The following is a 243,793-nucleotide window of genomic DNA, read 5'->3' as shown; positions in this document are numbered from 1 at the left end:
CACCTTTGTGGACAACAACTACATTAATGGCTCTGAGCTAGAAGTGTCCTTCCCCTGACCCAGCCAAGCTACTCCTGAGCACACTGGAGGTTTGTGCATGTGCATGGAGCTGAAATATCAAAGCTAGTTGTTCCTGTGACCTTCTTCTGGGAAAGGCCATCCATATAGTGCATTGCAGGCTGACAGGGCACTGACAGAGCGGAAGGCTGAGCTAGTTATTCAGAGCAGTGTTTCCTTTCCCAGGATCATTTTTGTGCTTTGACTAGGGAGGAATTTTTATTTTTATTTTGTAGCTTATTTTAATTAGCCAGCCTGGGAAACTAGCACAATTGTGACTTTAAATGTCCAAAAACACTACTTTATTTAAACACTAAGGGCAATGCATCAGTCCCATGTATCCCACCATTCTGTGTCTAAGGTCTAGGCTGTAGAATGTGCTTCCTACTACAGCCTTGTAGTTCAAGCTCCAAGCTTTTCTGGGAAAACAAAACATGTCTAGCTTTTATGATTGGGAAGAAAAGCTTCAAAATGTGCACTGACTGTATTCAGGTGAGCAATGCCTGCCATAGTTTGAAGGCAGCCTGTAATAGCTCTCGGAGCTGTGGTTGCTCCCTTCATGTCAATGGAGTTTTAACTCTGAAACCGACCCATGACAATCTAAGTATTTAGTCACAGAGAGTTAGGCTGTATCTTCACAAAACAACACAGCAGTCATGTAGCACTTTAAAGACTAAGTATGTTTCATTATTTCACTGCTGACCATTTTTCAGACATATAAAGCTAACGTGCCTACTCTATAAACCCAACTCATCAGGTGACCAAACCTCAGACTTGCCTTTGACCACCTTCCAAAACTTCTGAATTGCCCTTGACATCCTCTGCAAAGCTGCCAGGTCTTGGCAATGCAAACATCTGTGATGTATTGAAAAGGATATTGAGTGGCAGAATAAAATAAACAGGACTGAATATGCAGGCAGATCAGAGCAGGGAACCTGTATTGACTGAATCATTCCTTTTGTACTTAAATCAGTAAAACTTTCTTTTTAATTTAACTGCTGCTGCTGAATTTGTAGCCTACCATACCAGGGGTAGGGCTGGGGAGAGTATTTGTATGTGTACACAGAAATACAGGGAGCTCATCACAGAATGAGGGTCCTGTTTGGCCCAGAACACTTGGGGTCTTGAACATAACTTTCATACTGAGTCAGGCCAATGGTCCATCTAGCCCAGTATCCCGTCTTCTGACAGCAACCAGTGCCAAATGCTTCAGAGGGAATGAACAGAACAGGGAGTTACCCCCAATCCGTCTCCTGTTCTCAGGAGTCAGGCTTAGGGACAGGCAGAGCATAGGTTGCACTCTTATCAGTGTTTAACTGCCACTGATGCCCCTGTCCTCTATGATTTTATCTAATTCTTTTTTGAACCTGCATATATTTTTGGCCTTCACAACACCCCTGGGCAACAAGTTCCATAAGTTGATGATGAATTGTGTAAAGAAGTACTTCTTTCTGCTTGTTTTTAACCTGCTGCCTATTAGGTGCAGTGGGTGATGTCTGGTTCTTGTGTTATGCGAAAAAGTAAACAACACTTCTTATTCACTTACTCCACACCATTTATGATTTTACAGACCTCTGTTGTAAACCCCTTTAGTAATCTCTTTTGCAGGCTGAACAGTTCCAGTCTCTTTAATCTCTCCTCCTACAAAAGCTGCTCCATACGTCTATTTTTGTTGCCCTTTTCTATATATTAACACTAGAAAGGGTATTATTTTTAGATGGAGGGACTAGAACTGCATACAGTATTCAAGGTGTGGGGTGTATCATGTATTTATACAGTAGAAATATAATTTTTTCCATCTTACTGCACATTTCCTAACATTGGGAGTTTTTTGACTGCTACTGTGCACTGAGTGCAGGGTTTCAGAGACTTATGACTCCAAGGTCGCTTTCTGGAGTGATAATAGCTAATTCAGATCCCACTGTTTTGTATGTATGGTTAGAATTATGTCTTCCACTGTGCATTACTTTGCATTTATCAACACTGAATTTCATCTGCCATTTTGCTGCCCAGGCACCTGGTTTTGGGAGATCCCTTTTTAAGTCTAAAGCTGACTGCCCAGAGTTAACTAGCTTAAGCAATTCTGCAAACTTTGCCACCTCGCTGTTTGCCCCCTTTTCCCAGATCATATATGAATATGCTGAATAGTATTGGTCCCGGCATGGATCCTGGTGGGGCCCTGCTATTCAACTCTCTCCGTTCTGAAAAATGACCATTTATTCCTACCCTTTGTTTCCTATCTTTTAACCGGCTACGGAGAAGACCTTCCCTCTTATTCCACTGCTACCTTCTTTGCTTGAGAACCTTTAGTGAGGGAACGTGTCACAGACTTTCTGAAAGTCCAAGTACATTCTACCCATTGGATCACCCTTGCCCACCAGTTTGTTGACCCTCCTCAGAGAATTATAATAGACTGATGAGTCATGGTTTCCCAGTACAAAAATATGATGACTCTTCTCAACAACTCTTGTTCATTCATGTCTTCTCTTCCCCCACTGAAAAGGAGTAGAAGGAGGAGGTATTAGCTATTGACATCCAGTATGCTTATTATGGAGAAAAATCCAATGTTTTCTGGGGTTTGGAAAGCAGTGTCAGAGACTGGGCAGAAGTGGCAGTGGGTAGCATCAGCAGAAGCAGTGCTGGCAGGGGTCTGCAGGAAGATCATAGTAAAATCCACTGTCTTACATTCTTATGTAAGCACTGCCAAACAGAGTTTAAGATCAGAAAGGACCATCAGGCCTTCTAATATGTCCTCCTATGTAACACAAGCCATCAGCACTCACCCACTAAACCCAGCAACCAAAATTAGACCATATCTCTTTCTGGTTCCTTCTCTTTTCTACACTGGGAACCCAGCCCTTGCTCCCTGCCAATGAAGCATGCGCACAGAAACCATAGGGGAGGTAGGTTAAGGACGATCAGTTCAGATGGTATTGTACGATGTAAGATTCCGAGATTATCCCTGAGCAGATGCCTTCCCTCTTCCAGCAGGCCATACCCCTTCATTAATATACAACTGCACTAATAGCATGGGGAGAGAATGCAAGCAGCTGCCTTTTGGGGAATGGGGTACATTCCTTCTGCTCCCAGCCTTGCCATCCCTCCGTTCAACAAACTGAACAGTCACAATGTGTCTGGCAGATACATGGGGAAGAATGGACAGAAGGAAAACGTTCTGTATTGCTATAAAACTCCAAAAGGAAACAAGATATTCAGGAATCATCTTTAATTTATGCTATAGGGAAGCAAGCAGAGCACATCTTTAAATCTTTTACCTTTACTGAAGACAGTCAAAAAGATGACTATGAAAGAGTTCGAGTTATGTTTTGAGTCATACTTTTTAGCTCTCAGAGCAAGGTGGTTTATGAAACCACATTTTCACCAGAGAATTTGGGAACTTTTCCTTGCTTTAGTACTCCTGAACAATTAGTAACGGACTAAAAACCATGCTTCTCTGCAGTAGAATTTAAGTTACTCCAAATGAAATATGATCTTGATCACATAACTAGCAGCCCACGATATCCCAAGCATATGAAGAGCTGCACAGATGACTGAAAAATTCCTGTACCAGGAAGAGCCATTCCTGCTCTTCTGAATTGCAGATCAACTCCAATAAAAGTTCTGGATATAGTCCAGAAGAGTATGTGATGGGAAGACAACCCAAAACTGCTATACTGACTTAGTTCTTTTCCAGCCTCTAACCTAGCCAGACAGGAAGAAAGTAGCAAAACTGGATGAAAAGGCAAAAATAGCTTATGAGCACTTTTATAACAGACATAACTGAGTTAGAAAACTGCTCAGCCTAGAATCCTGATGATCATATTTGTAACACTCTGGATAGAAAAAAGGATGGAGAACTCCATTAAAAATATTCATTGCCTAAATCATTAGAGATCAAGACCAATAGTGGAGAATTTAACAAACCATCAACATCTACAGTTTATTGCTCATAAAGAACATTCAGAAGAGCAAACTGTACAGCTGGATGCAAACCAAGAGACAGACTCAAAGATTCCAAACTGACTGGAAACAGTTATTAGCACTAACAGATGGCCAGATGACCAAGTAGTTGTGTAATTTTTAAAAAGTGTGATTCAGAGACACCTAACAGACTGTAACATACTGAAGACAGAATGACAGTGTAAATGTTGTAATATCTGAACATAGTGAGAATAGAGTCTTAAAAGGGGAGAGACAATTGAAATCCAAACTGTACTATACTGTTTCACCACCAGGTGGAATCATATGTAAGGTACCTTATCTGAGCATACAAGACAGTGTCTTAAGGTGAACACATCTCTGTGGGGAAGAAGCTCTGTGGCCAGTCGCAATCTTGTACAGAAGATTGACCTACTCATAGCAGACCTGTAATCTACCGTGTACATGACACTGTCCTGTTAGAAGAAGAAAATCCCAGATCCAACAAAGGATAATTTAATGGAAACATATGAAGAGCCCTCTCAGAGTAGTATCAGAGAGGTAGCCACGTTAGTCTGTATCTTCGAGAACAACAAGAAGTCCTGTGGCACCTTATAGACTAACAGATATTTTGGAGCATGAGCTTTCGTGGCAAAGACCCGCTTGCATCTGATGAAGCAGCTCTTTGCCCACGAAAGCTTACGCTCCAAAATATCTGTTAGTCTATAAGGTGCCACAGGACTTCTTGTTGTTCTCTCAGAGGAGGGTTATTGTAGTATAATTTGAAATGTAACCCAGGGTCAAATGAAGGCCTACCAATTTGGTGGCGGGGGGGTGGGGAGCAAACAGTGCAACTGTCCCAGGGCTTGGTCATTTAAAAGGGCTGAAGGCTCACAGGCAACAGGACAACTATTGTGGCAGTAGCCAGAATGCTACTAAATATTGAGTCTGGTCTGGTCTGGCTATGGTCTGAAGAAGTGGGTCTGTCCCACAAAAGCTGACCTAATAAACTATTTTGCTAGTCTTTAAAGTGCTACTTGACTGCTTTTGTTTTGATAGTGTATAGACTAGCACGGCTTCCTCTCTGTTACTATTCAGAATGCTACTGAGTCATTTAAATTTCTGTAAGAGTCCTGGAGACATGAGTCAGGAAGCACTGAAGGGTTGATGGGGGCAGAGGAAGATAGGAGGCTAGACTCCCTAAGGCACTTACCCTTCAGGAAGTGCATAGCTGCCCCCACCCCCACCTTTCCCAAGAACCCAGCAATTTTCTTGGTACCCCACTCTGGTCACAAGGTACCAAAACCACTAACCAAGACTTTGTAATGATCCATCATTATGGTGGTGTAATTTATTTGGTAGAAAATAGTTAGGATTAGTTAGGGCTTGTGTGTATTACAGCGATAGAAGGTTATTTTATGGTAACCATGTAAATAAGAGATTTCTTCACAGATCCACACCCATAACCGCCCCAAACTCACCAAGAAACGTTATCTAAAGCCAGGCACTCAAGTAAGACAAACAATGCTACATATGTTGAAAGCTTGTCCCACTCATCAACAGAAGTTGGTCCAATAAAAGTTATTACCTCACTCACCTTATCTCACTAATATCCTGGGACCAATGTGGCTGCAACTACATTCCATACCGTAACCTTAGTCTGTGATACTCAAGCCAAGTTTCCTCACCTCTTTCTAAAAGGCAGACAACTTCATGTTAAGTTTAGCAACAAGTGCTATGTTCCATGTGTAGCAAATATCTTTAAATATACCCACGCCAGTTCGTATCCTAAATGCAGATGTCCACAGCAGTTTGCCATCAAGAGCAGAATGGCCATTAGAAAGCAGCATTATGGCAGAGATGTCATAGGATTGCCAACTGTGCTGAAGTATAGAGAATGTCTAAATCTCTTATTTAAATACAACATTTTATCCGTATACCAACAAGGGCTGTCATGCTGCTAAAATGAACACTGGGTGAAACCTATCCCATACAGATTTAGAATGACGACAGAGGGGTGGCAGGACATTTGAGTGGCCGACAAGCCCCCACCTCCAGCATGCAGGTATTTTTGAAAGGCATTGTGGGCAACCCTATGAGACTGAGGTATTTTGACCCATAGAGTTAGGAGCAGCTTTGGAGTACGGGACCAGCTAGTCCATTCTTTGGAGTACCTTTGTTCTAGGAGACTGATTCGTGGCTTCTCTATCTGGCTATTTGATCTCACTTTATATTTGTTAACAAAGGAATAATTTTATTTTCACTGGGGGTCAGTGCTGTTCACAGCCACAGCATGTCTAGGCTTGTTGCGTCAGTTGTGAAAGTAAAAAAGTTGCTTGAGCCCCATCCTCTCTTAGGTTACAAATTAAGCACTAGCACTCCTCTTTTGAAAAAGGCATGCAAATGAGGGAAATCAAAAATGCCAATGAGGCCCAGATTTACATATCTTGACTTCATTTGCATATTCTTTCAAAAGCAGAAAAGCCGTATAGACACAACTCTTTCGAAAATAAACCCTGTTTATTTGAAACTAAACCCTGTTTTCAAAAGAGCACCCCCCCTTTTTTTTTTTAAAGGAATAAAGGTTCCTTCATAAACAGGTTTATTTTTGAAAGAGCTGCATCTACACTGCTTTTCAGCTTTCAAAAGAATATGCAAATGAGTCAATATATGTAAATCTGGGCCTTATTTGCATTTTCAATTTTCCTCATTTGCACGCCTCTTTCAAAAGAGGAATGCTAGTGTAGACATAGCTACTGTGTTTAGGTGATAATGAACTGAACAGGTTTAATCTGTGGTACAGCTCAGGCTGGGGGCTTATATAGGGGACTATGACCTCACCCCTTGTTTTTTTTAAAACAAACCTCTGGAACACATACACAGTCCTCTGGCAGCTCATGATGTGCAATGTAGAGCAGCCTTCAGGTGGCTTTAAAGCCACAAGTGTCCAACCAGTTCTCAACTAGGCACATTATTCTGAAAATATATTTGTTCAAGCCAGCTAGCCACAGTGAACAGGCCAAATAGCCACATGGGCCTAGTGCATTGGACACCACAGGTCTCAACTATGCTGGACAGAAATGGCTTCTAATGGGACATTCTAGCATCTGGGAATCAGTACCAGCTAATCGCCTTATCTTCAGACCCATTGTCTTAGCTAAAAAGCACCAGGAGGAGCATCATAGCAACTTCTGTGATGGCCCTACACCACCTGGAGGTGGGACCACAATCTAGCTCAGTGATTTTGAAGGCCTTCAGACAACCTTATCATTATCATCAGAGCTTATTTTGGGTTCTTAGAGAATATTTCAGCCCATTGCTAGGAAAGTCTGCCCCTTGTTTCTCACAGCAGTCTCCTATGCCCACTGGAAAGGACCAGTAGGTCAGAGAGTGAGGTTGCAGTTGCTGGGGGCTCTGGAGGATCAATTTGCTTACATGGCTTTTGCGCCTAGAAAATCCTGAGCGTTCTCAGTGAAGGCAGATTGCCACAGCCTTCATCTAAGACTGGGTGTTTAACAGCCAATTTCAAGTCATCCCTCTTTTGGATAAAGTTAAATGACTATTTGTCTAGAGGAAAGGAAGCCTAACAGATCAGCTTTTACAAGAGGCTATTTTAAGCCACAGTGCTATAACAGGGACATTATTGAATGGCTGAAGTGTATGGCACGTACTGCAGCTTGCAGCAGTTCACATTCCTCTGGTGCTAGCATTCTAACTGCTTCCTTTGAGCCAAAAGATCTGCCTATTAGGAGACCAACCTCTCCCATAATACCCATCCCCCAGACTCTTAACAAGAGGAAAAACAACCAACACACACAATTATTGGTCCACTACTAGATGAAAATGGTAGAATTATTATACAAAAAAGGCAGAACTATTCAATAAATAATTCTGTTCCATATTTGGGGAAAACAGATAATGTTGTTCCACCATATAACATGCTTTCCATTTCACTAATAAATGAGAAGTTAAACGCCAACTACTAAAATCGGGAAGTTTTTTAAATCAACAAGTCTGAATAACTTTGCATCTAAGAGTTTTAAAAAAGCTAGCAGAGAAGCTCACTGGACTGTTAATGTGACTTTTCAGTAAGTTTTAGAAGACTGAAGGAGTGCCAGAAAACTGGAAAAAAGTGAATGTTGTGCCAATATTTAAAAAAAAGGGGGTAAACCTCACTAATTACAGGCCTTTCAATCTGATATTGATGCTGATCAATATATAGAAGTTATTGCGGCATAAGATTAATACAGAATTGAAGGATGGTAATATAATTAATGCCAATCAACAAGGCTGCGTCTACACTAGCAAGCTCTTTTGAAAGATATTCCGGAGCACCTACACACAAAAAACATTATTTCAAAAGTAAAATCGAAAGAATGCAGCATTCCTTTCAAAGCTGCTCTTCCTTTCCTGTTTTCAAAGAAAACGTGTAGATGCACTGCAGGCCCTCCCCGCACCTCCAAAAAGAACAGTCCTCGCTGGGCCTGAATTTTCAATCCCTGGCCCACTCTTTCAAAAGACTGGGGGGGGCTCTGTGGATGCTCTCTTTCGAAAGAGCAAATCACCTACAGACAACCTCCCAACTTTACGAGGATTCTCACCAACAGCCACAGTCTATACCGCAGGAACACCAGTCCTGGGACTTTTCCTTGCAACAAAGCCCGCTGCCAGCTTTGTCCACATATCTCTTCTGGGGATACCATCACTGGACCTAACCAGGTTAGTCACAGAATCCCAGGCACATTCTCACGTTCCTCAACTAACATCATATATGCCATCACGTGCCAACAATGCCCAGATGCTTTGTATATTGGACAGACTTCAAACTCTCTTAGACAAAGAGTTAATGGGCACAAACAGACATAAAAACACTCCTGATCCACAAACCAGTCAGCCAACATTTTCATGGAGTGGGCCATTTCTGTTAATGACTTAAGAGTTTGCGTCTTCCGGAAGAAGAATTTTCACACTACTTTGGAAAGAGAGGCTGCTGAACTCTCTTCTATATTCAAATTCGACACATTAACACGTGGTTTGAACTGGGATGTGAATGTTCTGGGTCATTATAGGGGCTCTTTTGCATACTTGGCTTAATATAATTCTTGACTCCCCCCCACCTGTCCCTCGACTCTCTGATTTGCTCACCTTGATAATTTTATTTCTGATTCATCAACCTTGATTACTATTTTTGGTTCTCTATGCCTTAAACATTGAGTTTGTTCTGGTATGGCTATGGTCTGAAGAAGTGGGTCTGCCCCACGAAAGCTCACCTAATAAATTATTTTGTTAGTCTTTAAAGTGCTACTTCACTGCTTTTTTTATTCTTCTTAGTTATGGATCTAAGAAGCAGAATTTACTTAGCTTAAAGAAGTGACTTGATCACAGCCTATGAGTAATGCTGCAAGTTTATCATGGAAGTCACTGATTTCGTGATCACCGTGATTTCTGCAGTGGCCGGTGGGGCAGTGTAAGGGCACTGTTCAGCAGCAGGAGTTTAGGTGTGGGGCTCAGAGCTGTGCTTAGTGTGGAGGGATGGCTTCCTGGAAGTGGCAACACGACCCTGCCTCCCTCCCTCAGCCCCTAAGTCTGCATGCTGCCTCTGCCCATGGTTCCCAGCCAATGGGAGATGTGGAGCTAGGAGATTAGAGAAGGACATGTCACTGCTTCTGAGAAGCTGGATAAGGAGCTTGCCAGCTCCACCAACTCCCTCCCACCACACACAGGGGTCTCAGCTCATCACCCACAGCACCACCCTGTGCTGCCTCTCAACAGTGCTCATAACACACCCTGGGCTGTCCCTTTGAGTACCTGTGACCTCCCTTGCACACCCATGGAATGTCCCCTAGGTTGCAGCTCCACCCAGTGTCCCTAAACACTGTGCCCACCCCTACACGCCTGAGCACCACAACACAAGTTTTATTCGAAGGCATAGTACAAGTTATGGACAGGTCACCAGCCATGAATTTGTTTACCGCCCATGACCAGCCCATAATTTTTACTAAAAATGCCCATGATTAAAACAAAGCCTTATCTAGAAGTATCTACATGGGGACAAATATTTGATAATGAGCTCTTCAGCTGATCAGAGAAAGATTGCCCAAGCCTTCCATGCCAGAGGCTCCACAAGACCTAGCACACAGCTTCCACACAGTGCAAAGAAGAGCTGCAAAACAGGGGCACACAACTCTCTGGGGCCAAGTCAGTGGAAGTTTTCTGGGATGGCTGCAGAGGGAGGGGTGTTGTGGGAGAGTGGAAGTGAAGAGCTCCATGACCAGCATGTTGTGGATGGGCGGGTGGACAACTGTGCTTGCTTTAAATGGGAGAGATTCCAGAGCTCTGGTGAGAAGAGGAGGTCTCAGCGTAGGGGCACAGGTAGAATGGCGACTCTTAGCCAGGGGCTGGCCTGGAGTGATCCAGTGAGAGGATGTTTCTTAGCAGGCTAAGAAGGAGGAGTGCGAGCTGCTATGAGTAGACTGTAAGGGGAAGTGGAGCCACTTGCAAAAGGGACATAAAGTTGAACAGGTAACTTTACCTTTTGGCATTTTCTAACTTCCGCATGTTTGACTATGCAACTTTAACACCCTCTTAATAGAGTTTATTTCACATGTAATTGCCCAAACTTTCAAAAAACGGAAGCTGAAAATACAGAAGTTCTATCATGCGAAAGGATACTGAATACCCTCCAACCAGTGGTCATCAACAGGGTTTGACCCTTGAAGATCCACAGCACAGAGCCTGGCCACTTGAACTAAGGGATTCAGTGATAAGAGGTTCTGGCCTCTGTGTGTTCCACTCTCCTCTGTTACCTGGTCCACTTTGCCCGTGGATTTCATAGCTAGACAGCAGACGAACACTGAGACTTGCAAATTGTGTTTCGGTTTCAGGTTCTGCAGTGGTGTTCTATAGTTGTTTGGGATTTTTCTACCCTTTTCGTTCTCCCCTGTCCCTATTCCCTAGCATGCACCCCATCAGGCTGTCCCCATTTCCATCCCCGTCTCTACTTTTGCTCACCCACAGAAGGCTCCCCCTACCATACGCCTGTGTCTCCAGCTCCTCAGCACTGCAGTGAGATTGCTTCATCCTTCTCCTTCCCTGAGGAATACAGGACAGTCTCCCTCCCTACTTTCAGTTCCAGTACTCAGTGTGGGATAGCAGCCTCTACTTCAAACAAACAAGAGCAAAAGGTTAGACTCTAGCATGCTCCAGGCAGACAGACGGACAGACTATCTTCAGAGAATTTAGCTGTCCAATTTTTATTAAATCTTCACTATGCATATGCAAAACACCAATTTCAGAGGCTTACAGCTGGACCCAGGAAAGGGATGAGGATTTTTACAGGGACACCAAAAAGCATTTTTTGATCTCCCACTGAGTCAAGTCCTAACTCCACAGCATATTTGCATTAGAGCACCTCAAGAATGGTTAAAATTGTAGTATTAGCAAGACACCCCCCACCCCATTCTTGGAAATAGGCAAGTTATTTTTTTATTACATTTTTAAAAATGTAATGCAGTCTGAGGCAGGCACCTAGCACAGAAAGGTTTAGCCCCTAGAGTTAAGGCCAGGCAACTGAAAACAGGATTTATAATGGAAAGAGGTAGGCAATCTTAACCGTACATGTTGTTGTTGTTAGCATAGGTGGAGCTGGCAGCAACATTAAAACTAAAGAAAAATTCTGTTAGAAGGGCCGAGAAGGAACAAGACACCATTAGGGAAAAGGGACTGAAGTGAGGCTGGCCATCAGGAATGGCTTTCAACCTATAAGGTAAATTAAACGATGGATCAAACATGGGATAATTCCCCCTGTGTGAGGCTTCCAAACTGAGAGTGGATGTTCCATAAAGGGGGAAAAAAGTCGGCCTTTAAAAAAAAAAATCTACTGCATTATAAACATGACCAGCTGAGTTTAAAAAAATAAATAAATAGACCAAGAATCTCTTCCAGACTGGCTGGAAGTTAACATTAATTTGAGAATGAAGGGGCTATTTAATTCTACTGTCTATTAAAATCATTGTTTGGGATCAGATTTTATTTGGTAGCACTGTTGATACAAAGATTGTAGAATACTTTGCAGGGGTTGCTGAAAATGGAAGAGGTTTTAGGGAAGAACTACAGATAAATTTGTGCAATGGCACCACTCCTGCAGGGCCCGAGGGAAGGTGGGAGTGGGGCCCGGCGCCACACCCCCAAAAGGGGCAGGGCCTAGGGCATCTGGCCCTCAGCACCGCCTGGGTCATCATGCTGCCCCCCCAACTCCACGTTGCAGCAGCAATTTGAAGGGGCCTGGACCTCCAGCCACCACCTTCCCCTCACCAGTGGGCCTGAATCTGTGGTTTGGAAAACAATGTGATTAAATTAGCTCAATCTTTTTCCATTTGCTGAAGAGAGGATTAAGAGTAAAATTGACCATGGACCATAATTATCTACATATATAGAGAAGATCTCCAATACATGAGGCTCTTTTGTCTTACAGATTAAGATACAACAAAAATCAAATGGATGGACATTGAGATCAGCACCATTCAAGCCAGCACTGTCCCCTTTTCAACAGTGAAGGTAATTAATGATTGGAGCAGAAAGCCTAGGGTGCCATAAGTTCATCATTTTACATGTTCAAAGCAAGAACAACAAAACTACACGACGTTGTTGTTGTTATGTGGCAAAGTGAAGCTGATTGGAGATAAGTCTGCCCCATCTCTCTCTCCCTCACTGAGCTATGTACAAGAATAGCCAAGTGAAACTAGGGTATGAAAAATCAAAATAATTACCCATTGGAGTAACAACTGCTCACCTGAGTTATTGCACTTGAAATTGAACTCCACCTTTTTAATAATGGATACCAGTGGAGTGGAAATTTCTGAGGTAGAATTGTTTTGCTGTGTGAGGCTGTACTGAACTAGTTCATGTTCAGATAAAACTGGTCTCCCAACATCTACATGCTGTTTCCAGTACATATGGAAAATAGATGAATGAAAGCAAGGAGCGTGTATTATGAGAAAACTGCTATTCAAAACACGCTTGGTTTAATCAAGGCTTCCCATTTCTTCTTATCACTTGATGGATTCACCTCTTCATTCCCCATAGCATCTAAAATGCTGGTTATTATGGCAAAATCCTTATTCCACTGGTGGCCACATATTTCCTAAGGTTCTTATATGGCTTCCATTCTGTAGTGTCTGAGCATGCAGTTGAGTTTTGTCATTATTTCACAGATTATGGGATTTGGTCCAGTGTATGAATTAAAGTCCATCTGTGTACTATTACATACAGATTCAGAGAGTGGCTACATGAATCTGTGTGGTTAAAAAAATAAATAAATAAAAAACCACCACTAGTCTGGATTTGGAAACTCTGCTTACAACAGTCACTCCTCTAGCACACAATAGTCCCTCTCATAGACACAATGTACAAGAGGATTCCTGCCCGTGACTTCTGACCACGTCTCAGAGAGATTCTTGTGTCCAAGCAAGCCAGCCCTTTGAGATCCTGGCTTTTAACTACCTCCATCGCAAGATGATGCTCATCTTCAAGGCTATCCAAGAATTCCAATTAATTCAGAAAAATGGAAGATTACAAGCAACAACTGACCAACCAGCTGTAGATTTTTGCAGCAGAGGACCCTGGTGCAGATCAGTTGAAAAACCCATTAACAGTCTGTATAGAAAATAAGATAGGTTGTTAGCCATGACAAACTTGTTTTTAAAACAGCTCCCAGGCTGGGGAAACATAGCTACAAGTAGTCCCAGCTTCTTCCCCACATCCCTGTCACAGGGTTACTACTCTCTACCATAGCACTTCCTTATGGCTATGGCAATTAGCTCTCAACCAATCCAATACACCCTCCTTTGTTCCTCAGGCCATCACTTTCCCTAGATTCAGTTAATCCCTCTTCGTAGCCTGGTCCTCTAGCCAGGTTCCTATCATTTCCCCCTTCTCCAGTATCTGAGTTCTGTCTCAGGCAGTCTTCTGTTATACCACCAGGACTAGGCTACTTTTCTGGTAAGGGCATCCAAGATCACCTTCTACTCCAAGTTCCAGCCCCATCATTATATGCTGACAATCTCAGAGCCTGTTGATGTTTCTCACCTCTCCCTCTCTCTGCGAGCCCAAGTTACCAGTAGAGCATCATCTCAAATTCTTGCTCCCATCTCTAATCCTAGGTAGAATCCCAAACCTTCTTTTTGCCTCTAATTACCATCCCCCCTCCTTCCTCAGAGGCAACTATCCAGTTCCTTGATATAGGCACTATCATACAGCCACTTCCTGATTTTATATGAGCTCAGCATGTCCCTGCCCACCTGTGCTTCATCCTCAGTGTTTCGCAGCTCTGACTCTTCTCTGGGTATAGCCTGTCACAGGGTTAATACGTTCTTTCTACCTATTTGGGGCTGTTATGAGATAAATACCCCTTCCTGGTCCTCATGAAGATTACAAACATGGGTTAAAATAGCAATGAGATGCAGCTGGAAAAATTGCAGCTAACACATCTGGTGGAAAATGATCTGTGGTGTGGGAGGCTCATCCCAAGAGTGATGGATGTGAGAATTGCTTTGCCCGGCGATGGAGTGAGGGGTGGAATGATCTTCACCAGTGTAGGGTCAAATATTTTGGATAGTATATAATAAGGGAATAATCATGCCTAATATGTAGAGGTCGGTATCTTAATGGTGCGTGCACGCAGGACTGGCCACGTGGGGGGGGGTGTATGCACCTACATATGCATTTACCAGGATTATGCACTCACCACAGCAGGTCTGTGCTCCCCTCCCATTATGTGGGAGCCCCTACCCCTAATCTGCAATCGCCATGGCAGGTCCTGGATGCCTGTAAAGTGCACTCTCCAGGCAGGCCTGTTACCCCCTCCCCTGAGGCGCGCTCCCAGGCAGGCCTGTGCCCCCCATTACCTGTTACCCCCTCCCCTGAGGCGCGCTCCCAGGCAGGCCTGTGCCCCCCAGGCCACAGTAACCCAGGACGGGAGTGCGGCGGGAGCCCGCGGCTGGGGAGGGCAGAACGGGGGCCGGGGCGAGGTGCGGGCTGTGCGCGCGGGCTCAGGGCGGGAAAACACCACGACCAGGAGGCGGCGCCTCTCTGAGGGACGCGCAGGACCCGCGCCTGCCCGCCCGCCGGGGGCTCGAGCTTCGGGCGGCGGAAAGTCGCTCGGGGCGGGGCTTTGAAGCCGGCGGCCCACGGTTCTTCCGGTGAGGCCCGGCCCGGCCCGGCCCGGCTTTCCCCTCCCCGAGCGCGGCCGGAGAGCGCGGGCCTAGGTGAGCAGCCGGGGTTCACCCCGCCCTCGTGCCGCGCCCGGGGGGAGGGGGGCACTGGGTGTAGCGCCCCCGGGCCACGCGTACTAGGGGGGAGGAGGGGCACTGGGGGCAACTCCTCCTCCCGGGCCCTCTGCTGTGGCGCCCTGTGGGCTCCCCCAGCACTGGGAAGGGGCGGAGGGGCACTGGGTGGAGCCTCTCCCTTCCCGGGGCTCCCCCCAGCAGGAGGGCAGAGAGTGGAGCCCCTCCCTCTCTCCCTGGGGCTCCCCTGGGCTTTGGGGGAGGAGGGGCCCTGGTTGCAACCCCTCCCCCCCCCGCTCGGGGCTTCCCGGCTGTTGGAGGAGGGGCCTGGGTGCAGGCCCGCTGTAGCCCTTCTCCCAGCTCCTTGGTTGCAGCCTTGAGAGAGTGCTGGATCCGCAAAGGGGCTGCCCTGTGCCATTCCAGCACAGCAAGAAGTCCGGGCCGCCCTCGCCTTTCTCTGCAGGCGGCTGGCTGCTCAGACTGCGAGGTGCGCACAGGGCAATGCAAAGTTATGTCTGTGCTCCTGTGCCAGTGCTGATCTTCCTGCAGCTTGTGGTACAGATGCTCCAGCCAGTTGTGCTTGGATTTTAAAGTTGTGCTGCGGTACAGATGGAATGTGGTTACCATCCAGCAGCATCCTTGCACAAATGCCCTTCGCTATCATCACTGAAAAGTCATGGAAGACCAGAGTGATTCCAGAAGACTGGGAGAAGGCAAATGTAGAGCCCTCTGTAAAAAGGAAAATAAGCACAGTCCAGGAAACTACAGATCAGTCAGGTTAATTTCTGTGCCAGGAAAGACAGTGGAGCAAAAAATGAAAGAATGCATTTGCAAATGTTTGGAAGACAATAAGATAAGTAACAGTGTAGTTTTGTAAACAACATATGTCAAATCAACCTGATAGTTTTCTTTGATAGGATGGCAAGCCTATAAGTGGGAGGTGGTAGATATTGGATGCATAGACTTTAGTAAAACATTCCATACAGTTTTGCATGACCATTCTTAAAAATAAACTAGGGAACTACAACATACATGGGGCTACTATAAGGTGGGTGCATAACTGATTGGATAATACTTCCAATAGAGTAGTTAGCAAAGGATCACAATCCTGCTGGAAGGACATTAAATTGCAGGAAAGGAGGTTTGGGTTGGACTTTAGAAAAAGTTTCCTAACTGTCAGGGTGTTTAAACACTGGAATAAATTGTCTTGGGAGGTTGTGGAATTTCCTATCACTGTCAGATATGGTCTAGCTCAGAAATCTGCATCCTGCAGCTCTTTAAGGACTTCCTTATGGCTCCTGACATTATAATTGCAAATTAAAAAAAAAAATCTTCCTGATTATTTTCAATAAACAGTGAATGTCTAAAAGCCCAACAATGAAGAACTCATAGCAAACAGTATGTGTTCTCGAAATGTTGGATAACTCCCCCTTTAATATGTGCAGTGCATTGTGGGGTATGGTACTGTATCTGCCTTTTGATCGTGTTGCTAATAAAGTCTTGATTCTGAAAAGGAAATGCAAGCTTGTGGTGTTCCTCCTGTGAAGGGCAACACACATTTTAAGAAAGAAAACTGAAATTAAATGTGAAGTAAAATTGGGCATAATTAAAATGGGTTCAGGAGTGAAAGTCAGTAAGTTAGTAGAGCAAACACACACATCAAGTTTGAGGAAATAGAATGTGTACCAAGTTTGTGAATGTCCTGAATTAAACATATCACATTACAAATCGTTGTGTGCACACTGTTCTTAAGAGTTACAAAAGCTATGGTTTGGTTGATGTTATTTATTAAGGACCGTCTCATATTCACATCCATTTTAGCTCTTGAATTATTGAGTTTTTACCCAATTTGAAAAAAATGGCTCCTCTTGCTATTTTGTTGACTGACTCCTGGTCTAGATGATGCTTGGTCCTGCCATGAGTGCAAGAGTTCCTTCCAGTTCTAGTGTTCTATGAGTTTTGGTAATCTTGATTGCTAATTTGGCTCCTGAACCAGAGAGGTCTGAGAATGGTTTGGCTACAGGTAACCAGTGACTTACTTTTATGTCTCATAGAGAAGATGGAGTCTCCATCAGCACAGGCTTGCTGGGGCATGGAGTTAGTACTTTGTTGGAGCATGTCATGACAAGCACTTCTTGCTTCCTTAGGGAACCACCTCCTGCCACGGCTATTTGGCTGGTTGAGTGTGGCTTGTTGGCTAAGAATAATGTGGCTAATTCGCTATAGCAATAGCCACGATAGTGGTTGAACTGGTTGGACCTCGCAGTCCTAGAGCAATGGCCACATGGCCTGGGGCTATGAACTTGTGAGTTCTGACATCCAGGCTTTAAAGGAATCAGCAAAGGTAATAAACAGTTTTGTGCTTTTGTTCAGTTCTTAACTAATTGTCAAGGATTCCTGGCAAGAACCTTCATGGAGTTGAAATTAACCTTAGAAATTTAGATAATGTCTACTTTAAAGACTGCGAGGATGACTGAAGAGCTGGTAAGGAAGTGACATTACAGGCACCACGGAAGTGGAACCTGTGTGAAGAAGTATTTTTATAAACAGTTGGTAGTTGTGGCCTAGCAGAATCGTGCTGCAAGTTTGCTGGAATGTCAGCCGTGCCTCACACACTTAAGCTTTCCTCATGTCCATATGGGTCAAAATCCTTGGTTGTTGCATTGGCTGACATTGGCTGTCAGTATTAGTCTTAACTCTGGCTTGTTTTTCCACATTTGATATATAGTTTTGGCATTTCTGGTTTGTGCCATGTATTTGAACATGGAAAAGAGGTTGGAATGGCATGAGTTGAAAAAAACTGTGTTTAGATATTGAAGCTGTGAATTTTCATCAGTTCTCCTCGGCCCCTTTAATCTTCCCCTGTTCTTCACAACAGGTGAAATGTTTTATTCCAAAAAACATTGATATCTGGTCAGATGTTATATCACATGTGGGAGCTAAATGGCTTGGGATTGCAGCCATACCAGGAATTTTTTCTTACAGGAAACGAACATCCTTAGTATGGTATTACCATGTCCAAATGATTATCATGATTCCACTAAGGTCTTGTGATTCCTGTTACATCAGTATTCTCATTTATTTATTACCATGTACTCAAATTCAGCCATCTTCGTACAGGTTGAACCTGTGTAATCTGGCACATTCTCATCCAGCCACATCTGCAATCCTTTGTGATTTTAGTTAGCTGGATGACCACTTATCTTGGGTATGGCCACGTTTCCCATGGTCCTCTAGAGTTTTACAGCCACCAGTCCTGGCTCTCAGTGTTTTGTGCTGTTGTTTAGCTGTAATTTATCCCTAAATGTTTTCTAAGACCCAGGAAGCAGTAGAAGTGTTGGTAATTCTGCTGGACAATATTGATCCCCTAAGGTCAGATAAATTCTCTCATTTGGCACCAGTCATGTCCAGAGGATGCTGGACTAGAGAGGTTCAATCTGTATTTAGACTTCTGGCATCTGTATACATGCACTTATAAACTTTGTCAGTGTTTAGGTGTCTTTATTCACAAGATGTAGTTGAACGGGACTCTTTTAAGTTTGATTTTCTCTTCAGCACCTTCAGGTACTTTATCAACTTGTGTATTTTCCTTTTTATTGGGATATGGCGAATCCCATTAATTAGATCCTCCCCTAAGGGATTTCTCTGTCCAAAATGTGGATTCCCTGTCACCCGTTGACTTACCCTCAGTGTTCAGTTATAAACTCCTCTATGAACTATTTAATTTTACCTGCTAGCAATCTGGTTCCATTTTGGTTTAGGTGGAGCCCTTCCTGTATAACAAGGATGGGGAATCTATGGCCCCATGGGCTGGATCCAGCCTGTGGCTTGCCTTCATTCTGTGGCTAGAGTTCTAGCACCAGCTCCCCACTGCAAGGTAGGGTTTGGGCAAGCCTTTGGGGCCTGATCTAGGCAAGCTGCAGGCTGGATCTGGCCCACGTGCTCTGACTAGCAGCGGGGAGGAAGTGGCTTACCTCTAGCCTACTCCTGCACTTTACATTCTGCCCAAACCTTGCACTCACACCCCATTCCTGCACCCTTCCTTCTGTCCACACTGCAGCCCTATCCTCAGCCCCCTCCAGCACCCTTCCTTCTCCCCAATCCCCACACTAGGGCCCCATCCTGATCCTACTCAGTACCTACTCCCTTATCCCCAGCCTGCTCCCTGGAAACCCCCTTCCATACACTGATGTGCATCTGATGAAGTGAGTCTATGCGCACAAAAGCTCATGCTCAAAACTTTTCTGTTAGTCTATAAGGTGCCACAGGACCCTTCGTTGCTGTTACAGATCCAGACTAACACGGCTACCCCTCCGATACTTGACTTACATACACTGAATCCCTCATTTTCGGCCCTACCCCAGAATTTAGGGGTTCCCATAAAATCTACTTCAGCACCTCTCCTCCACCCTTGTCAGGTTAGAATGTGGGAGGGGGTGACTTTTTCTTCTCACTTGAGGGCCAGGTCAGTGAGGGTCTTTGTTTTGCTTCTCACTTTTGTGTGGCCCTTAACTGAATTCTCTGTGGATCAGTGGTGCCTGACCCAAGAAAGGTTCCCTACCCCTGATGTATTGGGGCCTCCTTTCCCAAAAGGTTCCCCCCCATTCCTAATAAAGCAAAATCCTTCCTCCCTACACCACGGTCTCAGCCACCCACATTGCCTGTCTGCCTGTCTTTCTGGCTGGGTGTGCGTGGAACTGGCAGCATTTCAGAGAATGCTACTGCGGAGATCCTGGAAATTAATCTTTTTCTGTCACTGCACATAAGTCTGTCTAGCTGTCTTGAGAGAGCCATATCTGGTGAGCATTCACTAAGTGTTTCTCTTGGTTATCAGAAGCCACTGTTGTTCAGGGCCTCCCCTGGGAGTCATCTGCTTCTGCAGAAGCAGCCAGAGTAGGAGCAAACTTTTACTCATTTAATGTCTGTTCTCTGCTAAACACACAGATGAGTGCAGGAGGAGCCTTCTCTAGCTGCTATGGCCTGCACTGGTGAGCTGCTACCATGTGAAGTGACTGAAGGGAATCTTCTGGCTCTATATTTGGTGAAGGCCCTTATGCCTTCTCTTCCTCCTTCTCTCTGGCTGGAGCCTCCTGGGAATGTGCTCCAGTTAAAGTAACAAGAGAAGGCTGGGTGTGCATGAGCAGCATCAGTGTGTGTTCAAAACTGGGGCTACACCAGGTCTGTCAAATGCTGAGCAGCATCAAAACTTTTGTATACGCGCTGTTGACCTGGGTCTGTCATTACAGCTGAAAACATGCTAAGTATCTTCCTATGTATAGCACAGTGGCACTTGTGAAGGACATCTGCTGTAACACAGGGTCCCCAGCACACACTCTGGGGTCGGTGTGCTGTCATTTATCCCTGGATGCTTTTTGTTTTCTCTTCTCACCGGCAGGCTCCTCAATTTTGCAAGTGGTCTTTTTTCAGCCTCATCAACAATTTGTAATTAATTTGACTTCTTATTGTAAAATCTGTGTTAGAGACAGAATATTGGTAATATTTTCCTACTGTTGTACACTTACTCTTCAAGCATGGATTTTTAGTTCTGCTTAATTCTCACTTGCTCCTATTGAGCGGTGGGTAGTTGGCCTTTTAAAGGGTTTAGGGTTTTTCAGAGGCACATAACAGAAAGAGCTAGAAGTTTGTTGATGAGATTTCATATGCACAAATGAAAAATCCTACTTTGACTACAATCCCTGGCGTCCCCTACAGATTCGAGAAAGTGGTGTCCTTGGCTTGCCAAACAATTGTTTGATAACTGGTGGACTTTGCGTGGCCTGACATGCATTCTAGTCAGTGTTCAGTGCATGTTTCCCTGCAGTAGGTAAGCACCAAGGAGCAAGAAGATAAAGAGATGAGATTTTTTTTTTCCTTCTTCAAGGTCTCATAAATGGGATCCACATTCCATTAATCCTTTTACTTTTTCGAAGCAGTACACAGGGTCTGTCAAACACATTTTTATGCAATAAACAGTTCAGGTAAAACAAGCTACCCATAGTGTGTTTTTTCTTGGCTGTTGAGTACTACTCCCGTCTTGGCTGTCATTAGCTTCAGCAAGATTTGATGGTGCTGAGTGCCTTGTTGGATTAGCCCATAGATTTCTAGGAGAACAAAAAGTGCTAAAACTGGAGTGAGGGAGTCAGGAAATATTTATGTGACACAGATGCAATTTTTAATTTGAAAGCCAATAGGTGCAGGAGGATTCCAAGCCTTTTTCTGATCTTGCCTCCCGCAAGACCACCAGTTGCCAAACAAGATAACGTACCATGCAGATTGGTCATATTTTCAGCCTATCTTTATGTATGGCTAATGAACTGGAGGTTCCTGTTAATCCTTCCAGGGCAGTAACTCCCACACATTTTGAATGAGAGTCATTCCCTTGATTGAACGTTTAGAGATCAATGTGACATGCAGAAGTGTCCTTCCTCGCACAGCCACCACCCCTGTGCTTTTAAATGGGGAAACTCTTTTGCGGGTGTACAATGCATCTGAGGATTTGTCTTCACTTTGAAAGTTTAATGCGGTGGTGTGGTCTTGGCTAGAGCACTCTAGGTAAAAACCACTTCCAAGGCTGGAGTAACTAACTGCACTGGCCGGGAGGTTTACATGGGCCCTACAGTGTAACTTAAACATCCCACACCTCGCTGCAACTTGCTGTGCTCAGGGAGTGTGGGGTGTTTTTTCACACCCCTGAGACAGAAAATTGCAGCACAGTAAAGTGGCAGTGTAGCTTTAGCCTGAGAGACTAATGCAGTGACGTCAGGTGGGATTTTTAAGGATTCCCACAAATATAAAAGTGATTTAGAGTTTAGTAGTGTAGCTGCCTTTCCAGTTATGTTTCTAGCCATCATTGGATAATTGTGCTAAAGGAGTGTTTTACTCTTAAATTTACATATTTAAAAAATAAAAAATCCCTACTCAAACTGACTGTTGCTGTGCTGTATTGAGTGATTTACTGCTATGCATCCTAACACAGGCAGTAATGCAGCAGGGTCTCAGACTGTGGGTCACACACCCATTGCTTAGATGTGCTGTGGCCTGGGACCAAAATCTAGGGGCTTCAGCCTTGGACACCAGAACTGAGGTTATGGGCCACCTGCCTGGGGCTGAAGTCCGTGGTCTTCAGCTTTGGTCCCCCAACCAGGGGCTTGGGCTGGCTCAGGCCTTGGTTCCCTCCTGCCCTGTCCCATCCTGGAGTGATGTACTAATTTTTGTTGCCTAAGGAGGGTTGCAGTGCAGTGAAGTTTGAACACCTCTGCTCTAATCAATCCTTCTGAGGTAGAAAGTGGTGCTGCAGGATATAATGTTGGCAATTCATTAGGTGGTACTATTTTGTCTGAATAGTCACAGAGAGGTAGCCATGTTAGTCTGTATCTTCACAAAACAAAAAAAGCGGTTGTGTAGCACTTTAAAGACTAACAAAATAATTTATTAGGTGATGAGCTTTCATGGGGCAGACCCACTTCTCTGATCTGTAAATAGTCTGAGTCAGCATTCAGCTGGTCCTAGGAACACCATTCTGCTGGAGGGGCCATTATGTCAAGAGAGTCATAAAATTTCAGCACAAATGGCTTTTAGCATCCATGGCATTTTTATAAATAAATGTTCTTGCCCACGTGTGTGTAGGTAATTACATTTCTTATCATGTAATTATTTTCCCTGCAGTTTCAGGTGGTCCAGGAGTCATCTTTGCTTTCTGTAGAGCAGTGTTGCTTGGAACATGGCAAGCATTTATCTAGAGGTGGCTGCATATTAGATTGGTGAAGTGATTTGGACTGTAGAATTACACTGAGACTTCTTTGGCCTTTAAGGCATTTTACGTTTGTGCACTTTTCTCGCTACTTTAAATATATTTTTGTACAATAATAACACAAAAATAGATGAGCAAAGACCACCCCCTTTAAACTTTGTGTGTAAATAGTCCATATTGTGGAGCTGGTATTTTACTAAATTTGGGGGAGGGGAGAATTCACACTGGCAAATTTAAGTTGTTTCTGAGCATAGTGATGGGTTGTATTCTAACAATATACTGCCCCCTTTCATGACATCCCAAAATACAGCTTCACAAAGGACCTGGCCCAAAGGAACTGTCATATTGAAATACACGCCATCTTTCAAACAATCTCTATTCTTGCTGGCCTCTGCTTTTTCAAATGTGCCTTTCAGGAAAAAGACTCCAGTCCAACCACCCATCAACAAAGGTGAACCTCACAATACAATACAGTAGAGTACAATACAACAATACAACCCATCAGCAAAGGTGAACCTCACTACTTTTACCTGGCTGAGATGAGAACTTTGCTTCTCAGTGCCCAAGTCCTATTTATACCTAATTTTTCAAATGATTTACACTGATGAGTAAATGTCATTATCCCCCATTTTACAGATACTGAACCTGGCACAAAGAGTGGAGCAGTGACTTTCTAAGCAATGCACACCAGTCTGTTACAGAACCAGAAAAAGTGCCCAAGCCTCCTGATTCCCAGCCCTGTTGCTGTTCACTGTCACACACTGGTACTCATTTCACTTACGTGTTAATGTTCAAAGTTATTTGAAGCCGCCCTAACAGAGTTCTAACATAAGTCCTGACGCAAACATGTCTACAGGAGGTATGCTATCAGCATGCCTGTTATAACCTAGTGCGTTTAGACTAGATGAGTTTATTAGTGTGACAAATATTGTCGTCTTACTCGACTGATCTGTGCTTTGTGTATGTTCAGGGCCTTTTCTACTCACTCTGCTGTCTGAATTATTTGTTTCTCTTCACTTCTGTGGCTACGTCTATATTACGAGATAAATTCAAATTTAAGTCAGTTACCTCATTATTACCACGACTGTCTTTAATGTAAATATTATTAGCTCAATTGAGGGAGTTCTCATATCGATATCATAATATTATCGGTACCTGAGGAGTGTAGGATCAAGTTCCAATTTAAAAGTTCAAATAAAGGCCAGTGTGGAAGTGCCATGTCTTAAAATCAAATATATTAGCCTCCAGAGGTGTTCTGCATGTAACCCACAATGCCCCTGAGTGACCCGCTCTGGCCCTGCTCTCCAGGTGTGCGGGAATTAGATAACAGGAAGACTGTGAATTTGAAATTGGGACCAGGACGCCCGTGGCTATGGGCTCGTGTTTATATGAGAGCCTGGGAAATGTCTGCCTTTGCTATTAGCACTGTGAGCACATCTACGCATTACAAATAGCCCCTGCAGGGAGTTCCTGGTTCTGTCTCTGCATGTGCTATTTTTTCTCAGCTGCCTGGCACCAGCCTCTGCCCTGCCGCACTATGTGGCAGTAAGGATGTTGTGGGGGTCATGCTTGCATAAGAAGCTGAGAAACTTCTCAGTGGTTTACATTTGTGTGCACCCCCCTCCCTCCCCCACAGCCACCATGCAGTCGGGGGTCTTTCCCATGCTCAACCACATCATGTGGCTAGCCCCCAACCCAATAAAAGGATGTTTGGTGCTGACCGTGCTGCTAGGCCACACCATGTCCTGGCTTGTGCATGGTTAGGGATCCAAGGGCAGAAAAGGATTTGGGGGGCTAGCAGCCACTGGGGAGGGGCGGAAGTTTCCCCCAGCAGCTAAGATTTTTGGGGCTTTTCTGGGGGACTACTTCATTTGGTCCCCCACTGAAACCCCCCCACATCAGCTGCCCCAGCAAGGACCCGGGGAGGCTAGCTGCCACCGCAGAGAAGAAGACTGCCACTGTGGCTAAGATTTACAGGGGCTTGCTGCCATCCCCCATAGTGACAATTTCTGTGCAGTGAAAAGAGAAGACAAAACCCCTTTTCCCTCGCCTTTTCTGTTCTCCTCCTAACTTTACACCCCTTCACGCAGGGAGGAGTGGGCAGAGGGCTAGTTGAGAATACAGACCGTGCACAGAAGCTGCATAATGAACTGGGAAGCCAAATACCCTTTCCTCAGCAACGTTTTTCAAAAACTTTACTATCAACTCTTTTTTCATGCTTTTCATTGACCCTGTATTATTTTCAGGGATCATATGCAATCAAGGGAGGGGGACAGTCAGTGGACAGCCAGTTGAGAAGACACATGCATGCTGATTTTTATAAAATCCTTGATAATTCAGTTGCAGAAGAAAGATTTTTGTTAACTTTGCCATCTTTGTTTATGCCCTACTTTTCCTTCCTTCCAACTGGAAAAATGGACATTTGCTTACCACAGGAGGGGAATGAGGGCAATGCAGTGCAGGAAGATGATATCAAATTCCAGCGCATATACTTAGAATGCTATGGGGATGCGGGATCTGTGGGATAGGTTCCCACAATGCACTGCTGCAGCAGTTAATGTTTGCTGATCGAGTGTGGCAGCAATATGTCGACTTTGTGAGGGGCAGGTGGGAAGGTGAGGATAGTCAAATTCGAATTTATAAAATCCAGTGTTACAAAATCAATATTAATGAATTCGAACTTGTCTCGTAGTGTAGGTGTAGCCTGTGAGTCCCACTGAGCCAACCGAGGTATTGATACGGCCCTTAGAGTCAACCCTGGCTTGTGTATCATTAACAGAATTGTTAACTAAATTGCATAACCTTTGCTGGAGGTTGCTTTCAGGGCTGACAATTAGATGTATGTTTTTACTTCTGAATTTAGCAGATTTGGTTTGACTTGGGTTCCTTAAAAGATAAAAAACTGCAGAGCCGGGTGTTGCTATTTTACCCACACATATCAGAGAAGAACCCAACTTTGCATTGCCTGATTTAGCTGCTTGTAAATGTGTAATCTGTTTGTAGATTGCATCTAGTTTGCCCAATAAATTAGTGCTTTTGTATTGTTTGGATAAAAGGATCTCTGTAAAAGCTCACCATCATGGAAATTAGTTCCTATAAATGCACACAAAAGAGCTTACTTCATTTTTTTTAAATTACAGTTTTCTAGGATGATGCCAAGAAAAAGAAAGCGGTTAACTCCATTAAATGCTGTCCAGAGTAAACCCAGCTTCTCTCCAGCTGACACCTTCGGGAGCCCGAGGGCTGTTCTTGATGGGAATTCCTCTCCAGTAACAAGCAAATACTTCACTGAAGAGACAAAGACGTCTTCCCGGTTAGGACCAGACTTTTTCAACCAGCCCTGCATCAGCCTGGCTAAGTCATTCCTAGGACAGGTAATTCACATGAGGGCTCATGTCTGTGCCAACACGTTTACTTTATGGTAGAGCAACACATCAAAAACATACGTTTTTAGGCCATAACTGTATCCTTTTACTGGGCTTTCATTCCAAAGTTGTTTGCTGTTCTAGGAAATAAAGGTGCTCATAGTGAAAACACCGGCGCTTTTGGGAGCAGGATTGGGCCCATTTTGGTTGCATGAGCAGATCCAGTTTCTCATCAGATGAATTTTCTGTTGTGTTTTGCGTTAAGTTTATGGTGAGTGTTGTTGTTTTTAATTTGGTTTAATTACTGACGTGGGTGACTGGTCCGGGGTCATTATTCTTGTAACAGGTATTCCTGTAGGTTGGCTTTGTACTTTTTTTGCCTAGGTTGTTGAGTGGATGGGGCACTGGCCCAAGACTCAGAAGACCTGGGTTCTATTCCAAGCTCTTGCCTGCTGTGTCATCTTGGGCGAAAGCTGTGAATAGCATTGTGTAAGAGCTAAAGATTTATTATTATTATTATGGCTATGTCTAAACTAGCACCCCACTTTCAAAAGGGGGATGCTAATGAGACACTTTGGGATATGCTAATGAGGCACTGCAATGAATACCCAGCACCTCATTAGCATAATGGTGGCCGCGGCACTTCGAAAGTGCCACTTTCGATCATGTGCGGCTCATCTACACGGTGTCCTTTTCGAAAGGACCCTGCACACTTCAAAATCCCCTTATTCCTACAACCAAATGTTTCGAAAAGGACTCCGTGTAGATGAGCTGCGCGCAATCGAATACAGCATTTTCGAAGTGCTGCAGCCACCATTATGCTTATGAGGGGCTGCATATTCATTGCAGTGCCTCATTAGCATATCCCAAAGTGTCTCAAGTAGCATCCGTCTTTCGAAAAGGGGGTGCTAGTGTAGACATATCCTATATAATATGCAGGAATAGTTACTTCTCTCTGAAACCCCACTAGAGACTTCATGCCTTCTTTCCTGTTGTCTTGTATGCTTGGAACAACCCTCCACTTAATACACATGGAGCTGTCTCCTCTTAAAAGGCAAATATTGCCTCTTAGGAGAAATGAAGGGTCTTGACTGTAGCTGAATCAGCATAGGTTCATCCTACTGAAAAGACAAGGTGCATGATTTCACCCTTTCTTGTGTACCACATAACTGTGTTCCATTAGGGATCCCTTTGTGTCAGTACACAATGGCTGTGTCTACACTACCACCATCCTTCGAAGGAAGGATGGTAATTAGGGTATTGGGAGTTTATTAATGAAGTGCTGCCGTGCATAGGCAGCACTTCATTAAGCAAATTCTCCCCCGTGGCAACTCCAAAGTTTTAAACTTCGAAGTACTGGCATGCACCTAGCCGCAGCACACCCACTGGAACTTCAAAGTGCCGGGGCAACTTCAGAGTCCTCAGGAGTAAGGTGGTAGTGCACACAAGCCCAATGTGTTTTGCTGTGCAAGCAGGGCTGTCCGGGATGGGGGCTGATGATTTTTGGACTGCGTTCACCCATTAGACCTTCTCTACCTGTAGACTGTGGGGGGAACACAGAAGCCCTGATAATGTGATAGCATCTGCATAATGTATTCATGGCTTCCTCTGAGGGCAAAAAGTCCCTGTTACCTTTCTCAGTTAAAGGAGTTGTGTACTTTAGCCAGGAATTAGCCCTTAAATCTTCAAAACCCCCACCCTCATACTCTAGAACCACTCCAAAGGTCTCAGCTTGTGTGTTCCAGCTCTGTTGTCCTGTGTTGTGCCAGCTATCCCTCTTGTATCCTCTTTTAGAAAAAAGTTGTCATAGAAACATTTTTCAGGCTTAGATTTGGTAAAAGTTTTGGATTTTGTTTTACCAATCCTAAACTTTGGGCCATACTTTAAAATGCATTGGGGCATACTAGTATGCCCTGTCACCAGGACACAAAGCCTGTACAGAATAGCATATACCCCAGGATATTTTGCATATATACTAGTGAAGGAGGAAATTTCACCAGGATCACGGAATCACACAGAATCATAGGGCTGGAAGGGACCTCAGGAGGTCATCTAGTCCAGCCCCCTTCTTCAAGCAGGATCAACCACCACTAAGTCATCCCAGCCAGGACCTTGTCCAGCTGGGACTTAAAAACCTTGAGGGATGGAGAATCCACCACCTCTCTAGGCAACGCACTCCAGTGCTTCACAACCCTCCTGGTGAAGTAGTTTTTCTTAATATCTACCCTACACCTCTCCCTGTTCAACTTCAGACCATTACTCCTTGTTCTGTCATCTGACACCACTGAGAACAGTTTCTCACCCTCCTCTTTAGAGCTCCCCTTCAGGAAGTTGAAGGCTGCTATTAAATCACCCCTAAGTCTTCTCTTCTGTAAACTAAAAAAACCCAAATCTCTCAGCCTATCCTCGTAGGTCTTGTGCTCCAGCCCCTTAATCATTTGTGTTGCCTTCTGCTGAACCTGCTCCAGCAAATCCACGTCCTTTTTATACTGGGGGGCCCAAAACTGGACACAATATTCCAGATGTGGCCTCACCAGTGCAGAATTGAGGGGAACAACTACTTAAAGATGGTTAAGCACATTGGCTTATTTTTCCACTAGGAGAAATCCTTGTCTTAATTCCAGTTCAGTGAATTGTTTTTGTGTAATGGTGGATAAAATACAGATTGAGTTTACCCGTCCTCAGTGGAAGAGGGATGTGTGTCTTGAGTAACTTCCTTTGTGTACATTTAGGGTAGCTGGGAAATTAAGGAAATGGCTGTGTGAATCTTAAAACCACAACTCAATTCACAGCATTACATCTGTTTAAAAGAGGTCAGCCACAGGTGCCTGATGCTCCTGGAATTTTAAAAGCTGCCTGTCACCGCATGGTTATGTTCACAGATCATGCCTTCAGATTGGACAAACAATTAGCATGCTTCTGAAGCTTCTCTGTGTGCATATTCCATGTTTGAAAATCGTAAACTCACTAGTTTCATGATATTGTTGATAACTTGGGAGTTGTTTGAAAACAAATTCTAAAATGCAACAGTTGTTAGTGTCTAATGCAGACTTCTGGCAGATCCTTTCCTGGATCATCCCCACAATTGCTTTACAAATTCAGTGGAAACATCTGGCAGGAATTAAGTTTTCTGCTTCGTGAAGGTAATTCTAAAATCACTTGTTTTTAAATATGGGAGTGCTGAATGTAGCGTAATTAAACAGAGAGCTTGTGTCCAAATGAGGCTACATTGAAGTATTTCATAAAGACACTAAATAAAACAAGATGTCTGGAAACAACATTAGGTCAAACCACAAAAAACAGTGTGTACGGATTTTGCTTATGTTCTTTCTCCTTTTCTCTCTCGTAAAAATTCTTCTTACCATTCTCTGTTTCTCCACCTACTTTGAGTTATTCCTAAGTGCCAGCAGTAGGGAGCCTATATCAGTAGCGAAGTTTTGTCACTCTGGTGCCTAGCATCTCCTCGCTGTTTTGTGTACTGTGGAAATTACAAAAATATCATTAATGCCCTGAGAGTGATTGTGACCAGCTGGGGACCAGGTCTTGGTACTCATCTTGGTAAGAATGTGTCCTATGAGGAAGTTATTGCATTGTATTTGTTGTCATATTTTCCTCTGAATTCAATAATGCACATGTAATGTTGTGCTAAAATTGTGATTTAGAGTCCATGTCAGTGACTTAACAGGTGGCACCCTTTGCTTCAGCCAATAAACACATTGTATGGAACAAAAAACAAGTTGGGCAAGCTGGAAAGAATGACCTTATTTCATGCCTATTTATTACCATCCATGTGTACAACATGATGCAGTCACAGAAAGAAAAATGGAACATTTGTTCCCTCCAGCATTTCGCTTTTGATAGGTAAATAATCAAGTGACTCGGTCCTTGGCCTGAGGTGTGGCACAGTGTGAAGCCTGGAATAGCTCACATTGGTTTGCAGAGCATTCCATGGGAGATGATAGAGAAGCACCCGTTATGCTGTGACTCTACCTTTCTGTACTTACCATGTTTTTTTCCAGTGACCCAGGCTGTGTCTACGCTACAGGGGCTCTTGTAGACTAGTTATGAGGGCACAGTTGTGCCACCAAAGCCTTGTTGTGTAAGTACAGGATAAACCACTGGAGAGTTTTTTCAGTTGTTGTAGGAACCCCTGCTCTCCAAACAAAGTTAGCTGCTGTCAGTATAGCTGCATGGGTCAGGAGGGTGAGTTTTCTTCCCACTCCTGACTGATGGAGTTATGTTGACCTAATGAAAGGGTTCCTTACCCTGGAAGTCACTAACATGCTTTGGATCTGTCTTTCAGATTTTAGTTCATAAACTTCCTGATGGTAGAGAACTCCGGGGAAGGATTGTGGAAACGGAGGCTTATCTGGGTGGAGAAGATGAAGCTTCCCATTCAAAGGGAGGGAAGCAAACTGCAAGAAATGCAGCAATGTTCATGAAACCAGGAACCCTGTATGTGTACCAGATCTATGGGATTTATTTCTGCATGAACGTCTCCAGCCAGGGTAAGTGGACACTCAACAGTTACAATGATTACTGCGTGAGGTGCTTCCATAGTGCAGATATTCATACTTGCCCTGTCTCCATCATTTATGAGCTTCATAAAGACTCTTAGACTGCAAAGACAGTTGCCACTGCCACTTTTGCCTTTGACTTGGGGTATATCAAAACTTACCAGAAGATTGACTTGATCACAGTCGATCTTCTGGGATTCAGTTTAGCATGCCTGCGGGGAATGTGCTAAATTGAACCACTGGGGCTCTACCATTGACCCTGGTACCCTTCGCTGTTGCAAGGAGTAAGGGAGGTTGACAGGACAGTTTCTCCCATCAACCTTCCACTAGGGGGTGGCCAGAAAAATCGATCCACAGTATGTCGACTCCAGCTACACAATTGTCATAGCTGGAATTGCATATCTTAAGTCAACTTTTCCTCATAGTTTAGACCTGGCCTTGGTGTTTCTGCCCTGAAGCTAAAAACAACTCTGGAGGACTTGGCCACTTTAAATGTAATGTGGCCATCAGCAACTAGTGAGTATTACACACATTGTGGTAATGCATGTCTCTTACTGTGTGTTTGTACAGGATCTAGCATGACTCTCAGCTCTTTCTGTGAGGGATGACAAGTACTTGTCCTAAGATCACTCAGTAATATTAAAATTATAATTGGGAACCACAGTGTGCACCGTTGCAACACACACACTGGGACTATGTTTACACTTGCATTCCTCTTTCAAAAGAGGAATGCAAATGAGGTAAATTGAAAACGCAAATGAGGTGTTGATGTACATATCTTGTGCTTCATTTGCTCAACCTTTCTTCAGAAGAGATTCTTTAGGGGGTGGGGGGGAAGCATTATAGATGGGGCTTTTTTGAAAATAAATCCCATCTTCAAAAGAACCCTTCTTCCTGAAACAAAATAGGAAGAAGGGTTCTTTCAAAGATGGGGTTTATTTTCGAAAAAGCCCCATCTACACTGCTTTTTTTCTTTCAAAAAAATCTCTTCTGAAGAGAGATTATGCAAATGAAGCATGAGATTGCAGCTGGTGTGGAGGATTTCAAATTATATTGACCCTTATCTGAAAATATCTTTATAAGGCTTTCACTGTCTTATTCATTGACATGCAGAAAACTTTTCCTTCAGTCCTGCTTTCTCGCTTCCTGCCAGAATGGCAGTTTGCTTGGAATAAAGTTATGGATTACTAAAGACATCCTAAAATTGTAATAGGCAATTCTTAAAGACACTATTTATTTTATTTGGGGAATTTCAGAGAATATTTTTTTTAATGTTTTTACATCTGTGCAAAGGAGTTTAAAAAAATCTCTTGGCATTTTCCTAAGCGGGAAGCTAATATTCATAAAACAAGTGACCATGAATCTCCAAATGTCAGTTTCTGGAGCCCAGCCAGACAGAGAGACAGTGTCAGATTAAAACCATAGGGAAGAACTAGTGTATTCCCATGAGTGTTCCTGGAGGAATCTTTGTGTTCCTGAATGGAGGCGTCTTGGATTGTATAGGACTAGCACATGTGAAGTTCATTAACATGTCTCTGTCGAGTCTGTCCAGATAATAAAAGACGGAGTGCTTCCTCAGCCAGGATGGGATTTAAACAGCTTGATATATTGTAAACTATCTTCTGTTGGAAAAACAACAATCTTTGGTGCTTAAATTGAGTCCCTTGCCGGGGGGAAGCCTCTGCCAGCAGCTTTTCCTCAACTACCTATGTTCAAGCTTATTAGAAGGGCTGATGTCTGTGTGTGGTCTGCTTTAAACATTCACTGAGTTGTTTTTGTTTAAAATTAAAAACCTGTCCTCATCAGTAGCCCCATAGGGGGATTTGCAAGAACAAATATGCCCCTTGGGGGTTGCTCTTCCACTGTACATCTGAGTCTTGTGTGGGAGCTGAGAGCATCAGGAGGTGGGTATGTGAAGCATTTGATACAGTTACCAGCAAGGGCATGTAAAGAACAGGTTACAGGCAGAGGCTGTTGGTACAACTTGTCTTGCCCCTATAGCAGCTTCCTGGGACCTATCTACATTTAGGAAATCTGTTCCCGTGGAATGTACATATGTCATTGTGCAGCAGCAGGCATCCAGCATGGGTGCAGAAGCAGCTGTGACTCTTCTTTGGCATGCCCAGATTGGTGAGTCACTGTTACTCCCCCTTGCCTAAGTGAGCAGTTAGATTTGCTTGTGCTAAACGTAGTGTCAGCTCCCTGACACCTCCAGTCTGTTAACCACCCAAACAAATTCCTCGGGGCTCTATTAGCCTCTGCTTTGTCTCACATATTGATGCTAGGTGTACCCTCGTTCCTGAGCTGCTCTGAGTATCTCCCAGTAGTGTCCAGCCCTGGTTGTTGGATGCTTTCAGTAATTACCAGATTTCTTCCATCAACCAGAGGTGTTATATCAGGGCTTAGATCAGCCTCATTAAATTGCAGTGTGTGAAATTTTTCATAAGCCCTAAGTGATGTCGTTAAGCAGACCTAATTTTGCAGTGTATACCAGCCCTTAGTTTCTCCCTGCCTCATGAATTCTCTCCCTATGGGCAAAGATTACGACCAGAGTCTGAGGTTTAAGAACTGCATCTCCTATGCCCATTCGTTCTCCGTGAGCAGGGAGCACTAACACTGCCCCTCTTGTCTGGGACATGTGCATCTCTCAGCTAAAGTCAGTATTTGCTGCTCATTTCCTCCTCGCATCAATGAGGCACAAATCTTATGTCTGAGACGACTGTGAGACCTCAGTCTGACCCAGGCCCCTCTGATTTGAATTCTTCTGATTTGTGCTGAGAGAGGACCTGGAGAGTCTGCACTGCCTCTTAGCCCTCAGTTTAGTGCAAAAGGAGAACAGCTACACGGACCAGTGGACACTACTCGCTAGAAATCTCAGATCTCAGGCATATGGTCTGTATGGGTGTTCGGTATGGAATACAGCTAGATACCACACATCTCAATGAAGCTGCAGTTATAGCAACCTCCATTTTGTGTCAGCACATATACCTATGTCATTAGGGGCTTGTGTAACTGCCCTCAGGCAGACTCGAACATGGGACCTCTGGAGTTTAGTGCAGGTGCCTCTACACTTGGAGGTAAAAGCCAGCTGGCTCTCTGCTTAGGCTGTACAGGATGCTCAGTCTTTCTCTGTGAAGTGGACTAGGTACCACTACATGGGACAGTGAACCAAACATAGGTGTGTGGATTACACTTGCACTAGTGATAGCACATCAGTGTGCTCAGCTGGTTGCTGATTTGCTGATGTAGATAGGGCCTGAATTTCAGCAAGAACCCATTCTGGCCTTCCCTCTTTCGGCCAACAAGCCACAGGATGGGGGGAGAAAGTCCTCTTGTATAAGGAGAATTGCCTGCTAAGAAACAGGATAGATGTATTGGCTTTCCTTGTTAGATGACAGGACTTGGTACTGTTTTTCCTGTGACCTTCACTGTAGCTGTGCTATAAAGAAAAAGAAGTGGGGAAATAATCCATCACTGAGCAGTAGATTGACTAGTCTTTCTACCCTGCCAACTGTACCACATAGGGGAATCATACTACAACTTGATAACGGTTTAGTTGCTGATGTCCTAGACTTGTCTTGCCAGGGAAGATGGGACCAGAGACTGTTTGTCACGATCCCCTGATGTGGGAAATCTGGCAGTGCCAGCAGGTTCTAAATCAGCTATGCAGAAAGACAAATTCACATGACTTCACAATTTGGCACACCAGGCAATGAGTCCCTCTAAAGGAGGTCTTCATGATATGAGCCTGTTACAGAGCACATTTCCAGGGAGGTCAGTCTTTTTCTTGAAGAGCAAGCAAGGTTTATAGAAGCTGATATCTGAAAGTATAGAGAAGAGGTCCCCAAACTGTGGTGTATGCCCCCCCCAGAAGGGCATGGGGGAACTGTCGGACAGAACGTGGGCCGGCTCCCCTGGGAGGGGAGAGGACAGATAGTGCCACCTACCCCCTCGCACCCTCAGCTCTGCTCTGGTCCCACCCACAAGTTGTGTCCCCAGCTCCCTGTGCCAGCCTTGCAGTGGCTCTGTACTTTGACTGTTGCTCTGCTCCCAGCCCCATCTGCTGGCCATGGCTCTTTTTCTGGTCCCATTCCTAGCCACAGCTCCACCTCCAGCTGTGACCCTAGTTGCAATCCTAAGATCAGCACCATCCAGCCCCTCCCCTTCCACCTTAGAGCTACAACTCCATGCCTGGTCCCCTCCTCTGCCGGGGGGTACACTCCTCAAGAGTTTGGGGACCACTAGTGTAGAAAACCTAGAGGACTGTAGCAATAGAGCATGACATCAGATGCTACTAGTAATTTCCATAACAACAAGAGTTGCTGTTGTGGGAATTATAAGTATGGCTATTCTTCGAATTATAGTACCAGCCAAAGGCTTCAGTGATGACCAGGACCCTACTGTTCTGGGCAGAGACTCCCCCTGCTCCAAAAACAAACGAGACAGATGAAGTGTGACGGGGAAGCAGGTGCAGAGAGGAGAGGGAACTTGCCCAGGATTGCACAGCAGATTAATGTCTGAGCTTGGAATGGAATAGTGAGCTGTGTCCCCTGCTTTATGCTGAAAGGAGTCTTTGAAAGAAAGGGTCATCAGTCCAAGTCCCCTTCTCATCTTTGTCTGTGACTATCCTATCGCATATGTGTGCCCTGATTAAAATCCCTGAGGTGGTCAGTCTTAGGTTCGTAACATTTCCAGCAAAGTCGTTTGGCATGTTGGTTTAGCTAATTTTCATGCAGAAAGACTTCCTTGAGGTCTATACTTGCCAAGCAGGGCTCAAGGTTTTCCCATCCTAAACAGTTCAGAGCTTTGAGCTTTTAACATTGACACAGTAGGCAATTTTTGAACTGAGAAGATTCAGGATGTGTCTGCAGACAGTGAGTCAGACTTCTGCCTCTGTGCTCAAATACATACAGAGATAATATCTGGAGACAGAACAAGAGCTGAAATAACAAATCAAATGAAACTCAGATCACAAAGGGCTTTCACAATCAGCGCTAGAGGGAAAGCAGCCTGGCTAAGATAGTCCTAAAAATGGCAGTAACCTTAAATCCACTCAGCTGTTTCAACATCACATCTTTGTTACTGTTAAAGCTGAAGCACTTTTGGGAGCCAAGCAGCTGCTAAGATGCATAACTAGAAATCAGGCAATAGGTCAGTGGAAGACCAGAATAAACAACACAGTTCTTTGGTGAACAGCTTTTTCGTTATCATGTTCGATGTTTGCCTTGTGTTCCCAGAGTGGCTTGCTGATCCAATCTACGAAATATGATCTATGGAATAATTACAGTGTTTGTTTAAAGTATTAAATGAAACAACAGCAACTCAGCAAATTACATAATGTGTGATTCATGGGATCTAAAGTAAAACATACTTTTCCGTTGGCAAAAACCAGCTGTGAAATGTCACATTTTACTGGTCAGTTCAATATTGTTTGGAGAGCAATCTTATCTCTGATATCCAAGAGCTTCTGTGGGCTACTTTCCTCCCACCTGTCCATAGCTGACTTATTTCTAACATCATTATGTTATGTTTGTATGTCATTAAAACGATGACTTTACTTAGAAAGGAAGCATTAAAGGATTAGAAAACATGGTTTAAAGTGGCAAACTCCATCTCAGTGTATAAATTTAAGGGGTCTCTGGATTACAATCTACATGGGCAGCAAATTTTTATATATATTTATAATGGGTGCTTCAGTCTGGCAGATAAAGATGGTCCAATGATTGGATGTTGAAACTAGACAAATGCAGAGTGGAATTAAGATGTGCATTTTTAACAGTGATCATTATTAACCACTGGAACAATTTATCAACAATGGGGCAAAGTCTCCATCACTGACCATTTTTAGATTGAGGTTGGATTTTTTCCTAAAAGACCTACTGTAGGCATTATTTGGGGGATGTTTCTGTGGTCTGCACTGTATTGGGGGAAGTGAAGAGAAGAGGGGTCAGACTTAAGAGTGTTACCAGTGGTCCTTTCTGATCTTGGAAGCTATGACATTTTGCTTTCCCCTTACTGCTGAGTGATGGATACATGTCTTTCTGGTGGTAAATAACTAGTAGGTCACAAAATCATCTCTTGTTTTTGCAGGGCCTCCCTTAACTCAGGCCTCCCCTTAACTCAGCGCCCTGGGCTGCAGCCCCTAATGCCCCTTTCTTAATCCAGCCCTGTTTGGTCAGGGTCCCCCTTGTCCCCACCTCTGTGTTGGCTCCTACATACAGACCCAACCCACAGCTGTCTCCCTCATCCACAGGCTCACCACCAGCTCGGGCAGCCCCCAACCCCATTCCCCGTAGCCCATCCTCTCCTCCCCCTGTGGGATCATTACTAACTCAGGCAGCCTCCCTGCCCCTGGCACCTGTGGACTCGGCACAGGCTCTGACTGTCCCAGACCCCGGCATCTCCCCCTGCCCTCAGCTTAGTTTGAGCTCCAGTCATCCCAAGCCACCACCCCATCCGTGGGCTCAGCACTGTCTCCAGCTACCCCCAGCCTGATCCCCTAGCAGCCCATGCTCACCCAGGCTCTGCCCACCAGGAGGCAACAAGTAGTGTGAACACAGACCAGAGGAACAGGGGGCAGCAGCTGGAGAGAAGAGGTGGTTTAAAGCAACACTTCTTTCCAGATGCACAGGCATCCGCTCCTCTTCCTCCAGGCTATGCTTTTGCCTCCTGGTGAGTGGGGCTGGGCGCACAGCCCAGGGGAGGATGGCCGGGGGAGTTGGGTTGGGGACTGCCTAAGCCAGTGCAGAGCCTGTGGGGGGTGGGACAGCTGCTGCCAGGGGGAGGGGCTCTGGGCTGCCAGAGTCTGTGCTGAGCCCACAGGTGTGGGGAGGACAGCCGAGGGATGGGGGTGGCTGCTCCCCTGAGGCTGCGGGTGAGCATTGGTATCTGTGGACATTCATAACTCAGGGAGCGCCTGTATGTTTAGCACCAAATAATAACCACAAATAACTTCTCAGAAAGCTTTTTCTTCTTAGTGGAGACGAAAGAAGGCATGCAAGGAAAATTAAGAATGCTAGACTGGGGTATTTTTCCTTTAATCCCTTTCTCCATCAGAGACAATAATGGACAAAATGTAAATTAATTTAATTTAAAATTAAATAAATTTTCTTCTTTGTCATCTCTGTTGTCTTCTTCTCCCCTTTTTTCCCAACCAGAGCTGTGTGCTGGATCAGGCTTTACAGGCTTTTGCTGCTTCAGCTCTCACTCGGTGTCCAGTCCGTCATCCTGTACACAGCCAGCCTACCATTTTCTTTGCTGTCCTTTTGTTTTCTGCTCAGAAATATTAGTTTCAAATGCCTCCCTAACAGGATTCCCTTCATTCATCCTTAATACATGCCTATATTGTCTCACAACTCCTCTCTAATACCACAGACTTTGGTTTCATGCCTGATGACATAATTTTGCATATGCTCTCACTGCCTAAAACATCTTATTTTAGTGGATTAAGATTTACCATGTACCTTTCTTTGGTCACCCTTGTGTCTAATCAGTGTGGCCTGTCCAGGGCTTTGAATAGCTGTCCCTTGACTGGTCTGGGCACTGATTTACCATAAATCACTCTACTGAGCCCAAGCCATCCTACTTGTTAGGCTGAAAGGTTTCTGCATTTTTGCCATGGAATTGTCACAAGCTCACCACTGTCTAGACAGGGTCTGCCGGTACTCCACAGAGTAGCAAAGATACCTGTAGTCTCCTTGGTACTTGAACAGTTTTCTCCAAATCACAGAAGGGCCAACCAGTATTCCCTTTAGCTTCTTTTCAAAGGTGTAGAAGTGAACATACCATCTGACCTGTCCCATGGAAGCAACTGCAGGAAAAGAGGCATGTTTTCTGCCTGCAGTTTCCAAGATCCAGAGTCCTCAAACCAGATTGTGGAATTGAAATTAAATCTTATGACCCACAATGCAGATTTATGAAGCACATCGTCTCTCACTGTTGCAGGTACTTGTTTCAAAATGAAATATGACACCGTGTATCTTTTGGGGTGTTCTTCAGCAGTGTCTGTGGCGCTGGAAGGTTTTATGGTTCAGTTTTTTAATTAGGAGAGGGATGGCTGCAGGTTGATTTTCCTCCACTTCTTGTTTCTCTGCCTTTCTTTAAAGGATTCGCCCCTTTTGCTCACCCCCTGGAGATTTCTAAAAACTTGCCGCATACGTAACCAACAGCAGTGAACTGAAGGCTCTTAAAGACTCCGGACTTTCCCACCTACATTATACAGAGAGAATGGCTGTCATAACTTCTTCAGAGGGAACTCCTCTAACCTCTCAGCCATCTCTGAGGTTACCGCTGATGAGGATGCAATATCTCCATCTTCAGTGAAACAATCACAAACCAAACCCATTTGGGCTGCGTCTGGGAGTTTTTGAAAGCTGAAATCTTGGGACTTGCTCGAGACTCTGAGGGAAGAGAAACAGAACAAACTTTTCAGGGCAGCATATTTTCATCTTAAGAAAAGATTCCTTTTTCTCTGAATGCCAAGTGTTCTGAACAGAGGGCTTGATTAAATGAAAGCAAGAGATGATTGTTATAAAAACAATAACACTTGCTGTTCATTGAGTTGCTTCCTTCCAAAGACATCAGTGAGCTTTACAAAGAAAGATGAACTCCAGCTCCTAGCTCCCTGTCAGGTGGGGAAGTCTGGTCATTGCTGGCTGATGAGGAGGAAAAGGGAGGTGTAGGAAGGTCTGTTTGAAATAACGAGTCAAAAGTACTTTCAGCCCCCTATTCGCTAGCACCAAACTTTTATCATAAAACACAATGTTACTGAACCCATTACAGCTCTGTGTCAAGGGTCCCCAGGAGACCTTAGAATGAGAGCAGAGGGAGGACTTCTTGGAGCCATTCCACTGACAACAAAAACCTCATGAAACAGGCATACAGTGATCTTGTTGTGTCTAACACAGTGTGACTCATTACCATTGGAATGACCTGACCTCTAACTACAGAGCTTCATGGGAAGCTGAACTGATAGGGCAGCCTGGCAGGGAGCTGGGCAACAGAGAAAGAAATGCTCTAAGTCGCCTGTGGGCTGGATGTGGTTTGCCAGGGTTAGTCCCCAGTGGGCCACCAGTGCTTTATTTACAGGTTTGCTAACTCTGGCGAACCACCTCTGGCATATTACCTACCCCTGCTCTAAAGTAACTGGAAGTACAATATGGAAATCACTTACGAAGAACTTTGCTAAGGTGCAGTTAACACTATTGTTGCAGACCAGTGCCTCCTGTTCTCTAAGCTCTTCCTAGTCCCATATTCCTGTGTGAAGAAGCCAGGAAACACCCGGTTAAGTCGCCGCTTTGTATACCATCCAAACTCTTCCCCCTTAGGGATGCCACCAGCCTCTCAGGCGTGGTCTGTCCTTGAATGCTGCTCCTACAGAACTCTTCCTGTTTGTGGTGATTTATTTATTTAACCAAATAGTGAGAATGGGGTGAAACTTTGTTCAGCGGGGGCAAGGTGCTGTGGTGACCCTGTGTCACCTGTTCCCTCAAAGCCCCCTCCACATAGGACATACGTCAAGGTGGGGAGAGGCTGGGCAGTCTGGGACACTTCTTGGATGAAACCCAGTAGCACAGCAGGCCATGTGGGAACACTGCATCAGTGTAATTTAAAACAGCCCCTAAACTGCTTTAAATTCCACAGGTGACCATTTTAGCTGTTGGCCAGGTCATGGTCAAGGGCTGAGAGGTGACTTAGAGCTTAGACCTAGTTCCCTCCCAGGATTGCTTTCCTTAGCTGCCCTAAGGATGAACTCAGCACGGGCAGGACTTTGGTTGCCAACCAGTACAGTGTAATGCAAACACTGCTTTCTTTATATTTTGTAAGGCCAGGTCTGGGCAACAAAGCCAGCAAAATAACCTTGCTACACTGGAGGATTAATATATTTAAAATCAGCAAGATGAAGTTTAAGACAAGTGCAGGAAACTGGGTTTAGGAAGGATACATCTAACACACAACATGAAAACTAGAGAATAAGCAGTTAGGTGGCAGAACTGCTGAAGAGGGTCATGGGGGACACACTGAATATAAACCAGCAGTTTGATGCAGTTGCAGAAAAGGCTGATCTCACTGTGGAGTAGATCAGCAGTAATACAATGTGCAAGGCCTGAGAGATAACATTCCCACTCTACTCAGCACTGCTGAGGCTTCAGCTGCTGTACTGTGTCCCCTTGTGGGCATCACACGTTAGGAAAGACGTGACAAACTGGAGAGTCCGGAGAAGAGCAACTCAGGAAGAACCATTAAAAAAACTGGCCAAGTTTAGTTTTGATAAAAGACTAAGTGGGGACCTGATAACACTCTTCAAATACATTAAGTGCTGTGCCCCCTACGAAGGACAAGAAGTAATTATCTGCAGCAAGGGGGACTGAGGTTAAATAGAACTGGAAAGGTTCTCCTCTGAAGGACTGTTAAGTACAACATGTTGCCAAGAAGATGCTGGGGAATCCCCATCCTTGGAGGTTTTTAAAAACAGGTTTGATGAACATCTGTGGAAGACAATTTAGGTCCACTGAGTCTTGCCTCAGCACAGCTGGCTGGACAGGGTGACCTCTTGAGGACCTTTCCTTTCATTTCTGCAATTCTGTGAAAATAAGTGTCCTGGGAAAAGTCAGTTATGCCAGTATAAGGGTGTTTAACATCAGGACTACATTTGGTGCAGTTCTGTTGGACAGAGACCATACCCCCAAACCAGCAGAGCTGTGCCTGCAAAAACCCCTTGTGTGCACAGAGTTAAACCAGCTCGAGCGGTATGGATGAGGCTATAGAGAGCTGTACTGTGCTGTCTCTCTGCAGGTAGGAGCAGTTTGCCGGGGTAGTTTACCATTATGCCTGTAGTATTTATGGCGGAGTTCTCCTCCAACAGACATCATTACAGTAACTCCAGAAACAGACAGGGACAGGAGAGCATTTGACACAATCAAATCTGATAGGGAGTTTGGCTGAAGAAGGGGGTTGTGACCTGGAGCAGCAGAAGGGGGTGCAGGCAGGATCCTGAGCTTCCAATGGGTTTTCTTTTTTCTGGTCTAATAGCAATTATATACATTTGTATGGAGAGTTATGGAGCTCAGATGCCTCAGTGGAAGTGTCTCCCCCCTTTCCACTGAGGTACATTAGTCACTCAAAAGGTGGTTGTGGGGATATTGTTACGTTCATCCCCACAAGTCTTGTGAATTCATACAGCCCCCCAGCTCTGTAGTATTTTGATGGCCTCAGTGTTCCCTGTCAGCTTAGAGACAGCATGTTGGCGATGCCTGTGCAGGCCAGTGTGAGACTGGAAACCAGAAGCTTTGTCAGCATGAGTGGCAGTCTTGGATTCTTTGATGCTTTGCCAGTTTGTCAGAGGAAGAAGTCATGGTACAGGATGCTGAAACTGCCAATGGCTTTGTTCAGATGAGTTTGAATTTCGTTGCTTTTGTGTCTCTTGATTATATCTTTAGATTCATGAAAATATAACAAGCCAGTGGGGATTCGCAGATGCTCTTTATTACTCTGCGGAGAGAATGAAAACCTCTGTAGCCTTAATTAATCTAAATTTGCTCCATACGGGACTCTACCAAGTTTACGTCCTGCACATCACTGGGCTGGATTCCAGCCACTGAGGGAGCCCACCAGGAGGTAGTAAGTGTTTGTTATGGGGGAAGAGGAGGTGGGGGGAGCAGTTGCTGCTGGGAAAATTGTAGGCAGGAAGTGTATTGAAAAATCTGACATATGCATATTGACATGCATGAATCTACAATATGTCATGGCAGAAGCAAAAAAAACTCTAATACAGTCTTCTCTGTGCCCAGAGGAGTAACAAGGAGCTCTCATCTGCCCAGTGTAATTGTAGGTCAGGGCAAACATTTTAGATGGGGGTCACCCCCAAGATTTTGGTAAGTGGTGAGGGGCTGCACTTTCTATGGTGGGTGGGCCTGGGATGGAGGTTGGGTTCAGGAGAGGGTGTGGAATCTGGTAGGGTGTTTGAGTGCAGGAGTGGGTTGTGACCTGGGGCAGCAGATAGGGGTTTAGGGTTGGTGAGGGGATTCTGATGTGGGGAGGGGGTGCAGGTCTGGGGGGGAGCAATGACCTGGGGCAGGGGATTGCGGAGGGTTCGTGCGGTGACCTGGGGCAGGGAGTTGGGGATGGAAGAGCATGCCTCAGGCTCCTGGCGAGGTGGGCCACAGAAAAGATCAAAAGGCTTGGTGGGCCATATTTGGCCACCCTCTCTTGGGCCATTATATTGTACCCATGCCTGTCCTAGATGCTAGATCCAGCTGTTCCTCAGTTTTCCTGCATTTTGTTTTTCCTGAACTTGCCTTTGTAGCTGCCTTGCTGCCAGATCTGGATGAATACGCCAATAAAATCCAGGCCACCAGTATTTCCCACCCAGAGGCTCTGTAACTATGCATGCATCCCCCTGTAGTTTTTGTATTGCAGACAAGCAGATAGAAGGAGATGCTTTGGGAGAGGTGAGTCAGAGCATCATCAGGGACGGTTTTATTCTCACCAGGAGCCAAAAGCTGTTTCCACAAATGAGCTGGAGCTATTCCCAGGAAAGAGCAGTTAGATGCCTACTGGGGATGTTGGCCTGCACTACAGCTTCCTAGTGTCCTACTGCTCCAAAAGAGAACTGGCCACTTCAGTGCTTTGGGATTCCAGGGTTTATCTGCCTGTTACTCTACTCCTTGTGTTGAGGGTTCGGGTTTTAATTTAGGCATGTGATGTAGATAGCTGGCACCTGTGTACTGGAGGAAGCTGCTCTGGCCTGCACCACTGATGAACATGCCACGGAGATAGCCTGGTATCATTCTGTATAAATCCCTGATGCAGCCACACCTGGAACACCGCATGCAGTTCCGGTTGCCCTAGCTCAAAACAGGTGCATTAGAATTGGACAAGGTACAGAGAAAGGTAACAAAACTGGTGGGGGTAAGGAGCAGTTGCTGTGTGAGGTGAGATTAAAAACCCTGGGACTCTTCAGCTTGGAGAAGAGATGATTAAAGGGTGGGGTGGGATAGAGATCTCCAAAACCATGAATGGTGTGAAGAAAGCGTACAGGAAATATCACCTACCCCTTCATGTAATAACCAGAACAAGGGATCACCGAGTGAAGGTAATAGGCAGCAGGATGAAAACAAACAAAAGGAGGTATTTCTTCACACAATACACAGGCAGCCTGTGGAACTCCTTGCCAGTGATGTTGTGAAAACTGAAGGTATATCCGGGTTAAAAGAAGAATTAGATACATTCATATCCGTCAATGGCTACTGTCCAGGACAGTCAGAGATCCATCCCTTGCTCTGGGTGTCCTTAGACATCTGACAGCCAGAAGCTGGGAGTGGATGAATCATTCCCTAATTGTCCTGTTCTGTTCATTCCATTCGAAGCTTCTGGCACCAGCCACTGTCAGAAGACAGGATACAGGGCTTGATGGACCATTGGTCTGACCAAGTGTGGTCATTCTTACGTTCTTAGTCTACAAATGGTTGCCAGGGAATACCAAAGCCATCTGCTGAAGCCTGGGCTCTGGGGTGTATGCGCTGAGGTGGCCATGTGGTTATGGAGGGGATTACAGCTCTATGACAGGCGCAGCACCAGCCAGGACTGAGTCTTGAAAGGGTTCATTTGTTGTGCAGGGGACGTAAATGCGCTTGGGCTGAGAGCATCCTGCTTGCTCAGGAAAGCACCTCTGGGTCCAGTGAGGGCATGGTTCCCATTTGCCCAGCTCCTGGGGGACCTGAAAGAAAGGTGGAGTAGCAGGAGCTCCCCCCTGCTGCCTTTTGATCTCTTCTGCAGGAGCTCTCCAGCCATTGGCTGAGCCATCAGTGGCTGTTGTCTGGCAAGAGGGGGAGAGGTCTGCAGCAGGGTACCCATCAGGTTAGCCAGGGACTGTTCTGCAGTGCCTGCCTCTCATCACCTCTCCTTCACTGGCCTCTGCAGTGCATCAGGGCTGGTCCCCATAGGGTGCAGTTCAATGTTCCCTCTAATTTCTTCCATCCGTGTGCGCACTGAGGCATGTGCAGATGTGCACCACCAGTAGAAATGCACACTGCTGGCTGGGGGCAGTCTGCTCAACAGCTGGGCAGCATTTGACACTCTCCTGGGGGCCCACCCCAGCTCTCCGCTGACAGGGAACACTGGGGTGCAGCCACAGAAAGGCTCTCTAGGGGGTCTCTGAAGGCAGCATGGCCCTCCTCTGCCCCAAGGGAGTTCCAAGTAGTTCGAACCCAAGTGCTCACATTAGTGGAGGGGACAAGCTGAGCCCCAGTAATCTCTGTAAAAGCAGTCTCACTTTTAGGGAAATTCCCAAGGAATTTAGACTGATTCTTGAGCGCAACCACAGCCCTCACAAGGAACAGGACTTGCTTAGAATTCCTCACTCACTGGAAATCACTAAAGCCTTCCTCTGTCTCTCAGCTGGTGTGAGGGTACAGCTAGGAAAGCTCCAATCTGAATGCGCAGCTTTCAGACAGTGTACAGTAGACTGTGCGCCCTAGGCATTCCCATCAGAGAAGGGAGCTGCTGGAAACACAATACGTTGCTGATACGTCAGCAATCACTCTGCTGACTTTACATGGCTGGATGGAGACCAATAGGGACATCACACGAGTCTAGCGCAGAACACAAACCACCTCTCAGCTAATCATGTTCATTGCTGAACACACTGCTATGCAGCAGATGGGACTTTCAGAAGGACACTCTGGCAACAGTCCAACTTCTCTTCATGCTTTACATGAGGCTGTTATGAAGCCAGGAAGCGTCACTGAGAAGCCTTTACCAGACTGAGACACCTGGGCATTGAGGACTAGGCCCTGAATGGCTCCAGCTGTTTTACATGGTTGGAGCATGTGAGGGAGAGATTATTGTGGCATGGGCATTACTTATCATGGAGATGTTGGAGATAACAAATTCTGTGGGTGGCCAGTAGCACAGGGAGCGTTATGTGCAGCAACTGCTGCTGTACCAAGCTCTCTTCTCACCCACTCAGGGTCACAGACAGAGCCTTCCTTACCCTCAAAATGGAAAACAGCTGGGTAGCACTTCTGTTCCTGCTTACAATAGGGTTGTGTGTCTGGGGACGACTGCTTTCTTCAGGGATGTTCTCCCAGAATCAGGAAGAGCTGCAGTGCAAGAAAATGTGTTTGATGCAATGGCTGTAAGGAATGAAACTTTCCAGAATGCCCTGAGAGCGGACTAAGACTCCAAAGGATCAGTGACCACATTCCCTGCATGTTCTGAGTTTTGAAGCACTCTATTGCCATCCCTAGGTGGACTTTGTGTGCTGCTGTGACACTCCTCTGGCCACTTATGGGGGCCAAAGTCTGCTTGTGGATACCATTCTCCACCCCAAGATTTTCATACACCTCTCTCAGAGGCCATGACATTTATTTCTGTAGGCTCTGTTTTCTGCAGAGGCTGGTGCAACCTGCAATCTGCTCTGCAGGGCATCAGTGACAAGCCCCAAGCATAGAAAAGCTGCTCCATGCACAGCACTGAGCTCATCTTTTGCTGTGCACTGCGTGTCATTCACGCTAGTATACACTGGGTTCACACTGTGCAGTGTCCATAGCACTGGGGAAGCTGCCCCACTGCCTCCTCAGGTCACATGTGCTCCATGAAGGAGAAGGGAGCCAATGTGAGTGAGTCTGAATGGAAACAAGGACATGTGTAGAATATTTCTGCAATAGGAACTGCAAGGTTAGAAGGAACTTCAAGAGTCATTAAGTCTAACGCCCTGCCAAGATGCAGAATTTTGTCTAAACCATCTAAGGAATGTGAAAACCTCCAGTGAAGGAGATTCCACAATCTCTTAAGGAGTCTTTCATTGTCCTAGTGTTCTTACGGTTCAGAAGTTTGTTCTGCGACTGAATCTAACTCTGCTCTGCTGTAGTTTGAGCCCATTGTCTCTTGTCGTGCTCTCTGGGGCAACAGAACAACTTTTCTCCATCTTTTCATGGCAGCTTTTCAAGTATTTGCAAGTATAATCTATCCCATCTCTCCTCTTATCTCCTTTTTCCAAACTAAACATTCCCATTTCCTTCAGCCTTTGCTCATGTGGCTTGCATTCCACTCTTATCTTTGTTGCTTGCCTCTGGACCCTTTCCCATTTTGCCACATCCTTTCTAGAAATTGGTGACAAACTGCACACTACTCCAGCTGAGGACTAATCAGTGCCAAGCAGCACCGTACTATCATCTCTCCTGACTTGCAGCTATGCAACCTAAAATAGAATCTTTATTTTATTTGCAAGTGCATCATATTGTGGACTCTCACTTAGTGCAGAGTAACTCATCAGGCCAAGTTGTGAATCTGACCTGTCTTCGGGCTATGCACCTTTTCTGTATTCATAGCAGCAGCATGTCATGGGGGAGGGCATACAGATTGAACAATTCACCATTAATCCTGTTTTGATGCAGAGAAATGAAATTGCTTTTTGACAACTGGTTCCAAGCTCCATAGCTGGTCTGCTTGTGGGTGGCTGAGAACCTCCTCTTAGTTGATGTTAGTACTAGCGCAGTTCTCTGGACAGTATTCCTGGGACACATCGTTATACCAGGGTTAATGTCTGAGGGATCAGAGAGCGGTGTTGTATTTGGAATGGCAGTTTGCGGCCCCTGTGGACCTTGTGAGAGGAAACGCATTGCTAAGTCAGAGAGCAGGCGATTGAGGGTTAGGGTCTGTGCCTAGCCACAGACAGTTCATGCACATGTGTGAGTGTGGGGGGAGGTGAGGAGAAGAGGATTCTTGTGGAGCTGACACTCCTGGTTTTGCCGATGTTGGGGATGAGGGGGTCCTTGACTGGCCAGCAGTACAAAGATTATTATGGGTGTGCAGCTCCCTGCACTACCAAGGGGCAGGGAGATGAGATGGTTCTCTGTGCCTCCCTTTTGCAGGGCACAAACTGGAGGGCAGTACCCAAGCTGGGGCTTCAGAAGTCCTGAGGGGAATATAGCCTTCAGACCTATAATAGGCCCAATCTCCATGTAAAACTTTTAAAGATCTTAAGCCCTTGACATGATGGAGGACTCTCATGGAACACCCTGTCTCCTGTCATTTGGCATCCCACGACAAGGGAGTAACTATGGGTCAGGGATAGTGGTGGAAACCAGCTTGGTTTTACATTACAGCTACCTTCTCAGCCAGTTCAGAACATTTCTGCGTTTACTAGCTGTGCTAAAATACATTTAAGTCTTTGCTTTATCCTCAGTATGTTGCTGTTGTGCACCGAGGTTCTTAAGCCGCTGCGGAACTTAACGTGAACTCTGCTGTGCTTGGTTCTGTGATTAGAAACTTTCAATGCTCAGAGTTCATCAGTGACTAACTGGAATTTAAGTCAATAGACTAAATAACCAGTCAACAAATTAGGCAACAGGAACCTGAAGGTAGGCACAATAAAAGCAGCCTGCCCAAAATGGAGCCTTCATCATGGGGCAAATATTCATACAAAGATCAAGCCCAGTTGGTCTACAACAGGGGGATTTCCTAATCCTAATGATGGTGGGTGTCCTTATTCTATACCTTTAGTATATTAATAACCTCAACTTATTATAAAATGTCAGTTTTATTGCTCAGCCACATGTGTGGTTGTGCATCTGTGGATGCCCTGTCCTAAAATAGCCGGAATTCTCCAGGTCGATTTTCTGCTGTACTATTTTATTCAGAAATCCCCTAACTCTCCAATAATTCATTGTCTTGGTGGGCAGCTGACTTATGCAAATGCTTGTAGGTCTCAAAACCTTATGCCAACTGCTTGAGCCTAATAGCTCATAGGGTAGAGGCCTGTATTCTTCTTACTTTACAGCTCAGTAAAATATCTTTAAGATAGCACTATGGACTACAGCCCACTGTCAAGTGTTAGCATGCAGGCCTACCCCTTGTAGGTTGCTGGGCTGGTCAGAGGTGTGAATGAAAATCGGCTGGGTTCAAGGAGCTGCTCCAGCTACCCAACCCTTGAACTATCAGAGGGCAGTTTCTCCAGGGTGCTGTGGTGACCCAGGAGAACCTCTGGCCTATTGAAGGCCTCCTGGAGGGAGCTCAGCCCATGACACTAATGATAGGCAAGAGAACAGGGAAGCTGGCCAGAGATTAGACTTGATAGTTGGAAAGGAAACAGGCTAAGACAGAGATAGTTTGGGCAGTCAGAGCAGGGGGAGGGAGCTCACTCCCCTTTCTTATTTGCTGGCTGATCCCTGCAATCAGCTACTAACAAATCTCATCAGATCAAGTTAGTTTTGGAGTCTGAAAAGGTTGGTCTTGTGGTATGAACATGAGCCTGAGGTTTGGGAGGCAGTGGTTCAGTTTCCTGTTCTGCCACAGCCTTGCTGTGTGATGTTGGGCAAGTTAGCAAGGGTCACACTTGTACAGGGATTTAGGCTCTGAAGGATTTTCATACACACACAGATTTCAGTGGTGACACTAAACAACCCCACCCCAAGCAGGCACCTGTGCACACAGTAGAGGAATGAGCACAAGCCTCACCCCAAGCACACACCTTAATTCCTGTATAAGCCTGATCCTTGGCTCCTTTGTTCCCATGTGTAAAACAGAGCAAACAGCACCTGCTGGGTGCGCAGATGTGAATATACTGACGCGTGTGAGGGATGCTATACTGATATGCAGGACCACCGATAGACTATTGTCTCTTTGAGTCAGGCTGCTGATCTATGTGTACCAGTTAAGAGAAAGGAGGAGAGTTGTGTGAGATTTTCCTGAGAGCTGGAATTAATTCTGTATAGTTCTTAACTCCTGGCACTGAGTAAAATGTGGCCCAGCCATGGCTGAGAGGAGCCTATGTTAATACAAGTTTTTGTTCTACAGGGGAAGGGGCGGCAGTCCTGCTCCGTTCCTTGGAACCTCTTCAGGGCCTGGACACAATGAGACAGCTGCGAAGTGCTCAGAGGAAAGGATCGGCCAGACTCCTGAAAGACTGGCAACTGTGCAATGGCCCATCCAAGCTCTGTCAAGCACTCGGTATTAACAAGACCTTTGACCAAAAGGACCTGACTCAGGACTCAGCAGTCTGGATGGAGCCTGGCTCAGAAGTACCAGGAGAGCAGGCTGTGGTGACTGCAGCCAGAATTGGTGTCAGTTACGGGGGAGAATGGGCACAGAAACCACTGAGGTTTTACATAGGAGGGAACAAATGTGTGAGTGTCAGAGACAAGGTGGTAGAGAAAGAGCGAGCTGCTGCAGAATAGAATAGAGGGAGGGGAGTGGGGGGCAGCCTGATCAGAACTGGACCATTGGTAAGGCCTGTGCTTTCATTAACTGTAAGCCCCAGGCCCTGACCTGATGGGGCAGTGCTAATTTGAATGCTGTTTTTAAATAATAAACGTGCTTTGTTACAGTGAAGTGAGCAAGGTGGAATATCTGGTCGGCAGTTAGCTTTTGAGAGCCAGGCTCACTGCCAGCACTGGCCAGGTCCTCTGGGGGTTTCTAAATGGCACTGGACTTGCTGGGTGGGCATTTAAGGTAGGGCCTTTGACTCCTAGATGAAAGTAATGAGATTCCACATGGCTAGAACCCTTCCAGTGTGCGCCAGGGGAGTGGGGGAGAGATAGGCAAGGGGGCGGCTAGGTTCATAATTACATAGACAATTCCATCTCCTGCCCAGCCTGACTCATTCCTCCTTGCCAATTGTCCCCAGTGGCAGCACCCAAGGATGGTCCTGTTTGAGCCAACACCTAGCCATGTTCCTTAGTGGAGAGAAAGCTGGTGAAGATAGGGAGATACAGGCCCCTTGGGGCCAAGGACACACTTCCAGCTGAAGCAGCACAGGTGTTAAATGCTCTCAGCATTGAATTCCACAGAGCTGGTTGAGGCCTCCGCGGCAGAGGCAGCATCGAGGAGGCTGAGAGAGGTATCCAAGTTGCTGTGAAGCAGGCCCTGCAAAGAGTTACAAGGCTAAAGGACAGATTCAGAGGAGGTATTTAAGCATGTAAGGCACCTCAAGAGGCAGTAAATCCAACAGTGGCACATCACTATAATTTAAGCCACGATGTAAGTTACACAGACCTAAGGGATGGTGCGGACATAGCGACTGCAACTCCAGGACACACTCAGCAACAGAGCATCTGCACCAGTACCACTGCATTTGTGCTGCTGCAGGGATTCCAGTGCAGACCAGCCCCAAAGAATCGACATTTTCAAAACCACTGCTCTGCTGCTTGAATAGAGGCCCCCAGTTCCTGCCACACCACTGCCCAGTTAAAGGGCAGTGTTCCCAAGTCAGCAACACCAAGGTAAAACCCGTCCCTCAAACGCCCCACCCAATCTGTGTATGAGGCAAGGAACCCCAGGTAAGGGGCATGCACGTGAGAGGCACTGGCTGGACTGAACAGCTTCTCATGCACACCTCTCTATCCACACTGGCATGTTTCTTCTGGTTACAGTGCTCCTTCCACAAGCAGGTCAAGGTTACCCCATCTCCCCTCCTTTCCCCATCTGTCCAGAGGAAGGCTGACTTGCTTTGAGGGGTGCTGGACAGGTCAAGAGCAGGGGTAGAACCCCTGGCAGCTGTGACCCTGCCTCCTTCATTAAAATTTATCTAAACAAAATATTAAGACAGAGGGAGCTGAAAATAGAGCAGGGCAGTTCCCCATCCTTACTTCACACAGTCACCTCAAGAGGACTGGAAGACCGAAATCACTGGGTCCTCATGGTTGGTCACTACCAGCACGCTGCGAAACTTGTCGAAGAGCATGAGCAGCTGGGAACGGCGCATGTTCTCGTTGTACATGATCTCCTCCAAGTGGTGCCGTCCGCGGAAATAATGCAGCAGTCTGGAAGGGAAGCAGAGAAGGTGAGCTTGCACTCCCACCTCTGCCGTGTGCACAGGTTCTGCACACCTAGTTCACAACAGGGCTTCAGCCCCTGAAACAAGCTGGAGACTGAGCAAATCTTTTCAAGCAGCAGATTAACCTCTAAGGCCAAGTGATACAGAACCCTGACCCCCAGGGCAATTTGCCAAACATGAGCCTGAAGAGAGAAAGAGAGTGAGGTTTCACAGACTAACTATTGAGTGACTCCATTTTACAATCTCCATGGTTTGGACCAATCTACTAGCCAAGGCCCTGCACTGTCACTGGGAATCAGCTATGGAGCCTGCTCAAATGATCCACTTCCCCCTAGTCCAATATTGCACAATAAAGGTCTAGTTTATCAAATACATTCACTGAGATCAGTCAAGACAAAAACTGGCCCATGGGAGCTGCCAGGGCAGGCAGAGAGATCTGCTGCCCTCGGCCCTTCAAAAGAAGCACGGAGACATGCTTATAGCCCCATACACTACTCAAAATGTCTGGCTGCTGAGTCAACAGGCAGGGAGCCTGCTTCAGTGGCCCACTACATTGCCAACTAAGAGCCACCTAGGGTAAGTGCCACCCGGCTAGAGCCGGTATTTGAAACCCTCCTGTACCCAAACGCTGCACCCTCTCCATTAATATAGGAGGAAAGTGAAACCCATTCCCACTTACCAGTTTCTTGGAGTGGCTCCCTATGAAAATTACTGCCCATCCCTGCTACAGAAACATCCCGATCTCCCTCTATACCAGGCAACTGCAGGATGTGTGATGTGTTTTAAGACCAAGCAAGGCACACGCCACAGTTAGGCAGTTTCTGTAGCTTTGAAGCTAAGCTCCTGCACCAGTGGAGGCTGTTGCTTGGATTTTCAGATCTTTGGGGCTGATATACTTATCAGTAACTTGGAATCTAAATAATCCTCTGAGGCCCTGAGCAACAAGGCTCTCAGGCACTGTTGAAATGCTACTGAAGACTAAGAGCAGAGTTATGCTTGCAGTCACCATCAGGGGTATGCAGCTAGCACAGCTTATGTTTCCTCACCTCTAACACGTGGTTTTAAAGGACGGAGGCACCAAGCCAAAGCACTTTTCCCAAACCATCATCATTCCAGATAGGCTGCTTCTCACCCCAGCCACGCTGCACCGCTTCCACAGCGTACATATATTGGCACTAGATTGCTACCATGAAAAATGTATGAATGCTAGGGTACACACTCAGGTTGCCTGTAAATAAGAGCAGGACACTAAGGAAATCTTTGGATACTGAGTACAGGTAGTTTGTTGCTCTAATTTTATTTGCGGGGACAAGCTGAGGCCCGACCACACCCTGTATGTGATGCAATCCTGGGGTAAAAGTAAAAGAGCACACAATTCAGCAATCACACTGCAAAGCCACAACCATGCTTCCCTTTGAACTCCTCACCTGTTCTGCTTCTACCATGGTACCAATTTCAAGCAGCCACCAGGACATCAGTTTAGGAATCCTCCTGGGCCCACAACTCACATTTTCTCCTTTTTGACACTTGCATGATTTACTTTCTCAACCTGCTAGTAAGGGAGTGGACATCCCCAGCCCAAGAGAGCAGCCAGGCCCTGCTGTGAATTTGTGACTGCTCTCAAGCTCCCAACTCAAACTAGGAAAGCAGATCAGCAATCCAAGGGAAGATGATTTGGTTAAGTCCCTCATTTTGCATAAATGCCAGGTGACTAAAGTCTGTTCTTAGCAGGGAAATTCTGGCTGTGGATACCAGGGCAATCCTCTGGTAGCTTTAATGTCCGCAGAAAACAGGCAGAGCCTTGGTTTGTGAGGTCTTATCCAGAAGACATACACAGATTTATCTTAAGTAAAAGGATAAAGCCACTGACCCTGCTCTGCTGGAATTTGACCTTTGTGATTAGTACTAGGACAAAGTCACTCTTCCCTCAAAAGCATTGCATACATATGAGCTACTTCTGCTTCATTGCTTCATGTGCACAAGGGTACAGTCCCACTCAGAAATGGTGACGTGAGCGTGTCTAGCCACACACCATATTTTCGAAGAAGAGACAATCAGAGCCTTACAGAGCTCGCCCCATACTGAAATCAGCAGCAGAGGCAAGATGAGCGCCCTGGCATCCCTCTTGCTGCATACAGAGACATGGTGAGCCAATAAAACACTGAGGCAAAAAGTCACTTTGTAGAGCAGACGTGCCCAGCGAGCCCCCCAAATTCACATTCCCTGTTCTTTGCATTTAGTCTACACAGTAATGTCCAGTGCACTGGGAACCATCTCACATATGCTGTTGGAAAATGGTTGCACAGGTTGTCAGTGTCTGTGCTCACCATTCCAGACTTACGTCACCAGATGAGTCTGCGTCACAGACTGTGTGGGCTGTGTCACATGTTAACACTACCATACCCATGGTACTAACCCTACCTACTGCTTCTTGCCCATTGATGTTAAAATACTGGAGATGGAAAATACCATTCAATCCTTCTGTTCCAGAACATTACTGGATGTAAGGAGACACTTCGTTCTCCACTGCAGTTTTCTAATTTCCAACACCTTCCAAAGGAGACTGTTCCACAATCAGTACAGCTCCCTATCTCTTGTTATAGTCACTAAATACCGTTCATCCCCTGAACTACTGGGGAGGAATAGCTGTATAACAGTAAACCCTCCTGCACATTTCAAATACTTGGCTGTTCCTTATGAGACATTCCCTCCAGGCCTTAGTCATTTGTATTCTTCTTCAAGTGATTGCTCATGTCCATTCCATTGCAGGGGTTTGAGTTGGGGGCTATAGGTGATGGCAGGTGGTGTTCTGTTGTTGGTCTTCTTGGGCCTATCTTGAAGTGGCTGGTTTCTGGGCATTTGTCTGGCCCTGTCAAGTTGTTTGTTTACTTCTCCTGGTGGGTAATTCAGTTTTATAAATGCTTTGTAGAGGTTCTGTAGTTTTGAGTCTCTCAGCAGGATTAGAGCAGATGCGACTGCATCTAAGGGCTTGACTGTAAATGAGGGATTGTGTGGTGTGAGCTGGATGGGAGCTGGAGGCATGTAGGTAAGTGTAGCAGTCAGTGGATTTCCAGTAGAGGGTGGTGTCGATGTGGCCATCAGTGATTTGTACTGTGGTATCCAGGAAATGTATTTCTCGTGGAATACTCAAGGCTGAGGTTGCTGGTAGGATGCAGGTTGTTAAAATTTCTGTGAAATTCTTCCAGAGTCTCTTTATCGTGGGTCCAAATGAAAAAGATGTCATCAATATAGCATAAAGTAGGAGAGGGGTAACGGGACAAGAGCTAAGGAATCGTTGTTCTAAGTCAGCCATAAAAATGTTACCAGACTGTGAGGCCATGCCGGTGCCCTTAGCAGTGCCACTAAATCTGGAGATACAAATTGTCCCCAAATTGGAAATAACTGTGGGTGAGAACAAAGTTACATAGGTCAGCCACCAGATTTGCTGTGGTAACATCAGGGACAGCATTCCTGATAGCTTGTAGTCCATCTTCATGTGGAATATTGATATAGAGGGCCTCTACATCCATGGTGGCAAGGATGGAATTGTCAGAAAGGGTTCCAATGTTTTGTAATTTCCTCAGGAAGTCAGTGGTGTCTCAGAGATAGCTAGGAGTGCTGGTGGCATAGGGTTTGAGGAGGGAGTCTACATAGCTGGACAGCCTGGTAGTAAGGGTGCCAATACCTGAAATGATAGAGCATCCTTTGTTTCCAGATTTGTGGATTTTAGGCAGTAAATAGAATAATCCAGGTCGGGGGTCAGATGGTGTGTCTGAGTGAATTTGGTCTCGAGTAGAGGCAGGGAGTTCTTTAAGCTGATGGTGTAGTTTCTTTTGGAATTCCAAAGTGAGATCTGAGGAAAGAGGTCTGTAATATGTAGTGTTGGATAGTTGTCTAGCTGCCTCCTGTTCATAGTCTGACTTATTCATGATGTCTATAGCAGCCCCTTTGTCAGCTGGCTTGGTTATAATGTCCGAGTTATTTTTGAGACTCGGGACAGCATAGCGTTCAGCACAGTTGAGAATGCATTTCATTTGGTGGTGCTTGTGTATAATTTCAGTGTGTGCACGGTTGCGGAAGCATTGTATAAAGAAATCTAGACAGTCACTACATCCATTGGGGAGTCCACACAGAATTCTTCTTCTTTTGGTGTCGGTAGGGGGATCTAGCGAGTGAGACTGATGCTCATTGGTGTGTTGGAAATATTCTCTTAAATCGAGATGATGAAAGAAGGCCTCAAGATCACCACAAAATTGTATTAGGCTTGTGGAAGTGGTGGGCAAAAAGAAAGACCCCAGGATCAGAGAGACACTTCCACTGGGTTAAGTTTGTACCTTGAAAGGCCACCTGTTCATTAAAACCTCCAATGATGAGGATTCTACAACTGCTCCAGGTAGCTTAAATTTTTCCTGATATGCACCCTAAGTCTCTTTTGATGCACACTAAGGTATTTCTTATCCGACCATCCGTGGACATGGAGTGCGATAGATCACCATCCTCTTTAACAACGTTCTACATATTGGAAGACTTATGTCCCCTCTTGGCCTTCTCTTCTCTAGACTTATACCTTTCCCCACATTTTCAAACTACATACTTTTGTTGCTCTCCTCTGGACTCTCTCCAATTTGTTCACATCTTCCTGAATGTGTGGCACCCAAAAATGGATACAGTACTCCAGCTAAGGCCTCAACAGTGCCAAGGAGAATAGAATAATTACTCCCATCTCTCACATATGACATTATTGTTACTCCATTCCAAAATAACATCTGCCTTTTTTGCAGCTGGATTAGGTTTTCTTGTCAGATAATGGTGAAATACTTCAGAGGCCAATAGAATTAGGGAGGATATTAAACAGAATATGTTAAAGTTAAATATTTTTTTAAACATCAGCAAGTCCAAATAAGTCACATAAAAAAAGTTTTAAAAATTAGCCAAAGAACTTTCAGGACAGTTGATATTAATATTTAATAAATCTTGAAATAATGGAGAAGTTCCAGAAGACTGAAAGGAATATGTTATTCTAGTATTGAAAATGAACAAAGATAACTCAGGTAATTATAGACTTGTTACCCTGATGTTATTTCTGGGGAAAGAAATAACAAAGAATAGCTAATATGCAGCATAATTAATACCAAGCAACATGATTTTATGGGAAAAAGTGTCAAACTTAATGTTGTTCTTTGATGAAATCACGTTTGGCCAATAAATGACGACATAATATATATTGGAATGTCCATACTCTGAGTGTCCCTAATTTGGGAACACCCGGGGTACAGAGGAGAAAGCGTCTCTGCACACTGCTGCTTCCCTACAGCTGGGAGAATGGGCAGTTCGCAGAGCCACTTCCCCTGAAATTTTTCCCTGCTAATTCCATGGCAGCAATGGATACATCAGGGAGTGGTGGGAGACAGGGAGCCACATGTGCCCCTGGGAGTGGGACATCAGGTAGGTTCCCCACCCCACCTCCAACCCTCACATGCTAGGATCCTGCAGTGCCCCCCACTAGCCCAGCAGAATCTTTAATTCAGCATGAACTCTTTCCCAGGGTAGGTAGATTAAAAAGAAGTTTTAAGTAAATTTGAAGTTCTGCAAGGGGTCTGAATACTTCACAATAGTCTTATTAAAATAGTGTGATTAAAAAAAAAAAAGCACGCATTCTGGGGAATCATCCAAGGAGGATGATTCTAGGGGAGTCCTGCAGGGGATCAGTTCTCAGTCCATTGCTCTTCAGTACTTTTATCAGTGAACTGACAGAAAATGTAAAATCATTGCTGATGAAGTTTGCAGATGATGAAAAGATAGGTTGGGTGATAAATAAGGAGGACACCAGATCACAGATACGAAATAGGGTCCTACATTTATGAACAAAGAATGTAGGCCAAGATGGGGTAACGCATCCTGGAAAGCAGCAATTCTGGAAAAGATTAAGAAATTATGGAGAAACCAAACTCCAGAGCATAATGTTCCAACTCCACAATGTTCCAACTCCACATAATGTTCCAACTCCACAAACCAAACAGAGCATAATGTGATGCTGCAGCTAAGACAGTAAATGTGAACCCCTAGATATGAAAACAGGAATACAGTATCAAGTAAAATCAGAGACGTGGCATGACCACTATTTGCAACATTGCTGAGACCAGTGCCGGATACTGCACTCAGTTCTGTGTCCACATGCTAAAAAGAATGGTGAAACATTCTTTAAATCATTAAAAATAGTTTAAAGAAAAAGCCGCAAGAATGAGCTGAAGTCTGGAAAACATACCTGGCTGTAAAAGATCTAAGCAGCTTATGATTATAAGTTTAGCCTGCCAAAAAGGAGGGAAAAGCTGGGGCTAGACCACAGCATGTAAGTATTTACATATTAAGAAGAGTTCTGATCCTAGAAGACTCTCCATTCTAGAAGATAACAGCAGAATGAGACCCAACAGCTGGAAGCAGAAGCTATGCAAATTCAAACTGTATATGAAAGGTGAGAATGTTTAGCGATGAGGATAATTGGCCATTGAAACAATTTACCACAGGATGTGCTGGACTCTCCTTTTTAAAAGTCAAGACTGGATGACGCTTTCCAAAAAGACATGCTCTAGCCCCACTGTTAAGTTCTGGGCTTCCTGTAGGAATCACTGATTGAAGTTTTTTTGGCTTGTTATGCAAGATTCGGATAATAGTCCTTTCTGGCATAAATTCCCACAAAGGTAATGTTTACTAATATTAAGTCGTTCTCTTTTTTGCTACCTTCATCTGCCCTGCAAACCTCAGATGACTGTATATTCTATATTTTCCCCTCACTGTTCTTCTGGTCAGATTGCATCTACCAAAGCATGTTACAGCCTCTGCTAGAGAAGATGAAAGTGATTAAATGGGGAGTAGCTGAACACCTTCCAGCAGTGCTTAATACATTACAGGCCTAGCACAAGAAAAGCTCCTCTGTATCTGAATTATACCCTTGGAAGAGCCATCCATCCTCCACCCACTAGACACTTGGCAAAACAATTTGGATCTGAACCCTCATCCAATGCACATGTGGTTAACCTCTGTCATTTCACATTCTGTTTAAGGTGTCTGCCTTCACCATACTGTCTGTGAATAGTAACGGACAGGCAGCAAATAGTTCAGAGACAACTGTCATAGGAAAATTCATAAGACCAATTTTATTGCTCTTCTAAAAATAGGCACTCCCTTTGAATGCACAGCATGCAACTGTTCTCTGGAGGGCAGTTACAGTAGGAGCGCATGCTGGGATGCTGACAAATATGGCAGAGGTCTGTTTCCCACAGCATGAGACTCATCACCATGCACCACCACAATAAAAGTTAAGTGAAAAGCAGAGCTAATCCAAGACCACTGAAAGAGGAAGCATGTGTGCAGCTACATCCTTGGCCAAAAAACTCGATACAGACAAGACCATCCAATCCTTTCTTTGTAAAGCACTGAGTACACATATGGGGCCCATACAGAACTTAGCCTTCCAGTTCCACATGCAGAGTAAACGGAAGGATCACTTTGCTCACTGCAGCAGCCTCTCAAAATTGTCCTATATTTATACGCTGAGTGGTGGATACAGAATTGTGTACACAGTATCCCAATCGTTTTGGTCTCCTGATTTGCAACTGGAAGACAGGAGCTGAATGGCAAAGAACTCTCTGAGTGATGTCACTTACAGGCACACAGACTGTATGTGATCAGTAAATCACACGATAGTTGTGATCATTCTGCAGGACAAGTCACATTTTTACACTTCAGCGTCCAGTCAGAAGAACATGGCTGCTGTACCTTCTCTGAGCAATGATTCAAGAGTGGTTATTCTGGGAAATAAAATTGTCTGTTTCTGACAATATTGATAATGGAAGGAAGGGTTCTACAGGAAACTCCATTTACTGCCACCCTTAGTAAACCAACTGATGTAAAAGCAAACTGCCATATAAAAAACTCTCTTCCTCATCAGATGTCTTTGTGACCTGTTAATTACACCATCTGACTTCCTGAAGAAACCAAAGTCATTTTTGACATCTGCAAATCATGAGTTTTCAAAGAGCTCTTACACCTCATCTCCTAATCCACTCTCCCACCCCCACCACACAGATCTGGTCAGTGAGCCAAAAGGATTTTAGACAAACTGAAAAATAAGGGTATTTCAGACCCAATTTCACAGAACTTTCAAAAAAGATTCTCTCAGAAGACACAGTAGATTTTAATCTCTCTCTCTCTCTTTTTTTTTTTTTTTTAAAGATCCTAGAGACACCTAGCTGCTGATGGGGAAGTATTCTCAAATGGCCAAGTCATTTCCATCCGAGCAGACGTCTCAAACACTCCACATCTTCTGAATCAGAAGGATGCTGCCATCTCCCAGTTACGCAAAGAGAGCACCAGAGGCATATGCTAGTTCAGGACAGTCACAACATCTGCAGGCTTTTGGACTTCCCTATAAAATATCCATGATCTCCACTGATCCAGTTGCACTGAAACTCTGCAACATACAAGGCAATTATTATTCTCACAGCAGTCCCTTTGGGCTACTGGAGTACTGCTCCCCTAGTCACATACACCAGGGGCAATCTAAGCCAGGAAATGACTGCATGATCTTGAATGAATGAGTGGAGCTGTAACACTTCCACAACCCAGTGAACTTTAAATTCCTGTGATGCCAATATATTTTGCAATGCTTTTATAGTAAAGATTACTTACAGAGCTCAAGAAATGCTAACAGGCTTGTATGCACGCACTGCGGCCTCTGCTTTGAGGCTCTCAGCAGCTTGTTTTCAGGCTATGCAACTTCTATTTTGTTTCAAGAGGGAGACACTAAGAACCACACAAGACAACTGGTTAGTGCTCAGACTTGTGAGTATACTGTCCATCAGAGGCTCTCCAAACCTTTACCTACATCCAGAACTTAACAAAACATTCGTGGGGAACAAATTGAAAACCTGGCCATCAGCTAGTGTCCAGCACCAGTGGGAATAAGAGCCAAAAATGTAATCTTCCACGGTGCACCCTTCCCCCCTCTCCAGTGCTAATGCAGAGCTTAATTGCAAAGGGGGATGAGAAAGGAGGTTACATCCTCCCTACCTTGCAAACATGCGGAGATCCTCTGGATTCTGTGCAGCCGGGACATTGAGGATAGCTTCCCGCTCATGTTCAGACAAGCTTGCTAACAGGTTCTCAGTCATTCGTTTATTCAATGGGGAGTCACCACCAGGTATCAGCTCAGCACTGGAATTATCCATACTAGGACTTGTGAGAGTCATGTCATCGCTACTGGCTGTAAATCAGAAATAATATAACGCAGTGAAGAGTGCAAACTAGCAGGCTGCTTCTGCCCAACCCTTTCAATCATACTCATCAGCTTAGTAAAGCAGAGAGAGAGAGAGAGGCTGGAAACATGACATGAGAACTGCCTGCAGACAATTAGATGAGAAAAGGGGATTTGGTTTTCTTGGCCAACTTTTTGGGTTTGCAGACAAGTAATGGGTAATTTAGACAAAAGTACAAAATATTATTGGAACATTAGGATTTTCTTGAAAACGGGAACTGCGTAGCTATCTAGCTAGGAAACATGCAGATGGGTGGCTCTTTCGAGTGCATCCAAGGCATGCTGCCAAGGAGCTAAGTTTCAGTTTCTGGAAATAACGATATAATCTGAAAGGAGGATATTCTAGAAATCTACAAAAAACTCATGACTAGTGTGGAGAATAGGGATATAATATCTAGTTTAATTAGTTAACGGGTTAACTGACTAAATGCGGGGGTTGGGGGGTACTGGGGAGGCAGCTCCAGCTGGATGGGAGCACACACAACCCATAGTGTAGCCAGGCCACTACAGCCTGGCACTGCTCTGGCCACACTGGGGTACACCTACCTGCTCCCAGCTTATCTTAACCACAGGAAGGATTTCCTTAAGGTGTTCAGTCTCATAAGCCAACAATAGTTGTTAGGCTCCAAGATCTTAGCTCCAATTAATTTTCCCTAGAGAAATGTCCTGCAGAATGCCCCACAATTAACAGCCATGCTTCTGGTAACACAGCAGGACATGGGCAGCTGAACAGACACACTTCAGTTTCCTTGGCAAGGTTTTTGAGCAATTTGGGACTTCAGCACCACATTTTGGCATTGTAACAGAGAGTAAGCTCACCTAATAAACTATTTTGCTAGTCTTTAAAGTGCTACTTGACTGCTTTTTGTTTTGATTTTGGCATTGGTTAAAACACTTTCCCAGAACCAACCTGGAATCCCCCAGCCCCTCCCACTGCCACGCTTCAAGGAAAAAGAGAGGGAGTTGGCAGTTGTAAACGCTTCTCAGCCATGATATCCATATCTGTTTTCCTAATGACACTGACTATAACCCAATGATTCCACTGTTTGGAGCCTATTTTCTTGCAAGCGCTTTGTTTAAAACTCCCCTTATTTGGTTTCTGATTATGGACGTCCACAGACATACCAGCTGTCCATCTGGAAGAGCACCTTGGTGTCTCCAGGATATGGCATGAGGGATGGGACCAAGTACAGTTCACTTGGGAAGGATGCATAAATGGACTGAAAAGGATTAATAGAATGGTCAGTTCTAAGTGGATGGGAAGAGGTGATCAAGAACTGGGTGACCACAATGCCTGCAGTATTTGATAAGAGAGAGATGAGTTTTAATACTCCCTAAGACATTTGCCAATTCCAGGGCTGATCCTGATTAGCTAACACACTGTTAAATATGACATGCCCTTCCTAGACTTATTGCAAAGCCTGTCTAAAATCATGTTAGCTTAATCAAATTATGAAACACTGCCTCTTCTCCTAATATAAAGATGACCTATGTTTATCTCTGAAAGCAAATGCAGATTTGTTTACAGTAGAAAAGGAAGCTTTCCTACTTGGGGAACCGAAGCTGAGAGCATTGGGAGTGCTTAGACTTCTGCCTCCAACTCTGGCAGTAAAGGGCATGTCTTCATCTTGAGCTCGGAAATCCTCCTCCTTTGGGGGCACCATCAGACAGACATATGTGTGGAGCTGGATGAGAAGCCGATGCTGGAGCATCCAGATCACCATCTGTACGAGCTGAGTCTGCAAAGCAAAAGCTAGCAATTCAAGCAAGCACTCAGAGCACAGCAGAGGTCAAAAGTAAAAGGGAGACAATGCACAAGGCACTGGAATGCTAGTGCTTTCTTGGAAATGGCTCTATTGACATTCAGCCCACATTTAAATTAAAATTCCTAAAAGGCAATGCACGTTTACTATGTAAGTGTTTTTCTAGTAGCATTTTGTTCCCTAGCTGTAGGTGCCTGCATCCACTTCTGACCTGTTTTCACATAGAAATGGTCACAAAAAGAGCTCCCAACAAAGAAGAAGATAGCAGCTGAATTTAAGTTCTTCTAAGAAACATCCCAGCCCATCTGAATGGAGCATGCCCAAACAGAAGAGAAGAGTGAGCACATGTGAATAAAGTATATGGTCCAGTAGCTAGTATATTACTAGCCTGGGACTCAGAGACCTGGCTGCAATTCTGGGCTCTGTCCCAGACTTTGTGTGTGACCTTGTGCAAGTTACTAACTTTTCTGTCTTCATTTCCCCATCTGCAAGATAGAGATAATGGTATGGGCTGGCATCCCAGGGGTATTGTGAGATGCTCAGATATTAGGGCATCGGGAGGCAATGTAAGAACCTAGACAGAGGAACAGGGCATTCATCATCAAGACACCGTACAGAATAGAGAATCAGATTTTTAAAGGAATTTAAGTATCTTAAGATACAGAATAGGTACCTAATGGATTTACCAAGGTTCCTTAATGCACACTGAAAATCAATGGGAGACAAGACCCTGGGAGTTTCTGAAAAACCCAGTAGGCACTTAAACAACTTAAAAAACTTGACCTTGAGGGTCTTGGGCTACATGCTTTTCTGGCAATGGGGATGGGTTAGTCTGAACCATCTCCCACCTTGCAGGTTCCATGGGCTAGACAGTGTAGTCTGCTTTTCTAGGTCCTTGAATTACCTTGATTTCTCCCCAAGATCTTTGTTTGCCTTGAGCTATTTTAACTTACCAGAGCTTCAATTATTGAAATGTTGGTCACTAGCGTGGAGTGGTGCTCATAAGGAATTAGGTTGCCCTAATCCATCCCCACTTCCTAGTGAAACCATGTTCTTTGTGTTAAAGCACCCCACTGCCCCACCAAAAAAAGGACATTATAGAATAGCCACCATGTGATGCCAAAAGCAACAGACATAGAGTGAGAGTGTTTGTTGACCTAGGGGAGAACGGTTTTCAGAGGGTTTGGAAAAATGCATCAAACTCCTGGCTGAATTTCACAAAACATTGCAGGCCCCAAGTATTAACTAGTAGGCTTTGAAAACATTGATTCACTAACAAAAAACTGCTCAAGGACTTCATAGCAACCAGTAGTGTTTTGTTAAATCAAACACAGGCAGACTGAGCACAGCCCCTCTGAAGGAAACTAAATCTGCTGTATTAATCATTATGGAAAATGGGCCAAACCTCAGTAAAAGCCCCTGTATGAGACTTTTCGGCCCACACAACTCTAATTTTTCTAAAAGTTGAGCAAACTTCAGACTGGCTGTAACCTCCTGGCATTATCTTCTACCAAGCCCCAAAGCACACGCCTTTTGCTGCTTGGCATGCAGCAGTGTCTCTTTGGGAAATAGCTGCCTCTTGGGGCTGGCGGATATATAATCTGGGGAACTCTCTCAAACATCTCTTCATTGAAAAAATTCTGTTACTTAGTTTAATTATACAATAATCTACTCAGAGAACACAGTAGGAGACAGCTCAAAAGGCGCACAGCAAATAAGCAACTTTGCCAACAATGGAAACAATCCTACTAGAATAAGAAATTTCACATGATAATGTCAAGATGCTAGTGCTCCCTCCAGAGTCATGCAGAATGGAGAAGTGTAATTATTGAGGTTCAATTACAAACTGTCAGTTGAAATGATTTTTGCCTTATACACCAACCCGTTTATTACTATGCAACAGTTTGCCAATTAACTAATTCCATAACCTTCTCAGAGCTTTAAATGCTCTTTCATCTCAAGGAAAACAAACCCAAAAATGCTGACTTCAAAGAAAGGCAATCCAAAAGAACCTCTACCTGTCTTTTGCAGGTACAGGGTGGCTCTGACTAACCCTCCCCCACCACCTGTGAAGCTGCTAGCACAACACTGTTGCACACAGTGGTCCATGACCAATATGAAATTCATTCCCCAGAATTAACTACCAGATAGACAAATGGACATGGACATTAATGGTAATTAATGGTTCACTCATGCAGTATGGATTAAACAAAGAAAAAAAAGGCAGTCCTGTAGCACCCTGAAGACTAACAGTATTATTTATTAGGTGATGAGCTTTCATAGGATAGACCCACTTCTTCAGATCTGGAGAATCTGAAAAAGTGGATCTGTCCTATGAAAGCTCATCACCTAATAAATAATACTGTTAGTCTTCAAGGTGCTACAGGACTGCCTTTTTTTTGTTTTGTGAAGATACAGACTAAACACAGCTACCTCTCTGAGACTATTCACAGTATGGCTTTGTAAGTCTATTTTTTTAAAAACACTTGTGCCAAAAAAGTAGCCAGCATATCTTTTGTTAATAAGGCTGTCACCCCACAATGACATGTCAGGCAGCTAAATGACCTGTAGTCATAGACAGACCAACATACACTTCTTTTTACCAGATTCCATGCACCTAACACTTACTGGTTTAGGCATCTGAGGCAGGATCAATCTTGACACAGACATATTAGCATACCTTTCCAAACCACAAGCCAAATTCTGCGCACAAATCCACGCACAACTGCCCATCACCATTAACATTTAACTATCTGAAAGCAGAGTTTGGCACATCTTTACAACATTTCAAACTAATGAAGTGAAAGTTATTTCCTCTTCCTTTTACGCCATCCAACCATCTGAAACATTACTGCTAAAGTCATTTTCCTTCTGCCCCTCCTAGTACACACACATGGTAGGAATTAAACTGTGGGGGCACCTTCAGATTCTTGGTCATCACATAGGTTAGTGCCTCCACCTCCTCATCGCAACACTGTTCAACTGACTTAGGACAGAAAAAGGGGTCCCGCGTTTCAGCTCCACCAGAAGCAGCCCCTTTAGGCATGTCTACCCTGCAATTAAAAACCTGTAGCTGGCCTGTTCCAGCTGACTTGGGCTCACATCAAGGGGCTGTTTAACTGTGATGTAGACGTTCAGGAACGGACTGGAGGTCAGGCTGTAGAACTAAGGGTGGGGTGGGAAAGGGAAGATCTTTGAGCCAAGGCTGCAGCCCAACCCTAAACATCTACACCACAATTAAATAGTCCCTTAGCCCAAGCCCGCAAGCCTGAGTCAGTTGGCACAGGCCAGCTTCGTGGGTCTCTTTCAGCCTCTGGATATACCATGTAGCATTTGTCCTCTGGGGAAAAGAGTGGGTCCCTTATCTTAGAAGGGGGAATACAAAGCCTTTCCAAATACTTCTCACAAAGCAGGTCCTTTCCTGGGCAGAGTGGAGAGAGGTTTAGTGCTGCTCCAGTGGCAGAGTGAGCCTTCATCTACCTCTCATCTCTGTTCCTTCAAGAATTCCTGATGCAGGACCAGGATTGAGACCTCAAGCAGTTTTATGGGGCTGGACCATTTCTCTCTATGCAGGCTTTTGAAGTAGTCCTTGCCAGGTTGGCTAAGCATACCCAAACACACAACCTCCTCGAAACTTTTCACTCTCGTCTTGACCTTGGCTGTATTCTCAGAAATTGCATTTAAAGAGAACAAAAACTCAAACGTCAAGTGCCATGTATCACATCCCAGCCACTGCATGTGCCCACTCTCCACCTCATTTGGCAAAGGGATACTAACCAATATTATAAAAAACCCAACATTAAAGTACTACTTAACTGAAGCAATTACTGCAGCATCTTTAACAATATTTTAGGTTGGGTTTGCTTAACTGCAAATATCTCCTCTTTTTGTTGGAGGTGGATGATGCAGCTCACAGAAAGCTGCAGTATTTCTGCAAGCTAGCTAGGGCAGGGACCAGGTGTTCTTTGGTTTGGACATAACCCAGCACTCTATGGACATAACCACAATATAAATAAGCAGCTACTGTAGGCAATTAATTCTAGCAAAATTTTGTAGCTAATGCTCTCTCCTTGGTAATAATTTGTTGGCTCTGCTGACTATGAAATTCGTAGCTTCTTCAGGGGAGCTTAATAAAAATGTAATGGATTTCTTCTTCTGAGATATTGGGTAACATTTCAGCTCACTCTGTCACAAGCAGCAGGGCCAAAAGCCACCACAGGCCCTGCTCCGGACACCCAGAAGGGCTAGGGCAAAGGGCAGAAAGGGGCAGGGCCCAGGGCAGTCAGCCCTTAGTGCTGCCCATACCACGGTGCTGGCCCCCCTCTGGAGAGCTGCGCTGAACAAGGGAGCAGCACAGTTCTTGCACTTCTAAGAGGCCCAGAGCTGCAATTGCTCCCACTCTTTTCTCCGTGTTTGCCCACAAGTGTGATTTCTGTACTTGGGGGCCCTTGCTCATCCATTAGATGCCTCTGCACAGCATTCCATCAGCAGAAGTTCCAAACGTCACTCTGTCCTGCTTCCAGGATCTGTTTTCATCTTATGCAGCTTTGTGATCAATTCCCCTTTTTATTAACTGTATTTCCTTTCAGTTCTTTCCCTTGATACTCTGTGGAAAATTGGTGTATTCTCTTCCCCTCTAACAGCAACTGCTCACATTCCCAGCTCTACTTTTTCTGCTTATCCTGACCCAAAACCTTTCCTGTTTTCTTTTTCCGCCCCTCCTCTTCCCAGTCCCCTATTTTTATTCTTCTCTTATTTTACCACATTACTTCCTACCCAGGTTTCATTTTATCCTATAGTTCAGCATCTTGATCCCTCTCTTCTTCTAACAGCTTTTTTTCCAGCTGCCCCGTTAGGTGGATTCCAACCCCCCTCCCTTTTCCACTCCTTGGCCATTTCCCTCTCCCACGACAGCATTCTGCACTGCTGCATCACATGTGCAGCAGATGCCAATGCCGGGGTGAAGATTGCGATGCAACCGGTTTCAGAAACTAGGCCTGGTTGGGATTTTGGTACTGGGCTCTGCAAACAGTTCATTTGAAGATGACTATTGTGAACTTCCTGCTTCATTTTCCATCACATGAGCATGGCCCCTTCACTGCACTCTCCTCCTCCCCTCTATCCCAGCCTCCCCAAATCCCACTGTCCCTACTGCTATTGTGCCTCTTCATTTCCACCCCCCAGTCTGTTATCAGGTCTGCAACAACATTTACATTGTTTCCACTAGTAAATTTCAATACCCTCTTTTCCCCTCTCCATCCCTATGACGCCATTTACCATCGCTGCTGTAGGTCTAGCTCCAGCTGTGTAGTGTAGTGTACTGGATGCAAGAAGCTGGTAACAATGCAGGGCATTGTATTTATTGACAAGCAAGCACACAACAGACTTTCTGGTTCTGAAAAACAAGGACTTTATGTATCACCCCATCTGGGGAGACAGTACAGAATACTGCCCACTGAACTCTGAAAGGGCAAGACCAAGTCCTTCACTATTCTTTCCTTCCTGACAGCGGAAAAAATTTGTAAAATCTTTTAGCACACTGATTATTAGAAGCTTGCTCCCACAGATCAGATCCCCAGAGATGGTTTTTTAACATGAAAAAGGAAAATGTCAAGAAAACTGGGAATAGCTAGGGCTGGGACAAAGTGGACAAGGAATGGCCAATCTTAGTTTGGCCATATATATTTTATGGTTTTAATTAAACATATAGCCCTCTGAAGCACAATGTGTCTCTTCGCTCCAGAATGGGATTACTCTAATTTAACCTGACACATGCTCATCAGGATTACATTTTGGGGGAAAAAAAAACTAGACTAGCTACTGGGGAAACTTTTGGTCCAAAAGCAAAGGAAAAATGCTAGGACACAGTACACCCTTGCTATAATTCCCTTCATTATAACAAACCTTTGGTTGGTATAAACCTAGTCCCTGTACCCAAATTACAGTACAGTACTGTAACGTTTTAAAAAAGGAATGTTGTGCATGCTTGCACAGTTTTTACCCAGCTCCAGAACTCCACCACACACGGCTCACATCTCTGACGCCCGTTGATTTTCACTGTCCTTTCAACTATAATGAATCTGGCTATAGCAAATAAAAGACTTCGATTTCAACAGGTTCATTACAGCAAGAGTGTGCTGCAGTTATACTGGGAAAAATAAATGGTTGTCCAATTATTTGAACCTGCTCTGACATTTACTATGCTAGGTCAAAAAACCCAAAACACCACCATTAAAACATTTCCTTGCTTTAGACCACAAAGTCTTTGTAAATCAAATCACTGCTTTACTCTAGGAAGGATCAACATTCCAATTCTCAGGTGACGGGCTTCACTTTGGACCTTTACTTCTGTTGACAGAACACCACTCACTCAATATTTCCCTTTAAAGTCCTGCAATCACTACCTTTAAATTCAGCACACAGCAAACGTGCATTTTATAGCTTCTGCAAACAGCTATATCCACATCTAAGTGGTACTTCTACATGCTCAGCAACAAAAGCTGCCCTTGATTCCACACATAATGGCTTCCAGATGCACTACAGATCTGACTGAATCCTATTTGTGTTATTCTCTCACACATTCCCAGCCCCCTCCAATTCCTATTCCCTCACACACTCATTTTCCACTGCACTATTGTACAATCCATAATTAATTCAGTTCACCTAGCAACAACTTAGTTAAAAACAAAATAAAAAATAAAAATTAAAGCATCTTTTGTTCAGTGAGAACCAGCTAGCCACCCCCAGTTACAGTCAGTGCCTTCAAAGCCAAGCAGGACCTAGCTTAGAAGAACCAAACAGCTAAGAGTAATAGAAATGTAAATTATTACAAATACTGAATGTAATGGAGGAGGCCAATGAAAACAACATGTTCCATTGTGGGAGGTTTCTATCCAGGCAGTTGGTGAAAACATACTTCCACCTGTCTAGAAATGAGGAAAAACCTCTCTCGAGGACTTGTGATTCTAGGTTTGTCCACTTATGGGGCATTTACATCTTTCTGTGAAACAGCCAATTTTAAGCCACTGTGAAGGATGCCGATAGGGGTTTGGGTGGAAAAAGGCTGGGGCTCCAGGTCACCACTGCCACAACCACAGCAGCAGCAGCACCAGAGTCCCATATGGTGTAGTCTGGGAAGCTCTGAGGGCTGGCTGGAGAGGCTAGCTCCTAGATCCCCCCCTTCTGCACGAGGTCCCACACCCTCTGGGGACCCTGGAGCTGAGTCCCCCCCACAAGGCTTGTTGCCAGCCTTGCTGTGTAGTACAAGGGACTCACACTCCACACCCTTCCATTTTGGAACCAGCCAGATGTATGAAGTTGAGAGCAATAGCACACATTGAGAAGCATGCTTAAGTATTCCAGGAAGAACCAATTTTCATATGATTGGAATAAAGGCCTTTGAAAATTCATACTGTGTATGGATATATATATATATATATATATCAGATGGTGACATAGGAAACAGGGATTTAGATTTATTAGGAACTAAGGAATCTTTTAGGAAAGGAGGAGCCTATACAGGAAGGATGGGTTTCACCTAAACCAAAACAGATTGAGACTGCTAATATGTAAAATTAAAATCCCAGATCGACATATCTCCGGAGCTGATTCTGGAACAAACTGATACATTAAACATTAACAAGTCACCAGGATGAGATGACATTCATCCATGTGCTTTCAAGAAACTCAAATATGAACCTGCAGAACTGCTAACTGTTCTATGAAAACCCATGGCTTAAATCAGCCTCTTTATCAGACAAGTGGAGGATAGCACCAATGTGACAACAACATTTTTAAAGAGGATCTTGAAACAATTCTGGCAATTATAGGCCAATAAACCTAACTTGAGTACCAGTCAAACTGATTGAAACTTTAGGAAATATTGAATTATCAAAAACATAAATAAGCATGATTTGTTGGCGAAGAGTCAACATGGCTCTCATAAAAGAAAATCATGCCTTGTCCATCTATTAGACTTCTTTGAGGTGGGGTCAACAAACATTTGCACAAGGGATGAACTTGTGGACAGAGTGTATTTTGACTTCTGGAAAGTCTTTGACAAGGTCCCTCACCATAGGCTTTTAAGAAAAGTAAGCAGTCATGGGATAAGAGGGAAGATCCTCTCATGGATCAGTAACTGGTTAAACATCTTCCAAACCCAAAGAAGTGGGTCTGACCCACAAAATCTCATCACCTAATAAATTACTTTGTTAGTCTTTAAAGTGCTATATGACTGCTTTTTTGTTTGGTTAAAAGATAGGAAGCAAGGAGTAGAAAAACAGTTTTCAGAATGGACAAACATAAATAGCGATCTATACTGGGACCACTACTGTTCAACATATTCAGAAATTATCTTAAAAGAGGAGCGAACAATAAGCTGGCCAAATGTTTGCTAATGATACAAATTTATTCAAGATATTTAAGCCTACAGCTGACTCGCAAGATCCCTTTGTAACTTTTGACAAACTGAGTGACTGGGCAAACAGATGAAATTCAGTGTTTATAAATGCAAAATAATGCACTTGGGAAAATAATCCCATCTATATATACAAATTGATAGGATTCAAATTAGTTGCTGCCACTCTAGAAAGAGAGCTTGCAGTCATCCTCAACAGTTTTCCGAAAACATCTGCTTGAGTGGTTCTCAAAAGATAGGTTGAGATTGCAAAGTGCGTTATGAATGACCTTCTTTTATTGGGGACACCAAAGCTAGCACTAGATTTCCTGGGGCCCAGAGCCAAATTCCTAAGGCTTTGGCTCCCATGCCCAGCACAGAGGAGCTTAGAAAGGCTCAGGCTTTGGTCCCCGCTTCCTGGGATCAGGTAGTAAATTTTGTCAATTTCAGGAGGCAGTCACAATGAAATGAAGTTTGCAAACACCTGATTAGTCTAACTTTCTGTATAACATAGGCCAGAGACCTTTACCTAAATAATACCTGTTTGAACTAGAATTATTTTTTTCTTCTTTTATATACAGGTTGTACCTCTAAAACACATGATTCTCTGGTCTGGAAACATCTGTGATTCAGTAGGGCCATGGATATTGATGGATCAGAGTGCCCCAGGCCAGAGATGGTGGTGGTAGAGCTGGCATCAGGCAGTCTGACCATGACCAGCACACAGCTGTATGGCCAAAGCTGTGTCCAGGGCTGGGGGCTGTTGCCAGAGCACATGGCAGCAGGGCTGAAGCCACAGTCAGGGCTGGAGTCTGCAGCATGGGGACTATTGCTAGAGTCCAAGGTGGGGGAGGGGAATAAGTGGGGCCCGTGACCGCAATGCCACAGCTGGAGAATGTGGCTGCCAGCTACAGGGCTGTGGCTGGAGCCCATGGCAATGGGGTTGGGGCCAGCAGCAGGAGGCTGCAGCCCCTGGCACTCAAGCCAAGGCTAGGATGGGGAGGCGGGGACAACACAGGCAGGGTTGTACTCGAGGCAGCGGCAGGCTGAGAGGCCAGTAGCAGGGGAATCTTCTCTGGTCTGGCAAATTCTCGTGTTCAGGACTGGTCAAGTCCAGAGGGTCGCAGACCAGGGAGGTCCAACCTGTATTGAATTTTGATCTTCAATTTTCCCTCCTATCCTACTAAGGGCATTTTATGAGATGTAAAGTAGTACAGATATTTCCCTTACCAGCATGCTTTTCAGCACAGGCCACTTCTGCTTAAAGGCTTTTACCATGTGGATGTAAAGTAATTTGAACAGGTGACTAGGAAAACCAGTAACAAAGCTTTGTGAACCCCCAAAAGCTCTCAATGCTCCTAGTTGGACAGTCTCATCCCCCACACTCACATTAAACGGTCAATCATGAGTGTTCACATGCTCCCCTGTAACTTACCTCCTGTACTGGTGGAGCTAGCGGATTCTTGAACTCTGATAAGGAAACAGGCAACGAGAACTTGGAAAGCACAGATGGCAAATCATGGCCAGGAAACTGACAGGAAAATTCATCTGCCAAAGGGGAGTAGCTACAGAAGAGATTCCAGAAGAAATTAGTCTTGCACTGTTGTCTAAACAGAATTTACATAAACTTACAAGTGTTCATTGCACAAAATGTTACAGTTCACAATAAAAATGTTCTTTTTGTACTAGGTAAATAATAAAGAATCCCCTTATAGTCTGACTCTAGTATCCTGAATGATAATGAACATATTATAGCTCCTGCCAAGCAATTTTTTTTATTTTAAATCAGACTCTTTAATTAATCGGCCCCATTTTCCCATGACCCATTAACACAGATTTTAAAAAGAGACATCAAACAGATGCAATTTCTTCATCTCACTAACCATAACTACTTTGGAAGCACAAAATATTATTTAAGGGTCCATCTACATGGTGGAGTAATGTGCAGGCCTAGGGATGTGAATTCTAAAGGACACTGCATGTTGGACATTAGACCACGCTGATGCACACTAAAGGTGTGTGTATACTTAGAGCTGGGAATGAGATTTAGTAACTTCACAGCACAGTAACGACAGCAGTGCCTTGAATTAGCTGACCAAATGTGTGCTCGTGAGTCTGCACGGGTTTTTTTCCTCAAGACAACTAGCTCCTCCCACTGCTTGCTGCTGTACTATGGCCAGGCTACTGCTTTTAGCATGCTAGCTTGATAAGGTCTAATAAGCATAGCTCCTTGAGCTGAGAAATGTGGGTGAGCCCTTGAGCTTCCCTACTGCACTCTAAGTAATTCTGCTACAAACAGCACTATGTTAAAGCACACTAGACCCTGCTGGTGTGCACTGAAGATACCCTACACAGACAAAATTATGAGCCACAAATCAGTGCAGCTTAGACCCGGCCTCCCCATAAATGCACATTACCCCATAAACTAGACAAATCCCACTCTGCTTCAGCATAAATTTCTACTGTTTGCCTAATCTAGACAAACCCTTACATGTGCTAAAGATCAAGATCAGGCTGGAGTTCTCTAACAGACTACACCTACCGGCTAACACAAGATAGAATCTTTTACCTTGACTTAGCTAAATCCTAGGTTGCTCCCTAAGTTCGACTTAAATGCGTTTCTCCTACTGTTCAGGGCCAAATGATCACAACTTACACAGTCAGGAATGTACAGTTTTCCAGAAATTGAGCAAACAATTGTCCCCACAACAGCCCCCCATTACTTCCACGCATAACAGAAAAGATGGACCTTGCACTGTGCCTAATAAAGTCTGACCCTGTAAAAGGAGATTGGGAGGGAATTTCAGCAACAAGAGCCCCCAGCTAAGAATTTCCAGAGACTCGGACCATCACAAATAAGTACGGGGGGGGCTGCTAGCTCCGGAGCCTCAAATAAACTCACCAGCTGTGATAAAATGGGTGAGGTAATAACTTTCATGGGATCAACTTTTGTGGGTGGGAGAGAAGCTTTCGAGCTACACAGGGGTCTTTCTTCAGGTCTGGGAAAGGTATTTAACTGTGACATTCTAAATATCAGGTTGAACGGATAGTTTAGCATAAATAGGACATAGTCTAAGAGCCAGTCTCCACTACATGCTGGATTGACACTGCAGTGACTGATCCACTGGCTGTTGATTTACTGTATCTGCTTAGACATGATAAACTCAACTCTCTACCTGCTCTCACGTCAACTCTGGTACTTCACTAGGATGCAAAGAATAGCTGGAACTGACAAGAGAGCAGCCCCCACCACGCAGAAGACAATGAAGTAAGTACATCAACTGCAGCGATGCTATCTGTGTTGCCAAAGTTGCATGTTCTAGACTGATGGGGTGGTGGTGGTGGGTTAGCATAGACAAGGCCTAAAAGGACCATTTAAGGAGTAGTAGGCCATTAGCATCTCTGTAGTCAAAACAAAAAAAGGAGAGTTAGTTGTTACAGATTGTTTTAATGTCATGAACCAGGTATCTTTACTAAAGAAAACTCAGGCAAATTCCTGGCCACAGGACTCTCACTGAAAGAATATTGGGACTCTCAGAAATCATTTGGGACAAAGTGATCTCCTTATATCTGACCTATCAGACCTCATCCTCAAAGAAAATCTGCTCAACATCTTCCAAAGATGAACCCAGGAGCTTCATTTCACAACTATGCTATACGATAAAAATCATGATCTTAAAAAAGACATTGGCTTTATGGGTTATGACAGTGTGTAACCCACTACCCTCCCTTTTTATCCTATGACTAAAGGGGTGTTAGCAGGCCACTTCACCTTGAATGGTCTTTCAGAGCATGTGCTAATTATGCTACACTATTTGTTTGACCTTGTATTTACCTATGATACTCTTGAGTACCTTTCCCGGAGCTGAGGAAGAGCTCTGTGCAGCTCTTCTCTTTCTGATCAACAGAAGTTTATCCAACAACAGCTATTACTTCATCCAACTTGTCATTCTAACATCCTGGGACCAACTCAATTGCTTCAGCAGATCCCATGGAGAGGAGACACTTTTAGAGAGTCACCAAGTAGGCCAGATTTTGTTACATGAGAACAGTCATACTGGGTCAGACCAAAGGACCACATAGCTCAATATCCAGTCTTTCAACAATGGCCAATGCCAGGTCCCCAAAAGTAATGAACAATCTAAGGGAGAAGGAGTCATCCATCTGCCATCCAGACCAGGAAACTCCAGAAGCATGCTGCTTGTCTGGAGCTAGAATTCAGGATGTGAATTCAGAGTCTGCTGAGACTGATCAAGCAATCAGATTGCTTCCCTCTCCTACGTCTCTATTTGGGCATCAATGACCTTGTGCGGGTAACTACAGACTACAAGGCTCTGAGAAGAAGAATAAAGCAGTTTGAGATGCAAGTCACATTCTCATCCATCATCCCTGCTGAAGGAAAAGACCTAGGTAGGGACCGCTGTGAACTGTGGAAATGAATGCATGGTTACAAAGTATTACAGCTGACAGGAGAGCAAACACTTATAAGCTGCATGCAAAGAACTGGAAAGACATATGCCCACGCCCTCTGCAATCAAAGGGCACTGATTTAGGCAGATACTCCCTTACGCTTCACCAAGAGTCCTTTTTCTTGGACACACTCAGCAGCCAAGAGCACTGAAAGGTTTACAAATCATCTGTATTCACAGAACAACTTCATGATGACAACAGTGTACTTTGCTCCTGAAATTTACTACACACAGTGGAACTCTAAGTGTGTGAGTGAAGACAAGAACACTTGTCACTACCACAGAAGAGCTGTCCAGTTCCTGTGTTCATCCCGTTACTGAACAGCCATTAAGGATTGTTGAAATTCATGCAAATGATGCTGTTCATATATCTCAGCAACTTCAGTAGCTCAGAAAATATAATTGCCCTGCCCAAATAGATGCCCATGGAAACCATATTTGCATTTTTCAAAGAAGTCCCACTATAGATACTCATGGTCTGTCTACTTACAGACAAACACTGGCATTGGGGGACAGCATATAGACGTTATTTTCACACAGAGGATAGACAATAATTGCTTTTCCCCAGTAAACCAGATGTGCAGCAAGCTGGAAAACCTGCATTAAAAAAAAAAGAAAAAGGAACAAGACCAAAGATCGTAATTAGAAAAACAAAAACAGCAATTTTCAAACTGCCAGCAAGAGTTCTTTATGCAGAGAGGAAAACCCTGTTTGATCCAAAGAAAGATAGTACTATACAATCACATCACTTAAATGGCAATAACTGGTTCTCATCTCTTAGGGAGAAATGATGTAACATATGGCACATCAAAGAACCTGACAAAGCTTCAACAGAAATGATGCATTTCCAGGATTTGACTTCACATATCTAAGGAAATTTTGTTTCCTGCTTCAAAGTGATTTCTTTAGATAGTTGCAAAACCCTTTTTGCTTCATCCATCAATGGTTTACACATGTACTCTATACTTGACTCAAAATACATTTAATGCATGGTATTTCATTCACATACACTAAAAATCAAATATAAGTGGAAAATAATTGGCTCACATTATATGAATACATTCATTAAGAAACATTTGAAGTGGCACAGAAATACTTATCACAGTTCAACAACTTTGGAATTGTGAAAGTGACCATCAATAATCCATTCTTTGATTAATCCATTTTGTTTGTAACCACTCACCATAAGACATCACAGAAAAATCTTTCTAAGCATTAATGAGGGGTTTTAAAGTAACAGCAATCAAAATTATGAAGAACTATGCTTTTCCCCGAAGCCAGTGCTCAATTAGTTCACAGCCTAATGCAATTACTGGTAGACTTAGGAAGATCCTAAAGCTAGTGGACAGCAGATACATACTTTTCATTCTTTGAGCATTTATGCAAGGACAAAATACCAAATGAATCAGCAAATCAGGACCAATCTTAGGAAAGCAACATCCACTGCATTTCTGAATGTCAACCTGCAACCTATCCACGTGCATCCCATGAACTACATAGTTGAAATAGAGCAAGCACTGAGAAAAAGTTACAGAGTTAGGGATAGGCCTTCACAAGCCCTCAGAACCCAGAAGCTGCCACTGTTTCCAGTGACAGCTGTTAGGTGCTGAGCACTTTTGACAAAACAGTCCTTAGTGGATACAACTCTTCTCTTCCCTAACAGTCATGTCTAACTCCACAGGCCATTTCCCCTGCACTTACAGAAGAGCACTTAGTATTGATTTCCTTGACTATAATTTTAGTTTACTGATGCAGTATTGACATTAATGCTACACTTGCCACTGAGACAGAAACAAGATTCTCTCCATCACTTTTAGAGTATCCACTCATGACTATTTTAAGAAGTTCTGAGATCACTGACATTTTCAAACACAAATGCAAAAAAAAAAAAAAAAAAAAAAAAAAAAAAAAAAAAAAAAAAAGGCTGAGCACCAGCTGTGGGTCCCAGCTGATCAGCTAAATACAACTCCTGCCCACAGGCCATAATTTAAAGATTGGTGAGACTCAGCATAGAAGTGTGTGCGACTATTCTACAAACCTCCAGAGTGGAAACAGATCAGAAGTTCACTGCCTTAAAACTTAAAAAATGTGCAGAATGGGCCTGTGAGAGATGTAATCACACAGTGTATTCAAGACAGCATACTCTGCTCAGAGAGAGAAGAGCAAGAAGTCTCAACAGGCTTCATGGATTTGTGAAGCCAATCTGATGTGGGAGGTGCTCTAACAATTTGATAGGCATCAGAACAAAGTCAGAAAATAAGTAGCACTCTGTTACTGTTGAATGAAGCAGTAACAAAAAAAGCCTTCATATGAGCTTTAGTCTGCTCTAGATAAAATCATGGAGAGATTTTGACTTTGGAGAAACTTGTGGAGAAGGGCACCCCCTTAACAGGAATACAGGCGTATGAGAAGTGTTACCAGGATTTTCAAAAGGAAATCAGACTTCAGAAGAAGAAAGCACACTTACAGAACCTCCTTATCTGATTAATTTTGGAGCAGAATATCAATCACTGGAGCCTGAAGCTTGTATGCTCTACCTCAGGAGTGGGCAATTTTCAATGGATGGCCATTCCAAGAATTTGGTAAGTGGTCAGGTATTAATGGAGGGCGACAGGGACTGGGAAAGAGTCTAGATTTAAGAGAGGGTTCTGACCTGAGGGAAGGGAGTGGGGGTGGGGACGGGAAGGAGAATCAGGCTCAAGGAGGGAATTTGAGTGCAGCAAAGAGCGCAGGAAGGGGTTGTGACCTAGGCAGGTGATTAGGCTGCAGGAGTAGGTGAGGTGTCAGGTGTAGTCTCTTCTCATAGCTGGCTCCCAGCCACATGCCAGCAGGAGCCTCAGGCAGGTTGCCTTCCTGCTGTGGCCCCACATGCCACTCAAAGAGGTTGGCTGCTGGGACCAGCATGTGCATCTCACCTCTTGGAGTGGTTGGAAGGCAATAGGTCTCCTCATACACTGCATGCGCCCACAAGCATTTCCTTTGCAGCTCCCATTGGCTGTTTTACAGCCAACAGGAGGCTGTGAGGATAGTGCTGGGGCAGGGGCAGCACACAGAGACTGTCCTACAGGGCACATGCCACGCACAAACACACTAGCCTTTTATTAATGTTGGGAGGCTGATAACCTGAATAGCTCAGAGATTAGTTCACGCATAGGTCCATTATTTCTGTGGCTCTGTCTACACTACTAACTGATTGAAAAAGCTTGCATCATTCACAGCACTTAAAAAGCTTCATGCTAGCACTTGCCACAGTAAACAGTTCTTTGTCTGCACCCCTGTAGACAAAGCAAAGCAAATGCTGTTCATAGCATATGTCTACCATAGGCAACTTGTAACAGCAAAGCTGTGTCGACACAACCTTGTTGCTAAATGTCAGCTTGTATGAATGGTCTTTGTTGGCACTTTTGTCAAAATATTTCCACCCCCTACATGGGGGTTTCACTTTGCCAGCAGCAGAGCAACTTTCACTTGCCTTGGCAAAACTTTGTCATTCATGATGGATTTTAAGCACCTGTGAAAAACATAAGTTTTGTCGATCAAGTGCAAAGATAGACACAGTCATACCAGGTGAAAGATGATTTTTTATTTTTTCAAGAGTACCAACAGTCATGTGGCTAAAAGCTGTGTAGTCAAGACATCCTGAGTGACAATGTTTTGGTCACTTCTTCAGTGTCTGCTAATCAATATAGGCAAAAAGGTCAATACCGTATTGCCTTTGCTAAATCGGTGAGTGTGTTATTTCACTGATGAACTGCCCAATGTATTCCTAAGCCCACAAAGAAAGTCAGTGGCTGACCTCTAGTGGTTGTCAAACAACCACCTAAAATAAATAAAAGCCAGCCTATCTCAATACATACACTTAACGTTTCTGCAGTGAAGTGACTGATGACAACAAAGACAAGTAGGGGATTTCCAGCAGCTCAGAGCAATTTCAAACAATCCACACTCTCACACTCTCACACACACTTCTGACGTTAACCATCAATTACAGTAAAAACAGTGGAATTCCAAGGCACTTTCCTTTGAATCAGGGATAGCTGAGAAGTCCAGTCAGGATTTTTTTTTTTTTTAATACTGCTTTTTGAAGCAGAAGCTGCACTTCACTGTGAGAAGCAGGGAGTGTTTGAATATATTCCCTGGACTGAGCTAAACAACTACCTACCACAGAATTATCTGTCTCTATCATCTACCCAAACCAGCCAACAACTCTAATCAGTAAAAGGTTCAAAAGCCCAATTATCCTGACTGACTTTGATTGTTTAGTGGTCTTCATGCACAACCAGAAAATCTGTTTGTGATGCCAACAGTACACTCTCTGCTGAGCCAAAGCTGTCCTCCAAGCAGTTTGTATTCATCTGAACCTGTGTAATGTACAGGGGATAATTCCATTTTCAGCGTGGAAACATATTAGAGAAGACCTTTACGGTTCTGAGACACCAGCCCAAATATTTGCTTTGTTTCCCTCCAGTGTGGAAGTTATAGTACTCTGTTAGGGCTATACGCATAATGAATGGTAACTGTTCCGCCAGGGAGCAGTCTGACAAGCTCTCTCTCTGACACAGCAGTCTATGTCAGTGGTTTCATTGGTACAATTTATGTCACTAGGGAGTGTGGGCTATTCACATTCCAGAGTGCTGAAAGTTACACCAACACGGACAAGGTCAAAGACAGCCGTCAGTGAGGCAGCCACACAATTTAAGCTCGCTGAGATAGAGTTACTGAAGTTGGAGTCAGCAGAGTGAACCCAAAAACTTGGAAATGGTTAAAATGGAGAAAGACCAAGAGCACCAGAGGTAGAAAGCTGGCCTGATAGTCAAGGAGAGGACAGCAGAAAGGCAACACCAATGAACTAAGGAATTCAATGAGAAGGATGCCCAAAAAGAAGAGATGGAAAGACTGAATAATTTGAGCTTGTAGGTAAAGAAAGGGCAGATCCCTGCTCAGCTGCCAGGCATTCCCACTCTCTAAGGAAGTCCAAGCTGGGATAAATTGTGCCCTGCATACAAGAGAATCAGATTATGCATTACTTCAGAAGACTCTCAGTTGCACAGAATTCCAGAAAACAGGTCCTCATAGTGACTTCACAGCTCTTGGGTAAAGACAAATCTTAATATATGGTGAATTTCAAATGGTTTCTTTTGCAAGTTTCTAATTACTCTAATGTTCATAGTGTAAAGTTAGAACCCTCAAAAAAACTGGTAAGTCAGAGATGCTGTGTGATTTGATGAGAAATATGGGCAATGAGGAAAAGGGCTGATCAGAGAAGCTATGTGGGATAGCAATTTAGGGTCTGCACAGAAAGTAGCCAATCTGCCTGATTCCTACATACAAGAGACAGAAACAGGGCAGAAGCCAAGTGTAAAGAGGGATCCCTGTTGGGCCTCCCCCCAGCAAAAAGCAGGATGGTTGGGAGCCTGCCCCTGTCAGACCCCTTTCACAGGAAAAGAGTTGTAATTCTGCTGAGCACCTGAGGAACAACTGACCTAAACAAAGGGCCCACCATCTCCTTATAATGCTGCTGTAGCAAATACAGGATGCACCAAAGCACAAAATTCCCCAGGAATACCCCAGATAATCTGTTTTATGGGAGGTTGCTACTAATTTTATTAGTATTGCCAAAGAATGCCTATGGTGACAACTCTGGTGCCCAGCTGTCTCTGAACAGAAAGACTGACATGCTGCACAGCAAAAGTGTAGAACTCTAGGCCTCTGGAAAACATATAACCCTCTGCCTTTGGCAGAGGTGCACCTGAAGTGGAAGGTCTAGACAGCGTTTTAAAAGTTGGTGTGTTGGATCACATTCCAGCAGGGGGTCAATGCAAATAATGCTGCATTGCTTTATCCAAGGATGTCAGTATGTATCTGCAGGCAGTGATCCCAGAAGGGAACTGTGAAGACAGAAAAACAGCTAAAGGATATGGGGCCATCCCAAACTCAGCTTAGAAGAGGGAAACAGTGTCTCTCCAGGAACAAGGAAGGAGAAGTGGAAGAAGCTGCTCAAAATTGCAGCAGGCAGGAATTTGCAGCAGAGCAGACCTATCCTTAGAAATCACAAGCAGGATATCTCTAGGGGTAGTCCAGCTAGCAGAACAGGAAGGGTTTTGGGAAGATTGTACAGGAAAGCTCCTGCAGAGAAAAACAGAGGGTCTGAGAGCTTTACAAGAAACTTGTGCCTGTTATACACATTGGCTCCCCACTATGGTGTTAACTCACGATTGTCCTTTTGCTGGTCACTCAGGGACTTATAAAAAGAAAAAAAAGGGATTTTTGTTGGCCAAATATTCAGAATAAGGTGAGAGACTACTGCAGGTCTAGTGATGGACCCAAAAGAGGTCAGTATGGTCTCACAAAGCTCTCCTGCAACACTTCTATGCAATCAAGGAGGCATTTCTTAGGGTGCCAACTCATACTGTTAGCCCTATGACTCAGACAAGCCAAAAAGGAAAACATTTTGATAGTAATGGATTATGCCCCTAGATATCCAGTTGCATTATTACAGAAGTTGATTTAGTAGCAAAAGCCCACTTCACTATTTTCAGCCAACTAGGTTTTCCTCAGGAGATTGTCAGACTGTGGATAAAATTTCACATCCCAAACCCATTACTCTAAGCACTGTGGAGGATGTGTGATTTAAAACAGCTGAAAGCTACTCCATGTCACCCAGAGACAAACAGTTTGGTTGAAAAAAGTTCATACAGACACTGAAGTCTATGTGTGGAAACATAATCAAACAGAAGGGCAACAACTTAGGATGAAAATTTACCCTATTTGCCTTTATGGAGGTGCCCCAAGAGTCCACCGGGTTTGCTCGATTCAAGAAAAGGCTTAGGGACGACAACTAGATCTTACCAGGTCCTCCTTGGTCGGCAGCTTTGAATCAGAAAGGGAACCAGTGACTGAGTAATGTACAAAAGTTCAGAAAGAAGTCAAAAGACATGCTGGACATGGTTCAAACTAATCTCAAAAGTAGCCAGACCACACAAAGAACAAAGTATGTTAAGAATGCTTGAAATTCTGCTGTTTTGAGATGCAGGATTGGAAATACTACTAATATTGCACTCTGTAATAAGGAACAAAATGCTAAACTCCAGGGAGAGCCCTTACATGCTGTTGTGAGAGAAAAATCAAATTATGTATGGTGTAAAAAGACCTCACAGAAAGACTGCCCATAGAAAGGGCATGAAAATAGTTAAAGCCTCCTACAATAAAGATGCAGCTGTGAATATTCTTTGCTGTGATGAAGGGGAGTCTAAGACTTCATATATTTGGTGGCTGAATGCCACAATGACTCATCATTGCTGAGACAGACAAAGACAGAGGGCATAAATCTTGGCTAAAAGACACAAACAGGTATTTTCTAACATGCCAGTAACAGCTCACGAAATGGTTCACAAGACTGACCACGCTACGGCTCCCCAACCAGTACCAAGCAGGGTCAACCAAACCACTGGGAAAGTGCATGACCAAATTCATAAAGCAACACAGAGTAGCGAGGATATGAGAGTACAGTAATCCCATTAAATGCACAATTTTGAGTTGAGCTTAACTCACATTAACGCAAGTTAAGCACAACTCAAAATCCCACTCCCCCTGTCTCCGGCTCACTGACACTCGTCCCCCACCCCCTGCATGCAGCTCTGGCTCACCCACCTCCCCCATGTGCAGCCCTGGTTCAAACACCACCACCCCCGCCTGCCCAGGTTAGCCCCTCCCCCTCATGCCCAGCTCTGGCTCACCCACCCCCAAAGGGCTGTGTGGCCCCAGCTCACCCCACAGCCCCAACCCACCGCCAGGTTTAACCCTCCCTAACCCCTGACTTACTTTTCGAAAGGAGCTCCAGGTGCTCCTGCTGCTTTCCCAGCTGCAGAACATGACCTCTGCAGGGGGAAAAAGCTGCTCCCCCATTTATGCAAAATTCAAGTTATGCAAGAGTGCATGGGAATGCAACCTTGCATAACTCAAAGGACTGCTGTAATTAAAAAAACTCTGGCATCTCCTAGACATTTCCTTTGTTTCCTAAGAAAAGACAAGACTAAGGTTGTGTGCGATTATTGAAAACTTCATACCGTCAGTTTCTGATGCCTATCATAGGACCAGAATTGATTAAATGTTATATTTTGCTTTGTTCAAAATCTCCCTTAGCACCACCAATCGGGTAAAAGGGTACTGGCAGATTCCTTCGGACAACAATGCACAGAAGAAATCTACTTTTCTTCCTGATGCAGATATGAACTTCATGAATTCAAATGTTATCTTTTGGATTAACTAATGCAAGGGCCACTTTTCAGAGGCCTGTCAACCAAGTGTAAAACATTGTAAGACTTCACATGATAGTACACTGATGTTCAGCTACTCATTGTCACCTCACAAGATATATTGAGGGCTGTACTTTGAAAACTCAAAAAGGAGCAGATCTTACTTTGAAGGCTTTTGCATGTAAAACAGGAACAGCAAATATTCCTCATTTAGGATACAGGGTGAGGGGGTGACCAAATATCACCTGACCCCTTGTAAGTAAAAGCTACTATTAATGGTCCTGTGACCCAGACCAAAAAGCAGGTCCTGTCTTTCGTAGGCATAGTTAACTGCGTATAAGCTAATTTATGCATGAGTTCACTGACATTGTGTCTGTTATCACAGATTTCTGCAAGAAGATAAAACCAAACAGAATGGCGTGGACAAAAATTTGTCAAGAGAAGGTGATTTTGACAAAATGATGGAATGCATCAGACGTTGGTTTATATTCATTTCTAATAAAGTTGGGGGAAAGTAGCTTTCTTGAATAAGAAAAATGAATTACTGTGTCACAGAAAAGATACAGGTTATCATCAGGGGCCTACCAAATTCAGTCATGAAAAAAGCATCACAGATGTGAAATCTAGTCTTTTGTGTGATTTTACCAATACAGATTTTGCTGTGAATCAGTGAAGTCAGATTCCCTCAAGATCTGAGAAGCAGAAAAACATGACACACATTAGAAATTCAGCATCTCAGGTAGGACGACACTTTTCAGCTTCTATTTTATAAGCTTTGTCATTTTTGTACTATTGCAGTATTTGTTTCAAGGATAAGACAGTCTCTCCTCCCCACAGCATAACTTAAAGGTAAGCCAACATTTCTCACGTGCTGGGCATTCCAGGCCACCACTGAGCCATGACACTAAACTGAAATGAGTAATGCTAAATGGGACCTTGTTATACTGTCCGCCCTTACCTCCAGCCCATTTAAAACAAAAAAGCAGTCAAGTAGCACTTTAAAGACTAACAAAATAATTTATTAGGTCTGTTCTGGTATGGCTATGCTCTGAAGAAGTGAGTCTGTCCCACGAAATCTCACCTAATAAATTATTTTGTTAGTCTTTAAAGTGCTATTTGACTGTTTTTTTGTTTTGATAGTATATGGACTAGCACAACTCCCTCTCTGTTACTCTCCAGCCCATTTGTGTGTCCCACCCACTGCTGTGTTTTACCTTTCAAACCAACAGTCTCCAGCTTTTTCAGTGCCCTAGATCAGTGGTCCCCAACCTTTTCAGTAACACGGCACACTTCAATGAGACAATTCCACGGTATACCCACCTTTTTCAGCTGAATCGATTGCTCATAAAGATCATATTTACTTAGATTTACTATAGTTGCCATCTTACTAGAGATGTTTACAACACAAGAGTGCATACAACAAGCAAAACAAGGATCAAATGCATTCATGTTTCAAATCCACCACAGACTACACCACTGTCTTCAACAGTGAACACAGACACATTTTCAAAATCTGTTCAACACCATGCTAGGGATGTTGCATAATGAGTAACCACTGAAAGCAGGTTCCCCTCCCTGCCAGCACGCTGGAGCCAGGACACAGCATTTAAACCACATCCCAACTCCAAAAGGGTCCCACACACCCTCCCCACTCCTCATCCGCCACAGTTGTGGGTAGGGGAGAGCTCCCCATCAGCTTGTTCAGGCCAGGACACAGCACTTCAATTGCCTCCCTACACAAACAAGGTCCTTCAGGGTTGTCATTTCCCCTCACAGTGGCTTTGCCAAGAGCCATCCTGCAGGGAAACTGATGAAACATCATGGCACACCTGGACAGTTCTCATGGCACCCCAGTATGCCGGGGCACACTGGTTGATAACCACTGCCCTAGATCACTTCTGGAATTTAAGGGAAACTTGAGATCTGCACTGCCCCTTCCCCAAGTCCCCACCCCACTCAGTAAGACCCTTTTCCCCTGCACCATCACATATTTTTGGCGGGCTGGGGTAAGGAGTTGTGTACCTTAAATCAATTTTCTGTGATAGCATAGCCATAGGCTCTATGCAAATGTAAAGGAACAATATCCCAACATAGAAGGATACTGTAGAAACACCACTGACGCTAAAAATGAAAATGCCTAATGAATTGAAACAGTGTCACTTAAAACTGTCAGTTCCTCATACCTGTAGTAACGCCAGGTCAGCATCCTGAGCCAGCTGTTGCAGATTCTTCACAGCAGAGGTAGTTTTAATCACTCTCACAAGGGCAGGGGAACAGTCCAATGGAAGCTCATTAAGCAAAGATTTCTCATCATTCAGCAGTAATAAGGCATGGTAAGGCCTGCAGAAAGAACACTGTCATCTGTAATTTCTTCACTCTTGAAGGATGAGCTGCCCCTCACTATAGCACTGAATTGGAGCTACTGGCAAAAGAGCATCTGACACTGTGATAGCTATAGCTCAGGTCTATGTTCACAGTCCATTCGTTATTACTTATGCTATGAAACACTACCTGCCTCCTGTCAGAAGGAGTCACGCCTCCACCACAATGTGGAAAACCTAAAAGCTGGAAGTAAAGATGGCTGTCTATTAGCCTAGCCAAACAGGTGGACAGACTGTGCTCCCAAGGAAGCAAGGATATAATGTGCACAGCTTACTGTGCCTTGCTGATCAGAACTTGGCACTAAAAATAAAAGTAACACAACAGGCAACTCTTGTGGTTAAAATGCCATAAAACAGCAGGAAACAATGGCACAAAAGCTATGGGAAATACCAACCCATCTGTACTTAGATACTTCATAGAACTGTGATATGGACAAGAAACCATGTCAATGTGAATATGGTTAAAACAAAGTGTTTGCTTGTAAGGATGGCATTTTAAATGCTGAATATCTTGCAATAACCTCTAAGACAAGAGCTTCTAACGCTAAACAAAGCAGATGCTAGCTGCCACATTACTTTAAAACCTTCAGTCAACAACAGTGCCACAAATACCTGGGGAGAAAATTAGGCACAAGAGACTAGTCTGGGGGCACAGAGATTGGTTTCAGCTCATTGCCACCACTCAGAGAGCCAAAATGGCTATAACTTTCACATCACAAAAACACAGTTCAGTCACAAATTCCCAGATTTGGGAGCACAGTGAAAAAAAACTCCATCTTCATTACTTGCTGTAACATTTTTCATTAAGATAGGCTGTAGAGTATTTGAATCAACCAAAACAAAGGGTGAGAAGTTAAATGGTAGAGTGTCAGAGAGGCACAAGAACATGCTAGCACTAAAGAACAGGGTATATTTACCTAATAGATTTCAGGCTTCTTTCAATTGCTTCAGGAGGTATAAAGCTTGTTGCAACATAATGGATTTTATGAGGCAGACAGAAACTCACTTCAAGCCAGTTGTTGATGTGCAGTCTTACCACCCCTGTAGTACAAAGACTTAAATAGGGAAAAAAATAAAATAAAATAAAATAAATACAGTATTTGCTCCCTCTCTGCTGAGTAACAGCAATGGGCCCAATTCACCTGTGCTGATGCCAGAACAAGAGAGGAAAGAGACTCTTCCTCCCTCCTCTCAGTGGCTGCCAGGGACCAATTTGACTGCACTCTATAAGGGCAGTTTTAATTTGCTTCTTATTGGCTATTGCAGAGTCACAGAATCAGAAGAGTACCACAACCACTCTCACTCCCCATCTCCAGCTAGCCCTCGCCTCACACCAATGCACCAGTGAAGGAGGAGGATCTCCTGTAAATGCACTGCAGAGGTCCTATGTAGGATATTCCCAGGAGAAGTAGGGTTGGTAATGGAGGCAACCAGGGCAACGGTGAATTAAGCCTAATGTTTCCCTCATCATTTTACTGCACGATAAAGAGGGAAGGAAGACCCCATACTGCACAGTAGGCATTTGTTTCCCACCGACTTGCTCCTGCTTGTCACAGGAATCATGAAAGTTGCTGTTAAATAGTTCCTTCATTCTAGGAAGTCACAGTGGCTAAAGCTAAACTTTTAAGCTTACCCAAGAGAGCATGATTACAGTGGAGAGGATATGCACTTCAGGAATGATAATCAAGTCTGTTCCCAGGGTTTGGCTGGGAAGCAGCTTTAAGTACATTTTATTGAAATACCTCTGGAAAGCATGACACATCAAGCAGGTAGTTTGGGGTAGCATTTTTACTCCACATCTTTATGGCATTCACGAATTCTTCCATCACCCAAATATAAAACACCCTACCCTCTCTGTATTAAAAACCATGTCTGTTCAAAAAGACATTTCTCACTATGTAGGTTTACTGGCTGATTATATTAAAAATAAATTTATGCTCCAGCCACACCAGCTGGCATCAGCATTTGTATTAAACAATTTCAAAAACAGAACCTGAAAAAAATCACTTCAGGACATGAAGTCCTGAAACACTGTCTCTAGCTGCAGGGACTATGTGGATTCAGAACTACCACGGTCATTCAAGCCCCCCGCCCTTTCCAATTCTCCCCGGACTGCACTTTCGTTTAAAAATGCACAGCACAATATTTTAAAAAAGGATCTATATAACAATGATTTTTGACAAGCTGTATTCCAAATATACGCAACAACAAAGGTCTCAAAACTGACCAAGCTAATTACCACATATGCCAAGACAAACACTAAAAATTTTCCACCCCAGGCCATGAATTCACATAATTTTCAAGTTTATCTGACTAAATGTAGTGTTTAGAGAAGTCTGAGATGTGAGCTTTAAACTGAAGCCATGTTGCAGATTTAGCTAGGATGCAGGTACTTGCCACCCCTGACACAGCAAACATGGAGCAAACAGGAATCTGTTCTCTGTTGTACACCATCAAACACTTTAGCTAAGATCTCAGTACAGAATCATTTTTACTGGGAATTATATGAGCTGGAGAAAGACCACAGCTTTACTCTCAGATCCTAGGCTGCAATAAAAGAGCTGGTAGATAGAAATATCCATTACTTGTAAATTGAGCAAATTTCATATGGAAGCCACTAAGAGTTGGAAGCCACGCTCACACACTTCTCAATCCCACATCCAGTCAGGAGCCAGAAACCTTCAAAGAGCATCCACAGTTACACCACAGTACTGCAAGCTCCCTGGCTTTTCTTGGACTTAAAGGATGAAATTTAAAACACACTTGTTTATCCTGGCTAAGGAAGATCCAGCAGATTCAACCATAACTGACATACATTTGGAAAGATGCCATGAAGAGTGAACTTTTAAAATAATAGCACAAACAGTTTTCTGGATATAATATTCACTCACACTATTTACAATCCTGAAAGGAAATACGAAAATAAAAGTGGACTGCACAGAAGGAATTATTAGAGGTGGGATCCATGAAGGAACTTAAGACACTGGAAAGCAGAGTCACAGCATATAATTGTTAGGCGCCTAAACAAACAAAGATGAATTAAGTGCTTAGGTTATCTGAACAACAGAGAGACCCCGACACATAAGGATGCCATCCACAAGAGCCAGCATTCAAGTCAGGCCACCTTAGCTAGCCAACAGGAAATGCCAACAAGAGGGATGTGTGCTAAGCACCACTCTTTTGTCAGAAACAGGCACCTAAGTCTGGATTAGAGTGAGGTACCTATTTCTGCTTAGTGATCCGTGAACCAAAATCAGCTGTCCAGAGTCAGGTGGCTTAAGCAAATAAGGTGCGTATGATGAGAATGAGATCTGGGATCTTGAAAGAGTTAATGAGAATGAGAGAGACACACCGTCATCCAGTGAACAGGGCACCCCCTAGCACAGTGGACTTAGGGTCTAGTCTCCCTGCTTCAATGGCTGTATATTTATCTACCTTAGAACGGCTTCAGTGCAATGGTTAGAGCACTCTCCTGTGAGGTGGGAAACACTATTCAAATCCTTTGTTCTCATTTGGCAGATGTGAACTGAGCAGGAAATGGGGAGCCCATGTGTTAGCCTGGCTGCGAGCAAGGTGCTAGGACCCCTGGGGGTAGCCTGGATTCACACAGAGAACCCAGGTGGGCAGCCCACCTGGGAGTGGGAAGCCAGGAACCCACCAGGCTCTAACTGGAGCCCCCACGACCACCTGAAGGAGACAGCTCAAGCTGTGAGCTGCTTTCTTGTCAATTTCCATGCTGCAGCCATAAAATTGACAAGAATGACAGTGAATGTAAGTAATCTGCATAGACACTGCATTGCCCTAAGTACACCAACATAAGCCCTACACCTCTACTGGAGGCGGAGTTATCATGTTGTAAATTCCCTTTTACACCATCAGCAGGAGCAAGACTCCAGTATGTACACTGATATAACTGGACTGACATAAGGCAGAGCTGACCTAACTCTTTAGTGATCTGAATCTCAATCTTGATTTATTAGCAGATGGGAATAAGGGGACTTCGAAGTAGCCCTGTCAGGACGAGCCGCGCAGCGGCGAGCCACATCAATTTCGAAGTGCCGCGACCGCCCGCATGCTAATGAAGCACTGAATATGTATTTCAGTGCTTCATTAGTAAACTTCGAAATGGCCATGCAAATGGCCATTTCGAAGTTTTGGGCTAGTGTAGACACAGCCCTCATGACACAGAATAATGCACCAGAAACTTGTCAGATCTGGCCTGAAGTACCCCAGTGCCATCTAGTAGGGACTATCTTGTAGGAAAATACTTTGAAACACTTGCATTCCCCTGCATTACAGAACCACAGCTCCAATTTAAGTAAACTCAGGATGAATCTATACTTACCCAAAGATCAGTGCAGGCACCTCGATCTTTCAGAGTTTAGACGCAGCAAATTTGATCTCTCCGGGCTCAGCCACAGATCCTGGTACTCCATGCTATTGCATGGAATAAAGGACATCAGCATGAACCTGAAGAGCCCTATACTACACTAGGTGAGAAAGTCAATTCTTATAAGTCAATTCTAGCTACACTAATTGCATAGCTAGTATTGTGTATGTGAGATCAACTCTGTTCTCTAGTGTAGGTCTACCCTCAGAGGTTTGGCACTGCTGAAAAATCAGGTTCAAGATTTTCAAACTGGGCATCCAAAAATGAGCAGATGCTTCTGACTTGCTTTAGTGATTCGGCCAAGTGAGTCGTTAGCAAAACCAAAAACAGAACCCAATTTGCAGCTCTATGCGCCCTATCTAGAACATCATGCTGCTTTGCCCAGGAGAAAGTGCCAAAAATTTATATATAATTAAGAAAACACTTGGCTGCTTACAAGCTTTATAACTAGTTAATTCCTATGTCCACCTCAGACTAATAAAACAGACAGCAATGCTGACAAACTGCCACAGAAGCAGGCTCTGAAGATATAAAAGCAAACAACACCACTTGGCGAGAAAACCATCAAATAAATTCATTCCAGCTTTAACTAGGACAGTCTCTGGTAACACCTTCAAATTATTACAGTATACCCCCAGTTCAGCAGACTAATCCGGGAAAGAGCTGTCCATTAAAACCAAAAGTCTGTTAAATATGACGCACCCCCTCTCACTCCCCGCCAGGCTCCCCACTCCCCACAAAAAAATGCCATCAACTCTCCAGAGCGGCCACCATTGGAGAAGCCACCAGAGCCTGCCACTGCAGCCCACCACCGCGCAACTGGAGCCATCGGGGCCTGCCACCACATGAGGATGGAGCTGCCACCACTGGAGTGGCGCTGCCACCACACAACTGGAACCGCCAGAGCCCACTGATGCATGGGGCTAGATCATCTGGCCCAACAGACCGCCGGAGGAGCTGCCACGCATTCCTCCTACCAGTGGTGGAGCGCATATACAAGTGCCATCTGCCACATATGTGCTCCACCCCAGTGGGAGGAGTGTATGGCGTCTCCAGTGGCAGCAGTCAAAACCACAATGGAGGGTTCAGCCGCTGCAGCTCCAGTAGCTCAGGTAAATCACCTTACTTTTTTGGGGGTCTGGGGTATGCAGGATTTTGGATTTCACAGGCCCTAATTAAGCAGACTTGGTGAACAACAGGGGGCGGATGGCAGATGTCCATTGTTCCCAAAGTCTGCTAAATCAACATCTGTAAAAATCGAGGGTTTACTGTAATAAGCTAGGCAAAATAGCATCGAGTCCATTGGGCAATGCTCTAGATCAAGATGACATAATGTGGGAGAAGTTTACACTATAGCCTGGATGAGGGTTCCAGAGTTCTCTTCTTCACCCAGATAGTTCCTGCCCCAGCATACATTTTCTCAAAGGAGATCAGCTCCTGACACGCTGGCAAAAATGGATGGGCCACTGCTGTGGATTTTCAGTTCCCACCATGAATTTTGGTCCTAGATTCAAAATTCTGTTACTATTCTCAGTCACTAGATGTCACTGTATTACTGGTCAGACTATATTCTATTCAGTGACCACCAGTGAGCCATGAATAAATAATCCAGAAGAAAAGGTTAAAAGCCCACCTGGGTGAAAGTCTGATATTCAAAATCCAGGCCAAGAAAAATATTTTAAAATAAAATTGGGAGAATGTCTTACAGACTCACATCAGATCCCACAGCTTCTTTGAAGGGACCTGAATTTCTTCCAGAAGAATAAAAATCATAAGCCATTAACACAAACACGGAAAATATCTGACAAGCCATTCCTATCTAAAATGCTTCTCTGGCCCCCTGTTACAGTGGTATCTGAGCACCTGCCTTTAATGTATTTACCCTCACAACAACACTGCAAAGTTGGAAAGTGTTATTATCCCCTTTCTATGATTAGGGAACTTTAGGTCCAGAGAAATTAAATGATTTACTTAACTAAAGTCACCGAGGAAGTCTGTGGCAGAACAAGAGGGGATGGGGGTCCCCAGCTCTGTGGGAGTGGGAAGGCACTGAGCCATGTATTATATATTTATTTGTATCTATCTATCTATATATATAGACAGATAGATAAAAATATATAATACATGGCTCTTTGCACTCTATCCACATGGCTCTTCTTCCCTAACTGGTTGGCCACCCCAGTGCTAGTTCATCAAATTCAGCTCTTTGCTTTGCATTTGGGGGGTTAGCAATGCCACGACTGTCAAAGCAGAAGGACACACAAGTGAGAATTTTCAACAGAAGCCAAAGGGAGATGGGTGTCCATCTTTCACCGAGATTCAGAGAACTTGGCTTCAAACTCTTTCAGGCACCTTTGAAATCCCAGCCAGAACCACTGATCTGTCAGACTTTTGACAATTAATATGCTGCTAAGGCCTCACTCATTCAATTTCCATGCACACACAGTATAACCAAGTGAAGTGGGAGCAGCCCCTGTCAACTATGTTACATGGGGGACAATATAAAATTATACATTTGGGGCTCTTGCTAGCAGACCTGCTGCCCAATACGCTAATGACGAGACACTTTGCAAGTAAGTTTCTGTTAGACCACTTATCAGCAAGAGAAGAGTAGCACAGTTCATACAGCCCTGACAAATACTCCATGTCAAACCTCAAAGATGATTATCCCTGGAATATCCCACAAGAGAGACCATGACAGCAATGTGGTCTCCATAATATTTCTGATTTACTGTGACAGCTAAACTTCCTATTGCTACAAATCTCCACTGAGTTCACATCTTGCAAGTCCAAAGGGCCACTCACTCTCTGGATTCTGTACTTGTTCATGTTCACTGGCTGGGATGAGACAGAACCAAATGTAGTACAAAAAGAGGCAAATCTCCTTTCCAAACTGGTGTTTCCAGTGATCTGATCATCACTGATGGGAAACACACAAATGTCACATGGAGCTAGGAATACTATGCAGATCAAAGACATTTCATCAAGAAGCAGAGTACCATGGGCTATCAGGAGAATTCTTCTTACCTGTCATAAGCCTCCTTGAGGTCTCGGGCTAGCTTGCACTTAGGTAGAATGTGATGGAAAGGTGATTGTGGGCCATCTGCTGCTATGGAAAGATTAAAACAAAAAAGCTTTAGTTTCAAAACAGAAAAACCTTGCTTTCAGACTGTTACACAAATTTTGCAAAACTGCAACAGTACACTCTGCAACAGACAGGCCAGACTACTGAGTGGGCTGCGTGAGTGGCCGTCCTTCACCATAGTGGGCTGCAAGATTGTCATAACCAAGATGGTCTCCCAGGAGAGGGTAGTTTTGCTAACTGTGCATGCATATCTAGAATTTGCCAGGTGTGCAGCTCTCACAGTCAATGTTGTGTGAAATCAGCAGACACCTCACTTCACATGCCCATGCTTTTAGTGCCTCTCACTTAAGTTTTTTTACTCCTAATATTACTATGTGAACAGAAACCAATGTAATCTGGTAACCCTTCACCTGGGCAATATTAAACAAAATGTCACACGAGCCACACAGATCCACAATGGATTGCATTTGGCCCTCGGATCACAGGTTGCCCACCACTGAATTAGTCAATGATATTCAAGTCTGTTTACCTCACATTGACTTTTCACAGTTTTTTTTTTTTGGTTGGTTTTTACATAAACTTCTTTTTGAATCCAACTTTGTGCAACATGAGTATCCACACTAGTCTGATGACTAAATCTTATTTATGTTTTTACTTCTCAGATTTAGTTTTTCATGCTTGTAGGAAGACAATACACATTGTATCCCTGTGGAAGTAAAGCCTAGCATATACACACTTAATAGGTTAAGGCTGGTTTATTAGTGAAACTCCAGAAATTCACTCCATAGAACAACTGTAGCAGCACATGCAAAAGGCTCATTCTCAACAGACTTAAGTTTCTTATATCACAATATAGGTTACAACATAGCAAGTAACGTTTTCAAAAGTGTCTCAGTCCCACTGACTTTCAGCAAAATTACAGGCTCTTAAGTGTTTAAGTCACTTCTGAAAATGAGACATAGCTGTTTTGGAAAATTTTACTGAGTGACCTTAAAAAGAGACACATCTTTCTAACAGATTGAAACAGTGCCATGTTACCATCTCCACTGGTCATGGAAACTACATGTAAAATGGAAAGCTCTCTCGAGGATGGCCAGAGAGCTTGGTACACAGTAAACCCTCAAAATGTGCAATCACAAGTTACGCTTCACTTGCATTAACGTGAGCTAAGTGCAACTCAAAATCCTGCTCCCCTCAGCCCCAGTTCAACTCCCCCCAATCCGCAGCTCCAGCTCACACCACCCCCACTCCAGTTCAAACCCCCCACGGCTCAGCTCCAGCTCCCCACCCTCGTGCATGGCTTCTGCTCACCCTCCCACACACCCCAGTTCAAACACCCCAACGCGTGGCTCCAGCTCACCCCCTCTTTCCCCCAAAAGTCCTAACCCACCCCAGGCTTAACCTCCCTGCCCCCTTCCCACAGCCCCAACCCACCGCCAGGCTTAACCCTCCCCAACTGCCACCCCCCACCCCAGGACTTACCTTTCAAAAGGAGCTCCAGGTGCTCCTGCTGCTTCCCTGGCTGCAGAACATGAGTTCTGCAAGGGGAAAAAAGCCACCCTCTGACTTACGTGAAATTCGAGTTATGCGAGGGGTGCGTGGGAACGCACCCCTTGCATAACTCAAGGGACTACTGTACAGTGTCACGGAATGGGAAAACTGGATTTGAGATTACCCAACACTTTTCCATATCTAGGTGTCAAAAGCACTAGAAGGCAAAGCTGTGTCACTCATACTTCCCAGTGAAAGACAGAAGAAGAGCTAATCACAAAAGTAACCGAGTTCCTTCACCTGCAGAGCTGGCATCTCTATGCACTACAGGTAATCTCAGAGAATATAAGGGAAAGTGGAATCAAAAGCAGGCAGAACAATGAAAGACATAGAATCCAATTCAAACTGGCCCCATTCACAGAATGTCCCTTTGTTTATATTCAAAAGCATGAGAAAGGTAAATTCCGTCTACACCAAGATACCAGAGCATACCAGAAGAGCTGTCACTGGTGAATACTTCATTCTCCTGTAAAGTGCAGTTTTTCACTGTTTCATGTTTCAAAACATCAGACTAAATCTCCTTTGCAAACACCAAAGGTGGTCGCTGACAAACTGGTAAGCTAAGTGAACCATGAGAGAGCTTACTTCAGCTGTAGTTCATGCAGCCACTGTATGTTTTTATACACAGGAATCCTTACAAAAAATCATGCACAAACTGGCACTTGTGCAAAGCCACATTGTGCAAAACACACGCCAATGCTGAGACCTTGCTACGTTGATTGCTCTTTCAGCATCATAGTGACATCCTATGCTGAGTTTATAACAAGCCAAAAAATGACAATAATAAACCCATCCAGAAAAGAGTGACAAACCTCTTCTCAGCTCTGCACAGAAATGACATCCTTTAAACACACAAGCAGGTTTGATTTGTTTTCTTAAAAAACAAATGAACAAAAAGTAGCAAGCACAAAAAATTCTGCAGTAACAGAGCTCTTTCAAAGACTGCATGCACATGGGAGTCTTTGGCAGGAATTACAGAGAAAAGAACCACCAGAAGACCATTTTATAGGGTGGAGAGTTGTTACCTCAAGAACTCAGGTGAAGGGAAAAGCAGAAACATAAGGCCGGTTTGCCCAAATGAGCCATATACAGCACTCAGCATTGTCGTAGCTATGTCAGTCCCAGAATATTAGAGAAAGAGCATCTTTAAAGAAGAGCTCTGCATAAGCTTGAAAGCTTGTCTTTCTGACTAGCAGAAGCTGGTCCAATAAAAGACATTACTTCTCCTACTTTGCTCACTCAATCAGTGAGATTCAGAAAAACTACTAAAACAAAGAATCTCTGTGGGTTTCCCAGTACAGCCCTACTCTGTGGGAATGCACACTTGGATCCACACTACTGTATCTTAGGAGCAGTGATCCTTTGTTAATAACTAACACACAGTATCATAGTTGACTTCAAACATATCACCACCCTCCACTGGCTTTAACAATGAGACTCAACTATTGGAATAAATTATGTAAGCTTGTACAGGAGAATATTTTATGCTGTTGCAGTATTTCCTCTATAAACAACTCTTTCCAAAACTGGAATTAGTCTCATTACTTTTTTTTGTTTGCGTAAATGCATCTGGAAATTACATTCTGGGTAACTTCTCTCAAGCAGAACCTGGGAGTTATGCCAAGCAGTAAAAAGATGGCTTTTATATACAGACTAACTTGAGACCCTGATTTTGCACAAGATCCCCAAATCAGACTGAGAATTTAAGGCTCAAGATGCAAAAGATTTGCTTGCTAAAGTCACTTTGTAACCCATCTCCTCTCTTGATTCCTGCTACTGCCTCATTGTTACTACAGGTTGAACGGCTCTTGTCTAGCGCCCTTGGGACCTGACCAGTGCCGAAAAAATTTGCCAGACCATGGGAAGTCAATATTGTCTAGCAGCATTACCAACACACCCAATGCTTACTGGGCTCTTAGGAGACATTTAGAGGTAAATTACAGGTACATAACAGCACAGAACTCTGAGATCCAGGACTTGTGGCTGTAAACAAATTTTATGGGATTGTGGGAAACTTGGCCACTAAAATCATACCAGATTACGGATGCTGCCGGATGCTAGCATGCTTGACTAGAGAGATTCAACCTGTATAAGTACATATAATACTAACATTCTCAAACCCTGGTAATCTGCATTCAAATAGATTATTCATTAAATTGGCCAGTAAATGACTGACTACCTTACACATAAAATAAGCTCTCCATCAACCTGAGCTCAGAACTCACTTTCCAACATGGCAGACACTTCATCCTGAATGGCTAGTATCAGCTTGGCCTCTCTGGTCAGGTACTGGCAACGACGCTCCTCATGTTGTAAAACTATGGCAATTCGACGAGAGAGATTATGCAAACAGTTTATCACTGACGGATCTGCGTTGGCCTACAGGTAATAAGGAACAGACCTAGTCAATATTTCATAGTTGCCAAACATCTGATGTTCGACTCAAAAAAGGTGTAGCACTCCTGGACAAATTATTTTCAATACTTTAAAGATAATGAATCATCTTTATTAGTTTGGTTGAAAGTAAGCCATTGCCTCTCATTTGTTGTTGGACCTTTCACTAAAACAACGGCTACAGAATAGCTCTTCAGAGCATTAGAAGGAATGACGCAGCTTTTACCAACATTCCATTTCTCCAGGCTGTACCACTGATGTTAGTTTTACTCATTTTAATCTAAGCTTCAGCAGTTTTATTACGCTGACTGCAAATCAAATAGCCACTACTATTTTAATATTCTTCACCTGAATCAAATCCTGGTACTACACGGAAACAGGGACAGAGTCATGAAAATGCTTGGACCCTGGGCAATGAAAATACACGTCCCAGCACTCAGGTCTCATGAATGATGACTGGGCTTTTGGCATTTTCAACATTTCACTGAAGAAATAATAATCCCAGAGAAAAGGGAATTGGATTTAAGTCTCCACATGTTTCACAAATATTTCTTATTTAAAACCTTTTCATTTGTATGTATCCCTAGAATGAAGTGCTGGAAAGTATATCTGTCACATACAGCAGAAAAGGTGGGGCTTGCTGCTTCTAAGCCAGGAAGGGTGCAGTAAGCAGCTGCTGTATGTTTGTTAAGACATTTAAAGGAATTTAAGTTTCAGGCAGCAGATAACTTGGCATGACAAGTAGAAAATCATGAGTCAACATTTTCACAGGCCAGCATTTTTGCTGAGTCACGACACGTTGGTAGGGCTGAAACTTAGTACAAGCAGGATCATTACTGATTATAACATTTGGGTCTTAGCCGGCCGTCTGTCTCCAGCAGATGGACTCTCACCTTTATCTTAAAAGTACCTCCACCCACAGTTTGATGAAGTTGTCTGTTACACTAATTCCATTTGCTTTACACGCTGTATGTTTCAGAGACAATTCTCTAAGAAGTAAGGGAATGTCATTTTGATAAATACAATGCAGTGCTGCTTAAAGTGACTAAAATAAATTACAGCTGTACTACAAAGCCAAAACTTCTGCTTTTATTCCCTGTAAGAGGGCCATTAAAAATTAGATTATAGAGAAATACAAACTATACTGAAGTCAATGGCTTCACTGCAAACTCATCAAGTTGCTGCACAGAACATGTGAACGAATGAGCAATGTTTTCAGCATAAGCCAGCCTCAGGATGATGGTTATGCATTTTAGATTTTCTGAATTCAATTCTGGGATAAATCCATCTTTCTATTAACTTTTTAAAACTCAAACAGAAACCCCTCTCTGCCTGGTCAGAAAGAACTTAGGCATCATACATACAATCAACAGCAAACGACCCATTAACGTAATAGAAAAACCTTTGTTTCACTAGTCTCCAAGGGGTAGCCATGTTAGCCTGTAGCTTCACAAATAACAAAACAGTCCTGCAGCACCTTAAAGGCTAACAAATTTTTTAAGTTATGAGCAAGACCCACTTATTCAGATTTTGTTTCACTGGCAGCACTCTTTCATAACAACTTGTACCACTGTGCACCTTATGTTTTCATTACGGGTTCTGCTCTGAGGACAGCCTCTTCAGCTGTTTTTGAGTTGTGTATGTATAGCAGGAAAATTTCACTGCAAAACGTAATAGCTACACTTCTGGATGATCATTGTTTATTATAAACAGGTTGCCTGCTTGACCTTAAAAAAAACCACTTGGATTATTCAGAAATGCTGAATTTCGGAATCTGATCTATCAGTTGTTTGGTGAGGTGTGTGTTCATGGTGCTGTTTGGAAAAGGTCAACTGGAAATTCATTACGGGTGTTAGAAAACTGCATCCAGGGTATGCTCAGGAGGGAGTACTATTAAATTTGAGAGCAAACACTTCTGGGAAGCTGATCTACTTACATGTGCAAGCTGCTCATTGCATATTCTATAGGCACCCATACACCTGAATTGAAGCTGAGCATACCTGTGGGCCTGAACAGACCTCTACCCACTTTTCTCCCTCAACTCCCTGAAAAGTACACTCTTTACTGTGAGATCACTAATTCTCAAGTATATTCAAATTTCCAAGCACACCAAGTGCACTAAGAATTCACAGCACACAAGCACAGAAGAGGCTACAGTACAATCATTAGGATCTCTGGGTTGAAAGGAACATTCCACCTTCTATTGCCCTGCTACCAAGTGGATCTCCAGTCCACTCACTTGCTGTCTACATAAAGAAACCAGTGTTGGCTCTTTAAGTGCAGATGTATTTGATACGTCTTTAATACCGTAAAATGCCATGACAATGAGAATTACAGAAATATCTACCGAACAGTAAATGTATTAATGACTCCACATTTCAGAGGCAGAAATTCTGTGCTTGGAAGAACCATACATGTGCCTCTAGCACCGGGATCTAGGAATACTCTTTTAGATAATATAAACAATGCTCAATTCTTTGAGGCAGGAAACTTTTCTCTTGTCTGTACACCAACAGGAAAACAATGAGGCAAGATTGCATTTGAAAACATCTTAAGTAAGGATGTTGAGTCAGGATGGAAATGTTGAGGTTTTTTACAGCCATATTACATTGGCCCTGCAGCACCTACATAGTCGTAGGCTCTTGTGTTTCTTGCTGAAGGGATACTTTAAGATTCCTGTCTACGTTATCAAATGAACACCATAAAACATATAGGATGTGCAGTAAGGCTGATCTCAACTATGAAGAAGAACCTCAAACTTTGCATTTACCTGCAAAAGAGCAACAGGTTGGAGATGGAGTAAAGACCCATAAAATAACCAGTGGCTGTAGCAACTGATTAAAAGAGCTAACTAAGTACACTGTACCTGGTGAAAACTGAAGTGGGTGAGTGTTGAAAGGAGAAGGGTAGAGGGATTATACCCAGTATAAGACATGACATAAACAAGAATAATGACTGGATGAACATTTGGTATGTCCAGAAAAAGCCACGCATTAATGAAAATGCATTCACATGTGAAAACACATATCCAAGGAAAGAGTGGGAGTCCCAATTACTTGGCATATGTAAAACTAAACTGGATAAAGTGCTAGAAAATGATCTATTTGGAACAATCATTCCTTGACCATGAGAAAAAGTCTGGAAAAGTTGACAGGGCTGCTCATCTTTTGACTTCTATGATATCTTAATCTTTATTTTAACTATGCATTTTGAACTGTGCATCTTTCATGTCACATTCAGTCCTGTTTTTACATTTGCATATATTTCAAATTAAGAAAGTCTGCTTCATAGTGAAAGGCAGAAAACATACACTACTGAAATGTTACTGGCATCTGAACCAAGAGTCCTTAAAAATAACACAACATTCATTCCTGGTTAAAAACAGTCCTTACCCTTAAGGCAAATACAACATTAAAGAGAATCATGGTGGGCATCTCTCTCTTTGGTGATGGATCAGTTTTGGATACCTGCAAAATACATACACACATTATACAGAAAGGAAGCAAGTACACTTGAGGCATAATTTTAAAGGAACATAGATGCAACTTCTACAAAACTGGATTCCTAGGAATTCCTTTAGAGAATTCAGCACTCCATGGAAATAATGTTCATTTAACCTAATGATCAGTTAGTTTCCTGTTGCATTTCACCATTGGCCACCTATACATTTATTCCTTCAAAAGGGGTTCACTGTAGTTCCACATAAATTGTGCAAATACGGTTCGAAACCAAAAGTAGACTTATCTCCTACATAAGGTATTTTGGAGACCTCTTCCCCAAACCGCTCCTCATCACAAAAGACTTTTGAGATTTAATTAAAAAACAAAACAAAACAAAAAAAACAGCACCTACATAAAACTTTTGAAAAAAATCAAATCAAGCAAGACAAACAAACAGGTGGAATTCCTTCATTAGGAGCTGTTAAATTTAGATTATTCCATTGACGAAGCATATCCACAAGATGGAGTAGGCGAGCCAAGCGACGTCTGAATTCCCACAGAGCTCCATCATGCTGATACCTAATCCTCCCAAGCATGGAAAGCTCTCACTTCCCGGGGGCTTTGGGACCCAACACACAGTTCATGAAAGCAACCTGTATCAGTGAGACGTAGGTGCCTAAGGATGAAATCACTTTTGAAAACCGAAATTAGGCTCCAAACTCACTTATGTGTTTTTATAAGCTTTACTCCATGGTATCTCATCTTACTCAGGACAAATCTATTCAACGTAGTGCTTCAACCAACAGACTGCCTGCCTGCATGCATGCCTTACTTACCATTAATAATCCTTGTGAAAATTAGTGACAGTACAAAACTTCTGACAGTCACATTAACCTAGTAAATCTAATGTCAGCATGGCCAAAATGAGACAGACACTGAGAAATGGACAGACCATGGATGATCACAGAAATTTCCAGAGCCCAGTTGACCTTGGCACACTATGACTGTGTCTACACTAGCCCAAAACTTCGAAATGGCCACGCAAATGACCATTTCGAAGTTTAGTAATGAAGCGCTGAAATACGTATTCAGCACCTCATTAGAATGCCGACAGCTGCGGCACTTCAAAATTGCCACGGCTTGCCACCGTGCGGCTCGTCCAGACGGGGCTCCTTTTCATAAGGACCCTGGCAACTTTGAAATCCCCTTATTCCTAACAGCAGATAGGAATAAGGAGATTTCTAAGTTGCCGGGGTCCTTTCGAAAAGGAGCCCTGTCTGGACGAGCGGCGCGGCGGCAAGCTGCAGCAATTTTGAAATGCCACAGCTGCCGGCATTCTAATGAGGCGCTGAATATGTATTTCAGTGCTTCATTAGTAAAATTCAAAATGGCCATTTGCATGGCCATTTCGAAGTTTTGGGCTAGTGTAGACACAGCCTATTAGCGAGATCATAAAATGTGACGAGAAAAGTGCAAGTCCTTCCCAAGACTCATGCAGAAACACTTTCCCTAGCTCATGTGTCTAAACATGTACTCCATTTCAGTATGCAGCACTTTTGAGTTGAAACTTTCATTCAGATTGCCTTTGCAGATGCTGGAAAATTTTACCACCCCCTTCATTTAAAAACAAAATGTTCTAAACTGTATCCTGCCAAACCAGCCTTAGCAATGGTGGAACCATTGGATTGACAAGACTCAGGAGACTTTTAGAATTTTTACCATTATGTTTAGTTAAACCTGCCAAAAATCCAATTCACCTAGCAGAGTGATAAACACAGATGTGATCCCCTGGAACCTCATCTGCATTAGGGTTTCTATTTAACATTAGCAATGGTTGAGTTGCACTTGTGTTTGAGCCATTCGGAATGTCTTCTTCTGTGAAAAATTCCCTGGCTAGACATTTGGCATTAGCATCAGAAAATAAGCAAACACTAGAGTCTCAAAATCAGAGGCTCATAACAGTTTCAAAGCCATACTATACATTTTGAACTCCATATTTCATAAACCATTTGCAGTCGTCCATAGCAGTTCTCAGGATAAAAGTGTTTCCCAGTGCCCCAGCTGTTCTCTTACCATACCTGCCCAAGGGCATGCTGCAGCAGGGTAGGATGGCCAACAAAACGGACATTATCAATCTTCAGCTCAAATTTTTTGCCACACATATCGGATTTGGTAGCCAAAATTGTTGCCAAGATGACATCTGAAAACCTTCAAAAGTGGAAACAAGTTACTCCGGTTAATGGAAAACATGCCCCCCCCCAACCAAAATGCAGATTTATTTCATTTGTGTGAGCTTAAAGAGTGTTTTAAATTGTGTATTTAAAAAGGAACACCATGAATGAATTCAATTATGAAAATTAATAATTCCATAAGATCACAGCTCTCAGATCACCGGAATTATAAAATGAGAAGCATTAAAGGCAAAGAATGAAGATTCATGCTTATTTAATTACATGCTCTGGGAAAGATTAGATGGCATCTACTTGCAAAAATATAAAACCTGCTCAGGTTAGTCATTGCCTGGACTTAGCTGCAGGTTAATGAACTGACTAAGCAGCTAGGTATCAAAATAACCTTTATTCAAATGGACAAGTATCTTTTTTAACAAAGTGTTTGCTGGGGTAGAGGATGGGGGGAGTTGTTGGATTTTAATCAAAAATTTCTTTCCATTGTTTGTCCCATCTCTTCAGATCCAAAAGTATTGCCATGAAAGATACTCTGGGATCAGACTACTGGTGGCCTGCAAACAGCTATTTGTACACACAGCTAATCAATTACATTCAAAGGAGTAACAATACAGTACCTTCCTTCCTAACAAACATCTTAGTGTAAACAGTTGCTGTTGACCTAGGAATATGATGCTACTATGAGTGGGTGAGGATGTGATCCATGTACATGTGGGCAAATGTCCACAAGAGACACTATAAAGACATGAAGCTCATTTTGAAAAAGTCCAAACACCTGCTCCCCAAAAAGCTGTTGGGAGGAACCCCTCTGCTACTGCACTGGCAGACCTGTAGGTGATCTTATACTATTTTAGTCCATTTAGATCCACTACATCATATCCATTATCACATCAGCTGAGGAGTTCAGCCCAAAGCAAAATGGATTTCATTTTGGAACTACAGGAAACTCCCCACCTCCACAAGCCCCCTTGGGAACTGTGCAAATCTATTTTATTACTGTATGGTTTTCCTAAACTGCCCTCTTTGAAGCAGAACAGCTCCAAACAAAATGAAAACATTTAAACTAACTCTCTAGGAACAAAATTCCTGTACTTAAAGCTGCATGCACATGCCTGTCTCCTTCCCCCACCCCACCTTCCTTCCCAAAGCAAGTATCCTAGATAACACTATCACTTACAGAAAAGGGTGGACTGTGGGTGTGTGCTGAACTCCTTTTATCTCTTGTCAGCAAATGAGCCCTTAGTGCTCAGGGAAGCGACTCCTTTAAGAAAGATTTCTAGTCTTGTTTGAGTGAGTTATTAAAGGAATTAAGAGAAAAATTTACAACCATGTAATATATTCACCCATGAAAAAGCAGCTGTACTTCCTTTCATTTAGCACACTAGTCATAGAGAATTTTCCTAGTTACACTGAAGATCTGTGCTGACTGAATGGTTTCGGCAGCTACCAGAGAATGCATGAAATTGGGAATATCCTTGACCTATTAAATATTAGGTATGCTAGGGCCATGATGGCCCTCACACTTTTGGAGGAACCATGCCTGCATTGCATTTTCAAACGCATAACTGCTCATCACAGAGCAGTGCCGCATCCAGTAGTAGAGTTTCCCAAAGAATGCAGCTGGGATATAGGCATAAGTAGGGCCCCACCAAATTCACAGTCCATTTTAATTAATTTCACTGTCATAATATGATAAATTTCATGATTTCAACTATTTAAATAGGAAATTTAACAATGTTTTAAACATGGGGGTCCTGACCTAAAAAGGACTCGTGGGATCGTTACAAGGTTATTGCAGAGGGAGATTATTGCACCGCTACTCTTACTTTTGTGTTGCTGCTGGCAGTAGCAGTCCCGGAGAGAAGCCCAGCTCCGAAGGCACAACTGCCACCAACATCAGTGGAGGAATAAGGATGGTTTGATATGGTACTGTGACGCTTACTTTTAGGCTGCTGTCTTCAGAGCCAAGCGCTCAGTCAAACTACATATTAATTCAGTAAGGAAAAAGTATATAGCTTCCTTAAACTGACTAGACCACCCTCCCCTGAAAACAGCTGCTGTCACAAAACAAACAACTCATTGTTACAGCTCAAGCTGCCCATTTGTAAAGAATCCTGTGCATCACTAGTTTGCGTTAATTATGTCATTTGCACTGGATGGGGAGACTCAAAGTGGGCTAGGACACAATAGCTACGTCTACACGTGAAGCCTACTTTGAAGTAGCCTATTTCGATGTGGAGACATCGAAATAGGCTATTTCGATGAATAACGTCTACACATCCTCCAGGGTTGGCAACGTCGACGTTCGACATCGACGTTGCGCAGCACCACATCGAAATAGGCGCTGCGAGGGAACGTCTACACGCCAAAGTAGCACACATTGAAATAAGGGTGCCAGGCACAGCTGCAGACAGGGTCACAGGGTGGACTCAACAGCAAGCCGCTCCCTTAAAGGGCCCCTCCCAGACACAGTTGCACTAAACAACACAAGATCCACAGAGCCGACAACTGGTTGCAGACCCTGTGCATGCAGCATGGATCCCCAGCTGCAGCAGCAGCAGCCAGAAGCCCTGGGCTAAGGGCTGCTGCACACAGTGACCATAGAGCCCCGCCGGGGCTGGAGAGAGCGCGTCTTTCAACCCCTCAGCTGATGGCCACCATGGCGGACCCCGCTATTTCGATGTTGCGGGACGCGGATCATCTACACGTGCCCTACTTCGACGTTCAACTTCGAAGTAGGGCGCTATTCCCATCCCCTCATGGGGTTAGCGGCTTCGACGTCTCGCCGCCTAACGTCGATGTTAACATCGAAATAGCGTCCAACACGTGTAGCCATGACGGGCGCTATTTCGAAGTTAGTGCTGCTACTTCGAAGTAGCGTGCACGTGTAGACACGGCTAATGGATGGCAAAATTGGGAATAGAAAGGGCGAGGTCCTGATGATGGGGCATTTTTTATATCTGTTACTGGCAAAAGAAAAGTCTTGACTGTGGGACCTACCCCCTTTATACTGGCTTTTATAGCTTCAGGATTATGTCAACACAACACAATCAACATGGGGCTGCATAGCAAGGCCAATCAGCAGGTAAAGTTGGTGCAGAGTACATTGTGTTTAATCTGTGCTGATTTTTCATTGGCTTCAAGGTAGCAATCAAGGAGCTAGTTTCAATTATAAATCTCTCAATGATTTGTAACTGCCGTAAAGATCTTTCTCCCTCTGAAAAAACTACAACAGGGCGATCAGTTGGAGCTCCTGAGATAGGCAGCGCTCTGATTCCAGGGAGAAAAATCTGATAATGTAGCAGGGCCTATTCAAAGGCATGTGTGGTCTCTGACTCCGGAACTCATCCCCCTTGATCACACAAATTGTATTTGTTAACCTTTCGGACACAATGCATAGCTCATCCATTTCCTTGGGCTTTTACAGAGAAGGCAGACTGATGGGTTTATCAGTTTATTATTCCAGCCTAGATTGGTCTGTATTACCAACACGGTGAGATACAGCTCCAGGATTAGTGCTTCAAAGGGCTACAATAATATATATAAACTATTTTCGGAATTGTACTGATGTTTGTAAAAATGGCTAAAGTAAGTGGGAACTGGTACTTCAACTGACAAGAGCCATAACATTTTATCTGAAGTTGATGAGATTCCATTCCTAGGCAGTGACAGATCCAGCACTTGTGAGACCATAAAGCCCTGTGATTTTTAAACAGAAAGTGAACCCTTAATGTACCAGGGTGCAGAATAAGCAGCATTTAACCATACATCCAAGGTTTTTGGTTTGCACTAAGGCTTGGCTTTAAAAAAAAAACCTCTCTTATCACCACTACTACCAGTTTAACTCCATCAGTGGTATCAACAGCAGACAATACAGCAGTTAACACTGAGAGCATTGGCACTGGTTGGCTGCCACAACCACTACCACCCAAGGAACTGAAGCACTGGTAGCAACAATAGTTTTTTATTTTTATTTTCTTTTGATGCAGAGAAAGACACCTTCAGACAGACACAGACATCTTTGTCCAAGAACAGAAAGTAGGAGAAATCTAAGAATCTATCATCTGACCTCGGGAGAAGACAACTGCATAAAATACAACTGCAGCTCTTAAGCTCCCTGTGCTCAGCATCTGCAAAACTATGAGTGCCAGACCACTGTGCCTTGCTTCTGCTCTGACCACTTGCTGCTGTCTGTGAGGAGACCTTGGAATTTTTCTCCCCCTCACTCCAAGCCAGCTTCTTCAGACTCTCTTCCAACCTCCAGCCAGTACTCTCTTCTAGATCGGAAGAAGGAGCCTCTCCCCAATGTGTACAATTTCCACTGTCTCGGTCACTGACACTCTCAAGCTGCCCTTAAAACCATCTCTCCTTTCGCTAAAATAATTTTCTTCATTTCTTTGTATAAAAGTTATGGAAGCTGAAAAATTATTCTTGGGAACAACACATGAATTTAAAATGGGGCACGTGTAAAAGGGTCACCTTTAAAATCATTTGTAACACAACACCAGTGGCTAGCTGTCATTCCTTACACTGTGCAGTGAATCACACTGGAAGGTTACAATGGAATTAAATAACTTTATTCACTGAACTGCTCTTCTAAGTAATCAATTAGTAATCAGAAGGAACATGATTCAGGGTTTGATAATTAATACTAAGATGAAATATGTGTCTGGTGATACATGATCCCAGATTCAATTCCATGGAACTTTCTGAGGACTGTGCAGCATGCTCATTGACAGGGGCATTAATTCTTGTGGGAGTGCTTACTTTTGTATAACCCACAGAAACAGCTGTATGGACCCACCCCCCGCATATACTACTGGAAGCACAAAAATGTTAGTGTGATCTTGTCAAATCATCTAGCAAGAGACCATGGCAATACATTTCCTATGCACACTGTAATTTAATATATTGCTCAAATTAACTCAGTGCTCAGTATAAAATGGAAATCAGAAACAAAGCACAATTAAAGGATGGTGAGAAAAGAAAGCCATACTAGACAGAGGTGATTGTTTAGAATGTTTGGTCTTACCCTGAAACCAATTGCTCATCAGTTAGAGGACATTGTTCTCTGAAATGGGAACATGGGCATAAACACAAAACAAAAACAAAAACAAAAATACAACAAAAGAATAAAACAAGCAAAGTAATACAAGATATATCAGTGACAATATTAAAAATGAAGATGGACTATAAAGGGTTAAACTGCTGTACGGTAGAGATAACTATTTGCAAGAGTATGTAGTAAGGGAATTGCTGGTGCATATTTTATAACTAATGCTTACCTAGCACATGCAACTGCAGAAAAACTAACACTGATTTTGGAGGACAAGATCCCTGAACTTCATCTCCTGGGGCAGATTGTCACTGGTGTTCATGAGTTACACACAATGTCATATAGCAAAAACTCTCCTCATTGTCAACTTGCAAGGCAGAGGCAGCGTAGCTCAAAAGTCAGAGACACGAGACATAGGCCGCTGAAGATAATTATTAATTTTATGCACATTTGTGGCTCTTTGGAAAGTCTTGCACATGGAACTGCTGCTATTCCTGAATAAGCACACCTCACATGAAACAGTCCAGATTCAAAGCTCTGGCAAAGTCAGCTCTATCTCCAGCTCATCTCATATCCACTACCAGTCAGCAAGCAAAGCCTTCGAGGAGCACAGTGAAAAACATTTTGTGGCTAAGGACATAAAGACCTCCATGTGATAGGAATCCAGTGAACAGAGGAGACACTTATTGACTCTGCTCTCAACTACAGCTATTCCTACTACTCCTGGGCTGGTTCCCAGAGGTCAGTGGACAGAGCAAACAAAAAAGCTTCTCTCTCAAGAAAAAATAAAGGGTGTGTTTCCAAAGTAAAGGTGATGAAATTGAAAATTTGGCCAATTCCTTTATACCGGACATGTTTAAAGTTGTATCTGAAGTCAAAATGTCAACTCAAATTCTACTGGAAAGGTAACTCAGCCTCCTGCTGGACACTTTACAGCAAAAAAAAACCAGAAGCACACTACGAATGGAAGAAATTATGTCACAGAATGTGTGAGCAGTGAAATCTTAGCATGGGTTTCTAAAAAAAGATGGATAGAAAGCCAGGTGCTTCACTGACCAGAAGCCCCTAAGAATACTTGGGAGAGTCACCAAGTTTGTGCTTAGAAAAAGAGAGAAAATATAGGTGGATGGGCTATCAGAGGGGAGCAGATGCTTGTCAGGAAGTGGTGGAAGAAAAGATACACACTTCCGACAGTTAGAGAATCTCACTGAAAACCATTAACAAGGGAGCGTGTACAGAAGATGGTTCCTACAATCAGGAAGAGAGGGCCTGCCACAGTAGCCTCCACAGTACACCCTTGTTATAGCAAAACCAGTAGTATACTCTTCAACAATGTTTTGTTTTAATAAGTTACTGAGCTATTAAAATAGTTGTATTAGCAAAAAATACATACATGAGCTCAATAACTGGAAAACCTTTGATAAAGTGAAGCTGTAACACCAGTTGCTCGGAGCAGTCTCATGGTTTTTTATAGCTCCCGCTATTGCATCAAAGATTGAAGTAGCAGGGCTGTGTCTGACCTTAACGCGGTTCTGAGTTTTTCTATGCACGTCTCCTTTCACACAGGACAAGAAAATTTGCCTACTCAACAAATGTGCAAGAAAGAATAGCCCAGTCTCCTCCTCTATTTTGAAACTTGTGGTTAAGGGGAAATCTTTTTTACCTGGAGTCTCCATCTTGGTCCTCAGTGTTGTCGTTAGTGCTATTCACAGCATATCGGCTCCTTGGCTTACCTGAAGCAAATGGAAAAGAAGATAATTTCATATCACTTAACAGTGACATGCAAAAAAAAAGTGAGTGATTGTCACCCCTTCCCTCCACCTCTGGAGCCGCCTTACTTCCTGCCCAAACCTCAGCCCCTGCTAGGTTAGCACCGGCCCAACCATGTTTAGGCTGCGGGTTGCAGAGGCTGACACCAGCTCTGGCCAGGATGCTGGATGCTGGCAGAAGCCAGTTCCAGCCCCAGCCAGGCTGCTGGACATGTCTTCAGCCCCATGGGCACCAACTCTGACCCCAGCTGGGCTGCAAGCAAGGCCCAAGCCCTGCACGCACAACCACCAGCTCTGGCCCTGGCACTGCAGAGACTGATTGCAGCCCTGGTCACGTCTTTAGCCCTAGCCCCATTGAAGCCAGCTGCTGCTGGGGGTACAGGCCATGCTAGGTTTCCCTGACCAAGGTGACCGGGCTTTCACATTAGCCTCTCACCTCGTTGGACCACAGATGTTGCCAGATGAGAGAATGCCAGTTTTTGGAGGTTCAACTTGTACCTGTTATTTGTTATATGCTTTGCTGTCTGATCTCCTATATATCACTGACAGCTGCCACCACCATCCAGAACCTGCACGCTAAACTCAACAACTGAAATTAGACCAAGGTATCATAGCCCTCAGAAGACAAAAGTATTCTCAAAACATGATGCCATTAGGGACTCTGTGGCACATTTTCAGCCTAAATAGAATAGATATGTCCAAATTCATTGCCTAATCTTGCCTAGGGGGATAGTTAAAGCCAGGAACTTTCAAAATAGTAGTGCAGCTAAGGCGAAAACAAAGAAAGAGAACTACTTAGTATACGTATTGATGGCATTTAAGTCGAAAGATCTTTAGAGAAGATTTAATAGATGGTAAATAAGGGCAATACTCAGCTCCCATAAAGGAAGAGTTAGTGAGTTCATTCTTGGGAATGGGGAACAGCACCACACTCCCCCCCACCCCCGAGTCACCGGAAGTGGCCCTGCACTGATGGTGAGTGCAGGGAGTGGGGATGGAAACTGAGGGTTGTGTGTGATCCCCTCATGCACCTGTCCTCAGCTTTCCTTCACATCAGAATAGTTTGCTGTGGTTGATTTAAGAGGGTCTCCCTAAAACACCCCCCGCTCCCCTGCACAGGGGAACAGGCTCTAACTCTAGCCTGAAAGGTCAGGCCCCCAAAAATGTTAGCCTATAAGTTGGCACGAGGTCCTGCCTTGGTTTTGCAGCGCTTCCCTGAGTTGGGCCGCTCTTGTGAGGGCCCTCGTCAGTGTTCCCGCTCGTCTTTCCCACCCACGGCCGGAATAAGTTCTATTGCCTGCACCGAGGCCCGGCGGAATGCGCACCACCGGCACAACACACAACCCTCGCCGTGGGCGCGCCGCTGACCGGCGCCGTCCCGCCCCTTCGCCTCAGCAACGCCACCAGCGCCTGGCCCCCGGCTCCCTCAGCGCTGCGCCGCGCGCGCGCGCCCAACCCCCCCGCGGCTCGGGCGTCACCCGGGCCCGGCGCCCAACGCTCGCGGGCCCAGCGCGCGACCCGGCCCCGAGGACGAAGCCCCGCCCCCGCCCCATGCGCCCGGCACGTGGCCCCGCGCTGTCACTTACCAGCCTGCGCGGCCGGGTGCTCCGGGCCCCGCTGGAAGGGGAAGCGGAAGAGCAGCTTGTTGCCGCGGCTGCCCGAGCTCACCAGGATCACGCTGATGGGGCTGGTGCTGTCGCCCATCCCCCTCCCCGCGGAGCAGGCGGCGGAGGCGCCGCCGCCGCTGCCACTACTCCTCCCTCGCAGCTCCCTCGCGCCGGCGGCGCCCGCGGGCCATAGAGATGCTCGCGCTTACTGGCCTAGAAGGGCCGCCCCAGAAGCGGAGCTGGCGGACTTCCGGTCATGCGCATGCGCATGCGCATGCGCTCTGGGGCCGGCGGAGCGGCCCGCGCCGGGGTGGATGGCTGCTGCGCCGGGTTGGGCCCGCTCGGGCGAGGCGGGAGACCGCCCCGCGGTCGGCAGCCGGGGCTCTGGTTACCCGTGGCGAGCCCCGTGTCTCCCGCCGGCCCGAACCTGGCCCCGGCCACTGCAGCTACCGCCAGCCCGCGGGGCCCTACAGCCGGGCCGCTGGCGCCCGTTCGCCCAGTGACCCCTTACGTGCACCCGCCCCTTCTGGCCCTGGTCCCCTCGGATTCCCTCCCGCAGCGCCGTTCAGCCGCCCGGGCCCTGCAGCGACGGGGGAAAATACCCTGTGGGCGACGCTGAGCCGGGGCCCACCGCGCAGCCCCACAGCGCTCCTGCCCTCGTGCTTGTCCCACTCCGCCACCCTGCCCAGTGCTCCAGCCAGGGGTCGGGGCGAACCACACAGCACTCAGTGCTCCAGCCAGGGAGCGGGGTTGGGGCTCAGGAACTAATCCCACTGCAGCCAGCCTGCTCCAGCCGGGTACAGTGAAGTCGTGACTCCGGAGCTAATCGTGCTCTGCCAGGGGCTCAGGCAGGGGGGCAGGAGTAGCAGGGATAGAACCTGCTCTGGGAAGCCCCTGCGCACAGAGTGTGCATCCTTGATTTCCCTTGGCCACCACGTCATTACTCCTCCCCACCAGGCCAGTTTGGGAGGAAATGGCCCCGTCCCTCCTGTCCCCCTAAATTGCCCACCCAGCCACACTCAGGGCCCACCCAAGTGTACTCTTCTGGCTACAAGACTGCAGTGAGCCGGGGTTAACCACAGCCAGCTAATACAACCTTATGCATACGTAGCTGGCTAATGTAGATGCACCTGTGGCCAGCATTTCAGCACACTGCTGACTGTCCAGCACAAGCATCATCCATTCTCTCTCCATGCTTTAGCTTCCTTCCCCCAGTCCTGTGTCACCGGTGGCCTCTTGCCAACAGATAACATATCAGCTACCTGTGGGAGAGAATGCCTCCACTGCCCTAGCCCAAAGCATGCGCTGCTGATGCTGGGACTTGTTTCATATACCCCAGTCCCCACTGAAATCTATGGAGAAGTTCCTCTGTGCAGAATGTGACAAATATCTGTTGTTTCTTCATTTTCTTAGATACAGCATTCATTGGAACGGATCTTGTTGCCCAAACTCCACTGCTATGATCTCTCTGGGTTACTGTGCAGCTTGTGTCTGACCCTCTGATTTAGCTTTTCTTATCAAACACAATCCCTGTTGGATTAGTACCTTTTTGTTGATCATTAATGAAAATATTATTGCCTATTATAGGTTACTGGATACTACTCTTACCATTAATGTTTATTTTCAGTTCTCTGTTTGACAAACAATCCATTTCATATTCAGGAATTTTAACTGGTGTTGGGACAATGTCCATTATTGGTGATTACAGTGGAAGAGGGCCTGTATTTTCATCTGGATACCTTACCAAAAAACTATCAATTTGCTATATGCAGTTATTTTAATAAAAACTAAGGCTTTAAGCAACAAAGTGATGCATACTTAATATGGATTTAGCTCTTGGAGACCCCTTTCAGAATTTGCATACACAGCGAAATAGCTGGGCAGGGTGGATGGACACACTCCGCCAAGTGCTTTATCTGTCTTGCCATTCTCTGTAGGATGGATGATAAAGATTATAGCAGGAGTAGATGTTCCCAAGAGAGATATTTGCTTCAGAGTGATTAAAGAGCTGGGGTATTATCTCCAAAGAGCATTCTTTGTTCCTCAGAACTGTGTTAACCATGCTAAAATTTCCCAGTTTGTCTTTTGTAAAGCAAAATGTTAATTTTGAAAAATAAGAAATTACAGAGACGCTTGTCATTTAGGTCTGGGCGAGGCTGAAACTAGAGCAAAAGCTATAATAAGTCTGCCTCATGGTAGCTGATCATCAGAAGATGAGGCACTGGATCTACCTGAGACAGGCAGCTCTAAGGAGAATGGGCCATCTTAGAGCCTCCTGAATAGAATCATGGAATACTAGAACTGGAAGGGACACCTACAGGCCGTCGAGTCCAGTCTCCTGCCCGCACAGCAGGACCAAGTAGTTAACAGCCTAGAGGCTGGCAGGCAATTCATTTGTTTAGGAACAGCTGGGCCCGATAGAGGCCTAAGAATGCTCAGTAAGGGGCCCTCAGACTACAGAAGTTCCTGAGGAGAAGGAATGTGCAGAGGAGCAGGTCAGTACAGCATTACTAACAGAAGAATTAGGAGGTGCCCCTGGGAGAGCAGGTTCTGAAAGGACTAGGAGGAGCAAAATCCCAGACTCAGAGAAAGGGCCTTACCAGATAGTGGTAAGGAGTATAGGTTGTTGGGCAGCTGTGTGCTCCTTTGGGGAAGAGCTGTAATGGTCCAGAATCCAGAGAAAGTACCTTTCCCTAGTGAATAGCAGGAAGCATGAGCCCAGAAGAGGATTCTGGGTAGCGGTGAAGAACCTGGATAGAGGGAGTCAGAGGGGGCATGCAGACCAACTTGCTTTCTCATCCCTCAGCTATGGCCTTTGATTAAGTAAACTAGGCTCCTGACTGGCCTTCATATTCAAATTCAACACATTAATACTTGATATGAACAAAGACAGCAATTATCTCATGCATTATAAGGACGGCTTCCCTTACTTTGTTTGTAATGATCTCAGGCAAGACACTTAACATCCCCCACCTATCACCCCCTCTCCTTCAGTTCATGTATTAGATTTGTCAGTTTTTACTGCAATTTTTTTGGACCTCCATACTATATATATGGGTCTGGACTTGAAATTCTGTAGGTCTGAAGAAGCAGGACTGTCCCACGAAAGCTCGTCATCTAATAAATCATTTTTTTAGTCTTTAAAGTGCTACGTGACTGCTGTGTTGTTAGAATACAGACTAACGCGGCTACCTGTCCCTTACTAGACTCCTGACTGTTCATGATATAGAAACATCACTGATAGTCTGTAAAGGGAAACTGAGGCAGGGATGCAACTGCAGTTCTGTAGTGAGCTAGGAGGAGGAGGAGCTCTGGGGTGAACGCTCGCCATGACACAGCAGTTTGAAGACAAACATGCAACCACACCATGGAACCATCACACCTTGGTTTCCACTTTCCAGATTTGGTTTTCAAAACTTCATGGTCCCAAAATTATTTGCCATTGAAACAAATTGCAATCCACTGATAGTGCTAGAGGTGGTGTTCTGAAGGAATTATTATTCCCGGTCCTACTGAACTTCATTGGAAATTCAGTTCTCTGTTGGTATTACGTGGTCATTGACATGACGGTGAAAAGCCCTTGAAAGACAAATCCACAAGCCTCATGGCCTGCTTTTGTCTGAGAAAGGGAGACAATCCACCTGTATCACCCTGCCTATTGTATGACTGTGTGTGTTTCTCAGCCAGGGGTCTGTGTATCCCTGGGGGTACTCAGAGGTCTTCTGCGATACAGCAACTCATTTGGATATATGCCTAGTTTTACAACAGGCTATATAAAAAGCACTGGCAAAGTCAGTACAAACTAAAATTTCATAGAGCTGATGACTTGTTTGTGCTGTTGAATATACTATGCCCTGAAATGTAAGTGCCATATTCCAGTTGTTTTATTTTCTCATTGTATGGTAAAAGTAGTATGCAATTTGTCAGTAATAACGTGCTGTGACATTTTTGTGTTTTTATGTCTGATGTCACAAACGAGTTATTTTTAAATAAGGTGAAATCTGGGCGTATACAAGACAAATCAGAATCCTGAAAGGGTACAGTAATCTGGAAAGGATGAGAACCACTGCTATAACAACACTAAAGACCCCCAAATCAATGCAATACTTCCTATAAATCAACATCCAGGGTTTATAGGCGTTTTATTCCATTTATTTCTCAGGTCCTCCAGCAACCGTGACTGGATGGAAAAAACCGACCTGAGGTTCAACTAAACTGTTGGCTGCAAACTAGTGACAGCGCTTTCCAACCTACCCAGGTTATGGGGTAATTGGCTGGAAATACCAAGGGGAACCCTGTATTTTATTCATTAACCCCGAAGTGCTTGAATCACAGAGGCCTGCTTGAACCAGTTGCCATTTACACCTTGCAGTGCCCAGAACAGTCAAAAACTTAACTCTTCACCTCTAAAACAGGGTTCCTTCTGAGTAGGTTACACTATAATGACATGCTAAAAACGCCCTTTTTGTTTATAACAGGCCATTGGTGCCCCTCCATGCACCCGTGTCACAAATATATCACACCGTGACTGTGCTGTATCTTGCCTCTGTTAAGGTTAGTAATGGCTGTATATTCCCAAGTACAAGAAACAGAAAAACGTGAACTTATGCATCAACCCCACAATGGGAGAAACTCTCCCGTTGACTTCCCTTACTCCTTGCAGTTCGGTGGATCAACAAGGGCACCATCAGCAATCAATTTAGCGGCTTCTACTACACCCGTTTAAATCGAACCCCAGGGAGGATGTTAGTTTGCAATTTGTGACTTGTGCCTTATTGGTCTCCAGATAAGTGAAGACAAGCCGTAAGTACGTCACTCGAAGAACCTGTTTAGGAGAAGGACTTGAATTCAGCTCATCTGTATCACAGGGTAGCAAACGAATCACAGTCACCCTTCCACTCTCAGCAGACTTCCTACCACACTGGGACCAGAGCACAGCTGCTCAGGGTGAGATTTTTACCTGTATAAGAGACAGCAAACCATAGTGCAATGTTAATTGGCTCCAGCTCTGTGATGTACTCACACACACCAGCAACCCTCACCGGTGTAGTGATCTTTGCATCTGCTCTGCCCTTTTGGTGACATGAGAGCCACTCTAAAACTGATGATAACATTACCTAATGAGTTTCAAGGCTGAGCACCCAGTTCCAGAAATACTCATACTCAGGTCTCCAGCGCAACTCTGATTCTGACCTCTGTGCCGGCATATTGCAGTGTAATTCTTAGACCAGGCCCCTGCCTCTGATGCTTAAATGTGACAGTGAACGGGGGAGAGACCAGAAAACCCCTGCATCATTCTCAGCCAGTTCTATTCCCAGTGACATCTGCAGTGAAGAAAATGGAGTTACTCCAGTGACAAAGAAAAGAATCTGGCCCTCTGTGCAGATCGTAGCATGCAGCGAGTGTAGAGGGATGCATGAATGCAAACACATGAATGTTGTTTGCCTTTATAAACCATGTCCTTTTTTAAAATTAGGATTTAAGTCCTATGGAGAAAATAGATGATTTTAAACGTTAGTTTTCTTAGTAACTACACTGTGTGCAGCCTTCCCTGGCAGAAGTCCCAGGGATACTGGAGTACTGTATGTGATTATGTAATTAAGAACTGTGTCATATGCTGAATGCACAAGTGGGCAGAGTTAAGGGGATCTAGTTTTGGAAAACACTGAAGATATAACATATAGAGAGAGAGATCATTTCAAAAGGAATAATGACGAAGCATAGTAAGCATACCTGTCATTCACAAAATCCCAGGGGAACCACTTGTGATGGGGTTCAGGGGTCCCCAAGCACTGCCTCCCGTCCACAGGCAAGAGTGACTCTCACTCAGCAAGTAGAACAGGAAGTTTGTCAGGTGACAGAGGCACAGCTCAGCACAGAGGTGTCAGTACAGCCAGCAGAGACAGTCATTCCAACCCATCTTGGGGAGAGAAGCCCGAGCGGCGCCCCTCTGGGGTGTAGCTTCCCCCCAGCCAGGCTGGCTGCCTTCCAACTCTCTCTCCCTCCAGCTTCCAACTGCCGCCCCCAATTCAAAACCCCGCTCGGCTTCTCCTGGCTCTTTGTTCAGCTCAGAGGTGTTACCTGCCAGCTTAGGTTACAGCCCCAGGGGTCATCCTTTGCTGCTGTGAGCTGCTCTGCCTGTCACACAAACACATCCAGCCTGAGTCTCACGTGCGCTCCCCCCACTCCATCACACCACTATACATCTATTTAGTAGGGCTCAGCACTTCCTGAGTAGCTGGGCCAGATCCTCGCTATGGGGACTACTTCAGCCCACAGGGCCCTGGGAAAGACGGAAAGATGCATTAGTAACCACCTGGGTCCAGTACTACCACTTCCTGCACTCATCCACGCTTCACGCCCTTCCCCAGCTTGCAGCTACACAAGGTGATGGGGACCTAACACGAAAGGTTTTATCTGGCATGAGCTGCCAGGAATCACTCATCTCCTTCACACAGTGTGCACTCAAAGTGCCAAGGGTCCCCAAGAGTCCCCTGGGTGCATACGGTATGAGGCGGGGTCCAGGGCATTTGTGACAATGATGCTAACGTAGCCAGCTGGAAGATGCCAAGCCTCATTCAAAGCTTGCTGGGCAGTTTCAAGGAGAGAGGCTGTACCTTCGCCCAGTCAAAGGCACATCTCCTCAAAGAGGCCTATTTCCTGGCCAGCTTCCCCCTCCAGCCACGGTGCTGTCAGGAAGGTTCAAAAACACATTGTGAGATTTTATTATCACAGGTTCATAGATTTTGAGCTCAGAAGGGACCACCATGATCATAGAATCATAGAACACTAGGACTGGAAGGGACCTCGAGAGGCCATCGAGTCCAGCCCCCTGCCCCAATGGCAGGACCAAGTACTGTCTAAACCATCCCTGATAGACATCTATCTAACCTGTTCTTAAATATCTCCAGCGATGGAGATTCCACAACCTCCCTTGGCAACTTATTCCACTGTTTGACCACCCTGACAGTTAGGAACGTTTTCCTAATGTCCAACCTAAACCTCCCTTGCTGCAGTTTAAGCCCATTGCCTCTCGTTCCATCCTTAGAGGCCAAGAAGAACAAGTTTTCTCCCTCCTCCTTATGACACCCTTTTAGATACCTGAAAACTGCTATCATGTCCCCCCTCAATCTTCTCTTTTCCAAACTAAACAGGCCCAATTCTTTCAGCCTTTCTTCATAGGTCACGTTCTCTAGCCCTTTAATCATTCTTGTCGCTCTTTTCTGGACCCTCTCTAATTTCTCCACATCTTTCTTGAACTGCGGTGCCCAGAACTGGACATAATACTCCAGCTGAGGCCTAACCAGCGCAGAGTAGAGCGGAAGAATGACTTCTCATGTCTTGTTCACAACACACCTGTTAATGCATCCCAGAATCAAGTTTGCTTTTTTTGCAACAGCATCACACTGTTGACTCATATTTAGCTTGTGGTCCACTATGACCCCTAGATCCCTTTCTGCTGTAGTCATTCCTAGACAGTCTCTCCCCATTCTGTATGTGTGAAACTGATTGTTCCTTCCTAAGTGGAGCACTTTGCATTTGTCCTTATTAAACTTCATCCTGTTTACCTCAGACCATTTCTCCAATTTATCCAGATCATTTTGAATTATGACCCTATCCTCCAAAGCAGTTGCAACCCCTCCCAGCTTGGTATCATCTGCAAACTTAACAAGCGTACTGTCTATGCCAATATCTAAATCATTGATGAACATATTGAACAGAACCAGTCCCAATACAGACCCCTGCAGAACCCCACTTGTTATACTTTTCCATCATCTAGTCTGAGCTCCTGTGTATTACAGGCCATTGGAGCTCTCTCCTACCTGCCAAGTAATAGACCCCTAACTTGTGGGTGACTTACTGAACTCCTCATTTCATGGCTTAAAGACTTCAAGTTACTGAGAATTCCCCATTTTCACTAGTTTATACTTGCAAGTGACCTTGACCCCATGCTGCAGAGAAAGGTGAAACCCCCACAGGATCTCTGCCAATCTGACCTGGGAGAAGAGCCTTTCCCAATCCCAATAAGGTGATTATAATGGACTCAAACTTCCAGCAAAACCCAGAGACAGAGACCAGGCCCAGGAAATGTCCATTACACTGGTGTAAGTTTTGGAGTGATAAGCCTCAACTGCGGCCTGATCAACATGGAAACACTCGAGCCACCAGCACTAGTCACTGTTGCTAGGGCTCCCAGTGCTCAGACAGGGACCCCTCCTCCTGCTGGGTTGCCTATCTCCCCAATAACTGAGGACACCTGCTAGTCGCATGCTGCTGTATAGAAGTAACAGAGCCTCCCAGGCCTGAGTAGCAATGGTTGCCACAGCATACGCACAGAGCTTGCCACTTCACCAGTGGCAGGGGCCCATGCATAGTGATTCATGAAGTTAGCTGGCATAGAAGCCAGCAGGTTGCTAGGAGTGAGAAACATTTCCAAGTCTCATCTACTCTGCTAAAGGAGTCCTGAATGCTCTGGCTTCAGGAGCAAACGGCACCAGCTGAGAGCTTGTCTAGTTTGGGGAAATCACAATGGTACAGACCCCGAGTGTAGACACATTATTCTGGGATGCTGGACTCTGATTCCACAGTGGTGTAGAGCGTGCACACTGGGCTTACACTGGGGCAGCCTCCCAGTATAAAAGCCTGGAGTGTAGGCAAAACCTTGCAGGGTAGGTTGCACTAGGCCAAGCCCCCCTTTGCACTGGTGCAACCTGTCACCATTAGGGGTTTGCACGGGTGTAATCACACCTTTTGAGAATGATTGGTCTCTGGTTCTGTGAATAGTGGAGATTTCCCTAATGTGAAGAAGCTCTGACACACAGAAAGCCTCAGCATTCGTCTGTAAGGCAGAATCAGCCTCTCCAGAAAGGTTTAAATCGATTCCCTGAAGTCCCTGAGGTTCAGAAGCAGGATGTACCAACAAGATGCAGTGGATTGTACCACATCCAGAAAGTTAGCAGGTGCACCCTGGTGCACAAGTCCAGCAAGAGCTGGCTGAGCTGCGGCAAAAGCCATTAGGGAGTTCTGAAAGAGCTGGCAGGGATCTGGGTTGCAATAGGACAATACGTGTAAGAAATGTTAAGTTACATCCACCCTGGATGGCATCTCTCCCAACCCTCTTCACAAATTATAGATCTTTGCAAGTAACCAATCTGCTCCAGGTACAGAGCAGCTGTCAGGGCTGGCTTGTCTATCTAAGGCCCCGCACTGCAGTTGTGGCAAGGTGCAAGGGGGTTGTTTTTAGCTAGTCGGTGGTCTAAGTCTTTTCTCTGATTGTGGCAGTTTCTTGTCTGTGCCCTGCTGGCTGTATGGTGGGGAGCAGAGAGCTGTGTGCATAAAAGTGAATCTTGGTGGCAGATGGGTCTGCTGTAGCCCGTGTCACAGGCAGAGGGATAAGGGATTCCTTCTTGCAAACACATGAGCACCCTTCTCTGCAGGAGCATTTCTTTTAAATTGTGTCCAACTGCAGAGCCTGGCAATCCCTCCAGACCCTCTTGGCTGCCTAGTGACTCTAGACATCAGCCAGACATCAACCTGCTCATTCACTCTCCACGCTCCTCGCTTATTTCTATGTATTTAGACTGCGAACTCTAATTGTGTTTTCCAGTGTCTTTGTACAGTATCCAACACAATGGGCTCTCAGTCCTTACGGGGGCTTTCTGTGTGATCCCACCATATAGATATGTAGTAATAATTATATGTTGAGGAATAAAGGACTTCAGGAATCACGTACTCCAGCAATGAGCTCGTGAGATATGCATGTATACCAGTCAATGCTAGCTTTCACAGGCTGATTTCTGGGTGCCAGCTGTTTTACTGCATGGTCGAGACAGTCTGAGTTCTAGGGATTGGAACCATCCTGTCGGCATGTAGGCGGTATATCTAATACATTGCTCATAGGCAGACATGCACGTCTATGGAACCCTACTCCATTCAACAAGCTGTGTGTGTGCGTGCAAAGCGTCATTACTACCAGGGTTCCCTGTAAGCTGAGCATGTGGGTGGCCACCCAGGAGAGATTCTAATGCCACCCAGCTGATTAGCAGAGCGTCCGTGGCCACCCACAGTGAGCAGCATGTGTTGCTATTGGCGGTAGACACCAGCATATGCCTCAATGCACATAACATTTATTCTGGCCACAGATGGAAAAAAATTAGAGGGAACACCGATTGCCACCACTGCTTTCATGAGCTGCTCTTAAACTTGAAGAGATGTAATTTTTTTTTTTTAGCTAGTGCTATGTCACAGCTACAGAGTAATGTTCTTGTATGATTAGTAAATAATGCTTTGCTGGATCAATGCAGGGTGAAGGCCCACTGGATTCTGGGTGGCCAGGATTTCACTCGCTGTCTGCATTTAGCACATCCTGATCTCTCCCCAGGTGTCACATGGAAAGCAGGGGTCTGTCATGGCAGCCACCTCTCTCCAGGCCTTTTAGCAGGTTTGTAAAACACGTTGATGATTCCTTCCATGCCCTCTGGCCAGACGTTCTCCCCTTTGTCGTCACAAATTCCCAGTACTGTTTCATTGCTCAGCACTGCCCCCCCTAGCTAGTCCCTTTCCCCAGGCCACCCTGTTGCTGCATTAAGATGTGAGATATTGATAAAATTTCCCATTGTATAAGCCGGAGCAGGGCAAGTCACTGCTTCACAGGGCGATAAGATAGCTCCACCTCACTGGGTGGGTCCCAGAAGTGACCAATGACCATGGACAGCTGCCAAGTTCTGCTCTCCTCTTGCCCTTTATAACGGAGGCTGCGAGGTCGTTCGTCACAGACCTGTCCTAGTGTCCACTGTCAGAAGGACAATCTCACACTGCCCAGCAACCATGACTCTGACTCAGGCTGAGAAGGCTGCAGTGGCTACCATCTGGGGAAAGGTCGGTCCCCAAGCTGATGTCATCGGGGCCGAGTCACTGGAGAGGTAAGTGATGTAGCATCATTGCTTAGCTTCTGTGGGCCTATCTCAGATCTCAGACTGGTGGGATTACTCGACTGTAAAACTTATGTGAATGAGATCAGAATCAGGCCCTGGGACGCTTGTTAGATTCTGGAGGCCAAATTCAGCACAAGTGTAAGGGGGCCTAGCAACATGGACAATAATGGAGCGATGCTTGCTCTCACCAGGGATGAATGTGGGCCTGTAATTCAGAGGCCTGGGGAAATCACAAACAAAGATGGCTGCCTACTAAGCAGGGATGAGTAGGCAAATTTTGCAGTGTGTCACTCAAACATAAATGATTGAGGCAAGGACCTCATCTTTCCTTGGAGATTAACCCTCCTGGAAGGTCCAGAAGAATGTGGCAGAGCTGTATAGAAATTACTCTCAAATGCCATAGAACTTAACAGATAAGACAGACACACACACACCCCCCACCGGCTATTAAATTCTATGGGATGGTTTCAAACCCTTAAAGGAAGAATATTATTTTCTGGTCACTTCTCTGGAGGACCAGCTCCACGCTGCAATTTATATCCAGGTAATGCCGAGGGCATTCCAGCTGGCTGCTTGGAACAGGGCTCAACATTCTGTTTGATGTGTAACAGGTTAGTAAGAGAAGAAGACATCCCCTAGAAGTCTATATCACTGCAAACCACATGGACGCTTAGGTCCACAGAAGGTCTGCTGTAAATGCAACCAGAGAGCCTCTTATTGGCAGTATTTTAAATGTTATGTGAACTTTGTTAAGTGAAAGGGACTTTTTTCCCACAACATCCCATTTCAAATGAAGCCAGCTGAAGTTTGGGGATGATGCCCCCAGCCCTGAGATCCTGCCAGTAGAAATCCATCCCAAGCTAATCAACTAAACAAGCAGGAGTGAGTGTTTATCCAGGGTCTTGGCCTGCCTGACTCAGGTCATGTCAGCTGCTTGGGGCCATTTCCAGTGCAGAAGCCATTTCTAATGTTCTCTTCCAGGCTCTTCTCTAGCTTCCCTCCGACCAAGACCTATTTCCCTCATTTTGATCTCAGCCATGGCTCTGCTCAGCTTTATTCCCATGGCTCCAAGGTCCTGAGCGCTATTGGTGAGGCTGCCAAGAACATCGATAACATTACTGGTGCCCTGGCCACACTTAGTGAGCTGCACGCCTACATCCTCCGAGTCGACCCGGTGAACTTCAAGGTGAGTGAACATAAGAATGGCCACAGTGGGTCAGACCAAGCTGCACCTAGCCCAGAATCCTGTCTTCTGACAGTGGCTAGTGCCAGGTGCCCCAGAGGGAATGAATAGGACAGGCAATCATCAAGTGATCCATCCCCTGTCGCCATTCCCAGAATCCAGCAAAGGCTGGGGACACGATCCCTGCTCTCCCAGCTAATTGCCACTTGCATATCTATCCTCCATGAGCTTATCGAGTTCAGGCGAACGCCCATGTGGAGAGCAGAGGGTGGAGAGATTCCATTGGTCACTGAGTCAGTGAGCCAAGGCCACTTCAGCTGACGGTAACTTGAGCACTGAACACTTCCTTGCAGAGTGCAGAGTGTGGGGAGGGGACCGAGCCTTTCTGCTCAGAGGGGAAGCTCTTATCATGCGGAGCCTTGGCTGCAGCTTCACTTTAATCAGAGTAGCACTGGCAGTCCGTGGCCACTCTCTCTCTCTTGGCCTTCGTAAGACTATTGGGCAGGTCATATCACATATCTGTGCCCCATCTTCCCCTTCTAAAGTGGGGACAATGATGCTGACCATGCTTGTCCAAGGATGCAAGTTTTATGCTGTCTAGACATGCAAGGATTATTCATGGTTACTGTATAATCCCCTTTTGTGGACAGGGAAGAGGTTGCAGTGTTAACCGTTGTCATCTCTCCGCTCCAGTCCAAATGGTGGATTGCCAAGTCACTGGCTCATAGCCACAGGAGGCGTCTCTATAACTGGGAAGGAGAGTCCTTCTTGATTCTTCAACAGCCAGAGTGCCAGAAGGCAGAGGTGTGTTATTGCAGGCAGTTCCGTTTGATTTGCTCCTGTCCTTTTCTCTTGCAGCTGCTTTCCCACTGCATTCTGTGCTCCCTGGCTGCCCACTTCCCCAATGACTTCACCCCGGAGGTTCATGCTGCGTTGGACAAGTTCCTGTCCCAGACTGCTTCGGTGCTGACTGAGAAGTATAGATAAACAGTCTCCATGGGCGCGAGGGCATGGCGGCTCCAAGCAGGGTGCCCATCCCTCCTCATGAATCCCAACATGTGGGCTTTGTCCTTAACAGAAAAACAATAAATTCTCTAATTGACCACGGTGGTCTCTGTGTTTTAATATTCACTGGTTCCCACCATCCGTTGTTGTTTATAACGGGAAGGGTGTTCTGGCATTCCCTGTAAGATGCTAAGGGGGCTAATTATCTGGGGTCCACATATAACAGCTAAACGCTTCTATTTACTCTTTTCTCATCACACAAGAATCACAGGACATTGAACTGAAAGGCAGCAAATTGAAACCCAGTGCTGGAGATGTTTTTGCACAATAAGCCCGGGGAACCCATTATCACAAGACCTCATTGAAGCCCAGAGCTTTTTTCCCCAGTTCACAAATAGCTAGACACTTCCTTGATGGAGAAGCTACGTTAGACAGGCTCCCCATACCAAGCATTTTAAGATAGAGCCATTTTACTTCAGGGGATAAGCCAACCCCTGATGAGTCTAGGAAGAAACTCCTGTGGGGCAGGCTATTCCAGAAGTGCCATGCAGAGATCTGCATGCATGCTAGTGCTGATCACTGCCAGAGGCAAGATCCTGGGCTAAGAGGACCCTGGCTGAGCCAGACCAGCAGCATCTTTGACACACACACACCATCTGAGGTGCCTGGCTAGACAAAGCCACTGAAGTGAAAATGTACGTGGGGTCGAGCAGGACTTCAGAGGCTGGACTGCCTCTCTTTTATGCATTGATAGTTCAAGCAAATTCAGTGCTAGTGTGAGCTAGTGTTAGTGGGATCCTACCTAATGTAGCTTCTCCACGAAGGAAGTGTCTGACTATTTGGGGAAGTTCTTGACCTCTGTGAGATCTTGCGGTCATGAGTTCCACAGGCTCATTGTGCAAAAAGCACTTCTTTGTATTAGTTTTAAATGTGCTGCCTTTCAACTCAGAGCGCTCTGGTTCTTGTGTGATGGAAAAAGAGTAAACGGAAGTGTGGAGCTCATGCATGTGGTTCTCAGACTGACAGACCCGAGCATTAAGCCCGGTGTCTTCAGAGGGGCAGCGGCACCCCACTCTGCCCTTGGCTAGAGGGGCCACTCTCATTTGGCCTCCATGACTCGGTCTCAGATTGCCAGCTCAGGTTCCTACTATGCAGAGGTGGGAAAAGCACCCCAAAATTACTTGAGTACAAGTACAGCTGCTTTCACTTCTGGGTACTTGAGTACAATACAGATGTGCTGTGCGGGTGTGCACTTTTACTCAAGTAGTTTTCCAGAGGGCCGCTGGTGACTGGTACTTAAGTACACCCCCCCCCACTCCCAAAGCAGCTGTACTTTTGCTCAAGTAACGTTTGGGGTACTTTTTTCTACCCCTGCCATTATGTCCAGTTGTCACAGAGTGTGGGGATCACCAGGCCCTGCACCCCATCTGCAGTAAGCTCTGGCTCTCATTCAGGGGGCAGGTTTTATCAGTTGTCAGGGTCACAGAGTAGAACAGACTTGTCAGCACAGAAACCAGAAGCAGTCAGTACAATCCATTTTGGGGAAAGGGGTCGCAGAGGGGGTCCCAAGCCAGGGACTTGGCCCTTTTTCCTCCTTCTCCAGCCAGAGGAGGCTCCCCAGTCAACAGGTCAATTCCAGTTCAAACCAGCCAGGTCCCTCCTCCTTCCTTTGTCCTGTTTCCCGGGGAAGAAAGGTATTACCTGGCTGTCTAGGTTGCAAAGTCCACGGAGGGTCATTGTGTATGCATCAGAAGTCATCACACTGAAACGCTCAAAACTATGCACTGATGCTGTGCCTGGGGAAACTGAGGCACCCACATCAGGTCCGACAGGACGGCAGGAAACACATGCAACCTAACCAAGGGATTAAAATCCTCATGCACCCCACTTTGCCACACCAGTCCTTGTAAGAGCTGCTCTGAGACCCCCTAACTCCTGGCACATAAGTCACCAAGTGGCTGCCAGGCAGCAGTGACTCAGAGGTGAAAGGTTCCATATCCCAGTCCATCCTCAGGTGTCAGGATGCCTGCCCAGGCTCCAGACCTAGGCTGAAGTGGAAGCTGAGACACAGAGGGGAAGGGCATTGCATCCATATCCAGCCATTTTCCTTTCCAGCTCTGTGGACACCACACTGGCTTCCCCAGCATAAACAAGGTGTATGACCCCCACAAGGCTGCAGGGCACAGGGCAGGAGCTGCCCAGGATCCAGATACCATTGTGATTTTACTTGTGACTCACCCTAAGGAACGCTGATTTGGGCATACTCCCCTGAGTAATGGACTGGCTACAGACAACACTAGTGCCAGTTCTGGAATAGAAGAGTCCAGAGACGAAGAACCATCATGACATGAAAAGAACTAGAATACCTCGAGCTGCCAATAAAAAAACCCACAGGGGCCTGACCCAGTTCTCATTAAAATCAAAGGAAAGAATGAAACCCGAGACAACATACACTCAGTGCCTCAGCAACAATGTTCCCTCTGTTTTTAACATCCATGTGCAGAATAAATTTTGCGATGTGCACCAAGGCATGTGTGTGCACCACCAATAGACGCACGTGTGGACAGCTGTGGGTGCTCTGCTAATCAGCTGGGCAGCATTTGAATGTTTCCTAGGTTGCCACCCAAACACGCAACTGATGGAGAACTCTGCTCAGCTAATCTATATTAGTGAGTTACACATACATACCCCTACACATCCCCAGGGCAGTCAAACATCTGACATATTGCTAGGGCTGTGTCTACACTACAGAAATAACTTTGAAGTTGCTGGCTTCGGAGTACAACTTCGGGGTAAGCAACTTCGAAGTGGAGTATCTACACACACCCTCCTTCAAAGTTAAACTTTGAAGTAAGGGGAAATGTGTGTAGACTCTCTGCTGGCTACTTCGAAGTAGTGCCTAACTTCAAAGTTAACTTCCAAGTTACTCCCTAGTGTGGCACACCCTGGGCCAGTGACCCTGGAGCAAGGGTCAACAGTCCCTCAGACGTGGTCCACTCTTTCGAGGTTTGCTGGGTTTGGCAGGAGAATAAGACACACTCATTCCTCTAGATTACAGGCCAGGGTCCTTGTAGGAAGTGGTTGGCATCTCTGATGACTTGTCTCCTTGACTTGCTTCCTACCTTGGGCCTTCTACAGCTAGTCCTCAGACTGAGGTTCCATGATCCTCTCCTCCTAGAGGTCCAGCTTTGCTTCTCATTGTTCTGCTTCTGAAGGACCCCCATGTTCAGTGGCTCCTCAGCCTTCTGGAACTCCTTCACCCCTACCACACTCTCTCTTCAGGACCAGCCTCAGGGCATATGCTCCCTGCTGTACCTCTCTTCTCAGTCCTCTCCTATTGGCTGTTCCTTTAACACAATTGCTCACTCTGAATTAGACCCCAGCTGGATCTAATCCTTAATTTCTTGTATCTCCTCAAGGTGTGCGAACAGGCTAGCTGGGCTCTTGGATTCCCCTTATTCCTGTCACTGTCAGCGTAAGGTTTAGGCATCATGCAAGACTCTTCAAGAGGCCTTACGAGCAAGAAGGTGGATTTTGTGGCTTGTGGTTCCTCTGGATCAGACTTGACAAATTCCTGTCCTGGTCTGTTGGATCCCTTGACATAAGAGCTGCCAGCCTGGGTCAGGCACAGTTCCTCTTGCTCACTATCCTGTCTCCAACAGTAGCCTCTACCCGAGCTTCAGGGGGATGTGCAGACCAGGGTAATTATGGACTGATTCCCCAGTCTTTTCTTCCCAGCAGCTGGTTATCAAAGGTTTAGTAATTCCCAGAACATAAGAACAGCCAGACCAAAGGCCCACTTAGCTCAGTATCCTGTCTTCTGACAGTGGCCAATGCCAGGTGCTTCAGAGGGAATGAACAGGACAGGCAATCATCAAGCCTATTGCCAGATTCCAGCAAAGGCTAGGGACACCATCCCTGCCATCCTGGTTAATAGCCATTGATGGCCCTATCCTTGATGAAATGATCTGCTTCTGTTTTGAACTCTTTTATAGTCTGGGCCCTCACAAAATCCCCTGGCAAGGAGTTCTACAGGTTGACTGTGCGCTGTATGACGACATGCTTCCTTTCATTTGTTTTAAACCTGGTGCCTACTAATTGCATTGGATGATCCCTACGTCTTGTATTATGGGGAGTAAATAACAGTTCTTCAATTATTTTCTTCACATCAAACATGATTTTATGGGTCTTTATTATCTCCCTCCTCAGTTGTCTCTTTTCCAAGCTGAAAAGTCCCGGTTTTATTAATCTCTCTCATATGGAAGTGGTTTCAGATCCCTAATCATTTTGTTGTTGTCTCCTGTATCTTTTCCGATACCTTTTTTGAACTGAGTCAGCCAGAACTGCAGACAGCATTCAAGAGGTGGGCACACCAGGATTTTAGATACAGGCAATATGATATTTTGTGCCTCATTATTTATCCCTTCCCTAACGATTCCCAACATTCTGGTAGCTTTGTTGACACCCCCTGCATTAACAAGAGTGTTATTAGCAAGATATCTCAGTGGACCTAACCATGTTAGTTACAAGATCAAAGGCATTTTTTGTGCACTTTGAGCAACATTATATATGCTCTTATGTGCCTTTAATGCCCTGACACTATGTACATTAGACAGACTGGGCAAAACCTCACCAAAGAATAAATGGACCCAGAGCAGACATCAGGAACCTCAATACACATAAGCCGGTCAGTGAACACTTCAATGGAGTGGGCCATTCTGTTGAAGACCTGAGAATTTGTGTCCTAGAGCACAGAACATTTAAAAGCAGATTACGGCGAGTAATTTCTGAATTGGAATTCGTATTCAAATTCAACACATTAGCACACGGTATACACATTACAAGGGCTGCTTCCCTTCCTTGATGCTTATAGTTATCTCTGGCAGGACACTTAACATCCCCGCTCCCCTACCTGCCTCCTTCAGTCCTATGTACTTGATTTGTCAGTTTATATTGCATATTTTTTTTTTTTTGGTCCTCTGTACTTATAAATGTCAGTCTGTACTGGAAATGAGATTGATCTGACGAAGTGGCTCTGTCCCACCAAACGAATCATTTGGTTAGTCTTTAAAGTGCTACATTTTTGCTGTTTTGTTTTGTTAAGATACCAGAAGTCATTCTTCCGCTCTACTCTGCATTGCTTAGGAGTATTGTGTCCAGTTTGGGGATTATGTTTTCCAACCTACATTACTTTGCATTTATCAACATTACCTTTCGCCTAGTTGTGTGACATTCCTTTGTAACTTTTCACTGCTTGCTTTGGACTTTACTGTCTTGAGTAGTTTTGTATCATCCACATATGCTGCACCGTTTACCCTTTTTTCCACATCATTTATCAATATATTGAACAGCAATGGTTATATCATGGAACTGGAAGGGAACCGCTAGAGGTCATGGAGTCCAGCATCCTGCGCTCACACGAAGAGATCAGACCTTGGGGTTTGCAAGGCCAAGGCTCTAACCAGTGAAGTATTCCCAATATGGATGCCTGAGGGACACCACTGTTTACCTCTCTCCATACTGAAAGTGTAGGGTTACAGCTGTATCCTAGAGGTGAATGCTTTGTTGTGTAGATGGTGTCACCAGGAAGGCTTTGGTTTTTTTGACCACGGGATCCTTTTCCGGGAAGGACTGCTAGGCAGAGATGGCGTTCACCTTTCGAGGAAGGGGAAGACCATATTCGGACACAGTCTGGCTAACCTAGTGAGGAGGGCTTTAAACTAGGTTCGACGGGGGCAGGGAAGCAAAGCCTGCAGGTAAGTGGAGAGCATGGATACCTGGGAGATGAACTTGAAATGGGAGGGAGTATGGGCTACACTGGGAGAGTAAAAAGAGGGCCAGGGCACAACTGGGAGGCAAGACCAAATCAATGTCTGAGATGCCTATATACAAATGCAAGAAGTATGGGAAATAAACAAGAAGAACTGGAAGTACTAATTAATGAATACAACTATGATATCATTGGCATCACAGACACTTGGTGGGATGATACTGTGGAAGTATTTAACATTGTATAAGTATAACATTGTATAAGGGGACATACTGGATACATTGCATATGAGAGGGCATGCCAAAACATGTTACAAAGTATCTGAGGGAGCACACGTAGGGACAGTTAGCTTTTGAATGGAGAAGCAATTAAGATGGAGCCAGCGCGTCTAAGAAGCAGGCATCAGAATGGAAGGTGTGAAGGGCAATTAGTTAAGTTAACTGGAAGCTGTTAAAGGAGATTGTTAAGGGTGGCAGGTAATTGAAGATACGTGACTGGTCTCAGGGATCTCGAAGGGTGGTGACTAAACTCTTTTTCTTCTTTTGCCTGTAACTTGTCTGTAACTTGTTCTCCAAAAAACTGTATAAATTAAGAGACACAAGCCCCACTCGGGAGGCTCACTTCTAAATGTATTAGCAGAGCGGCTTTGCTAATAAAACAGAGTGGTCTGATAAATTGTGAGTCTGAGTCTAACTTTGACAATACTCATTATTGGAATGTTGGTATTGAAGGGTACAGCCTGCTTAGAAAGGACAGACAGGGAAAGAAGGGAGGAGGTGTTGCCATGTATATTAAAAATGTACACACTTGGACAGAGGTGGAGATGGACGTAGGAGATGGACGGGTTGAAAGTCTCTGGATTAGACTCAGAGGAGTAAAAAACAAGGATGAGGTCCTACTAGGAGTCTACTACAGGCCCCGTAGCCAGGTGGAAGAAGTGGATGAGGCTTTCTTTAAACACCTAACAAAATCATCCAGGGCCCAGAATTTGGTGGTGCTGAGGGACTTCAACTATCCAGGTACATGTTGGGAAACTAATACAGCAGGGGACAGACTGTCCAATAAATTCTTGGATTGCATTGCAGACAACTTTTTATACCAAAAGGTTGAAAAAGCTACCGGAGGGAAACTGTTCTAGATTTAATTTTAACAAATAGGGAGGAAATTATTGAGAATTTGAAAGTGGAAGGATGCTTGGGTGACAGTGATCATGAAATCATAGAGTTCACAATTCTAAGGAAGGGTAGAAGGGAAAACAGTACAATAGAGATAATGGATTTCAGGAAGGCAGATTTTGGTAAACTCAGACAGCTGGTAGGTAAGGTCCCATGGGAAGCTAAACTGAGGGGAAGAACGGCTGAGGAGAGTTGGCAGTTTTTCAAAGGGACATTATTAAGGGCCCAAAAGCAAGCTATCCTGCTGCGTAGGAAAGATAGAAAACATGGCAAAAGACTGCCTTGGCTTAACCAGGAGATCTTGCATGATCTCAAAATAAAAAAGGAATCGTATAAGAAATGGAAACTAGGACAAATTACAAAGGACGAATATAGGCAAACAACACGAGCGTGCAGGAGCAAGATTAGAAAGGCTAAGGCACAAAATGAGCTCAAACTAGCTACAAGCACAAAGGGAAACAAGAAGGCTTTTTACAAATACATTGGTAACAAGAGGAAGACCAAGGAGAGGGTAGGGCCATTGGTCAGTGAGGAGGGAGAAACAGTAACAGGGAATTTGGAAATGGCAGAGATGTTTAATGATTTCTTTCTTTCAGTCTTCACTGAGAAATCTGAAGGAATGACTGACATAGAGAATGCTAGTGAAAAAGGGGTAGGTTTAGAAGTTGAAATAAGAAAAGAACAAATTAAAATTTACTTAGAAAAATTAGATGTCTGCAAATCACCAGGGCCTGATGAAATGCATCTTAGAATCCTCAAGGAGCTCATAGAAGAGGTATCTGAGCCTTTAGCAATAATTTTTGGAAAATTGTGGGAGACGGGAGAGATTCCAGAAGACTGGAAAAGGGCAAATATAGTACCCATTTATAAAAAGGGGAACAAGAATAACCCGGGAAACTACAGGCCAGTCAGCTTAACTTCTGTGCCAGGAAAGATAATGGAGCAGGTAATTAAAGAAATCATCTGCAAGCATTTGGAAGGTGGTAAGGTGATAGGGAACAGCCAGCATTTGTTTTGTTAAAAACAGATCATGTCAAACCAATCTAATAGCTTTCTTTGATAGAATAACGAGCCTTGTGGATAAGGGAGAAGCGGTGGATGTGGTATACCTAGACTTCAGTAAAGCATTTGACACGGTCTCACATAAAATACTTATCAATAAACTGTGCAAATACAACTTAGATGGAGCTACTATAAGGTGGGTGAACAAATGGCTGGATAACCATACCCAGAGAGTAGTTATTAATGGTTTTCAATCCTGCTGGAAAAGTATAACTAGTGGGGTTCCGCAGGGGTCTGTTTTAGGACCGGTTCTGTTCAATATCTTCATTAACGATTTAGATATTGACATAGAAAGTACACTTATTAAGTTTGCAGATGATACCAAGCTGGGAGGGGTTGCAACTTCTTTGGAGGATAGCGTCATAATTCAAAAGGATCTGGATAAACTGGAGAAATGGGCTGAGGTAAACAGGATGAAGTTTAATAAGGACAAATGCAAAGTGCTCCACTTAGGAAGGAACAATCAAGCTATGTCTACACGTGAAGCCTACTTTGAAGTAGCCTATTTCGATGTGGAGACATCGAAATAGGCTATTTCGATGAATAACGTCTACACGTCCTCCAGGGCTGGCAACGTCAACGTTCAACATCGACTTTGCACAGCACCACATCGAAATAGGCGCTGCGAGGGAACGTCTACACTCCAAAGTAGCACACATTGAAATAAGGGTGCCAGGAACAGCTGCAGACAGGGTCACAGGGCGGACTCAACAGCAAGCCGCACCCTTAAAGGGGCCCTCCCAGACACAGTTGCACTAAACAACACAAGATCCACAGAGCCGACAACTGGTTGCAGACCCTGTGCATGCAGCATGGATCCCCAGCTGCAGCAGCAGCAGCCAGAAGCCCTGGGCTAAGGGCTGCTGCACACGGTGACCATAGAGCTCCGCTGGGGCTGGAGAGAGCGCGTCTCTCAACCCCTCAGCTGATGGCCACCATGGCGGACCCCGCTATTTCGATGTTGCGGGACGCGGATCGTCTACACGTGCCCTACTTCGACGTTCAACTTCGAAGTAGGGTGCTATTCCCATCCCCTCATGGGGTTAGCGGCTTCGACGTCTCGCCGCCTAACGTCGATGTTAACATCGAAATAGCGCCCAACACGTGTAGCCGTGACGGGCGCTATTTCGAAGTTAGTGCCGCTACTTCGAAGTAGCATGCACGTGTAGACACGGCTTCAGTGTCACACATACAGAATGGGAAAGGACTGCCTAGGAATGAGTACAGCAGAAAGGGATCTAGGGGTCATAGTGGACCACAAGCTAAATATGAGTCAACAGTGTGATGCTGTTGCAAAAAAAAGCAAACATGATTCTGGGATGCATTAACAGGTGTGTTGTGAAAAAGACACGAGAAGTCATTCTCCTGCTCTACTCTGCGCTGGTTAGGCCTCAGCTGGAGTATTGTGTCCAGTTCTGGGCACCGCAGTTCAGGAAGGATGTGGAGAAATTGGAGAGGGTCCAGAGGAGAGCAACGAGAGTGATCAAAGGTCTAGAGAACGTGACCTATGAAGAAAGGCTGAAAGAATTGGGCTTGTTTAGTTTGGAAAAGAGAAGATTGAGGGGGGACATGATAGCAGTTTTCAGGTATCTGAAAGGGTGTCATAAGGCAGAGGGAGGGAACTTGTTCTTCCTTGCCTCTGAGGATAGAACAAGAGGCAACGGGCTTAAATTGCAGCAGGGGAGGTTCAGGTTGGACATTAGGAAAAAGTTCCTAACTGTCAGGAGCTGCGTCTACACGTGCACACTACTTCGAAGTAGCGGCACCAACTTCGAAATAACGCCCGTCACGTCTACACGCGTCGGGCGCTATTTCGAAGTTAACTTCGACGTTAGGCGGCGAGACGTCGAAGTCGCTAACCTCATGAGGAGATAGGAATAGCGCCCTACTTCGACGTTCAACGTCGAAGTAGGGACCGTGTAGACGATCCGCGTCCCGCAACGTCGAAATTGCCGGGTCCTCCATGGCGGCCATCAGCTGGGGGGTTGAGAGATGCTCTCTCTCCAGCCCCTGCGGGGCTCTATGGTCACCGTGGGCAGCAGCCCTTAGCCCAGGGCTTCTGGCTGCTTCTGCGGCAGCTGGGGATCTATGCTGCAGGCACAGGGTCTGCAACCAGTTGTCAGCTCTGTGTATCTTGTGTTGTTTAGTGCAACTGTGTCTGGGAGGGGCCCTTTAAGGGAGCGGCTGGCTGTTGAGTCCACCCTGTGACCCTGTCTGCAGCTGTGCCTGGCACCCTTATTTCGATGTGTGCTACTTTGACGTGTAGACGTTCCCTCGCTGTGCCTATTTCGATGTTGGGCTGAGCAACGTTGAAGTTGAACATCGACGTTGCCAGCCCTGGAGGACGTGTAGACGTTATTCATCGAAATAGCCTATTTCGATGTCGCAACATCGAAATAAGCTATTTCGATGTTGGGTGCACGTGTAGACGTAGCCAGGGTGATCAAACACTGGAACGAATTGCCAAGGGAGATGGTAGAATCTCCATCACTGGAGATATTTAAGAAGAGGTTAGATAGATGGCTTTCAGGGATGGTCTAGAAAGTGCTTGGTCCTGCCATTGGGGCAGGGGGCTGGACTCGATGGCCTCTCGAGGTCCCTTCCAGTCCTACTCTTCTGTGGTTCTATGTTCTATGATTTTATCAAACAGCCATTGGTGAACCACTCCTCCTTGAACTTATCTCGTTCTTTTTTTCTTTTTTTTGAACCCAGTTATATTTTTGCCCATCACAACTTCCGCTTCAGATTTTGCAGAACACAAGTTTTCATTGCCCTTAACCATTGGAAAAATAACACCGCAAACGCGAACCAACGTCAGGAGTTCTGAGGCACCTTGGCAGTCGGGTTGACTTTGAAATGCAACAAATACACTTTAGATACCAGAATTCCAGAGAGCTTAGATAGGCAGTTGCACACACACAAAAACCGCACACCCAGGGATGTTCCTAATTTGCATGCTTCATTACTGTCATGGCATAGGGAAAGGGCCCAGTAAAGAAAGGGCAGAAATGGTAATGCACTTGACAGTGTCCTGCAACTTCTATTCTGCATCAAGGGATTCCAAAAGCAGCTGTAAATGTACTGAGAGGCTAGCTACTATGAAAAGGCCATTTTCCACTGATCTTTGCGTATACCTCTCTGGGTCCCCTCTGGCAGAACCCCTGTAGCGCAAGAGCCCTAACATTGTAACCCCAACTCAACAAACCCAATTTAAATCAGTTTTTGCTTCCTGCTCACACTGAATTTGACATGGTCCTGTTGATGCCCAGAGGGTGAAGGGATGATCAGCAGGGCCAACAACCATCATGGATCACGGGGCAAGGTGTGTGTGTGTGGAGGGGGGGTGGCTGTACACCTCCAGAAGGTTTGGGGCCTCAAGGCGGAAGGAGAGGGGCTAGGCCAGCTAGCCCTCAGTGCCACTTGGATCTCGAAACCTGCCTCCCCACAAACCATAGAGCCCTGAGGAGTGGACAATTCAAAGGTCCCTGGAGCTCTGACCAATGCCACCATCACAGCAGCAGCAGTGGCAGCTGGGAGTCCTGGGTTCATTTGAATTGCAAGGACCTGGGCCAACTGCCCCTTAGCAGCCCTCCCCCCCATCAGTAATCCCTGTAAGCTGAGCGCTTCAATGGCCACCCAGGAGAGATTCAAGTGCAACCCACCTGATTAGCAGAGCACCCGCAGACACCAGCATATTTTCTATTGGTGGCGCACAGCTGCACATGCCTTGGTGCACATAACAAAATTTATTCTGCCCACACATAGAAAAAAAATTAAAGGGAACATTCCCCGCCCCATCACCATTAGCCATCCTGGGGATAATTATGGAGTAGAGGGAAACAGTAGACATGGTACATTCATTGCGTGGCCTTCCTTGATTAAGGGCTCTCTTATCTCGGGGACAGAGACACAAACAGAACAGCTGATAGTTAAAGTCTGATCCCTTCAAGGGGTCAAACTGGAGGATCTCATGGTTCCTCCTGGCCTTACAGTCTATAGATCTATGAGAGACTGAAATCGCTAACCCAGGGGATGCAGGGCAGTCGGATGCCTTTACAGTACTTCCCAGGCAGGGTGGACAATATCACCAAGGGAAGTGAAGCCAAACAACGGGGCATGAGATGGGAAGACTCCCAGGACCTAGTATCTCCATTGGCTTCCATGGGGCCCTCTCTAGGTCACCCTGGTGGGGAGGGTAAGGGGCAGTGCAGACTGTGCTACAAACCTTTTGGGGAGCTGCAGAGGAGGGAAGGGGATCCCAGAGCAGCCCGGGCTGGGGTTTGGGGCTGGCCACCAGGGAGAGGCTCAGTGGGGCACCCCTTGGGGACAGGCCTTTGACGTTACATGTGAGCGGGTTACAGCCCCGGTGTTGGCGGGAGGTTCCCCGGGGCTGGGGCGAGCCGGGGAAGGGCCCGGGCCGCTTCTGGGATTCGGAGTAGGGCGCCCCTGCGAGGCTCGGGACCAGCCGGTCCAGCGGGGAATGCGGTAACTGCCCAGTCCCGGAACGCCTCCCCTGCCTGCCCAGTCGCGGGCCCCGGATAAGATCAGGGCAGGGCCAGGCGGAGGAGGGCGGCGGGCAGCGCTATAAAGGCGGCGGCAGCAGCGGCCGGACCGCCAGCCTAGCGCAGACCCCCGCCGCCAACATGCTGACCACAGACGAGAAGCAGCTGGTGCTGCACGCCTGGGAGAAGGTGCAGGGCCACGAGGCGGACTTCGGGGCCGAGGCCCTGGAGAGGTAGCGCCGGGAGGGACCAGCGCGGGCAGGGCTCGGCAATCACCAAGGCACCGGGCTGCAGGGGGCGCTGGGCGGCAGGGCGGGGTTCCCTTGTCCCCGGGGCGCTGGGGGGGAGGGGGGCGCGGGGTTCCCTTGTCCCCGGGGCGCTGGGGGGGGCGGGGCGCGGGGTTCCCTTGTCCCCGGGGCGCTGGGGGGGAGGGGGGCGCGGGGTTCCCTTGTCCCCGGGGCGCTGGGGGGGAGGGGGCGCGGGGTTCCCTTGTCCCCGGGGCGCTGGGGGGGGCGGGGCGCGGGGTTCCCTTGTCCCTGGGGGGGAGGGGGGCGCAGGGTTCCCTTGTCCCCGGGGCGCTGGGGGCTCGGGGGTCCCCTGGTGGCCAGGTGGGCGAAGCCTCTGGGATTCATTTCTCGCCCCGCCCGCAGGATGTTCACGGTCTTCCCCTCCACCAAGACCTACTTCCCGCACTTCGACCTGCAACACGGCTCGGAGCAGGTCCGCCGCCACGGCAAGAAGGTGGTGACCGCCCTGGAGGAGGCCGTGCACCGCTTGGACGACCTCGGCGCGGCGCTTTCCGACCTCAGCGACCTGCACGCCTACAACCTGCGGGTGGACCCGGCAAACTTCAAGGCAAGAGCAGGCCGGGGTCGGGGAGAATCAGCCCCCTCTTTTCCCCCTGTCCCGGGGGGGTGCGGGATCAGCCCCCCTTTTCCCTTTTCCCTGTCCCGGGGGGTGCGGGATCAGCCCCCCTTTTCCCTGTCCCCGGGGGGTGCGGGATCAGCCCCCCACTTTCCCCTGTCCCCGGGGGGTGCGGGATCAGCCCCCCCTTTCCCCCTGTCCCGGGGGGTGCGGGATCAGACCCCCCTTTCCCCTGTCCCCGGGGGGTGCGGGATCAGCCCCCCTTTTTCCCCCTGTCCCCGGGGGGTGCGGGATCAGCCCCCCCTTTCCCCTGTCCCTGGGGAGTGCGGGATCAGCCCCCCTTTTTTCCACTGTCCCCGGGGAGTGCGGGATCAGCCCCCCTTTCTTCCACTGTCCCCGGGGGGTGCAGGATCAGCCCCCCTTTCCCCTGTGTCCAGGGGGTGCGGGCTCAGCCCCCCCCTTTCCCCTGTCCCGGGGGGGGTGCAGGATCAGGCCCCCTTTTTCCCCCTGTCCCGGGGGGGTGCGGGATCAGCCCCCTTTTTTCCACTGTCCCCGGGGGGTGCAGGCTCAGGCCCCATTTCTGCTTTCCCTGGGGGGTGCAGGCTCATCCTCCTTTCCCCTGCCCAGGGGGTGCAGGCTCATCCCCGCTCACCCCAGAGGTGCAGACTGTGCCAGGTGCTCCAGCTGCAGGCCCTTCCCCCCATGGGCTGGCTGCCACTGACCTGGGGAACTTGCCTTGCAGCTCCTGTCCCAGTGCCTTCAGGTGGTACTGGCTGCGCACCTGCGCGAGGAGTACACCCCGCAGACGCACGTGGCCGTCGATAAGTTCCTGTCTGCTGTGGCGGCGCAGCTGGCCTCAAAGTACCGATGAGCACCTGACTCTGACGGGCCCCCCCGTGCCCCGCTGGGCTTGGACCCAATAAAGATGCCAAACCTGCAGCCCTGGCTCCGCGTCTCACTGTGTGCGTGCGGGGAGGGGGGTGTTACACCATTCTTCTCCTAAATCACTTGGATCTGCCTCCTCTGCAGCACCCGGGTCCGAAGAACTGCTCTGGGTGACCTGCCAAGGCTTTCACTAGCCCCTGTCCTAAGCACCTGGCTGCCGGCCATGAAGGGGCTAACCACTCTCCCCCACTGCCATAAAACACTCTTGTCCACAATGCTGGGGCGGGGGTGGGGGGCGTTGCCAGAAAAAAAAACCCCATTCTTCCAGAAAAGAAAAAAACCGTTGCGTCTACACTGCAAAGCCTGAGATTCTGGAATAACAGGGCATTTAACTGGCAACAATAACTCCACCAAACCAAACGGATTTCCCTGCATCTCCCCTTTCGATTTTGAAGTTGGCTCAGTGTGCGCTCAGCAGATAATCATGACTTAATTGGCCTCTGGGGAAGCATCCTCTCATTGCTCTTATTTCAAAACTGGCCTCTTTCAGGTGAATGCTCCGTTTCGAAATGCTCTTGCAGCATGAAGGCTTTTCTTGGAAATAACTTCTTTCAACATTAGAAGGTGGAAAGAAGTTATTTCTGGAGAATCCCTCAGTGACCCAGGCACAAGAGGTGGTGCTGGGGAAAAAGGAGAAAGCAGATCTGCCAAACAATGCCCACTCCACCAGCTTTGAGAAACCACAGGGTTGTACTTCTGTCTGCTTCAGCTGGCGGGTGGCCCCTTCCCAGAGGAATACTTGGCCTCCCCTCAAAATACAGCTGATGCCAAACTCAAAGCCCCTGTGTAACGCCGGAGTGCCTAAGTGACCCTTCTTTCAGCTGGAGGATGGGTTCTCAGTACAGAGGACTTTCTCTAGGTAAGTGCCTGGTGGTGCGAAGCAAGGAAACCTAAGAATGCCACCAAGAAAGGAAACCGATAGGGCTTTGGGTGGGAAATAAAATCTTTGTTTCTTAGGGGATTTGCTTTTAATCAGCACAAACTCTTGCCAAAGTTTTTAGAGAGAGGAGGTGAGTGAGGCAATAGCTCGTATTGGCCCAACGTGAGGGCCAGGGACTGGACTTGACGCCCTCTGGAGGTCCCTTTCAGTTCTATGATGCCATGAACTTTGATGGGTGAGAGAGACATGTTTTTGAGCTTATTCCACTCTCTTCTGGAGGGCTGGGAAAGGCACTCCAAGTGTCCCGGCTAAACACAAGGTGAACAGGCCCGCTGGAGGGGAGAGGCAATTGTATAGGGGCCCAGTGATTCAAAGGGCCCTGGAGCTACCTGCTGCTGTGGCGGCCAGAGTCCTGGGCCCCCTAGAAACTCCAATGGAGCGCCGGTCTCAGAGCCAGGGAAGGGAAGGGCCCAACAGTGTGCTCCTGGCAGTGCTAAGGGCTGCCTGTCCTCGGCCCCACTCCTACCTGCAGTTCCACCTTTTCTGGGGCCATGGAGCTGCCACACACACCTTGCCTCTAGGCCCACGGTGGCTGTTGGCCCTGCTAAAGGTGGAACGGGCTGTTGAGCATAGACAGTTAACACACGGTGGCTGTGGGCCCCAGTGGACCAGGCTTAGATTCATGGTAATGGTGGAGCAGCGGGTGTAAGGCAGTGAGGCCACACGATGTCCTTATGGCAGTACTAAGCGGGAGTCTAGAAGATGAACTACTTCTCTTTTCCAAAGGGGACTGGCAGAATTGACAGGAGAAATGCAGAGGTGGTGACCGGAAGACCAGTGCGGCGTCAGAGTTGGGTGGGCCTCTATCCGCTGGAACACACACCCCTGGCTTGCTGAGGCAAGGGCAGGAGCAGGGTTTGTAATGAAGGCAGGGTCTGGGGGGCCAGCAGACCAGGCTTCTGACTCTGACTTGCTGCGTGTCCTTGGTCAGGGCACTCAGGGCCCAGCTCTGGGCACTGTGGAGCCTACAGTCACACTCCTGTTGACATCAGGCACAGCAGCATTGACGCTAATCTCACTGAGCCTCCTGCTTCTTAATCTTCACCCACTTGGTCGGGGAGGAGAGCGTGCCAAGGGGAAGCTGAAGTTTGCACTTAGACATTCTTGAGCCTTACAGGGACCAAAGGAGGGACAATTTTCCGTTGTCACTATCACTTAGCACTTGTCTACTTTAGCAAAATTGATCGACATGATGGGCTGAATTGGGGGACCCAAATTTCCTGCAGCACCACATGGGAAGTTTATGTCCCACAATTCAGAGACTCAGAAGTCTAACCTAGTGTGCAGGCCAAACTGCTCTCAGACTGGTGAGCGGCGGGGACAGACCAGGGCTGGTGATGCTGTGGCAAACCATGACTGCCCTGAAGCTTCCATCTTCGTTCCCACCAGGACAGCTGGAATGAGTGGAGGGTGGTTCCATTTTTCAGATGAAAAGCTCCAAAGTTCTCCATCGAGCACGCTGCCTGCATTATAATCCCCATTTAAAACAGCCTGGGCCATAATGGTCACATGTGCTGTGTGCAGACCAAGCCTCTTTCTCTGGAAGCCTTTCCAGCCAGAATCCCAGGGAAATGCATTGTCTTCTATCTGTCCACACCAAACATGTATGTGAGCTTATGAGCCAAGGAGGGGATGTGTGTGTGAATGGGGGGGCAGGGGTTGGGGGCTGAGGGTGTGTCTTTGTGCACAGAGTGTGTCTGTGGGTGTTACATGTGGGATGAGCCTGGGGGGAGCTGTGTGATTTAGGGATTTGGTACATGGAGGGGCCCAGTGCATGAGGGACAGTTTGTAGGGACAGCTTGTGACACAGCCGTGGGGGGGCAGCATGTGAGAAGAGTGCATGAAAGGGATGTGTGTTTGGGTCAGTGTACATGGAATGGCAGCGTGTGTGTGTGTGTGTGTGAAGGCACAGGATGGGGGGATATATACATCTGAAGGGGCTGTGTGTAGGAAGCAGTGGCTGGGGACGGTAAGTAGGTGGCCCTTTGCAGGCAGTGTGTATGAGGGGCCAGTGTGGGGAAGCAGCCTGTAGCACAGCAGTGTGGGAGCAGGGTGAACAGAATGCAGGGGGGCTAGGCGTACTAGGCATCAGTCGGGGGCAGTGTGTTTGAGGGGGAGCCTGTCTGAGGAACAGTCTGGAGGGCAGTGTGTGGGGAGGGACTGGTAGGGGGGCAGCACAGTGGCATAAGTGTTATCGCCTGATAACTACCCAACTCCTGGCTCAGTAACCGCTTAAAAGGCAGGAAACACAGGGTAGTCATAAACAGTAATTTTTTACAGTGGAGCACGGTAGGGAACCCGAAGTATCTGCATTGGGACCAGCTGTTCAAAAGAGCCTTAAATTATGTGAGAAACAGGGTAAAGAGAGAGATGGCAAAGTTTGTAGATGACACAAAATCACTCAAGATAGTGATGTCCAAAGCTAGCAGTGAAAAGGGACCCATAGGTGCTCGTGGTGCAGCCACAACCCCGAGCTTGACGTGGTTTCCACATATGCAGGATTGCCAGTTTGGTTCAATGGTTCACAGCACTCCCACTATACAAATCCATCCAGTGCGTCCCCACCAAGGGGGCTCACAAAACTAGAGGAAGAGGTGAAATGAGCAGATGAACAAAATAGCAGAGAAAATTCAGTGGTGGTAAGAGCAAAGCAAGGGACATTGGGAAACATAATACCAACTACCTATGCAAAACGGTGGGGTTAAATTTCCTGTCACCACTGCAGAAAGAGATCTTGATGTCCTTGTGGATAGTTCTTTGTAAACTACGGGTCAATGTGCAGCAATGGTCAAAAAAGCGCCTAGTGTTAGGAACTACAGATTGAACCTCTCTAATCTGGAACTCTCTTTTCTGGCAACATCCGTAATCTGGCATGATTTTAGCTAGCCGGATGACTACTTATCATGGGTGTAGCCACATTTCCCGTGATCCCATGAAGTTTGTTTATGGCCATCAGCCCTGGCTCTCAGTGTTCTTTGCTTTCACTTAGTTGTAATTGACTCCTAAATGTCTTCTAAGAGCCCAGTAAGCAGTGGAAGTGTTGATAATGTTGATAGACAATACTGATCTTCTGCAGTCAGGCAAATTCTGTCTTCTGGCACCAGTCAGGTCTTGAGAGTGCTGGACAAGAGAGGTTCAACCTGTATTAGAAAAGGAGTAGTTAATTACACAGAAAATATCATTAGAAATCCATGGTACCCTGTGTTTGAATAATGTGTGCAGTTCTACCCCATCTCAAAAAAAAAGTAGAATTTCTAAAAGTAGGGAGAAGGAGAAGAAAAATGATGAGGGGTATGAAACCGCTTCCATCTTAGGAGAGAATAAAAAGCGTGGGACGTTTCCATTTAGAAAAGAGACAGTTTAAGAGGGGAATGTGGTAAAGCTCCATAAAAGCATGGCTGGTGAGGAGAAGGTGAAGTTGGAAGCATGATATACCCCTTCACATAGCATACAAGCCAGAGATCAACCAATGAAATTAATAGGCAGCAGGTTTGAAATGAAAAACAGGAAGCCCTTCTTCACACAGCACTTGGTCAACATGTGGAACTCATTGTCAGGGGACGACGTGAAGACCAAAAGCAGGACTGGTACCAAAAATAATTGGAGAATTTCACAGAGGGGAGAGCCATAAATGGCCATTACAAAACATCAAGGGTTCTCAAACTGGGGTCAAAACCCCTCAGGGGGTCAGGAGGTTATTTTTGGAAGGGATGAGTGGTCAACCTCTACCACAAACTCTGCTTCACCTCCAGCATTTACCATAGAGTTAAATATTAAAAAGGGTTTTTAATTTTAAGGGAGTCTCCCTCAGAGGCTTGCTGTGTGAAAGGGGTCACCAACACAAAAGTTTGAGACCCACTGGTCAATCTGGTCAGGTGGACATAAGAACATAAGAACGGCCATACTGGGTCAGACCAAATGTCCATCCAGCCCAGTATCCCGTCTGCCGACAGGGGCCAATGCCAGATGCCCCAGAGAAGGAGAACAGAAGACAATGATCAAGTGATTTATCTCCTGCCATCCATCTCCTGCCCTTGTACTGAAGGCCAGGGCACCATGCTTTACCCCTGGCTAATAGCCATTTATGGACCTAACCTGCAAAAATTTATCGAGCTCTTTTTTAAACCCTAATAGAGTCCTGGCCTTCACAGCCTCCTCCGGCAAGGAGTTCCACAGGTTGACTGTGCACTGTGTGAAGAAAAATTTCCTTGTATTAGTTTTGAACCTACTACCCATCAATTTCATTTGGTGTCCCCTAGTTCTCGTATTATGGGAAAAGGTAAATAATTTTTCTATATTCACTTTCTCCACACCATTCATGATTTTATATACCTCTATCATATCGCCCCTCAATCTCCTCTTTTCCAGACTGAAAAGTCCCAGTCTCTCTAGCCTCTCCCCATATGGGACCCGTTCCAAATCCCTAATCATCTTAGTCGCCCTTTTCTGAACCTTTTCTAATGCCAATATATCTTTTTTGAGGTGAGGAGACCACATCTGCACGCAGTACTCAAGATGTGGGCGTACCATAGTTTTACATAGGGGAAGTATGATATCTTTTGTCTTATTATCTATCCCTTTTTTAATAATTCCTAACATACTATTTGCTTTACTAACTGCTGCTGCACACTGTCTTCACTGCACACAATCTCATGCTCCAGGTATCCCTAAACCAGAAGCCAGGAGAGGGGGGCATGGATGAAGCACTCAGTAATTGCCCTGATCTATTTTCTTCCTCTGAAGCATCTGGTGTTGGCCACTGTCAGAGGACTTCATACTATGTTAGATGGACCATGGGTCTGGCCCAGTAAGGCCATTCTTGCATTCTTTGGAGGGGCAGTGTGTGAAAGGGCCAGTGGCAGGGGGAGCGTGTGAAGGGGCATTATGGGAGAGCAGTGTGCGGGGACCTGCCCCCCAAAAGCTCCCTGGGCTGAGATGTGTTGGCTGCAGGGCAAGTGGGAGTCTGGGGCAACTTGCTGCCTCTCAGAACAGAGACCCCAACCAGTTCCATGTGTCCCCCCAGGACCCCTCCCTCCCCAAGACCCAGACCAGCTCCACGTGCTCCCCTGGGACCCCCGAGAGACCCCAACCAGTTCCACGTGTGCCCCCAGGACCCTCCCTGAGACCGGGACCATCTCCATGAGCTCCCAGGGGACCTCCAAGAGCCCATGACCAGCTCCATGTGCTGCCCCAGGACCCCCCAGAGACCCGGACCAGCTCCATGGGCACCCCCAGAACCCCCCAGAGACCCTGACAGGTTCCATGCGCTCCCCCAGGACCCCCTCCCCGGGACCCGTATCAGCTCCATAGGCGCCCCTTGGCCCCGCCCCCTTGGCCCCGCCCAGGAGGAGGAGCCAGCACGCTGGATAGCTCTGGTGCCCGCCCGGGAGGCGTGGCCGGGGAATCTCGGCTCTGGCACCACCCCGCGGTCCCACTCGAGGGGCGGGGCCTCCCACAGGGCCCAGTGCCAGCCAATGGGCGAGGCGGGGCGGGGCCCGGGCCGCGTTATAAGGGCGGCCCGGGCGGGCGGCGGGCACTCTGCAGGGACCGGTGCTGTAGAGCTGCCACCATGGTGCTGAGCGCGAGCGACAAGGCCCACGTGAAGGCCGTGTTTCAAAAGATGGGGGGCCACCTGGAGGAGTATGGCGCCGAGACCCTGGAGAGGTAACGCCGCTGCCCCTGTCCGCCGCCCCGCCCCGCCGCGCCCCCGGCCCCCTAACCCGGCCTCTGCCTTGCAGGATGTTCGTCGTCTTCCCCACCACCAAGACCTACTTCCCGCACTTCGACCTGCACCACGGCTCCTCCCAGGTGCGCACCCACGGCAAGAAGGTGCTGAGCGCCCTGGCCGACGCGGCCGCCCACCTGGATGACCTGCCGTCCGCCCTCAGCAGGCTGAGCGACCTGCACGCCCAGACCCTGCGCGTGGACCCCGTCAACTTCAAAGTGAGCCGCCGGCACGCGGGCCCCCCCCCGTTTCCCCTCCCCCGGGCCAGCCCGCTGCCCCCCCCCTCCCCTCCCCTCCCCTCCCCCGGGCCAGCCCGCTGCCCCCTGCTGCTCTCCGGCCCTGCTGTCCCTGCGCCCCCGCCCCCATGTGGAGCAGGCAACCCCAGAGCCGGGCCGGACCGGGCAGTGCTGGGTTGGCTGTTCTCACCTGCCTGCCTTTGCCTTCCAGCTGCTGTGCCAGTGCCTGGTGGTGGTCGTGGCCGTCCACATGCCCGGCACGCTCACCCCCGATGTGCATGTCTCCTTGGACAAGTTCCTGTCCGCTGTGTCCACCCAGCTGACCTCCAAGTACCGCTAAGGGGCCGGGCGCAGCTGTGCAGCCCAAAGAGCTGAAATAAACGCGCTGCCTTGAGCTTCACCGGTGTGGTCTCCTCTTTGCTGGCGCCGTGCGGGCGGTGGGCACAGGGGGCAGGGTGGGGACCCTGGCTCAGGAGCTGTCCACACCCCGCAGCAGCACTGGGCGACCCAGGATCGGGCCCATGGAGAAGCTGGCCCTTCGCCTTGGCTGGGTGGTGGTGGGGGTCTGCCAAGCCCCTGCCTGGGGGGATGGGACCTGGTCTTGGCACCCCTCTTTCCCAGGGAAGCCATCCCAAGAGCACCTCAAGTTCATCACCTCTCGGGAGGGGACCTGGGGGAGGGGGGTTGTGCTCCCTCCCCTGTCATAAGTTACTGAGTTCCTGGGTCTTCTGCTGCCTGGAACTTCTCCCTAGGGCGGGGCTGCCTAGCAAGGGGATGGGATGCTTCCAGGAAGGCTGGTTGGTGGGACAGACTCCACCAGTAGACGAGGCATCCAACCAGGGGCAGACAGGCCGGGGGACAGGACCCTGGCCAGGGGGTGGACTGAGAAGGGGAGGACAGTCTGTGTACCTGCCGGGGGGGGGGAATGTGCCTTTTCTGGGGTCAAGTGAAGCCCACAATTGCTGAGGCTGGGCAAGCGGGCTCTTGCTCAAGGTTGTGGGACATCCAGGTGACCCAGAAACTCCCAAGCACCAGCCCTGGCCCCACAAGCAGGAGGCTGGAGTTAAACACACCCAATGCAAACCCAGCATAAGTCTTCCAGCCAAGGGACAGAGCCCCAGGAAACAGCGGGAGGAACAATATTTAAGCAAAAACTTCTGCCAAGCTCCCACACCCCTGCAGGCAATAGTCTGAGACAACTCCCATGGATGGTGATGGCTTAGCCCCCTCTCATTCCCTCCCCCCTCCAGTGAGGGTGCTGGAGAGCACACTGTCCCCAAGGCTGGCATTTGGAAGCCTATGCTGAAAATGTGAAAGGGATGCTGCCCTCTGGCTGCCAGTGATCTGAGGGCACCTTGCCCCAGGGTCTGTCTGCAAGGGGTCATGAGTTCTTTTCAGCCTAGGCCCTGTGGTGCCCAGGGCCTGTGTATTGGCTTCTTCATGAGTGGGAACCAACTGTGCTACAAAGTTCAGGCAGTTGGAGAGGCCCAATTTCAAACCATGGTTAAGTGACCTGGGGGCTTCTGCTTGGGATCACTCTCCAAGGTGGGCATAAGAGCAGTGGTCATGCTCAGGGGGAGCAGTGATTACCCCTGCAGACCAAAGGTAGTTGGGGAGTGCCTAGGGAACTCCAAGGGGCATAATGAAAAAGTTGGTCAGGTACTTCCCAGAAGGGGGCACCCCCAGCAGTGCCATGGAGAACAAGGCAACCCTCCAGGATTTATGCATTGAACAGAACATTTAGAGGCCTTGCACCAGCTCCAGATCTTGTGAACACAGCTTGATAAGTGAGCAAGGAGCTACGCCATGCACACCTCATGATGGTGAGGACAGAGCCTAAGACCAGTGCAGACTGGCCTGGCATGGGGCGCACGATGGGAAGCAGCGTAAGCAACCTGACACCCACAGAGCACAGGGACTATGTCTACCCAAGTATTCATGTGCTGCTGGGATCTTTACATGGGCTTTCCAGTGACCCAGAAGAAATTGCATGTTAACCTCTCTTGACCTTGCTCCCCAGCAACTCCTCCTGCAGGAGAAGCAAATGTTCTACAGACAATGTCCTTTGCTTCAATTTTCCCTGTTTCTAAAATGGGAATAAAAGCATTTCTGCTCTCTACATGCTTCCAGATCACCAGGGCGAAAGTACTGTAAAATCAGCTGCTTTTTCTTCTTGTTCTGAGCTTCTAATGGTTGTGTCCTGCCTGTGGACCCTTTGGTCCTTAGGAAAGCCTGTAGACCATGAAAACTGGGTGGCAGCCAAGATCAGAAGTTATAATATGCTCAGAGAAATAATTAACTGTATCTACTCTTACAGAGCTTAAACAGCCAAATGAGGCCCGTGCCTGGCTTTGCCTGCAGGCTGATCTGTAAGGTGAGCCTGAAGTCCTAACAACTGGCTGGTTTTGCAAGGTAACCAAAATATATAAAATACATAATATATAAAGATATAACCAGAATATATAAAATGTGCTAAAAGTGAAGGCTCCTTTCCTGTAAAGTAACAGGAGCTGAGACAAAGAGGAGGGTTGCAGAGGCTCATCTTTGAGCAGAAACATGCATTTTTTCCAAGTCCCACTGTTCACCGACCCAATGCTTCCAAAGGAACGAGAGAAGGCCCCTCGATGCTGGGAAGTGTTGTCAGTTGTTTAAGAGAGGGAAGGTTTAAGAGAGAGAGAGAGAAACATTGCAGAATACATTTAAGGTAGCCCAGCTCCTTGTTTCCCACATCTTCAGTTAAAGCTAGATGCTCTTCCAGTGGGGATGGGAAAAGTTTGCTGAGAACTTTTGGGGACGTGGGTCCAGTGATGTCTTGGTGGCCTGACAAACCGGCATCATCCTAGCACATTGCTCAGGTCGCCAGAGGAGGTCACACAGTTAGCCAGGTTAACTCCTGGCCGGTCACCAGACGCTTTGTTTACCTGAGTGTCCGTGGGTATGGTTACTTGCAGCTCCCAGGGGCCTCAGTATGTTGCTCCTGGCCTATGAGAGCTGCAGGAGGTGATATGGGCCCAGGCACTACTTGCTGTGCTCCTGTTGGCTGGGAACAACAAACTGCAGCCAACAGGAGCTAACCCTGGTGAGCCATGTCTGGTCTGCAGATCACATATTGCCCACCCCTGTGAGGCTTAGGGGCTGGATAGGAAACTACCATGACTTTCTAGCTTTCAGAACCTATGCTGTGTAATGTTCAGTGTTTCCATCTTCTGGTAACAGCCCAGCACTCTGACCTGTCATATCCAGCATTCAGGTACCCAACTCCTGCCCTCCCAAGTGTGACACTGAAACCCATGAGCTAAGGGAAACTGCAGACAAAGGCAAGGGTCACGCTGGGATGGTGAAGGCTTTACTGTGCCGGAGCTAAGATGAATTCCTGACCATGCCTAGGAACAAGGCACTGGCAGAGCTTCGCCATCCAGATGTTTATGCTCATGGCCTCCGTGCTCGTGAGTCACAGCAGCCAACTCTCCTGGGCTGCAGAGAAGCTGCTCCTGGGTCTCTGTTCAGGAGCACCATCAGGCCTAGAGTTGTAAACAGGAGCAAACGCTCAGCTTGGCTCTGGGCCCTGTTATCGGTGTTGCCAGCTGGGGTGTGCCTGGGCTTCTGGGTGTGCAGCGCCTCACCCCCTGCAAGGGCCGATATAGGAGCAGTGGAGAGCTCGGCGCCCAGCCTTCTGGGTGTGGTCAGGAGCCCTTGGCAACAGATAGTCTCCAGGGACTTCATCCAGTCCTGAGCTGAGCGCCCTCTCTGGCAAATGGAAGTAGAAGGTGCTCAGCACCTCCCGGGATGGCAAGTTCGAGAGAACAGTGGTGTGGCTGGCAGTAAGATCGTGCACGGTCACCAGACTCTGACTCTGCAAAGATTCCCCCCGTACTTAGCTGACAGCTGGGCTGCATCCTGTTCCCACGGAGGACAAATCCCATGTTGCAAGCCATGGGAGCGGGACTAGCTCAGTGCTGGTGCTAGCCCTGGACACGCTGCTTGCAGAGGCTCCAGGGGGTCAGCCAACACTGCAGGGAACAGCGAGCATGAAAGTCTGGCTTGGCTCCCTGTGGGCCAGGGGCTCAGAACTGCAGCTTGCCAGCAGCCCACGTAGCCCAGCATGCAGCACAGCTCAGGGACAGCAGCAGCCCTGCAAACAGATTTCACAGCGAGCCAGACAAACTCCTGGAGTTCCAATGCACCTGCTCATCAATTCCCCCGGATCCTGCTTCAAACCACCCCTCAAATCAAGCCTGTAAATCTCCTCGTGATTGAGAGAGACAAGAAGAAGAGCCAAGCGTAAGCTCGGAAGCTCATCTCTCTCAACTGCCAAAGTCAGTCCAGTTCAAGCTGTTCCCTCATGCACCTCATCTCTTACATCTACAAAGCAGATTGTTGGAGTGCAGGCTGACAGGGCTAACTCTCTATTACTATTCTTTCATCTACAGGCAGTTATAAAGCTCACTGAAGCTGACAGAGCTCAGACCTAGGATTCTATCATTCTATGATTTAAGATGCCACCATTTCCTTGCAGGCTGTGGAGGTACAGGGGATGGGGGGCAGAATGGAGGCTGAGGGGAACCAGGGGAAGGCTGCAGGGTGTACTGGGGGGTGCAGGTAGAAGGGAAGCTGAAGTGGCCCAGAAGTTGGGGGCAGAAGGGAGGGTGAGGGGGCACCAGGGCTGGGGGCAGGAGAGAGGCTGAGGAGGGCTGGGAGCAGAGGGATGGGAAGCTGACAGAGTTCAGGGAAATGGAGGGGGGAAGGCTGTGAGGGTGCAGGGGGATGGGAGCAGAAGGAGGCTGAGGGGGCAGACGGTTGGGAAACAGAAGAGGTGGGGGCAGGAGGGAAGGAAGAAAGCAGAGGACAGTGCTGGGGGTGGGATGTGGAAGGGGGTGGATGACCCCGGCAGTTCCCCTAGTCACAAGGTGTGAAGGGGAGGCCTCTCTGAGCAGCCCGGAGAAGACCCTGTCCCCAGCTCCTGCAAACTGGTCAGGCAGAGGATTTTGGAGCCTTCAGGAGGAGCTCTGACGATGCCGCAAAACGCAGGGTGGGCATACAGGCAGAGTTTTGCCTTGTGGGTAAGGCCACAGCCCGGCCTTGCCCTGAGCCCTCCCGGCCTTCACTGGGGCTGGAGCACAGAGAGGCTCCCAGAGTAGCAGGAGGCAGGGAAATGCCGCTGGGTCGAGAGAGCGCTGGGCAGCAGCGGACAGTCCCGCTGTCGGGGAGCGAGGGGAGTGCCTGGCGTCTCCAGGTGGGCCGTGGGGGAGCCTTGCATTTTTGTGTGCATTGGAGGCCGACATTTCACCCTGCAATTCGCCCATGTGCAGCGGCCTTGACTCTAAGGCGATCAGCTCTTTGGGGGTCAGGATTTTGGGGTCTGAATCGCGTTTGGCTCTCTGAAGGGCGGCAACACTACGGTTATCACCAGAAGCAACTAGTGCGGGGATTCCAGAGGGGGCAGCGGCCCCATGCCCCTACGCCACCCCCTCCTTGCCCCCGCCCCACCCACGCCCTGCATCTCCCGCTCATGCTCCCCCCGTCTCCTGCCCCTGCTCTGGAAGGAAGGCAGCAGCTGTACCATCAATGCTGCCAACCCCACTGTCTTCTGGGACTCTGCGATGCCAGCCTGGGGCCTTCCCGGACCTGCTGGTGAGAGACATGGTGACCAGACCAGGCCAGAGAGGGAGCCAGATAACTCCAGCCTTTCCCCAGCCCCAGACAGGTTCTAAACACCTGGAATGTGAAATCTGGGTTTCTGCTGTTACCCAATTCCTTGTACATCATTCTTCTACCCGGGCCTCACTTCATTTTGCCTCTTCTCTCGCTCCTTTTGCCCTTGTGTAATTCAGACATTCCAAGGCCAGAAGGGACCATTATCTAGTCTCATCTGCTGCCTAACATAGGCTGGTGAACTCCCCCAACATCGTTCCTTACAAATATTAATACATGATGCTTTAAGAAAACACCCGATCTCTATTTCAAATGGCAAGAGATGAGTTATCCAGACCCTCCCGCCGCACTTGAGGAGTTATTCAAATAGTGAATGACTCTCATTGTTACACATTTACACCTTATTTCCAGTCTGATAGAATAAGAATCTGCGTGAGACAGGAGACTCTAACTTCCTGTTCTGCAGCGTGCTTCTTAGCAGGGAGCCCACTACCTACCAGCAAAGCCTTAAACACCTCCATACTGGCAGCCGTTTGCGAGGCCCTGGAGTGACTGACCAGACCATGGGCCAGTGCGAAAACTCTTTGCTCCTCTGTGGGTGTGTGAATGTCTTGTTTTGTTTAAAGAAACTCGAGCTGGATTCCGAGTACAATGCCCCCACCACCACCTACGGCGCCAGCCTCTCTCAGCTAACTGTTTTCCCCACCCCCCGCCCCACAACAGACAGTTAATACCGTCAGAGATTTCCTCTAAAAGCAGCTTCCTAAAGGTAAAGGCAAAGGAATAAGCCTTCCATAACATTTCACATTTCAAATACTTTTGCTGTTTTTCTTTCTTTTCCTGTGCCTTTAATAAAAGCTTTAGAAGATTTTGCTGGAGGTTATTACAATGGGAGCTGCCAGCAATGACAAGGTATGAAACTTCAGATCACAGTGAACTCCTTAATCCGGTAACAGTCAGTAAGAAGAGGAGTAAGTCAGTGTACAGGAAAGGCTGTGTGTCCTAATGGATAGAGCACTGTACTGGCCTTGGACTCAGGAATCTGGGTCCTAGTCCCAATTCTGCCACTGGGCACCAAGCGATCTTGGAAAGTCCCTTCAGTGCCCCGTGCCTCAGTTTCCCCATCCGTAAAATAGGGATAATACTGGTCTCTCGCGTTCTGAGCTTTGAGATTTGCTGAGGAAGAGCAGGTGTTATTATTTTATGTATTAATGTGTTGTTGGGCGGACCCCATCTTTATCCAGCACAGCCTGTCCTGGAGGAGAGCTGTGCGCATGCTGAGCCTAGGGACAGGGCCGAAGCTTGCAGCGGACGGTGGGCTGTTACCCTGGCAGGGTGACAAGCTCTGTACCGTATGGCTGAGCTCAGAACTTATGCACAAGAGGACAGTCAAAACAAAAAAGCGGTCAAGTAGCACTTTAAAGGCTAACAAAATAATTTATTAGGTGAGCTTTCACGAATGTGAAAGCTCACCTAATAAATTATTTTGTGAGTCTTTAAAGTGCTACTTGACTGCTCTTTTGTTTTGATGGCATATAGACTAGCACAGCTCCCTCTCTGTTACAAAAGGACAGTTGTGACCGGTCACCTCTGCTGCCTCCAGGTGGCGCTGTCAGACTGCTTTATACTCATCCCTGTATTCCCACCCCACCAGATTCCAGGCCAGCAGACCAAAGCTGGAGATGGGCCTATGGCACAGACCTGGCTCTGGGCTGCAGGAGGTCAGGCCTGTCTGACCCAGGGCTTGGCTTCAGCCCATTATAGAAAGAGGGAGCCCCCCATAACAATTGCTTCTGGATCCTGCCCAGGGTCTGAACCCCACTCCAGACTGGAGAGGGCGTTGATGTCAACTTGGCTTTGACTGGCTTGAGGCCAGCTCCAACAAGAGGGAGATTGTCATGGGAATCAAACCCCTGACCGGAAAAAAAAATCCCAGCACACATGTAGTTAATACCCAGGCAAGACTGGATCCAGCACATCACAAAGCTGGCCAGTTCTCGTGGCTCTAAGAGCCCCGATGCTGAGTGACCCATTCCACTCTGAAGTGGGATTCTGCCCTGTAGAGTGACTCCGTGGCCTTGTCTCAGGGATTTCCAATCCAATCTGACCTACTGGCTCGTTCAAAACTGTTCTCCCTCCCACTCTCAGCCCTGCCCCTTCTAATTGGCTCGATTGGGCCCACCTGCTAAAAGGTCTGGGCCTGGTCTACCCAGAGAGACTGGCTACTGTGTGACAGGACCCTACTCCCATAGCTGTGCACGTTAGCGACAGCTCTGTCTCACTCCTACTGCCCCTGCAAAGCCAGCCCAGCTCTGGGAGAGAGACATGGACAGGTGGCGGGGGGGGGACGGGACAGTCTATTCTGACTCATTCAGCCCAGTCAGGGCCACTAGACAAGTTCACATTTCAGGGCCAAATTAGTCGTGAATTGGTTCTGGGGTGCACGGTGAGAGCAGGGTGTACAGCTGGAATGGAGAACGGTGGCTTTATTTGCCATTGACAATGCCTGAACTCAGAGAGTCCCAGCACGGCTCTCCGGCTATGTCTAGACTTCAGGCTTCTGTTGGGAGCGCTCTGCCGACATCCCGCTCTTCCTTGTTCCGCGAGGGAGGAGGGATGTCTTGGTAGAGGGGGGTTTCCTGACACTGAGCCCTGTGTGGACGGGCCAAATGTCGTCAAAGTTGCTCCCGAGAGAACCGTTGGCAATGTAGGCACAGCCTCGGAGCCCATAGGCAGTGGCAAGGCTGGGAGTGAGAGACAAACAGTCCATGAAGAACAAGGGCGTCTAGAGGGGTCACCTGTTATGTTGTGTGGCCCTTTAAGATTTAGAAAGGTCCAATATATATACAAGGACCTGGGAGACAGTGATGCAGGAAGTGGCTGACTCCCCTTCCACCCACCATTTTGGGTTGGGTTAAAGATCACGTCATTCTTCCAGGAATACATCCAACCACATTTGGCAACCCCCCTGCCCCCACACCTTTCATAGCAGAGCAGGATGGCTGCTGGACTCTCTGAGGCTGAGGACTACATGGGGAGAAGAGGCCGGCTGAGCGAGAAGCTGGCTGAGGCCCTGCACCTGTCTAATTCACAGCCCAGCTGCAAGCAGGAGAGCTAGGGACTCTGGTTTAAGACTAGAAATAGAGCCTGAAAGGTACTGTAAGAGGGCCCAAAACACAGGCTTCAGTGAAGCCCCAAAGCACAGAGGAACCTTTGGGACTATTGTTTGGACTAGTTACCTTGAAGGTGGCCTATCTAGAGGGCTGAGCCACAAGAATCCCATGAGAGAGAGAACACTTTGGGGAGGAGGAAACTGAGGCCCAGAGCCACAAAAGGTAATGCTGGAAGGAAGTACCACCAGATGGATCCCATAGAGCTGAACCCCCAATTTAGAACCTATGGAAGCCTGGGATCTCTTAGGGGTGGAAAGTCTCTGTAGCCCTTTGAGAAATGCAGCTGTAATTGGGAGAAAAAAGAAGAAACAGATCTTCCCTCTCTAAGTAGCTCGAATATGGAACTAGCAACCAAGTGAACTTTCAGGGAATGGATGAAGGGCCCTGTCCTCATGTATTGAAGCTGGCAAAGAAGGAGTACCTCTCTGCTGGTACTGCGCAGAGAATCTTCACCACTTCGTGAGGTAAGTATCGCTCAGGCCTATACCCCTATCCCTAGGATGGAGTGGGGCCCAGGGCAACCCCTCCTCTGGTCCAGATCCCAGCCCTTCCCTGACCCTTCTCTGCCCCACCCCTTCTCTTCCCACAACTGGTCTCCCCTCTCTTGCCCCCATTGCACCCCTTACCCCAAACTTGGGTCCCTGAGCAACATGACCTGGGGGATTACCAGGGCCCTGGCCTGGGATTGCAGCAGGGGGGTCAAGCCTGCCCGCCCCTCCCTCTGCAGTTAGCAGAAGCCAGAGGAAGCAGGAGCTAGAGGAAGCAGTCACCCAGCTGGGTCACTCTATTTCACTACGGCAGCAGGAAGTGGAGGAACGTGGCTCTAGTCTGCTGAGTGCCCCCAAACTCGCATAGCTCAGTGGTGCAGAGCAGAGCAACCCAGCTGGGAGATGGCAGTGGTGCGGAGCAGACAGATGCATCTCTCTGCTTCCTGGGGGTTCTATCACCGCAGTCAGTGTGGGGAGCCCAACCCCTCCTGCCAGCCCCAGGCACCCCCGCTAATCCTCCCTGGCTCCCATGAGCTAATATCCACCACGGAAACCCCCAAATAAGCGGGATCTGGGGTAGCTGTCCCGCTCGCCTATAGATGGGATGGCTCTGGCGTAGCTGGAGATGTTGAGAACAAGGCTAACCAGGGATCCGAAGGACGCGAAGAGAAGAAATGTGTGAATTGCCTGTCTACCAATGCTAGGCACCTGGGTAACAGGTGAGAGGAACTGGAACTGCGCTTTTATTAGCACAGATTTGATCTAGTTGATATTACTGATACTTGGTGGGATGATTCATGACTTATGAGGAGAGGTTGAGGGACTTAAGGCTTATTTAGTACGTAGAAGAGAAGAGTGAGGGGGGATTTGATAGCGGCCTTCAACCACCTGAAGGGAGATTAAAAAGAGGATGGAGAGAGGCTGTTTTCACAGGTGACAGAACAAGGAGCAATGGTCTCAAGTTGCAGTGGGAGAGCTTTAGGTTGTCTAGTAGGAAAAACTATTTCATCAGGAGGCTGGTGAAGCTCTGGAATGTGTTACCTACAGAGATGCTGGAATCTCCATCCCTACAGGTTCTTAAGTTCTGGCTTGACAAAGCCCTCATTGGGATGACTTAGTTGGGATCAGTCCTGCTTTGAGCAGGGGGCTGTACTCAATGACCTCCTTAGGTCTCACCCAACCCTATGACTCTATGATTCCCATGACTGAAATGTTAAAATCAGTGATTATAACCATTCTGGAAGGCTCAAATGGGGCAAAGGGGAAGGGAAGGGGCAGATGGCACTGCCTGTTTTTCCGCTATTGATAGCTGGTAGAACACGACATTGAATCAAAACCTGTTTTTATATCTACGGAAATGAGGCATCTTTAAGAAACTTACTAGTAGTTTTTAAACTACAATATATGTTTTAACTGTGTATATTTCTTACTGATATCTGACAGGGGGAAGGGGTTTTATGGGTTTGTATGTTGCTTTGGCCTCAGGGGGGCCAAAGCCTGAGGCTGCCCAAGCTCCACCGCTTGGACAGGGGGACAAAAGCCGAAGCCCACCACCCCAGGCAGGGGAGCCAGAGCCAAAGGACGAGAGCTTCAGCTTGTAACCTGAACTCCACCACCCAGGGCTGAAGCCAACACCTGAGCCCTCCTGCACTGGCTGGTGGTTGGGTCTGGGCTTTGGCCCTGAGCCCCAGCAAGTTTCGTGCCAGTCCTGGTGACCTCATTAAAACAGGATCATGACCCACTTTGGAGTCCTGACCCACAGTTTGAGAGCCACTATGGGAACCAGGTAAAGCACAAGACAGGGTGTTAGTCAGCGTATGCTTCAGACCACACAGTCATGCTACAGCCAGGGCAACCAGTGACACATTCAGACTGGAAAGAAGGTGTACAACATTTTCCATGGTGAAAGTAATTAACCATTAGAATAATTTACCAAGGGTCATGGGGGGCGTTCAGCATTGCGGGCCATTTTGAAACCAAGACTGGATGTTTTTCTAAGGATCTGCCCTAGGGATTATTGTGGGTCACGTCTGTGTCCTGTGCTGTGCAACATGTCAGACAGTGGATGATCTCACTGATCACTTCCGGCCTTGGAATCCAGGAAGGTGAAGGGCAGATTATCCCCACCTCTGCCTATGGTCAGGCTCTTAGCCTTTTCTTCCACTCTTAGAGACACGACCTGGCTACGTGGATCTGAGTCTGGTGCCCTCAAGAAATTCCCGTGTGATGAAATCAAACACCGATCAACTCACTGATCAGAGCTGGGTGTCTCTTTAGTCCATCACCTCTGGCGCTATTTCCACGTACGCTGTATCTCTATGACAACATCAGCAGTACAAAGCATGTGCTGTCTCTTCTCTTCCATAGCCCTAGAGCGACTGGTCATTTTAGGACCTGGAAAGGCTCTCATAAGATACATTTGTTTGTTCAGTAAGCAGCTGGAAGAGCTTCTCCCAGGGGAGGGACACCTGGCTGCTGAATTCATTTCCCAGGACCTCTTTGCACACATTCAGGATCACCTGAAATATGTTCTGTCCAGGGAACAGGGAGAGAGTGAGACACAAACACAAACTTAATTAAGCTTAAATTCTCCCAGCTTGAGCAGAATCAATTCTCAACAACTTCCCAAGTGCAGCGTGGTAGCCCTGGGGAGAGTGGAAGAACCGCCTGCCAGTTGTCAATCCTCTTGTATGCCTTCGGAGCAGCAGCCCAAACTGATAGCCCCTGTTCTCTTCACCATTAGGCCTGCCTCCACTCACCTCCCTCTTTGTCTCACAAAGTTCAATTCCTGTGGCTTTTGCACGGTAGCAGTTCTTGTGCATAGAGATTAGCTCAGATGTGAGGGAGCCGTGAAGCGCGGGGTCATCCTGGACTTCCCACACTTGGAGCTGGGTTCCTATGGTATTTGGAGCGAGGTTAGCATTCCTTTAAGTAAGGCCCCCTGCTCTGGTGTTAGGGTTCCTATGGACGGGGTTAGAGTTCTAATGGGTAGGTTTCTTGGAGCTAGGATTAACATTCACAGAGTAGCGTTCCCCATCCTAGAGTTAGAGTGCCTATGACCTACGTTACTAGGACCTAGGATTAGGGTGCCCCTGGGTAGGGAATTTGGAGCTAAGCTTTAGGGTTCCCGTAGGTAGAGTTTCCCACCCTCGGCTTAGGGTTCTTATTAGAAGGGGACACCTGTGGGTAGGGTTCTGATTGCAAGGGATAGTGTTCCCCCCCCGCAGAGGGTTAGAGTTCCTATGGATGATATACTGGGAGTTAGGGTTCAGATGGATAGGTTGCTAGGAGGTAAATTTAGGATTCCTATAGGTAAGTCTCCCCACCCTAAGGTTAGGGTTCCGCTTGGTAGGGTACTTGGAGCTAGGGTTATGGTTAGTATGTCGCTGGATCCCTGCTGTAGGGTTAGGATTCCCTTGGTTAGGGTACTAGGAGCTATGATTTGCATTTCTGTGCTTAGGGCTCTGTGACGTAGGATTAGGGTTGCTATGCGTAGAGTAGCTGGCGTTAGGGTTAAGGTTCCTGTGGGTAAGGCTCCCTGCTCTAGGGCTAGGGTCCCTATGGACAGGTGGCTTGGAGCTAGAGTTAGTGTTTCTATGGCTAGGCCTCCCTGCACTAGGGGGTGAGTTCCTATGGGCAGGGTACTTTATGCTAGTGTCAGGTCCATATAGATAGGGCTTCCCACTCTAGGGTTACGATTCTTATGGAAAGGTTATGTGGAGCTCGGTTTAGGGTTTCTGTGGGTAGAGGTCCCATCCATAAAGTTATGGTTGCTATGTATAGGGGACTTAGAGCTAGGGGTAGCATCCCTATGGACAGGGCCATTGCAAGGGGGGGGGCGTGAGGATGCTGCAGGGAGTGCAGAAGGTGGTGACCCCTGCTGCTATTCTGCACCACGGCCCCCGTAATTCCCTGGGCCGCCCTGGAACCGTCCATAGGTGGCTGACGCAGGGCTCTGCAACGTACAAGTTCTGGGGCGGCCACCCCAAAACATGCTACGCCAAGACGGCACTGCCTATGGATAGATTACTTAAAACTAGAGTAACTGTTCCTATGGATAGGTCTTGCCTGTTCAAGGGTTACGGTTTAAAGCCACATGGACCCAGGAACCCAGCCACCCCCAGAACAGCGACCTTCAGCAATGGCCAGCAGCCAGACACCCCAGGAAGTCCAGATCCCCCTCCTCAGAGACCTCACAGGGCTCGCAGGACCCCGGCCAGCCCCCCACATAAAAGGGCTCCCTCATGGACTGAGCCAGAGCTCAGGGACCTTCTGAGCCTCTGGAAGGAGGAGGCGGTGCTCTGGGAGATGGGGGCCGAGTGGTGGAACCTGGCTGCCTTCGCCCACCTAGCCCAAGAACTGGCCACCTGGGGACACCCTACCCATATCCCTGACCAGGTGAGAGGAGCAAAGTTAAGGTGCTCCAGCAGGGGTACACCAGGGCCCAGGACAAAGCTGGCCACTCAGGGACAAGTCCCACAACCTTCTCCTACTACAGGTTCATTGGGCAGCCCTGTTTGCTGAACTTCCAGCTGGCTGTTCTGTTGAGAGAGGGCTAGGCAGTCTGGCCACTCTCTGTTGACAGAGCAGATTGCTCTTTCAATCCACTTGTGTGTGAATGTGATCTCTTGACAGAAGTTTTGCTGGACGAGCTCTTCCAACAGTAACTTCTGTTGCCATATTGCTGTAGTGTAGACACAGCCTTTGTGAGGGGTCTTCTCACCAGCATATGTGGTGGGGACAAAGGTGCACCTGTCAGGGAGCTGGCCAGCAACATTGCCTGAGGCAGAAGCCACTGGTACAGCTGGTCCCAGGAAAGGGACTTTTTAAAAAGTTGCTGTAATTCTTGTTAGAACCACAAGAGGAAGCATCTGCTTTTGGTATCTTTACCCCATGACCTATGAAGGAAGGCTGAAAGAATTGGGCTTGTTTAGTTTGAAAAAGAGAAGAATGAGGGGGGACATGACAGCAGTTTTCAGGTATCTAAAAGGGAGTCATAAGGAGGAGGGAGAAAACTTGTTCTTCTTGGCCTCTGAAGCTAGAACAAGAAGCAACGGGATTAAACTGCAGCAAGGGAGGTTTAGGCTGGACATTAGCAAAAAGTTCCTAACTGTCAGGGTGGTCAAACAGTGGAATAAATTGCCTAGGGAGCTTGTGGAATCTCCATCTCTGGAGATACTTGAGAACAGGTTAGATAAATGTCTATCAAGGGTGGTCTAGACGGTACTTGGTCCTGCCATGAGGGCAGGGGGCTGGACTCGATGACCTCTCGAGGTCCCTTCCAGTCCTAGTGTTCTATGATTCTACCCTGACCTCTATACACACAAGAGGCACAGTGTAGGCCTGGCATAAAAATATAGCTATGCAGTTGTAACATGGGGAGGGGTACAGGGCTGCAGGTCCAAGGTGGGCTCCCTGCTGCTTGTGGGTGAGGGCAGGGAAGTCCTCAGCCCATGGCCCACCTGCAAGATGGTCTTGGATGACTAGTGGCACATGGACCTCACGTTGAGAACCAGTTCCTTATGATTGTCTTTACCAGAAGTGTCACAGCAGCACAGCTGAATCTGTGCAGCTGCTCTGAGGCAACTCTATATTGTGTAGACTAGCCCTTAGCGTGTTTTGCTAATTACAAAGTAGAACAAGTTGTTTAGAATAAGTAGTTCACAAATAATTCAAGGGAAAAAAGGTGAGTAAATCAGAGAGTGGAAGAGTGGTCGGGGGGGGGAGGTCAAGAATTAGATGAAGCCAAGTATGCAGACGAGCCCCTATAACAGCAACGAAGGGTCCTGTGGCACCTTATAGACTAACAGGAAAGTTTTGAGCATGAGCTTTCGTGAGCACAGACTCACTTCATCAGATGCTGGTCTTGGAAATCTGCAGGGTCAGGTGTAAATAAGCCAGAGCAAGGGTGGGGATTATTTATACCTGGCCCTGCAGACTTCCAAGACCAGCAGCTGATGAAGTGAGTCTGTGCTCACAAAAGCTCATGCTCAAAACTTTTCTGTTAGTCTATAAGGTGCCACAGGACCCTTCGTTGCTGTTACAGATCCAGACTAACACGGCTACCCCTCTGATATGAGCCCCTATAAGCCGTGTCTACACGTGCATGCTACTTCGAAGTAGCAGCACTAACTTCGAAATAGCGCCCGTCACGGCTACACGCGCTGGGCGCTATTTCAAAGTTAACTTCGACGTTAGGCGGCGAGATGTCGAAGTCGCTAACCCCATGAGGGGATAGGAATAGTGCCCTACTTCGACGTTCAACGTCGAAGTAGGGACCGTGTAGTTGTTGCGCGTCCCGCAACTTCGAAATTGCGGGGTCCGCCATGGCGACCATCAGCTGAGGGGTTGAGAGACGCTCTCTCTCGAGCCCCTGCGGGGCTCTATGGTCACCGTGGGCAGCAGCCCTTAGCCCAGGGCTTCTGGCTGCTGCTGCGGCAGCTGGGGATGCATGCTGCAGGCACAGGGTCTGCAACCAGTTGTCGGCTCTGTGTATTTTGTGTTGTTTAGTGCAACTGTGTCTGGGAGGGGCCCTTTAAGGGAGCGGCTTGCTGTTGAGTCCGCCCTGTGACCCTGTCTGCAGCTGTTCCTGGCACCCTTATTTCGATGTGTGCTACTTTGGCGTGTAGACGTTCCCTCGCAGCGCCTATTTCGATGTGGTGCCGCGCAACGTCGAAGTTGAACATCGACGTTGCCAGCCCTGGAGGACGTGTAGACGTTACTCATCGAAATAGCCTATTTCGATGTAGGCTTCATGTGTAGACGTAGCCATAGTGACTCAGAAAGTTCCCATCCCGGTTCAAACCATGTGTTAATGTGCTGAATTTGAATATAAAAGCCAGTTCAGCTGTTTCTCTTTGAAGAACGGTGCGAAAGTTTTTTTTCAGTAACACGTTTTTTTTCAGTAACACACATACCTTTAGGTCGTTAATAGAATGCCCCATTCCATTAAAATGTTGACTGACTGGTTTGTGGATCTGGAGTGTTTTGTTGTCTGTTTTGTGCCCGTTGACCCTTTGTCTAAGGGAGTTAGAAGTCGGTACAATATACAAAGCATCTGGGCATTGTTGGTCCTCCTTGCTTACTGTTTTTGGTTCTCTGTGCCTTAAATATTGAGTCTGTTCTGGTCTGGCTATGACCTGAAGAAGTGGGTCTGTCCCACGAAAGCTCACCTAATAAACTATTTTGCTAGTCTTTAAAGTGCTACTTGACTGCTTTTTGTTTTGATAGTGTATAGACTAGCACGGCTCCCTCTCTGTTACTATAATTCAAGGGACTGTTCAAGTGATAGGGCTCATTCACACCTCTCCATATCATTGGCAAAGGCAATGCAGATTTCTCACACTAGTAAAATCCCTTCCCGACTTCACAGAGAGAAGGTGGGTAAAGTAATAACTTTAACTTCTGTTAGCTAGGGGGAGAGAAGTGTTTGAGCTTACACAGGGGTCTTCCTCAGATCCAGGAAACCCAGGCAACGTCTGTGCTACGCACTTGCGTACAATTTCCTCGCTCAGGGAAAAACCCCCACACTTCTCAGTGATGTAGCTCTACTGACCTTAATCCCTGTGGGGACAGTGCTATGAGGCTGGGGTGGAGCTATTCAGTCAATGGGAGATCTCTCCACCATTGGCGTAAAGGTTGTTTACGCCAACAGGAAGAAACTCTTCTGTGAACTTCCCTTACTCTTGACACTGTGGTCAACAGGGGTGCCCTCAAGTGTTTGATTTCGCATGTTCCTACTACGCATGCCAAATCTAGCCCCCGGAGACTGACCATGAGCAAGTGACTCCAGGAGGGTGGGGGAGGAGTAGGGGTGGGACAAACTCAGAGAAGGAGGGTGCAGATCATTACAGTAAAAACAACAAGCAGTCCTGTGGCACCTTGTAGGCTAACAGATATCTTGGAGCATAAGCTTTTGTGGGCAAAGACCTGCTTCGTCAGATTATGTTTTACTATAATCATCTGCACCCTCCTCCCCTGAGTTTGTCCCAACCCCACTCCTCCCCCACCCTCCTGGAGCTACTTGCTCATTCGTGGTCCGTCTCTGGGGGGCTAGATTTAGCATGCCTAGTAGGAACATGCTAAATCAAACACTCAGATGATGAAGCGGGTCTTTGCCCACGAAGCTTATGCTCCAAAATATCTGTTAGTCTATAAGGTGTCACAGGACTGCTTGCTGTTTTTGAAGATACAGACTAACTCAGCTACCAGTCCGATCATTACAGTAGGAGGTGTTAGAGATGTCAGCTGGCCTCCTTAACATGCATCTGATGGAGCGGGTCTTTGTTCACAAAAGCTGATGCTGCAAAATATCTGTTAGTCTATAAGGTGCCACAAGACTTCTTGTTGTTCTTGAAGCTACAGACTAACACAGCTACCGCTCTGATGCTCATTAACATAATCATCCTGGTTGGGAACTACAGTGGCACCTCCTTGGCCTTGGCGGGGTTTGATCACTGTAGATTTCAGGGACTGTATGGCTGTCCTTTTGGCTGTGGAGAGGCTTTTTCAGATGTGATGTTTGCTAAGGATTTCAACACTTTTTCCTGAAGCAATCAATGTAACGCTCAAGGGCAGTTTCACCTGCCTGGCAGCATCCAGTCATAGGATTCTTTTTCTCTTACTGATTCTTTCTCAAGGGGGATGTGGTAACGGTGAGTGGTGTCGTCGTTGTGAAAGAATTTTTGAGGCAGAGGATGCGGATGAATTTTTCTAGTTCTCCGTGTTGGTATCAGAGATGCCGAGTGTGGGAGTGCTCACAGGAGCATCCAAAGAAACATCAGTGGATGCCAAGTCAGCAGCCAAGCTCCCCTCTTTCTCCCCAGAGCCTCTCGCTTACCTTGCAGCCCTGCTGATTGACTCCTCTTCCTCCCTCCTCCCACCTGTCGTGAATGTGCAAGTGCCTCCAGGAAGGAGGGGGAGAAATGGGGATGGGACAAGCTGGGGTGGGGGTGGGGGGCAGAAAGAGGCAGGGTAACAGCTTGAGGGAAGGGGTCGAGTAGGGGTGTGGCTGAGGCAAGAAAAGGTGGGGCAGGGTGGTGGCTTAAGGGAAAGTGTGAAGTTGGGGCAAGGCCTGGGGTGGATGAGAGGGGGTCAAGTACCCCCTGGCTAGAAGGGAAGTTGGCCCCTATGGTTAGCATGGTATCAGGTTGTGTGATGGTGTATACGTGGGGTACACCTGAGTGCAGGTAGCTCAGATCCAGTGGGAGGCAGTCATGATAACCTGATGTTGTGGGGGGCACTGGTGCCAAGGTTTCTCCCAGAGGAGCTTATGGGGGGTTGCGTGGGGAGTAGTTGTAGTTGGTTCCGCTTTTTGGTTGTATGTTGAACTGCTATTGACATTTTATAGCTTTGGATTTCTTGCGTGATTTCCAGGTAACTTTCCTGTGCTGTGGGCGTGAGAGGTGGCAAAGCAAAGCTCTCAGAACAACCCCTGGATGGAAGACCATCCCGCTGAACCACCGAGGCAAGGTGAGGGGAGGGTGCTTAGCACTTCCACCTGGAATGGTCTCATTCCCCCTCCTGATTTCTTTGGTCTCCTCTGAACTCCCAGGAGACAGTGCTCCATTTGTACCAGCAATATAATCAGGAGCACATGACTGTGTTTTGATGGCTGTTTCACCTATCACCACCTACTTCCAGAAGTAAACAGACAGAACCAGTACTTCAGGGGCTCAATGGAAAGAGGAATTTTTACATGTGTTTCTGCTAGCACTCCACCTCCTGCTCGGACCATGTAAATTCCTAAGGATAAAAGGTTATATTTACTCCTTCTGCAAGACTGGAAATGTAACAGAGAAGTGCATTTCCCACAGAGTGCCTACCAGGTTCCTGCCTATGCTGCAGTTGTCACAAGGCTGACAGCAACTGCTGTAGAAGAGGGAGGAGTGGGCAGTGCGCATGCCTCTTATTAAAGATCACGGTGGAAGTGACAGACAGATTCCACAGCGTGAATAAACATCTGTTGGTCCTTCACTAAAACTGAATCACAATGGAGAAGGAAGCAGATGTTGACACTTCCCGAGGGTACCCAGAGTGGTGAGGCACCTCTCTAGCTCTATTACCTGCCATTAGAGAGAATAAGGAATTCTGATCTGGCCCCTGACAGCTTCAGCCTCTGGAAGCACAAGCTCTACCCTTCAGACCTCTGCTCTCTTTACAGGTAAACAATGGACACAGTCCACTCTCTGACTCCTCTGTGCATCTGTCTGGAGAGTCCGAGTCCACTCCTGGTTCACCGGACACTCACAGAACATCGTCTGTTCTCAAAGGGACAGCTAGTCCCAGTCTTTCCAAAATTATATTGAAGAACAAGAAAATGCAGTCCTGTGGCACCTTAGAGACTAACAAATTTATTAGGTCAGGAGAAGTACATTGCAGAGAGACGTTGCTGGCCCCATGCACATTGGCCAAACCAGACAGCCTCTGTGCCAAAGGATAAATGGACACACATCAGACATCAGGGGTGGTACACACGAACTGGGTCTTTGCCCACAAAAGCTTATGCTCCAGAATATCTATTAGTCTATGAGATGCCACAGAACTTCTTGTTGTTTTTGAAGATACAGACTAACACGGCGACCTCTCTGATACATAAACTTGCAGGGGAACATTTAAAACACCCTGGGCATTCAGTAACGGGTGTAAAAGAACTTTATCTCCCAATTGCAGAGGGAGATGTGAACTGGTATTCATGTACAAATTTAACACCATTAACTTAGGCTTGAATAAAGATCTTAACTGGTATCAGAGAGGTAGACGTGTTAGGCTGTAGCTTCAAAAGGCCTGCTTCATCAGACACGTGGTGGAGTGGGGTGGTTCAGACGAGGATTTAAAGAGAGGGGTCTCAGTAAAGGGGAGGGCCAGAGCTGACAAGGTCTATTCAGGCAGGGTGGAAATGGCCCATCATCTGATGGAGCGGGTCTTTGCCCGCGAAAGCTTATGCTCCAAAATATCTGTTCGTCTATAAGGTGCCACAAGACTTCTTTTTGTTGTTCTTGAAGTTACAGACTAACATGGCCACCTCTCCGATACTCATCATCAGAGTTGTGAACATCAAGAGAGGAGAAATCAAGTCAGTTCAGTCAGGGAGGCTGTGGCCCATTGTCAGTTGCTAATGTGGAGGTGTGAACATCAAGAGCAGAGAAACTGCTTTTGTAATGAGCCAACCACTCCCATGAGAAAGCAACGTGTTTGTCATCTCCATGGCTGCCAGCAGACTTCACTGGCTCCTGGGTAAAGTGGTGAGGCTCAGCTCCAGGTACCCAGAAGAGGTCAGACCCTGGGCAGAATGGGCAGGGCTGAAGGCTAGCTTCCCTCACCCAGCCCTCAGCAGTGCTTGGACCACGCTGCACAGGGCTCCAGCAGCACTTTAAAGGGCCCATTGCTCTGACCATGTTGCTGTCACAGGAGCAGAGGGGGTGGCTTGAAGCGTGGGGCCCTTTTAAACTGTCAAGTCTCAAGGCAGCAGCTTCCTTTATCCCGTCCCGTTGGCAGCCTTAACCCCCTCCTAGTGACCTGCTTTCACTCACAGAACTGAAGATCATAATTTCCAGCGCACGTACATAACTTCTTATATATCATCCTTACTTAACGTTTCGCAATGGTTATGACGACCAGTGTCTTACCAGCTCTCAGATGCCACCCTGTAGTGAATTATGTATATAACAGACATAGGGTTCCCCTTAAAACTCCATGCACCCCCTGTACCCTCCGCCCATTCGCAGCAAGAAGTTCTGTGTCAGAGAGGGAATAGACTCTAGTCACACAAATCTCCCCTGCTGCTGAGTGGGGGACCCCACCAGTCACCACCCATTCTTCCCTTGACACTATCAGAGAGGGGTGATATCACATGAACTCTAGTTCACCTTTCCTCAGATTTATAAAGGAGCCCCTGTTCCCTCACACCCCATTGAACTGGGACTCCTGTATAAATCTGAGGAGAAAGAACAATGTTCTACTTCGTCTTTTCCATCCATCTGCAGAATACATTTTATGCGCACCACGAGTAAAAACAAAAAGCCTAGCTGTGGCCACTTTGCTTAATTAGCTGCGTGATATCTGAATCGCTTGGGGGTGGGGTGGCGGGGGCACCGCACACAGCTTACAAGGAACATTGCTCTCAAGTGAGCCTAGATAGACATGATAACTGGTAAATCTGTCACCCGGCAGGATCCCCAGCCTCGTCGCCCAAATTCCTGCAGGTAGGTAGAGAAAGGCTTTATTAATGTGAGCTCTACCTGCTACCTGCAAAAAAGTCGGAGAGCGCTCTCTCGGCTGTCCTCAGCATTTTCCACAGACTGTGAGCTCTCTCAAACACCTCTGATCACCAAAAATCAAACACGAACATTCTTAAATTACAGGAAAAAGAGTCCCTGCCTGATTTCACATGAATTTTGGCAGCACCAGCACTTAGAAATGCAAAGGCAGTCACATGGAACTAATGACTCCTGGCCTCCTGACAGGCCTGGCCACATCAATCCCACTAAGATTTTTGGAAGCAGGCCCAGGAAATTTCCCCAACGCCTGATACAGGGTGGATAAATATTGATTTAAAAGAAAAAAATCAGATTCCTTAAAATGTAAAATTTTTTAAATTTAAATTAAGTATAGATTTATTTAAAGAAAACTATTTGAAACTGACAACCTGTATTAAGGCCTATGTTTATAATTATTAAAGCAATTTAAATTTGATACAAAAATTAAGCAATCCATGTTTGTTGCCCAGCTTTAAAAAAAGCACTACACTGCTGGAAATAACTGGCTAAGCACCTGGAACGACAGTTGATGAGTGAACTCAGCCTCTTGTACAGATTCAGAGAGAATACTTCCTTATCAGTTTGTTCAGCACAATGAATAATTCATCCAATATTGAGAAAATAATTAAGAGCTGAAAAAGCAGGAATGTCATTTTCCTCTTCCAATCTAGGAATAAAAGAGGTGGGGAAGATGACTACTGTTAAAAATCTTTAAAGACGTGGTGTCCAGAAAAAAAAATTAAATGCACTAACTGTAGTAGGCCTTTCTTCAATAAATAAGTTTAGATGTAAAATGTAATTTTTTTTCCTCTTTCCATCAAATTTACGGTACTTCTATTTAAATAAAAATAATGCTGGTTTTGTGCTTTTTAGCAGAACTTGAATTTCTAACCACCTGGAACTTGACACAAATCATAAGTAAAAAACAAAGCATAATCTGGATCAAATAAGGAAAATATCATTCAGCATTTTCTAACATACAGTGTAAATTGCTTAAATACATGCCCGTGCAGGGCATGCTTCTGGTCAGCAAAAGCAAGCACCAAACTGAGAGTCCAGGGGATACATTTAGTTGCAAATTAGCAGGTTTTCCGGATTAACAAACAAGGATGGACCCTTGTTTAGGCAAATAACCGAAACGTCCAAACCCCGAACACACATCACCGATGCGGTCGCGGTTTCTCGCTCGGGGAAGCAAACCGCGATTAAAACTGTTGCATCCCGCAGCAGCGCCCCCGGGAGCCCCCCGCGTGCCAAGGGCTGGTTCGGGGCACAGCACGGACCGGAAGCCATTGGAGGCCTGGGTGAATTAAACCGCGAGGAACCGCGGCGCGGCCCTTCTCGTTCCGGAGGCAGCGCCCGGCCGCGGGGAGCGGCGTGAACGGGGAGTGAGAGCCGGGGCCGGGCCGCCTCCGGCTCGCCAGGGGTGCGCGGAGCGGGCGTGGCTCCTTCGGGGGCGGGCTCAGGGACGGGGGTCGCTGGCGCGGCGCTCGCCCGCTCCCGGGCTGGAGGAGGCGCCCGGCCCGGCCCGGCCTTTCCCTTCCCCTCGGGCGGCGCTGGGGGCGGGCGGCGATGCCGGCATAGCGGCCGGGGCATGGGGCGGCCGGCCGGCCCGGCGCTCGGGCCTCTCCTGGCGCTGCTGCTGCTGCTGCTGCCGCCGCCGCTGCTTCTCTCGCTCCCCGCCGCCCGCGGCAGCCGGCCCGGTGAGTGCGCGGCGCGGCGCGGCGCGGCGCTGGCCGGGTGGGGCCCGGCCCGGCGCCCCCGGCTGTCCTGGCGCGGGGCGGGGAGCGCCTGGCCCGGGGCGTCGCAGCGCTGACGGCTTCGGCCGAGGCCCTGCGCCGCGGGGGCGGGCGGACGGGCGGACTGACAGCCCCGCGTCCGCCTCCCGGGCCAGGCCTGCAGCCTGCGGGGGCCCAGCGCTTGGCGCCCTGCCGGGCCTCCTTCCCTGGGGGGGATAAGTTATTTTTACGCGCCCCGGGGAAGGGGCACCGCCAAGCGCCGCGGAGAGCCCAGCCGGGGGCGCGCTGCCCCGTCCCCCGGGGGGCTGCCAAGTGCCCGGCTCACCCGGGGCGCTGCTTGCGGGGAGAAGATCCCCCCCCCCCCCACCGGTCCTTTAGCACCGTGGAGACCAACCGTTTTATTTCTTAGGGGGTGAGCCGGGCTGGGTGAGATCCCCCCGGCTGCCAGCCTCCGGCAACGGGAGTGGCAGAGAAGGGGGCGGCTCTGCCAGGCGCCTGGCGTGGGGACGAGTATCAGAGGGGTCGCCCAGGTGGTTTGTACCTTCAGAAGCAACAAGCAGCCCTGTGGCACCTTAGAGGCTAACGGGTATTTTGGGGCGTCAGCTTTGGTGGGCAAAGACCCGCGCCCTACGCCACGCGTGTGTCGTCCTTCCTGAAAAAGAGTGAGGTTTCTGAACTCCTTTGGTCACGGTGATTGGCCTGTGCAGCCTGCCTCGCTCTCTCTGAGTACAGCAATTGCGGTTATGGGCACATCAGCTCAGGATCTCTTTCCAGCTCTTTGCCTGTGCTGGCAAATTCTCCACCTGGCGCATTCTGCTGCATGCATGAAATAGGTTAGACTGAATTTGCTGCTTAGTAAGGTCAGCTGCTCTACAGTGGCTTTTAATTAGCACTGCTAGATGCTCTCTAAATGTTTACCTACGGCATCGTTTCAGAACTGCAGAATTCTGTGTCTCCGTGTATGATTTCATTTTAATCTTCAATACCGTCTCCTCCCCTTCGGTGTATGCGCGGGTCAGACTTTTCAGAATCAGTGGCAAGTGGCTCACTAGGTAAGTTCGCAGTGTTGTAGGCAAGTTGGTCCGAGGAGGTTTGAGAGGCAAGGTGCATTAAATAGTGTTGCATCTATATGCTTTTATCTCTTGAGACTCTGATTAGTATAATCAAATTTCATGGTCTGTGACTTGCTCTCTGGTGCCTTGTGGTCTTTGCAAGGGCTGGTGGTGGGACGACAGAGGGTTGCTTAAAACAGATGCGGTCTTTGACTTGACTTCAAGCTGGTTCTGTATGTTAGTTCATCAGTGAAATGCAATTGAAAAGATATTGGGAAGTTTTTGCTCAGCTTGCGCAAAGGGGCATTTAAGCCGTGGGGAAGATGGCTCTTACTGGAGGTCAGGCCGGGAGCTGGATGTGTCTGAGAGGCAAGTCCTCTTTACGTCAGGTGTGTTAGGAGACTTTGCACACACTTCCAGTTCGGTGGCCAAGCTGTTTTTAAAAATGTGGAACACCATTTTGGAAACCGTTATAAATTATCTCCACCCCCACCCCCCGGCCATCCTGGCTACAAACTGGCTTGTCTAAGAAGCCTCAGAAGCGGGTTAGGCAAAACATTGTGGTGAGTTTTTTTTCCCCTCAGGTCAGATCTGAGGTGCTTCCCCACACAGTCTGTTGCGAAGTCCCCTTCAGGTGGGCTGTCTACACCCCTGAACTGACTTTGCTCAGCTAGCCTGCATCCCGGGAACACATTCTGGTGCTGCTTCAGCAGAGAGTGCAGCTGTACTTCCTTATCATAGAGGCCAGGTTTCAATGCAAGATCCTTCCCCAGCAGTGCTGAGTGGGATCAGGCATATCTTTCCTACTGCCAAAGGCCATTCTCCAGCTCAGCTTCGTTAGTTAGAAGAGCATGTGAGTGATGTAACAGTTCTGTCCTGGGGCTGCCAATCTTCCCATCGTGGCATTTGCTGGAGTAATCAACCCACACTTGTCTTGTGGCTGCCATCCCTCAGCGTGGCTCATTGTTCAAATGTTTCTTTTATACTTCTCTTGCAGAGCTCAGCTGAAAGGGAAGACAAGCTGTTCTGTGAAGCCTTTACAGAGCGTTAGAAGCAAACAGCACTATGCCACTGCTTGGAGTAAAGGCAGCTCAGAACAGAGTAAAATAAACATAACCAAATGCTGAGCTTGAAAGTGGCAGGACTGACTTGATTCCTTATGATCCTCGTGGATAAAAGGTTTCTTTGAGTACAGAGCCTAGCAGGTACAGACAGTTAGTCCAGCCACTTCCTCTGTACCCCTTTGCCCTTGGAGTGAACAGAGTTCGTGACAAATAAGGCAGAACTGGGCCTTCTGGTTTTTTTTTTTCCCTTGTCATTGTGTGTGGCGGGTGTAGCCTGTTATCATGTTAATACCTCAGGTTCCCTGCCCCCCGACGTGCACATTATTCTAATTTTCACCTTGCCCTCTGCCGTATCTGGAAAGCAATGACCCTTCCCTGGATCAGGAAGCAGAGCATGGCAGGTTATGTATAACGTGGCTGTGTCTAGAGATGTTCGTTGGAAGTGGACCACTTCCTCCAGTCTTCCATCTGGGGAAGAAGGAGTTTTTCTGATGGTTGTGACTATCTGTCTGGGTTGAGGTTGTGCGTGTGTTTGCCCATGACACGCTGTCAGTAGGATTGCCTATGTTTTGAGTAGTGATGTTTAACCTAGTGTAGAGAAGTAACAGAGAGGTAGCCATGTTAGTCTGTACTCCAACAAAACAAAACAGCAGATGTAATTTTGTTGGTGTGGAGAAGTCCAGGAATGGCGTCAGCTCATACTGGAATCGTTTGTGTTTTCTCTCTGTGAGGTGCTTCAGCTTTGTGCCAGGTAAAGTGAATCTTCAGTTGCAAGTGTATAGAAATCCTCTCCTACTTCACCTTGAAAGTTTGTCAAACTGTGACTTAATCATAGTTGTTGCACATACTGCCCCTGCTGGGTTCTGTGCTTTTCAATCACATTTTCCTGCCTTACAAAATAAGGACTCGCAAAAGGAGAAGGTGATCAGCATGTGCAGACAGGAAACAAATCAAACCCTTACTCTGGGCTACAAGGATGTCCAGGGCTGCGAGGTGCGATGCCACAGGATTGCCCCGGTCCTGCCATAACAAGCTGCTTATAAAATCCACTGAAACAGCAGGAGGTGTGATGATTATGTTGACAGTGTCCATTTAATAGTCTCAGAGGGGTAGTGGTGTTGGTCTGTAGCTTCACAGAAGTAACAAGCAGTCCTGTAGCATCTTAAAGACCATTTTATTTATTAGGAAATGAGCTTTTGTGAGTCTCCTCTATTTGTGTTGCTGTAGGTGCTGCACAGAGAGCAAAGACACAACCCATGCCCCAAGATTTTTTGAGTTCCCCATCACTCGGCCATCGGAAGTAAGGGGAGATTGGACGCCCTACCCTTGGAACCCTCTCTTCCGACCCACCCAACGTTGTTTTTAATGGGTGTTTGCCATGCTCTGCATTGAGCTGCCACTGATTTTCTAGTGGCGTTTGTAAGGTAGTTGATCTAGCCTTTGTGCAGTCTTGTTGACTCTAACTCCCTTGGCCATGGTATAGCCAAGTCCCCTTGAGTGCAACAATATAATCTGATAAAGTGGCTCTTACCCGTGAAAGCTCATGACCTAGTACATTTGTTAGTTTTTAAAGGTGCTACAGCACTGCTTGTTGTTTGAGTGCAGCAGGGTATATTTGGTCATTGCTGGCACCAGCTGTCTTAGACAAGTTCCTCCTTTCACTTTTGCCCTGGTTAACTTTTGACTGAATTATCTTTGCTGCTTCTCCCTTGTTTGCAGTGTGTGTTCAAGCTGCTGAGCACACAGGAAGCCAGTTCCTGGTACCTACGTGCTCTAGCCCCACCCTTGTTGGGCATGCTGTTTGGTGGGTTAACCAACCCCGTTCTTCACTCAAGCTGCCACCCCTTCCCACTCTGCATTGTGCGCTGCTGGTGAGCGGTGGGCAGATAATGTTAGACCTGTATTAAAAACCAGCTGGAAGCAAGGCTCTGATCTGAGAGCCAAAGCTGAATGTCTAAGGGCAAAGGAAGGAACTTTCCTGATAGGGCTGCCTCGTTTCCAGGCATGATGTCATGAAGAAGCCAGCCTGATTGAAGGCGTGAGCTAAGGAAGTGAGGTCGCCCTTATTTTCAATAGCCAGACAAGCTGTCGTTCCTAGAGCTCTGTTGATAATCCACTTTATATCTGCAGACCGTTTTTGTGGCTTGCAGATCGAGTGCGGATACTGGTTTGGTATCCGCATAGGACTCAATCCTACTGCATTGTACCCGAGCCAAGCAAATGCCATTTCACCCCTCACTGATGAGCTGTATGTTGGTGGGAGCTTTCCTTCGCATTGCTCCCTCCCTCGCTCATTCCCTGTGTGGGGATTTGTCATTTTTCTCAACTGCTTCCATGCCCGGATCTGCCTGGGTATGGTTTAGTTCTGCTCAGGGCTCTCAATGTTTGGTCCAATCCTCCTCCTTTCCTCTGCATTCACCCTTTAAATCCCACTGGTTCGACCTGTTGTCTGGATATAGCTAGGCAGGTGCTGAGCTACTCGGCGCATGTTGCTAGACTAAATGAGAACATACTTTTCCTAAATTTACCCTGTCCTCCCCCATGTCGGATTATATCCACCTGGGGACCTCCTGCCTCACCTGGACTGTGAGCTCTTTGGGGCAGGGAATGTTGCTTACCATGTTTGTACAACATCTAGCACAGCGAGTTGGGTTCTTGGAATGTAGCTGGTCGTGTGAAAGGGAAGCCAGCTCCGATGGGCTTTGTCTAAACACATGTTACGCTGGTTTATCTGCGGGTGTAATTGAGATTGGTTTGTACCGACTTACCAAATGAAGCTGACAGAATCAGACACTGCTTTACACATCAGCTGGGAGCAAAGCCTGTCACCTCTTGGCCAGGAGCTGAGTAAAGCTGCAGAAGGGCTGTTCGCTGCTCAGGTTCTCTGCAATCCCACCTCTGGTGCAGGACTGTATGTTGCACCCACTGTTGGCCCCCAGCTGCTGTCCCTGCTCAAGTCCCCTCCTCTAACAGCCGTGTTTCCCACTTGTGTAGGAGGTCTCTAGTATTAACCCCATGAAAGCCAAGGGAAACTATTTCAGTGCTTTTAGCTGTTGGGGTGGATGGGGCAGAGGATGGTCCAAGAAAAAGCAAAGGCCTTGTCTACACATGGTGTGTCCAGGATTATCTGTGTGTGGCTCTTCCTTCTCGTAGATCCTGCTTCTTTTCTTCGGCCAGCCAGTTCCCATGGTGCTTACTGGCAGTGGCTGCTTTTAAATGTCTGTTTCATTTATAAAGTGTAACGAGATGTATTTACAAGCTGCTAGCCAATCTCAGAAGCTCCAGTAGAGTTTCTCTGAGCCCTGGAGAGCAGTTCTGTGCAGGGAGGAGCAGAGCAGGAAGGGAGAAAAGGACAAGAACACCCTATCTAATTTACTTTTCTAAAGGGCAGGTAAAATGAATCAAGTCTGAATCATCCTAACTCCCCGGTTTACCCGTAGCTGCTTTGTGTTGAAGCTCCCTACAACTTGCAGAGGTCTTGGCTGGGTTCAAAGCAGGAGTGGGGAGAAGTGGAAGTCATTGATGCTATCTAGTAGTTATTGGCTTCCTTAAGTGTTTGTAAGTCTCAAAAGGGCTTGTCCCAGACACGCTCTTGGCAATCTTCAACGAATAAACAGACCCCTTGGTTCCCCAGAACAAATAAAATACGCACACAGCAAATGAAATGTTAACTGGCTGTTCTGCAGCACTCATTATCTGGCAGTGCTTTACAAAGAGGGTATAAGAGTTAGTATCTCACTTTACAAACAGATGAGGAATCTGGCCACAGAAGGGTGCAGTGACCGTTGAGGGAGAGCGGTTCTCAGCTCTTCAGTTTAACACTCTCGAGCTGGTTTACGGCAGACTTGGGAACTCTGTCTGCACTAGAAAATTGAAAGCCTGATTTGCCGGGTTGCTGAGCACAAAACCGGGCCCTTTGTGCCAAGAAATTAAACCCTTGATTGCGCTGTCTAACTGCAGTGCCTTGAGTGCTGGCCAGGATGGTTCTTGCTTTGAGGTATCAGTCATATTTCCTGTTGAAGGAGGCTCCTGTGGATTCTCAGGGAACTGGGGACCAGCCCAACATGGGGTGTTTTGCTCTAAGCAGGCCCTTGTCAAGCTGCCAGAGCCTTTTGAATTACTTGCCTGTTGGCTGGATCCCATGACCACAGACAAGTTCCTCAGATGTGGATTGACACCCATTAAGCTGTCTGAGTACGGCAATCCCCTCACAAGCCATGCTCTCCGTAGAGTAGCCACACCTCCTGTTGAGATCTTCAGAGACAAATGTTTGGAACACAAAAGATGATAATACTTAACTTCAACTTCAAAAATGATACATGCACAACAATAGGATTTACAGCTCCCGACGGTTATAAAGTTAAAAACGGTGGGTCACAAGTCACCTTTTCTTCGAAGGCTTTCCGAGGTATGCATATTTATATTCATAACCCATCTTCCATAAAGCATGGCTGGAGGGGGCAGGTGTCTGTCACTCTAGAGCCTCAATAGCCTCCAGGCAGCTGTGTCCTGTACATTTTGATTAAGTCTGGAGTTTTCATGACCCTAACCTGTGTCACCTAGTTACTGGGTATGAGAAGCCTGAGTGATGACCACAGCTGTCTTGAGCAGCATAACTTGGACAACTCTGTTGAACCTCCCTGGTGTGATATGCAGTCCAGTAGGTTGGTCTGGCCCACCAGTTCAGAGCCCTGCTACCCCAGGAGAGTCTGAAGGACTCCGTTGTTATGGGCAGTCAGTGCCCAGCTGTATGTGTGCATCGTGTGCTCCTGAGTATCCTGAGCCATCTTGTGTCTGACCCTGTCCCGTTGGCCTTTCAGGGCAAGGAAGTAAGGCCAGGCATTGGAAGGACAGGGAGAGGTCGAGCTTGAGCTGTGGCTCAGCTTTCGTCATTCTAGACATGGCCTTAAATTCCAAAGGTGGTGTGAAAGCGTGCTGCAAAACGGTGACCTCCTCGCAGCCAGCCGTGGGCTGGCAGTGACCGTGCAATCAAGTGGAGTAAGATACCACTTTTTTTAAAGTGACTCTGCAGCCAGTCACTGAGCTTCAAGGTCCTGTCCACTCCCCAAAGCCACAACTGACTTTTCCTCGTGCCAAGTCCAAGGCCTCTGCCAGCCTCATGCTCCTTGGTCATTTTGGCCCAGTTACTTACTCCATCCTCCTGCTGCTTTTTTTCCCCCCGCTTCCTTCATGTCTGGCTGTTCCCTTGGTGTCTCCTTGCCCTTGGTTTCTCCCGGTCCTGCGGGCCCCTCCTGATTCTCTTGTTCTTGGTCCCTCCCTTTCTCCCTTGACCCACCTATTATCCAGTAACCAGATGGCACAGGATATAATGTGTCTGCCCAGCCAGGCAGAGCTGAGGTTGCCCATTCCTTCTCCTTTGGCATATCCTGGCTACTGAAGACTTGGGTTGCAGGAGAGCCTGATCTTGCCTTGTGATAAGAGTACTGAGATTGGCACCTCTTCTGGTTAATGCTGATAATATTGACTGTCCCTCTCACAGAAGCAGAGTTAATGCAGCATATAGATGACTGACTGGCTCATGGCAGGAGGCATTGATCAGAGTCCTGTGTGAGAAGACAATGAAGTACTGGGTTCTTTTCCAGTGGCACTAGAATGCCCATGTATCCCTATGGGCAGGACCAGCATGGGGCTCACTAACCAGCCCTCTGCTCTCTCCCACCCAGACCACCTGTACATCTCGGAGTACTTCTCACAGAGTGCCCAGAAGTTGTCCTTCTACAGCTGGTATGGGAGCGCCAAACTCTTCCGCTTCCAGGTGCCAGAGGATACGGTTCTGCTGCGCTGGCTTTTGCAGGTGTCCAAGGGAAAAGGACCTGAGTGCACCGACATGGAGATCACCATGTATGTATAACCTGGCCCCCTATGGACACTGATTCAAGCCCTTTCCCCCCACACCTTTAAATTCCTTTGGGACTGTTCTTAGCCCAGAGGGAAATTTGCCTGAGGCACAGCTCCTGATTTTTTTTTTTGAAGCATTAGTTCCTCCCTGTGTGTTTTGCCCTTGTGTGTGCTTTTTGTGCATCTACAATACATTTGCAGGCCTTTTTGACAAAGTGAAAACGGTTCGATTTCGATGCAATTCACTGAGTAGTTTTGGCCAAAAGCATTTGTATGAAAAGGTGGCGGCGGCGGCGGCGGCGTCTCCCTTACAAGCTGCAGACCAGACTCAAGGGAGATCCAAGTTCAGCTCCTCCCTCTGCCCGACGTGGAGCAAGGATGTGAATCTGGATTTTCTGCTCTGCAGGAAAATGCCCTCATCACAGAGTTATGGCAAGTTCTGATATGAGGCTCAGTCTCTCCTGTGGAAATTGTTCCACTGTGTTTAAATAAAAAGTCATTAGAGCCATGACATGAACTTTGGAATCTTGCTGCCTACCTGGGAGTCCTAACCGGCGGACTGTCTGGCTCAGTGACTGTCTATTTATGCACAGCAGCACAGTCTCGACACGAGAGAGTGATGAGAAGCAGCCCTGTAGGCTGATGATCTTGGTGTGTCACAACCTTTGCCTGTCCCCAAGGGGAGTGTTCCTGCACTGTCTCTTAAGCCGTCACATTCCCTGTCATTGGGGACCTGGAGGGCCTATCTGTTGCCACAAAAAATGGACCTTATCAAATTCGTGCAATTTTTTTTTATGAGAATATAGGTTTCAGACAGGTAATAGTGTTGATGTAATAAATTTCTATAAGGCATTTCACTTGTCACTGCATGATGTGATTAAACAAAACCCTAGACAATTAAAACTAAAATGAACATGGCACAATAGATGGCTTAAATTAAAAGCTGGCCAACTGATAGGTCTTAAAATGAAACTGTAAATGGGAATTGTCCAGGAGTGCAGTTCTGTTGGGATTCGGCAAAGATCAGTTCTTGGCCCTCTGCCATTTACACTTATTTTAATACCAGAAGAAAACACAAGATTGTCACATGGAGAGTGTGTGGTTTCCACCAAAACTGGGGGAGTGTTTAAACGAAGAAAAGGAAAGGTCACTAAATACAGTGATGTGGTAAGCCGAGCATAAGCACAAAATATGCATTTGGTATGGCTAATTATAAAAGTCTGTAGCTAGGAACAAAGACTGCAGCTCGTACTTACAAGAAGGGGCGATTGTATCCTTGGAAGCAGTGACTCTGAAAAATTATGGGAAGTCGTGGTGCATAATCTACTGCACGTGAGCTCTCCATGCAAAGCTGTGGCCCAAAGGGATAGCAGTCATTGGATGCATAAACAGGAACCTCTGGACAAGGGGTGGGGGACACCCCCCCACCAGTTCGCGGTCCGGATGTGGACCATGGTTTGCTTGCATCTGGACTCTGAGGCTCAGGGTTTCCCTCCCTAGCATGCAACCTGTTGTGGGTCGGGGGTGTGGAGCCCTGAGCCTTGTGGGCTGGGTCCAGGGAAGCTGGGGCTGGATGCATCCTATGGGTTGTGCTTGGCAGGGCCGGGAAGCAGCACCTCCTGATCTTCCCTGGGCTGGGGAATGGCAAGATAGCACTGCCTGGAGAGGGGCTTCCTCAGCTGCTCTGATTGGCTGTAATTCTAGCCAATCACAGCAGCTGGGGGGGAGTGCCTGGGAGCTATGGGAAAAAAGCCTATCCCAGGGAGCTGTTCTCCCAGCTGCTGTTCCCCCAGCTGGAGGAGGGAGGAAACAGCACACAGAGGTCAACACCTCCCCACATCATCCAGCCTGCTCCTTCTCCTACCCAGACCACCTCACTTCACTCCTGCATCCCCTCCTGCCCAGACCACCCCCCCACCCTCAGCCTGTTCCTGTACCCTCCCTCCCACCCAGCCCCAATGCCTGCTCTCCAGCAGTCCCTGCCCACATACTGAACTGTGAACCTGTAAGGGTTTTGTGGGTTTTTCCTTTGCATCTCACTGTGATGTGGACCCCAACGGGATCAGTGGCCCCTGACCCAGAAGAGATTCCCCACTCCTGCTCTAGAACAAAATAACGGCCACAAGATTTCATTGAGACCCTGCACTTGGCAAGGCTCAGAGTAGGACTGGTCACTTAATGGGTAATCAGAATATCCATCTGTTGTAGTTTTGGAGGGATTATAAACCTCCCCCTATAGGGGTTGAACCATCTTCTACTCTAACTAGGGGGAGATGTCTAAAGGTGACAGATTATCCCACACTGGGACCGGAGGGATCTGGCACCTTTCTCTGAAGCATCTGATGCTGTCTATTGTCTGGACTATGTGGATCTAGGGTCTGATTCAGCATGGCATTCCTATTTGCCTTTGCTGTTGCTGCCCAACTTCCAGCCCGTGGCTGCTTTAATGTCATCAGTCACCGGTGTCCAAATGCAGCACCTTTTGGTTGGGGGACAAATGTTCGTTGCTGTCTTGCTCTAACCCCTACCCTATGCTGCCTGCAATGTCTCCTCCATGTTGGTTTGTGCACTGAGTATGCTGGTGGCTGGAGGGGAAGCTGAGTTCAGCAGATTCAGCTGCTTTTTTTTTTTTTCCCCCAGACCGATGAAATGTGCCCACTTTCTTTTCCCCTGGAGGATTTGCCAGCACATCTGGAGTGGAAGGGGACGAGGCAACATCTGGAGCCCACCCTAGTGCTCTGTGCTCTCCTTGGGACCAGGCTGCTGCCTTCTTTCTGCTCCCCAGTTGATTCAGGGTGTTGCTGGGTGCTTGTGTTAGTGGAGGGCAGGTGTGACATTTTACATGCATCTTTCCCCACTGTATCTTGCAGCCACTTCCGTTACGGAGCCCCTCCCGTCACTAACCCACTGGGCACTCGGTTTCCCTTGAACGCGACTGTCCGCCCATCCTACAACCTAACCATGACTCTGAGCAGCACACTGCAGAACAGCACCTTTGTGAACATCACCACTCCAGCTGCTGGAGACTGGTTCATTGCCGCTCACCTGCCAGAGGCCGGAGGCAAGATTGAAGTGAAGGTAAGGGCTGCCGGGGCATGAGTGCAGAATCCTTCGCAAGGCCCCCAGCGAGGGAAGCCCTTGTTCCCGGTGAGGAATGGAGGAACTGTTCACCGTGGTAGAGGGGAGGGTCAGAGCTGTTCTCTGGCACCTCAGGGGCTGGGCAGGGAGTGGCATCCCAGCCACAGGAGAGTCACTCTGCCAGCCCGGGTTCAGAGTTGGCAGCTGAGGTGTGGGAGAGCAGTGGCCTGGAACTCTGATGTAGGCGTGGACCATGTACATATGGTCAGTGAGAGCCCACTTGGCATTGGGCCAGGCTGTGAGATGGTTCCCCCTGTGCTGGGCCATAAGTGAAAGGCTGTGTGAGAGCTACACCCCTCTGCTTCTGGGGGCAGCTGATTTCTACGTCTGCTCTAGAAATGCACACCAGATGCTCACTGTGGTCCCGTCTGGTCTTGGCTCTGCCTCTCCCAGGAGGGACAAGCAGTCTTTGCTGGAGCCAGAGTGGCTGCAGATGCCAGGGGAACTTTCATTGAAGCAGAGCTTGAAAAATGTAGCTAATACCAGACAATTGCGCCTTTTGCCTAGAGACAAACTTGAGAAATACTCCCATTCTTGCCACTCTACCCCAAGACAGCAGGGTCCAGAGACACTGCCCCAGATTGGCATCTGGACAGAGCCTTCTACCAGGGGGAGGTACCATAAGAGGCCGGGGACAGGCGGCTTCAGGGCTGCTGTGCATACCAGTGGGAGAGCCCAGGGTCCCTGCAGGCCCATGTCAGCTGGTTCTGCCTCTGAGCCGTTTGGGGATTCTCCTGGCATGTGCTAGGCCGAGGTTCCACAGGCACAGACTGCTGCTGGAGAAATCCTGCTTCGGAGCTTGCTTTGCCTCCACCTGCAGGCTCGCGTGGGCTCTCTGCTCCTTGAGGGAGCTATGCGGGGAGGGAGAGGGGGAGGCTGCCTGTGCCTGGCGAGCCGGGGTCCCACACTGAGCTTGTCCCTGCTGGGAGATGCTTCCTTTGCACTGCCTCAGCTTCTCTTGTTGAAAGCGTTTTGGTGATTTGGCGCTGGTTGTGCTCTCTCCCGTACTATGCCGCGCCGGCGCAGCTGCCAGCACCTCCCCTCTCATCCCTTCTCATTCCTTTCTGCCTCTGAGTCCTCCCTTGCTCACGTCCCTGCTTGCTCTGCTTGTCACAGAAACGCCACCAAGGAAAGTGACGATACCTTGGGATATGCTGCCTGGTATTTGCCCCCGAGCCCCGTTTCTGCCCTGCAGGCTCCAGCAGGCGCTGGGAGTGTGTCAGAATGGCCTGCTGGGTGTACGTGCTGCTCTGATGCAGGCTGGTGCTATGGGACAGGGCATGGTGCTGGGGCTTTGCTCACTGGAATGAGAACTGGTGGAGCAGTAATCCTTGGTGTTCATTACACCCTGCCTGCTCACCTGCCTGACTGGAGCACTCTGCTGTGCCAGACAACTGCTGCTCAGGGTGAGGGACCCACGTGCAGACCCCATGTGCAGTGTCCCACAGTTAGCAGGTAGAAGCACTGCAGAGAGGTGGCTGGGGGCATTGGACCGTGTCTGTGATGGGGGAGAGGTGGGTTTTCAGAGGGTGGGGCGTGTGCTGGTGGCGGGCGGGGGTACGTAGCACTGATTCGAGGAGCACAAAGAGATGCACCTTCAGACGGATCAGCCGTACTGCACCTGCTTGGACTAAGGTGTCCCGGAGTGTGCTGGCAATGGCAGGGGAAGGAGAGCAGGGGCAGGAAGGTCTGGCAGGAGGTGCTGGTTCCTTGGTGACAGCTGGGCCCTCCACCGGATCCTTCGCCCAACATAGCAGCATTCGAGTTGGTGCTCCTGGCAGCTGATGCTAAGCTGCCTTCCTCCTCGCCCTGCAGGGTTTCTCCACTCCATGCGCCTATGTATTCCAGCCAGACATGTTTGTGCTGAGAATCATCGACATCCCTGTCCTGGAGCCAGACACACCCTTGCAACTAACCATTGCCTCACCTGCTAGGCCGCTGCATGTCAAGTAAGTAGCGTGGCAGCAGGGATCTCTCCGGGCTGCAGGTGGAGCCTTGCCCTTGCGGGACTGGAGTTCCCATCTGCCGCAGGGGCCTGTCTAGCACGGGCACACACCAATCCCATAGAGGACCTGTGGCTACCCCGCACCTTGGAGCGAGCAGGCTTGTGGTAGATCCCCTGAAAGCAGAGGCTCTGTGTTGTGGGTGGGTGTACTAAACGGGGCCCCACTCCCTCAAGGAAGAGAGACAAGTTCCTTCTTGGTGTCCTCAGACACGTGGTTACCGGTACTTTATGCACCGTCCTGGACAGGACTGTAGCAACAGAGCCTTGTGCCGGGCTCCAGAGCCCTTCTGGATTCACCCCAGGGGTGAGTGTCCCTGTTCTGTGGCAAAAGACCTTCACCCCCACCAGCTGGCTTGTAATCAGGGCAGGCAGGGAGGTGTTGATGGTTCCCATTCCTGCAGGATCTTCATCCCGGAGTACACGGCCACAATGCAGCTCACGCTGCAGAGCTGTGCGGTGAACGGCACGAAGACGTGCGCCGTGCGGCTTGTGCTGGGCTCCATCACGCTGCCGCAGTCCTTCCAGAAAACCATCAGATGTGTGGGGGGAGCCAACTGCAGCCTGGTCCTGGCTTCGCCCCCTGGGAGAAGTGGCTGCAGATCATGGCCGAGAGTCTGGGCACCGCCAACACCAGCATTTCCTTTGAGATGATTGCCTCCTTCACAGGTGTGTTCTGGGATGCTGCCGGACAAGCTGTTGCCTGCGCAAAGTTCTTTATCCTTTCCACACTTCAGGGACACACGCACCTTTACCCAATCCTAAGGTCTCAAGGCGTGACCCTGTTAATTTAAACTCCCCACCCTTAGCCAATTCGTAGGGCTCGGGGCATAGTTCTCTGCAGGTACGCAGGCTCTGTGCCACTGAAAAAGCCTTACACAGTAGTAGTATTACTCTTTATTTACTCACAATTACCAAGAAAGCAGGATACATACTAAGCACACAGTATCACGCTCACCAGTCCTGATAAGGCTGGCAGACTTCCCCTGTTGGGACAGACAAAGTCAGTCTCTGGATGCTGGTTGCTGCAGTTTTGGTCATGGGGGTGAATCCTCCCAGGTTCTTCCCTTAAGGTGTTCCTTCTTCCACCCTTCCTCCTGCTGCTTTCTTTCTTGGACTCCAGTTTAATTAGTGCAGCTTGAGTCCTGCTTAGCTATACCATGACCAATGATTTCAGTATAATTTTACTAACCAATCGTAACCTACTGTGATAGAATTACCTAACCAATCATAACCCGGCACCTTAACTGATTTACACCTCACAAAACTGATTATACAGCAGACAGGAACAATTGCAAACCAGACAGAGATCATACAGAAAACAGTAGAAAAGTGAAGACCGTTATTATAGAATGGGGATTCCACAAGCGCACTTATTGATAAGTAACAGAGAAGGAGCCGTGCGAGTCTATACACTATCAAAACAGAAAGCAGTCAAGTAGCACTTTAAAGACTAGCAAAATAGTTTATGAGGTGAGCTTTCGTGGGACAGAGCTTTGTGGGTCTGTCCCATGAAAGCTGACCTAATAAATTATTTTGCTAGTCTTTAAAGTGCTACTTGACTGCTTTCTGTTTTGCTATTGATAAGTAGTTTTTTGCCAGACAAAATGCTGCTAAGTGTTCTTTACCCATCTTGAGATCTGCTTTCTTTTCCTTGTGACAGTGGATGGCATTAGGATGTGGTCTCCCTCTTAACAGCCTGGTGTGATGCTATTGCAATGAGATTTAGATGGAATGTGTGTGACTTGTGGCTCCACAGTTAGTGGCTGCTGCATCTCGTTTTGGCTGTAGAGGAAGGCCTTTCAATATGGCTATAGAGAAACCATAGTGGTTCTGCTGTTACATTCCCCTCCTCAATGAGGCTTTTACTGAAGCTGTCATTAATGTGGAGAAGGCCACCGTCCACATCAGTCCACCATATCTCCACTGGGTTTTCACCAGCACAGGCTGGCTTGCTCCTGTGTTCTTCCTAGGGGGAAACAGGATTTCTGTGGTGGGACAAGCCCCATGTCTCAAGTGAGGCAGCCTGTGCAGTGTGACTAGATGTAGCCATGTAGGTCACTGTCTCCTGTGCCCTATTCTAACTTCCCAGGAGGCTGGGATCCATTCACACCCTGTCTGTGCTGCTGCTTGTTAACGCTGCCTGCGGAGGCCTCACTGCCCTGTGTTTTCAGCTGGAACAGGAGGCTTGTGCTGGGAGTTCAGAAGAGCTTACGGTTTCTGAGCCACAGACTTTGACTTCAGAGGACATCTGGGCAGCAGAAGCTAGTTCAGGGTGCTGCAGCGAGAGAGGCGGTCTCTTCCCCCTCCAGCACTGAGGCAGTAACCGTCTGCTGGTTGTCTCTCAGAGCTGCAGTGAGCCTGAGCTCTGAGCAGTGTGGGCAGACCAGTGACGCTCTCTGGGCAGGCCACAACACGTGCTGAGGACTCAGGGGACATGGAGCCTGAAACCTTGCCTAGTCCTGAACTGAGAGGCTGCTGGCCTTGGGAGAGCTGGGCTGTCCCCCAACCCCACCTCACAGTGTTCTCAAACCCCTTTCAGATACATACCTTGTCCCATTCTCTCAAGGCCCCAGTGGCTCCCATATGGGTCCCATAAATTCTGGCTGGGTGTGCAAGACTCCTGGCCAGGCTCTCTGAGCCGAGTTTCACTTTATGGAGTTTATGTGATGCCTTCAGCATTCTTAACAAATGAGCTTTTAGAAACCCTTGTCCCCTACCAGATGTGAGGGCTCTGGAGGCTCTGCCGTCTGCTGCCGCTGGGATCTCATGGCGAGAGACGAGCGTAGTCCAGGTGCTGAGAGGGTAGCAGTGTCCCTGCTGCAGGAGACAAAGCTGCGGGGGCAGGGGGCACTTCGGCTCCTGCAAGTGCCTGGTTGTGAGGACTTGCTGCCAAAGCCAGCAGAACACAGGGGTCAGGCTGTGCCCAGAGTTCAGCGGTGCCCTTTCCTTTGGGGTTCATCCCTGGTTCTGTGACTGGGCTCAAAGCAGATTTAACCCATCACCCGACCCTTGGATAGCTCTGATGTACGCAGAGCACGTATGAACAACCAGGGCTTGTGCCCCATTTCCATATGGCAGCAGTTAGGGCAGGTGCCCAGTGGATGTCTGCATGCAATGAGAGGTATCGGTGCCTCCCCCCCCGTCCTTCGTGCCTTGCCTGTGAATGGCACTCTGCTCACGTGTGGGGGGATGTGGCAGGTCTGAGTCTCTGGGCCGTGGCAGGCCCCTGGGCTGGAGGTTCCAGCAGTGGCATTTTGCAGTCACAGTGGGGCTGTGAAAGATGCACTGCCAGTGCGGCTCTGTCTAAAATCGCTCTAATAGTGGACAGGTTCTGTTCCTGTCGCTCAGAGGACTGGAGCTGCTCCCCAGCCACGAGCAGGGGAGGAGGGCTTATCTCCATTTCGTGTGTCCGCCCTTACACGTCTCAGCATACTGGGGCCTGGAGGGATGAGGTCTGCTTCCCAGCCTGGGCCTCAGGATCGAATTGCTTTGCTTGGCAATTCTCAGAGAGGTAGCTGAGTTAGTCTGTATCTTCAAAAACAACATGAAGTCCTGTGGCACCTTATAGACTAACAGATAATTTGGCTTTGCCCACGAAAGCTTATGCTCCAAATTATCTGTTAGTCTATAAGGTGCCACAGGACTTCATGTTGTCTCGGCCATTCTGTGAACTGACGTCCTTGTAGCCCCCAAAGCAAAGTCCTCCAGTTCCAACGAGCAGGACTATCCCTGCTCTCTGTGCTCATGCTGGCCTCGGCCACAGTAACCTTCCCTCCTTTCCTCATTGGTCTGCAGCGTGCAAGCCAGGGAGCACCAATTCCTTCCTTAACTTCTACAACAGCCTGAATCAGAGCCAGAGTACTCCAGCCCCAGGAGGGAGCACCAATGCTAGCACCTTTGGAGCATTGGGGAACACCACTCTACTCACAGCAGGGGCTGTGAACAACGCGTCCAACCCAGGGACCTTCTGCCTCCAAAATCAGCCCGTTGTCCGTGAGGACTTGGACGTTGCCTCCGTGAGGTTCAGGGTGATAAATGGGCCCAGCGTTCCTGTCCACTCTGAATTCCCCACACTTCTCTTCTTCAACTTGAATACTGGTGTGGACAGTGGAGGCACCCTGGTGGTGAACCTGCTGCTGAATGAGGTACAGTGTGCCCCTGTGAAAGCTGTCAGCTTGGGTGTTGGCATCTTTTCTCTCTAGTTGTCCCACCAAGCATGCGTACGCACTGGTTGAGAGCTGGCTGGGCAGTGGAGATGGTAGCAGAGGTGCGGGGAGTTTGTGGGGAACATCAGAGCTGTGGTAGAACCTCACCGTGCATTGCTTTTCATCTCTGTGTCACAGAGAATTTTACAAATGTCCTGTCAGCTGGCTCTAGATCTGCTGGGGAGAAAAGGTCCCTGACTCGAGAACTGTTATTTAGTCCGCGCTGCTTAGTTGCATCAGAGAATAGCAGAAAAGCCCAGCCTGTGGAGAGGCAGCAAGAAAGAACATGAGCATTCGCAACAGCCCTAGCTCAACCATCCCTGCAAATGCCAGGTTGCAGAGCCTCCCAAACAGCTGGGAGAAGCAGGGGCTGTTCACACTAGAAAGGACGGAAGGTTGGTCTGGTAGTTAAGACTCAAGTCCCTGTTCTACCAGGACCTTGGGAAGTCACTTAGCCTCTCTCTTGGGTGATGGCAGTCAAAAGGCATTTCTCCATGCCTGTCACCTGGCAAAACAATACACTAGAGCGAAGAGCCCACGCTTGGAGGCAGATCCAACCCCTCTTCTCCTTCTGGGGAGCTTCACCCTGACATCTTGATGAATGACAGAAGCAGCAGTTTGTGAGCCTTTCCGTGAGCTTGCAACACACACACGCTGCAATGCATGCCGTTAAAACTAGCAACATCTGAGTAGAAGCCTCCCTAATGCTCCAAGCGGGACAGTCTTACCCAGGGGTTGGCAACCAAAATAGCAAGAAGAGCCGTTTTTTAAATTCAGCAAAAAGCTCAGTACTTAAGAGCCGTGGCACGTGTGAATATGAGATGGTTCTTGATATATAATGCCAAGCCGTGCTTTTTGTAACGCCTATTTTAAGACCAGTGTGCACACAATGATTTGTAATGCAATATGTGTTTACTGCAGGATGTTCACCATATACCGAAAATAATCAGGAAGGTGGTGTGTTTTTTGTTTAAACTTTGTCACTATAGCGTCAGGAGCCACAAAGAAGTCCTTAAAGAGCCGCAGGCAGCTCCAGAACTGCAGGTTGCAGACCTGTTGCCCTGGTGCATTGGTGGTGAGAGCAGTCTCCAGATTCCATGACTAGTAGTCATGTGGCAATTCTCCCAAAAGCACCATCATTTTGGAGTTGAATGTACCACTTGTATGTATGCAGACAAGTTGTACGTCATTTGAGACCTTATTTGAGATGAGGTATGACAAGGAGCTGTCCAGTGGTGGTGTAACCCTGAAGATAAGATGAAGCAGGGGTACCTAATGTGAGTGTAGTTTGTATAGTTCTAGAAACACTGCATCCTAAGACTGCAGCTTTTATTGTAAATTATAACACCTTTATGTGGAGTTTATTGATCAGAGCTACCAGCTGACAGCATGTTAAAAGATTTTTACAGGTTGCACCTCTTTTGTCCAGCACCCTTGGGACCTGACCGGTGTTGAACGGAAGACTTTTCCGGACCACGGAAGGTCAATATTGCCTGGCACATCACCAGCACTTGCACTGCTTACCGGGCTCTTAGAAGACATTTCAGGGTAAACTACAGCTAAACAGCAGCACAGAACACTGAGAGCCAGGACTGGTGGCTCTTAGCGTATTTTATGGGGACTGTGATTTTGGTCACACCCATGATAAGTGGTCGTCGGGCTAACTCATATCATTCTGGGTTATGGATGTTGCTGGACAAAGGAGTTTTGGATTAGAGAGGTTCAACCTGTATTGGTTTTGAATGGGCAAGTATTTATTTTTCCAGAAATGATGAAGCTGTTTAGCATTAACAAAAATAGCAAATATCAGTATTTTGCAATATGCTGTTATGAAATATTTTCACATTGCACCTTCTGAATCATCAAAGTAGCTCACAAGCGATTATAATAGTTTTCTATATTTTTGAGTTGAAATTTGCTGGATCAGTCTTTTGCTGAAGGTGGTGTATCAGTAGCAGTAGATTGCCTGCCCCTGGTTCGTACTGCATAGTGGGTAGAACTAAATACACGTGAGTTCCTAAAATAATGCTTCTCCATTTGTAAGCTTCTGTGCATATACAGTGTAACATTTTGTCCACCTGGTCGAAGGTTTGTATTTGTAATTGCTTATGGATGCAATGCTAGTTGTTTTAGCTGTTCTAGAATCTACCCTTTTTATTCAGTGGTGCTTCTGCACAGATCAGTATTAGCATTGAGAGGTGACAATACCTAGCTTCAGACTGGGCTTTGGTCAAAGTGCTCAGTAAAGAAAAATGGCCATTTTGATACTAATGTGTGGATTATATTTAGCATGGGTTTGTGTGCTTGTATGAAATGAGAAGTGACGCTGGGGCAGTTGGAATGCTAACAACATGTTTTGGAAATTTTACCTCTACAGAGAGGTTGCAGTGCATGAAGACACAGAGGATGCAGGCCCCTTAAAGTTTACATCAAAGAGAAAAAGGCTTTCCAGAAACTTAATTTATTTAAACAAAAATAGTATGCAACACTGTCAAGCCCCTAGCTTTGAAGAGAATTCTGTGATGCTGGTGGTAAACACTAGGAGAGAGCAATTGTATTGATAGCCCCTGGATGAGTTTTTAAGTTTAAAGGGTTTGCTGCCAACACTTTATCACATGGGTTACTTTAAAAAATGCATGAACAAGTCAGGTAGGTATCAGAGTTGTATTAAAACCAGGAAAGAATGTAGTCTCTGATGTTCACCTCCATCTGTAGCCACTAGATCAAATATGTCTTCCAGTGACAGGTCCTGTTGCTTTGCTCACTTGAGAAAACCACACACAAGTCAAGAAATTCCATAAAACAGGAACACGTGAGAGAACAACCAGTCGAAGGGAGGCAGCGCTTCAAAGCCGAGATAGCGAGATGTTGCAGGAAATACCTGTGGCAGACTTGATAGATGTAGTTTATCACTCTCAGTAGGCCTTTCTTCCTACCTGAGTAAAATAAATCTTAACACAAAACTATCTAGTCAGACTGAAACAATAGTCACCTTATTTTATCAGCTGATTGCAGCAGGCTACCCTAATATCATTATCTAAAAAGCAGGCTCTCTTCCTGTTCAAGCGGCTAGAAAGATATGGAGACTGACTCCCTCGGATATTGAACCTGCAAAACTCTTCCAGTAGCAATTTATGGACAAGAGTAGAAAAAACACAATGGTTCTGCACTTCATTTCTTGCATGACACGGACAAGGGAAATCTATCATCATTTTGGACAGTGCAGTAACATTGGCTGATACTACCCAAGCTGCTCGTGATGCGAAGCAGGAATTTAAGTCATCCAAATGTTTTATGGATGTTCTGGTGAGTAAGTCTGACGAACAGCATTCAAGTGAACAAGCGGTTTGATTATAGTGCTGCTTCAATGAGGTGACTATAGTGAGAGGTCAGCTATCTTTGTTTTCGACTTGGTTTAGGAATTTGTGCTGAGGCTGACTGATAAAGACGCGTGTAATTGAGCAAGCAAGAAGTATCTTTCTGAAGACATTTGAAGAAGATTGGTCTCAGTTGTAGAGCGTGTGGTATTTAACAGTTCCAAAGGGATCATATTGCTGCCTGAAATGCTTGCTGCACACCTGTGCCACGAGTTTGGATCTTGCAAAAGAATTGATGTTACGTGTTCTTGGATTCAGCATCAGTTACGATGAGCTGAGCTGGGTCATGGTAAGTGCTCCAGAAGGTGAAGTAGAAGGACTCAAGGGAGATGTGTTTATTCCGAATGGATTTGTATCACTTCACGCTGTTGGAAAACTTCTCCATGGAAGCGATGGTGATATCGACATTGATGTAGAGAGCACTGATTGAAAATATACCTTCCATTCGACGGCTAGTGTGATATTTCAAGAATAGCCTACAAACAATCCAGCATCGCAAGAAAGGACACTTAAATGTAGTAAGGAAAAGCCACTTACTCCTCCTGGGTGATCAGTGTCTCTCGTTCAGTGCGCAGTGTTCTAGAACACATCCAGAACCAACTTGCCATGAAAAAATACCTCGGAAAATAAACTCTTGTTGCCTACATGTGACTGCTGTCCGAGGTCTCTCCTAGTGTCTGTAAGATGACTACATCATGTTGTCTTGCCAGTACCAGAGGCTGCTGCTGATCACACTCGGGCGACTCCTTTTTGTTCTGATTTCAGCCACAAACTTGTAACAAAGAAGAGCGCCTACATGGGAGTCCCCTACCCCTCAATTGCGAGTGCCGAACTAGCTGAGGTGGCAGTACGACAATGCGGAAATGTAAGGAAATGACAGCAGTGTGCCATTCAAACTGAGGATCGGCATCTGCGTGCCCTTGCTCAGCAAGGGAAACAGACTCTCTCGAATGTTCTTGATACCAGTGAGATTTGCCTGAGTGGTTTTCACGCCCTATGCTGCTCTACTGCGCTTACTGGGAAGTTTTGGGGAAACAGGTTGTGAGACCTTGTTGTTGATTCTGATGTGTACGTGGCTTGTATGGCAGGTCAAGATGCTTGCTGGGTAGCAGTTCAGTCATGCTGTGTGTGTCTTGCTTCTAGCTTTTGCGATCCTGAGCGCTCTGCAACATTATTCATTTGTTCAGTGATCTGGGCAAGGTGGAGATTCTTCTGAAGTTCTAGCATTTGTCTGGCAAATGTTGGCTGACACTCAAAAGGTGTCTGAGTCTGAAGATACTGAATCCTTACAACATGTCTTTAGAAAGGAGGTACTATGACTTAGCATATGCCGCTACCACTGGAGGAATGTCAGACACTGGGGTATGCCAAGCCTTCAGCATTCATATTCTGGGATCGTTTTCTCCAGGATTTGCTGACGCTACTTCTAAATGTCTGTGCAGAGCGAGCGGATGATTGTAAAGTGTGCAGTGAGCTGTCCTATCCTGTTTCCTTCCTGCAGACATGCCACTCTCCATTCTTGATGAGTTAAATCTCCCTGAAGAAGTACACAGAGCCTTTGAATCTGGGGCACTGGTTCTGACAGCGGAACGTGGAGTGACATTGGAATAGAGGAAACGGCCACTGATGACTCGAAGTGCAGCGGTGGGACTGCAGGAGTGCCAGGAAGCCAGCTCCTGTCCGATGGACTGTCACAAGACGTGTCTTGAGCGAAAATGCAAAAGCTGTGAGGAGAAGTAAGTGGCCTATTGAGGAGCAGTCTTGTCGCAAGCCCTGGTGCCTGCACAAAAAAGGAATGAAAAGTTTACAGTTATTAACAATATGGTCTAGGGGTTCTTGACAGCATATCCACTGGACTGCATGTCTCACCTGTGTAACGGTCTCTGCTGAAAATGGCAGATGCTGGTAGAGAACAAAGGGATAGAATTGTGAGAAGCGCACTCGATCCTGGTGGGACACATGTCGTCTTCAGCCACATCAAGAAATCTGGCATGTTCGGAGAGAGCGACAGATAAGTCTCAATTTCTGCAGCAAGGAAGTTAGTAGCAGTGTCGTATGGCCACCGTGGGGGGGGGGTGGGAAAAGAAGACCTACAGAAGCCTGACTTGCTTGTGTCTCAGCCTAGCCATTAAAACGGGCACGTCGTTGGCCACGCTCCCACCATGTGTGAAAGTTTTGAAGAGGATGTCAGAAGAGCGCCTTGCAAACAGATGTGGATAGCCTTGCACAAGGGGAAACAGGGCTGCATAAATGTGGATGGTGAGCGACATCCTATATTCTTCAAGGGCCTCATGGCACTGGAGTTCCTACAAGATCTTATTCGTGCTGCATGGGCTACCGGTGTAGGCACAGCCAGTCATTTCTATAGTCCACACAATCTTTTCTGCACAGAGCTGTGCACGTGCCAAAGGCAATGAAGACTGGTAGTCTACACACCTTCGACACAGATTGTAGTGCTGAACAAGATGACAGTGATGACTAGAAACCTCACCAGTGCTGATGCATTTTAGTGATACCTGTAGAAACGTTATTTGTTTGCTCAGTGGTGAGAGCAAGGAGGAGATACTCACTCCTGAAGTTCTAGAATTGGTCTGGTTGAAATCTGTCAGACTTCTAGACTACTGATACCTGTAGAAGTTTATTAGACTTTGCTTTATCCTTTGGATTCTTGTTGTGATGTGTTGAGGCCACACAGAAATCCAGTTGTTTCTGTTGGTTTAACAACTCTTTGTATCATTTCAAGACAAACACACACATTTCTAAGGGACTTCAAAGCTAGTTTGTTCAGTGTCAATGAACCCTGTTTCTGTGGTGACAGTGCCATGGGGCTATGCCCCATGCTTACTTCACCCTAAAGCAGATGTGGTAAGCTTGTGAATGATACACAGGTGTGTAGAGTGGGAACATGAGGCCTACAAAATTGTTTGTGTCTGCTACTCACCTGTAGGCAGCCTTATGCCCCAGCCTGGCTTGCCCAGAGAGCAGTGGAAGCGTTGCTAAATGGCATAGTTCTGCAATCTCCAATGCCTGGTGATCAGTTTAGGGAATGAGGGGAGGTGTGTAATGCTGTGGGGTGGGGCTAGCTAACAACGTGAAGCACAGGGGTGGTGGTAAAGAGGTGTCCGGGGGCGGGGGCGGGGGGGTAACTCTGCAAGGAGGGATCAGCTTAATGTTGATTCAGATCCTGTGTGCTTCTGTTTGCACAGACTTCCCAGAGCACAGACAATGCTAGCGTGTTCGCGTGCGTGAGCGCAGCCTCTCCAGTGCTGAGCCTCAATACCTCGCAGAAATGCAGCACAGGTACGGACACCACTGGCGCCCAACTCGGGGCTCTGCTTGCATTCCCAGTGTAAGGTGAGGGGATTTGGCAGTGGCGTCTCTTGGCTGATGCTGAAGCCCAGCAACACTTGGGCTAAGGTCTGTTTCCGCTTGAGACGTCCGCTTGCCCCTGGGTATAAAGGGTCCCTGTGAAAGAAGCTGCCTGTGCTAGCGAGGTAAGGGAGCGTGCTGCAGGGACTGCTGCTGCTGGAATGGGTGTAGTCACTATGCCGGGGCACTCTGGATTTAGCTCCAGGGAGCTGAGGTGACTGCCAAGTTCCTGCTTACGCTGCAGAGCACTGAGCACCACAGGACTGGTCACAGCCTGGTGTTTCTGTGGGTCTTGTCTCCCTTCCCTTCCTCTGCTCCTGAAAGCTGCAGAGCCTCTGGGGGATATTTACTGCATTACGTGACTAACGGCAAACGCCCTCTTTCTCTGAAGCTTTTTTCCAGGGCTACCCTCTGAACATAACTGCGTCCTCCACTGAAGCAACATTGATTATTCCCTACCCAGAGACGGACAACTGGTTCCTTTCCCTGCAGCTCATCTGCCCACGGGGCCGCGGGTGAGTGTATGTCTGGCTGCCTGGGAGCCCCCAATTTCTGCTGTCCTTGACAAATGCCACCACACCAACTACCGCACGGCGCTGCCTAGCGCTCTGCCCTGCAGAACCCCAGCCGGCACCGGGAAACCGCTGGCAGGAAGCCCCTTTGTCCCACTTGGAGGAGGCGGTAGCAGAGGCTAATGCAAGCTGGCTTTCTTGCCCTGCCTGCCGCAGGGTCTGGCTTCCACATGACAGGTGCTGCAAATGGCCATGCTGTAAATGAAAATAAAACGTCTGTCCTACAGCTCTGCAGGGGCCTGTGCAGGATTAGGTTAGGAACATTTCTCAGTCATCTGAGACAACCGGCGGCTGAAGTCAGCATCTCTTCCCTGGGAGTCTTTTACGATGCTGCTTCAGGTCAGAAAGATCCACTTACCACCAAACGAGCGCTGGCCTGGCCTGGCTCATGGAGGCTCTGTGAGGCCTGTCCAGGTGGCTGGCTGGGCTGCTTCATCTCAGTGGTAGCTCATCTCCCATCCCCCTGAGCACTGACTCTTCCAGCCGGTAGGACTGTGGACTTCAGGATATCCAGTGACTTTCTCTGGCCAGCTGAACTCGGTCCGCACAGGGTGTGCGGCTGCTTCGTTCCTCTGGCGTAAGTTTACCAGACTTGCTGCTGATCCCGCAGGGGAGGAGCAGGGCATAAACAGGAACAGTTTCTAGTGGGGGTACTGAGAGCCGTTTATCCAAACTGTGTATAGCGGAACCACTTCCGGCCAGGAATATGGCAGCCCTCCTCGTTCCAGCACCTATGTGCGCAGGGGATGAGATGGAAGAGGTGGGGGCTGCAAATGGTGAAGGGAAATGGGGCTCAAAGGAAGCAATAGCTATGGACAGATGGGAGCCAGGCAGCTGAGTTCGTTATGCTAGTTAGCTCGTGTGCAGTCACCATACAGCCAGCTTACCAGCCTGTCTCCAGTGCCCCATCACCTCCCTTCTGCCCTGTTCTGCAGTCAGGGTCCCAGCCAGGTCCTCCTTTCTGGCCAGCACTGAAGCATTCTCTGTGACACCAGTAAAGGTGAGCATGGGTTAAAGAGGAACCAAGGCCGAGATGCCCATTTCTGGGGGCCTGCAATCAGGCTCCCACATTAATGGTGAAGCACCTGGGTGGAACCTGGCCAGGTCCCTTCCATACAGGTGTCTAAGTAAGGCCCCCAGGTTTGAATGCTTTGGACAAGGTGTCAGGAACCTCTTTTGGCCAGAGAGCAGGTCACTGAGCATCAGCCTGCCCAGAACTCTCCCCCCTCTATGCGACCGCAGAGAACCCCATGGAATGCCCATACCCCCACTCTTCGATCTGCACTCTTCGCGCTCCCACCGTGCTTCTGGGGTGCTACCAAGAGGTGGGAGGTATCTGAGTGGGGGGTGGTGCTGGAAGGTTTTATGTCCATCTCACGTGCTTCTGGGGCAGTATCCGCCTCAGAGACACTTCAGAGAAGACCGTCCAGAGGCATCAGAAGTATTCTGTTGGGTTTGTTTCTGCACTGGGGTCCCTGAGGCAACAGGAGGGATGGGACAGCTGGGGTCAGGCTCTTCCACGTTACCTGCTGAGTGGTTTCTCTACCCTGCTAGTTCTCAGGAGTCCCCCCCTGCCCCCAAACACCCTCCTCACACCCATTTAGCCCTAGGCTCCAAAGACCTGGGTGCATCTCCCCTGTGGTGCTGTTATGGCTACTCTGTAGCGTGCAGCAGGGGAGCGTTTGACTCCCTTTAGAAGTGCGTGCTGTCCTCTGTGTTCCTGCAGCCCTTGAAGAGAAGCAAGTCGGCGAACCAAGATGAGGTCGCTGGCAGCACAGAACAGGGAGCGTGGGACACTGAGCTGGGGGGGCACTTCTGGGGTAATGTCAAACCCAGCATATCCTGGCTTCAAGCTGCAGACTAGCCCTGGGGAGAGGATCGAAGTGTGTTCTGCCAGCAGCAGGTATCTCTGCACGCTCAGGTTCCTTTGACCATGGAATCTCTTCTGGCTGCAGGGACTGTAACAAAGCGAAAGCCAAAGTGACCGTCTCCACATACCTCACCCCCTGCTTCGATGACTGTGGGACGTACGGGCAGTGCAGTCTTCTGAGAAGACATGGCTACCTCTACGCCGCCTGCAACTGCAAAGCTGGTGAGTCCCCTCTCCGCAGAGCCTGGGCCAGCCTTCCAGCAGACTGCAGGCCCACCGAGAGGCAGAACTTCCCTTTCCTGGGTAGGGACTTGGATGTGCTGGCAGTGGAGTGCAGGGGCTCCCAGAGCCAGAGAGCAAAGGGTGAAACCACACCCTGCGCACGGCTGCTGCACAGGCAGTGCTCAGGGACCCATATGCTAGTCAGGAGCTCTGGAATAGCCCACTGGTGGTGGGGACAGCCACCTTCAGCTTGAAACCCCTGGGGCAGGGCCCTTGGGTTGCAATACTTGCTGCTCTGGCCCAGCTTCCCATTGCTTAGGAAGGTATCTCCAGACACTGATCTTCCGTGCCGGCTCCCCAGGGCCAGGCTACTGGCAGTGAGACAAGGGCCTCTCGCCACTGGGAGTTCAGCAATCCCCGAAGAGCTCCTAGGTGCATTTGGCCTCCTGAGCGGTGAATCAGTAGAGGATAGCCCAAGGACGACGCAGGATGACTTGGTTGACTGCCTGTTTTGTTGAGGCCCCGGGTAGCCTTCAGGGAGGTGGCTGTTCCCTGACAGTGGCAACGTGCTTAAGAGTTACCGCATGCATGGAACGGAGTTTTCTCAGTTCCTGAGACATGAATAGGCCCTGCTTACCTTGCACTGTTCATTATATTATGATGGGGCCAGCATTTGGGCCTCACGGATTCTTTCCTCCTCAGTTGTTGAGCCTCCAAGTCTTTTCTGCATTCATACAGGTGCACCAAACCCAGCACCTTGGGGACCTTTGTGTTTGCTTTCTGTGAGTGGCCTAGCCAGGCCAATGAATACCGGGGACCTTGGTCTGAGTTCTGCAAGCCCTGTCTGAGCATTCACCCCACAGACCAGTTCCCCTCTTTGGTTAAGCACAAGGAAGAGGCAGGACTTGTCTATAGCGTCCTTTTGTCTCTTGTTAGTATAGACGTGGGCAGGTGGAATCACTGTGGGCTCAGCACAGGACTTCTTCATCGAGGTACAGTCTGCCACATTCCCTGCCAGAATGAGCTGCAGGGGAGCAGGTGACTTATGCAGCAAATGCACCTGGTCCCCGCAGGACATGCAGAGAGGAGATGGAAAGGGGGATGGAATTCAGGTTGTGTGTTCCTGTGCTGGGCAACCCTGGGGCAGCTGTTGGAAGCCTTGGGGATGCGCCGTCGGTTTCAGATGTAGCTTGTAACCTCTCTGTGTGCCGTGTGCCAGGTTGGGGTGGATGGAGCTGCACTGATGACACTAAAGCCCAGTCCGTCGGCTCACAGAATCTGGCCACTCTTCTGCTCACGCTCAGTAACCTCATGTTCCTGCCAGCCATTGCAGTCGCTCTGCATCGCTACTACCTGGTAGAGGCCTCTGTTTACACCTACACCATGTTCTTCTCCACGGTAGGTCATGTCAGCTGAATCTGTCACCTAGCACCAACTTGTCAGGGGATGCGGGGTGAGGCCCTCCCCAGAGCCACTCCACTGCTCCCATCCCCAAAGCGACAGGCTCCTGTAACCCACTGCTGTGTACCTGAGAGCGAAAGGCTTAGCAGGAAGGGATTCTGTCCCCATAGCCCCTGGTGCTTCTGGGACTTCTCACTGCACTTCCACTGGAGAACAGACCTGACTTAAAGAACCTGCCCTGCTCCGTGTGAGTTCTCGGCTTGCACCAGTGAACCTGACAGGGCTGCAGCTCAGTCCCAAACTTAGCATGGAAATACCTGTGTCAGGCAGCCTCCTTCCAGTGTCAGGCTAGGATCCCAGCTGGAGCCTGATCAGTGGGAACCATGGGAGAGCGGCGCAGGGCTGGGGGGCTGCTCTGTGTGTTAAAGGATCTTAATGGGAGATAAGATAATTCTCTGTGTGAGCCAGGTACGTGCTTCTCTAGGGCCTTGAGTCAGACGTGGAGCAGGCAGGCTGGAGAGAGGAGGGGGCAGCCATGCTCACACTCTGCCTTGCCTATTTGCGGACAGTAGTCTGGAACCTGGGCCTTCCACTTAACCCACGAGAGGGCTCATGTCTAAAGACTTATCCTAAGAACGGCACTTATAGTAACAGAGCCGCCCCTCCATTACCCCAATGGCGACGAGGTGCTGCAGGAATACACGCAGAGCTGTTCCTAGTTCCTCTCCCTCTGAATGCAGGAAACCCCCCAAGCCAGTGGGACAACGGAATGAATCTGTGTAAGGAGGCAGAGGGGTGGCATTAGTCATGACTGAGCAGAGCAGCGAGGAGGCCTGCAGAAGGGGCCTGAGGACAGGGGGTGCTGCTACTTTGCCTTTAAACAACACAGTCTCCAGAGAACAAGATTGCCCAGCCTCCCGCACCCATACACACACACTCCAGAAACCCTTGGCAAGATCTCCTGGGGACCTGAACGGGGTTGTCTTGGGAAGCTGAGGTGCCCTAGGGCCTGGGCAACAGGGGACGGGCTGCTGAGTCTGTCTAGAAACGAGCATTTCCTCCCCCTAAGTCCTGGGCAGGCCCATCACCGAGAAGTATCTAGTGCACAACCAGCTGGTCTCCCTGCTGCAACTGACCAGCAGATTCTCCCTGCAGGGAGGGACTCCTGGAGAGACCCAGAGCTCCAGGATGAGCCTTTAGTATTTGTCCATCAACTTCATCCAAGAAAGGAGCGTGGCCCTGTGAATGTGCTGGTTTTCCACTGCACTAGGCTCTTCTTGTTCCCTGCCTCTAGTTCTACCATGCGTGCGACCAGCCGGGCGTTGCTGTGATGTGCATCATGGATTACGACACTCTGCAGTACTGCGACTTCCTGGGCTCCGTAGTCGCCATTTGGGTGACGATCCTGTGTATGGCTCGAGTGAAGAAAATTTTAAAATATGTGAGTAACAGGGACATCCAGTGCACAGAGTACCAGTCACGCTGCTAAGCGAAACAATCGAGGATCGGCGAGTGCCAGGGGATCAGCTGTTGTTCTGTCCTTAATTCCGCTGTCCACCAGCCAGTCTGACCCATCTCCGACAGCCGCAGATCCAAAGGCTCTCCCTTCCCGTTGCCCCACGCGGAAGTATTCTCCTTTAGTGCATGCACGTGACTCAGTGGCCTGCCCTAGATCAAGGGAATTGGTTTCACAAGATCAGTTGAGAAGCCAGGGCAATGTTTCTTATGCAGACAAGTGCTCGGGCTGCACGTTCAACTACAAGTGGCATTTCCCGGCTTCCTGAGCGCTTGGCCTTGCAGCCTGCACTCTGCGTCAGTGCTGGGGCTGTGGCGTTTGGCATTTATATTCCCAGGAGATTGGAGGGCGCCCCATTTCCATAACTAACTAGCCCCAGTGCACAAAGGCCACTGTAGTTGGTGGGTAGGTTCCCACTGACTTCACTGGGCTTTGGGTCGGGCTGGGACTGACAGACCAGCACATGGCTTTGCAAAAGCTGGCTAGCGTTGCCCGCTCTCTGCCCACTGCCGTGGCTGCTCGGTGTCCTTGGCCTGTGTCAGTGGCAAAGGTCCTGGGATTTCCACTGTTCATAAGTGTAAAACCCCTGAATGTCCTTGACACTTGGCTTGATGTCTGTTAAGGTAACCCAGGGCCCTTGGCACAGTCCCATTCAGGGTGGGGTACCCTGTGGTACCTCTATGCCATGAGCCCTCCCTGCCAGCGGTATCGAGGGTGCGCCATCTGCTGGACTAGTGGGGAACGCCGCTACTTCTCTGTGGGGAGATTGGCCCTCCCTGTTCCTTGACCGCCGCTCAAGCAGGTTGGGGCATGTCCTGGGGGGGGCCCTCCCTGATGCTAAATGCAGTTTGTCCTGCACGGAGTCCCCAGCTATGCGAGCCTTGTGCCCTCCTGGGCAGGTTTCAGAGTCAGACTCCTAGAGGTGACTAGGGCAGCTCACCATCTTCTGAGCCCTTGTCTCAGGCTCCCTGCAGACCCTGAAGCAATAGCTCTGAGAGAGATGGTTACTCACCTGTCCACACTGAGAGCTTGCAGAAATGCAGGGGCTGATGGGCTAGGCAGGTCTAAGCTAGGACCTGCCTGACTTCTGGCTCTGCTTGTTCACATTAGACACTTAGCTGAGTGGGGTGGAGCCTGTTTAATTCTGTGCTTGGGCCTGGCTGGGGCCTGTGCTCTGCTGCATTCAGTCGAATCTTCCCCTCCCAACAGAATCCATTCCCCAGGGCCCTATGTGCCATCCCCCTTCATTAGCTGTAGATAGTCACATGTCTCCTTTCTTCACCCTCCTCCAGCCAAACTGCTGATTTAGCTCTTGTTGTTTCTCCTGCAAGTTGCTGGCAGTTTCTGCTGGGGAAGCACTGTGGAGCCCAGGCCCCCCTGCGTAAACACAACACCAAGACAGGCCCTGCCCCGAAGTGATTGTCAGTTGCTCTTCTCTGACTCCTCCCATTTCTCAGCGTCACAGCGTGCTCAGCACAGAACCTCTCTCCTACAGCCACGTTGGCAGGTGTGGAGCGTCTGCCTGTCCTGGCCCAGGTGGCATTTTCTAAGCTGTGCTGCTATATCCCGTCCACCTCTCTGCAGGAGTCTCCCTTCCAGGGATCCTGCGTTTGAGTGAGGGCTTTGGCCTCTCTAGGAGCCAAGCCATACCAATGCTGTTCAGCAACTGTAAGGCCGTCCGGGGGTTACGTTCCTGATGTCATGTCCGCCTTTTGTCTTGCTTAGGTTCTGTTTATGCTGGGGACCCTGTTGATTGCCATGTCCCTGCAGCTGGACCGCAGAGGCGTTTGGAACATGATGGGCCCCTGCCTTTTTGCTCTTATCGTCATGATCATCGCATGGGTAAGTGACTGCTGGGGAGGGCCACCTGGCCGGCACTTTGCTCCCTTTTTATTTCCGCTTTGAGAAGCGTGTTTTCAGTCAGGAAGGAGCTGCTGCAGTAGCTGAGTGCGACAAAAGCCCTGCATGCCCCCAGGAGCAGGTCTCAGGCTTTGTTCCCTACCCGCATGGATCAGGGTGACCTGGCGATGCAGTGACACCAGTGAAGGGGAGGGGTTAGGCGCCTAAGCTGGTAGGCATAAGTTAACCGAGGAATTCCCTGGTTACCAGTCTCAGCCCAGCCATCCTAGCAGATCTAACTTGCCAGGCCTCTCATGGCCCAGTTGTGATTGCTGGCAACCCACCTGCTCTGTGCCTTCAAAGGTACAGCAACCGTGATTTGGGCATTGCCCGACTCTGCATGCTCAAGTGAGTTACTCGGCAGTTCTGTTAACTGAAGGTACGTGGGGCCCTGGGTACAACTGAGACAAGTCCAGGCTTTGCACCGTGCCGGGGCAGATGCTGGGATTCCTTCCCTGGACCTAGGTGGTACAAGTGACACCTCTCGCTGGGAGGTGCAGACTAGTTAGTGGTCAGCTTGGTCCCCTCCCGGTTGGCTCCCCGGGTACCAGTGTGAGCATCTGCTGGTCCCCATGGCAGAGTGGGGTCTGTGCTGCCATAACTCTTCTCTGGTGTTGTGCCTTTAGGTATACCAGGGGGTGAAGCGCCACCATTGCTACCCCCCCACATGGAAGCGCTGGGTTTTCTACCTCATTCCAGGGATCACCTTGGCTTTCGTGGCCCTCTCGGTGTATGCGTTCATGGAAACCAATGACAACTACTACTACACACACAGCATCTGGCACATCCTGGTGGCCAGCAGTGTGGCTTTCCTACTCCCGCCTTGTGACAAGCATAAGAAACCCTGGGCCTGGTCGCAGCAGCTCACCTGTAGCTATCAGATATGCAAAAATGACCGCGAGGAGCTCTATGCGGTGACTTGAGTGGGGCTGGCATACAGGGTCACCGGCCAGTGGGACAGAGGGCAGGCCTGGGGCCCCCTTCTCCCGGCCAGTGAAAGCTGCCACCTGTGCATGCCCAGAACTCAGCAATGCACTGGTTGGTGATCCAGGGCAGTGTTACAGCAGGAGCAGGTTTGACTGTGCTGATGCTGGGTCTCTGTCTCCAGGGAAGAGTCATCCTCCCTTCCCCCCCGCGACCCTCTTTCCACGGGACAAGGAGGGGTTTCTAATTCCCTTTGTGAAGAAAGGAATAGCCTGCATCCACATTCTACCAAAAAGACGAGAGCTCCACTCCCTTCCTGCCTTGGCAGCTGGCCTGGGGCTCTTCGTTACCTGTCTGTAGAGGGCTGCAGGATGGTGTCTGGTTTGGTTCCCCCTTGGAGTTCCTGTGATTTTTGCCTCACTTTGCCACGAAAAAGGCAGCTACCCCAGCTGTGGATGAGCTGGAGCTGATGGGATCTCAGGGACTGCAGAGTGCCCTTTTGGGGAAGCAGTAATGAGCCATCCTCCAAAGCCTTTGCTCTGGATCATTGGACCCCACGCAGGGATTGGTGCGTGATTGCAGCTGAGCAAACCAGGTGTGAGAGCTGCGCCCTGAGGCGGCTGGGGCTTGCGTTTGCAGGAGAACACAGGCTAAAATTCAGATTCTGATTTGATGGCACCATAGTATATCTGCCTTTGAGAGACTTCAGTGACATCCAGCACAGAGGGCGACATAGACCTGACCCAGAACTGCAAGGGTGGATTCAGGAGCAGGGATCTGACGCTCCCAAAGCAGCTCTTTTGGTCAGTGCATCCTAGGAGAGCCAGGAAGTTGCTATAGTGGTGGCCTGTCTCTCTGGGGTGTTTGATTGTCAGGCACTTGTCTGCCTGCGTCTTCCCTTTGCCCCTTCAAAGGCAGGTGGACTCTGGTGAGGAAGATTTATGGATGAGAAGCATCTTGAGTGCTTTGAGAAGGCCTGTGAGTTGAGCTGCCCTTCACAGGCAGGCCTCTCTAGGTGCCTCTCTCAGCATTAGGGAACGATCATGTCCTGGTATATTCCCCGTAAGCCTAGCCAGCTACATTCCAGCTGGTGGGCAGATCATGCAGTGCTGGGGAGTGCCAGGTTTCTGTGTCTCCAGTAGCTCGGGAAGCTGTCAGTTGTATACCCCGTGAGGCTGGGGTCAGGCCCCTGGGCAACCCTGGATTTAGGGCTTGCACCAGGTCGTTATAGTATCCTTGGGAGGGCAGATCCTGGTTTGCTGTCTGGAAAAAACAAGTGTGTATGTGCCCCATTGGTGTTCCTCCCTCCAGGAACTGAGACGGACCCACGGTCGTGTGCACGCGGGCAGGGGACACGCGCTAAGATACAGTCCTGCTTCTCAGTCACCCCAGCGCTCCGCTTCCCCTCCTCCCCACAGGGAGGTGATGGACCTGGGCCTTGTCATGTGCCTGCTGCAAGATGCTTTTGTAGCAATCCCCGGGGAGTTAGGTGCCATGCGCATTGTGACTCTGAATGGCTGGTGTGGGCACTGACTCATACAGCTGGCATTTTGGTTGCTAACTGGGGCGGCTGCCCTCAGACGTTTGGGAACTGCCAATTAAAGGCTTTACCTCTGTTCTGTCGGTGATTGTGCCTCGGGGAGGGTTTAGAATCCTTCACGCTGAGAAATTAAACACAAGGCGGCGGCAGCAGCTTCCGCCAGGTGAACAGAGCTGTGCAGACTCGCTAGGGTGTGTGAGGGTGGGGAATTAAAGCTCACTTTTCAAGCAGTGAAGAACTGGAGCCTTCAATGGCGGAGCTGAAAGCGTTATGAAGTGGGCATGTTTGACCCCAGGAGGTGTGGGCAGCATTGCAGAGCTGAGGCGGTCAGACTCAGCCAGGAGAACACAAACTGGCTTTCAAAGGGGCCGTATCCTGGCCTCCTTCACAAAGGCACTTCTGTCTCGTATTCGAGTGGCTGGGGAGCTGCAGGGCTGTGGGAGTCTGCCCCTCCCAAAGCGCAGCTGTGGAAAGAGAAACACACTGTACCCGTAGGTTGTAGAACCTTTGCCCGTCTCTGTGATGTGCTGTGGCTTGTGAGTCCGTCACACCCTGCTTTGTGTTGGGGGAGCAATGACAGAAACAAAAACCAGACCCTAGATCAGGCCACTGTTTTCATTCCTGTTCCTGTCACGTGTCAGATCAGCCGCTGTTGGAGTTTGTGCGAATGCCCATGAGGGCTATAGCAGTTCTCGTGATGGCAGTAGGTGGCTGAGAGAAGGTAGGTGAGTCCTGGAAACGAGTGGAGAGCAGAGTGAAACTTTCAGCGTGTCTCTGCTACCAAGTTTTTTTGGCCCAAAACTGCCTTTTGGTGATAAAACAGCAAGAGTGTTCACACTTCACTGCGACTTTTGTCAGGAGAACACCCATTTTTAGCAACAAAATCTTAACATCCCTACAAGAGACTTTTTTCCTCCCTCTGTTGCTGAGAGAGAGGTCCAGTGTAGACTCTGTTTTTTGTAGACAGAACTGGCCTCCACCAGTATCCCACAATGCCTTGCCCTGATGGCTCTGCTCACAGTTTTGATTGCTGCTGCTCTGCAGGCCTGTGACCCCTCCCCTTTCAAAGCTCTGGGAGGTATCTGACAGCTGAGTGAGCTGCTCCCTTTGGGGAACAAAGAAAGACCAAATCGTTGGACTTCGCCTCAGCCCGGGCAGGGGGACAGGCAGCTGTGTTGCTTTGATGGAGAGCTCACAGAGCTACACATGATGCTGCCTCCAGGAGTTGAGGCAGCTGTGGGAGAACTTAAAGGGAACCCCAAAATGTGCAGGGATCAGCTCCTCTCTCCCACCACACTGCACTGTGGGCTATTAATTCACCGTACATTGCTCTCACTGTCCATAAGGGCGCCCCCAGCGTGGACATCCTCTGTTGACGCAGGGAGCAAGTGTGAACACCTTCTGGTGGCTTTTGTTCTGCCAGCTTTTGGGCATCGATGCAAGTTTTGCCAACAAACCTTGGTAGTGTAGTCAGACCCTTTGACATCCCATGTATTGGACACCTGTTTCTTCCTGAATGTAACAGGACACATTTGCACCCTGGCTTTAACTAGGCTTCCCTATCTGTGTGCTAAATCATTCGCGTTTACAGCTGAGATCATACTAATGTCCAAGTGCACATATCAACCCGGGGACCAGATACCTCAGCAAAATAAACTGCAGGAGCAAAATTGCAGTTGTATTTGCATGTGGAATTTGTGCAAGCAAAAGGAAGACAATGCGTGAATACCTAGCCCGAGGGATATTCACTGTATGCTACTTCCTGCTTTTCCCTCAGGGATGCCCACTGTTTCACACGTGGGTCTGATTGTGAGTAGAGTGTTGGCTATTTCCCGTACATGATATCGCATCTAACTGCTGTCTGACATCAGGGATCCTTCCTTCACGATGATCAGCTGCCGAGGAAGACAGAAAAGTCTGTTCAGAGTGTGGTTGGGAAGAAGGGGAGAGAGGAGAGTAAGAGCTGCTCAGGAGGGGTGCTCCCTCTGGGCAAGATTATTTGGCTTCTGAAAAACAGCGCAGCATTTTGCCAGCTGCCTCAAGCTTCACCCTTCCCTAGCAGCTAAGCCAGCCACCAGCTAACTTAAAAAGTTCCCACAAACTCTCTTTGGGGGGCTGGGCTGGATTTGGTGCAGATGAATCTGGGGATGACCTGCAAGCTGAGTCAATCAGCATCTTGCTCCTGGAGAACCTCTCCTTGGTCTCCATATTTCTTTACCAGTTTTTCAGACAGACATACAGAAGAGTGAATAACACTTATTGCAACTAATTGAAAAAGCCACTGAGGGAAGGGACAGAATGGCTATTGCAGGCTGTTTCCGAACACAACATCTTGTGCCTCCCTGGTCTGGCATGGATGGGACCTGGAGGGTCCCCAACAAGAGAATTTGATGGATTAGGGGAGATGCAGGGCTTCTGATGCCAAGCAGCCCTGTGCTCCCATGGGCTGCTACAATCCAAATCTCACACTCACGAGGAATCTGGCCTTGGGTTCCATGGGGCTCCAGCCATGCACTGCCCTAAGGCAGGCAGAGGGGATTCAGCTCCGTAGGGTAGGCGGCAGGCTCCAGATCTGGCCTTGCAGGACAGGTGGTGGGCTTTGGCTCTGGGTGGCCAGCCAGTGCTCTGCCCCCAGCCCAGACCATGCAGATGCTGGCTGGAACTGGGCTGCCGGACACCAACCCTGTGGATGCTGGTCCCAAGCCATGGTCTGCCGGACCGGGAAGGTTGCTGGACAAAAGACTATCTCCTCACTCCATGCTACTGATAATGTGAAATTGTATGGGAGAGGCCGAGTGGAACACTTAAGTGTTGTGGCAGTTTGACTTTTTAGTAGCTCCTAGAAACAAGACGACCAGATTTTTATATTTAGACATAATGTCCCGAATCTACGAGCCTTTAGGCTACTATAGGCCTTGGGCTCTGTCTTAGGGCAGGTCTACACTAGAGGGGAAAGTTGAATTAAGGCACACAAGTCCAGCTATATTAATTATGTAGCTATAGTCCATGTACCTTAATTTAGGCTTCCACGCTGTCTCCACTAAGGGAGGTTGACGAGAGCCTGTGCTCCCATCGATTTCCCTTACTCCTAATAAGGGGGAGGAGTACTGTGATTGGCAGGGTTGCCCTATAAGTTTGATTTAGCTCATCCCCACTAGGCAAGATCCATCACAGCAGGGTCTGTATTCCCTTCGTACCCTTATTGTTCCTTTCACCTCCCATAGCAGTGCTCTAGGTAGTAATTTTGTACTTCATTGGAGCAGGATTTCATACACTCTGGGATTCCTGTAGCTTAATCACCAGTTTTTAGCACTTTCCCTTCAGTTGTTACAACTTAGTTGTAAGCTGAGCATTTGGCCTTAGAGAATTAATATATTGTTTGCAACTCTTTTATATGTAGAATGCTGCATTTGCAGCTAGAATGCTGCATACTGACTAGATTGAGCAATAATAATTTATGCCTTTTTAAATATAGTTTTCAATGCTGTGAAGCACATTGAGCTTTGGGATGGGTGGGGGGTAAATTCCTAAATTATTTTGCTAGTTTTATTTCTCTTCATTGCCAACACTATGATTTGGAAAGAATTATCTTGTATCATTTTACTGGGGAAATAAATGTACTGTCAATTGCCTTGGGTAGAATTTGAGCAGATGCCAATATTGAAATGTGTTTGGGGTTTTTTTTTTTTTTTTTGCTGTAATATATGTGATTTTAATTGAATTTTATTTAGTTTTTATAATATAATGAAATTAATGAAATTGTACTTGAGATGGTCCAATCTGCAATGGCACTTTCTGGAATGGGGTTTTATATTTGTATGTCGAGGGCAAGAAAGCAAATAAAAAGCAAACGAAAGTTGTGCAGGCCCAGCGGTTTCTTCTTTCCTGGGGATGATAGAGGATTGGGGGGTGATGCTGTTCCAGAGGCTGATCCTCATCATCTCTCCTTTGAACAAGTTTAACTTAAACATCGTCGGTGTGTGTTTGCTCTTTCCCATCACTGTGTCTCACTTCCCAGCTGGAAGAACCTTCTGTGTGATGGAGTTCAGCCTCTGTGGCCCATTCAGTCCTTGGCCTCACTGCTGAGACCGTGTGGGTGGTCTCAGGTTGAACCGCTCTCTGGTCCGGCATGATTTTAGTTCACCAGATGTCTGCTTAGCGTGAGTGTGGCCAAATTTCCCGTAGTTCAATAAAGTTTGTTTACAGCCGCCAGTCCCGGTTCTCAGGGTTCTGTGCTGTTATTTAGCTGCAATTTACCCCTAAATGTCTTCAAAGAGCCCCGTAAGCCATGGAAGTGTTGGTAATGCTGCTGGACAGCTTTGCTCTCCCGGGGTTTGTTCAAATTCTCTGGTTTCCTACTGGTCAAATCCTGAGGGTGCCAGCCTAGAGGGGTTAAACCTGTATGTGTAAATATCCAGCTGGAGCTGGCCTGGCAGTACCAGCCTCTTTGCATGTAGTGTGCTGAATGGGTGGGCGAAAACATGGAAATGGTTAGTTCTTGCCAGGGTTACTGGCAGAAAAGCCAAACCGTGTTCTCCCTCATGGGTGATCCCTGACCAGACATCTAACGCCTCATAATTCACCGGAATTGTTCCTTCCCTATTGCTCGTGCGTGTGAGCCCAACCTTGTGCTGTATCTTAGATCTTTTGCTCGATATTCTATTTATATTATTATAGCTGGGTCGAGCTAATTTTCTGGCGTACACCAGCTCCAACTCGGGGCCTGCATCCAAAGGGCCTATGAAATCCGGAGGCAGCTGCCCAGGACAATAGCTGCAAAGAGCAGATTAGCCCTTCCATCTCATTTTGTACCTGGAACAGAACATGAGCAATGGCTGGTCTGTATTAGGATTCTTCCTTCAAACTAGCTACCTCCTCCTCATTAGGTGGGTTTATTATTGCAGCAATGGGAGAACCCCTCTTGTTTCTTAAGATCAGCGGCAAAACTTTGTGCTGGAAGTCCCAGCTCTGGCACAGACCTCACTGAGGATGTACTCTTCGCAACCCATTAGAGAACAGCTCCTACCCTTCCTGGCTGCAACAGGAGTTTTGTGTTTGCCTTGTGAACAAGCCGTCATGCTCATTTCTGTTGTGCACAAGACAAGGACACGCATGACGAGAGAGAGATGGCATCCAGCAGGGCTGTAAGGGAGTGTGGTAGAAGGGTGATGTTGCGAGGGACAGAGCAGACTGCTACGTACCCCATTGCACCCTGCATGGGCCACCAGCACCGGCAACTGACTCGCAAGAACCAAGCCAAAAGCCACAGCTGCAGAAGGGGGCAAGTAGAAGACTCCTGCCATTCACCCTTTGCAGGCTGTCCAAGGGCATTCAAACATCCTGCTTTCAAAGCAACATCAACCGTGACAGAAAAAAAAAATCACACATTCCAGAATGAGCATCTGCACAGGGAGTTAGTTGTACATATAGCTCTAGTGTTGTAAGTAATGCTGGTGGGGTCATGATGGTAAGTTGTCCAGTGAAAACAAGCCATAGCGTGTTTGGTAGGGGAAAAGTAGGAGACAACTAAGATAAAGCCTTGCCCGAGACTAAGAAAGGGAAATAAGCAGAACCGCGGGTAAGGCTGGCGGACCAAGTCAGATAAGTGCTAACAGCCCAATTCACTTGTGTTAGCAGAGATCAAAGTGCAGCTATCTCTGTTACTAGAGATCAAAGTGTTTGTGTTAGTGTGTCTGACCCTTGTGAAAGACGAGGGGGCTGTTACTTGCATTGTTTTCATTTGCTTCTGCCCTGTGATACCACAGTAGCAAACATTTACATTGGAACTAAACCAGCCAGCAAAGAAGGCTTATGAAATGCTAATTTCGAAGCTCGTGGCCCTTACGTAGGGAAGCCAGAGGTCGGAAAACTAAGTGTGTTCACCTGCCCCGGCCCTGTGTGTGTGTCATCTTAGCAACGCCGGCGGGAAAATGAGCTACGCAACGGGCAGCCCTGTACCTTGCAAAATGCCCTGCGGGCTGCACCGAGCTGGGCTGCGTGCAACCTGCTGGCTGCCCACCGCTGCCCTCAGGCTAAGACTGAGCAGGAGCTTCCCGTCTGTCACGGGCTGGGTGCAGCCCAGGGATGGACCCGAGCACCAGCTGCGGGCATGGCCAGGCGAGAGACGCCGGAGAGCGACACGCTTCTCCCGTGCCGGAAGAGGGGGTGGGGCGGGCACCGGGTACGGACCTCGATGCTGCCGGTGCCCGGCTGAGGCTGCAGGCGCTGGGGGCCCGAACAGCCTGGGGCTCTGCCCCTAGGCACCGGTGGCCCGGGCGGGCTGGAAGCAGCCTGGCCCCTTGCTACGCGGGCTCCCAGATGGAGCCGGCTGGTGGTTTGCAGACGCTCCCTTGCTGCGCTCCGCTGCTCTTCCCCGCGCGCACTTTTCCCTCGGCCCCCGATGGCAGAGGCGGGGCCGTGCGAGTGGCACCAGCGGCAGCCAATGGCTAGTACCGGAAGCGAGGTAGCCTGGTTCCGGTTCCGGTGGCCGGAGGTGAGTGTTCTGCCTGAGTGCCCGGAACGAGGTTGTCGTGGTTCGGTGGCGGGGCGGGGGGTGTTGTGTGGGGAAGACCTGCTGGTGGGGGCGGAGTATGGGGGAAGCACTGGGGGAAGCAGAGCAGTGTGTGGGGGGAGGGGGCGGTGTATGGGGGGAAGCACTGGGGGGCGTAGGGCGGTGTGTGAGGGGAAGCACTGGGGGGCGTAGGGCAGTGTGTGGGGGGAGGGGGTAGTGTATGGGGGGAAGCACTGGGGGGCGTAGGGCGGTGTGTGAGGGGAAGCACTGGGGGGCGTAGGGCGGTGTGTGGGGGGAGGGGCGGTGTGTGGGGGGAAGCACTGGGGGGCGTAGGGCAGTGTGTGGGGGGAGGGGCGGTGTGTGAGGGGAAGCACTGGGGGGCGTAGGGCAGTGTGTGGGGGGAGGGGCGGTGTGTGGGGGGAAGCACTGGGGGGCGTAGGGCAGTGTGTGGGGGGAGGGGCGGTGTGTGAGGGGAAGCACTGGGGGGCGTAGGGCGGTGTGTGGGGGGAGGGGGCGATGTGTGGGGGGAAGCACTGGGGGAAGCAGGGCAGTGTGTGGGGGGAGGGGCAGTGTGTGGGGGGAAGCACTGGGGGAAGCAGAGCAGTGTGTGTGTGGGAGCCATGGGAGGGAGTAGGGCGGTGTATGGGGGCAGCAGGGTGGTACGTGAGGGGAAGCCTTGCAGGTGGTGGGGGCAAGGCAGTATGTCGGGGTGGGCCTTGCTGGGGGCATTTCTAGGGGCATTTCTAGAATTCGGTAGCGTTTGTAGGGGAGTTTTGTGCAGCGACACTTTCTTGCCCAGCACTGTTCTGTTTCAAGGGCCATTGTCACCTGCAAAGCTCTCTGGCGCAAAGACTACGCCCTCACTGGTTTGGGCTTTCCTGGGGTTTGAGTGTCACGCATGCCCTGGGGTACCTAGTTGCAGAACAGGTGTAGTTTGACTCTCTTCCGGGCCCGTGCTCCTGGAGCACCTGAGACGTTGCTCATCTCAGGAACACATACCAAGCAAGGGGCGGATGTTGTGGCTGGCTTAATGCTCCTGTCTATCGATGTTCTGTGATCTTTGGTCCATTTTGCTGTCTGTTAACAGGATCCTCTGCCTAATGCCGCTGCACAAATACCCACTGCGGATCTGGAATGCTCTGAAACTGAAGGAGGGGATCTATGCCCGTCTGCCTGCTCATTATCTCAAGTCGTTACAGGATAATACGCAAGCCACTCCAGTTCACTGGAAACCCCTTGGGGTGAAATACAAATTAAATCCAAAAACTGGCCAACGAGAGCGAGTGCAGGATGTTCCTATCAAAGTCTACTACCCCCCAGAGTCTCAGCAAGGGCTTTGGGGAGGAGAAGGCTGGATTTCGGGCTTTCGTTATGCTCACAATGACAAAGTGAGTAAATGTGAAGTGTGGGTGAGCCACTTTTGAAAGTGAAAACAAGAACACTAACATTGTAAGTGCATTCTTGAACTTGGCCAGTTGTAGGTACAATCCGGAAGTACGCCGTGAGTAGTTGCCATCATCACACTGTAGCAGCAAAATCAGAAGGGAAGGAAAGTGAATCCCTGTTCTCCCACAGTGCACACACTTTTCACTAGCAAGATCTTGGGTAGTAGTTGCTGTAACTCTTATTCAGTGTCGGCACCAAGTGTTCCAAGCCAGGGTTTATTGTCCTTCCTTCTCTCACTTGCTGTAGCGAGAGCATCATATAAGATGTGAGCTGATATACTTTCATTGGCTAATCATGAGACGTATGCAGCGTTGTAAAGGACTGTGTAACAGAGACCCAGCCACATGGGGAAGAGGAGCTGCTGTAGCCTTAAAGTTGTAAAGGCGGCAAAGCCCCAGGAGGGTGCGGGGAGAAGAGTGGTGAGAAGTAAAGTCATAGACAAAGTTAGACAGTATGAAGAGTGATAAATTTAGCCTCAGGTGGTTTAGAAAGGGGCCCTTGCATCTAGAAAGTCATTGCTTTTTACCCAGTTTTCTGCAGATCGTTTTATAAGAAGCACAGTTGGCAGTCCATCTAGGTTAGTTATGGCCATGAAGTTTGGAAGTATAATCCTGGTAATTAATAAACTTAATGTAAGCCACTTTATTTCTCCTTTTGTAATGCTGTGGCTCGTCTCCTATTTACACCGAAGATAAGAACTCTATTTAATCAAGATGCTTTTCATATAAAACCTTATTTTCTATCCTGTGGATCGTTCTATAATCTTCAGGCCTGTTCATCTGGCATTTGATGGTCTTGAGCACAGATAAGAGACTTTGAGCACCAGCCTCTTAAGCTTCACTAGGAACGGAGTGAAACTTGTTCAGTTGAAAAAATATTGTTTTCAGCTTGGCGCAATTTGACTAAGTTATGTAGAATGAGAAGCATGGATTGATTTAAATCACCAAGAAAAAAATAATTGATTTAAGTTGTTTCTCACTGATACTTCTTCACATATTTCTTTAGCAATGGCGCAAATCTGGTCCCTAAAACATGTAAATTTACAACTCAGTACAGCATTTTACAACAACTAAGAAGGTATACCTGTGTAATTTTTTTAGACAACTTGATTTTTATTAATTTAGGAAATACAGTAAACCCTCCAGTTACGCAGGGGTTGTGTTTCTGCAACTCCCATGTAACTCGAATTTTTGTGCAGGTCGAGGGGAGATGGGAACTAGGCTGCAGCCTGGTTCCTGGCTCCCTTGGGTTTGCAGGAGCCAGGAAATTGACCTGCCCTGCAGGACTGGTCAGTTTCCTAACTCCCTGAGTGGCAGGGAGCTGGGAACCAGGGGGCAGCCTAGTTCCCGGCTCCCCACTGCTTGCAGCTTGCTGGACCCTGGAAACGGACCAGCCGGTCAGTTTCCTGGGCTCCACAAGTGGTGGGGAGCTGGGAGTCAGGCAGCAGCCTGGCTCCCGGCTCCCCTCCACTTGCAGAGTGGGGAAACTGAGCAGGGCAGCAGCCTTGTTCAATTTCCTGGCTCTAGCCGGTGGAGGGGAGCTGGGAACCAGGGACAGCGTGGCTCTGCTCCTTGGAGCCAGGACACTAACCAAGGCTGCTGCCCTGCTCAGTTTCTTGGCTCTGCAAGCGGAGGGGAGCTGGGAGGCAGGCTGCTGCCTGGTTCCCAGCTCCCTGCCACTCTGGAGATTGAGAAACCACTCCTGTCAGGGGTGTCAGTGTAATTCACAGCTGCCACCCTTGATAGCAGTGGTTGCCACCCCCTGACATGAGCAGGAAACCGCTTCTGTCAGGGGTGACAAGAGTCAGGCTGCTGCCCCTTACAGGAGCAGTTTCCCCACTACTGTCAGGGACGGCAGCCTGACTCTCAGCTGCCACACCTGACAGGATCAGTTTCCTGCTCCTGTCAGGGGTGGCAGCTGTGTTAACCCACAACACGTGCAACTTGAGTGTGTTTATCTCAAGGGTTTGCTGTAGTACATAGTACCCGTTATGTGTGTCAAGTTGTAGATGCAGCAGCAGTACATTAGGAAAGGTAATAACTAAATCACATGCACTTTCTGCAGCTTTCTGTAGTGTATGCTTTAGGTGATCCATTCTAATTCTAGTTAACTAATGAACCTATATGGATTAGCTAAGGTAATTGTTTTTTTTCTCTAGCAGCTTCCAACACAGAAAGGGTCTGGGAATTTACTTGTTAACTAAAAGGCACAGAGAGAGTCTGGAAGAGTGATGCATTACAAAGTGAATTATTTAAGTTACTAACCTGTTGATCTACATTATTCTTCAGACGTATCCATAGTGTCATGCACATTTCTCCCACTAAACAGTTTTCCTTATGCTGATTCATTCTTGAGCTATTGCATTTTCTTCGTGATTGACAGTTTTTACAGTTTAAATTAATTTCTGCACCTTAATGTCATGCTTATTGGTTAAAGCTGTCAAATGACAATGTATTAAAAGGTGTGTATTGGTTTTTAATGGGCAATTTTCTTTTCAGAAATACTATTTAGCATGTGGCAAGAATAGCGGATATAAATATTTTGCAATATACTAACATCGAATGTTTGCACATCACATTTTCTTAATTGTCCAAGGGTTGTCACCTGCAATTATTATAACTTCCCATATTTTCAACTGAAATTTGTGAGCAGATCAGTCTCATACTGATCGGTGTGTGCGTGCCACCAGTAGTTTGTGCAGCCACAGTATGTGCTTTATAGTGGTTATGCAAATGTGTGTTGATGCATAATCCTTCTTCATTTCTGAGCTTTTGTACATACCATGGCGTATCTAGTCTGCCAGGTAGATTTTAATTTGCAATTGCCTGTGCAATCACCCATTGAAATATTTTAGAAACTAACTTCTTAATTTAATTTTGTCTCAAGTAATCCCTTGGTGTGTCCTATTATGATCCCAAATTCTGGGTCTCTGGAGCAACATGAAACCTGAAAAAGGTTGATTGGCAAGGAGAAGATGATGTGGGGGAGGAGGCAGAAATCAATGGGCAGAGCCCAGGATGTTCCAATTTGGCATTACAGCGCCTTCTGAGGGGCTAAGTTTTCATCAGATGGAGTAGACTGGAGTGTTGGTAAGAAGCACTTCCCAGTACGCAGTGTGGCTTGGCTGCTCAGATTGCATACTGGGTTCTGCAGTCCCCACATGATATTTCTATGGGCAGACCTTGCTTTTCCATGCCTGCCTTTGAGGCTTTGTGACAAAATATAGGCACTGGCTAGTGTTGGAAGACAGGATGCTGGACTAGATGGCCCTTTGGTCTGACCCAGTATGGATGTTCTTATGCACTGCTCTGGCCAAACATAGCCAGCGTTTGTGCAGCCCCTTCTGAGTAAGGGGAGCCATTAACAGAGGGATGATTAATTCTTTGGGAATCCTGTTTATCCCTATTAGCTCTCAAACAGACTGAAGAAGATTTGGAAGCCGCAGCTGTTTGAGAGGGAGTTGTACAGTGAAATCCTTGACAAGAAATTGACCATTACAGTCACCATGAGAACCCTGGACCTGATCGACACAGCCTATGGATTTGATTTCTACATCCTCAAGGCAAGGCGCATGTCTTTCTGGTTTGCTGACTTACATGGGAGGGTAGCCCCTGAGTTTTTTGCAGCGAGGTCCAGCTCAGCACCGTGGCTGTCACCATCGGGCTGTACCCAAAAGATGTCAGTAGTGCTGCTTGCAAGCATTGTAACATTAACATGGCAGCGCGGCCCTAACAGTCTCAGCCTGTAACGCTCCACTTTGATTTCAGCATCACGTGTTAGGGCAGCTGGGCCTGAGGGGCTACGCTCTGACTGCACCTCAGAATGACTTAAGTTCACGGGAGAGCCAAGAGGTCTTTTCCAGGTGCTGTGCTCTGTCTCAAGCCCTTCTAGAGAGTCAATAGCAGCCCTGGGCTGTTCATTCTAGCAGCTCCTCATGCAGCTGTTTGAAGCATTTTCCTCGTGCTTAGTTTAAATTCCCTTCCTGGGTGTTAACACGAGGCGGCCTGTAACGGAGCCGGCAGTGCTGCGGAGTAGCCACCAGAGGTGCAGGAAGGAGGACTGAAGCTATCACCACACTTTGTTCCTGCAGACTCCAAAGGTTGACCTGTGTTCCAAGCTAGGGATGGATTTGAAACGAACGATGCTGCTCCGGCTGGCTCGGAGGGACCCTAGCCTGCACCCAAATGATCCAGCAAAGAGAGAGGCGATCTATAACAAGTACCAGGTGCGTAGTTCACCCGTTGTTAACATTAGCTCAATGTGTGCAGTGCAGCTTGTGTACCTGTCCGTCCTCTCTGGTAACGTTCGCTAGGCAGTGGGGAGATGGATCGTTCAAGATGCTAGTCTCAGGGTTAAAACTGGAGGGTAGAGGCAATATCTGTCCACTTCCGTTATGTGGACAGTTGTCATTTTCTATGGGCTGTTTGCCCTTCTGACTGATGAAAGGTTCGCTTGGCAAAGGCTCCCAGTTTCAATGTTAGCCAGCTTGCCCGTAAGGCCTTGAAATGGCGGCTGAGCATGTAGCATCACCGCGATTACGAGAGGGGCCATCTGAGCTGCTGTTGCAGTGAGACCCTGTCCCCATGTCCAGGCTATTGCTCGTTCTAATTTAGTGTGGCTCCCACAGGGGAGGTGGGCCCTCTGAAGTAGTCATCACAGAGCTAGTGTTAGCATAATGCCCAGATCCCACACTATTCTGATATTCATTATGCTGGCCTGAGAGAGAGCCTGGCAGCTTGCGTGCAATCAGAAACAGACCTGTTGGCTAAATGGAGAAGTAGGGAGCTGGTTGGGAGAGAATAAGCTTCTTTGCTCATCACCAGAAATGAAAAATGTGCACGTGCAATGCTCAGCCCCCCTCATTTGACTAGGAGAGTCCCACAGTCCTCCTGGAGCCACTCACCAGCTTTCCCAGTAAGGACTGTGCCGTTAACCCGTCCCTCTGGTCACACAGGAATTTATGATTCCGGAAGAGGAGGCTGAGTGGGTTGGGCTGACTTTGAAAGAAGCGATAGAAAAGCAGAGGCTCCTTGAGAAGAAGGTGAGTCCTGTGTTGTGTGGGAGCAGTGTGCGCGTATTCCCTTGGCAGCACCCACTGGCTGTTGTTTCCAGTTGCTTTACGAAGAACTCGTGCTGTGCTCTGAGATGAGCATCATGGTGATAAACACAGCCAACATGGAGGTGTTTCAAACAGAGGTTTGGTGACATGGTTTCCTTGAGGGTGTTTAAGTAGGGACAGTCTCTCTCTCTCTCTCTCTCTCTCCCCCCCCCCCCCCGAACACTGACCCTACCATGGGAATGTCTTGGTTCTACTGGCTTCTTTCTTTCGAGTCATTCTTCTGCACCTCTTCCAGGTCACTTCCGTGCTGCTTGGGATGTGTAGATGTGACTGCAGGGTCCCGCTTTCGCCCTGCAGTCCTATCAGCACCTCAGTTTCACTTCTCCATTAGTATTTCTGCAAAGCTTCTTCATGCTGTGAAGTAGGGATGGGTGATCCCACTGGCAGCCATGATGCATCAGAAGAGAGAGGACTTCCCCAGCAGCCTGCAGGGTGTGCGCCCCACACTCACCCCCAGTATTCCTTTCCTCCCCCCTGCTTGCAGCCTTAGCAGTCACAGAAAGCTACAGCCACGTGTGGTTAGTTGTTTGTGAGTTTCGTGAGGGGTGGGATTCCAGCCCACCAGTGCCAGGGGGGAGAGTGTGCGGCAGTCGCGGAGAGGAAGAAGGAGCAGAGCGCAGAAAGGGTCGTTAGCGGAGGCCGCACAAGTTCCCCCTCAGCTTTGCAGTCCCTGATTAACAAGCCTGCCTCAGGGCTGCCCAGAGCACTGTCTCTGCCCCGCTGCAGAAAGCTGTCTCTGCCCACTGGCCCCAGCAAGGAACTGCTGCAGCCGGAGCAGAAGCGCCTCTCTCATTTGGCTGTGGCAGCTCCGTGTTGGAGCCGGGGGAGGGGGCTCCTTTCTCCCGTCTAACCTGGAGCTGCCGCTGCTGCTGGGGCACATGTGCCCCTTCGCTGGCTCCCACTCTGCCTAGCCTGGCCCTGTCTGACTGGGGAACGGGCACCCTTCCCTTGGTAGTAAGCTGCCATGGTGAGAGAGGGGTGTGGGTAGTCCTGTCTCCCCAAGGTAGCCTGCACCTCAACCCCCTCATCCCTGCACCTCCAACCAGAGACCTCACACAGCACCCCAGCCCTGAGCCGCCTCCTACAACCCAACCCCTCGCCATCCCTCCTGTCTCTCCGTCCACATGTGGCATGACTTTTGTTATGTGGTACATCACTTCTGTAGCGGTGCACGTAACAGAAGTCATGCCACACATGGACTTAAAGCAATCAGGGAACCCTGGAGGCCCCGGGCAATGTCAGAAGGCTCTGGCAGTCCTCAAGTGGGGTCAGGACGGAGTCACACGGGGAGGGTTTCCTGCTGGGGTGACCTCCTATCCTGCACCACTCTTCCTTAACGTCCTTCACTTTTCCTCTGTTCACCTGCTCCAACTGTGATTTCTTTTCTCGGATTTGGGAGGTGAGTCACTCATGGTGTTAACCTGTAAAACTCAGTGGGCAGACAGGCGGGGGTGTTGTGCTGGAATTTAATGTCTGCTGTCAGCTGGTCTTTAGATCGAGAAGACAATTACAGGGCTTGTTATAGCTGCTAGTTTGAAGCAGGTATGAGGGGCTTGTGTCTCATTTCCCCTTTCTAGTTCTCTGATTTCCCCCCAAATCAATAAGCTTCTGCCCATACACGTGCAGAACACTTCTGAAATTTTGGAATTGATCAGAAGGGGTATTTCAAAGTCATCGCTCTACGTCCAGACACAGATGCCCGCCATCACAATGAGCACAAGACCGTGCTTTGCTGAGCCAGTAAAAGGATTGCAGCCCCTCTGGTGTTTGACCACGGGCTGTCTGAGTGATCTGGCTGAAATTGTTTGATAGGTATAGCTGAATGGAGGGACTGATCAGTTTTCGCCATTCCCTCAGAACTCTCAGTACCACAGCCCAGACCCCACTTGCTCTACCCCTTACCAAGTTACATCTGGGCTCAGTCCTGCCCAGATCTCTACCTATTTTCCTTGCCCTTCCTAGGTCCTTTCGCTCTTAGTGAGGTGATAGTGGCCAAAGTTCCGTTCGGAGGGATGGAAAACTGCTCAGTGAAATGCCTGGGATGTTCATCTTCAGTAGTCGCCATGCTGCCGTCTCCTCCGGGAGTGTTCAAGAGCGAAAACGCATTGTTCTCGGGGAGAGATGGGAGGGGCCTGGGAGAACAGCCCAAGGGCGAGCTTCAGGTTAGTGCATAGAGAGAGGTCTTGTTGCCATGTACAGGTAGAGGGAGCAGATGCGTGTAGAAGGTGAGGACTAAAACAGCCACTGATATCAATGATTGTTCATGGTTTAACCAGCTCCAATGGTTGCTGTGTGCTTTACCCCTCCTGTAATCTTTTGCTGCTCAGATTCAGTCTCTCATGAACCACTTGTCTCTCGTAGGACCCTACTCCTCTTTTTAAAGTCTACGCAGAAGAGCTGGTCCAGCAGCTCAGAGAGCGGTCACTCTCTGAAGCAGCAAAAGTGAAGAAATCCTAACGAGAAACAGCTTCTCGTCACAGCCTGGAGGGGGTGGCCTTCCAGGGCCACTGATTTCATCAGGCCTCCGCCTGCCTCCTGCATCACTCGTGCAGCAACGAACAGTGTGCTGGTAGAGACTCAGATCCAGAGAGCACGTGGCTGCTATTACTCTCCAGTAGCAGTGGTACAAAAGGAGGCCTGAATTCATAAAGGAAAGGCCCGTTTGGTCAGGGGAAGCCCCTGCCGTGCACCTGTTACACTGGCCAAAGTGATGCCTGATGTACACTGAAATGTGCTTATTCATGACGTCAATAAATATCTTTGCGTCTTATGAGTCTATTGCTGATTGGCTTTATTGGGTCTGTGTAGCACAGAATGTAAGCTTTAGTGATGAAGCAACTCAGGAGTTCAGGTCACTTGCTCCAGCTTATATAGAAGAAGCAAGTATCAGAGGGGTCGCCGAGTTAGTCTGTATCTTCAAAAACAGCAAGAAGTCCTGTGGCACCTTATAGACTAGCAGATATTTTGGAGTTAAGCTTTCGTGGGCAAAGGCAAAGCGGGTCTTTGGCCACAAACACTTATGCTCCAAAATATCTGTTAGTCTATAAGGTGCCACAGGACTTCTTGTTATAGAAGAGGCAGTTATTAAACATCTGAGCTTCTGGGCTCCGGAATAATGACAGATTCACATACATGCCAGCAGGTGGAGCAGTGTTCACAGCCTGGGCAAACTTTGTGTTACTGCCGTTGTTATCAGAGGTCACTTGAATATGAGCATTGCATCTTTATTTTGTCATAATCTAATTGAAATGGCTAAAATCAAAGCCTAGAATAAAGAGTGGGTCCTTTTTGAAGCATTCATGATTGATGAAAATTGAGCTGATACAGAAAGAGTAAAGTTTAAAAACCCCTTCTTTGCCATTTTTTCCATTGGATTCTCTCTTTACACTCCAGCAGAAGACCATCCCTTAGCAGGGCTCAGACAGAGCCATGGCCTATTGCACGGAATATGGAGCAGCCACATGTGCTGATCTGTTGACACAATCGATCAAAGGAACACTTAATGTTTTGCGCTGGTGGGTTTGATGGAGCTGAGGTCGATGTCGTTTTTGTTGGAGATGGAAATGAAAGCCTGATGCTGCTGTTGTTGGTAACACTCTTCAAAGCTCCATCAGCCCTTTGAAAATAGAAAAGAATGCCCAAGTCTTTCCTCTTAAGCTGACTTATGCCTCTGCATTTACTGTTGCTAGACACAATTTCCTTCTTCAGATGAGGGTCTCTGTGTATATTCTGCACATCGCGTTCTACGTGCTTGCGCCGTGTGCCTGAAGCTGGAAATTTCGGATGAAAAATGGAGGACCGCTTGTTACTTGTGAATTTAGTGCGTTGGTCTAATCAGTCCCCCTGACCAAATGTGATTTTACCAGTTGAGTCAAGTATCTAGATTTTGAGATCATTGTGCTCCAGGACGAGGATGGACCTGAATTCCAGGCCTTAACTGATGAGGGCAAATTGGGGACCAGAAGGGTGAATTGGAGGACACAGTGTCCAGAGGAGTAGCTCTGGACACTGTTGTGAGAATTGCAATGACTGTCCTGTCCTGAGCTTCTCCTAGAGAGGTGCAGAGCATCATCCGTCACCCATCCTTTGAGATGGGTCATCTGTTCCATGAGAAGACAGAAGACTCCACCCCCAGGCTCTTGAGAACACCTCTTCACTCTGTAGACATCTGTGCCAGGGACATACAGTGGAATAACCTTTCCAACCCTTTTGTCGTCTGTGCCCTTGGGGACCTCCATGTAAAGACAGACAGCTTTTGCACCCATGAACGCAGTCCCTGCAATATTTACCAGCACATCTTATTCTCTCAGCCAAACAGTTTCTTTAGGGGGTACTGCTGAGACCTGTCCGCCTGTATGGATGCTGCATCATTCTGCCTCTGCCCCCATAGAATCTTGCAGGCTGTCTTACTCCCATTGCCTGCAACTACTGGCAAATGCGAATAATTTCACATATGCAGTGGCTGTCCATTTCTGGCAACTTCTACCTACCCTTCCTCTTCCCAGTCCTTCTCAGGGACCACTCAGATGGAGATGCTCTGCCAGGAAGTGGGCTAGCTTCTCTGGGGAGCCTTAGAAAGAGTTTCATCTCAGTATCAAGGTAAATGGTTCTAACTCCTTCTGCTGATTCTCAGCCTATGACAATTGAACACGTCCACCTGTCTTGAAACGAAAAATTTGTATGATCCCTTTGTGGCATTTATAATTCCCTCCCTGGAGGGTGACTTGTGGTTGCAGCTCATGATGTAAAAGACTTATACTTTTATACAGACATTCACTAGTTCCACCAGTTTCAGCCTCCCCTTTGGAGTTCAGCAGATTGTAAATGGGCTGGTCATAGCACCCAGGGTCATTACAAAAGTTTTTTCAACTTGGGTAGACTTATTAATGCCTTTTCAAGGAGGTGGCGGCTTTCTGGAGATGCCCTTTGGGGCAGCTGAGGAAGCACAATGCAAGCAAGTAGACATTTTGCGCTCTGAGACAATGTCTAGAATTGTTCTTGCCCCTAACGAGACACTACTGGAACCCACTAGAGCCATCTAGGAAACCCCACCTACTGTGATGCCCATTTGCAAGAGGGCTGACTAATACTATTATGTCCTACCCAGGACTCTGACTTCCTCTTCTCTCAACCACCTCCCACTTCTCTGTTGATACGGTGAACAAGTGGGGGCAAACAACCCCATTATAAATGCACTTCCTACAGCAGACCAAAAGCACCTGGACCTCCTGGGCAGGAAAGCTAGCTCATTGGCGATGCTAAAATTTTGTATTCTAAATTACCACGCTTTGATGGCCAAGTGCAGTTTTACCAAGGAAGTGAAATTTGGGTCATTTTATTGAGCGCCATCCCCCGATCAAAGAGAATAATTCCAGACAACTATTGCTGGCAAGACCATTTTTGCAGAAGGTGGTCAATGCGGTGTCCGCAGTGGTTTGTTTCATTGCTATGGGTGACAACGCAAAGGCCTTCTTGACTGCCGTTGTCTGGCTTCCCCCAGGAAGCTCAAAATACAGATGAAGATCTCCCATTTGATAGGCAGAAGTTGAGTCGTTACATACCTTTAAAAGATTTCAGGTCTGTATTGTGCTCATAAGGCCGCTGTGCTTCTCCAAACATATGAAAGTTCAGCAGATTGTAAATGTTCCAGAGATCCAGAACTCTACAGTTCTCTGGATTCATAGAACTCTCTGGGAAAGCACCCAGGGGCTCTCGAAAAAGATCTGAAGCAGCTCCACCCTGGTGTCGTCATCGAAAGTGCTGGTTTTGATGGGACGGACGGAGGTTGGAATTCATCCCCCTCATTAGCTTGCCAGCTTCAGTGCTTCAGCCGTCTTCCCCCTGTGGAAACATTCTCTGCTTCAAGCATGCATAGGAGTGGATCACCGCAGACCAATGTGGGGTGAAAGTAATATGAGTAGGCTACACCATCCACTCTGCCTCCTTCCCTTGTCCACATTTCCCTTCCCAATCCCAACCCAGGGACCCCTCTCAAAAGTCCCTGGTAAGGCAGGAAGTAATGCTCTTCAGTTAAGAGCTGTAGAACTAGTACCTGCTCAATACAGGAAAAGGGCTTCTATTCAGTTGTTTTTCTCGTGTCAAAGAAGAAGGTAGGATGGAGACCAATTCTAGATCTAAGACTCCTGAACAGATCTGTGAGACTCCCCCAGAATTGAGGGTGGTGATTCTGGCAGCTCTAATCTTTGTTTTCTGGATTAAGGGCACTGATTTTTTTGTCCCTCAGCCTCCAGGCTGGAGCCCTGCAAATCTGGGTATATCCACAGCTATCCATATCCATGGCTCGTTTTTTCAGCTGTGGATACAAATTTTTTTTCTCCGTGCTGGGCTCTGCTCCAGGCTGTGTACTTCCAAACAGTGATGCACCCAAGCTCCGACGTCTTGTATGCTAGGAGCCTTTGCTGTATCAAGCGTTCCGCTTTGGCCTGGGCTTAGCCGTGAGCAAATTCTCAAATGCTCCATCAATAGTAGCTGCTTACCTGCATCACTGACACAGTCATATTCTGTCTTTCGGTGACTGGCTACTCAAGGATCAGTCCTACCATGAAGTGTTGTCCACCACAAGGGTAGTGCTGTCTCTGTGGTCCTGGGTCTCCAGCTGAAGGTGGAAGAATCCACAGTAATACCTGTTCAGAATATACCGTTCCTGGGGTGTCTGAAGTCCCTGGCACCTACAGCATCTCCTCCCACGTACAGGTTCTGGATGTTAGTGTCTCATCTGAACATATAAAGGCAGTCCCCAAACCTCAGTCAGAAACTGCCTTCAGCTTCTGGGTCCCAGGGCTGCTTTTGTGACGGCCTGAAAAGTTACATCTCAGCTGTCTCCGGGGTCGCTTAGAATGACTGACTTAGCAAACAGTCTGGCCAGACAAGCAGGTGTTGGTTCAAAGGGTGAAACGTTCCCTCGGCCCCTGGAAGATTCATCACAGTGTGGGAGGATGAGAGTCCCCTTCTTCCACCAGACAGTGACAGTGACTGTAACCAGAGATACGTTTTCGTTGGGTCAGGGGATGCACTTTAGTTCCCTGACAGTTCAGGGCAGGTGGTTACCTGGAGTGTGGTGTGAAGCTGAGCAGTAATCAGTAGCGGGTGCCAAAGCCATCATGTCCACTATGGGGGTCACCAAATGATATGTACAGGTAGCAGGTTTAAAACAAACAAAAGGAAGTATTTCTTCACGCAATGCCCAGTTAACTTGTGGAACTCCTTGCCAGAGGCTGTTGTGAAGATCAGGACTTAACAGGGCTCAGAAAGAGGTAGATAGCTCCATCAACAGATATTAGACAGGAAAGACATCTCTAGATGCTGTTTGTGAGAAGCTGGGAATGAACAACAGGAGAGGGGTCACTTGATGGAGGGGGCATCCGGCATTTTACCAGTGTCGGAAGTCAGGGCACTGGGCTAGATGGACCTTTGGTCTGACCCAGGGTGGCCGTTCTTACGGGGCCGTCAGCATCCATACTGGACTGGTCCGGTTGCTGGCGGTTGAAAACAAAAGCAGTGACTCCCTGAGAGGACCGAGTTACAGGGAAACAAGGTTGGTGTCCTGGAAGGTGAGAGTTTGTGCATGGGAATGTGCAGGGGGCAGGACAGCATGCAAGGACAGGGGTCCCGAGAGCCTGTGTGAGGCCTGTGAGTCAGAGTTGGGCATTTTCACAGCCAGCTGACCCATATATTTGATTACATACATAAGGGGTGCCCCTTGGACCCTCTCGGAGCAAGCTTTCCTCTGCTTGTGGCCTCTTGGAAGGTGGAAGCTCTTGCTCCCCCAGCCTGACTACGTGGTCAGGGTTTGAGCTTGTGTGCTGAACACAGTATGTTTCCAATGGACTTACAGGCACAAACAAGTGGGGAAGGTCACATTTGCCTAATTAATAGGTTCTTAGCGAGTCTGACACAGTGACATTTGGGAATCTTCCCCCCCCTCCACGTCTGATGCTAGGCATCTGCGTGAGCCGTGGTTGCCCGGCTCCCTTGGGCCCTTGACATTCTGTGCTCATTAGAGCTAATTACCCGGGAAGAGCTCCTCACAGGCAGTTCTGTGCTTCATAAGGCCTATCGCTGCTACGAGCCTCATACATTTTAATGCCAGCACGTAGGGGTAGCTCAAGCAAAGCCCCAGCTCATGCATATGCCCCAGAAATCCTTTACAGACCAACAGCCTCACCCAGATCTGCAAATCAGCCTTCAAACCCTGCTGTGCTGGGAGCTGGGGGCAAGGGCCACAGCCCTCAGGGATCCGCTTAGCCCAGCGACTCTCCAATGACTTACACGGGGGACCATAATAAAAGCAACCAGTCCCATGGCACCTTAAAGACTAACAATTGTATTTATTAGGTCATGCAAGTTCCGCACTCTGGTATGCAAAATACAGAACCGAACCATCACAAAGAGAAAAACAGTCAGTCTTCTGTTGGCGGCACAATTTGCAAAGCCCCCAGCCTGTGTCTGAGCTCTCAGCCCAGTCTGATGGTTCTGGTGGTGCTCTCCAGCCCAGCAGGTAGAACGATTCCTTGTCCTCACCTTTTCTGGCTCTCCAGTCAGTTCCAAGGGATTTGCAACATTAATGAGTTGCAAAGGCTCATTATGCGAGGAGGAAGCTGGGATGATGGACACGTGCTCACAGCAGCCTGGCATAGCCCTTGCTTCTTGACGATGTGCTAATTAGCTGTTCCCCATCGGATGCCCCAGGTGGGCTCTGAGTTCCAGCCACTGAATTAAAATCAACACACATGCTTCACGTAATGCTAACTAGTCCCACTCAGGCGTGCAGAAGCGGCTGGTGCAAGAGATGGCAGAAATAGGTTCCCTGTCGGGCAGATCGGTGAGGGGCCTAATTCTGGGGCCCTGCGGCAGGTGAGTAGGGAACTCACTTAAGCTCTGGAGCAGATCCTCCTGCTCAATGCCTGGCAGCTCTCGTCCCACCATTCCTCTTGAGCTGCCCTGCAGGGGCCTCAGAACTAACACAGGTCATGCCACACACTGCCAGGGAGCACGCTCCCTTCTCCATGCCTGGATATAGCCCCCGGCGCCCAGCAAGCCTACTCTACGGAGCTCCCGGAAACACAGGCTCAGACCCAAGCCAGAGACCTGGCCCCACGCCATTCCTGAAAGGTAGCAATGCTCGATGTTCTACTGTGGCAGTGAACTGCACTGGGCAGCGTGTGCCATGGCCAGTCCCTCGAGGGTGTGGGTCTGTCGCAGCTTTTCCCAGGAGGGAGGCGGGTTGGCTTAAGCTGCAAGTTTCAACTTTAGCTCTGGGGTTCCGGGTTCAAGCCCAGATGATGTCTGTCTCTTAACACCCTTGTGCCCATCTGCTTAGCATCCTGACTATCCCAGGTGCAATCAGCTGATACCTGTGGCCTAGGCTCCAGTTTAACAGATTCCTGCCTAGCTCTGCTCTGGTGCTTTGTTCAGGGTTTTGGGAGCAAGCTTCTGCCAGGGGGCTCTGCTGTAGTCACTAGCATGGAGGTATTCCCATTCCAAGGGAGCTGTTTTCATCTGAGCTCTGGCGAGACCTTCTATTCTATTCTATTCTATTCTATTCTATTATATATTATATATGCTTATATTAGGGAACTCCCCCCTGCAGATCCCCCAGGTTCCTTCTGCAAAAATGCTTTTCCTGCAGCTGCATCTCCAGGGCTTGCTGCTCTCCTTGTTCTTTAGCTGAGCTGAGGTCCCGGCACCCCAGGGAACAGCTGTGTGTCAGACCTTGCCAGCAGCAAGCGTGCTGGTAATGGTGCAGCTGCCTGTTCATTCTGGGAGTGACCCAGCAAGCCTGCTGCCATCATGCTGCCTGAACTGTTTGTTCAGCTTTTCACCCGCAGCTTCACACCGGGCTGGCTGCCTGACCCTGGGTAGCTCCTGCAGGGCTCTCACAATAGCCAGGTGCTGAGCAGACAGCAGATCACTGGCAGGTTGATTTCGCTGGTAGCGGGAACATGCTCGGCCATGTTTGGACGATAGTTTTGTTGTTGCCTGTGACAATAGCTGGCTGGCTGGGAGCGCACGGCCCCAGGCAACGTGCCGTATGCTTCAGAGCGAGAGAGGGGGTCAGGGGTGATGGGGGAGCGTCAGACACCCTCAGACCTACTTCATGCCATGCAGCGAAGCTATCTCACTGCAGTTGCTTGGCATATAATTTATTAGCGAAAGGGGAGGCATGGGGTAAATAAGGGCATGGCTCACCATGACCCCATTAGGATTACGGTCGGGCTAGTCTCTGTTTCCCATCATAGCATTACAAATGTCTTCCGGTGTTCACCTAGTCTGGTCTTCCATCTCCCACCATACAAGAAAACATGGGTCATCCTTCTAATCCAGAATCTCAGCTCCCCGGTTTGTTTTCCTCTGGCTGCATTTAGTTCGTGTGACCTGTTCGGGATCAGCTGTTTCACTAGAAAAGGTGGTCAGAATGAACATACAATTGTGTGGATGGAGAAGGACCCGTAGAAATGTAACTAAAAGAGGGGCCTTATAGTGAGAAAAGGAAGTTACCATCCCTGGAATTATTAGAGGGATTATGTCAGGTTGGAGAGAGCTGCCATTCTGATCCCATCCACTACTATGTCAGAAGCACCCAGTTTCTTCAATATTCCCTGGAAAGAACAAAACAATATTAACACAAACAAAATAAAACCCAGCATGAAGGTGGATTGAAGCTAGAGAACGCAGACCGGTAGAGGCAGAATATTCCCCGGGCGTGTTTTAATTATCCCCAGGCCAAGTGTTACAAACCCGGGTAATCTGAGATTATGGTCAAACTGAAAAAGGACCAAAACCTGTTAGGCTCTAGATATGCGCAGCCTGGGCGGCCGACCAACCTCACTTCTGTCCTCTTGGGACACCCTTGTGCCAGCGTGGGCAATCATCATAAGGCATTTCAGTGCTTGTGGTGCCGAAATGAGATTTGATTGATTTTTTAAAGGTGCTAGATTGTCCAGGTCTTTACCCTTCACGGTCACTGAAATTATTCTGGACGAAAAAAAAAAAAAAATTTGCCACAGGGGTTATGTTTCTTCAAGGCCTCCTGTCTGAGTTAACTGTAGCGCAGAAACTAACGAGTGGGTTTACTTGTAAATTCTCCGAAGAAATGTTCCCCACTCCACGATCATGTTGTCATGTTAGAGTGTGCGCCTATGCACTTTTCTTCCTGTATAGCTAGGTGGTTGAATCTCTGCTTCAAGTGCAAAACTGAAACTTAACTAGAGAATTTGCATCAAAGTGATGCCAGAATATGGCTATTGAAGGGAAACGGAGTTACTCCCATTGACACCAATGCTGTTAGAAGCTAGCTTTCTTGAGCATTTGAAAGTATCCTTCATGCCCCATGTTTTCACAAGCGATTGATCATGTTGGGTGTCCCAACTTTTGCACTCGCCATATTTTAAAAGATGGACCCTCCCGTAATCATTCGCCACCTGTGATAGTTTGGGCAACAGAAGACTCATATTCCATCCTGTAAAATTCATCGGAAAGCTAATTGCAAACCAAAGAAACAATGCTTTCTGGGGCAGGGACTGCCTTTTTGTTCTGTATTTGTACAGCGCCGAATGCATTAGGGTCCTGGATCATGATTGGACTCGTAGGCAGTACAGTAATACAAATAATAATACAACCTTTGCAGGTTATTTTTAATTGACAGTGGGGAATTCAGACATCGTTTCCAGAAACAACCTTAACGCCGACTCCTTGTCCTGCCTACTCCCGCCTAACGGGGATGCAGATTTAATATGGTCATTGCGACAATTTTGGAAATGTTTCACGTCACTGGCTGCCTGTGAAAAATGCGTTGCATGCTACATGCACACTGGTGTCTTTCAAAACGTACATGTGGTTGGCAAATTTGCGATTTGTATTGTATTGTGTTTGTGCAACTCATCCAATTCGACAACAAATACAATACCATGTGACTAACCAAGACGGCTTGAAGAACAAAGAGTCCAGTGGCACCTTCAAAACTAACAATTTTATTGTGGCTTAAGTTTTGGTGAGTTATTGTGCGTATTTGCAACAAACTATTTCTTAAAGAGAAAGTCAAGAGCTTTGTGCGGTTAGAAAGTTTCCCTTTTCCTCCAACAGAAGTTGGTCAATTAGTAGATATCACCCCAGGCACCTTGTCTCTCTGACCGGCTAAGAATTATTCACTAAAGAGATCTGTGAATAATAATGAGTAGCAAATACATGTGGGAATTTTGGGATCTGCAGGTGGACAAATCACAACTAATAAGGCAAAAGTTATTGTGTAATGTTTTCACTCATCTTTACATGCAATCTTAAACGTGGAGCTTCAAATGCTGGCCTGATTTATATAAACCTCTTGTCATTGCTGGTGTCACTGTGTGCTCACACTGCTTTCAACGAGCTTAGAATTTCCTTTCATGTCCCTGTTGTAGCTGCATGATAAAACAGCAAGCCTTTAATTATGTATCTTTCACACGGCTTCTGTGTGCTGCCTCCCATGAGCGGCTGAATCAAGCAGGATAAGGACTATGACTTCTGTTAGCCAATGGGGCTACGGCTTTAACTCCAGTGAGTGAGGTCTTTGTCTGCTGACCTCTGCCATCTTTCAGGAACCTGCCTGTCATGGCCAGCAGAGCCACATTCTCGTGGTTTGCCATGAATCAAATAGAAACAAGCGTGGAAGGAAGAGACCTAAAAAAAAATCAGCTCTATGGGCTGTAAGGCTCAAACAAATCCTGTTGTTTAGACCAAAGGGGGACCTAACAGCAGGCGAAGCCACTGAGAAATCAGGTGTGTCCAGTAGGCCCTTTGCTTCAATATCGCGTGTGCAAAGGCAAGGGAGTGCTCTCCCATGAAAGGTCCCAACAGGCTGAGCAATTATGCGCACTGTGTGAGGCTGGAAAGAGCTGTGTGCCTTGCAAGATGGCTGCATCCCAGCAGCCTCCCTCCCAGTCTTCCCTGTAAGCGCAGCCCTTGGGCGGCCACCCGGGAGAGATGCAGGTGCCACCCAGCAGATTAGCAGTGGGTGTTTCTATTGGTGGTGCGCATCCTCATGTGCCTCAGTGCACATAACAAAATTTATTCTGCACACCGGTGGAAAAAATAGCGGGAACTTTGCTCTCATGCGGAGCTTGGCAGGGCTTGGGCTCTCCTAGCACCACAGGGGGATGATGATGATGTTACCATCCCCGAGGGGACAGAGGCCGTGTTCCCCCGAGCTCTTTGCTGCCACCTTCCCCGGGGAGACCAGCTATCCCTTCTGTAGCCACATGTTAACCACTGCCCAGTGCAACAGGGCGCAATGTGGGGTGGCAGCACCCCTCTGGGGACGCAGCTCTAACCCTGTGCAAATGTTTAGAGGCACAGCAGCTCAGCTTCAGGGGCATGATGGTGATTGACAGGTATCGGGAGCATCCCGGCCACCCTGCCGGGAGGTGATGTCACAATTGCTGAGCTCCCCCGGGCCTTGATGTAGGTGCAGGAGAACATCCGTAAGAATGTGCTGGCAGTGCTTTCAGCTTGGGCCCGAGTCTGTGCTGTGTCCCGTGGTCGGCGCCACAAGGTGATCTGAGAGACTGTTTTCATCACGGGCGCAGACATCACCTGCCTGAAACACACGTTCCCCTGGGAAATCAGGACCTCCCAGAGCCTGCGTGACCAGCAATCAACTGAGTCTGGAATGCAGAGAAGACAACATGCGTAACCCCCACCAGATGGGCTGGGTTGTGTGGCAGGTCAGCGGTAACGAGGCCTCTCAGCTAAGGGCCGTAGCCATGTGCAGTACAATGTGACCAGCATTCCCTGGAAGCTTGGGCAGCTGCCCAGGAGAGATTCAGGCGCTTCCCACTGCTCAGCAGAGTGCCCACTGCCGGCAGCTTGTGTTTCTACTGGTGGTGCACATCCCCCATGCCTTGGCGCACAGCACAAAATTTATTCTGCCCATGGAAGGAAAAAAATCAGAGGGAACATTGGCTGTGATTACAGAACGGTGCCACGATCTGCTCTGGAGCTTGGCTGCATCCATACCAGAGTCTGTTGTGGACACCCTGTGTCATCCCAGAGCTGGGCAATTACATGAGACCAATTAACCCTGAGCCAGAGTCACAGAAGTCACAGCCCCTACTGTGGATGGCACCGATTCCTGTGAGACATGAGCTATCAAAATGCGTACAACAGGAGGGATGAGGGGTGTATATCTGCCCAGCTGCTGTAATGGCAGGGTTCCCTGAAAGCTGAGTGCTTGGGCAGCCGCCTGGGAGAAATTCAGATGCTGCTCAGCTGATTAATAGAGGGTCCACAGCAGACAGTGTGTGCGTGCATGTGTGTGTGTGTATTGGTGGGGTGCATCTCCACATGCCTTGGTGCACATAATAAAATTTATTCCACTCAGGAGCAAAAAAAATGTTGCATCAGAGTGTTGTGGGGTTGGGCTAACTTTTCTCCAGCTCCTTGGCTTTGGAATTTCACCCCAGTGCTCAATGAAAGGGCCACCCCAGAGACAGCACAAACCCTTCCGTCATGGAACTAGTGACATAAAAACACAGCATCACCATGTAGCTTTGCTGGGTGTGTTCCATGCCAGCCCACCTGGGTGTGTGCAGTTGTTCTTCACTCTCCCCCAACACCGCCCCCGCTCAAACCCCACCCTCCCTCGGAACATGATCTCCCAGGGAAGGAGACACTCTGAAATTAAGATGTATCGTGAAAATGGACCACCCTCACTGATCGCTGTGGAAGACAGCATCTTCATCCCAGAGGGATGGAAGGAACAATCAATTTCACACATAAAGAATGGGGAGAGACTGTCTAGGAATGACTACAGCAGAAAGGGATCGCGGGGTCATAGTGGACCACAAGCTAAATATGAGTCAACGGTGTGATGCTGTTGCAAAAAAAGCAAACTTGATTCTGAGATGCATTAACAGGTGTGTTGTGAACAAGACATGAGAAGTCATTCTTCCGCTCTGCTCTGCGTCTGGTTAGGCCTCAGCTGGAGTATTGTGTCCAGTTCTGGGCAACGCAGTTCAAGAAAGATGTGGCGAAATTAGAGAGGGCCCAGAAAAGAGCGACAAGAATGTTTAAAGGGCTAGAGAATGTGATCTATGAAGAAAGGCTGAATAAATTGGGCTTGTTTAGTTTGGAAAAGAGAAGATTGAGGGGGGACATGATAGCGGTTTTCAGGTATCTAAAAGGGAGTCATAAGGAGGAGGGAGAAAACTTGTTCTTCTTGGCCTCTGAGGATAGAACAAGAGGCAATGGGCTTAAACTGCAGCAGGGGAGGTTTAGGTTGGACATTAGGAAAAAGTTCCTAACTGTCAGGGTGGTCAAACAGTGGCATAAATTGCCAAGGGAGGTTGTAGAATCTCCATCTCTGGGGATATTTAAGAACAGGTTAGATAGATGTCTATCAGAGATGTTTTAGATAGTACTTAGTCCTGCCATTGGGGCAGGGGGCTGGACTCGATGTCCTCTCGAGGTCCCTTCCAGTCCTGGCATTCTATGATTCTATGATCTTCTTGATAGCGGCACAGACTTCTGGGGCAACAGCCCATCTGTTGGCCAACACCAAACTCATCAGCTACTAACTGGCAGCAATCAGAGAGGGGGAAGCGTCCCACAGTGATGGCTCTGTGCTGAGGGAACGTTCATGTGGGTGACCCACCAGGGCAGCTCAAAGACAAGCTCTGCAGAGAGTTCTAAGAAAGTGGCTTTTGACATCCTGAAGTTCTGCCCCAGTTCTGGTCATCCCAGGCCTGCAGCTCTCTCCTGCCCCAGCCAGTTAATATGAGCTGGCTGACCCCCGAAAGCAGCAGACCAATGAGTGACTCTGCTGCAGGAGAGGGAATAGGACAAGAGTTTTCAATCTCTTCCTGCTCCGGTGCCTTTCTCACCTTGGTTCTACAGCCATAGTGAGTCCTACTCTACCAGCAGTCTGTGGGGGGGAATCTGTGATCATCCACGCTGCCTGACAGTGCTTGCAAAACGGTCCTGGGTCCCAGAAACCAGATGAGCGGTGAACTGAAACAAGAGATATTGTGGGAGTTTGACCTTCCAAAGTCCCACGAGGCGCAGCTCGAAACATGCCAGCATGCATTGGGAGCAGCGACAGAGAAACAGAGCTGGGGGTGTCCGATCACAATGCTGATCACAAACCAGTGTTGTGCTGGGGGGGGGAGGGGCGATCAGCTGTGAGGCACCAGTGAATTGACTGCGCTAACCAGGCGGTGGTCATGGCCCACTTGTGCAACAGCTGGAGACACACAAAATGTGCACCAAGGGAGGAGCGTAGAGGCGCCCTTAGCCGAAGCCTTTCACCTTGGCAATTACAGCGCCCCGGCTGCCTCCCTCAAACAGAGATCTCAACATGCTTGCAAAGAGAAGTGACAAGCAGGGAGGGGAGGCCTGCTGGCTTCCTCTCTGCAGCCGTCAGAGAGCTCCTGTGCAGGGAGAGGGACCGTGGGCCAAGGGGACTGGAGCAGGGAGGCTTGAATTGGAGTCAGGTGTGACAGGTATGTGGCTGGGTTTGCAGGTGTGAGGGCCGCTGCAAGTCAAGCTCTCAGGCAGGAGAAGCAGTTGCTAGCGCTTCCCTCTGGGCTGCTGGAGAGGAAAGGCCACGGCCGCTGCAGCTGCTCCTGCAAGGGGCTGTCGGTCGGTCGGTCAGCCGCAGGCAAAGCTGCTTAGTGAGGGCAGCATCAGCCCGGTCACTTCTGCCTGGTCGCCTCTTCCCATCACCCACTGTTGTGACTGCAGGCCTGGCCGTCCTCAGGGAGGTTGCCTAGCAACGTGCATCACCATCATCCTTGTGCGCAGTTCCTAGAGAGCCCCTGAGGGTTCCTTAGCAGCGGAGTTTGGCCTTTGCTGGGGCCCTGTGTGGCCCGCTGCGTGGTCTCACCTCTGCCACTCCAGAGGGAGCATTTCATGCTTCTCCTGCCCTAGTCAGGCTGTTCCTGCTCCCCACAAAGATCCTGAACATTTCTGGGCCTCCTGGCAACCTCTTCCCAAGAGCCTGGCCTCCCTCATTGCTGCGGTGTTATCTGGGGAGGGGTGAGCGCTGAAGCTTGCTGGGGAGATCAGCTGCAATTCTTCTTCTCAGGCTCTGGCCGCAGAAACATTCCTTGGCTGGACGGCCACAGCTGACCAGGGCATCAAATGCTCCTGGGCCTGTGGGTTTTGAGACATCCCGGGGGAGCAACCCCAGCCAGGTCTTCATAGCATCAGGGAGGTGGCAACCTCTGCGGTTAACCCGAAGCAGTTAGAGCTATGATTTTTCTGGGCGGCAGAGGGGCTTCTGCAGTATCCTACCCCCTCCGTGTCTCTCATGGGTGTTCAGGGTAGTTAAGACGCAGGCAGGTTAGATGAGAACAATCAGATCTTTACTGAATAATACAAGTAATGAAACTGGAACTCCCCATAATGTAATAATAATGGCTCCCATGTTAGTGCAGAGGTTATTGTAGAGGGTGAACCCCAGAGCCCAGACCCTTCTGATGGGAACCAAGATAGTAGGGAAAACTGTACCATGTCTTGGAGACACCAGGATGACATGAGGAGGACATGGGAACACCAGGAATTGGATTCCAGGAGCCTCTGGACCTGGTGAGTGGACTTCCCTCGGTCGCCTGTCTCCTATGCTTGACACGCTGTCCTGAGTGTGGTGTGTGGACTCTCCCTGCCTGGTTTGTGCATGGAGGTAATTTAAAGGGTCCCTTCTAGGTGTTACTCCCTCAGGATCTAGGATCCAGGTGTTACTCCCTCAGGGTCTAGCTGTCAGCAAGGCTGGGTCTCTGTGGGAGGTCTCTGCGTCCCCCTGGGATGACCTGCTTGCGTGGCATCCAGAGCCAGAGAGCACTCTGTTTTGGGGTGAAACTGGGAAAAAAAGGCGCCTGGAGATGAAGGGGCACCGAGATGGAGGCCAGCTTGTCCTTTTGCCCATGCCAGATGGTGGCCCTAATCAAAATAGCAACTATAGAAACCAAACGTGCATTTAACCCATTTCTCTCCAACACGAGGGAGACCTGATCCACCGTTTCTCCTCGAAAACTAACAGAGAGGAAAAGCGGCTTTTTGTCAAAAAACCAGACATGAGCCCAGAGACATTTCATTTTTGAAAAGCTTCCCCCACAAAATCCGGCGCCTGAACAGCAAACGATTGGTTCTGTGTCCAGCAGTCAGCATGTTCGGGGGTTACAAAACAAAGTCCCCAATGAACGCAGCCAGGCGGCCGGCAGTCGCTGAGGGGTCCCACGACCTGCAGAGCCGTAGGCCTTCTGCAAGGCTGTGCCTCGTCATGACTGATGTGGTGCTGTGTAGCACAGGTAGCAGTTGTCTGCCAGGAAGAGCTCGCAGTAAGGACAACGACACATCACAGCGGTGGGTGTGGGGAGGAGGAAGGCGCACAGGGCTATATGTTTACTGAGGGTCTAGTTCAATGGAGCTGTTGTTTAGCTGCCATGGACTTCACCGGGACTGCAGCCTGTGCTCAAGTTCATTGCTGAACAGGGGCCAGGAGAAGATGCTTAACTCAGGGGCTGGTAGAACATGGGCTGTGACAATCTCCAGTGGTGGAACTGTCTCTCCCTGCAGCACCCATTTCAGCCCTGCCTTCCTGTTGCTTTGCTCCCCACGTCTGGTTAGTTGTAGTAAGCCCCTTCCATGCCTACATCTTGGAGCATGGGACATGGACAACCATTCGCCAGCACCCCCTGTCCTGGGTGATCTTTTCCAGTTCTGACCAGGTGTATCCCAGCTTTTTAGTGTCTGCCTTCGGGTCTCTACGCCAGGTGTTCCTTGGGCACCCTCTTTTCCTTCTTGCTGGTGGGTTCCAACTTAAGGCTTACCTTGTGATGTTGGTGGTTGGTTTTCTGAGAGTGTGTCCAATCCATCACCACTTTCTCTTCCTGATTTCGTCTTCGGCAGGAAGCTGATGAGTCAGTCGCCACGGGTCTTGGTTGTTGATGGTGAATGGCCAGTGGATCAGGAGGATTTTATGGAGGTAGTTATTGATAAAGGTCGGATTTTGATAGAGCATCTGGGCTTGCCCCCCCCCCGCCAATTATCAATACAGTCATGACACTGAGTGTCACAATTCTGTCAGTGTGCACCCCTCAACCCATTACGTACCCAGGGCTGAGCTCCCAGCTGGGTCTGGGGGGGTGGGGCGGGGGGGCTGCCCAGTCAGTACAAAACCCTGGGCTTCAATCTGTTGTTCTTACAAAAAACAATTCCCTCTGGTGTTAACTGCAAAGAGACCAGTTTAACTGGTTCAGTGGAGCTGTAGGGCTACAGCACAAGGGAACTCCTGACACTGGCGGTGAAAAGTAAAACACATAAGCAGATGATGTCGGAGTGGCGTGGAAAATTTGCATGCACTTTTCCATACAAAGAGCTAGACAGTGGCCCACTGTAAAAGACAGCCTTTGGTTAGTGTAATACCTATTGTTGATTTTTAATAAACCGACTTATTCATTGTATAGCCTAACGTTGTACTTCCACTCGACCAAAAACTGTCACGGGTAAGAAAAGCATGTTCAAGGAACTACGGTTCAGCTGGAGAAAGAGGTGATGGTTGTGAAAATGCAAAATCCCCCACATTAAAAAGGACAAGGTGAAGATGACACAACCGGGGCTAACATAATTCCTTCTCAGAGGGAACATAAGGCACTCACTGGACCTCAGCTGGGGAACCAAGCTTACTATGGCTGGGCCCTGCTTCAGTTGGCTGGTCAAATGGCTATCCCTGTGTAACACCATATAACAGGATATTGCACTTACATAATAATTACATGGCAATGCTATTGTGATGATGCTTTTTTATATCTTTTCTTACCCTTAAGTCATAGACCTGAAAAGTTCTTTGTGAGTCAGAATAACCAGCGTGCCCAGGATTCTGAAGGTGGACGTATTAAGACGACCACTGTACTGCTCTGTGCAATAAACCATTTAAATAATTAGACTATTTATTTAGCCATCTCCCAACGCTAACACAAAAGCCTCCAGACTCCTTTAGGCTGCATCTCCCCCGCTCCCTGCCTTCCAGGGGGGCCCCCTCCCAGGACAGAGGATGAGCTTTAATTTCAGCAAGCCACATCTTCCACAGCAATGAAAGATGTTCCTTGCGTCCTTCCCTCTTAGGGTATATAAAGGCTCTGACGGCACGCCATGGAATCGTAACCTCATAGAACACTAGGATTGGAAGGAACCTTGAGAGGTCTTTGCACTCATGGCAGAGCCAAGCACCATCTCCTAGAAGACCCTCCTGACAGGTGCTTGTCTAACCTGTTCTTAAATATCTCCAGTTATGGAGATTCCACAACCTATCTAGGTAGTTTATTCCAGCGCTTACTCCCCCTGACTCTTAGGAAATTTTTCCTAATGACCAACCTAAACCTCCCTGGCTGCCATATCATCCCATTGCTTCTTCTCCTGCTCTCACAGGGTAAGGAGAACAATTTTTCTCCCACCTCCTTGTAACTTCCTTTTAGGTACTTGAAAGCTGTTATCATGTCACCGCTCGGTCATCTCGTTTTTCAAATTAAACAAAACTAATTCTTCAATCGTCCCTTAGAGGTCATGGTTCCTAAAGTATGTGAAAGGCCTTGAGTCACAGGCTCACCTTCATGGTAGCATGCCCCTCAGTCCCTCTTCTGAGACACCCAGAAATGTTTCTGCAGTACAGGAAACATAAGACTGTGGATGCAGAGGTGAGTAATCTTTTCAATGCCGCACATTCCGCTTCGTGCAGCTCAGTGCATTTCCATTCCACACCCTAGAGTATCAGCCTTCTGGTCTCATGCTTTGGTTTTATTCAACAGTTTCTCTAGAAGAACGCCACCATCCCAAAGATGCTCCATAAAGCCTTTCCGGAAGCAGGAGAGCTGGTGTGGGTGTGGGTGTAAGGTGGGAAGGGACTGGTATTTTGCTGTAGGCTGAAACCAGCGTTGTCAGAAACCAGTCTGCATTTCTAAGAGCAGCTAGGGCTAGCACTAAACTGACAGTCCCAATTCCAACCATGTGCGTTTCACGGTCCAGTAGCTTGGTCCCACGTTTGTGTCTAAGCTGTCTTTTTGTTTAACGTGGGTTTTCCACCAGGAGAAATATTCTGAAACAGACCAGCAGGTCCCAAGATTGTCTCACCAGGACTCAGTTTCCAGCTCTGTAGATAGGGTTGGAATAATTTAGAGGATTCTTCTAATGACCCAAGTTCCTTTGGTCTGATTTTGCTCATTCTCTTTATAAAATTCAGGAGATTCTATGCAGGAACCTGTCAGGTAGGGCTGAGCCTGAACACTCAGCCCTTACCCACAAACAGGCAGAAACGCTGGGGTTAGCAGGATCCCCAGCCACCTTAATCCAAGTCCTTTGCCCAGGGCTCTGATAGGAACATTGGCCTGGAAGGGAACAGCTGGGTTGTCAAGTCCAATCCCCTGCTGTAGCAGACCACTCCTTCATAGGAGCCTGTTCATCAACTTACCAAGTTCCATCCTGACACTCGATAGCTCCTAGCCCTCCATTGGGAGCCTGTTCCAGAACTTCATTCCTCAGATGGTTAGAAATCTTCAGCTTCAGTTTACCCGTGGTCAGTGTAGAGCCATTTGTTCTTGTGCCAATACTCTCCTTTTGCTTAAACAGCTCTCCCCATGGGCTGGGATTTATCCCCGTCTCCACCTTCACTTTGCTTGAGACGACACAGGCCAACATCTTCCACTCGTGTCTCATAAAGTCCCCTGGGGCAGCTCTGCTCTGCCCTTGTGGTTTGCGTTCATCTCTTGTGAACCTGAGTGACCAGAATCCCATGCAGCACGCCCAAAGACCTCTCACCAGGGCCCAGAGCTGTCCCATCTCTCGCTGGATAGACCTTGCCGCCTGCAGCCTGGCCTCACTTTTGCCTGTTTCACGGCAGTAGCATATTGGTGGCTCACCATCATGCTGTCGTTTTGAGCTGAGCCTTCTGTTGGCTAATCAGCTCCATGGTAATAGTTGTCCTTCGTAATCAACTCCCTCCCTCAGCGGCGGGACCCAGGCTGACGGAGCACCATAGCTCTCCACTGCAGGCTTCCATGCAAGCAGCTGAGCTTTCCAAGAGCGATTCTTGACCTGTGTAGACAAGAGAGGTCTATGGTGGAGGTGGGAGGTGGGATCTCTGGCCTGGGCAGTCTTATTCCTGCTATCACAGCTTGAGCGGCATGCTAAAAATTGCAGCAGGATCCTGTGGCACCATCAGTGCTCCACCTAGCCACCAAAATACGTGTCCTCCTCAACCTCTGGGTCCCCAACCCAAGCTGCTACCTGTGCCACAACCTCCACACTGCTGTGGTTCACACAAATCTGTCCACCCTCCCAGGGGATTACACTCCCCAGTGGCCAGGTAGCAGCACATTCTGCTCTGCCCAGCCCTGAGCCAGAGCCTCTCCTCGTTGGAGTAGGCGGGTGGTGAGGGCTGTCGGGTGGGCTGGGAAGCCCCAACAACCAGCCATTGTGCTTTCAGGAGCAGATGCGACAGCAGCCGGAGGGAGGGGGGGGAAAGCTGGCCAGCTGGGGGAGAGACAGCTGATTTCAGCGGCGTCGCAAGAGTTTGCTTAAGTGTCTCTGCCTTTTAGTGACGCGTCCTAAAAAACGAAAGAGAAGACGATCCTTCTGTGGGGGGATGAAAGTGGTCCGGCGCCACTGTTTACCCAGCAATTATAAGTAAATCAGTGGTGCCTAAAGGGGCTGGTTGCCATAGTTACAATAGGATTTGAAGGACCATCATTTGGTCCTGGCCTCAGCCAATCAGGCTGAGGAGCCAAAGCTGCAATATAAAGTAAAGATTCCCATCTTCCAGCCACACAGTTACCAAGAAAGGGGAAATAGGCTTAAGAGTGTTGGAAAGTGCTCTGGACAGCAAACAGGGCGGCTGCTCCTGTCATGGCGGATTGCGAAAACCCAGCCGGAAGGCGACGCAGCGGGGGAGGCAGGTGAGGAAATACAGCTCTCCCTATATCTCCATTTATTGTTCTCCTTCACCGCAACCCCCACTCTGCCACCCCACCCCACCTTCCGCCACCGCCGCCTCTCTCGCCCCCCAGCCCCCAAACCCGACAATGCAACTCCCCATGGGCGGAGAGACAAAGAGAGCCGTACGGAAAAAACGCTCAACTGTTCTCCCCAAATTGTGAGCGTAGGCCTTTCAAATCAAATTTCTCAAAGCAGCCTCATCAAAGGCCCCCAGCTGGGCTCTCGCTGCCAGAGCCTCTACCCATACTCCTGCCCCCCCCATGACCCCCCCCCGCCCCTGCCAGGTCTTGGGGGATGTGACAATTCATCGCAAAGTCAGGGCGGCTTAGGAAAGTAGGGTCACAGAAAGACAGCAAGCGAGCGGCTCCTAAATTGAGCGTCGGCTCCAAATCTCATTACTGAAGACTTCTGAGGATGGGTATTTCCAAAGGCTGCTGCTATGAGAGACTGGTAAATGGAGTCCCCTTTTTGAGATCAAAGCCAAAGAGCCGGGATGCAGTTGTGTGTGTTTGCTGTCGTGGAGGTTGGCGGAGGGGGCTGAGAATAAGGAACAGAGCCTCAGGATGGCGGGGGGGGGGGGCGGGGGGAGTTTGCCTCCCCTGCTGCTCCTGCCGTCCATGTTTCCGTGTGTGACGGCTGCTGCTGTGTGACCCATCTTGCAATGGCTACTGCAAACATGATGTCAATTAGGGATGGAGGCAGAGAATTACGCAACCGTAGCTGAATGGCTGGAACGGGGGCAAAGAAACGCCAATGGCTTGTGGTGGTGAGGGTGAGGGAAAGCGAGTGCGGGAACTGAGTAGCGTGGCTTCCGAATTTGCTCCTAACCCATGAGTGTGTTTCAGTCGCAACCTCCCAGGACACCCTGAATCGCACAGCAGTTCGTTGCTGTTGTTGGGGGGGCGGATGGCTGTTTTCTTTAAACGTTGGCTCTACTTTGTTGGGTTTGTTTTGCCTTCCAAAGTTGTAGCCGCCCCGAGCCGTCCGGGCTCAGAGCGGTGGGGACATCAACCTTGGATGGAGTTCGGCTCCTCTGTTGTGTCTGCTCCTCCTTATGGACGTGTTTATTTTTGTTGTGAGCAGGAAATCAAGCAACACCCCCGCCTAAGCACGGCCAGAAACAGCCTCCCCATCATATTCGCATACTAATGGGCAAACTCACAGATGGCAAAATAACAGAGTCGTGTAGGTTTCAAAAGAACCTTCTATGTCAATTGTTATATTATTAGGTAAACTCTAAGAAGAAAATCTTTTAATCCACTGTGGCTAATCCAGTCTACTTTTGTTGGCCATGACATATTCAGCCCCAACAAAAGGCTCTGGTCGACGGACACCAGCATACATAATGTATTTATAACTCTGCCACTTGGGGCTGGGGGAGGCTGCAGAAAGAGGGACGTCCTGGGTCGGCCGCGGGGCTGGGGTGGGTGATTTGCAAGACTTTTATCAGTTCTGTTTTCGTTTCAAAGAGCTCCGCTGAGATGTTCACACCGAACGGTGCTTTCAGAAGCGCACAGGGAAGAGCGACCTCCTCCCTCCCTCCCGGCCCAGCAAAGGCCTATCCCCTGCCTTGGAGCCTTCCACGGGCTTGGCTCATGGCCTCGTTCAGAGCACCTCAGCATTCAGCTGCTCCCCCCACTGCAGCGAGCCTCCCAAGCGGGTGATGAGTCCCCCGCCAGCGCTAAGCATGGCTGCGTAGATGGTGCTCTGAAGTGGCGGCTTCGGCTGGCACTCGGGCTCTGAAGCCTAGGCAGGGGGCTGGAGTCCCGCATCAGAGTGCTGGTTACACATCTCTGTTTAGAGAGCTCAGGGGAGCCCCGCTGCCCCAAGGCTGTAGAGCCAAGCCCGGAGGTTTGCTGCCACAAGCTGCGTAGCTGTTCCCTCGGGGGACCCTTCCTCATCGCTGCCTCACGAGGCCTGGCCGTGTTGCTGCCTCAGAGCTCATCAAGGGGCTCAGACCAGTCCCAGCTCTTCAGGTCATCACAGGCCCAGCCCAGTCCTGGGGGCTCTTGGGGCAATTGAAGGGTTGTCTGATGCATTTGGAGCCAAGGTCTGGAAAGAGTGGCACAAGCTACTTAATGCCTCGGTTTTTGGACGACTGGGTCAGGGCCATAACTGGTGGTGGAATGCAGCAGTGAAGGAAGACAGCCTTAGGGAGAACTTAGCGACCTAGGCCGGGGGATCCGTGAGGTAGAGATTCCTTGAAGGGAGAGTATGTGAGCAGACCATAAACAACAATTCCTGTTGCACAGCCCATGTGTGAAGCCTGTCTGACCTCCCCCGGCCAGAGACCCGAGTCCATGGCCTTGACACAGGCAGCCCTTCATAGCTAGCTTGAGCGGTGGAGGCTGGGGTCGTCCCCCTCAGAGGGGGCATGTTCAGAACCACCGGGCAGGAGCAGGTCCAGTTCTTTTACCTGGCCTTCCCCACCCAGGCCCCCAAGGAGCACCATCTGAGCGAATCGCCAACTGAAGAAACAAACTCCCAGCAGTAGGTGCCCAATGTCAGTGAGGGGCCTGAGGTGAACTTTGCTGGGAAGGCAAGTGACTTAATCCCAGGCTTGTCCCACCTGAGCTGCAGGTGAGGTAACACTTTTGTCAATGACCTAGAAGAAAATAAAATCATGACTGATAAGGCTGAAGATTTCCCTTTGTTTGGGGAAGTGGTAATTAACGAAGAGGGCCGATCAATGCTCCAGACCGAGGCTGGAGTGCTCGGTAAACTGAGCGTAACCCAATAATGTTCATGAGAATATGGCCAAATGTGAAGACATGCATCTATTATCAAATGTGTGCCATGCTTACACAATGCACACTCTATCCTCTGAAGCAGAAACTGACACGCGCTTGAGTTGATGACCATGGTAGATAACAGTCCGAGTGCAAGAGTGCCCAGTGTGAGGCTCTGGCCAAATGAACTAATGCAACGCTTGGCTGTATGAAGAGGAGACTCTCAACCAGGGAAGTGATTTTAACTCCGTGTTTGGCACTGGTGCAACTGCTTCCGCCATATTGCATTTAGTCCTGCTGCGCACAGTCCAAGAAGGCTGTTGACAAATAGCAGGGAAGGGTTCGGAGAAGAGCCACGAGAATGACTAAAGGCTTGGCAAACATCCCTTACAGTGAGAGATTTGAGGAGCTCAAGCTGTTTAGCTTAACACAGGGAAAGTGAAGCATGACTTGACCCCAGTTATAACTACTTGCATGAACTCCTCCATTAACCCTTGCAAGAACTTACCCAAGGGGTTGGGGAAGTCTTCATCCCTGGCATTTTTCAGATCAAGCTTGGAGGTGGGTTTTTTGTGTTTTGTTTTTTGGAAAAGGTCCACCCTAGTTCAAACAGAAAATAATTCAGAGATGTTCCACCTCCTGTGTTATCCAGTAATTGATCACAGCGATTTCTTTGGGCCTTGTAATCTATGTCACCACCCCAGTTACAGACGTCACTGTCGTCGATGAGAGCTGATCGCTTTTCCAGATAAAACAATCAAGGACTCTCCTGCAGGTGTTCTGAAGGCTGGAATATCATCGGGGAGCGGGGGAGTGAGGCAGGGCAGTGGATTGACACAGGGCTGAACAGAGGGGTAGCCAAGATGGAGGAGTAACAGGAAAATGGAAGAGCAAGCGGCAGCGGCATATCAAAACAAGCACAGGGTCGCTACTTTTCCGTAGATCCATGGGTGACCAAGCCCTTGGTACGAGAAATACAGTTCTCTCCACAAGAAGTAATGTAAGTGTTCCCAGGGACTCCTAACAAGCCCCATCCTTCTGGGCTAATGACAGATTCTACTGCCCACCTCTGTGCTCGTGGCACAGAGGTTTGCAAGACTGGCCAGAGCTCTACTACCATTGTCAAGACATTCTCCTCCTATTGGTGAGGAATCTCTGAAAGTGCAATGTCAGAGCAGGGTAGCGCCCTGAGTTGGGCATCTCTACACAACCTAGCCCCTCGTTTCAAGGGCTAAGCTAGATGCTACTGACTTCAATTTGAAGCTCCACTTCTTCCAGAAAGGGGGCACCCTTCTTATTAAAGATCCAGGATCAACACTGAACAGGGAGGTAAGAAACCCACCCACTCCAACTCCAGTAGGGTTAAATAGGATGGTACAAGACATTAAGCACATGAAAGATACTATGGCCATGTGGGCTTAAATGGACAAATAGAAGATATTACTTAAGTAACTAAAGTGTCCCTAAGAAAATGGAAGGCCATCCAAGGGATGCCAATAGAAAGATGGCAGAGAGAGTATTAGATGGAAGTTGGAGTGAGGGAGGGGGCTTAGTAGGAATCTGAAGATCAAATAGTCAAAGACAGAAGCAAATGCAAATAAAGTATTTAAGTCTATCAGTAGCAGAAAG

The 243,793-nt window shown here is 47.9% G+C and overlaps 7 protein-coding genes across 21 annotated transcripts; 6 read left to right on the top strand and 1 right to left on the bottom strand.

Annotated features, from left to right (window-relative positions):
• The first annotated feature begins 15,095 nt into the window (after positions 1-15,095).
• Positions 15,096-51,466, top strand: MPG (N-methylpurine DNA glycosylase). Of its 3 annotated transcripts, none has more exons than XM_075011168.1 (5): positions 15,099-15,239; positions 23,644-23,771; positions 26,148-26,381; positions 30,676-30,880; positions 49,688-51,466. In XM_075011168.1, exons 2-5 carry the CDS (start codon positions 23,688-23,690, stop codon positions 50,065-50,067), a joined length of 903 nt encoding a protein of 300 aa, XP_074867269.1. In that variant the 5' UTR covers positions 15,099-15,239; positions 23,644-23,687; the 3' UTR covers positions 50,068-51,466. The 3 variants fall into 3 exon arrangements, with proteins under 3 accessions (XP_074867272.1, XP_074867269.1, XP_074867271.1); XM_075011170.1 differs by lacking the exon at positions 15,099-15,239 and adding an exon at positions 23,354-23,517; XM_075011171.1 differs by lacking the exon at positions 23,644-23,771 and having other exon boundaries at positions 15,096-15,239.
• Positions 37,911-111,977, bottom strand: NPRL3 (NPR3 like, GATOR1 complex subunit). Of its 11 annotated transcripts, XR_012647810.1 has the most exons (16): positions 111,699-111,975; positions 110,007-110,076; positions 108,320-108,358; positions 103,180-103,309; positions 101,054-101,128; positions 97,493-97,646; positions 93,659-93,740; positions 87,159-87,296; positions 86,044-86,200; positions 76,096-76,202; positions 72,572-72,701; positions 62,528-62,717; positions 60,735-60,927; positions 51,478-51,651; positions 45,882-45,990; positions 39,156-39,288 (listed from the first exon to the last, which is right to left on the bottom strand). XR_012647810.1 is itself a non-coding variant. In XM_075011160.1 (15 exons), the coding sequence occupies exons 1-14, from the start codon at positions 111,814-111,816 to the stop codon at positions 51,492-51,494; spliced, it is 1,743 nt and encodes a 580-aa protein (XP_074867261.1). In that variant the 5' UTR covers positions 111,817-111,974; the 3' UTR covers positions 39,150-39,288; positions 51,478-51,491. The 11 variants fall into 11 exon arrangements, 10 of the variants coding, with proteins under 10 accessions (XP_074867258.1, XP_074867259.1, XP_074867267.1 ...); XM_075011160.1 differs by lacking the exon at positions 45,882-45,990 and having other exon boundaries at positions 39,150-39,288; positions 111,699-111,974; XM_075011161.1 differs by lacking the exon at positions 45,882-45,990 and having other exon boundaries at positions 39,155-39,288; positions 51,491-51,651.
• Positions 111,978-122,546: 10,569 nt separating this feature from the next.
• On the top strand, positions 122,547-124,935 carry LOC142021478 (hemoglobin subunit pi-like). The gene is made up of 3 exons (XM_075010282.1): positions 122,547-122,641; positions 123,635-123,839; positions 124,695-124,935. Exons 1-3 carry the CDS (start codon positions 122,547-122,549, stop codon positions 124,821-124,823), a joined length of 429 nt encoding a protein of 142 aa, XP_074866383.1. The 3' UTR covers positions 124,824-124,935.
• A 12,490-nt stretch (positions 124,936-137,425) lies between these two features.
• Positions 137,426-139,153, top strand: LOC142021573 (hemoglobin subunit alpha-D-like). Its single transcript, XM_075010567.1, has 3 exons — positions 137,426-137,583; positions 138,001-138,205; positions 138,957-139,153. Exons 1-3 carry the CDS (start codon positions 137,492-137,494, stop codon positions 139,083-139,085), a joined length of 426 nt encoding a protein of 141 aa, XP_074866668.1. The 5' UTR covers positions 137,426-137,491; the 3' UTR covers positions 139,086-139,153.
• A 6,479-nt stretch (positions 139,154-145,632) lies between these two features.
• Positions 145,633-146,460, top strand: LOC142021466 (hemoglobin subunit alpha-A-like). Its single transcript, XM_075010262.1, has 3 exons — positions 145,633-145,763; positions 145,838-146,042; positions 146,272-146,460. Exons 1-3 carry the CDS (start codon positions 145,669-145,671, stop codon positions 146,398-146,400), a joined length of 429 nt encoding a protein of 142 aa, XP_074866363.1. The 5' UTR covers positions 145,633-145,668; the 3' UTR covers positions 146,401-146,460.
• A 21,080-nt stretch (positions 146,461-167,540) lies between these two features.
• Positions 167,541-207,363, top strand: PGAP6 (post-GPI attachment to proteins 6). Its single transcript, XM_075010240.1, is given in 14 exon segments — positions 167,541-169,333; positions 177,170-177,347; positions 180,215-180,422; positions 182,298-182,431; positions 182,889-183,061; positions 183,064-183,153; positions 186,283-186,632; positions 193,276-193,369; positions 193,830-193,953; positions 195,966-196,102; positions 197,322-197,500; positions 198,798-198,944; positions 200,745-200,861; positions 201,545-207,363. Coding segments are annotated over 14 exon segments (2,337 nt in total). The 5' UTR covers positions 167,541-169,224; the 3' UTR covers positions 201,842-207,363.
• A 2,524-nt stretch (positions 207,364-209,887) lies between these two features.
• Positions 209,888-219,231, top strand: MRPL28 (mitochondrial ribosomal protein L28). 3 transcript variants are annotated; one of them, XM_075010243.1, is made up of 6 exons: positions 209,888-209,906; positions 210,981-211,281; positions 214,749-214,901; positions 215,430-215,564; positions 216,294-216,380; positions 218,820-219,231. In XM_075010243.1, the coding sequence occupies exons 2-6, from the start codon at positions 210,994-210,996 to the stop codon at positions 218,913-218,915; spliced, it is 759 nt and encodes a 252-aa protein (XP_074866344.1). In that variant the 5' UTR covers positions 209,888-209,906; positions 210,981-210,993; the 3' UTR covers positions 218,916-219,231. The 3 variants fall into 3 exon arrangements, with proteins under 3 accessions (XP_074866344.1, XP_074866343.1, XP_074866342.1); XM_075010242.1 differs by lacking the exon at positions 209,888-209,906 and adding an exon at positions 210,613-210,820; XM_075010241.1 differs by lacking the exon at positions 209,888-209,906 and having other exon boundaries at positions 210,614-211,281.
• The last annotated feature ends 24,562 nt before the right edge of the window (positions 219,232-243,793 follow it).

This window comes from Carettochelys insculpta, chromosome 16 (assembly GCF_033958435.1).
Source record: "Carettochelys insculpta isolate YL-2023 chromosome 16, ASM3395843v1, whole genome shotgun sequence".
NCBI classification, from domain to species: domain Eukaryota; kingdom Metazoa; phylum Chordata; order Testudines; family Carettochelyidae; genus Carettochelys; species Carettochelys insculpta.
This window is presented reverse-complemented; position numbering and strand designations above follow the sequence as displayed.

Coding starts and splice junctions, on each gene's coding strand:
- MPG (XM_075011168.1), top strand. CDS start 23,688: ATGCACACCAGTCTGTTACAGAACCAGAAAAAGTGCCCAAGCCTCCTG. Junction 23,772..26,147: donor CTGTTCACTGTCACACACTG/GTACTCATTTCA, acceptor TTTAAATTACAG/TTTTCTAGGATGATGCCAAG. Junction 30,881..49,687: donor CATGAACGTCTCCAGCCAGG/GTAAGTGGACAC, acceptor TTTGTTCTACAG/GGGAAGGGGCGGCAGTCCTG.
- NPRL3 (XM_075011157.1), bottom strand. CDS start 111,816: ATGGGCGACAGCACCAGCCCCATCAGCGTGATCCTGGTGAGCTCGGGC. Junction 101,129..103,179: donor TGCAGCATGCCCTTGGGCAG/GTATGGTAAGAG, acceptor TGTATTTTGCAG/GTATCCAAAACTGATCCATC. Junction 72,702..76,095: donor CCCAATGCCAGTGTTTGTCT/GTAAGTAGACAG, acceptor TCTCTTCTGTAG/CTACTCCCCTTTGGCAGATG.
- LOC142021478 (XM_075010282.1), top strand. CDS start 122,547: ATGACTCTGACTCAGGCTGAGAAGGCTGCAGTGGCTACCATCTGGGGA. Junction 122,642..123,634: donor GGGGCCGAGTCACTGGAGAG/GTAAGTGATGTA, acceptor GTTCTCTTCCAG/GCTCTTCTCTAGCTTCCCTC. Junction 123,840..124,694: donor TCGACCCGGTGAACTTCAAG/GTGAGTGAACAT, acceptor TTTCTCTTGCAG/CTGCTTTCCCACTGCATTCT.
- LOC142021573 (XM_075010567.1), top strand. CDS start 137,492: ATGCTGACCACAGACGAGAAGCAGCTGGTGCTGCACGCCTGGGAGAAG. Junction 137,584..138,000: donor GGGGCCGAGGCCCTGGAGAG/GTAGCGCCGGGA, acceptor CCCCGCCCGCAG/GATGTTCACGGTCTTCCCCT. Junction 138,206..138,956: donor TGGACCCGGCAAACTTCAAG/GCAAGAGCAGGC, acceptor CTTGCCTTGCAG/CTCCTGTCCCAGTGCCTTCA.
- LOC142021466 (XM_075010262.1), top strand. CDS start 145,669: ATGGTGCTGAGCGCGAGCGACAAGGCCCACGTGAAGGCCGTGTTTCAA. Junction 145,764..145,837: donor GGCGCCGAGACCCTGGAGAG/GTAACGCCGCTG, acceptor TCTGCCTTGCAG/GATGTTCGTCGTCTTCCCCA. Junction 146,043..146,271: donor TGGACCCCGTCAACTTCAAA/GTGAGCCGCCGG, acceptor TTTGCCTTCCAG/CTGCTGTGCCAGTGCCTGGT.
- MRPL28 (XM_075010241.1), top strand. CDS start 210,940: ATGTTCTGTGATCTTTGGTCCATTTTGCTGTCTGTTAACAGGATCCTC. Junction 211,282..214,748: donor GTTATGCTCACAATGACAAA/GTGAGTAAATGT, acceptor TATCCCTATTAG/CTCTCAAACAGACTGAAGAA. Junction 215,565..216,293: donor CGATCTATAACAAGTACCAG/GTGCGTAGTTCA, acceptor CTGGTCACACAG/GAATTTATGATTCCGGAAGA.